Source organism: Anomalospiza imberbis, chromosome 2, assembly GCF_031753505.1.
Source record: "Anomalospiza imberbis isolate Cuckoo-Finch-1a 21T00152 chromosome 2, ASM3175350v1, whole genome shotgun sequence".
Classification (NCBI taxonomy): domain Eukaryota; kingdom Metazoa; phylum Chordata; class Aves; order Passeriformes; family Viduidae; genus Anomalospiza; species Anomalospiza imberbis.
Genome location: NC_089682.1, coordinates 59,729,563 through 60,017,920, shown reverse-complemented (window position 1 = coordinate 60,017,920; position 288,358 = coordinate 59,729,563). Strand labels below are relative to the sequence as shown.

General features: G+C 40.1%; 6 protein-coding genes and 1 long non-coding RNA gene across 13 annotated transcripts; 2 read left to right on the top strand and 5 right to left on the bottom strand.

The window, feature by feature from the left end:
• Positions 1–17,866: 17,866 nt before the first annotated feature.
• LOC137469009 (gap junction beta-6 protein) lies at positions 17,867–29,300 on the bottom strand. Of its 5 annotated transcripts, none has more exons than XM_068181317.1 (3): positions 29,139–29,300; positions 28,608–28,728; positions 17,867–19,687 (listed from the first exon to the last, which is right to left on the bottom strand). In XM_068181317.1, exon 3 carries the CDS (start codon positions 19,663–19,665, stop codon positions 18,874–18,876), a length of 792 nt encoding a protein of 263 aa, XP_068037418.1. In that variant the 5' UTR covers positions 19,666–19,687; positions 28,608–28,728; positions 29,139–29,300; the 3' UTR covers positions 17,867–18,873. The 5 variants fall into 5 exon arrangements, with proteins under 5 accessions (XP_068037418.1, XP_068037416.1, XP_068037417.1 ...); XM_068181315.1 differs by having other exon boundaries at positions 28,652–28,728; XM_068181316.1 differs by having other exon boundaries at positions 28,652–28,732; positions 29,140–29,300.
• A 28,166-nt stretch (positions 29,301–57,466) lies between these two features.
• CRYL1 (crystallin lambda 1) lies at positions 57,467–110,076 on the bottom strand. The gene is made up of 8 exons (XM_068181343.1): positions 109,918–110,076; positions 107,127–107,234; positions 99,316–99,442; positions 86,630–86,791; positions 82,424–82,618; positions 73,558–73,663; positions 61,374–61,480; positions 57,467–59,714 (listed from the first exon to the last, which is right to left on the bottom strand). Exons 1-8 carry the CDS (start codon positions 109,947–109,949, stop codon positions 59,601–59,603), a joined length of 951 nt encoding a protein of 316 aa, XP_068037444.1. The 5' UTR covers positions 109,950–110,076; the 3' UTR covers positions 57,467–59,600.
• Positions 110,077–116,051: 5,975 nt separating this feature from the next.
• IFT88 (intraflagellar transport 88) lies at positions 116,052–159,093 on the top strand. 2 transcript variants are annotated; one of them, XM_068181334.1, is made up of 25 exons: positions 116,052–116,288; positions 116,825–116,918; positions 117,887–117,949; positions 118,974–119,027; positions 119,396–119,459; positions 119,535–119,604; positions 120,592–120,682; positions 121,757–121,861; positions 122,968–123,070; positions 123,724–123,838; positions 123,937–124,168; positions 125,697–125,767; positions 126,434–126,520; positions 129,060–129,159; positions 133,413–133,499; positions 134,099–134,285; positions 134,875–134,983; positions 136,407–136,557; positions 137,689–137,804; positions 140,619–140,671; positions 141,185–141,250; positions 142,959–143,065; positions 148,729–148,783; positions 157,318–157,413; positions 158,093–159,093. In XM_068181334.1, the coding sequence occupies exons 1-25, from the start codon at positions 116,266–116,268 to the stop codon at positions 158,212–158,214; spliced, it is 2,421 nt and encodes an 806-aa protein (XP_068037435.1). In that variant the 5' UTR covers positions 116,052–116,265; the 3' UTR covers positions 158,215–159,093. The 2 variants fall into 2 exon arrangements, with proteins under 2 accessions (XP_068037435.1, XP_068037436.1); XM_068181335.1 differs by lacking the exon at positions 116,052–116,288 and adding an exon at positions 118,075–118,131.
• A 6,885-nt stretch (positions 159,094–165,978) lies between these two features.
• On the top strand, positions 165,979–175,094 carry IL17D (interleukin 17D). The gene is made up of 3 exons (XM_068181314.1): positions 165,979–166,205; positions 166,301–166,611; positions 174,395–175,094. Exons 1-3 carry the CDS (start codon positions 166,191–166,193, stop codon positions 174,708–174,710), a joined length of 642 nt encoding a protein of 213 aa, XP_068037415.1. The 5' UTR covers positions 165,979–166,190; the 3' UTR covers positions 174,711–175,094.
• On the bottom strand, positions 171,035–173,715 carry LOC137469008 (uncharacterized). The gene is made up of 2 exons (XR_010996305.1): positions 172,983–173,715; positions 171,035–172,696 (listed from the first exon to the last, which is right to left on the bottom strand). It is a non-coding gene; the product is annotated as an uncharacterized lncRNA (long non-coding RNA).
• A 5,304-nt stretch (positions 175,095–180,398) lies between the features above and the next one.
• On the bottom strand, positions 180,399–188,413 carry EEF1AKMT1 (EEF1A lysine methyltransferase 1). 2 transcript variants are annotated; one of them, XM_068181313.1, is made up of 5 exons: positions 188,385–188,413; positions 184,140–184,289; positions 183,174–183,256; positions 182,243–182,523; positions 180,399–181,056 (listed from the first exon to the last, which is right to left on the bottom strand). In XM_068181313.1, exons 2-5 carry the CDS (start codon positions 184,284–184,286, stop codon positions 180,929–180,931), a joined length of 639 nt encoding a protein of 212 aa, XP_068037414.1. In that variant the 5' UTR covers positions 184,287–184,289; positions 188,385–188,413; the 3' UTR covers positions 180,399–180,928. The 2 variants fall into 2 exon arrangements, with proteins under 2 accessions (XP_068037414.1, XP_068037413.1); XM_068181312.1 differs by lacking the exon at positions 188,385–188,413 and adding an exon at positions 184,863–185,086.
• Positions 188,414–196,437: 8,024 nt separating this feature from the next.
• XPO4 (exportin 4) lies at positions 196,438–273,175 on the bottom strand. The gene is made up of 23 exons (XM_068181300.1): positions 272,955–273,175; positions 252,089–252,194; positions 248,466–248,607; positions 248,081–248,219; positions 236,288–236,404; positions 235,356–235,509; positions 226,160–226,272; positions 223,599–223,756; positions 223,164–223,338; positions 218,920–219,096; positions 216,889–217,031; positions 216,621–216,766; positions 215,132–215,309; positions 213,643–213,802; positions 211,855–212,024; positions 210,739–210,913; positions 209,352–209,645; positions 208,227–208,407; positions 206,678–206,796; positions 205,647–205,777; positions 204,763–204,880; positions 203,412–203,504; positions 196,438–200,453 (listed from the first exon to the last, which is right to left on the bottom strand). The coding sequence occupies exons 1-23, from the start codon at positions 273,033–273,035 to the stop codon at positions 200,256–200,258; spliced, it is 3,468 nt and encodes a 1,155-aa protein (XP_068037401.1). The 5' UTR covers positions 273,036–273,175; the 3' UTR covers positions 196,438–200,255.
• Between the last annotated feature and the right edge of the window lie 15,183 nt (positions 273,176–288,358).

The window sequence follows — 288,358 nt, the reverse complement described above, 5'->3', positions numbered from 1 at the left end:
TTGTCCGGGTCTCTCTGCACTGCCTTTCTGCCCTCAGGTGAATTGATAGCTCCTCCCAATTTAGTATCATTGGTGAACTTAGTATATCTTTGAGTCCTGCATCCAAGTAATTTATGAAGATGTTGAAGAGCACAGGACACAGGATGGAGCCCTGTGGAACCCCAGTAGTGACAGGTCACTAGTCTGATGTCACCCCATTCCTTGTAACCCTTTGTGCCCAACCCATGAACCAGTTGCTCACCATGTTTGCATGACATGTTTATCCAGCTGTGTGCTGGACATTTTGTTCAGAAGGGTGCTGTGAGAGAATTAAAAGCTTCACTGAAACCTAAGATCTTTAAAGAATCTAAAAAGAAAGATCTGAATAGGTAACTATGTTTTATGAAATGATACCCCGGGTTGATACATAGTAATTGTAAATGCTTAGAAGAAATTCACAGTTCGTGTTGCTCAGTACTGCCACAACGTTTTTGTTTCACAACCAAAACTTCTGTGTTAAACCTGAGTGCTATTTTTAGTTTCCTTGATTTTTGTTTGCTTGCTCATGTATGTAATGTTTTATTTGGGAAGGAGAGGGAAATCCTAGCAAGGAATTCTGACAGAGCATAAATCCAGGGTTGCAGACTTGTTGCATACATTTTTCTTAACACCTGTCTCATTGGCAGGAGGTGCAAGAGACAAGTTTTAGCAACTCTGGAATCTGTAAAGGTTCATCTGTAAGCAAGGGGTAGCATTGAAGTTGGTGAATGCTATGAAGTGTTTGTGTATATACAAAACATTGTTTCTTGTGGGTCATAAAGTAATGCGGAAATAAAAGCTTTATAAAAACAGGAAAATAAATACTGTTGTAACTTCCTCAACTCAGAAACAGGTTTTAGCTTATCTCAGGATAGCAGAAATCTTGGCATCATCTCCTAGTAATGCCCTATGGCCTTCCAAAGACTGTCTTCATCTCTGCATTCAACAGCCCCCAGGCACCTCCAGAGACTCTGTCTGGATCTATAATTTTAATATGTTTAATAGCACTTGTTTCACTCTCTGCTTTGCCTAACTATGTTTTGATATCACCTCTATATGGCTTATATAAATATTTAATATATATCCCATATATATAGATATATAAATCCACATGATCCTGGAGTAATTAACTCAATAGCATAATTATGTGTGGTGAAAGAGAAAGAAGTTTCATTTCCTAAAAAATTGCTCTCATGTAATCTCATAGGACATTCCTGAGTCCTCACCATTGGGAGTAATAGCTAATTATCTTTCCCTGTTCATCTCCTTTAAGAGTGCATAAACTTCTGTCATATCCTCTCTCCATCCTTTTTATTCTGTGCTGAAAGGCCTAATTTGTTGAAGCTCCATGCAGGAGCTGTTATATATCTTTACGATTTTCATCACAACTTGTGATGTGTGTCATTTTTACCACAGCAGTCCAAGTACCTGCACAGATTATAAATTCATAGATCAATGCTTCCTGTGGCATTCGCCATAATTTTCTGGTAATTCCTGTTTACTTGTTTTCATTTTTCAGACACATTATAGCAATAAGTTGATTTTTTCATGGTCACCCAAGATTCTTTCCCAAGCATTGTTAGAAATTAGAACAGTACCTCCTCTGGTACACATATGCCCATACATTTGAATAGGTGTATTTTGAACTCATTTTCACGCTGTGTATTAGTTTGCATCAGCAGATGCCCAGGTTCACTTGCAACTTTATTATCCTGTTACACTGGATAAGATCTGCTGTTCCTCGTGGTCAGGTTTAGTTTTTAATACCACAAAGCACCACTTCTATAATTCACAAAGATTTTGATTTTTGATGATTCATATCTGTAGCAACCTCCTTATTCACCACTTTTGTTTCAAATGGGGCTCTTTCAACACCTAGCAGCTTACTCACTACTTGTCATGCACAACTGTCATTTATCAACTGGAAATGCAGCTATGGACTCAGACTACACTTTGGAAATAGTTTTCATTTCTGTGAGGCTGGATTAAACATGTTACACTTGGCATTTTTGCACTAACATCAGCAATAAAAGCACCTTCCCAGTTCAACTCAGCATGTGTAACCAGTTTGCCTCTGCTGTTCAAATACTCATTTTAGTCATTATACGACCAAAAATCCAGTACTTGCTTAGCCCTTGAGCAAATAATTTTGTCTTCTTTAATGTCTTTACACATATATTAGTGTCTGAAATAGGTACCCAGTCATTTTTATTACCTCCACTTTAATTGACCTCCCAGCCTTTTAAAAAGTAAGCCTTTTATTTTATAGAAAAGTGCCTGAAGTGCTGTTGGCAAGGTCTGGCTAATATAACTACATGGTTGTAGGAGCTCAAATCCTTAAGGCCGTAGCTTCCATGTCTATTACACAACATTGAATTCTTAAAGCTTACAGAGCCACCATGTTGGGCACAACTCTGCCTCCTCCCTCCCCACACAGAAGTAATGGGCTCATGCGTCATTTTCAGGGAACATTTTATTTGCAAAGAACAAACTTCCATTGTTTGACATAAATACTTTGTTACTTTGTCATCTTTCTGCTTTTTTTACAGTAAAATGTTAATGTGATAAAAATACTGCTGTGGTTTATGCTGTAGGAGAAGGATCCGGGATTGAGAGGCTGCTCTGTGTGTGAAAAGAGCACTCAGCGTGCTTTGTAAACTCAACTTGATGTAAGGGATGCAAAGATGCTGGTTTATGTCAGTGTTGCTGCAGGTGACTCTCGGTTCTCTGGCCATGGCATCAATCCCACGATCATTACAGTCTCTGAAGGCTTCTCCACCACACAAAGCTGGAGACCCCTGACAAAAGAAGGCAGCACGGAAGACATCAACCTTCTTTCATTTTTGCTGCCTAGTTCAAACAATTCCGGAGACTTCTGGAGAGGGACACAGCACCTGGTTTACTTCTCCGAGTAAGAGCTGTCTTCCAGAAGTTCCTCAAAATAACATTCCAAATTTATTTCATAAAGCAGCACGGGTTCTACCTTCTCTCTTAGCTTTGCAGGATAACAAGGAAGTTAAACAGGTTTCATCAGCTGTAAAAAAAGACACTTTAACACAACACTTAAGTGACACATTTTAAAGTGTCAATAGCTACCCGATCCTTTGTTTCAACCCCCTGTGGCAACCAGAATTTTCTTTTTAGTAGCTGTTTGCCTTTCCTCCCTAATTAGAGGAGGAATGCTTCCCTCAGCTTCTCAGGTCTTTTGTCCAAGCCCTGCAGCTCCAGAGACACCTTCACAGGGCCACCGCCTGTCCCCTCAGGGGGACATCTGGCTGGCCCAGCTCATCTTGCAGCTCTCAGGGTCTCCCTCAGATCCACAGCCTCTGGCCCTGCTTGTGCACAAAGGTTCAAACCCCCTCACGGGTAAGACAGAGTCGGTGGGTAGGACCCCTGTTTCCTACCTGTTTAAAAAAAGATTAAAAAAAGCTTCTGATAGGGTGGGGAGTTTCTTGTGAGAAAATTATACCTCTTCACAGAGAGGGTCACAAAGATGCACCATAAGGCCGGGAACGGGCAGAGCGGGGTCTATAAAGAAGCGTTGTGATTTTCTTTGCATCTGGGGAGATGCTTTCCACTGTCTCCCAGAATTAATCTCTCCACAAAGAAGTGGGTGTAGGGCACAGCCAGAGCTAGGGGCAGACCTTACGTGTGTCCAATTCCCACCCTTTGCCATGCATATTCCATGTCTGTAAATGCACTATTAGAGTTCAGGCAAACTTCTCAGGTTTGCCAGGAACACTTTTAATCTTTGATGCTTATCTGAGGAGAATCTGTCCTTCTCTATCTCTTGGAGAAAATGGAGAATAGAAGACACCCGCATTAATTTACTTACTCACAGACAAGGGTGTGAAGAAGACAATGAGAGATAACAGTGGCAAATACTCGAGGCTGGGGAGAGAAATTGCTAACAGCTGGGACGATGGAGCTTGTATGGACAGCCATAAAAGCTGCTAAATACAAAGGGTAGTGCCAGTGAAGATTGAGGAGATACTGGATGCCAACAACGGGAAAAGATCTGATTCTGCATACTCCACAAAGAGAAGGGGAAGATGTGGGTGGGAAGCGTGATGATTAAAATTTCTGGTGTGAATCGTTGGACTCAGTGACAGGAACTCAAAGGGGATGATGGGGAAGGAGGCAGTGTGTGAGAACGATGTATGATTCCTCCATGGAAATTGGGCTGGATTCACATCTTTTGCATTGTTTTAATTTAATAGGAATAAAGTACATTCTCTTGGTTTTTTTGTCAATATTCAAATCATTGACTACGTGACTGATCCAGTCGTTTGCCATGGTCTGAAATTCATGTCCTGAATCAGATTAAAAACAAGAATAGGATGATTCAGTAACCACCTGGTTGCACCTATGTATGCATCATATTAACCAAGTCATTTCTTGCATGCAAATATATAATGGGAAATATTTCCTCTTGCTAAACTATTTGGAGATAAAGGACTTGAACTGGGAGTTGAAAGGAGTTGGGAAGGAAGAGTCATGAGGAACTAAAGGGATACAGTTGAAATCTCATGCTGTTTACAAAATTAAGAAAAGCAGTGACTAATTAAAAGAGCTTTCCAGGCAGAAGCTCTGTCAAGCCTACACCATCATGTTCCTCCAACAGATCCATGCCGGGTTATAGCTGTGCCCTGGAGGTCATGTGTCTGTGCGCTGCCCTGAGTCAGTGACAATCCCAGGGCCCTTTGGGTGCTATCCCCATGCCCATTGCTATTTCCTGAAGAAAAGAACATGCTTATGAAGCTGTCTGGGATGTATCCTGGCTGTGCCCCACGACATATGGACAAATTAAATTCTCAAATGCCCACTCTCTCTTTTTTCATTCCCTAGGTTTTCTTCATTCCCCACTTTAAAACTTTTTTCCTGGCAGTTCAACCACTCGTGAAACATGTGCCACACATCCCATCAGATGGCTCCTTCACGTGGCATAGCCAAGTGGCTCTCTCCTTGTTTGTGGGTATCCAAGAGCAAGGGCTCCACTGAGTGCTGAAAACAATTTAGCTCGTGGCAAGGGGGTTATGCACATAATTGGGAGAATGCTCAAAATCTGCTGACTTTCAGCAGCCATCTATATTCAGTGCAGGAGATTAGAAAAGAGCACAGGGTGACAGAGTAAGATTGTTATGCTGATGGGGCAAAATCTGCAGCACCTGAAGAGCTCTTGGGCACTGAAGCACACAAAGCTGTGTGCAAAGCTGGCACTGGTGCCCCTGGGCAGAGACAACATTAGGAGAGCTCCTGTCCTGACAGGAACCAAGCAGGCAGCTGCATGCTCAAGCTTGACTGCTGTTGGTCAATGGGCAACAATTTGGAGCTGTAAAGTTAAGAGAAATTATGCAAGACTGTGAGGCTTTGCTCTGCACAGAAAATAATAAAGGAAGCTTAAGAAGGTTTCAGGAAGATGTGTTTGACCAAGGGCCACTAAGTATGTAATAAAAAAGGATATACATCCAGGTTATCCACCACCTTGTACCTAAGAGGGAAATGTTACCAGCAGATTGAGGAGAGGTCAGCTTGCTGGAATGATTCTGCTGACCTGAAACAACCAGACACAAAACCAAAGAGCAAAGTACACAGAAATGCTGTTGAGCCGAGGGCAGTTTCCTTCGTCAGATGAAGGCACATCATGCTTCTCTGGGGTTTGGGGGATGTGGGGCTAGACTACAGCATAGCATTCATGCTTGGAAGGACTCTTCTCAGTTCTGTGGTATAGACAAACTCCAGACTAGCAGCACGTCTCAGATAATGTATTTGGTATTTAAAACCTCAAAAATAAATGCATGAGTTAAGCCAGGAAAAATATTAGATGCTGTGCTAACATTAAAAACAAACAAACAACAGCAAAAAATCCCAACAACTTCTTTACTAAAATAATTACTCTGTAGCTGAATAAAATGTTCATGGGCCAATGTGACCCTTTTCTTGCCCAAGTGTTTATGGTTTGTTATGTTTCTTTCCTGCATATTCTGCAGGAGATAAACAAACATTAGGTATAAGTAGAACTTTTGATTTTTTTGGGCTAAGTAATGGTCATTGCGTATAATTTATCACCCTTACTGATAAATTGGGATGACAGTTGAAGATAACAACTAGGGACTGAACCAGTATTTCATTAAATGAGTCAATAATTTATGACAGCACAAATTATTATGAATAGTTATGAGAAGGGTGAAGTGGTGATTTTGGATTTATCTGTTTTATAACTCTTGTCTGTAACAGATTGGAAAGGAGTAAGGAAAGCAGGCTCTTCCCCTGCTTTGTGCAATAAGAGGTGGAGAACACTTTAAACATGACAGTATCCTTGGGGTACAAAGGCTGCTGGTGAAGAAATCCCTGGAACTCTTGCCCCAGTAGTCTGAATTATCTGCCTGCTATTTTAGGCTCTCCCTGACATCCTTACAAACTTTATATGTGTTCTTCCCAGTCCTGACTTTTCTAATATTCACTTTTCGTTGCCCAGAAGACAGTGCCTTTTCAGCCCTGACACTCTCCCCAGTCTTTTTGCCAGCAGCTGCCACAGGCTGGAAAACCTGAGAACTTGTCTCACTTCTGTGTTTTTGTTGGGTACCAAAAAATCTCTGGTGTGCAGAATAGTCCCAGAGAGAAGAAAGGCTTTTCCCTGGGTCTGACTAGGTGGTGTGGAAGGTGACTTTCAAGCTCTTTGAGGAGACTTGTACTGGCAGATCTGAAAATAAGGTAAGCTGCAAACTGCCAGGGTGTTCCCTGAAATATCTCAAGGATTTCTCTGAAGCTGCATTTTAACTACACAGAACCAGGGAAAGGAGCTCAGGTGGTTATTAAGTATACACATAGACTGAATCAGCTGGACTTGGAACAAACCAAAGGGACCAGATAATTTAGGACTGGATCAGCAGTTATTGCTAAATGAATATGAGGAAGGAATCCTTGATTTCTGTCTCCAAAGGGTGGTGGAACTCCAGGGAAGATAATGTTCCAGGTACCAGTGTCTCTCCTCCTTGCTTGTCATCATGCTGCTAACCACAGGATTCCCAGCAGAGCCCACTGCAGACATCTGTGGGAAGGAATCTTGTAGACATGGAAGAAACAGAGATATTATGCCAAGAAATTGCAAAGAGCCACACAGCATCTCCTCAGAAAGGTCAATGAGCTTATTCCTAAGAAAAGTAGGCATTCAAGATTACAAAAACTCCAGGTAAATACAAGAAATATCCCTTTCAACCAGCACCCCAAAAGAAGGAAAATCAAATCTCTTTGGGTCAGGAATGTTTCTACCTCTGCTCTTCATTTTATTCAAGTACACCGTAAAGGGATTTGCTTGAGGCAGGGAAAGGTGGACATCCAATAAAACCACTGTCTTTTGCAAAGTTTTCATTATCCAGATACTATCAGTACTTAAAATCTGGCACAAAGTCAACAAAGTCAAGGGCTCCAGCTGAACAGGTGCTTGGTGACTTGCTGGCATAATTTAATGGGTCAGTAGATAATTTCTTTTGCTAATAAATAATTTTTTTCCAGGTTGCTGCTCCTTATTTGAGATTCTTTCTCAGCACTATCACATGCCTGCTGCTGAGTGGTTTCTGTTTGAACTGACACTTTTATGAGTAAATGGTGGGTGGCAGAATAAACTGACCATGGGGGAAAAAAAAATCTGTTCCTTTGTTATTTGACTACATAAAAGGATAGCATTTTGAAAAAGAGGTTGGAATTGCTTGAGGTGTGCTCAAGGGGAAGTGCCCAAACCCCACACATTCAGTGCATGCTGAGTTGTGTTAGCTGGGGCTTCCTTACCAGAGCCCCTTATCTGTGCTAGGATACCCCTCCAAGAGACCCCCAGTATAACTCTTTTCTCTCCAACCTGTGTGTCCAGTCCCTTCTCAGTCTGGCTGGTGAAGGACTGGGATGTATTTCGTGGTCAAGGCAGCACAGAGGAACTGGGTGTTGGGCTGTCCTGGCACATAGCCAAGTGTACAAATGCAAAAAAAGTAGGAAAAAGTTGCTCCCCAAATATGTTGGGGTTTCAGAGAAAATGGAGAGGATGGGAAGAGAGGCAAATTTCAGGTCTTGGTGACCCACAGGCTGTGAGGTTCCAAACCAAAATGAGACCAGGAGGCATTCGCAGTGGGGCCAGTGTGGGCAAGGAACATGATGTTCTTGCTGGCATTTGCCTGGCATGGGATGGCTACTGTCCTGAGTTGTGCAAGGGATGTTGTCTGGACACCAGAAAAATTGGATTAAAACAACCTTACAGCAACTCTGTACATGTCTAGTTTGTGCAAAAAATGTAAAATAAATCAGGTCTAAACCACACCAGGTGTTTTACTGCTAGGTATTTTACCATTATGGGTAGAGCATCAGGCAAGGATGCCCATAAATCACTTGCAGTAGTTTCTATTATTTCAAAAGAGATGGAATCTACTGGAAATTCTTTGGATTGACAGCATTTATGTGAAGCCACAAGGAAATTCCATTCAAGATCAGAACATGCAGAGTTTTCAGTTCCTGCCAGGGATTGCAATTGCTGTTGAAACACTTTATTTCCAAACTGCATCCCACAGCCCCAGGTGAGGTCATTCTTCCTTGTGTCAAGACATGTTGCATTGTTGTGCAGCCCATTGTACGTCCCAGGAACAGGTATTTTGCCCGTAAGTCAGCAAAATTCCATGCATGTCTATAACTTTAGAGACATGAAATAAAAAACATAAGGGCATAAAAAACGAGATTGTTCATGCTCTTTTAGCTATGCAGAGCTCCAGTTGGCCTGGTTAATTGTATTTGCATCTCTTTTTCCTTTTCTGTGGCACTCAGTACACTTTCAGCACTATCCAATAATGTAATAGCACTTCCTGCTGATGTGAAAAGCACAGCATGATCTCTAAAAATAGCTAATTTTTTTTCTTTTGCTTATTTGATGTGTGCTATGACAGAGTTGTGGCCACAGTCTAGCTTCAGGAATAAAACAGCTTGTGCTCCCTTTGAAATTTTGAAATTCCAAAGAGCAAAGGAAGAGACGAGGAAAGTTGCCGAAATACTCTCCAATTAGGCCCAGAAGTTACTGGCCAGATTTCTGAAATCCGCCACTTTCTGGAAAGACTTACATTTCTATACCACAGCCCAGGACAGCTAGTAAGGGCTTGTGAGCTGTGCCAGTGAGGGAGGTACTCTCACCTCTTTCTCCTGAGGTTAGATGGAGATGTGGGTTTGAACCCTGCAGTCTAAAGGAATCACTTCAGTAACATGTTTAAGTCCTCAGTGAGGTCCTCCACCCTCTGAAAATTATAGCTAGACCCCAAAATAACAAATATTCGGGCTTTTGCTGTCAGTGTTGCTGGGCTTGGCTTGTGCTGAGAATTTACCCCATGTTCAAATTGGTTTAACAGCACTGACAACTTACCAAAATAAGCTAAAATAATGTACCCATGCTTTAGCTTAATTGAAGTATATCTACCACAGGAACTTTCCAGAATTTTATCAAGATAAATACAAAATTAATTTAGTTAATCAAAGCAGCCTTTCCGGTATAGGAAATGCTCAAGCAAGATCAGGTAGCCCTTATTCTTCAAGCATTCCTCAAGTCAAATACAACTGAAGTATGATCCAGGTGAATTTGATGCTACTTCAGATTTGCAGATTGTGACATCTTATTTCTAATATTCACCTTTTTTCATTGGTTAGTAAGTGTGTAAAAAAGTAACATTTCTTCCCATCTTTCTAATAGATCCATCAAGAAACAATGCATTTTCTGCTGGCTTTTAATCATGTTTAATAGCTGGCTATTCTTCAGTGGTGGATTGGATAATACCTCCCAGCTCTTTGGTGAATTACACTGCAAAATACCAGAACTGTTAAAAAAGAGAGAAAAAAAAAAAAAAAAAGAGAAAAAGGAAAAAAAAGTGAGAGCTTGCTGAGGAATAAAGTAAGCTGGTGAATTGTGTATGAACCAGGTGATGTCAAAAGACCATTCGGCCAGGACAATAAAGGTGTACAGGTCGGTCCTCAGAGGCTGTGAAGTGTTCCCTTTGGTTGGTGATTAGCTGGTAGGATGTCTGACTGCCAAAACCTTTGACTGCTAATCAGGGTTTCCTACATAGTGATAAAGGGGTTAGATAGGTTTGGGATGAGATCCAAGAGACTATTTAGGTACTTAATAGGGTTTCAACAGATGTCAGACACCTACTCAGTTCAGAGGTGTAATAAAGGAAACCCCCATCCAGCTGCCACCCAGCCCTCCAGGCACTTTAATTCATCTGGGTGGCTTCCACTATCACCTCTAAGTTCATCCACCACTCTTCTCTCTGCTGTCGCTGGAGAGACCAGAGGGGTGGGGGCGTTGGACAAGGGGTGGACAAGGGGTTTCTCCATGTAACCTCATATAACTTCCATATCAACCCCACCTCGGTGCTGGGAAGAACAGGGGAAATGCTACAGGGAGAAAATGTGGGTGGCAGTTTGGCAAGTCAGGCTCTCCCTGCAGAGGAAGCTCCAGCACGACTTTAATCTTTACAATAAGCAATGGATAAACACAAAAACAAGCTTAGAATCAAGGTTATACCTCTTGGCTGTGAGGAGGTAAAACTGAATTATGCAGCATTCCCCTTTCAGCTCTAATTCCTGTGAAATAACGCACAGTAAATGCAGTTCCAGGTTATCGGTTTCATGTGTCTGTGAGCAAGTGAAGAACCTATTTCATTGATGCTGCTCTTTTTCCTCGGCCAAGAAAAAGGAAGGTGTTTCTGGTCATCGCTCCTCACCTCTGCTGGGTGTGAACACACTTTCCAGCTCTGTGCCAGAAATCACGTGTGTCTTTGAGAGCCCCCTTTAAGTCTCTGACCCCCAAGGAGAGCTGAACCTGCCTCCCACCTGCCAGCACAACTGGGTGATATAATTATCTATTTCATTAGCAATTTTTTTTACACATCTAAATGTTTTTGGGTTTGCTTTTTTTTTTTTTCTCTTTCACCTCAGGGCACAGAGCAGAGCTGCCTGAAGTGCCTGCCTAGAGAGTTCTTGCTTCTGAAGGTGTTCAAGCCACTGGAAACCGGGGAGTTGGATGAGGAGTTAAAATCTTTCCTTGAAATTAATTTTATTTTTCACCTATCATAATGCTACTGGTAAAAAGATCTTTCCTCAATGTGCCTTAATTATTTTCTGATCCAAACTAATTCTCTTTCATAATATAATTATTTTATTTTCTATCAGCCTCTTCTGCTGAAATATCCCTTTAAACATAAATAATTATAAGGGCCAAAATAAAACTTGAGTCCTTAACCCAGGTTTTAAAACATTTCCTGGGAATCCTACTTCTTGCTACACTTATTCTGTGTCAATACAAACTATTATTTTCGTTATTCCTCCCTTTGGAACTGCGGGATCAGAGCTGGATTCAGCCCCATTTGTACAGCTGTGGTGTGGGAGACACGAGTGTTCTCGCTCACTGCACAAGCCTCATCTGCTCTGGGAAACTTTGCAGGGACTGGTGAACTAGTTAAATTTTTACCAGATAAGAAACCTAAAATTGAGTAAATAGCTGAGTGTGGCAATTTTTTTCTGACAGCCTCTGTTGGATGCTTTCAAACGTTTTTTATTACCCTCACTTGAACACACACTTTGTGCCTACCTGGTCAATATTTTAATTAAAACCAAGCCATCATTCCTAATAACAGGATTAAATTCTCCCTCCTGTATCACCCACATCTGGCTAAAAGCTGGAAGAGCCATTCCAAGTTCACTGTTGTGAACTTTAGCCCCAGGGCCAAACTGGGAGTTTTACCTGGACCACAGGGTTCACCAGTTGCTTTTCTTTACAGGCTTTTCACATATCCTAGGTGGCATCAAAGGACTCTTTCTCGAGGCCACTGCCATGCTTTATATGATGTCAGCACTGTTTAATACTTGCCAGATGTTGTTTAATAAATTTCCCAGATGTCCCAAAGACATCACTGAGATGGGTCACTGACCTGAGAGGTGCATAATGTAAATTATAATAAGGAGATGGTGGTGTAAAATACTGGGAGAAATTAGATTAGCCAGGATTCCACTGTGGTTTTGCTAATACAGAAAGGCTGCACCATGCTGCTCTGGATTGTTAGGAACAAAACCAGCTCTGCCTCTGGGTCTGAAGGAAGTCAAATAGCCTGACTGCCATGGACTAAGAGTTCTGTTGGGTTGGGAGCCAGCAAGGTGTAAAACCTTCCTGCTTTACTGATCTCGCTGTCCCAAACTTCTCTGATTCGTGGACTCACACACAAATAAATGGCTACCCAACATCCAAAACAGCAGGAGGAAAAAGACTCATGGATTTGTTAAGCCAGAACATTCTAGGGAGCTCTCCCCCTCCTCCTCTAAGTAATGAAGTCTTTTCTTCAGCCACCAACAGAAACTGGAAGTGGCTGACATGTCTGTGAGAGCATGACCACACATCAGTGTAGGCTCTTCAGCCTGCCCAGCACCGGGCACCATCACTGCCGGCAGTGGGTGGGCACAGCCTCAGCTGGGAATTACGTATCCACTGTGGAGATCTGGTGCCAGGAGGTAATAGCTGCTGTGTGAAATGGGACCTGATGTTGCAAAAGGGGAGTGCAGAAAGCATCTGGGTGGTATTGCAGTGTTTTTAAGGAGCTACGCCCTTCCTAAGAGCCCGGCCCAAGCCTGTTTGGAATCAACAGGGATTTGCTGAGTGACAGTGAAGAGCTTTGGATTTGAAATATCTGCAAGCTTGCAGAAAGGGCAGAAAGGGCCAACCTTATGTTCAGAGCACTGGCGGGTGTAGGGAGGCTGAAGTGCAAATTCTGGCATTGATGGGTGTCCTAGCAGCTCGGGCAGGTGGTAGCCATGGTGACAAGGTGCAGGGAGTGGCACTCCTGTCCATATACCTCTTGCCAGGGCGCTGACTGGGGCCCTTGCTGGGACTTGATGGCTGAGTCAGGGCTCTGCAAGAACCTCTCCCTGTCTTTTCCTCCCATGGACCCACCTGTCCATTGCTTTGTGTGTCAATCACAGCATTGGGTGCTTCTTTCTGGAGAAGTCCACCCGAGGCACTCTGGCTCTGCGTGCGTGCTGGAGAAGCAGTCATACTCCAGAACAGTGTCAGGAGTGCAGGGACAAGTGGGTGGGAAACTGCAGAAATGTTATTTGCACCTCACCCCCACCTTTTTTTGTGAAGCTGAATTTCAGCTTCTGTGGAAGTTGAAAAGGAGTCCATTCACCTTTACATGCCTAAGCTTTGAAATACAAGCCTGACAATACATGGCTGTTCAGGGAAACTGGTGTACACACTGCCTCTGGCAGGGGAAAGGCTGCCACACCAGTCACACTCTCACTGCAGCCCCATGCAATGTCCCTACAAGGAAGTTTGCTCTGGTGGAGATGATCTCTGCCCATGGACCCACCTGAGGGGACAGCAGTGGCCAGTGTGGCATAAGTTCTCATCCTGACAATCCCTCTGGCTTCAGAGGCCATGCTCTCTGAGAGCACAGCTGTGCTAAGGCACATGGAGGACAGGGAGGTGATTTGAAATAGCCAGCACAGTTTCACCAAGGGCAAGTCCTGCCTAACCAACGCAGAGGCCTTCTGTGATGGGGTGACTACAGCAGCGGACTAGGGAAGGGCTACAGGTGTCACTTACCTGCAGTTCTGTAAGGCCTTTGGCACAGTGCACTCACAACATCCTTCCCTCTGAAATGGAGAGATGGATTTAATGGGTATGCTCTTCAGTAGATGAAGAATAGGTTGGGATGGTCATATCCAAAAATGAGTGGTCAATGGCTGAATGTCCCAATAGAGATTGGTAAAAAGTGATGTCTCCCAGGGACCACCTCCATATTGGGACCAGACTGTTTAATCCCCCTTTCCTCTGCCATGGCAGGTGGTTTCAAACCATATGACCTTTAATTTGAGCCACTGAGATTATCTCAGAGCACAGTGCTAATAACACCAAGGTGGTGTGTTTGATCCCCATATGGGCCATTCACTTAAGAGTTGGACTTCATGGTCCTTGTGGGTCTCTTCCAATTTAGAATATTATGTAGTAACTCCATCAGTGATATCAGACACACACAGTGGGATCAAGTGCACCCTCAACAAGTTTTAAAATGACACACCTGAGGGAGCGGGACAAGCTCAAGAAGTGGGCCCATGGGAACCTCACAAGGTTCAACAAAGCCAAGTGCAAGGTACTGCACTTGGGTCAGGGCAACCCTAAGTATCCATAGGATGAAGGGATTGAGAGAAGCCCTGCAGAGGACTTGGTGGTGCTGGTGGATGAGAGACTGGACACAAGCTGTCAGTGAGCTCTCACAGCCCAGAAAGCCAATGGTGTCCTGGGATGCATCCAAAGCAGCTTGGGCAGCAGGGCCAGGGAGGGGATTCTGCCCCTCTGCTCTGCTCAGACCCCACCTGCAGTGCTGCATCCAGGTCTGAAGTCTTCAGAACAGCAAAGGTGTGGACCTGTTGGAGTGGGTCCAGAGGAGGGCCACAAAAATGATCAGAGGAATGGAAGGTCTTTCCTGTGAAGACAGGCTGAGAGAATTAAGGTTGTTCAGCCTGGAGAAGAGGAGGCTCCAAGGAGACCTTTCTGCAGCCTTTTAGTACTTAAAAGAGGCTTATAAGAAAGATGGTGATGAACTTTTTAGCAGGGCCCGTTACAACAGGACAAGGGTAATGGTTTTAAACTAAAGGAGGGCAGATTCAGACTAGATAGATATAAGGATGACATTTTTTACAATGAGGGTGGTGAAACACTGGAACAGGTTGCTCAGAGAGATGGTAGATGCCCCATCACTAGAAAGATTCAGGGCCATGTTGGATGGGACTCTGAGCAACCTGATCTAGATGAGGATACCCCTGCTCATTGCAATAGCATTGTACTAGATGACCTCTCAAGATCTCTTCCAACCCAAGCTATTCTATTATTCTATGAGATAGATTTATTTCAGCAGGTTTGTAATACAGTTTTGGCTTGGCAAGGGGAATACAGATAACAGTGGCAATAGAAAAACGTACCAGGCAGAGGTCTGCCTCATGTTGGCTGTGGCAGCGCTTCCCAGCATGTTCTTGCAGGGCAAGGGTGGGTGAGGCACTGGGCTGACACAACACATACCACAAAAAGGGCTGAGGAGCCAAAGTGACTCTAACCTGGCAGCAAAGACCATGGCTGCAGCACCTGGCATGGGGGAGGCAGCATGACCTTGCAAAAGGAGGAGAGCAGGTTCAGACCATCTCTCAGCTGGTCTCATTTGCTTTTAGATCTTTGGCATGCAGGGTTCCTGGAATGGGCCTAGGTCAATGGAAAAACAGAGTCAAAGTTGCAATAGGGCTGGGCTGAGAGGGAGAGAGAAGGATGAAGCAGGGTGTGCAGCGGTGCTGGAGTCAAGGGCCATGGTGAATAACAGGAATAGAGTCCAGCAGCCAGTGCTGCTGCACTTGTAGGCAGTCAGAGCTCCTGCCTATTGAAATGACAGCAAGACAAGAAGGTGGGAGGGGACACAGGGAATTTGCAAGAGATCTTTTCCAGAGGCTCTAATTAATTGTTTGGCATCAAAACCAATTTAAGCAATCTCTGCCCCAGGCATAACAAAGGAGAAATCACAGGGTGGGGAACAGTAGGCAGGGATGGGCAGAGACAGTTGAGCCAGCTGCCATCAGAGAAAACTGGCTGAACTACCATGGGAGGATGGTGGTGCCATTACAGTATAAACCAGTCACCAGTAGAGAGATTTGGAGGGCTGGGGAGACCTTTTCCCGGAGAGATGGCTGCAGGGCAGGAGCAAGGGCAAGCACGGAGAATGTCTAGGGGCAGGTGTGCTTTGCAGTTCAGAGCAGCCCCAGCCAGTGGGGAAAGGCACAGGAAGCTGGAAACCAAGAAAAGCAGCTCAGCTTTTCCCTGCAGAAAGGGTTAACTGTGACCCTACTAAACACAGCTGCCTCATCTAATGATGCCACAAAATGCAGCAGGCAGGGGGAAGTTGGCTTGGAGAAACAAATCACTAAAGCTGTCATTTCATCATGGTGCCATCTACTAGGAATAATTTAAAGAGGGCACTGAAACTGTCAGGGACTTTACCTTGGCAGTAACAGAAACTAGGGATATTTCAGAGGAGAGTGTTCATAATGAGGGTTGTACATAGAATGAGAAGAAATATTTCAGCCAAACACATCAGTCACAACTGGTCTTGCCTACTGAGATGATCAATAGCTTAGTGCTAGTGAAGCCTTAGATCAGCTCTGGCTCTTTGATTTACAGCTGCCCTTGGTGCAGATTCAACAGGACTTGCAAGTGTTCCCAACCCATCTGGCTGCCAGGACACCGCAGCAACAGGGCAGTGTTGCCAGACTGCACCTTACCAGGTTCTGCTACCACGCACGAAACGTCCAGCCAACCCAAATCCATTTACAGCACGGCCACGCACAGAGTTGTGCTGGCTGACAAAGGACTGCAGACAACTGATTTCTTCATTGAAACTTTGCCCGCTTACTCAGGATGAAAAGAAAAACAGTCATGGAACTGACATTCTGGAAAAAACTAACTGCGGGAATAGAACTCACTGTTTGAAAACTTGTGAGCAGGAAAAGAAAAACCACAGAGCTATCATCATATCCCCATTTGGAGTTTTTCAGGCCTGCATTTTATCATAAAGCAAGAAAAATTACCCCTCCTCCATTTCAGGAAAACATATCTACCACAAGGTGTTTCACAGGTTTATTGGAATTCAGCATAGGGCTATTTCAAATTGATCACTAAGGAGGTTAAGACACAATCGAGCATAATTATTAACTGATCTCCATTCACATGCACGGTGAGGTATGTGATCCAGAGATGTCCCAGATGAAAGTCAAGTCTCAAGTTGTTCCGTAAAACACAGTCCTGGAAGAGAAGTAGCTGTATCTTCACACCCTGGAACCACCACTCTCCTTGTGCACCTGGGCAGTGATCCAGCAAGGTACAGCCTGAGCACCCACCTTCCTGACCCTAAGGGATCAGCTTCCCTAAATCTGCAGAGAGAATATTATACACTAGTATACTATAGTTGTGTCTACTTTTTCCTGGAGCTTGCTGGTAGACACATTAAAGACTAGCAGCAATTTCTTTTCACAACAGTGATTAAAAAAGAAAATGTGCTGTGAAGGCAGGAAAGATCAGGAGTTTGCCAGTGGAAGAGAATAGATAAATGGCAGGGCTCAGCTCAGGCCCTCATGCAGGGACAGAGCTGACTTTATGTATTTTCTCTCTCCTGTTGCTTGTGCCTGCTCCCTGTTAGGGTTTTACTAGTCACAAATAAAACAACCAACCCACTGAAGCCCTCTTACAGCATGGACACACACAGAGCTGTGCTAGCACCTGTAAGAAGTATGATACAACAACATGAGGAACAGGCACTCTGCAATATCTGCTCCTAAGGATACCTGCTCTTTGTTCTGCACCTTGGAAGAGAGTAGTTCCATTATACAAAATTAATGAGGCCAATCCATTTGTAAAACAACAACAAACAAACAAACCCCCAAAACTTAGTTCTACCAAGGTCAGTGTATCCATGGTGGTGAGAAATGGCCCAAAAGAGGAAGCACACAAAACAACATAGCTGTTTTGCACTGCACCCATCTCTGACTTTCAGGTTCCCCTGCTTTCACAAGCACACCCCTCCCACAGCCACATACTGCCATACACTCAGCATTTCCCGTGTATCTCCATTAGAGTACAGACAACAGAATTAGGGCATCAGTGCCCAGGATGGGAATGAGGAGTGCCTAGGGGTTATGTGCATTTTGGAGGCAGAGTCGCCACTTTAAAAAGTTTTTTTAAGTTCCTATTTAAAATCTTGCCTAGCATTCACATACAGACTCTCACTTCACTAAGAAAGGTTAAAGCGTTTGCCTTTTATTCAGAAGACTTGCTCCATTTCCAGGAATACTTTTCCATGTTCTTGAAACCAGACAGACTCTAGTCTCATAACAGCACCATCAGTCTACTACTAAAAAAGCAAACAAATCAAAACAAAAAAAAAATCCCATGATGTGATACAGTATAAAGAAACAAATACAGCTAATACATTAGAGAAATAAACATCTATATAAACTTATGCAAGTTGCTATAAAACTGACAGTATGCAATTAAGAGATCAGTAAGATTACCAGGTCTGCTAGCTGTTTAAACAAGTCTACATAGGCTGTAACTATATTCTTGTGCTGTTTTAGGCAGGAGTTTGCACTCAGAATCTAGGTACCTCAATTAACCACACTGGTGGGCTTTCATACAATTCCCCTACAGCCAGCAGCGTGTATGCAAGCATCTCAAGCTACCTGCCCAGTCTCAAGCAGCACCTGCAAAGCTGTGAAGATGTATGCAGCCTATTGCTGTCTCTTCCCTATGAATATGGTATTACAGGGTTCATCTGCATGTGCCTGGTTAAGAAATAAAACAGTCAGTTGTGCACTATAACACCTTAAGTAACATGGAATCTTAGATTTTTAGAAAAATATTTTAATCATCAGTTCACAAGTAAAAACTATCATTACTACAAAACGGCTTTTAATACTAGAATACCTAGCTTGGAAAGAGTTTTGTTCTTATTGCTGTTGCATTTAGTTTTCAGGAGCTGTGTCAGCATGAAGGTAGCAGTGGGCTTCCCACTAGTCATAGTCTGCTTGTAAGGGTACTCACAGGAAAGTATATCTTCCTATTTAATCCTCACACAATTTTCACACTTTTAGGCTGCCCTGACTTTTCCCAGACGTGTACCTGCTTGACATCTGACACTATGCATCAAAACTTCACCCAACTTTGTTTCATACAACAAATTTCATTTGCAGCCTTTAAATAAAATATTCACTCCAAAAAGAGTGAACATCAGCATTGATACCACCTTAGCTACTTGAAAACCCTATAACTGTGTTCTGGCAGCTATCAGATATTAACTCGTTCATTTCATTTTGTTTGGTTTCTTCCTTATTCTCATGGTTGGGCTGCTGTTTTGAATTTCCAGCTTTTTTAGACCTTCTGAGGAAAAACTTTGTCAGTAAGTAACATAATTCAGCCACATTTAAAAGAATGCAAATGCTGGACACAGCAATCATGAAAATAGTGAACACTGTCTTTTCAGTAGGTCGGGAAACAAAGCAGTCTACAGTGTTGGGGCAGGGCCAGGCATTACACTTCATTAAGCGAGGCATTCGGAACCCATCGTACATGAAATAAAACGCGTACATGAAGACGGCTTCAAAGATCAGTCTGAAAAAGATGCTGCTGGTGTACGTCCACCACAAGGAGCCCTCAATACGAAACCTCTGTTTCCTGATTTCTTCGATGTCCTTGAATTCACATTTCTGGTCTCCTTTTCTAAACTGCCTTTTCTTTTCATGCCTCCTGTAAGCCACATGCATGGCCACCAGCAGTGCAGGTGTGGAGACAAAGATCAGCTGCAGGGCCCAGAGTCTGATGTGAGAGATGGGGAAAAAGTGATCATAGCAAACATTCCTGCAGCCAGGCTGAAGTGTGTTGCAGACAAAGTCATCTTGTTCATCTCCCCAGACTCTCTCTGCAGCCACAACCAGGATCATGATACGGAAGATGAAGAGGACTGTGAGCCATATCTTCCCGATACTGGTGGAGTGCTTATTTACACCTCCTAAAATGGTATGCAGAGCTCCCCAATCCATTGTCTTGTTTCAATCCTCTGACCTAAGACAAGACAAATAAATAAAACTAAGATTAACCAAGACTGGAAACAAATACTAGCAAGCATGTGGTTTAAAAGGTAATATCATAATTGTAGCACATCCACTGGCTGTGTTGACACAGTGGGCTTACCTACAACTAGTCATACATGATAACCTAATCACATATCAGCAGGAAGTATTTCATACTGGATTACACACATGGTACCACATTCATTTGACTCCTGGGTGTATTTGCCAATGCCACATTAAGTAAGGAAGACAGATGGGGAAATGATGAACACAACCTTAAATTAAAAGATACAACTTCTAGTAGCTTGATAACAGTAATAAAATGATAGACGATATCAGCCAAAAGTAATGTAGATGTTATGTTAAAAAATAACATGTTAGGCAGATAGAATTCCTATATAAATCAAAGCCAATTGGTTTATCCTTATCTTTACAGTGTAAATAATGATTTGAGTACATTCCTGCAATAAAGACAGACCTTGAGTAACTACTGCTGATGCTCTGCACCTTCTGTGAGAAGGTCTGGATAACCTGTGTTCATCAGTTTAAAAAGTGTGACTGCATTCTTAGTCAAAGCAAACTCCACATTAGCTTGAAGCAATGAAAGTAAAATCCTGGTCATTATCCATCTCAGGTTGGAAGTTTAAAATCAATGCTTAAGAAATATACCAAAATTGCTTTTATTTCCACTTAACTACAAAAAGAACCTAGGGTAAGTGGATAAGGACTCCTCTATTGTGAATGCATGTCAGGTTGGAGTTTTCTTCCTCTCATAACACAGACTTCATTAGTCCTAGATTAGGGGAGATAGTTCAGAGGCTGGGAGAGTGCTATAGCCAACATTTGAAGAGTTCAGACAGGCCAGCAGTAGCTCAGAGACTTGTTCAACAGAAGAATATTGTTTCCAGCAGGTGAGTTTCAAAATACTATGACTGTAATGAATTAAGGATTTCATCTTTTGGTCTCCTCAGGAACACCACAATTGTCTGTATTTTTGCAGCTTCCACAAACAGCTTTTCACAGAGAGCATTCAGAGGCATTTCAGTCCTTCTTCCCACACCCCTCCACTTCAGATGGATTTACAGAAAGTTAGTTTGCAAGCTACTGTGTATTCAAGAAACTGGCATTTCTTGTGCCTATCAGCCAGGACCCTCTAAGAGTGCTCACAGATGTCTTGATTGTGAAATTGCTCGTGAAGGTTTTTATTTCACAACTTTATTAATTTGTTCTATCTCAGAGCACATATTTCTTTGTCATTTACAGCACAAGGCACCAATAAGCAAAATAATATTTTCAAAGTTGCTTTAAAGAGCAGCTACTGGCAAAAAGGTCATTGTATCGATCACAAGATTTTCCTGACTCGGAGCTGGATCACACTGCAAGAGGAAGAAAATGACGACACTATTTTGTAGCTGTCTTTCACGTCACGCTCCCATTCTGAGTAATGTCAAAAACCTTCCTGGTTTACAGTGAGATACATATAATCAGTAGGCCACATGCTTTGACTGAGTATCAGTCGAAGTACACAACCACTCAGAGAAAATGAGGACACTTAATTGTTATGCAACACAGTGGAATCTTTTCCTTGAGTTACTGGGCTTTTAATGTGATCTCCCTTCACTAGTTCCATAAACTACATTTCCCTCAGATCCTGCTGGTTGACTGTGTGGGGTTATATTCCAGGAGGTGAAAACTAAGGAAGGGGGAGATCCAAGATATCCTCCAGATTGGAGAGAACTTTTCCTGAGCCTCCTTCAGGATGCACAATCTATATGGGCTATTTCCTCTGTATGTGACTGAAACCACACAAACAGATTTACCCTGCTATCCTACTAGGTTATTTTTCCAAGAAAGATTCTTTTTTCATTAGCATACAGTTACAGAGAGTCTCTAGGGTTAACAACCCTATGAGGACACAGGAAAGACCCTTAATACCAGAGCCCTTACTAAACATATCAGCTGGATTTTTAAACTGTTTCCACCCCTTTTCTGTCATCTGATTGATGACAATTCTTTCAGAAATTTCCTTTGCAATTATTGCATTGTTAAACAGAGGGACAGTTATAACTTTTTAGTGTTCTGTCACTATTACACACATATGGCAATTACAGTACTTATAAAAAGACACTACAACTAAGTACTATGACTAGAAATATTTATGAACATTTGAAAATAAATCCTGTAGAAGACTGACACAAGGCAAATGGTGGTATTACACATATTATTACACCTATAGGTATTACACCTATCCTGCAACTCCAGAGTCCTTACTTTCTTCTCAGTCATTCCATCTTCCTAGAGTGAAAAGGCTGTGAAGTGTAACCTATGTATCCGCTCCTCATAAGTCCTGTTTCTTAGCTTCACATCTCACTGCATACCAGTAGTGCTGCCATTTTGTTGTGACTTCACATGGATTTGTTTCCTCCTCCCTGTGCAGAAGGAGATTCAAAATACAAGTTCCCCAGTGTGTAGTTAGCTGAAGGAGCTCCCCTAGTTCTGTTTTCTGCTAAGGTCACACCACAGTTCATCTCCTGTGACTTTGTGGAGGTGCATTATAAAGCAGGCGACTTGTCCATAAGTTCTTCCCAGGACTAGTATGTTTTGGTTGGTTTGGTTTTTCTAATCCTGATTCATTTCATCAGTCTGCTTAACAGTACAGGCCCACAAATCATCTGAAAAGGACAGCTACATTAAAAAAACCCCACCCAACCAAAACAAACAAAAAAACCCAAAAAACCACCAACAACAAAAACCCCAGGCTGCAAATTGCAAAGCATGGGTAAGAATGAGCAGTCAGTGGGAAAGAAGGCTTGGCAACACTCCTCTTCATCTGACTTGCTCCATATTCTCTGAGAGTATATTGTGCTTGTTAAGCCAAAAAACGTGCTTCAATTTTAGCAAAGACAAGTCCGTATCTGGATCAAGAAAGAAGAAAAAAGCCACCACAATTTGAAGAGGCAGTCTTTTGTCCAGAGTCTCCTTGGTTACATCTCCTCTCCTTTCCAAAAAAGCTTTTGTCTTTTTTGTCTGCCCAAACACTCCTCCCTTCACCCTTCCCACACACCTTAACAAATCTTCTAGCTATCTCTTCAGCTCTTCCTGCCACCACCCACTGTTCTTCCCACTGCTTGCTGAGCAAGTCACCAACCTTTGCCCCTTCTTGCTCACAACTCTCAGGCTTGTTTTGACAGTGGTGGAGAGTCATACGACTTCTGGACTACTCCAGAGTGCTACAGGCACTGATCAGACACCAGTGAAGTCTCACTGTCTTCTCCCTGAAAGATTGTAGTGCCATATCCAGGCAGCCTGAATGCCATCCAAATACTTTGGCTACAGTGTTTCCCACTAGCTGGCTTTAAACAGTTCCCCTCAGTGCATCTTAGAGGATCCAGTAAAGGCAATTCAGACACTGCCAAAGTGTCCTCCCCTCTCCAACAAACAGACACAGTGATCCAAGCAGAATTTAAGTTAGCCAAGTATGGCTCTTCACACTACTAAAGCCACCAGTACAGATCACTCCAACTAAACACCCCATCAGGGCTACCTGTACTGATGTGATGGTTCATTTACTCTTTATTCACTCAAAACTTAAGATCAAGGTTCTAGCTTATCTTTCTTTCATATACTTGCTTTCCTTTTCACTAGCAAGTAAAATATTAACCGTCATGCTGACCAAAGGAGAATAAAGCAGGAAAATCACATCTCATTAATGGGTTAGTAAGTCCTATTTTTATAGGGCCAGTCCAGATATATTTCTATGTGAGCAAATCCTGCCAAATGCTTACAGAAATAATAGTATGTAGACAGCCAAGGACTTAACTAGTTTGCTGGTACAGAATTCTACAAGAACACAGTAAAGGCATGAAAGCTTAGGTGAATTTTGGGGAAAAATATAAGGTAGGAATGAGGATAGGGATTGGATATAAAGGAAGAAACTGGGAAGAACAATAGACAGCTGAAGGTAGCGAGGTTGAGTAACTAAACATTTAGAATAATTCTAACAGATGAGGGCATTAAATGTTAAATTCTCCTTCACAAAAATTGCAGCTGGTCATGAAAACAAGCTTTTCCAAGCCTCCACATAGATACCTGTTCTACTACCAGCAGATCCTTCTATTTCATTTCAACAATTAGAGGACCACAAGTGCAATATGGTTGTTACAGTTAACAGTTAAAAACAATTATAAAGGCCACTGTGCTTGACTGAAAAGTTAAGTTACAAGGGAAACAGTTTTGTATGATCACATAACATAGCCACATAAGTAGGTGTTTCATTTGTTTTTTTTTTTTTTTTTTTTTTTTTCTGGTTAGGGTTTTTTTTCCCCACTAGTAAGGTAGACAGCAGCAAGAGAAGAACTACAGCTTAACTCCTTCTGTAGTTCTACAGCTTATGGGCAGTATTTTGAGCTCTGTGCTGCTATGGCTAGACTGCTTTCTACTTTGAAGCTAGCTCCTATAAGCCTACATTAAACCACAATCACAGCATGGTGCGTACACTCAGTGAAAATCCCTGCAATCCACAACACTGAGGACAATCATCACTGAGCTCCCCTGTTTATGAGTACAGCTGGCTTGTTAACAGACACCATTTTCCTTTGTTTAAGACTGTTATACTGGAAAATCACTACTCAGTGGCTAAATCCACAGCTGGAATACAGTGAAGGTGCAAAAACAACAGAAGATATGTCCCTATCAGACACATATATGGCGCTTGTGCTATAAGATATTATCAAGCAAAAAAAAAAAAGTAGTCATAAGCAAGTATTACAGTATCTGCATATGCTACAGGAACATCTAGGAGTTCCATTCAAGAAGAAGTCCACAGATCCCTAATTTATGCACAAATTCAGACTATGATTATACCCTTCTCACCTTCAGTTTGGATACCAATTTATTTACTGTACTTTTACACAGAAATTTAGAGGGTGTTTGCAACTCCACTTCCATCAAAATTTTAGTGTACAGTATACCAGGAGTTACCACTTTGGGGTGACATTCCACCACTTTCAGCAGTGCCTCTGGATACTGATAAAAGATCAGCAGACTGCCAAGAAAAAAGTCACTTTATCCCATGTGGGAATGCGTTAACCAAGACAATCTTTAAGCAAAAAAGCACTGGTCTCAAGTGTTCCCGCTTACCCCCCAGCTGGGGACAAAGGCAACTCACATACCCAAGAGTAGCAGTTTAATGTGGAACTGTTGCCACAGAAAAGCTTCAGAACATCTAAACTAACAGATGCAAAATCACTACCAACATTATTTTATGACCCAACTTTACACAAGAAGTACTGCTGCATGTTGAGGTCCAACTTGCATTCAAATGTGCTGCTGAGACAACTTTCCCATCAGGTATTGATCTCAATAGCTGCACTGGAGCAGTGGCTCCTAGTGGGAGGTGATAACCAGCACCGAGATGTCCTAGAACTGCATAATGCTGTGTCATCACTCAGATTTGAAGAATACACTAGTCTGGGTTTCAGCAGTTTTGCATCAGCATGCCTCCACCCGGCTAACTTGCCATCTAGTTTACAGCAAGCACTTAATTGCCAGTGTGTAGATTCTGTTATTCCTATTGCTGAGTTAGTTTAGGTGCTGTACTACAAGAACAGCAGCACTGTCGAGGCTGAAGCAAGGAAGCTTCTAATAAATACAGATTAACATCTTCCAAAAGAAAGCATCCTTTTATTTAATCAAGAAAGGCGAGTTCACAGGCTACAGCAATCACTTGCTAACTTGCTCAGACTTCCCACCTAATTTGTCAGTCTGCCCCATGCCTCAGTTTCCCAGACATTAAACTAGAGATAACAAAAATCTCACCATCTCACAGGGCTGTTCTCCTGAAATGCTCCCCTGCAATTACAAGCTTCACAGGCACAATGGACCAAGACAGATAAGTAACAGTTCAAAGCTGGAAGCACAGACCTTGAATTCAATCATCCATCATATTTCTGACACCTGAAAAAGAATGCAGCTCCCGACATTGCTATAGCTTTAATGCAAGGTTCAAAATGCAAGAAGACAAAGCTTTGAAGTTCGACCTTGGCAACTAAAATCCTTTAATAGGTAGCTTCCAGCTATTTTAATTTTACAGCAGCATATTAAAAACTTCAAGAAGTATGCAGCTGGAAGACTCTAGAATATCAACAACTCTACTTCTTTCCTAAAAAGCTAAAAAAGATCAAAGGTCCAGCCTAACAATCGCAAAAGACTGTGCAATTCTCTCTAGTAGCTCTTAAACTTTGTTCTGAACACCTATCTCCAGATCAGAGTGGAAACTGGAGAGGAGAGCCATGACAGAGGGATTACAGTATATCTGATTTGACACAAGAACAGGCAAAGACTAATCAGGACCAGGAAACCTCTGACAGTTGCAAGTCTGAACACTGCAAGCATTGTTCTTTCCTTCTACTCAAGTTTAGGAAAACAGGAGGCATTCTTGGCTCTAATTAAACCCAGTATGAAATCCAGAGAAACTCAACAGATTAGGACCCAATTTGTATGTAGTTAAATGTTATTAAAAAATTATGCTACTTAAATATCAAGAGCATTACAGGGCTCAGTTTCTGCCCACAATGACACCCTTATGACTGTCCCATATTCATGCCCTCATATAAGTTTTAAGTCATTTTCCAAGGATGCTTGGAAACATCCAAACCTATTTCACCAGCCTGCAAGTGTAACTGGAGATTACTATCCTCCAGAACATCTCTGCACAAAATTCATTCCAGTTGTACAAAAAGGAAATCAGAGGTCACACTTGAAGGCATAACAAGACAGCATAAGTCCTATTGGACTTTAGCCTGCCTCAGCCATTTTCCTCTGCAAACCTTTCCTTCAAAGTGTGCTTAAAGATTCTTAGTTTGGAAGAAAGCCAAATTCCCGAGGACTGTCTCTGCTGATACAAGTGTCCTATTTCCCATATCTTAAAGTTTTAGATATACTGTGCTCCGCTTCTGGTCATCAAAATAACTTTTTAGTTATGACTTTTTAATGTTACTTTTTTTTTTTGGTTGTTACCTAATTTCTACTTCCATCGCCCTACACTTAGGCAGATGTTAGGCAGACATTCTTTCTGCAAGTCTCTCCTTTCCTCTAAAATTAACAAGCCTCTGTCTTCTTTCACACACAGAACTCAAACCCTTTTGGAAACACTAACACTAACATTTTACACTGTACTGCACCTTTTCCTTGAGCACGGATTTTTTTATTTCATTAATCAAGAGTAAAGTCCAAAGCAACTTTTTCCTTTTTAAAACTCTATTACAGGAAGAAATGCAGGTGTACGATAAGCAATAGAATTAGTTTCAACATTCTTTTATCAAATAACAGGAGATGTGCTTCTCTTTTTCTATATTCCTGCTGTTTTGACAGCACATTATCTCGCCTCATATCATCACTTCAAGCTTTTCCTTACACAAACTGGTATTTAGCCAGGCAAGAGTCACAGTTTTCCTTCCAGATACCTCATCAGTCATCATTAAGTAACAATTAAAATCAGCAAGGAATACAACAAGGGAAAACATCAAAAGAAAAAACAGCTTCAAGCCATGCTCCTATTTCACACAGTGTCTGAGACCACTGATTTAATTGGAAGTGTACACAATAACCAACTTGTAAAAGCATCTTCTTTACTCACAAGTACCCATGGAGGTTATGCAGTGACCATTATGAACTTGCACATATAACTCAAATTGCTGTTATTTTTCCAGCTACTAAGATAGTCTGCTATATATTTTTCAATGTATAGCAGCCTTTTTTTGCACAAAATAAATGAGGCTGCCAAATAATCTACCTGGGTTGAGTATCAAGGGATGCAAAACAGCAACTCTGTCAGAGGCCTAGCTTCAGCAAGTTGAGAGAAGTGGTCCTGTCAAGACAGAATCAGTTTCTCCGGAAGAGTATGCTAATTCATGGGGTTTTACAGTTCCATTTTTAAGCTCTGAGATATGTAATCCTACCAATTATGAGACTGACAGTTTTGGGGACCGTCTGAAATCTCCTAGAAACACTGACACACGCAGTACAGGTGTAACCTCCTGGCTCTGGCAATGTGCTGAAAAGCCTGGAAATTTACATTGCAATGCCTAGTTGACACACGGATATACTGCCTTCTTCCAGGCTGAGGCTTGTCCCACCAGTGCCTTGCTCTCTAAGGCAGATCTAACCCAATCACACGCACATCCTCTTGCCTACTGTCTTTTCTCTGGGGCTCCTCAGAGGATGCGTCTGGCAAGCAGGGTTTCCAGGCTAAGCAGCAGAGGCCAAGAAACGTTAAAATTTACATAACTCCTTTAACAAAATTAAGGATGAAAATATATTTTATTCTGCTTTTGACTCAGTGTACACACATACGCTGTGGTGATCCCAAACCAAATCTAGACCCAAACCCTCAGTATTTCATATAGGACACAGCCATTAATCAAAGCTATAAAACCTGGGTTTAAAAGAGCTTTGTTAAGACAAAAGGCCACTACCTTCTTGCAACCCTCTGTTACCTCAAGAGTATTTTCAGGCCACAGGATGAAAATTAATGGGGTAAAACAAGATAAGGAAATCATTTCCTCTGTTGAGAACAGGGGAGAGATTCTTCAACATGAGAAACCGAAAGTAACACCCAATCTAGGAAAGCCCAATGACGGAAAAGCCAGTCATGCCCAAAACATGCCCAGCCCCTAGCTAGTGCCAGACACTAAGCAAGCACTCCTGCCCTTACTCCAGCACGTCCTTCGTGTTTTATTTAAGGCTCTAAGTATTCATTCTTTGCGCGATCTTATCCAGCCCCGATACGCATAAATACATTTATTTCTGACTCACACCTCATCTCCTACTCCCCCTGTAATTCTAAGGAATGTTTCCAGCGTGTGATCAGACACTCACAGGACCTGTCAGTTTTACTGATGCAAGCTGTTTACCTTCCCGCAGCTCTCTTAACATCTGTAGGCGTGTCGCAAATTACCTGTAATTGCAGGAGCCTTGATTTTGCTTGGTGTCGTAGCTAGCCGTACGTACTTCACATAACGCGCTTACAGAGAGCTGCGGGGAGGTGAGTAAAGATTTCGCCGTAAGTTAAACGCTTAACCTACAGAGACACGAGCGTTCCCAAGCAAAACCGCTCGCGGGGATCGAGCTCTCCCCGAGGCGCTCAAGCTGGGGACGGGAAGCGGAGAGCGCCCATGCCAAGCAGGGTAAATCCTGCCCGGACAGGGTCAATCCTGCGGGGACAGGGTGTGCACACGGACAGGGGCACACGGCGGCTCCGCGCCCGGCCTCGCTCCCTCCCCGGCGGGCAGCGCCACCAGAGCTCCCTGCGGCGCTGCCACGGCCCCGGCCCCGCAACAAGTGCGGCCTCAGCTGCCCGGTAGGAGCTGCCCGGGGGCACCAGCCACGCCGCGCCCCTGCCTTCCTTCCTTCCCTCCCTCCCTGCCGCCCGCCGCGCCCCTCACCTGCCTCAGCGGCGCCCGCTGCTGAGGGGCGGTCACCCCGCCGGGAGCTCCCGGCGCCGCGGCCAGGCAGCGCCGAGCAACGTGGCTCCGCCGGTGGCTGCGGAGCGGGCGGCCCCAGCCTCGCCGCCCCGGAGCTTTAAGGTCCCTCCCCGTTCACCTGGCGCCGCTTTTAACCCGCCCCTCGCCCGCCCCCGCCCGCGCCCCGCTCCTCCGGCCGCCCGCGGAGGCGGCGGTGGGAGCACGGGGCGGGGCCTGGAGCCCATCCCCGCCGCTGTGCCCCGCCGAGGGGCTGCGGCCGGCGGGGCTTCCAAGGTGAGGAGCAGAGAGCCAAAATTAGGGGTGGGAAGGGTTTGTGTCCGCGCCGGGGTCGCTTCCCGCAGCGCAAAGGCTGGTCTGGGGTTTCAGGGGGAGACCCTGAGGGAAAGGGAGATCAAGGTAACAGCAGATACATGGGGGGTTTTCCAGGGGAAACGCATATCTATTTAAGATAACAGGGTCGTGTTTCCATCTTGAGGAATCCAGGTATTCAGAAGGGCCTTGGGACAGAAAAATGCCAGGTCTTTTCTCCTGGAAATCATTAAAAGAGCTGGTGGCCAAACACAGAGGGAAGAACCAGTAGTTTCTGGCTTTTTGAGGTTTGTTTTCCAAGTGCGATTGAAATGCTAGAGCAGTGCCCTGCAGCTTCTCAGGATTTCACGGAGCTGTGCGTATTTGCCAGTGCAAAGACCTATTTTGGAAAGTTTTCTGTTTCCAAGGAATACAGTTGCTGAGGAAACAATTTACTTTAGGTTCAAAAATCCCTGCCCAAAACTGTGTATCCTGTCTTGCCCACAGGCACATCAAATTAAATAAATGTGTTGTAAACCTCTTAACTAAATTTCCAAAGAAAACATACAACTGGAAGGACATTTGCTCAGACTTCAGGTGAAAAACTCGTGTTTGTGCATGTTTGGAGTATAAGGACTCAAATGATAAATTATTTCCAACGAAGTTCTACTGCCTTGTCTTTCCATCTTCTAGAATACAAGTAATCCCTGGGGAAATCATTAGCAAAAATCAGTTACTTAATTTTGATTTCACATTCAGGAAGAAGAGGTAGGAATTTCTAGCACAAACAATCTAATACTTGAAAGATCATCAGCTGTGCTTTAAACATTAGCCTCTGTCTCTGTGCTGCTCATCTTTCCTCCCACCCTTTCTTACACTTGCAGTTAGATCCATGGAACCTGTACATTAGGACCACAGGAAAATTCACATTGGAAGAAATCTGCGATGGCTTGTGATCCAACCTATTGGTCAAAGCTGGATCAGCTCTGGGACCGTTCATTAGTTACACCCCATCCAGCGAGAACCCAGGGAAATTGGTTCACTGCAGCAGCTGGAGGACCAGGCCAAAGGTGTATGATGTGATGCTGAGCTAGACATGCAATAAATACCTGAGGGCTGAGTTTACCTGTGCTCGCTGACTCCTGTGGGAGTTGTGTGTTCAGATGACGTTCAAGGTCCATGGTGTGTGTGAGGAAGGGAGGTGGCTCTGGGCCTGGTCATGCATCTGCACTTTGCAAAAGGGAAAGCCCATCTCCTAATGGAAGAAAAACTTTAGAAGAGACATCTGGAACTCGTGCTGTTTTCTCTCCAGTCACCTTCCAGCTTGATTCAGTGACCTTGTAAAAGTGAAATGTATCATTTTAAGGTGCAAAATACTTTAAACATTGATTATGTTTACCTGCAGCACAGAATTTTAAGTTTTGTGCTGTTCTTTCAAGACTATGTTTGCCACCAAAAAGAGGTTTGGCCTTTTTTTTTTTTTTTCCCAGTAAGAGAAATATTGTGAAAATATAAATCAAAAATTTAAGTCCTATGAGGAGCAGCTTGAGGGAGATGGGTGTGTTTAGCCTGGAGAACAGGAGGCTCAAGGGGGGGACCTTATTGCTCTGTACAAAGGCCTGAAAGGAGGTTGTTGTGAGGTGGGGCCTCTTCTCCCAGACAGCCAACAGGAGAAGAGGATATAACCTCAAGCAACACCAGGGCATATTGAGGTTGGGCATCTGGAAGAATTTATTCACTGAAAGGGTGGCCAGACATTGGAAGAGGCTGCCGAGGGTGGTGGTGGAGTCACCACCCCTGGAAGCATTCAAGAAACAACTGGACATGACACTTAGTGACATGGTTCAGTTGACATGGTGTTGGTCAAAGGTTGAACTCAATGATCTTGAAGGTCTTTTCCGTGAAAAGCTAGTGGAAGCAAGGCCATATGGGTCTCACTGTTGCCTAAAGGCAGATAAGCCTAAAGGAGGTAAGACATGGGCAGAGTGTGGAGCTCTCGAAGCTGCCTTGTATCAGCTCTTCACTGCACTGCCGTCAGGAATGTCACAGTTGGAGGCCAACACCTGGTGTTGGTCCCAAGGCAGAAGCACCCAGATTTGACAGCAAAGAAGAGTCTTAAATAATATTCTGTGTTTCCAAAATTAGATACTATCAAACTATCTATTCTCTAGACAGCGGGGAGCACTGAGTGAATGATTGGCAGGGAGAAATAGACCAGGTTCTCCTCAACTGAGTAATTCTTTCATCACTCATCTGTTGAATGATATTACTGTTACCCAGTAGCATCAGCACCCTCTTTGATTATAAATGATCACTTAAGGGACTCTAGAAAAAAAAAAAAAAAAAAAAAGAATGGGACGTGTCAGTGCTGGAAATTTAAGGACTAGAAGTCCTGGTCTTAATCACAGTGTTTTGTTTCATTTTATTTATGAGGGTAAAATGACATCTATTTAGTAATTGACCACTTAGTAAACAGAGTTAAATTGTACTTATTCCTTGACAGATGAGGAATCTTATTTAGCTAGCATATAAAAATTACTGTTTGATAAAACTGTAAAATAAATACATGTGAATTTATTACTTTGAATTATGACAGCCCCTTCTCCTGCAGTACACTATAATACATATGTTTTCTTTATTGACATGATTTTAAGGTAAAAAGTGAGAAGAGAAGGGTGGATAAACATAAACCCCATCCATTACTGACAAATAAACAGAGAGGAAAATAAAGTTACAGGGTTCAGAAATTTTGTGTCACTAGATGCCTCACAAGATAATGCAGTTTGAAAATATTTTTTTCTAAATAGAGTTGTCACAACATCCTATTGACCAAAAGCAGCTTTGTATATAAACCCCAAATTTAGGATAAGGTCAGCCTCTTTGATAGTACATGTTATCATCTAGAAGATCATAATCACAGTCAAGGTCATAATCACAATCACTGACTGTCCTGTAGAGCATTTAAATTATGCTTTTTGAAATATTGGTATAGGTCAAGTTTTTGTTTTGAGCACTAATAAACCAGAGTCTGAAACTACTAGAACTGTTGACTGAAATTTTAACCTGATTTTTATGTTCTTCATTAGACTGAAGATCTGTATAAGAACAAGTCCAACTGCTCAGTCTTAATATTATTCAGAAGAGATAAAAGAGGAGGAAAAACAACAAACCCCAGGAAGTTTCTTTTCCATTTTTCCATGGCAGACAGCTGCTCAAACACTGTAGTACAGACTGGAAGCAGGAGGTTTTTCTTCTTGAAAATTTCTGTTTCCTTCCCAAACCTTCACATCTCTAATTAGACTCTTTTTGCCTTCTGACTATTTAGCAGTTCAGAGCAGGGAAAAGAAAATTGTTTTCAGTCCTTCAGTGTGAAACTATTGTGCCACTGTGTTTCAAAGTTCACGCAGTCCTGTGGCACATTTATTGGGAGACAACAGGGATACGTATAGTACTGATAATATATACTAACTCTTGGACCAAGCCCATCTTTATTGTATGCTGCCCAGGAAGCTGTTCTTCTTCAGCTTTTATTTTCAGTTTAATGTACTGGTCAGCATTCTACAGGGATTGCGTTGGCCCTGGTTTACACACTCTGGGCAAATCCCAGGACCTCATCTGTTGTATTGCACTAAGTCGAGGCTCTCGATGTGACATTCATGTAGCCAGAAAAAACACCCAAAGAGTCATTTCCTTTTCAATATAATTACTTTAATGACAATGTGTAGTATGATAAAGGTTGCCCATGCAATATCCCTGTTCATTAATTATTGCAGCATGTCAAGCATTTGTACTGCCTTGAAAAGTAGTAGGTTTTTTTCACCTGCAAGGGCCTTATAGGTGCCTGAGAGAATGATTATGATTGCACTTCTCTTAAATAATGGGCAGATGGCTCTCTCCCTCATCTTTTTGACCTCAGGTTGTCCTCATCAATGACACCTTCCCTTTTTTATTTTCAGTTTACTGATAGGCATGAGAAGTCCCAAGAGAAACATAGCAGCTACTTTCCTGCTAAGGTAGCTTCGTGATCTTAATGATGTCCTGTACTTGTGGAGATAGAAGAAGGAAGAGGAGAGAACAAGGAAAAAAAAAAAAAAAAAAAAAAAAAAAAACAACCCTCAATCCCAAATGATATAGGGAACCAAATAAAAGGATAAAAGGGGATGAAAATGGTTCTTAGCATTGCCAGTACGTGACCAGCCCGACTCACACCAATCCATATAATTTATACTTTTTAATGTCAAAATGGGCATGGGCAGCTGTTTTAGTACATAGCCATGCTCTTCCAGGATGCTCTTGGAAAATGTACCTCTCCTGTGTGCTAGTTAGGATAGACTAACCCATTGTCAGGCACCCATCAAAGCCTCTCCATTTCTTAAGCTGACAGCTCCAGACATCCAGCATCAGCCTGATTTGAAAGGCAGAGCTTTCTTCATCCTGAGGCAGCCCAGTAATTTCTGCAACACTATTGCTAATTTGGAAGCTGACAGTTTCCATCTCCCCATCCCTTTGCTTTATTACAAGCATTTCATCAGACTGGCTGTAGACTGCTGCGTCCTTCTCCTGGGCAGAGGGGGGCAAGCAAGGCTGTCAGCAGCGATGTTCAGTTGTTGTGGTGATGTTTCTCCAGGAGCAGGCAGCTGCAGCAAGTCCCCCACCCCAGTGGCACCTAGCCCAGGCTCTTGATGGACCTGTGGAGGCTTCCAACTGATTTAATTGGTTCATTGTTCCCTGGTTCGATGTAATAAATTCATTGTTCCCAGTTCAACTTAATTGAGTCATTGTTACCCGATTTAACTGACTGATTGCTGCCTGACTTGATTTAATTAATTACCGCCTGACTTGCTGAATAAGCAAGCTCCTGCTGCCAGCTGCCAGCATGGCTCATGGCTTCTAATCTGTACTGTCTACCTCAGCCCCTTGTCCTGTACCAACCTGCGCCTCTCCTGGGACCTGCTCTCTGTTCTACTCTAGCCATGTGCTCTGTTACTTTCCCTTTTCTGTTCCTGTAGTTCATCCCCTACCCAAAGAGCTCCTCTAACTCACCCTCTTAATTCTTCTTTCCATTATGCTCTGCTTTTTCCTGTCTTTAGCTCTGGGACTACCTCCACTTTTCCTCCTGGAGTTCTCACCACTGTGTCTCACAGTAACCGTCCCTGCTTTGATTCCTCTAAAGCTGCTCTTGAGTTCCCCTGAAGGCTTTGCATTTCACTTGTTTCATGCATGACAGGTTGCCCTTCCTATAGTGGGATTTTTTTGTTTCCTATTCTGCCCAGGAATCCTACATGGGCATCAGCACTTGACCAGTGCTCTCTTTCTTTCCTTCATTTCCACTACTTGCCTGTACCCATTTTTTTCTTCCTTTCAGGTATCATCCAGAAGCCCCTCCCTCCTCCTGTTGCATGTTATCTAGCATCCTTTAGGCTCTTGGCTCTTTTTAATACGTTCTCTGCCCCAGATCCATTCACTTGCTTTGAGACTTCTGTGTCCACTGTAAGGGTATCTTCTCTGATTGCTCCTTCTCTTTAGCCTGTTGTTTTCACCTAAGATGTTCTGATAGTAGTTCAGGTTTCTTGCTGACTCTCCACTTTCTGGCCCTTACTTCATTCCCCAATCTCCCCAAATCTCTTTCATTTATCTTTGTGTGTTTTACTGTCTCCATTCAGCAGAAACATGAGATATAGCTAAATCTTGTCCTCTTTTCTCTGCTGTTCTGCTCCACATTCCATCTGATGTCAATCTGAGAGCAGGCACACACTTGTTCAAGCAGAGAATTACTGATCTCCAAAGTAATTGCGTCAAGGTGTAAGTCTGAATTTATATTAATGATCAGCATGAGTCCAGACTTCTCCATGACCACTTCAGTTCAGTGCATAGAGGTGAGGTCAGCTTTGCCCATGCTGTCAGTCCAGTATGCACAAGATCTTGTGTGAGCAGATATCCCTCCTGGCTTTGCATTGTCCAGGCCTTGTTGGCCGTGACATACTTCCTGTTCATGTGCACTGTCTCTATTTATGCATTTTTCACTCTCATGTATTGGAAGAAGGTCCAGGAATGAGTTTTTGTCTCTCCAGTGTAAGCACCATCATTCAAGTTGCCTGCTGACATCTGGCTTCTGTAGTCTGGGAACAGATATGGAATGTTTCCCCTCCTTCTGGCTCTTTCTTTTTCACTGGTGTCTCGATGTTTCCTTGAAGAGAGAATCTCATTGTCTACAAAGATGCCTCTCTCCCCCTCAAGTCTTTAAGGAATCTTCACTCATAGGATCACAGAATCATTTAGGTTGTAAAAGACCTCCAAGGTCATCGAGTCCAATCTTTTACTGAACACCACTTTGTCAACTAAACCATAGCACTACGTGCTGTGTCCAGTTGTTTCTTGAGCACTTGCAGGGATGGTGACTCCACCACCTTCTTGGGCAGCCTGTTCCAGTGCCTCACCACCCTTTCAGTGCAGAAACCTACACTGCATGGCTGGGGGTCTTTCATGTCACTTGCAGTGAGTTAATCTGTCTCTGCCTTTTTTATGCATGTAAGAGCCACTGTATTCCAAGGGCATTTTTGTTCAAACACTTCTGGGTTTCATATGGCAGATTCCATTGATTTCAAATACCTAAAAATCTTGGAAGATGCTTTAGGAGAGCTCAGTCTTTGGGTTTTGGGGCTTGTTTTTTTTTGTTGCTATGTTATGGGTTTTTTGGTGGGACTTTTTTTTATTCACTTGCATTTCAGTTTATTTCTCTTTCCTACAGTCTCCTAAAACTGAATGCAGTTCTCTTAAGTTTCTCCCAGCATGTTAGGCAGAATAATCAGCTTCTTTGTACCCTAGTTACTGCAACTCAGCCATATTTCTGCAGCTCTAATATCTATTCTCTCCCCTGTAGGCAATTCCTTTTGAATTCATCTTTGCAGTTCCTCTCCTGCTGTTGGCTTTTGCACATTTGCTAATTTACAGAGGCCATCAGACTTTGCAGATGATATAGATACTGGCAATCCCTCTCATATTACTGGGATATGAAGGTATGACACCCAGTTCTGTTCTCATGAAAGCTGGTGCCAAACCTTCCATAAAATGTTATGAGAACAGGACTGGGCCTCAGAATCTTCATTCCATTCTCTGTGATGGCAACTGAAATAACATTAAAATTAGAAACAGAATTAGCAGGTGCCAGATTCTTCTTGTTATCTTCCATCTTCTGTGTTTGGTAAGATAGTTTTCTGATTGTGATTGCATTCACTGAGTTGATATATACAAAATATGAATGCTCCAGGCTTTTCATAGTGTGGAATACATGTTAAGAAAAATTGAGGACTGCCCTTCAATGTACAGTCTGCTTTTCCATTTGTAATTGCAAAGCACTCCCATGGCAAAACCAGTGCTGCATAGATGGCTAAACATTATTTGTGTCCTTTTACCTTTATTTGGTGTGAAGCATATTGTCTTTTTCTAAAATGGTAATGACTGACTGAAGTTGTTCCCTTTTTCAGCCCCACCCTGCACTTCAGATAATTCTGCCCTTTGAGAAAACACTGATATCAAGCACACTTCCTTCAGAAATGAATTTGGATCTGTGCGAGTCATTTAATCAGAATTTTCAATCTATATCATTGCAGTGATATAGTTATTGTGGTGTCAGTATGCTCTAATAAATACAAGAGATAAAAACCCCAGAAGTTTTATAAGATTATTTATGCAAGTAGTTTTATCTCAAACTGAGAAACACACAAAATCAGATGTGTAGCCATTTTGATGCACTTGCATGCAGGGAAGAATTGCAATGCATTATGAGATGCCCGTCATGATGCAGTCATGAAAGGCAGAACTGGTTATGCACTGGGAGGTAGCTGAGGTCTCTTTTCTCCACATTTGGAAATCTGAAGAATTTTCTTTCTCTATGTTAATCCTGTAGGTCTTCTTCCTCTGCATTTCTAATTCCAGAGCTGTGGTGAAGGACAAGATGTTTCTCTGGATTTTCCTGATGGGAGCCAGGATCACCAGGTCAGCATGTGGCTTCACCCCATGTCTCCAGGGCTGTGGGGGCTCCCCTCATGCTACATAGTGTCAACAACAACAGTTTTAGCCAATAACTTCCTTTTCTGCTACAGCATCCTTCTGGCTTTCCTTCCTGTCTTTGCCATATGATTTTTATAAACTCAGGACAACTTCTAACATGCCAACCCATAGTTAACATTAGTACAGGGAACTGAAAAGTTCATATCCTACATACGTAACCTTAGAGATACATATTAACAAAAAGCCCGTCCCTCCCATGCATGCTAAGAATACCATCAGCAGATGTTCCCACAGTATGTTCAGGAGTTGAAAATTCTCCAGATAAATAATGCTGGTAATTATGTTCTGTGACTCTGGGCAGGGGTGGTTGAATAGCCCTAATTTGGAAAGTATTTGTTAGACTCTTCTGAAAGAAGGTCAACTTCCAAGAAGAAAGAGGGGCCTCACGAGGTGCATCTTGCAGAGGCCACATTTGAGAGGCTAGGTCAGGGGGTTCTGCACAGGTGATAGAAAATTAATGAATGTAGATAACAGCAGAATTTGGACAAAGGAGTTTAACCATTTGTACCTGCTTCTATTTTACAACCAGTAAAAGACATGAATTTGGAAAAGAATATATAAATGCAACGCTATATAAACACACAAGTTTATCCATTTGCCTTACTGGCTTAGTCAGGGAGAGTATATATATAACCCTCTAGTTCAGCTACTTCACTGTCACAGGATCCAGACTCGCCACTTAAAAGGTGGTCTAGGTCTTCCTCTAAGATTTGCCTTTTATTTTCTACTCCAACTTTTTTTTTTTTTTTCTGAAAAGCATTTACAATGTTTTATGCAGCTATGCAAAGAACAGTGTACCATGTTCTGCTGGACAGAAGCTCTGTAAATTAACCCTGAAATGTGAGCTGATGAGGGCCTACAGGATTTAGCCTTAAGTTCACACACAATGCGTGTGGGAACTTAAGAAATGCAGCGCAAGAGTCAAAATTAATTAGCTGCTAAGTTCTCAAATGACTTGTCTCCTTCAAATGTTTTGCTCTCTATGGTTGTTTCGAACCTGCATAATTCCATAGTGTCACTGCTTTCATATACGCCTTATGCTTTTTTATACATTTCAGCTGTGGAAGGCCATGGTTTCTATTGGCAAAAAGGATGATTGTGGTTAAAGTGTTATGTATGGGCCTTTGACTTTGCCCCATCACTTGGTAACTACAGCTGTATATTCACTTTCAGATGTGTAATTAGTAATGAGAAAATAGCTTCAAGTATTATTGGTTACATTGACATTTTCACTTTGTAAATGATCATGCCTGAGAAATGCTGTCATTTACCTTCCTATTGGAAGTGTCACAACTAATGTCAATCTTCAGAGCTCCAGCTGTACATTTTCCTTGATGCCTCTGAGGCTGTGAGAGTCTGACATGGATATTTCCATAAATCCACAAAATCATTCACAGGGACCACTGAATAAGCAGGTAACCTACCTACATGTTTGTAGAAACAAGCCTTAATGAGTAAATAGCATAAATCTCAAGCCCATGTGATAGAAATGCACGGTATCAGTGCTGTCCTCATGTGCCAAATATTCCTTAATGTCTTTGGCCAGAGTGGAAAAATGGCTTCCTGCTGGTACAGAATGGAAACCTCAGCAGTAATTAATATTTTTCCTCATTAATTAAAGGAAATATTCTCCATTAATTTGCTGCCCACCCTCAGACTTCCAAGTTGAAAAAAGAGCAGGCTCTCACAGAACTTCCCATGTCTCCCCAGACAACTGGGCCAAGGATCCTATGTTGTCTCTATCTTAAGAAATGTTGGGCTTCCAAAACATGGCAAGGGCTTTTCCTTTACTGGATATTTAAAAGAACTAATTCACATTACCTCCCTTCTTACCTCCCTTGCACCATAGCAATGAAATGAGAGAGCAAGTAAGAGCTTGCCTTGAAAACATGTCTAACTGTGATGAGGTCCATGGAACTCCAGGGAGTCTCATGGCTCATATCATCCCAAGTCCTCTTTCTCTGCCTCCACACATCCTGCTGCTTCTCACTTGGGGTGTGTCACTGCTCTTTGCACCTTCTAGGCCAAGAGCGAGATTTTTTCCCTGTTCTCACAAGCATTTTGATTATCTAAGCAGTTCAGCAAGCAGTGGCAAAATAATAATGAGTTTCCATGAGTTACTCCAAATGGATTGTGACTTTGATTTAATGATTTGCAACAATGGAGTGCAAGATTTTGCTATGTCAGCTATGTCCTGCTCTATGGATTAGAGCAGGAGTCATTCCCAGCACATGCCCACAGGAGCATCTCAAAGGCAAAATGCTTTAATCATTCCTCACACAAGCTGAGTAAACGGGACTCTGCAACATGAGCAGAAAGCTAGCAGCATTTTCCTGCTCAAGCACCATTGTCCCCAGCCCCAGCACTTGCCTAACTTTTGAAAGAATTAAGTTATGGAGATGGAGTGACTAAAGTAGGTCTTGACAAACCTCCCCTTTTCCTTTCAGGAGAGGATCTCTAAGTTAGGCTGCCAGTCCCTGCAGAAAGAGAAAGGAGGAAGGTATTTTTCCAGCTTTCATCCCTCCTGTGTTAACTCTCAGTTCCCATCAACTGAAGCCACTGAGATAATATTTCCTCTAGAGCCAGAATCCCAAGATGGATAGGTCAAGGTAGTCAAGCCAGTTTTGTCAGAATAGTCCCAGTTCAAATCAGAGCCTTTCTTTAATTTGATCAGGTACAACTCATACCTATGGCCTGTATGAGATCCTACCTGAAGAAGTAAGAAATATATCCTTTGCCACACAGGGCATAATTACAGTAATCCCATGGGGTGTCCTCTATCCCCTGAAGCATGTGGGCTGCTGTGAGACACATGGTGCTGAGATCAGCCAATGACAGCACCCTGCCAAGCCCATTAGTCTTATCTAAGAGTTTTCATTCAGCCAACACTATTCAGCCAACACTATTGACTTTCAGTGGCCAGTGAGTGCCTCTCATCTAACTCCTGCTCGGGGGAATGGGATGGTCTCTGCTTAGCCAGCGTCTCCCATCAGACACTGCTGTTAGGATTACACCTAGGGACGCCCATCCCATCAAAAACCACCTCAGGCCACAGCTGTTCCTAGGTAACCACGGGCTAACATGCCAAACTGTCCCCCCTGTCCAGATGCCCATCCAGCCCTCTCCTCTCTTCACCAATGTGGCCAGAGAGACATCAGCTGAGTGGGCAGAGGTTGGGCAATGCAGGACAGTCATACCCTCTGCTTTGCCTGGTTTGGCATGATGACATCATTTTCTGGGGCAGCAGGAAGATCTGGAGAGCACCTGTGGTTCATGAGGGACGCAATCTCCAATTTTTTCTGCTGCTTTGGGTGCATGTCTGTGTGGTAATCTGCAGTGTGGGGATTACCAAACTGACACAGGTCATGGGAAGCCTTGTCCCATGACACTTAAAGGTCCCCACTGAGTATGTGCTAGACATGTTTAGGTTACAGGAGAACCTCTTTCTTCACCATCCAGCAAACCAGTTTTTCTCCTAAGGAAGGACTCTTTCGATTTAGCCCAACTTTCTGCCAAGCAATTAATGGACTCCTGCTTACCTTGTCCTGACACTCACCCCCTTTGTCATGTACACTGCCTGACATCTCTGAAATTCTGGCACTCAGCAGTTTGGATGTTTTGGATTGGTTGTTTTGGATGAGATAACACAGCCTGGCTATGATCTCCTATGGCTGCAAACCTCCAGCCTCATGGGTGTCCTCCCACTGTGGGATCTTTCTTCCTTGCTGTGTAGCACGAAGAAAGGAGGTCACCCTTTGGAAACTGCCTTCTGTTCTTCCTTCCCTCACCACATGCAGCAAAATTGTTGTCCTTCCATCGTGGTCAAGATGTGCTGTGGCTGCAGGGGAGGAAAGATTTGCCTCTTAGCCATGAAACCAGATTTGCTTTGGTTGTCGATTATTCTCCACCTAGTGAAAACAGTCAGGAAATTTGTTTTGGACTATAGAGTTCAGCTTCTCTGTACAAGATTTTCAGCCACTCATTTTGGCTGGAATTGGAGAGATAGGAGAGAGACCATCAACTGAATGGAATCACCAAAGTGCTCCTGACATAAAACATGAGACAAAATCCATATGAAAGCCAAGTGAAAGGCAGACACAAAGATATGTTATGCTGTGCTCTGATTGCCTATGTGGTCTTCTGCCAGCAGGATAGGAAGACTAGAAAAAAGGGACAGGCAGGTATGAAATTGGATTGGCAACTATCAACAGTGTAACCAAAATGGACACTTAATAATGTGTAGAAGAGCTGACTCAGATTTTCATGCTGTCTTTTAACTTAGGATCAATGCCTGTGTAGATTATGTGGCACATTTGCTGGAGGAGTTCTCACAGAATATGGATTTTAATAGAGCAGGATAATTATTTATATTTTGTGCCAAGCCAAAAGCCACATTATGGAAAGGTTTTAAATGCAAGCTTAACAAAATTATTCAAATGCAGAAATGAGAACAGGAAGGTTGATCAGTGTGTAAAGGATGATTCATATTTAACTCCTTTTTTGTGTGAATCGCCTTAAATTTAACAAAGAAAATCCTCTAACAGTAGTTTTCAACCTGGGCAGGCAAAGGCTTCAGCTATTGAAAAACCAGTGGTCTCCTGCACAGAAAGAATATGCAAATAGTCCCCACTGGGAATTTTGGAGGGCAAGATCTGCTGACACTTAGCCACATCCCTGTTCTTGTGTTTCCTCAGTCTCCCTGAAGAAGATGGGACTGCTGAAAACAAGCTATTTTCTCTGGGCTGTTTCCCTATGCCACAGGGCTGATGCATTGCTCTGAAGTGTTCAGGGTATGAGGGGGAAGCAGGGTGCCTATGAAGCCTTTTAACTCTTCACAAGCATAAACATTTCTGTTTACCTTCCAGAACCCCTCTTCCCTCAGGGGAAACTGCTGCTTGTTTCTCTTTTTCCAGTGGATGTGAGAGCAGGCCTGTTATTACTGGCACTCCCTTCCCATGGATGCATTTTTCTTGGTTTAAGAGACTCTGAATTTTTAAAAGGGAAACATGAGACTTTTTTTGTTCAACCTTCTGTATTTTATGTGAGCAGAAGAGTTTTCTGCGTACATTTTATATCATCAGGGCCTTGAACATGAGTGACTTCTTCTTTACCCAGTACTTCATATCCAACTCTGCTCTTTCTTTCTTCAGCCATGAAATAACCACACCAATGAGAAAATAAAAGTCATTGCCTACCTATAAAACTAATAGTAAATTTGCAAAACCAGAGTACAAGGCAGAGCTAAATAGCTGCTCATTCCCTGTTTTTATGAGAGATGAGTCTTGCACATAAAATCCACATCCCAACTGTAAGCAGGAAGGAGAGCTGCAATGCACAAACATCCACAGGATTTGGGGTTGTCAGGTGCTTCTGTGATATTTCCCAGTGTGGCCCATACCCTACCAGGACAATCCTTATCCAGCAGCCCAAGACCTGGCTGCTGTAAGCATTTGAGAGTCTCACCTCCAGGAGAGACTCTGCCTTCTTCTGGGGTGCAGAGCCATGGCTGACACAGGCAGTCGCTGGGTCAGCAAAAGGACTGAAATTTGTGCCTCCAAAACCTGTGACATGGACCTTGCCACAAGCTACACAGGAGTAGAAAATACTTTCTCATCTTGATGGTTTGCTTGTCAAATAGTGCCAAGATCTAGCTTTCCACTTCTGCTATTCCCTCAAGGAGCCTATTTTATTTTCCCTTTCTTCCATTAAAAAAAAAAAATAGTCCTGAAGACAGCCTTACTGAAGTGGATACAATCCAACTAAAGCCCAAGCTCTGAAACATCAGGTTTTCCCCCATCTTTGAGGGCATTTAGGTCCTCCCTATGCCAAGCACTGGGGCTCTGAGTCCATCTCATCAGCATGTAGTAGAGCTCAGAGGGGGAATTGGACCAGCTTTTGTTTCATGTGCCTCTGTGGCTTTGTTGTGACACAGATCACCTTCCATGTATTGACCCCATTGTGAATGCAGGGGTCTTCCAAACCCTTTTGGGAAATCACGCATCCACTTAGGCTTTCCTGCTCAGTTTCCCAGCCTAACCCCAGAGAACAAGTGTTTCCTGGGACTTTTCCTTGGGGGACCCTGTGGCATGAGGCAGGAAGGAGTTTTGAGAAAGAAAACTACATGAGCTACTTACGTGTGACCTTGATCTGTCCTCTTTCCCCTTTCCAAAGTCAGGGTGGTACTTTAACCTTGGCATTGGCTGGCTGGGGGCTGGTGGTGCCACTCAGCTTGTACATACAGGCTTCCAGACTACTCTGGAGAATTCCAAGTTCTCATCCACAGCTCCTGCAGGTCACAATCTACCAAGGTAAAACCTTGGCACAGAGAACCCTGATCCTTGTGGGCCTGGTGGAAAGTTTGCACGAATTGAAAGAATAATGGCACACATCAGACATACACACAGTGAGGAGGGAGCAAAGGAACTTACTGAAGCAAACAAATCCTAACAAGTATGGGATACTAATTTTAAGTAGTAATTCACACATTACTTAGTGCTTAAGGGCAAAGTTCATGCTGCCCAAGATACTTTCCTAAGTTTGCAATGCATGGCATTTGCAACAGAGTAAATTTTAACACACTTTAACACTTCACATCCATAAAGATGTCTCTGTATCCCATACCACATCAGACATTCACAAGGCAACAGCATGATATGGGAATACATTTTTGTGTTGTAAAGAAGATTTCAGAGGAGATCAATTCCTGCTGTCCCTCCCAGAGGGGTCTAGGCTGCCATTAGAACCACATTGAGCAAGAAGCAGGTGGAGATGTCTATTAACCCCTTAATTAAGTGCTGAGATGGCAGTCACAAGTCAGGGTGTGTACAGAACAGCCAGATGAACACCTGCAAAGAGCAGGAACCCCATTTGAACCCCACAGGGCTGTGGACAGTACCTGTGGTAACAGCACTGAGTTTAGATGCAGCTTTCCATTTCTGGAACTTAAAGAAGCTGATGGTGATTAACCAGCTAAATCTGCTATCAGGAGGCAGGAATTTCTGTTTTGGAGGATGGAGGAGTCAACCTGAGTGCCCTGACATCAAGCAGCTGTCAGCACAGGACAAGGAGACAGACTTAAGGGCACCTTTGCCACAAGACCACTCTGGTTTTATCACAATTCCTTTTCTTTGTTTCCCAATTACAAGCAAAGTGTAACTAGAAATTCTGCCACTGTCTGTCCTGCCAGAGCTGTGTGCTGCAGGAGACCACAGGAAATCAGGTGGGGTTTATCCCACCTGATTTCCTTGCCAATGCTCACACACAGAGATGGCAATAGATGGTGATGGTCGACGAAGCTGTTGTTTTTAGCATCTTCTCCATAGCCTCCCACCAGAGGGACAGATGACATTGCCAGCCATCCACAAAGAGTTTGGTAGAAGAACACAAGGTCACTGAGCTGCTCTGCCCAGTCATGGGCAGGAGTAGTCAAGGTTGTTCTCTCATACAAGGACTGAAGGGTCCCAAGGCAGGGGTGTTCCTTGCCCAATAGGTTGCTTTGGCAGGTGAATGGTACTTGGGTTACAGGTGCTGCAACACCTCAGCTCAGCAATCTGTACCCAGATCTCAGCCATCCCCTGTTGTTCATAGCCAAAACAGCATCCCATAAGAAGAAACTCTGGGGAAAAATTAATGGTGTACAGAAGAGCAGTAGAAATGTAGAAACATTATCTAGAACTGGACTTTCAACATCTCTGGCTTATCATAATCCAAGTTTTCTTGAGATCCTCACCAACAACCTCTCTCAGCATTAGCGGGAGCTAAATATGTGGGAAAGAATAAAACAAAGTATCTCAAGAATCAAATTGCCATGCCAACTAGATGTCAAAGAATGTATGTCATGAGATAAATCTCCTTGTATAGAACAATGTGCAAAAGTGAAACCAATTCATTTTCTAACAAACATCAGTGCAAACTTCAAACAACACTGAGTTTTCACCTTTAGTTCTTTTCTCCTCCTTTTATTCTTTCTTCTCCATTTTCCCATCTTAATTTAATTTTGGTAAATATTTCTCCCTGTTGCTCAGATAACCGTATCTGATTGCAGAGACTTGAAGCGTAACCGATGATGAAAGATGACCTGAGGGATATCGGGGTGCACACACCACAGGGGTGTGGACATGAACTCCTGAAATATGCTGGCAATATGACCAGAGTCGTTCTACCTGTAGGTTAAGTCAAGATAAGAACTTGCCTGATGGCTGCACACACAGGATTAGACAAAACCATTTCTTCATGCTTGTTAAAAATCTACCAGGACTGTTGGCTTGAGATGGAGCTGAGCCTGCAGGTTGGGGAGCAAAGGGGAGCCTCGTGTATTTTGACACAAAATTTGATGGTGACCCTCTGTTCCAATGGTGCACTCCCAGCTGGGAGAGTGGGAAGAGTGTTAGCCCTACCAGCCAGGACCAAGGGTTTTGCCCCAGGTGGGCTTTTCAGCTCAGGGCTGGCACTGCTGTAGCAGGTCCTCCTGCACCAGGCTCATGGGGACCTCTGCCTCTTCATGGCAGGCTTCAGTGTCACCTGCAGCTCAAGGTTGCTGTTGGGCGCTGGTGGCAGTGGGGGTGGTGGCCGCCCCCGGCAGCAGCCAGCCCTTTAGGGGGTTACATAAAGGCAGTGGAACATGTCTGCTCCACGCACAGGCAGTGAGGCATGCGGTGAGTGGATGACTAATACCCCCACACTGGCCTACTTAGAGCTGGGGCAGCTTTGCTACCTGCTGCTCTGGTGGGTCTCCACAGCACCGATAGGCAGGGGAGAAGGACGACCTCTTCCTGGAGTGGAGAGCAGGTAAAAAGGCCACCCCTTACTCAAAGATGCTAAGCAGGGTTTGCCCGTTCATACGTGAGGAGGGCTTAGATTTCACAAGAAAAAGATAATCAGAAAATACTGTTGCAGCATGCAATCCAACATTTCTTGCACTTCTTCCTCTACCCCTTGATACAGAACCTTCTTAGAAATCATTTACAAATACCAAGCAAAATTGAAGGCACAGCCATTGCTGATCATCACTTTGCAGGATTTTATGAGTGCTGACTGATGATAGATACCCTCTTTGAAAAGTCAGGGCTGCTTGTGTCACCTGGTGAGTGTGAAGATCTCTGCAAACAGCACAGGCAAGCAGAAGAGGTCAAATCAAAACCAGCTCCCACAGTATATTATTAATCCTACAGTTTGTGTATAGCAGAAATAAAGAGTCATCTTAAAGTAGCCAAATGCTCTAATATACAGAACTAATTAAAAAACCCTCACAAACTATTAACAACAAATAGAAAGTGTTCTTGACAATGAAAGCTTGCATGGTTTTACCCCAGACCTCTGACTCTCAGATGCTGGCAGTACTGGAACAGTGCCAGGTATGTGTACCTGCTTTTCCGTCGCATGGCTCCTCCAGCCTAGCCCAGGCAGGGTATGTCCTGCCCCACCACAGCTGGAGTGTGGACAGGCCCTGATGGAAAGCATCTCTGCATGGATATCTTGTGAGTTTGAGAGGCTCAGGTGTCACAGGAGCTCTCAGTGGAAAGCTATGGCCATAGACATGCTATTTTTAACAATTGAAGGCTATTTAATGTTTAACCCCTCAGTTCACTTCTCCCTTCAGGTCTGTACCTCTAGCATTAATGCAGCTAAGTGTTTAAACTTTCTCTGTTATCAATCAGCTCAGGAACTGAAAAATCTCACATTGTGGATCCATAATATCTCGCTCTCTATCAGGTGTTAAGATGTCATGGGACAACTGCTGGATTTTTGCAGACTTTTGGACCCATTTTAATGCTGAAATTCTTTATGGTGAGGCCATTGATTGGGCTGTGCAGCAGGACAGCAGCAGGTATCTGCTGTCAGCAGTGACACAGAGGAGTGCAGGCCGCATCCATCAGAGCAAAGGGAAGGAAGTGCTGCTCTAAATGAGGCCACATTTGTGCCACAGCAGCAGATATGCACAGGGAGGGAAGATTTTTTCCTTACAAGCATGGGGCCAGGGTCTTGGCCATAGCTTGCAGGTGGCAGGGAAAAGCAGCTCCTGGCTTAGGAGGAGAGCAGGGAATGGAGGATGACTCACAACCCAGCCCAGTCCTCCCTCCCTGCCAGCCACAAGTGCTGGGCAGCAGATTTCAGAGAGGAAGAAAAGGACAAAGCCACTCATCATGCACTCCTGTTTCTCAGCTGATTCACTATTTGCTCATCTAGACAGGGCTGAAAATAACAGCATGCAAAAGGAAGGGCAAGAGGTGCAGGCAGCCCAGGTGGAAGGTCTGAGCGTGCCAGAGTTTGGCTGTGATGACCACTGAGCATAGTGTGGGCTGCTCTGGCATAGCAGCAAATCAGTCTGAGGGCTGGGAAAAGACATGCATTATCTTCACTTGTCTTAAAACAGAAGTGAGCACTTCTTGATATGGTGTTATTTAATAGAGGCTAAAGATGTTTGCATGAATTAACTGGAGTGTGGGGTCCTGGTCTGGACACAGTACTCGCAGACCTGGACAAAGTGAGAAGCATTCAAGGAGCAAAAGAATCAAGAAAATTATACACCAAGGAATTCAAAATGAAAAACATAGCTCCTTTAGTCCAAGGAAGGAATATTAGGAACTGAGATGGAAACAATCCTATAACACATACAGCCTTCTTGAGAAAATTATTATTTTATATTATCTGTAGACAAAGACATGAAGAAATCAATTTTTCTTCTGCAACAAAGAGTCAGTTGACAACCCACTAGGGAACATTTCCAAGATGTACAAGGTGTGGAGTGTGGGGAGAGGCTGGAGAATCCCTTTCCAGAAAGATTTTTCAGGAGTCCTTAGACAAACGTGGGTGTGATGTTTTGCTGCACTGAGTGCCTGCGGCAGGGGTCCGGCAGGGCTCCCTGGCAGCAGGGTGTCTCAGTGCAGAGAGGGAACCCAGTAATCCTGCCAGGTCTCCTCCTGGTTTACATTTCATCGCCTCAAACGTGGCATCAAATATTCTTGGCAAGAGCTGTGACTTGGCTTGAACAAGCATTTGATAAGATCCATAAAGCTAAACACAGATTACTGCTCCATAGGAAAGTGTTGAACAGCAAATATGCCCCACTTTCTATGATCTAAACCATGTTCATTCACTAAGCACAATTCATAACACATCTGGAGCCAGCTATTTCCATCTACTTATAGACAGTGTTAAGTGAGCTACTGTTTTAATTTTGCTGAGCCAGACAAAGATAATACCCCCAGGAAACAATTCAAGTCTGTAAAAAGTAAAAATGACAGTGTAGGTTGCTAAGTGATAATGATTTGCAAAACATAAATACTTACACAAAGGAATTGATTAATTCAGGACATTCTTTATCTATCACTACTGTAATCTTTTCAGCTGCAGGCCATTATGTACCCTTATCTCACAGCATACTCACTTTGTTTTACAAACAGTCCTTTTAATCTGCCTGTTTTTTTTCAAATTTACATCTTTTATTTACCCACCCTTTTGCCTGCTGTAGCCATCCTCACTCCATGGAATGACACCAATGGACCCATCACACACAGGATTGGAGACATTTGCACTTGGACACCAAAGAGAGGTTCAAACAATGGTTCCAGTACCAGTGTACTGTCCAACACGAGTGGCTGAGCAAATCTCCATTTGTCATCATCCATGGAGGAGTTAGTGGTGCAGAGTCCATCTGCAAACATAACACCTGTTATTTATTAATTCCTGCACAACAACATTCTGCCCTTTGCCTTAGATGAAGATACTGGAGATGAGAGGCTGTAAATCTAAGGTGAAAGGATTGACGTTTGCAGGACAATGGAGAGTTGTTGTCACTAATTTAAATATGTCTGCTATTTATACTGTCTTACAGGCACTGACCAAGGAATAGCATTCAGATCTTCCATGGGAATATCTCTCCCACCCCCTAAATGCCAAATTGCTGCTCATGGAAATGAGAAGCACAGGAGCTCCACAACTCCTTGGCCCCATTAGTACTTACAATGGCAATTGCCTGAAGGTTTGCTAATTCTTGAAAACCTGCAATCTTGTTGAAACCTTCATTTTGTTTTATAACAGTCTTGCCATTTTAGTGTTCGCATGACATTGTTTACCCTGTAAAATGCTGCCTCCTGAAGCAGATGCCTCCTGCAAGGAATGAGCATGACCAGCCCATGGCATCCCCAGCTCCCTGCCCCACTGTTTGGGGTTGACTGGCTTCTCCTTGCTCACTGCTGCCTTTAAAGTGATGTGAATCCACTGACAGCAACTTTCACCAAGGCTGCTTCCAATACTGATTCCCATTGTATCTCTAAGGAAGCATTGAGGTGATCTTCCATAAAATCAGGGAAGGGCAGTAAATCCTACTAGTCAGTACCTATTTACACTCTCCTGGTTTTACAGATTTTTTCTGATGTTTCAGCAGCCTTTCCCCACTAGTTTCACATCTATTTCCTGTTTCGCTCTTCAGTTCTCTCATCTGTCATAGCCTCAGTGTTGACAGAGATTCATCCTTCCCTGGTTATTTCAACATGCCTGTGTCTTGACTTTATTTCCTATTTCTTTCAAAGCTTCCCCTTTCTAAAGGTTCTGAATATCTGCTCTTGTGATTTCTTCATTAGTTTGTGCAATGGGGATGTCCCAGCAACCCTGGCTTGCTCGTACCCTTCTGGAAATTATCGTATTATGTATTGTATTTATTATTGTAGCTTTGCCATGTTTCCAAAATGCCCACCCACCACTCTGTCTTGGATTGCTTCCTTGAATATTTGTCTTGTTGTTTACAGTAAGTAAAGCCACCTTCTCAGAGCTAGACTTTACTTACTGTGATCAAGTGTCATCCCACCTTTTTCTTCATCTTTCTCTTGGTCTCTTTAGATAAACTAATTTGTGGCTGCATGAGCATTGGGTGTATGCTTATATTAAGCATTAGGCCATGTTGTATATTTTAATTGTTTCTAATTTGCATGTTTATAGGGATCAAGGATCTCTGATTTGTACTAACGATATCTGCATAATCTCCAAGAGGTGTGTATCAATCCTTTCCTAAAAAAACTCAAAGACCTTGGCAACTGCTCTAAATAACTTGCTCAGTTGCTTAACTTACACTTAGGAAGACTTTTAAAAAAAATCTAAGCTGTGGATCAAAATCTCTTAATACTTGTATTTGCAGCTAGGGCAAGCTTCATACAACCTTGTAAAAGCTTGAAAAATATTATTTAATCTATTTCATAAGCAGTGTGCCCAGGAGTGTAGATAAGTATGTTAAGATGGTCTCCATGCCCACAAAAAGGAACAAAGCTCAAGACCAAGCAAATGGTTAAAATAATTGTCAGCCAAAATCGTGGGCATCAGAAGGAGGACATGTGGGAGGCTGAGCAGTAGGTGATAAATCTGCTTGGTCATGGGCTGACAGGGGATCAGATCCCATTCAAGATTTTTTAACTTGCCATGCTCAGGGCTGAGACCATGGCTTAAGTGACCTCTGCTAAAGTGCCACCCTCAGATCAGGCTCCTGTGTAGCTCTTGCAGCTATTGCCTCTGCCATCTCCAATCCTCTTCCCCTGGGAGGGTGCATGACCCAGAGCAGTGCCATCCTCCACCAAGGGAAAAATGGGAATATAATGATGCAGTTGGCAAAGTAGGCAACTGGAAAATGAGGGAGACTGTAAGGGACATCCAAACAGGCATGGATTAACAAAATTAGAAATATGGGGTAGTAGGACAGGAACTGTATAAAGGTACAAAAAAAAAAAAAAAAAAAGGCTGCTAGGAGAAGGCACAAAGCAAAAAGAAACTGAGTGGGCCAGGACCATTGCCTGTCTTCCTGGGCAGTGAAGGGAGATGCTAACACAGATCTGAGGATCCTGCAGTGCAGCCTCCCTCAGTCTGGGCTGTGCTCATGGTGTTGTTCAGCCCTGTGCTGTCGTGCTGTATATAAGATTATTGCCAGAGGTGAAAATATACTGTCATAAAATTCTCCCCTAATAAATTTCCCTTCATTAAGTCAGCTTGCATTTTAATTGTGGAGACTATACTTTCTCCACCCAATTACTGTGGTTTTCCCAGGTATGTAAACTGGGGATTTTAGCCAAGGGTGGAATTGTGTGAACTGTAGCTGGCTCCATTCCAAAAGTTGAAGGCATTAGGCATTTCATAATTTCCTCACAAAAGGAATAAAAAAAGAGGAAGAGCTGTCACAGATTTGCCATAAGAACTTTCTCCAGGTAAAATTGTTGGATATACCACCAAAAAACATGTGAAAATAATAGTTCAAGTAACAAAAATAGAAAGGTCTCCTTGAGAAAACCATGACTAGAACGACAGTATTTGCCAAACAGCAAAACATGGAAACAAGCAAAAATGTACCCCATTGCTGGGCAATAGAAAGAAAGAATATGAAGTGAGAGCTGGAGGGAACGAGGGCTCAGAAAAGCTACATCAATGAGCACTGATACATCCAACACACACCACCTGTGTGGCATCTCTGCTTCTCAGGGAGGATGCAAGGAGTTGAAAAACCATCAGGCAGGAGCCAGGGATTGGGAGAGCTGCTCTGTGAGGCTAAAAAAGGAATATAATGTCCCACATTACAGGGACTGTGCTGAACACAAAGGTCCTGCTTCTACTGCCCTGTGCCTTCCAAACCCAAACATAAAATCCCTGTGGTCTAAAAAGGCCTTCTGCCAATAACTTTGTTTTAAGTCTTACAGAGCAGTTGATCACCAATGATCTCAGCAAGCACCAAGTTGACAGATAAATACTGAGTCAGACATAAAACAGGGAGCAGCTTCATCTTGGAACCTATCATGAGATTAAATTGGAGAAGTCAAACATTGCTGTCAACAGAGAGGATTAGGAAAAGGCTGCATTTGGCACTCCTGCACCTGCAGCACACAGCACTGTCCTGGGAGGAATGTGAGTCAGAGGAATTTCTGCCAATGGGCTGCTGGGCTGTGCCTGGGGAGCTGCAATGGGAAGGACCAAAACACACTCTTGAGACACCAGCTATGATGAAACAGGGTCCAGATGGCCAGATCCAGAGTTTGGATCCAATCTAATGAGTGAAAATAATCAGTATTCACCACAAAGAGTTTGCTTGTAGAGGCTGGAGTGGGAAGTTGGTGCAACATCTGGGTAGCAGTTAATCCCCATGTGTAGCTTTGAAATTAAAGATGATCCTCTCAGCAGCTGAGAAACATCAGTAATGAAGGGTCACCACAAGAAACTAATGTGGAAAGAGAGGTAGATGGTGAATGGACAGTTCAAAGGAAAGCTTAAAAAAAAGAAAAAGGAATAAATACAACAAAGTATAGAATATACCTATATGGCTACATGAGCTTGGAAATCATGCAAAGGATCATAAATTTTAAAAAAATGGCTGCTAAATACAAAGTTTTGCTTCCCTCAGAGAAACTTCTTGAGGAAACGCACACTAAAAGGATGAGAAGCAACCAGAATAACACTGTTTCAGTGCCACTATTGAAAACAAGCTCACTGAGTGTTGCCAAAAGTAAGGGACAGCTGTGGTGTTAATGCTAAACAAACCAGTCTTCCCATGGTAGCTGGGTTTTATTCAGTTCTGGTCTCTGTGCTTTCCTGCTATAAACACGGTGATTGTGTGTAGTTCTAGAAGTGTCTCAGCATTGCTTTAATTAGGCAGCATACAAATTATCTGGTTTTTAAATTAATCACAAATCATGAGCATGGTGAAGTTAAAGCCCTCCTTTAACATGTGTAGTAACCCACATCAGTGAAAATCAGAAAAGCTGCAGCAGGGATCACAGAAAAGAGCTTGGACCAGCACAGCACCAGGGCAGATGGATATCAGCTATCACAGGTAAACTCTCTTGGAAGGAAAAAATTGATTTTATAGGTGAATAGTCCAAGTTTGTTAGCCTGGAAAATGGATAAATGAGCATTGCCAGCTCTGCAGCAGGCTGTGGCTGGCTTCCCAGGAGCTGGGCAGACTGCCCTATACAGGCAGTACAGCCAAAAGCCCTTTGCTACAGGAACAGGGCGGCAAGCCATGCTGGAGGCCAGCACAGAAACAGGCTGGAGGCCTGGCCTAAGAAACAGAACAAACCAAGGCTGCCCACATCGCTTGTTTACTGACCTGCACCAGCACGGCCAGCAGCAGCGTGCCGGAGCTAAGTCCTTTTGGCGACAGACAAGAAACTCACCTGCAGCTCACAGGAGAGGTGGCAGCTGGAAGTTACACTTTGTTTTGCTCTTCATAGGCATGGGGACAAGACTGCCAACAGGGTGGACATGGTAGTAACTACCTGAGGCTTTAGTCAATGGCCACTATCTGGACAGTTGTTACAGCACATTTTATGGCAGCACACTCCAGAGGAGTCTGGACTGTAGTTTTTTGAGAAGAGACTTGAAACCAAAAGCTATATTCAGATGTAGTAAGCACTGTTTACATTGTGCAACAAACATGCACCTACTCCCTTTTTACTGATAATTAAATATGTTTGCATTAATCCCTACCTACTGGTTTTCCCTTATAATAAACTATTAGGACACTAAGATCAGATTAAATCTGATTTTGTCATAATATAAAAAATACCTGCATCTTCCTAAGAAAAACTGTATTCTCTACTTTTTCTGCAGTCATATCTTTAATAATTTTTGTTTTGTAAACAACACACTGGAGTAGTATGAAATGTCTCAGCAACTGAAGCTATATTCAGACTTCTGTAATCACCCTTTACTATGCACTGATACAGATACTGATAGAGGGGAGATGATGTTTGTAGTTAACTTTTCTTTCTAAAGAAGGAAAAGCAAAAGTAAATGGAAACATTTCTGGTTTGTAAAAGTACCAAATGTGATTTCATGCTACTCCATAAAATTCAGTACAACATGGACAAAAGGCATGCTCATTTCATGTAATCACCTGGCTAAGCAATTTGCTGTCTCCAGTAGTCTGTGTGTTTGAAATGGCATAATTACATCTTTCCATTACTGCATGGCTTTGAAATGGCATTGCTGAATAATATCAGAAAATCTGGTTTTGTGGTTGCAAGGTGCTCTGGAATGTGGAAAACTACATGCTTCTGTGACTGCTGCCTTTGTACTTGGCACTTCTGGAAATATATTTTTAACTGCACAGAAATACTTTCTACATTACTACTAAGGACTTAGTATGCAGATTTCACCCCATTATGTAGGGTCTGTAAAAAATACCAAACAACAAGCTCCACATCAACTCAGCTTGCAGTAAAGCTGATTCATAAGCAACAACCTCATTTTTTCAGTAATATCAGAGTCACAGTGAGGATTTTCCAGCCTCATCACTTTCTCGTTGGGCTGCCAAAAAATACCTCCATTGTATTCCTTAGGAGCATTACCTGTTTAAGCAGACCAAGAACAAGCAACCGTGGCTTGATGTGGAAAGTAGGTACCATTATGGTATTGGAAAAATTACTGCAAGACCTGATGTTAAAGACATCACGAATGGAAAGAAGGGTTTTCATAGTCCTTTAAATTACAGAGCCTTTTTAATGTTTTCTATTGGAAAACCTATCCATTGTGATGATACAGAGGTGTTGGACCCTTGTGGAGGCCTTGAGCAATCTGTTAAAACTACAACAGTGTCATCATCTAGGCTTAAGCTAAACAGATCAAACATTCAATTTAGGGCAAATTTACAACTGTTATTGTATAGAACCTTCTAAAAAAAGTAAGTTCAGCATAAAGCTTTCCTGTATCCACATGAAACTACAGACTCTTAAGTTAACTTTTCCATGTTAGACTATATTCTACCCATAGATAAAAGGAAACATGTTTCTGAATGATTCTGCGTCTTACACATCTGTGCTTCTTGTGAAAACAGGTGTGAAATGCAAGTAGCTGGAAGGAGTGTACCAAGCCACATGTTAAAATCTCCATTTCACACCCACATTCAAGAAGAAATCTCATGCACACAGAGTGTTCTTTTATTCCAAGCATCTCTCCATTTAAATGTCTGGTGAAGAGCAATCCATCCTTGCAACCCCATGGAGCATTTCTTTGAATATATTAAGAAAATAAGTTGTACTGCTCCACAGAAAACTAGAATTCTGCCAGTTTCTTATGATCTCCCATCATAATAGAACCAAGAGGTTTGTGTAGCCTTTCTAGAGAAGAAGGTTCTACCCAAAAAATGAACTGTAACAGATACCAGTCCATAGGTAACTTCCTCTAAGTGATGTGCTCTGTTGCACCCCTGCTTAGCTCTGAATAGCATGCTAAAGGAAGGAACTCCTTTCTCTTTTTGAAACCACAGAAAAGAACAGAAAGAAATCCTTGGCTGTTGGCTTGGTACATACAAGTCCTTACCAAATTGAAGGTGAGTTTTCCCCTGGGGTCAGTTTTTGTCTTTCCACTCTGCAATAGCACCCACACATGCATGCACATACACTCATACTCACACTGAAGCTTGAGGGAACGGAGCAGATGAGCAGGCAGGTAGAGCAAACATATTCATTTACATTGTTTGCTCTAACTAGATCCAAATTAATTTGTGAAACACTCCCTTTGGGCCTGGTAGGCTGCTGAAAGCAGACCATTTGGTTTTCCTCCTGATACTTCAAGTAATTGTAAGGTTCACATCTGCTGGGCTCTTCTTCTCACGGAGAGCTCCTGTCCTCCATATTTCCATCCCTGCAACGGCACCACACTTACAGATTCTCAAACCCCTTTTTGTAACCCCATACTATGGCAATGCAATCCTGACATGGAACTATACAGGCACTGCCAGCAGATCTCATCTTTTGAGAAATTGAGACTGACAAAGATATCACCTTGTCTCAAAATTATTTTTTTCTGTTTTTATATACAAGTACCACAAACATTTCTCCTGCTTCCCTAATGAAGCACAGTTCACCCTTTGCCTAAAAGATGGTATAGATAGGATAACACAGTTTAATACCATTCCAATTAGATAATAGTGCAATCAGAAAAATGGTCACATTTTAACTTTCAAACTTATCATGACTTAACAGAAAAATAGGGATACAATTACGGAATAGGGAAAGTAAAGTAATATAGTTGCTTTGCAAGCTGCAAGCTACTCCATTACACTCAGAGATTTAGGAAACAGAAGTATTGGAGACTTCCCTCGGTGAAGCAATTGAGTATTTCCCTGCATCTGTCCTTTCTTCCTATCTCACATATCATAGATGGTTTCTTTTTAATGGCATTAAATCCAAGGCTTTGGTATGAACATATTGGACACTGCTTCCAATATGCAGCAGTAACTTACAGTAAAATACATGCAATAAGGAAAACAGTAAGTATCAAATTGGTGAAACACAGAAAAACACAGTGCAACAAAAATGGCCTTAGAAAACTCTAGAGGTGTAACCTGAATTTAAAAAATACAGGAATTTAAAATATGCAATTGTGTAAAAAAAGAAAACACAAGATAAATTATTCCAAAATATCTCATAGTTTACCATAAAATAGTTACTTGACCATTTAACTACTGCTCATTCTCTTGACAATCAAACAATATAAATATTTGACTGGAGCAACATTTCTGATGCAAAATTATCCAGAATCAAATAAAACTTGAAATCAGGAAATGCAAAGCAGGAGGAAGCTTAGGAAGTCTCTTCTGTAACCTCCTGCTCACAGCAAGTCAGCTTTGAGGTCAGACCAGGCTGCTCAGGGCTTCATCCTATCAGAACTTGAAAATCTGCAGGTTGGAAGACTACACCACCTCTGTGGACACCCTGTGCCTCTGCCTGACTAATCTTCATGGGGAAAAAAGTATATCCTGGAGGCTGGAACTCTTATGGAAATGTCAGTTAAAATACACTTTTTGTCAAGCACTTTCCCCCTCCTCAACTTATAGCTGTAAACCTGTGTGGGAGCTGATGCTCCAAGGTGAGATCTGCTGTAACCCTGTGGAGCAGCTGCTCACTCTACAGAAGTGCTCTGTCTCTCAAACATCAATCACACTGGAGCACACAAGTTAATACCTTACTCATTAAAATATTTTATTAATAAGCAAATAATAAAGACAGCAGCAAATATTTCATTACATGATCAAGTTTTAAAAATTCTCAGAGTAAACAGAAGCACTGCAAGCTAATTAGCTATGACAATGTCATATGCCCACAAGAAAAGCAGGTCAAATCTTGAAAGTAATCAGAACCATCTTCAGCCTTGTCTGAAATGGAAAACCATACACAAAATGAGGAAATCAACCTCACAATTAATTTACTATTGCTTAGTAAGGCCTCAGGAGTGAGGACTGACTTCTCAAATATCTAAATGCAGGTTGAGACAGTCACTGTGGCAATAAAAAACAAGAGAAGAAACATGAACATTTTAAGTCTGTATTGGGATAAAGTAATAATCTGAGCTTACAAATTTGCTGTTCGCTCCATTGATTGTAAAGAAGCACAGGACAACCTGTGCACTATGCCTCCCATCCTGTGCTTTACATCCAGAGATGTGTTCTTGGCCCACCACTTGTGTCCAGCAATACAAATTATCTTACATCTCTTTTACTGTGTCCTAAACACAAATAAGTGGGTTTGTTATGTTCATGCAGTCATTTCTGCTAAGCTCAAAATGGTAACTAGTAAAGTTACAGCTTTAATAAAAACAGCTTGTATACTGCATCCTCTATAAAAAACACAGGAGAATTAGCAGAATGACAGCTTAAAACTTCTGCATCTGTACTGTGAAGTTACATGACAAGCTAGCACAAATTCAGAGCTGCATAACTCAAACAGAGCGGGTGCAATGCACTGTTTCAATTTATTCCTACTATCTGCATTAACAGTAATGCCCCAAGGCTCCAGCTAAGATCAAAGTCCAACTATATTACAGAGTACAGATGTTCATAATAATACCTTGCAGTGGACCAAAACATGCCACTGCAGCATCTGAGATTGATCCTACTTCCGGGTGTATCCTGTGCTTTTCTATGTGGAGATGTTGTATCTCCTGAGGGAAGGGCAGCAGTAAAGCATAAACGTTGCATCTAAGCCACTGGATCTTTTCCTCTGTAGGGGACCAGAAGAGCAGATCATAGAATCATCAAATGGCTTGGGTTGGAAGGAACCTTAAAGATCATCTAATTCCAACTCAGATACCTGGGTTCCTTCAGCTACAGCTGTTACATTCACTACAGCTGAGTCCTAAAGAAGCAGATCTTGCTTCAACCAATGTATAAAACAAGATGTGGCAGCAGAGAGGTGAACTGGTTTACCAGAATAATCTGGAAGGTCATGGAGAAAGCCCAGACAGATACACTACACTATACTGTCTCCCAAACCATCTACTAAATCCAGATTTCTTATTTCGTACAGACAACTCATAAAATCAGGCACATACTTGTGCAGCAATACCAACAGACAGCATCAAACATCAGCAAGCAAAGCCATGGGTTCTCAAGTGCATGGTCTTGAAGACAAAGTAGGTCTCGGGTAAGTCTTACAGAACCAGGGGGAGGGGATAAAGGGGGAATTCTGCTGTATTCACTCACATTTAGATCACCATACAGGTATGAAAGTGCCAAGGGGAGGGAAAGGAGGAGCTTTCTTTTCCCTACATTGTGAAACAGTAACAGATACAAACTGAAGAGACCCTCAGGTCTCAGCTCACCGTGCAGTGATTCCACTTTGCTCAATACAACCTTCTTCTATCTGCAGTCACTGCTTTACAAATTAACCTGTCACAGTGACTGGTGGGGGAGGGCTTATTTTCTCCAGCGACAAACAGCTGATGTTTGCCTGTTTCAGATCCCTGCGTTAGCAAATACTGTTCAAGTGCTGAGTTCCTAAGCAAGTTAAAAAATGCATTATTTAAAATGTGATTGTGTTCCTGCATTGCACAATATTAATGTTGCTAAAGCTACTTAACGCTTACACATCTAATGCATTTACATAGCAATTTGATAAATTTTAACCAAACTTTTTAATAACTGTTTCTAGTCATTCATGAATTTGGCAAATTTGGACCAAATGTTTCATTTGCATGAATATCATGTGCATATATCATTGGTTGCCCATTCAGCCTCCTCTTCTGCATGACTAAAAATTTCTGCTTTTTATGAAGATCTGCTCTTCATTTGGTCTCTCCTGTTAGACAAGGTGCATCTCAGTCAGATTTCATTTGTGTTTTCAGTTTGGCAAGACCGGTGAGACATTCATCCCTCCATTTTCTCCTGGCATCCAGGACTTTTGGAACAGCTGGAATTTTTTCAGACAGTGCCTAGAAGTGAAAATTTAAGATAAGTAAATTTCACATTCTGAGTGAAAAGTTTTTCACCAGCATTTTTTTCCTCCTTTCCCTGTGTCAGACCAAGTCACCATCCACACAAATTATCATTTAGGCTATCACAAGAAATAGGTCACTAATTCTATGAGCGACTGGAAAGGAACCAACCTGTATGGGAATAAAAATGCTCTCACTTGGATAAGGTTATCCTGAATGTGGCAATGTAGATGACTACAGAAACAACAAAGCATCAGCCTCTTCCCTCATTTTGCTCCACACAGTTACTGTCTAGTCACCTTGATGACAATCTTTTATTAAGTAGAAAGGAGACAACCTGGCAATTTATGTTGCTGAAAATGTGTTCTGAATCAGATTCCTGTGAGTGGGTCCCCATAAATGCAGTGAGAGATATCATGTTTATAAAAACATTTTGTCTTACGAATACCAGTTATTATAAAAATGACAGGGGAAAACAAGGAAAAAAAGTATTTCTGAGTGCACAGTCAAAGTTGTCTTAGAAATGACAAGGAAAAAAAAGTTGCTTTGAGAGTGCAGATAGAGACCACAAGGTCATCTTTGCCAAAATAGGACCTGAGGTCTTAGGCATAAAAGGCAAGTGTTGAGAAACTGGGTAAAATGTGGACCTACTACCAATGACTGGCAAGCTGCAGTCACTCCAGAAAAAAATCAGAGGGAGGGACACAGGAGTAAGGTAAGGTTTCATCCCAATTAGAAGCTTCTGATTGCGAATGACTCCAAAATTATTATTGATTGTTACTATGAGCAGTCTATGTTATTTAAGCATAAAAGAGTAGCTTTTCTCAAAATGCATTAAAAAAAATAGGAACACAAAATACTATCTTCCAGACAGGCTGCCTCCATATTTGGAATTAATCTCTGACAGCTGATCAGAAATTATTCAACCCCTACACATATTCTTTAGTGAATCATTAAAAAAGACCTTTTGAAAAGGCAGAGTTAGGAAATTACAATACTTCAGTCAATTCCTATGGTCATTCAAAATGACTACATAGTGACTATAAACACATTGTGGGCCTAGAAATGTTAATACATAAACTAGATTCCAATCCAGAACAGCAATTAAACACATTTTATCTTTAAACATAAAAGTAACCTTACCAGACTGCTCACATGCTTCTCTTAAACATGTATTTGCACACATGACAAACTGGAACTCTGGTTTGTAAAGTATAAAATGAACACCCAGAAGAAAAAGTGCTACAGGTTTATGCAGGAAGATGGAGTAGGAGGAAGACAGGATGAATATTCATGTAGGAAAGGAGGCTGAGACTAATGCAATAAGAGGAGGGAAGTAGAAAGGAATAGCATGGATGATTTAAATCCCAATAACCCACAGCTGTTAGCAGCTGACTCTTCTGTCTAGTAATAATGCTACTGGTAATAATGTGACTGCTAGGTCACTTTCCCATGATGTATTATCCAAGGGCTTTCAAAAGGGACTCACATGCTGTACTGATCTTTTCCCTTAAAGTACACATTCACACAATAAATACAGACTACAGATGCCTCCAGCAGTAAACTGAAATAGCACAAATGTTAAAATAAAATGTTAAAAAAACCCCTAACGTTCTTTGTTCTGAATGTTGGTGTTTTTATCAACTCCATATTTACCTGATTGACTTTCTGCACAGTTTCACCTGAAAATTCTGGAACTGGCCCAAAGGTGTTCAGAACAAGTTTCATTCCTTCAGCATATCTTTCACAATAACTTGAAACACCTGAAAATAAGAGTGAAAAGTTACATTTCAACAGAAATTCCTATTTAAAGTCAGTAAGGGTGCCTGTGCTTAAGCATTGTCTTAAATCAGAGACCCAAAAAAATGGACTGCTCTTATGATTAAGACATTTAATTGTCATCACGGAAAAATGGATTTTATCCGCCCCATTTCCATTAAGGTTCATGGAAAAATGATTTAGGACATGGCTGCATTGCAAAACCAATGAATGTCACATACCAGCAGAAAATGCTGTGTGAGGGTGTAGTGCACGACCATGAATATACCTGTGCTTTGTTACTTGTGACAGGAAAACTTCCCTGACCAGGGACCATGAGGAGAGCACTCTCACCTCTCCTCCCGGTCAGTGAGTGTCATATCTTGAAGCATTCCTGTCATTACTTCTATTTATTAACTGGAGTGTATCAAGGACAACATGGCTCAGGGGGAAAGTGTTAAAGGCATGGAGACACAGGTGGCCTCCAGTGAAGGAAAAATGCTAAAGGAGGAACAGATGGATCTTGCAGATCAGTATCTTGCAACCCCTAACTGGGATTAGAGACAAGGTTTTGGCTTTTTTAACCCTCTCTGATGGTTGAGGACTTCTAGGGGGAGACAGGATTCACCTGGCAAAGTGGAGAAAAGGCATCTTTGCCAAAACCCTGGCCCATCTGATGAGAAAAACCTTATATCAGGGGCAACTGAAGTGTGTGGGGATGGCTCACACAACTGGAGAGATAGGTGCTGCAGGAAAGACAAGGAGGGGGTGTGCTATCTCTCTAACGGGGCAGCTCAGATCTGTGGAGCTATTCCATGGGAAGGGTGACTGCCTGAGTGAGAGCCTGTGGACAGGCCAGTAAAGCATCCTCCAAGGGCAGAAACAGTCCATACTGATATTCAGGACAACAAGTACATGTATTAAGAGGCTTGCTTGGATGAGCTCCAGTGCAAAAAGGTGTCATACAGCAGGTGGAAGCAGGGACAGGCTGTAAAGAAGAAATTAAAAACACCACCTATGCATATAGGAATGGTGTCAGGAAAGCCAAAGGTCACCTCCAGTTGAAACTTGCAAGGATGTCAAGGGCAACAAGATGGACTTCTACTGTTAGTAATAGCCCTTAATGTTACTAGCATGCCCTTGCAAGTCTACTTTCTACCATACTTTAAACATTAAGTCAGTCAATGCACCAATGTCATCACAAGATCTTCAGATGACTGAAGGCAAATATTGCACTCATCTTCAAAAAAGGTCCAAAATAATCACAGGCCAATCAATCTCTCTTCTGTCCCTAAGAAAATCAAGGAGCAAGTGCTCTTGAAAGAAATTCCTGGACATAAGAATGAGAGTGTGACTGTGACAATCAGCACGTAGTCTCCAATGGTGTAAGTCATGTCTAACTGATCTTGCTGCCTCCTGTGATTAAATAATTGTTTGTGAAAAATAGGAAAGTAGTGGATATCATTACCTCAGCTTTAGAAAGGCATTTGACGTGGTCTTTCATGATATTCTTGTATCCAAGTTAGGACATTAGGGTCTGTCTGTTTGGACAACTAGATGGACAAAAAATGGGAGTCTCAGAGGTAGTGGTCAATTTGCACTCCACCTGCAGGCCAGCAAAAATGGAGTATTGCAGGAACCTGTCCTGAGGCTGGTACTGCTTAACAAAACATGCCCATAAGGTTTGTAAATAGTATCAAACTGTGTAGGAGTGAAGCTAGAGGGGTATGGACCAGCTGATACATTGAAGGGCAGGACTGCCCTTAGAAAGGTTGGAGGAATGAGCCAATATAAAACTTTAACAAGGACATATGCAAGATCCTGCACCTCAGAAGGAAGAGGTCCTTGCAACAACACAGGCTTGTGAACTCCAAGAACTCCTGGTAGTGGCAGGCAGCAAGCTGCACAGGAACCAACAGTGTGCCCTGGCAGCAAAAAGGGCCAGCAGCCTAGGCTGTGTTAACAGATTGAAGTTATTTAACAGTAGACTGAAGGAAGCAATTAACACCCTTTACTCAGCACTCATTAGACTGCATCCAGAATACTGCATTCAGTTTGGGACTCCCCAGTACAAAAAACCACTGACAAAACAGAGCAACTTCAGCAGAAGCCACCCAAAAGGTGGGGCCTGGAGCACTTGTCCTGTGAAGAGAGGCTGGGGGATCTGGGTTTGTTCAGCCTGCAGGAGAGATGGCTTTAGGGGAACCTACCAGCAGCTTGCACTGCTGCAGCAGAGCCTGTGGGGAGGTCAGTGAGCACACAGAGTCAGGCTCTTTACGTTTGTTGGACAGCAGAAAGACAAGGGATGACAGGCACAATTTGATATGACGGGATCAGACTGGACAATCAAGCACTGGCACAGGCTGCACACAGAGGTTGTGCAGTCTCCACCTCTGGAGTTTTTCAAGACTATATGAAACCCTGAGAGCTTGGTCTGACCTTAGGACCTTCACACAAGATCTGTGAAGCTCTTAAAACACATGGTCAGAGAACTTGAGAACCAGCTAACTGGTAATAACAGGTAAAATGGCAGCCAAGCAGTCCTTGGCTGATTTACAGAAAGACCCAGCTTCCCTCAGCTCCAGTAGGAATCTCAAAACAATTAGTTTTGAGGCCCTAGAGAGTATGAAATCATACATGCACCAAAAAGAGAAATTAATCACTTAGCCAGACATACATATTTAGTAGACTTTTTAGTGTTATTAACTACCTCATGATCAAGAAAGGATAAGGATAAGCCTTTCCCTATCAGGACGTCAGGAACTGCATCACAACAGTAAATGAGCACTGCTTGTCTGGCAATAAACTAGCTGATACTGATGAAATCACAGAATCAACTAAGTTGGAAAAGACTTTGAGATCATTGAGTCCAGCCTATCACACCTATGTGGATAATCCTGATGATCAGATCACCGCAGATCTGAGAAGTTCTGGACATCTACTAAAGACTTCTGAGAACCATGGAGACTGAAGAATTTGCATACTTAATTCTCTTTTCATTAGCTAGTTATAAACATGCAAAAGACAAAGGCAAGCAGTTACAGTTACCAACTCTTCCATGAAGACTCAGGACATTGTGCAGACTGAGAAGCATGAACAAAAACTGCTCATGGTCTTACCAACCCACAAAATGCAGGAAATATAAGTGGTCAGGCCTGACTATCACAATAAAGAATGCAAATCAGGTCATAAATCATTAAGTGATCTCTTTCCTCAACAGTTCCCTGGAATACACTGCTGTATGAAATCAATACTTTAGAAGTCACACTTGTCTAACCCTAAAATGGTTGAGGTTGGAATGAATGAATGGAAACTTCTGATTACCGCCAACTATGTATCATAAACTACACCACTTAGACTGCTCAACACACCTGAAATCGCTGAAGTACAGGGTTTCTGAAAGGCCTCTGAGGTCAGTAGGAGGATGGAGAACACTCTTTTTTCTGGGCCAAAGAAGAACTTTCAAAGGACAAAGCCTCAAGGAAGTACAAAATTTCCTTCAGCACTCTGAAGTCATGATGAGCATCAGCTAAACAACTGAAAGGACAGAACAGAAGAATATGTCCATTGCATAAGAGCAATGTAGAGAGAGTACTCCACTCTTTTAAAAATGGACTAGAAACATTGTCCAGTATCTGAAGGAAGGAGGAGGCTCTCAGAAAAACCGCAGCCTTGTTAAATAGCTTGAACCTATATTTGGTGCCAAGAGTGTGACAATCAGCATTCAGTTAGTCTCATTCCTTGTGTTATCTACCCATGGAGCGTATACAATATGGCATGTTCCAGCTTTCCCCAACACAAGAAGGAATGCCAGCTAGTCATACAGGTATACTGGTTTTCTACTTATACAGAAAATTTGTATTTTGCTCAATTTTCTTGATTGACACACAGCCAGAAACCTCCAGATTGCTTAGTGGGCTTCAAAACATCCCTGGCAGGAAGTGAGGTTCAGGAAGAGAAGCATTACTGTGGGATGTGGAACAAGCTGTGATATCATCCTATCTCTTCACTGGGGGAAGAAGCAGAGACCATCATCCACTTCCATAAGCTCTCTGGAAAGGACCACTGGTTATTAGGGTTTTCTGACCATACCCTGCCATTAGCTTAAGTGTTTACTTTTTACATTTTAACAGCTGGGCTCAAAGACTTCAGCAGCTGAAGCCAACCCAGACTGACCTACTGGGGGTATGTTATCCACATGAGCAATCCAGGGAACCCAAGACAATGCTTTACAAGACTCATGCACCAGCCACAAGACAAAGATGCAACTTGCTCATGTGAGCTATGTCTTCTAACAGTGAGGAGTCTGAGCAAAAATGTTCCCACATCATGCAACATCACAGAATGTTCCCAGATGCAGAAGTAGAAATGACTGAGGCAGAAAAGTGCAGATTTATTCTGCCAGCAGCTGTTGCTAGCTGGACAATGACAAAATAAACAAAGGCAACTCAGTCGAATATAGCAATTCAAGCAAATCTCCACGAGCAACTGGCAGCAGAAGGAATGGTAAACTGAGTAGTGTCTGTTATTATAGTTATTAGCTATTATAGTGTCAGGCAGCAGTCATTGTGGTGTTTACCCAATTGACACAGGTCTATGACACTTAGACTGAATAGTTTAGATTTGGTACTTTTCCAAAAGTCAACGGGAACCTTTCAAACATCTGGTAAGCTTGTGCAATAATACCATAGATCTGAGTAGTTTTGATTGTGGTAGTAATGAGAAGGCAGACTAGAAGAATGTGCACCAAAAATCTTTTCCACAAGCCTCAAGTGCATTAGTGTCTTGGGAAAGCTGAATGCTTGGATGTGGCTGAACCATTTACCTGCTGAGTATGAACTCCTGAGCTGGACATGGCCTTTAAAGCTCACTCAGCCAGCTAGACCTGGAAATCAAGCTCCTACTGGCAGTTCACCTACTGCTTGAATGAATCAGAACAATTTCTGGGTGGGTGTAGCTCATCATGCAGCAGAGACGTGCCAAATGCAGGCTGGGTAGCACAATTCACCCACTGCGTGTGAAAAGAAGCCTTACGCAATGTCAGCAAAAGAGGAAAAAGTGAAGAAAAAGTTAGGGGTCTAGAGAAGAGCAGCAGCATTAGTACAGCTGCTATCAACATTGTGGCTGGCATGGTAACATGCAGGCACATATGCTGCAGGCCAAGCAGGAGGTGGGCACTGCAAAATCTTTCAAGTCTCAAGTGAAGTCAGTAGACCAAAAATTAGAATACACACACAATCTCACTCAAGGATTAAAAAAATCAGTAGTTCAAATAAATAACTCAAGATAGTTTTCCCAGCCTGAAATGCAACTTTAATTTGATTCCAGTAATTGGTATCAACTGATTGAATGCCTTCTTGAAGCTGGCTCTTAAGCAATAAGGAATATTTCTGAAAAAATCACTTTGCTTTTCAACTGCAAATTCATAGCAAATATTTGACTCCAGGCCTTTAGACTTAGGAGTCCTTTGGCTCAAGGGTCAGGGCTATTCCAAAGGTGGATAAGAAGAGCCCTTGGCTGGAGTATAGGGACAAGAAGGAAAACAAGACAGAATTTCTTTAATCCTTGTTGATACTACCCAGGGAGCAGCTTAAGCTGGAAGAATTAGCACTGGCAAACAGTATGAAACAGACAGGAGCACCTGGAAGATGGAAAAACAGCAAGATGGTAAATGGGGTTGATAAAAACAACTGTCTCTCCTTGTGGGCCACTGCTGTGCCCATGCTGTGCCTCGTTATCTCCAACTGGAGAGCGACACAAGATGCATCTGGGACAGAGGAAAAGGATGATAGCTTCCTCTTGTCTGCGTGGTTTGCTGGCTCCCTATCTAAACCTTCCCCTTTCTTGCATATGCTCACCTCATCAATGTTGGAGGAAAGAGGCCATGGGAGGAGGCAGATGTTGCAGCAGGCAACTGAGAACTGTGAACACAAAACAAACAACCCCAGGGAAGGTAGGAATTTCCTGAATCTTCCTTCCACCACTTAGTCACAGCTATGGCAGGGGGTGAAAGAATACAAATGAGTTACAAAAAGTTCTAAGGGGGCAGTATATGCAAGATTATAGAGATGGAAAGGGGAATATTCTATCTTCCTTGAAAATCCCAAACTCTCTCAGCATTTCTGACTTCTACAAGACTGTGTTACCACAAGGTAGACAAAGGCATTGATTCAAGGCTCTTCAGCTGCCCATAGGTATCTAGGACACACAAGGCTCCAATAAGGGAATAAGCTGCTGCTTATTCAGTTTCGATGAGAGTCCAGACAGTTTCCAAAATGGCTAATGAACTGTCCCACAAGAATTTGTTCTAATAACCACACTTAAGGTTTGCAAATCCTTACCTGAGAACTTGCACTGGTGTGGTGCAAATATGGTTACTGCTGCAATGCCTCTAGTTGCATCACCAAGATGAACACAGTATTGATGAGGAAAAGGGACTCAGGACAGATATTTAGCTCAGAAATATGCATTAAGTGCTTCACTGCCCTGAGAGAAGACACAAGTGAAGTTCATAAAGAGGACAAAGACTGCAGCAGTAGGAAAACAGAAGTGAAAACAGTATAAACGTAGTATATTCATGCATTATAGTTTGTAAGCACCTTAAAGTATCAGCTTCTTGTATGTTTTTTCATCCCTTTCTCTTCACAAGAAAGGCAACAGGCATGAGAGCTGAAGGATACAAGCAAGAAAACTTGGTAAACCAGCCTAGCAAGCACTGAGACACTTGTGAGAGAGAATGAGAGTCAGGAGCAAGTCTCACTGGCATGGACAGGGAACATGCCAAAGAGAGGGTGCTCCACCATACTGAGTATTAACCTGATGACTTTCAACCTGATGAGCAGCATATTAAGATACTGTAATGACTTAAAGAGAAGAGGCATGATGGTCAAGCCACTGATGCAATAGCATCAACAATTTGAAAAGACTGGGGTGGGGTCGACTTTAGCACATAAAATCGAAGAAGACGCTGCAGTGAAAGATGAGTATGGATGGTAACAGGAAAAAAAGGCATATTTTAACAGAAAAAAGGGAACATTGTGGAGGAATCTGACATGGTTATATTATGTTCAAAGAAACAAAAGTCCCAAACTTATTAAATTATAGAGGTATTACATTTCTAGACATTACAGCTCCAAGGGCAACTTTCTAAATGTAATCCTATCTTCATCAAGGGTGTGCCTGAACACAGATGCATGCTCTGAGCTAGGGCGTGAATTCACAGGACATTTTGTACACTACATTAATTGCCATATGAGTTCACTTACAGCTCTAGTCACTTGGAACTACACTGAAAATTGGTAGGACCAAAAAAAGTTTTATTCTTGTTGTGCCAGTGTTACCATCTCAACAACAATGCACAAGGTATTTCTGCAGGCCTGCTGTGAGCTCGATCAAGGAATTAAACTGCGTCATTATGAACTGCTTATTTTCTTACATCAGTTTCAAACTTGGGATGAATTCCTCAGTCTGAGCCACTTGGTAATCACACACACTCATTAATGCATCAAGATGCGCTCTTTGGGAGCCATCTATAATGACTTGAGGAATAAAGCACAAAGAATTCCTGTGCAAAGCCATGTGTTCCTTTCAGAAAGCAGAGGGAACTACTTTACATGTAAGAGCCCATAGAAGGAAACTGGTGCACAGCAGCCATTATCCTGAAAAATTCACATCTTGACTTACTGCATATAAACTCTTTCATACAGAAAAGCCCTGCAGCTCCACAGAGGCAAACAGCAGTTCTAGAAGGGCTATAAACTGCTTTCTTGAGCCTACTGGGAAGGGAATTGAATGCATGTAAACACATATTAAATATATGGTGGGTTTATGAAAATTAAAAGGCTTTGTATGATTACATACCACTGTGATACTCCATCTCAGTAGTACCCTCTTATAAGTATCCTGAATTGGGTTGAGATATTTTATTATCCTAATACATAACACATATTCTAAACAGAAAAGAAGGCAGTCTTCCTTTTCTTAGATGTTACTACCTTAGACATTCTCACACCTGCTGACCAACTTGCAGTACAAAAGCTCCTGAACTGGGTTAAAGCTTGGTTTGCTCCCTGTACAGCAGCACTGAAGTAGTGGCCATAGCAATGGAAATAATCTCTGCTCTTGAACCAGCCAGCATATCTGTTTAGAACAATTCTTAGAAACCACACTTGGCTATGTCTTGCCCAACAAAACAAGTAAAATTTCCTTCCTTTGAACTATGACTTATGATTCTCCACTCTTTCCTTTTCATATTTTGTGCTTTTCACACAGCACAATCATTCTGCTCCTATCACCCAAAACCAATTCACCTGGCAGGTGCTTCTAAGATGAGCAAGTATTCTCACTTTCTGTAAGAGAAACACAATTTTGATAATGAAGACTCATTTCTAGCTTACTGGATATTTGTACTTTCTTTATGGGGACCATACATCAGACCCAATTTCCACATAACTCCTATAGACATCTGTATGAATACCTCAGTGAGTGACAGGTAGAATGTAATCCTGGAATGGTGTTTATATAAATGCAGGAGAGAAAACAGCAACAAAGATCCTTCAACCTCCCCCAATCCAGCTCTTCTACTAATATTGGCAGTTTAGATCAAGTTCCAATTATAGCCCACCGAATAACCTACTAATAAAATAACTGATCTAAGCCAATTGTGAAATACATAGGAAGAACTTTTGCAGCAAACCTGTAAAACACAGGATATTATAGTCTAGCCTCTGCTTCTATAGATGATTGTTTGCAAGGGCTTAAAAAAAGAGAGAGAAGAAACCAGTTTTCTCAAGAAACAAGATACTAGGAGATACAATCTCACTGAGGCTGGACCATCTTCACTATATTCACAGACTGCCCAGTACATGTACAGGTGGGATGTTGTGTCTGCTAACATAAACCCACAACAGTAAACAGGCAAACTGACTGTAGTGAAGTCTACTATCTTCCTTGTAAAAGACTTAACAGCATTTGTCGTGATGCTGGCATGTGAGATTATAAGAGGACAAACTCAAAATCTGAAACAGATATCGACATTAATTTTATTTGATGAAATCAACAATCAACTTTATATTATTATGCAATTTGGGTATGTTTTTTCCTCCCCAAAGCAGTTTCCTTCCTGTCTGCTGCAATTCAGTCTTCAAACTGTTGTTGCTGTCTCTGCTCCTTTTAATTACTTGATGCTGTCATTTTATTCCATGTTCAAGACTGTTGGCTCACTGCCATATAGTCAGCATTCTTAATATTCATGCATTGATTAAATGATAACCTAAAGTGGCCTAGATAATAGGTTTGATAGGATCATTTATGAATATGGAGGAAAGGATGTAAGAACTAACAGAGGCAAAAAGTGACATTAGCCCATAGGAAGTTAAGGGGAAGATCTTGATGTATGCATCCCACAGGGAAAGAAGAAACACTGATCTCAAAAAAAATAATTGGAATAAATTTATTCAAATCCAAACAACAATGTCACATCACCATAACAAAACAAAACAAAAAAAGAGGGACTCTCCCTCTACAAATAACACTATTTATAACACTATTTTCTCCCACATGCTTCCTTCATCCTTCCTCATTGATTAACCAAGAGTTTAAGAATGCAGGCAACTAATATCTTATAGCTGTAAAAAAAGGCAGCTGCTATGAAGCTGGTGAAGCTGACAGGCTAATGAAAAGGACAGAGGCAGTTTCTTGTACCTACCTTCACTTCCTTCCTTTAATAATAAAAAGACAGTGTTAGTACAATGCATCAGAGAAGGCTGTCATAGAATCATGAAGTTGTTTAGGTTGGAAAAGACTTGTAAGATCAAGTCCAACTGTTGACCCAGTACTGCCAAGTTCACCAGCAAACCATGTCCCTGACTGCCACATCTACATGTCTCTTCAATACCTCCAGGGATGGTGACACAACCACTTCTCTGGGCAGCCTGTTCCAATACTTAACAACCCCTACCATGAAGAATTTTCCCTGATATCCAATCTAAACCTTCCTTGGTGCAACTTTAAGCCATTATTTCCTCCTGTCCTATCACTTGTTACCTGGAAGAACAGACTGATCTCCACTTGGCTCCACCCTCCTTTCAGGCAGCTGTAGAGAGTGATGAGGTCCCCCCGAGCCTCCTTTTCTCCAGGCTGAACACCCCCAGCTCCCTCAGCTGCTCCTCACAGGACTTGTGCTCCAGACCCTTCCCCAGCTCCGCTGCCCTTCTCTGGACACGCTCCAGCCCCTCAATGTCTTTCTTGCAGTGAGTGGCCCAGAACTGCACACAGGATTGGAGCTGTGGCCTCACCAGTGCTGAGTAGAGGGGGACGGTCACTGCCCTGCTCCTGCTGGCCACACCAGTGCTGATCCAGGCCAGGATGCCATTGGCCTTCTTGGCCACCTGGGCACACCCTGGCTCATGTTCAGCTGCTGTTTGCCAGCACCCCCAGGTCCTTTTCCACCAGGCAGCTTCCCAGCCACTGTCCCCAGCCTGCAGCGCTGCCTGGGGTTGTTGTGACCCCAGTGCAGGACCTGGCACTTGGCCTTGCTGAACCTCATACAATTGGTCTTGACATCCAGCATGTCCAGATCACTCTGCAGGGCCTTCCTCCCATCCAGCAAATCAACTCCCACCCACCTTGGTGTCATCTGCAAATTTACTAATGGCACACTTGATCCCTTCATCTAGATCTTCAGTGAAGATATAAAACAGGACTGGGCCCAGCACTGTACCCTGAGGAACATCACTTTGTGACCAGCCCCAAGTTGAATGTAATTCCATTCCCTACCACTCTAGGCCCAGCCATCCAGACAATCTTTGACCCAGTAAGCAGACAGTTTCTCCAGGAGAATGCTGTGGAAAATTGTGTCAAAGGCTTTACTAAAATCCAGGTAGACAATATTTTTTTCCTCATTCACTAAGCAGATCATCTTGCTTTAGGTGGAGATCAGGTTAGTCAAGCAAACCCTTGGCAATGAAGAGAAGGTCCATATTATCCCACATTATGTGAAGCAATACTGGGCAACCAAAGAGAAGTTGGCACTGGCACAGAATTATGAACATAAGCCATTGCATGTCCTGCCATCAGCAATTTTGATTTAAACTGATGAGAGCAAGAGCCTGAGTCACTCTGTGAGCACATAAACAGGAGCAGCTCTAGACTCAGAGACAATGTATCTGCAAGTGCAGGAGTGAAGCAATACTTCTCATAACCCAAGTTACTGAGCCAGCCGACAAGGTGCTGTTGTGGAAATGGTTCTGTGCACAAGTGTAGTGCAGCACTGCCTAGAAGATCCAGCAGCAGAGCAGGAGCCTACCACGTCAGGGACCATACAAAAGCAAAATAAAGACACAGCCCATAATATAAAGAGCTAGTATTTAGCTGATCTTAACTTTTTGAAGTTTTTGTGTTTTGTTAAAGTCTTTGCTCAAACCTTTGTGACGCTGATCCATAATTTTTATTTTACGCAATTCACTTTTTATTTACCTGGGATTCACATATACTATTCAAAAAACATCTAAAAGTATTAATTATGCAAGACAGATGTCAAACTGTTACTTGACTGTTTTGTCAAGTCAGCTTTGTATGCACAGGATTTTGCTGACAAAGTAATTTCATTTCACTCAGGATATAAGCTTAAAGAACAGCAGCTCCAGGGATATTTACAAATTCAGCTTTGCTACAAATTCAGCAGCAGGGGGGTATTAATCTATGGAAAGTAATTTTCTGTTGACACTGGATTATCAGCTAAACTTTTTCAATATTTTTTTTTTTTTTACCTGACACTCAGACAGTTCTGAACTATGGCTACAGCAATGTTATCAAAGTATGGTGGGATGAATCTTGGAAAAAAATTATTACACAGCTAGTGTTTTAATAGGTTGCCATCTTTCATCTGATCATTTGTAACAGGATAATCAATATCCATTTCCTTCCAGTGACCTCACACTTTAAATAAGTTTTCCTTACCATTACATTAAAAAAAGAGACAAGTCATAGTTGCAGCAATCCTAACCTGGTTTGTTACGTAACATTTCCAGTCTTGTGCAAAGCAAGCTTTCCCTTCATATTCATAACATTTTACACTACCTACCTTCTGCGTTAAGATGCATGGTTTCCAGAGGTCCAATAAATGCGTATCGCATTCCCAATCCATCAGACATCACAAGGTCTAGATCAGTAGGAGATATTACTCCTTCCTAAGCAGCAAAAGTACAACAGGAAGGAAGACTGGTGAATGTTTGCTTTTAACACAAAATTTCCCATTTTTTGTATATAATTAAAAAATTAGGGAAGTAATAAAAACTAAGGCTAGAAATAGCAGTTAAGATTTCAAAGAGAAAAACACAACTATTTGCCAGAAATGTCTGTCTACTATGTAAGCCTTCCTACGGTTCAGCATAAGCATTCATTCCTATCTCTAGGACTGTACTTCATAGTCCCAGAAACTGAGAATTGGAGAAGAAAGCAAGCATGACACTCTTAATAGCACATGGCCAAAAGAGTTTATATCAAATGCAAGTACTATACCAACCCTTTTAAATACAGGAATTTTGGCTAAATGCTACACCTCCCTTCATATTCTCTTAGTTCTGGATTTTTGGGCAGAGTCCCAATTAGCAGAACAGTGGTGCACCAGTGGGTACTGCTCCTGAGGCCACCTGCAAAAAAGGTTGGGTCCAAACACACAGGCAATGCAGTCACCACTCCCTTCCACAAAATTCACCCAACATTCAATCTACTCAGCCTCAACCTGCCCAGGGTTCTCAAGTTCATTGACAGCCTCACATCTCAAGAGCTGGGAGGACACGGAGCAAGCAAAATGAAGCACTTCTAGTGATAAAAGTTGAGCATTGCTATTCCACCCACATGCAGCACTTACAAGAAAACCAATGCCTCCATCAGGTTGGGGCAAGCACAGAAAGGCTTGTAAAAAGTGATTTACAGTTCTTTACCTGAACAGATGTACTTGAGAAGAATACTATTTATTATATGAGGTTGTTTTCCACCTACTAGAAAGATATGAATTAATGAAGACTTGTTCTAACCACTTTCATCAGGTTTCAAGAACTTGTCCTCTTTATTCCTAGAGACATGAAAACATTTTCATGTTTTCATAAAAACGTAAAATTTCACCTTCCTTCTGGGGAAGGTGGAAGGGATGCTGAATTGCTTCTAATTTATCTTTTTACCCTACTCTGAGGTGTCCAGCCTACTCAGTGCCTCTTCCTTAACAAGCCCCTTTAAGCTTCAGAATACTCATACTCATTTACTCATCTGCTTGGACAAAACCACATAATTTTTGGTTAAATTTCTCTCGTGCAAGGCCCTGTCTGAATGCCCCTTTGTATCACGCAGTCATGGGCTAGACTTACGGGCACGCAGGACAGCTCTTCTGATCTATAGTAGACATTGACATCTGAGCTAGACATCTAGACTCTCTTTATAATCACCAGGGAGAAAAAGGAAATCAGCATCCTAAAGCAGGCATCTGGAGTAGGTAAGATGAGTTGTGTCCTAAAAGGCCCTAATTCTTCTCACCAATTGAAAGATGAGTAAGAAGCTTAGATATCACTGTCTACATTTTCAAGATCCCATCTTAAATGAGTTCAATCTCACCCACAGTGTCTTCCTGTGTCCATGATTTACATAATCTACTGCTACTTTAAAAGACACTTAAAAGCCACAAATCAACATAACTTCTACAGCTGGCCACAGACATCAAGTTTCATCATCTCAGGCTTAAACTGAGACTTCTGTAAGACAGCCTTAAGACTCAGCCTATTAGTAGGCATTGTTCCCATCAACCAAGCTGGTCTGAATCCCTGTTGCAGAACTCTACTTTGAAAAGGAAAAACTGACATAATTATAAGATCTACCTACCATATATGGAACACACAGTTCTCCTAACAATTAGCCATAAAATGGCAGGGATAAGAAAGCATTATTTTCTTCAAATTAAAGGTCAGGTAAGACCATGTTTCATAGACATGGTAAGGTAACTCATCTAGAGGCAGACAGAAAGGTCTGCATAAAGACAAAACTAAACAAAAACCTCAGAGAGAATTCAGATTACAGACCAGCATCAGGGTAACTAACACAGGCACCATACGTTCTGTGAAAGCTTTTTCCCCTGACATGGCAATGCAACTTCTCTGAACAACATCAGCAAAGTCAACAAAAGTGTTCTTCTGTAGGGAGTGCTTCATCCAAACAATGAGTTGTGCTGGTAAAGCTGTGCTTGATGAGTGGTTCCCCCCTGCCCCTCCCCGGCTGACATGGATTTGTGGACAAAAGACTAACCACAAATTCCAGACAAGCATTTGAACCACAGCGGCAGTTAAAAACTGTAAACATAATGTTTAAAGAGTTAACAGGCTCTTGAAGTACTTCAGAATCATCACAAATTAATTTCCAAATTAATAAGTTACTTTCTTTGGATACCATAGTCCTCATACATTTGAAGACCAGGTGCCCTCAGAATCATGAGTGCTTTGCTCTTGGCCTTTTGCTATAGCTGCCATTTGATGTTTGCAGGGGGTAAAAGGCAAAAATTGTTGCTACCGGAAGGAAACCATGACAGATCCCTTCAGCTGAGGGATACAGTGTTCCATAAAAATGAACTCAGCTTCTTCTTGTCCAAAAGACCCTTCTTAAGAAAAGTTTTTTACTTCTCTTCATAAATTAAGAACACATAAATGATAAACAAGTTAGACCTTCCTACCCTAGGCACTAACCCTACTCGCATTTATGGTAAGGAGATCATCAGTTGGTGGAATGATTCACCAGGCTGCAAGGTCAGCAAGGTGTCTTCTACCAGGATTGATGTTTATGCTAAGAACTAAACAAGAAGGAGTTCCTATCCGATTTCACTAAGTGTAGGTGTGATTAATCTTTCCAAGGGGATTTTTCATCCTGGATTACTCTTCTGGTAAGCCTCTGCCTCCAGCACTTGTCAGAGGGAAGAGGAAGTATGGTAGGAGTTCACTAGAAGCTCTTACAGCTACAGAATTAAGATTAAAACAAATTCCACCAAAATCCTCCGTGACCCCAATGGGCAGTCAAATTTCAAAATCTAGACTATCTCAGAATCCTCCACACTTCTTACAACAACATTTATATACCACAATCTCATTTTCCTAGAGATTCTAACCTCCAGTGATACCACAGGATTATCCTAATGAACCTTTGGTACTTTATTAGTGCTTCTTCCTATGCAGGGACACTTTTCACCTTTCCAGAAACCTGTGGTGGTTCTGCAGTCTCCAGCATTAGGCTCTGACCCAACCTGCTTGGTTTTAATCAGCAGTCTTTCTTTTCATCTCTGAGTCACACCCACATCGCAACTTCTGTCGTGGACTTGGTTTGTAATCACACCAAATGTAAATGGCCAAAAAACATCACAATCTTACTTTTTCTGATTCTACCAATTCACCGTGTTCTCCTACTCACTCCAGTCTGTTAAAGAGTTATTTTGGACTTCACTGCTTCCTGGACCACATACTTTCTGTTTCCAAATCTGCCACTTCATCCTCTGTATTTCCCAAGTTCAGTATTCTTTTTTTTTTCCTCTAATTGCCACTAATACATGCATTCTGTCTCAGCAGTACTTGTTACACCCTCCTCTTCATTATCACTTCAATCAAGTCCCTTCCATCTACACCCTGATCTTTTTCCAGTCCTGTCATTTTGAGCAGATGACTTTACTCCTATATCCCTCTACATCTTTCCATTTCATAATGTTTAAGAAACTTGTTGTCCTACACACTTCACACCTCCTTGCTTTGCTGGCCTTTATCTTCCTTCTTCCATGGCACCCTCGCTCACCTCACCTCATCCTGTAAGAAACAGTATCAACACTATTTCTCTTCCTATCCCCTTAAACTTCCTTTTCATGATATCTCCCCTTTTATGAGGCACTGTAACTAAATGTTTAATCCTATACCTTATCTTCAATATTTTGCAAAAAGCGTCTGAATAACACTGTAGTATAAATAATAGTAAGGAATTTGGACTTTGAAAGTCTTGCCAGCATTTAAAGCCTGCTAAGCTAGTCACTTGAGAAAAGAGAGGTACATAAATTAATGATTGAAGCCAATGCACCCAAATGCCACAAAAACAAACTAAAATGGACACATAGCCAAACAATGACTTTATTTTCCAAAAGATTAACAAAAATTGAACAGCTGCCCGTTCTTCTCATGTTTGACAATGACTATAACATCAAAGAAAATCCACTTTAAAGAAAAAAAACACATTAAGACAGTATTAAAATCTTATGCAGAGATAAGTAGAGTACTTACACAATCCATCCTGTAACAGTTTTAACAGTTCCTAAAAGCAGCTGAAACTCCTAAATTATATCAAGGTTAAAAAACTGTCATGCTCCACCTGCTATCTGTGCTGCTGTATTTTATGACCTCCTTGCAAATTGCAGGTGATACTTAGGAAAATATTTCAAAAAGATTTCACTCAGTAATCCACAGTTAAATTACAATCTTAGCTACTCGCAGTAAGGCTTGAGACTCCTGAACCTGAAGTGTTGGTGAAACTGTTTGGTTGTTAATTTTCTAGATTATATTAACCAAAATTTTACTTGCAGAACAAGATAAAGTCAAGCTAGTTAATTAACAGCCCTTGCAACATAATCCTAAACTATCGGTAAAAGTACAAAAGTAATGATGTCTATAGTGCACAGTGTGCTTCCCAGGCAAATAAAGGCACTAAGCTTCTGCTCCAAGAGTTATGAACAAAATCAGACACACCAGTGACCAGTGTCAATGGAGATGTGAGAAAGCAAATAAATGGTAACAAAGAATAACAGAGAATACAGTTTGAGGTATTTTTCCTGTTACTGGCTAAGGGTTATTCTAATGGTTCCAAACTGGTCATATAAAAATTTAGCGTTGATAAGAGAGGACTAAGGATCTTCAACCTCAATATCTCACAGAACTTCTTCTCATCTTTATCAGCTTTGCAACATTTCTACCAGAGCCTTAACAATTGAATACATGAAAAAGAAACCTACATGAATGCCAGTTTCAGATAGGCTATAGGTCCTACAAAAAGTTCTCAGATACATGACCTTAAAGAGATGGGAGTGCTCTCAATATCTGCTTTATCATGGAATAAATGTGGAGCATGAGGAGACAGAGATAACTGATACAAGAATTTCCTGCCACAAACACCTACACTGCCCAAATGCTTGTGACTTGCAAGTCAAAGCAATCTTTGAAAAGATATCTTGTCACTAAAAGACTAACTCAGACCCCAAATTAAACATCTCTTTGTAGCACTCTTGCTTCAAAGAGAAGCACTTGTTTGAATTACATCTTTTAGACCCATAAATTAACCCATGGTCTTTGCTTCTAAGTTCTTGTAAAGTCAAACTTCTCCATTCTGTAATCTACATTCCTAATTATCCACATAAATTTCTCAGCATTAAACGGTACATCTCCAAATGAGTTTTCTTTCTTCTGCTTTCCAACAAATTGGATCTCAACTTTCAAGCCTATTAATTTTTTACCACTTTACCACCACACTTCCCACTCCCACATTCAGTCCACTCCTGCATTCAAAGCACTCATTTTGTGCCCAGCTGTAAAATCCCAGCTTCCCTGTGTGTGCAGCTGGGAACCCCAGCACCTTCAGCAAAGACAAACTGTATCCCAGTACTCAGGTTTCTCATTGCTACTTTAATCTCTTTGCCCTGAATTATGCTTCTCTCTGTGCTCTGGCATCCATGCCACATGCAATTTGAGCACCATGTGGAGTCTTGAGCCTGCACCCAGATTTCTATGCTGGCAGAGCCTTACCTCAGATTTCTGGGTGTGTTAAAAGTATGTCCTACTCTTGGACCCACATGGCAGAAGTCAGTGAGACCCACATAACATTTAGCAAGCAGATATCTTTACCACATTTCTTTCTACACAGCTACATCTTTACTTCCATGTTACGTATCAGAGCCTTTCTCCCATTACATGATTCCTTGCCCATGTCTCATCCATCCCAACACAACACTGCTAAAGAAAAGAGAAAAATTGGCAGGTTGTCAGTTTCCCAGACAGATTTGGGAACTAAAACATATTCTGCAAGCTAATCAACCCATTTATTATAACGTTTTCAAGATAAATGTTGTAAGTTCAGATGTACTGCAAGTCTGTCCTACCACCATTAGTAGTTCTACTGGAGAAACTTCCACTAGTTTCTTTAATGAAATAAGTTCAACTGACTGGGAAAAAAAAAAACAAAAAAAACCCAAAAAATACCCCAACCTGTGGCAGCAGCTTTCTAGCCACATAGAGCAGGCACAGACTTTCCCAGGCATTTTCCCAGGGAAGGCTGTGAGAAGATCAGAGAGAAGAATGATTAACAATTCTTATCTCCACTTGTTGCACCTGCTGTTGTGCACATGTGGAATGTGTCATGGAGATTTGTTCACCAAAGGGTGATTTCTTAATTGGACACTGGACGGTGTTTGGATGGATTTACCAATTAGGTCAAAGCTGTATCGGACTGCCTGTAAGGGTTACTGAGTTTCTTAATAGGTATAGTATAATATAGTATAGGAAGATATAATAAAGCAATTGATCGCCTTCTACAATCATGGAGTCAATGCTAATTATTACCCAGCTCAGGGCCTGCAGCGACACCAACCAACCAACAAAAAACCCCAACAAAACAACACAACAATCCCCCAGTGCTTCTCAGAGTAATGAAAACATTTGTTCAAGATGTAACCAATGTGAGTAAAACTAGATTTTTAGGAGTCTCTCAAAGAGTTGGGGAGTTTGATGTTTTCAACAGTAAGAGCTGGAAAGTGACTTCACAATCAGAAGTAAGAATTATGTTTCCCCATTTGGAAAGTGGAATACACCAAAAGAACATGACTTGCAATAAAAATTACAAAATTGGCAGCACAACAGTAGAAGCACACAAATTGGCCCAGGCCTGCAGTTCTCACCTATCTGCAGTGATTCTCTTCCCATCAAAGGAACTGTGCAGCCTGAAGTCACACAGCTGAAACTATACACCTTTGACAGCTGCTATTGTTCAGGCTTCTGGAATGGAAATGCGGCCACCAAAGTTGTTACTGTTTAAATGTGTACTTGGCTGAAACGCAATAAAATTATACAAGAACAGAACAACTCGGAAACTTTGATTTACAACAAAAACAACCTTCTATATCTGTCAGTTCTTCAAGCACTATTTTATCACTATTCACATAACCACCATTACCACAAAAGCATCCATACAACAAGTTCATACTAAAGGTTTGCCTCAACTCAGTACTTCCTTTCCAACAGCAGCCCATAAATGTTCTTAAATTCCAAAGCAAGACCAAACAGAGAATGATATTTTGAGGGATATGTACTGTACTGCCTCAGCTCCTAGCAGTCCAGTCTTTGAGACTTTGAAGCTGGAGGTTGCTTCTGCACAGTTCAACATGAATGTGTCTAAATGATCCCTGGATCCACTGAAATTTTTAGCATCCTAGGTTACTATCGCAGTGGCTTCCACCATTGAGTTTATGCTCGCAGAGATGTGAAAGAATCCTGTTAGATTTTTGAGGCATTACCTGAATGCCTGTGCTGACCATGGGTGACTGGTCCACAAGGGACAACAGGCACAAACTATAAACTCAAAAAGTTACATCTGAATAGGAATAAAAAAATTCTTTACTTTGAGGGTGACAGAGCACTGGAGCAGGATGACCAATGAGAATGAATATTCTCCTCTGAACTAATTCAAAATCCACCTAGGCATGATCCTGTGCAACCTGCTGTAGTAGGGGGGTGGGACTAGATCTCCAGAGGTCCCTTCCAACCCAAACTATTCTGTGATTGTACATTACTGTCTTTTCTATTCTATGCTTTCCAACATGACTAGAGCTTTTTGGAAGTCTTTTTCTTACCATAAATTTAGAGACTTTGTATTAAAAGTTTAACAACAGAATCCATTAAAAACTTAAACAAACATCTCCAGTAGTAGGTCACTTCCTCACAACACTTACTGTCTTACTTACTGTTACTCACCACCTCCTTTATATTTTTGTATTATGTTGCTAGTGAAAGCCAGCTACAGGTAAGCAAAATCAGTTCAGCAATTATGTTTAAACACTTCTTTGGAAAAAGAGTTGCTTTGTTTACAGTAATATGACCTTAGTTTTCAGATCTTTAAAACAACCATGCACACAAATACAGGTAAACAGCTTGAAAAATCTGAACATTCCACAACAAAAAATAAGTCTTATTAAAGCCAAGTTGAAACTCTTCCCAAGAGAATAGCAACAGACACATAACTCAGCTCCTGCTGATGAAAGATCAGACTTTTCAGCACAGAACAGCTAACTGTGGGAAAAGCTGAAGGCACACAAACAAATGATTCTCAGCTAGAAGTCTGAATGGGCAGGAGGAGGAGAAATCTGTCTTTACCTAAAAGTATCAAGTAACAGTTAAACCTATGAGTGCAGCTCCTGAAAGGCCAAAGAGAAAACCATTTAAAATATAAGTATCAAGTAACAGTTAAACCTATGAGTGCAGCTCCTGAAAGGCCAAAGAGAAAACCATTTAAAATATTTTCATGACCACTGTACAGTAGGCCAACAACACTAGAAAAAAAACAAACATGAAATGATGAGACACCTACAAAAAGAAAAATTGGTATTTTGATTCCTGTGCTTTTAAAATAATTCTTTTGATTGCCCTGAAGAGTATTCTGAAAAAAGGAAGCAGGATAAATAATAATTTTTAGTATTGCATATCACCTCATTTTTGTCAGTATTTGCTTTTTGTAATGACATCACTTCTTACTGGGCTTAATTTACATTTAACTATACATTTTATGTTCATAAGGGACAGCTGAACAAAGATGACACAAATTTAAAGGATGTTTAAATATACAGTCTCACTTATCACATCTACAGAACTGACCAAGAATTGAAAAAAAGATATACATACACCCACAAGTCTCCAAGCTTCACTTATCACTGCATACTGTAGTCGATTCAGAACAAACCCCTCGATTTCTCTGTTTAGTTTGACAGGAGACTGACCAATCTTCTTCATCAGGGCATATGTTCTCTCTGTCGTAGAAGGGTCTGTTTCTGGATGAGGAACAATTTCAACCAAAGGCACAAAGTAAGGTGGATTTACCTCAAGAAGAAAGACAAGAGAAGAACATCAGCCACCAACAGACCAAGTTAATATAAAACATCTTTATAGCTGGTACTAGCTTGGATAATTTCCAGTGAACACAGCAAGCCTGACATTCAGACCTTGAAAGACTTCACCAATTCAACAGAAGTTGATGCATTAATTTCAAATTAAAAGAAATAATTAAACTTGCACTAAATCAAACTCTGTTTAACTCCAGTGAAATTCATGGAGCTGCACCAGAGATGATAGCACTCAAACAGTACTAGAAGACTTTATTCTGACTTGAGGAACTATTTGCTCAATATTCAGGCTGTTTATTGTTGCAAGACATATGGTCACCACTTGTCTTTCCAAATTAAGCAAGGCATTTCCTTTTAGACAGTCAGGAACTTTATAACAAAAGTATTGCTGAACACCACCTGTAAGATGCAACACTTAGCAGATAAGCAGCTATGGGCCCCAGCCTGTAAATGTATGCTAAATATAGTAACAGATATCACACAAAACCTACTTTGAAAATGTTGCAGAACAGGTTACCTCTAAACACTGTACTTAGAAAAAAATAAATTACCTCTCCCTGACTCTTCCCAAATGTAATTTCTCATCAAGTCAAGACATTTGTGTTATCTATTTTTGAAGTAAAAAACAAAAAATCCTAAATAACATCCTGGAAACACCTATAAGTTCTTCAGGTCATAGTGTTACAGACAGTTAAGCTGTATGCATTCTCTTTCCAAAGTAGCAGTCCTTCAGCTATACTCTTAAAAGGTGTTAAATTCAGCTCTCCATCTAGTTCCGGGCAATAGAAGGGGCTAACATATAATAAATTACTACCAGGAATAACACTGACATTTGAAGGATGGTAATTAACTACTGATTCCTTCATCATGCTCCCTTACAGTCAACTACTCTTAACTGTGCTCCTGTAAATGCAAGTACAGGACTTAGCCATAGAAATGTGCAAGTAGCCTTTCCTCCCTGCATGTTCTTTCTTTTCAGTATTTACATGGTTCCCTTTCCTGCAGGAAAGGGCCTGACGTGTGCTCTAAGTACTGATGTAACACACTTCATTCCTTTTAGAGGGCCTCGTGTTCCATCACAGCCTCTCTCACTTCAGTATCTTTGGCAGTGCCACTAGCAATGCTGAGAATGGTGTGGTGGACGGACACCATCCAGTGATGCCAGGCAACTGAGCAAGACCCAAAACACTGCAAGCACCAAGACATTCTCTGAGGCTTTTCTAACCCTTAAGTGTATCACAGGTTCCAGTCAGAAAGAGGACAAGTTAATTGTTGAGAGAGACTAAGGCTATTAAAAATTTCTTTGAAGATTACTGTTGACAGTGATCTTATTGAAGTATTCCATTTCATGACCTTGGCACAGGGAGCATATGGGTGTGTTCATGAGCACACTGAGGAGACACAGGAGGACAATTTTTCAGGAGTGAGATAATAGATATTGGTAAAAACTGGAAGTGGTAGAACATAGATGAAATAGGGAATGGTGGAACGTTTCTAAAAATGAGAATTATTACAGGAAACACAAGGTCACCTTCGCATAACAAAGTCACATCTAAGAAAGAAGATGATGAAAAAAACACCAAGAAGAATTACATTACACAAAGGCTGTCAACAAACATAAATATTAATTTTAATGGACCAGTAATAAGGTTGGAACAAAAATTAGAAGAATTAGAAGACACAAACAATGTCTAACAGGACTAGTGGAGTTAATAAAACAATCTAAGAGATTTTAACGCAGTTTTAAAGTTATTTGATTGCAAGGTTTCCTGTACAACAGGGGACTTCATTTAGTGGCACAGTCTCCTCTAGCTCCATATTTCTCGTTTTGTGATCTAGCAGGCATACACAGTACATGAGAAGAGAACCACCCTGCAGCAGACCTCTATTGATCCACTGCCTGAAACTGCTTTCAGAAAACAGCTGTACCTGTTTTGTACTGTAATGTAATTATTGTGTGCATTTCTATCATACAGCTGTGCTGTGAGATTTTTTTTTCTCTAATTACTGAACCATGGTAAGAAAAGGGATGAGCTGCTTCTGCCCTTTGGGCACTTAATTTCATTTAATCTCAACACCCTCACCCATGCCAGAGGCTCTACAACTTTAGCTTTTAATTTTTCTGATACATCAAATTCCACACTTGTTTTCAGTGTCTTGAAGAGCTGCTTGCTCCCTGCAGCCACCAAATCCTACTTTGTGTTCAAGATCTTAGTAAAAAATAAAATGAAACAAAAAAACCCACCCAAAGCCAACAACTACTACAAAGCAGGGATGTTTCCTGATGCAGAAAGCCCCCTGGAAGAATACACTGGTTTACAGCTTCTTTGGTACACTCAGTACAGCTGAGTGAAGCTGAGATTACTAAAAAACCAGTCTCATTTGGACTGCAAAGCCATTTGGGAACAAGTAGACATTTTAAGATACTCCAGAGAGTTCGCTTTGACAAAATACATATCCTTGCAACAGAAACGTAGAAAACGTTTATGCAGAGACCACCTTTCCACATCTGATAAAACCTGGTTTCAGGAGTGGCTCCTATGAAGACTGCAGTTCAGACTAAACAAAGTCAACTGGTACAGACCAACTTGGGAAAACAGTAAGAAAGAGTACAGTAAAATCAAAGAATGACAAACAGTCACACAGCCAGGAACTGGTTAAAAAAAACCTGTATAGTTACTTAATATAGAAATGTTAAAGAGACATTATCTCTTCTCTTGCACTAGAGAAAATTACAACTCGGGAGATAAGAGATAAGGAGCTATCGAATTTTAGACTGGAGAAAGGCTAGATCTAGGCACAGATACATACTTTGAAATTTGACTTCTTTAATCATTAAAAGGGATTGAGAACTTATACAGAAACAAACCAAACCAAGCCTTTTGTTCCCCTTGCCACTCAGGCACCCCAAGGCATAAGGGTGGTGGTGGAGGGGTATCAGAAAGGCACTGACCAAATGCATTGACACTGCAGCATGAGGCTACAGGTAGCTGTAGAGACACTACAGTAAAGTAGTGCTGTATTTTTGTACTCTTGAGCATGCCCAGGGAATTGACATTTACTTTACACTCACAGGGATACCCTGGAGAGACATCATGTAGTTACCAAACTGCAGAGACCAGGGCAACACCTTTCGTCATGACAACAGTCCCCTTAACTGATCAGCTGACCACTCGACTAACATTGGTTAACAAATCCATTAGCTTCTTGAATAGTGGAAAACAGAAGCAGTAAGAATCCCAGTGATTATCAAGATAAAATGCTCTTCCATGCTGAGAAGAGATGTAATAAACTGCTGTCTGGCAGTTCCAACCAGACCTCTACAGAAGCTCTCAAGTGGCTTTGACCATTTTGAGGTTCTGCTACAACCTCTAGTCATTCCATTTTTCCATCACTGCCTTGTCCCAGCTGGTCATGAAGCATGCAAATTCAGCTCCAAGTCCAATTTGTTCCATTTCATCATTCCTTAATTCCTCTTCCTCTTTCAGGAATTAAGGAATACTGCTTCTGCATCACAAGTCTGAAGAAAATGGAGTCTAAATTTCCCATCTTTTATCAATATAGCCTGACAAGCACATTGCAGCTCAGTGTTTGGATTTTTACTGTTACCCAACAAAAGCTAAAAAAGGATACTAGAAAAGACTAACAATGACACAGGAAGAAAGTAGCAATGTAATGAACTTGTACCCAAAACACAGAATTCCTACATTTTGAAAGCCAGTAGTTCGAGAAACGCACAACTCTACTAGCACAACAGCTCACACAGACCATATCTTGATCCAACAGTATGCAACATGCTGCATCCTCTCAATTTTGTAGATTAGTGCTGCTGCTCACAGAATAACCAAACTAAAGCTTTTCAAAAAAGTTGGCCCTGCACACTAACAATGGCACACAAGAGCTCAGTATACCCTTCTGAATCTTTCAGACTGCAGGAAGAAATTTGGGATACAGTTTATACAGAAAGGAAACATGCCATCCTACTTACAGGATGTGACACGATGCACTGCTTCACATGTTTAAGGCCAGTGAACAATTTGCTGGGTAAGAGACAAGAGGTCGAGCTGCTCAAGATAACACTGTCACCCACAGTAAGATCCAACTGACCAAAAATCTTCTTTTTCAGTTCCAGATTCTCTGGAGTACATTCCTGGAATAAAACCAAAAACCAATATTAGAAGGCATGTAGTTCAATACTATCTATGTATACCTCTCAGACTTCACTGATCCCATCCTAGACTGATACCTGGGAATTCAGCACAAACCATCTATTTTAATCAGCCTAGATATAACAGTGAACCAGTAACACAAAAATATATTCCCCTAGGAGTTAATGTACAGCAGAAGATGGACCACCACACCCTACAGGAGATTTAATGCAAAAGAAAATATTCTGCTTTGTCTAAAATACTGACTTTAACTCACACAATACAGAGGAATAAGATAGGGGAGGTAACACAATACAGAGGAATAAGACCTGGTCTCCCCTTTCTTTTTTAAGAGTATCTCACATGATAGAAGTCAGTATTCTCTCTAAGACAAGATGGAAATGAACAGGTGTGTCTCAGAAGAAGATAAAATTACAATCTCCAGAACTACGGCAGGAGATTCCAAGGTACATCTCTGCAACCTGTGCTTAAACAATTCCCAGAGTTGAAATTAATGAAGATACTTATGCATTTTAAGTATGAGGGTCACTGAGAAAGACTTCTGAAGACCATCTGAAATAGAATGAATGCCATCCAAACTTCTACCAAAGCTTCTGAGCACATTCAGCTCTACATCACTGTATGAAATTTCACACGTGTGAGCCAAGAGCCACAACCTATAATCACTAGATTTCCAAAGTTATCTCCAGGAGATGCCTGAAGGAGAGCATGCAAAGATCCACTGGTCTGGGAGGAGAAGGACATGGGATAATAGCTACAGTGGATCCCACAAGGAACAGAAAAGTCTTCAGCCTATGAGAAGAAAATGGAGGAAGAAGGCCAGCCTATTTTGAGGGGTTTTGGAAGAGTTTAAAAAATCCAAACAAGATCCCAAAGTTGTAAAACTTCAGACTTCCCCTTAAAACACACAGAAAATACCTGCTCTTTTCCAACTCTAACCTTCTCCCACCTGCCAGTACTTAATTTTGTCCTTTCTGTTATGTTGAACTACACAAGGCAAGGTTAGGGGAAAAGGCTATACATTTGATGTAATCCAAAATTTACACTTAACATCTGCTGCTTCAGACAGACTCTGTGGCAAGAATGCCCAGGACCTGAGGTTTTAAACCAAAAAAAATGGGTTAAAAGTAATTTGAAGTCTTAAAAAATAAGTTGCATGAAACAGTACTAAAGGTTCCATGATGCAGAAGAGATAAACAGGGTAATTTAAGAACTCCAGATAGAGCCCAGAGTATTAGACAGCTTTATCAAAACAAAATGATACTCTCCTCATAGTTCCAGAATCCCTGCTTGTTGGTTAAGTTTAAATAGTTTCTTTTTGTGAAGCCAAAGATGATGAGAACTCTGCAGATACTGTGCAAGCTAATAAAAGAGCTCCTTTGAATAGGTTTGTGAACTTGAAACTCTAAGCCTGCTCTCACATCAGATGATAATCAAAAAGGCAAACTCAAATCGGCTAGAAACTCAAACCTGCCATGGTTACGTAAGGTTTCTGAATGGGCCATTTGCTTGGAGTTTCTTGTATAGTGTCACAATTGTATTCAGGTTGTTGGACCACTGCAATAAAGCTTCTGTTCTCAAGCATGCAATTATTTTCTCAGAGACACCAATTCCCTGAAGACCAGGGGGAAAATTAAGCTCTAAATCCATTAAACAGGAACCTCACTTGCTGTCAGTTATGGAGCCTGGAGAGGTCTGAAGCTATTCTGTTGACCATGAGAAACGGAAGATCAAACAGAGAGCAGGTAAGATATGGGTTTAAAGCTACCACAGTTTCTCTCAAAGAATCAGTGCAAAAAGGTTAGCATGCACCACTATGCATTTTAAGTGACACTGTATATTTCTGTGCCCTTTTCTTAGGGAAGATCATACTTCTCACTTGCAGAGAACAGTAAACCTTTATTCCAAGGCCTGGTCACCTAAACAAGGTTGCTACAAATCTGGCTTCTAATTTAAACTTTATTAGACATCTCTTAAGAGTCTGATCAGAACATGACAGCTGTTAATTTTTAAAACCCATCTCCTGGAAGTGTTGTATTGAATTAAAGGTTTATATGTAATAGGAATTACACTATTCAAATACATGTTCAGAGAACACACAGCTGCTACTTGAACCAGTAAAGAACTACATAAAGATAAACACATGCTAGACTCCCTCCCTAGCTAACTGATACACTGCATGGTGATTGAAGTCTAGTTGCCTCTAATTCAGAAGCTGCACTCACATGACACAAACCCTGAAATGCCAGTTCATGGAAAGCCAGCGAGTTTCATCTGTTTAAATCCAGTGTCTCTGTGTTTTTGTATAGGCCTTTCTCATCATGCCATCCACCATCTGTGCTCCCACATTCATCCATGCTCATCTAAATGCACAACTTCATTTTCCTATATTTAAATGCTGGCCTCTGCCCAGGTTCTTCCCATCTATTCTCAAATAAGCCAAAGTAGCAACTCCTCTGTAACTCCTAAAAAAACACTCCCCAAAACACTATCTTGCAAAATACCTTTTCCTTATACTATCAATGAGAACTACTGCTGAGCAATTTATAAGTACTGGGAGGCAAAAGCAACAAAATATGGCCTGAAGCAAAGCCCTGCAACACAGTAGTACGGTCCTAAAATAAGTAGACATCCTACACAAACAGTATAAGACGAAAGCCAGATATTTAAACTAGCATGCAGAAGGTCAAAGATTAGTAGCCACTCAGCAACAAGCAAGGCACTTTCTGCAAGATCATCAGGAGAAGGGATGCAGCATCAAGCCTTCCCAATAATGAGTATGGAGTCTGATGGTAGTCACCAGCATTAGGAATTTCTGAATAAAGAAGTCTGAAAGCTACAGCTGCACATTGAATTCCTATCTCTTGACTAGATGCTGTCTGGTGCAAATTCAAAACATAAACAAGAAAGTTTTTCTTCCCTGGCAATCTTAATATGAAGGTTTATGATAATATATACATTGCTACAAGTGAAGATAGATCTATCTTGAGCTCTCCTAGACCCACCTTCATTGCAGGAGTGCAGGAGGAGTGCAGAGTGGGACTCTTCAAAGTAGATTTTGGCCCAACAGGCCAAAGTTGTCCCTCCTGAAGTCTAGGGCTGCAATCCTAGTTTCTGTCTTGCTTTCTTCTCTCAAGGATCCTCAATTTCACAATCTCATGGTCACTACAGTCAAGACTTCCCCATGACCTTCAACCAGTTCTTCACTGTGAGGTCCAGCACAACATGTCCTCTCTTCTAGTCCCCAGCCACCCATGTTAAAGTTACCATAAATGCATTCCACAATCCTTCTGAATTCTTTGTGCTCTCCTGTGCTGTCCCCCCAACAGATATTGATGTGGTTGAAGCCTCACCATGAAGACATGGGCCTGTGAATGTGAGGCTTCTGAAAAAGGCCTTTTCTTCCTGATCAAGTGGTCCATAGCAGACATCTACCACAAAGTCTCCCATATTGGTGGTCTTGCTAATATTGACCCAAAAGTTCTCAACTGGCTCCTCAATCAAATCAAGGAAGAGCAAGAAACACACTATTCCCTCCCACAACTATCTCCCTCCTACAGCTATTCACCTTTGTCTTGTACCACCTAACCCCCAAGAGTTGCATGGGGGGCAATGCCACAGCTGCTAAAGCAAGAGCACCCTGTGCCCTTCCCAATTGAGGTAGACAATTATTTTCTAGAGTTCTGCAACTTCCCCTTTCCCAGTAAATTCAGTCAGGTTTTAAGCAGCAGGTAAGTTGTTTAGAAGCCATGACTACTTTGACTGCAACAAGAATCCTCCTCATCTTCTGCACTTAAGTGAGGATCTCCAAACGTGCCACAAGGCCCTGCTCTGTTTACACACATTTAAAACTTACAGCATTTTAAGAAGCCTCAGCTTAGCAACGCTGTGATTTAGCTGACATTTTTAAGGCACTCCTGTAGAACAGTTCCCAGAGTCAAGCGACAGCAATACTCTCCTCTCACAGAATGAGGCCATAGCAGCAGCTTTCAAAACACCAAACTATCCCACAAGCTGGACCCAGACTGTCAGCACTCCTGCAACAGGAACCACATTATATCCAGCTTTTTGTGGGAATATAAAGAACGTCACAAGATTAAGAGACAAAGAGTGCTGCATGTCAGAAAAGGAGCTTTTCTGAAAGCTTGGTGCCTAATACATTTCTACAAATACTCCCATTATCTTCTATAGTTCTAATCCACTAGAAAAAGAACTTCACAGAAAAGACAGGCATAATTGTTTTACTTTCAATCTAACAAGTCACTTGAGAATGTTTTATTTCTAAAACAAAGCCTGATTAATATAAACCTACAAAAAGCTTTGGCCTGTGGTTTTTTATACACATAACCTGAATCCTGTTTAAGACAGACATCAAAAATACCTGAAAAAAAGACCTGCAAATTTAATGAAATTAAACAGAGATTTCAAATTACTATCTATAGCAACTGTATAGTCAAATACAATTATTCCATATGATTTTACCATATCTAAATAATATAATAAAGGATTCTTGTAAAAGCCTCTTTGAAAAAAGTACATATGCTAAAATAAGCTCTCTGCAAATTAAACCCTGCCATTTGACAACCAGTTCTGTTTCCTCCAACATCACTGGTGAAGTTGAGGTTACTGACGTTACCAAAGCAAAGTTCCATCTATTTGTTCCATCTTGCATATAGACTGCTGTGTTTCAGTCATCATTTCCTTGAATCCACGTCAAATTGTATTTTAAGCAAAAGAGTGTTTAAAACGTTCACTACTATCATTAGTATTTCAGTCCTAATTATTATAATTTCTATCTAGGCTTTTGTGTTGATATTCTGGTTTGTTCTCTTCCTGCAGGGTTTAGGTGTGTATCTCCATTCTGTAAGAGTGAAGATGTACCTTCTACTAAGGAAACATGAGTGGTTTTTATATTGTATTCCATGTCAGACACTAAAGTGCACTCCAGTCAATAAACAAGAGTCACACACATGAACCTGGGGAACTACACCACCTGCAATTAAAAAACTTCACATTTTGACTGCAGAGGCTGGGAGTTCAGCTGTTGAAACAAGCTGAGACATAAAACTGTATTTTTAATATCAGAACAAATTATTGAATAGAAGTATCAATTTTGCTTCTGATGTTACTGTTAGCCAATAGAACTTAGCTCAAATTTATATTTTTTAATGCATTGAATAGGTTTGGTAATTTCACAAAATTCGAAATCATTACATATTTCAAATGCAAGTACTTGACTTCATGCATTTTGGACTTTTCCATCACACTCCCTTCAAAAATAGTTTTAGATGCATATTTTGAGGCACTTTAGAGATGGACAGTATGTGCATCTAACAGTATACCAAGACATTATTAAGACAAGGTGACTAATAAAAATTCATTAATTCAAAGATGGTAAAGGGAAAGCATATTTACTTCAGTCTCCTTTTGAAAAGTGCTGCTATCCTCCTTCAGGATAAAGGCAGGGCCAGCAGCTGGGTAGCAGCTGGGCACACACACATTTTTGCATGGCTTTGGGATGAGACACACACACACAGCTGTTGTTGAAGGAGGCTCCAGGCTGCTGCACACCTTTCAGTGCAGTGTCAGGATTTTGATCAGTTAAAATGAAGTAGAAGGAAGAAAAAAAAAACAAAAAACAAACAAACCACCACAAAAACCCTGAAACACTTGGATGTGATGCAGAAACCCAACCCAGTGGGATACACACAGAGGAACAGGAGCTCATCAGCCTGTCTGCCCCTTTCCCACAGCAGATACTCATGCCAATAAGTGGGTACACAACTTCCTCCAAGATGGTTTCAAGCTCATGAACAAATTCCAAATCATTAACAAAAATATCATTTGCAACAAAAGCCTCCTTAGGTATAAACCAACTCTAGTTAGTCCAAGCCAAGCCACAACCTTGGCAATCAAGACTTCTATTTTGAACCTGAACTATCTCACTAACTACTGCTATCCTGTAAGCCACGGGTAAGAAGGCATCATAAGGGCAGCAGCTCCTTTAACTGAAAAGCACACTGGCTGTTTGTTAGGCATGAGAGTGCCACATTATCACCATGTGACACAATTATAAAAAATATGAATAAAGTACAGGCATGCGAGTTTCACATTCCAGAGCTTCAGTTATAGACTTTCTATGGGTTATGTATGCACTGAAGCAAAATGCTGAACATGGGAGGAGAAGGAATCACACCACAAGAGAATTTTAAGAACAGGTTAACACATTTTTGACAGACAATTGTCTAGGTATGACTGATCCTGCCTGCCTTTGGTCTCATCACTAGATAAAGAAACTTATTGTAAAAGCAGTCATAAAAGATCAGGTAAAGGCACCAGCACTTTCAGGCTAACCTAATTTAAAATAATAATTTAGGGCTATAAATCACTTTAGATCTAGAGTGATAACTTCTTATTGGTCTTGAACATATGAGCTCATACAAGTGTGAAATCTGATGCTTCATGAATCACAACCTCTTGAGTGACATGAAAGACTGTTGACTGCAAGATACTGTGCAAGTAAACAACACTGAGGTGAAATCCAACACTGGGATGGCAACATTCTGTACTTTCCTACTTTTCATAAACATACTCTGTCAAAGAATCTGACCAATAAAGATATCAAGTTACTGCCATTTTATACTGTTCAGAATAAATGACTGAATTATAAGTGTCCTTTCAACCTTTAGCAGAAAAAAACGGGATTTGTGAAGGTACTAGTTTTCAGAACTACCTTTTCTAAAATCAGACAAATTTGGGAAGGTTTGAGGGGTTTCTGTGAGAGGCTTTTTGGCCGTTTTTTTGTTTAAAGCAAATACAGCAAATGAAGACAAGTTTGCTTCTTCTCCTGTTAGTATCATGGCATGAAAAGATCCATCATTTTCCACGACGTTCACATGGCCAACAAAACTTTCAAAAGCCAGACAAGTCGATCAGGCTGCTACAGATGAAGATCCTTTTTGTTCCTGCAGGAAAGGACAATAAGATCTCAAACTAGTTGACTGACATCCTCCTCCCTACATCTTCTCTCAAAGTACTAAATTTTCTCGGTTTTCCCTACCCTGATCTCATCTGCCCTGAAAAATAGGGAAGGTGATCTAGGAAAGGCAGTGGAAACACACCACCACCCCAGAAAAGGGACCAGGGAGCAATGGAAGAGAACCCGAAGAGCAAGATTAGTTGTCAGGCAGGATGACAGTTTTGGCAATGACAACCTCCTGAAAGAAGGACCAAAACCATACTCAAGACTGTAACGGCAGATGACACCAGCTGTTTTATGCACAGAATAGATGGGAAATAAATGTTAGAAAACTTGGAAGAATGTAAGTCCATTCAGCAGCAGCTCCTGTTTACCTAAACATCATCTTTCAGTTCGACTCAGATGCTGATTTCATAAAATGTTTTACAGCAAGTCTTTAAGATCTCATCATTTAAACCTTTAAAATTAGAAATAAATTTCTCTAAACTTCTACAAAGACAGCAAGTCAAGTCCCATGCCTAAAACCTGTTCCCTTGAAAGCCAAAACACAACTTCTGGTGCCTCAGGCCAGTGTTTAAGCTCTGTAGAGTAAAATCAGGGCTAAGGTTATATTTGCCCAGCTGAGAGCAAACAGACCCATGTTTGTCCGTCCAGGGCTCAGTTCAGAAGAAGCCATGTTACTGCAATGCTTGCACACTCTGCCTGCCAGCAGTTTTGTTTTTACAGAGGTCTGTGACTAACAGAGCCTCCAAAACTGTATTGTCTTCCAGCCTATTAGCTCAGGGCAGCTGAAGATATCTTCACTTACTGTCTGCAGACATTCCCTCATCCCCAGAAGTAAAAGGGTTCTTGAAAGACTTCAGGAAAGCCAAACAAAAGCTACAAGTAGAAACTGGTAACAGACCATCAAAAACTAATTTTTATGACCCGAGATACAAGTCACCTGTTGTCAAAGCTCCAAAGTCAATGGTGATTTTGCACCCTGAAGGCACCACCAGACTTTTTGAAAGCTTTTAACACTGTTTTTTAAAAATATGTCCAACTGGAAAAGATGAAAGAGCCAGCAAGATCTGAAAGATACCAGGTTGAAAATCTATTAGTGTCGTTATCACCAGCTCAACACTCTGTGCAGGTGTAATGGCAGGGAGGAGGAGAGGGGGCAGAACACCCTCTCTTTTTAAAGGGGTGGGCAGGAAATGAAGATACTGTTCTAAGTCTTTTAGGCAAAGTTCTTTTAAAAGTAAAAAGGATAAATACTTCAAGAACACAAGGTGTAAGTTAAAAGCTTAACTTCATCCCCTTGCCCAGTCTGTTCTGTTCAATGCCACAGCACAACAGATGGGTTCAGAGATCACCTCTCAGTGACCTTTTGTGTCCATCTTAAACCAGCCCAGCCAGCCCTCATAAGTCACCAAAAAACACAGCAGCTCAGGTGTCAAGATCTTAGCAATAGTCAGCCATCTAATCTTCCTCTGATAACTAGCAAACTTTATTGTTCAGTTAGTAAATTGTTCAATTTAAAACCTTTGGTTTTGTTTTACTGGTGTGCTAAGCATAGAAGTGCTGCACTTCTTTCAATTTATCTTATTTATGAACTAGACATATATCCACTAAAATCTGGTTTTAATACTCAAAGGAGAACAAAGATGTTCAGTACCCAATAGTCACATAAAGACAGATAACAAAAGTAATCATATATTTATGCAGGAAAGCTAAGAGCACAAAAGTAAGAAACATTTAACTCATCCATGATAGTCCCACGCCAGGAACATTATACTGCAAACATATCCATTAATTTATCTCCATTAAGTTTTCAGCTAATGGAAAAGTTATTTCAGAATTAAAGCCTTTAAGTGATATAAAAACTTACCATGTACATTCACCTACATGGTGTAGGTTATGCACTTATTTCAAGTAGCATAGGAAAGTTCTGAGAAGTGAACTTGTGTGAATACTCAGGTTGAGAGCAAAACACGGACTGATTTCCTTCTGAAGTTGATGTAAAGTACACTAAGCAAGACAAGTTACTTCATGAAAATGCTCAGGAGAGAGAATGTATAACCTTTTAAAATGTTCAAGACATTACTATTATAAATTTTCTTCTAAGTCCTTCTAATTATCTCTTGCATCTTTTTCCCAATTGTATCTTCATTGATTTAACTTAGGAATTCCATTTTTTACTATTGTATCCCTTCTGTTTTAAGTTATGTCCTATGAAAACTACATAGAAGGCAATTGTCTGAAGAATTTACTCATGGAGGGCAAACATCAAGAAGTTTTTTAAAGCTTTAAGTGGACTTATTCTACAAAGGCCAGATTTGAAAAGAAGTTAAGATTTAACCAAGTGAATTCCAGGGCAAATAAATGGAGTTCTCATGAAAATTTTGAAATAAGCTAATCAGTAGGTTATATCATTAAGCATGAAAATTGAGTCCTCTATATTCAACTAACATTAATGCAACCAATATTTTATTTTTTAAGTAACTAAAAGTCAGAACACTTGCACTCATAAGTTACAATTAGTACATTTTGCCTTTCCACATTCAAAGCTGCACTAAGCAGCATTTCTTAAATTTAATATGGTTCATAAAGTAGTCTGCTCACTGCTGAAATAAGGCCGTGAGCCTCGATTGTTTCATTCTATTCCACCACCCTCCTTCAAGAGAAAATGTAAGTCTATTTCAAATAAGTTGCTTGCCCACTTCCATTGTGCATTTGTTAACACTTTGAATCAAACTTTAATGCTATAGTTTGGAGAGCTGATACAAATAGTGTCAACCATGTTTCACACATATGACTTGTTATCCATGGGCATACTGCAGCTATTCATTTTATTTTTATTGGTATACTAAATAACTGCATGTTTAGAGACATCAAGAAGGCTAAGGGAACCTAAAATAGTGCCAGAAAACTGCAGTTACCCCAGGTACACTGTTGCTGTTTGGAGACTACCAACACAACACCGCTGTCTTCAGCTACCTGAAAGGAACACACAGGTTCTCTGAGGTGCAGACTAGTAGGACAGCAGGCAAGAGACTGAAGTTGCAAGAAGAGTCTTCCAATTAGATATCAGGGAAAAGATGCAATGACAGTAATCAAACATTTAACACGTTACCCAGAGAGACCAGAAGTGTTTACCCAAAACTCCACTGCACAAATTCTGTTCAAGTTGATGCAAGTTGGTCCTGCAATGGGTTGGGCCAGATGAGTTCCACAGGTTCCTTGTAACAGAAAATTACTTTGATTTTGCAACATCTGCCCAATGCCCATTTTGTAAATGAACTGATAGTGGTGGAACCTTGATTTAATCTGACGTTGCATGCAAGACCTTGTTCAAAAATCTTAAGATTTTGCCAAATATCCTCTTTCATGGGATCAATACCATATCAAAACCCAACATCCCTGCCAGAGCAACAAGACCCAAGAACTCCATCACAGCTATGCTCAGCTTCAAAAGAAGATGGTAAAATAGAAGTCAGAATGCTAAAGAGATACAAAGTTTGCACTAAGAAGGATCAGATCTGTACAGGTAGCATATGGAGAAAGTAAGGACACCATATGGATATACCAGGTAGTAAGAAATGCTTGAAACAGCAAAAGAAAACAAGAACTATGAGAATACTGGAAACAAGAAGACAGCCTTCATAAGGAAAAGGTAGGAAGAACAGTCAGTTTTTACTCACTGAAACAGGCTGGCCAGTGCTGTTTCACAGATAGCTGTGCCCTTTGTTACATCCATTTATAAATGACCTGAAAGTTAGCTCATGAAATTTAAGTTGGCCATCATTATTACAACCACAAACATTTGCAGAAGGACTTTACAAGACTTAGTGATTAGACAATAAATTTGCAAACTAAACTCAGTACAGGCAGGCAATACATGTGTGAACACAGTCCTATGAACTACAAGTTCTGAGCTCATCAGTGATGAAAGAGTAAGATACTGGGGGTGAATATTTAGTTTCATGTACCATTGTAAAAAGCTAGACGACATTCATGCCTTGACTTCTGTGTGAGGCTTTGCCCTGCCTCCCATTCTCTCCTCCTCACTTCACCAAACTGGGAGGTGTAGCGAGCGCGGGTCTCCAGGACGGTTTGGATGGATGAGAGATCTCTGAAGTCAGGTCTTAGAAAATGTGGTTTATTAAAAGGGGGAAAGGCCCTGCTTGGAGTTGCCAGGCGCAACTCGTGGCAGGCCCAGGGGGAGAGGGAGAGAGAGAGAGAGAGGGAGCAAGGGTTCCAGGTGAGGGTCCCAGGGGAAGGTCCAAGAGAGCGTCCGGTCCCTCGGGCACACCTTATCAGGGGGCTTCAAGGTGGGCTGGAACAGGACTTGGGCCAATGGGGTCACAGATACCTGATACTTCAGGGGAGGGTCACAGGTGTGGGATGAACCATACATTGGGGGTGAGACAGAGCATTCCATTTGACCTTTGGACCTATCTGCAGGTAAAGGGCATTGTTTAATCAGAAGGGGGGATTGCTTTCAACCTGGCTATACTATTGTTTTCTAGTTATTCAGTAGTCAAGGTTTGTTATTTCAAATCTAGTTCTCATCTCAATGTCTGTATTTTCCAAATCTTTTCCTAGGCAATCGTATTTATAAGGTTTTCCTATTTCATGTTCCCCAACAGGAGGAATAAAAGGTCTGGAAGTCTGTGCTCTTTTCAGTTCAGTTTGTTACTAGGGTTGTGTTGCAGCTGATCAGACTGGGAATTTACAGCCTGAAACAGTGTAAGTTGGAAACGAGAGTGCAGCACAAATACATGTAGAGACAGCTAACGGTACAACACTGGAATAATACTGGGGAGCCATATAGGGTAGAAGATGCCAATCCTAACAAAAATGCACTCATACCTTATCCCAGAAATAATCCCAGATCAGCCTATTCTCTGCACTATGTCCAATCCAGTGAGCATATTAATAATTAAGCAGCCACAAACTATCAGTCCTAGCAGTTCAGCTTGTTCCCCATTCCAATTTTACTTAGCAGCACAGATTTCAAACCTGTGTATCAGCCCTGGTTTTAATACTCTAGCACTCTGGGATAGCTGTGTTTGGCTACACCACTCTCTCACAGTCAGAACAGACACCCCATATGTCATACTCTCTGCCTTCACTAGGTACATGGAGAGGAAAAAAACACATTTTAGACCCAGCTCTAGAATGTGTGGCATTCCCTAAGTGATAATCTGTCCCTCAAAAATCTCCTGCCAACCTTCACCTTACATTCATCTTTTTAACAGGTACAGTCATTATTAGACATGGAGGTCAGCAATTCCCTCTCAGCTCAGCTCCCCCCCTTATTCTTTTAACTCAGAATAAACTTGCAAGGACTCTAGTCTAAGAAATTCTGCAAAGAGGCATGATCTCCCTCGTCAGGATACTAGGCTAGAAAGAAATTTAACAAGCATGACTATATCCTTAAGGAGTCATGATGTTGAACTCTCCAGTGCCCACCTACTGCGTAGCACAGCTTTTAACCATCTTTTTGAACCATTTGATAGGAGTTGGCAAATCTTTGCTTACCTGAATGAAAGTAGCACCCTCTACTGCTGCCTTCAGGTCTGTACAAACGCTAATGAGAGCCAACTGCTGCTCGGCACTCAAATCTCCTTTCAGGACTCCCAACTTCTCCATCTCTTTCATTTGTTTGCTGACAGAAACAACATAGACACATTTAAACACTTTATCATTGTTCAGCCACCATCAATTTTTAAAAAAACTTCTTAACAAACCATGTACTACACTAATTGTCATGCCACTGCACACATCTCTATTCAAAAATATAAAAGGTTCATTTCAGTAATTTCTCCTTCCTCCCCCATCTTATCAAAGGTTTTTCTTCTCTTCAAGCACAGACAGCTCCAAGATCTAAACCTAGATGTAAGATGGTCACCACTTCAAATTTGTTTCAACTGGTGCACAATCAGCAAGAGGGTTTTTTTTTGCTCATATTTAATGGGAAGCAAGGTCCCTTTAATAAACTTCATCTAGTTTTACAAACAGCTCTTTTGCTACAATGCCTCACTGTAGGAACACTTCTTTACTAGTATAGAAATAAATACATACATTCAGTGTAGGCAAGAGTTCTTCATAAAAACCATGCCACTGCATTTTGAGGTTTTTTTAATGACTACAGAACAAGTGTAAAAAAATTTAAATAGTTAGTAAACTTGAATGCTCAAGTACACACCCTGGCACGGACTGGACATGCCACTTCTTCAGAAAAGGTCTCTACAGTTTGAAGCCCTCAAACATCCAGAACAAGCAAGACATTTTTCAAAACCATTATAAGCTGTTTAGAGGAACAATGGCCACAGAAATTAGGTGGGATTAAACTGTCTGATCACAATCAACCTAAAGCTCTTTGATGTAGTCTTTATCATGGTTAAATTGGTTCAGTTTTCATCAGTTTCATCAAGACAGAAGTCCTCTGAGCCTTTGGTTATTATTCAGCAAAAACTGCTCATCCTCATGAAGACATGAGGAAATTGACCTAATGAATAGCAGCAGGAAAAAAAAATCCTTTATTCTTCCTACCAACTTAATTAAGGACACAGCAAATGGGTGACTGAAAAGCACAGACTTCTACTTCTTAAGCAATTTATGGCAAAGAAGAGGAAACAGGGATCTTCAGCTCCCTTTCCCAAGGTCACAGGGAATATACAGCATGATGGACAGAAACTTCATCCAACACTTAAGGCTTCTAGCACTAAAGGTGCCAGTGCTTCATCTGGAAAGAAACACGTCCCCTAAACTACAGAATCTAAACTTCTGGCTCCCTCACACCTTGTGAGGCAAGATTAATAATTCAAAAGGTTTTTACTATGCATTCATTAGAAGTTCATTTCCCAGGTGCTCTTGCCCAAATCCAGCATACTCTTTCTCACATGCTTAAAAAAACCTAAAATTAAACAAAAACACACACACGTTACATTTGAAGAGATCATATCAGTATTACTTCCTTCTTTGAAGAAGAGGGTGAAGTTCTTGTTCACTCACACTGCAATACTACATCTGTCTCATCCTCACAGGTTCTCCAAAATTACAGTACATGACTGGTGATTGAGGGATTCGAAAAAGCTAGAGTCATAGACTAAGTGATCCAGCTTCTATTTTTCTTCCCCAAGCTTGCAGCACCCATCTCCTGTTTCATATCTTTCCTTCTGTACCAGTGATAACCATTCTGCATTTCTGCTTTTCCATCAAAAACCACTAACAATAGACTGTGCACTCAGAATACCATTTCTTAGTTAACTTTCAAAACTGCCATCTTCATCTTTGGAATTTGAGGCTGGACTGATTTTTTTAACATAACCAATCTTCATGATAGCCATGCATTTAAGTCAGTTAAAACGTGAAGTAGGAAATTTATGCATTACTTCAATTTTGGCTTTCCCACCTGGGAAATTTTAATTTTTTGCACCCTTTGCCAATCTACTTATAGCCATTCTGGCTGTTTTGTTCTACAAGCAAATTTTAGTCTTTCAAACACTAAAACCATCTTTATATTCCCATGGGGTACTAGATTGCTGCAGAATTGTGGGAAACCAGCGTTCCGTGATACCATACATTAAGACACAAAGGTTTGTACCTAGAGCATTGCACCACTGACCTCTACTGGATGACTTTTTAATGACGACAGCCTAAATGTTTAGGGGATCATCCCTAGGATGACCCTAGACTGCGATCATTGCAGCCATATCCAAAGCTTCACTCTGCAGCTGTATTGTATGTGCAGCTCAGAGAGTTTCACTCAATACCTGTAAGGTCTTTCAAGAATGAAGAATTCACATCGATAAGAAAATACTACTTCCTTTCTGAGCTTTTGCTTCACCTTCCTCCAGAGTTTTACTGTTGTACCTGTCTGCCCATGTCAGCACTATTTTGGGAACTGGGCTAGTATTTGCATCAGGATAAGGCATCCAATCTACAGGAACACTCCCAATCACATAAAATGCCTGGGATACTTCTGGTTACAAATCCTACTCTAAAAGTCTTTACAGAAGGACTCTGAAAGCAATGCTAACACTTAACTCATCTTGTTCACACCCCACTTGCCTCACCTTCATCCACAGCCCCTACTGGGCAGGTGTATTCAGCACACACGGTTGCAACCAGCAAATACTTGTGGAAACCCAGGGCACTGGGAATATTTCTCTGTCTGCTCTGGGGTGTCCTGACCCCCAGGGGAGCACTGACTTTGACCCTCATTCATGGAGAAAACTTCCAAAGCCTCAAGGTAAACTAGAAATCACAGAAGTGTGAAATAGATTGTAGAGAGTAGTGTAGTGTGTCACATGGGTGAGAAACTTAGGTTTTAGGATTTTTAGTATGTTATAGATGGGTTCATACTATAGATGGGAGGATATAGGGTGTCATCTTGAGTTCCATTCTTCTTTCTTCTTATTCCTCTTTCTTCTTGGGTTTAGGTGGTATCTTGTAATTGGGTAGAAAAATCCCCATTGAGGGTCTTTAGGGGTCAGTTATTGGGTTAGAAAGGAAAATAATTTATGTGTCACTTCTTAATTGGGTAGCTTAGTTTTTGATTAGACTTAAAAGGCCTTGTAACAAGAGACTTAGCCATTTTCATGCTGTTTTTCCATGCACACAGAGTCTGGTGCAGACAGTGTGCTGAAGTTTTGATAAGATAACAATAAACAGAAGCTGAAGACCGAAAAAGTCCAATGCATCTCTCGTTCCTGACACAGAACTGCTCCAGGAGGGTCTCCCCTGCCAGGGGAGCCTCCAGGCAGTTGCCCAACTTGGGGCCCGCAAACTCACAAATACTTACTAGAATTAAGACTGCTTAATCACAACCATACTGCCCACACTAACAAGAAGGGAATGAAGAGAAGAAAACACCAGCCCTGTTTTTCACAAGTTCAGCCAGATGCTGTTGCCCAAAGACTAGAACTATTCAACAGTCAAAGCACAACCATCTAGCGCTGTCTGATAAATGAGAGGGTAGTTGGCATGGTGAGAACAAACCAAAACATCACTCATATTTAGCCTGAGACAGAACAGACCAAGTAGGTTTTGTGTAACCAAGCTTGAAAGCTTTCAGGAAAGGAGATTTCACTGATTCCTTGGACAACCTGTTACTCTGCATACCAGGCAAATGTGAGCATCGTAACTGTTCTCAAAACACAACTTTTAACACAACTTAATTACACAAATCACCCTTACTGAAATAATTTGTTCCAGCTGCCAGGGGCACTGGCTACCACACAGGAATAAGGTGAAAAGACAACATTTCCTTTTGGAGGTATTTTCAACTCAGTCAGACAGAACCTTTGTAAAGGTAGAATCTATCCCCTTCCAAAGCCTATTGATATGTTCTCTAGTTAGTTCTGCAGGTGATGCAGTTTTGCCTAGCTAGTTAATTGCACTTTTGGGCATGGTGGGTGGGCAGAGATAAAATCTAAAGGTAGAATCAAGCCTACGATTTAGCACAAGCTTGATGTGCCAGCATCAGGCACTCAATATCAAACTGTGTTCTGAAAAGAATCATCTAGTTAGAAGTTCTCCCCTCAGAGGAGATATGTAAAACTATCAAAGAAGACCTAAGCCAAGCCAAGGCATTTTGCCCTTGATATATTCAGTACCAATACAACAAAGCAATACATAAGACAGACTGGAAGACTAAGCCAGTAAGCCTGGTAATCAATCAATCTTTATCAGCAGAATAATTATGTTTAGAACAATAGCAAGTAACTACTTGGAAAAGTTTACATATTACAAGAATCATAAATTTATTCTTGGCAGAGGGACACGCACTAAAGCATTTTTGCATCCTGTGTTTTAGGACTACTTTCAGGAATAGGATACTACTTCTTTTTCTAATTCTCATTATTTCAAACTTTAGCAACCTTTCATTCACACCAGAATCACACCGATGCAGGAAAAAAAGCATGCTAGATATGACAAATTACATTTCCCAAGGCAGGCTACTAGGGCATGCTTTCAGTAGGTCCAGTGTGGTATAAGGGTGTTCATTAGTTTGTTTCTTCATCAGAACAAAAGGTTGTTTCATTGGAGCAGACCCTGAGATGTTCTGAATTTATATAAAAGGCAATGACTTCTGGGTCAACAGACTAAAAGGCAACAACATAAAATAATTAAATATCACTTCTGCCATCAAAGAATTATCATCTCCTTTTTAGAAGTAAAGTGAGTGTTGCTTACTACTCAAACCCCGTTTTATTTGGAAAAGGGAAACTACAAATAGTCATCTGTACACTTCAGTTTCTCCCCAATAAATCACACCTCCATACACTAGAAGTTTGTGGACTACAGACTAGAGTGGAATAAATATGTTCCAAAACTAAAACAAACCACAAAACCCCTAAGCCTAAAAACTTCCCTAAAAGTATTTGCTATTTGGAGGGAAAAAGGAAAGTAAATTACATCAAGTTCAGAGAACCAGTCATCAGCTGGCTCTATCAGACAGACATTCCCTTGCTGCTCTCCTGCCTGTTAGCACATATTACCTGCCCAAGCTCCAACTCTTACAGAAGTATCACATCAGTAAATCACTGTGATTTACTGCAGGTTGTGTGCTATGAAATGAGTGCAAAGAAGTTTGACCACATCTTGATAGATACAGTCATTAAACTAGTGGTTGAAGAAACAGTGTAGCTTGTGTATTCTTGTCACAAAAAACTATGTTTTCCTGAAACTAGGCTTTTTAACTGGAGTGCCACAATAGCCAAAATACACAAGTTAATTATAAGTTAAGATCATCTTATGTAAAAGGCAAAACTTGCCTTGAACTATCAATGACTTGGATGAAGGGGCAGGTGCCTCCTCAGCAAGTTCACTGATGACACAAAGCTGGGAGGAGTGGCCAATACCCCAGAAGTCTGCGCAGCCCTTCAGAAGGTTGGAGAGATGGGCAGAGAGGAACTGGCTGGAATTCAACCAAGGCAAACGCAGAGTTCTGTACTTGGGGAGGAATAACCCCAGCCACCAGCACAGGCTGGGGGTGACCTGCTGGGAAGCAGCTCTGTGGAGAAGGACCTGGGGGGCCTGGCGGACAACAAGCTGTCCATGAGCCAGCAGTGTCCTCAGGGCCAAGAAGGCCAATGGGATCCCGGGATGCATTAGGAAGAGCACTGCCATCAGGTCGAGGGAAGAGATCCTGCTCCTCTACTCTGCCCTGGTGAGGCACATCTGGAGTGCTGTGTCCAGTTCTGGGCTCCTTGGTACAAGAAAGACACAGAGCTCCCAGAGGGGGTCCAGCAGAGGGTTACAAAGATGATTATATCTACTACAAGGAAAGGCTGATGGAGTTGGGCCTGTTCAGCCTTGAGAAGAGACAACACAGGGGACCTCAACAGTGTCTATAAGCATCTGAAAGGAGGATGCCAAGAAATGGATCCAGGCTCTTCTCAGTGGTGCCAAGCAATAGGACAAGAGACAACAGGCAGAAACTGGAATACAGAAGTTCCACCTGAACAAGAGGAAGAGCTTCTTTACTGTGAGGGTAACTAAACACTGGAACAGCTTGCCCAAAAAGATTGTAGGGTCTCTTTTCTGGAGCTTTTCAAAAGCTGTCTGGATAGAAGGAGATTTAGAAAACCCTGCTTGAGCAGGTATATTGGACTAGATGACCTTCAGTACTCCCTTCCAGCATGATCCATTTGGTGATCCTGTGAACTCCTACAGAAGAACACACACAGGCACACGACAGTACAGACCCACTTAAATAGCACTCTATCCTGTAACACGTGACATTCTATGCTTCATGTTTCCAAGCTGAAAACCTTGGAAGGCTAACATCCTCATGTTGCTATTAGAAAAAGAGAAAATATGGGGCAAGTACTGGCTTTAGTAATGAACATCAATCACAAAGCTGCCACCTAATAATCCAGAATCTTATTATGGCTACCACTGTGACAGCAACTCCGAAAAACCACAAAAGTTTGTGTCATCTAGATGATGCAACAGAGATGTTTGGTCTAACATCTACCTGGAAAGAAAAAAATGAGGAGACAGATTTTCCCACTCCTGTTATCAAGCCTTTTTTAGCAGATCTCACTAGACATCACATACTGTTTAACTTCTGAACTCTAACAACTAAACTGATCTACAAGGGGTTCCTGAAGTCACTCCTGTTTGCTTTAAGGCTTGTTACAGAAAGCAATTAGGATGCAACACATCACAACCTTTTTTCAGGTGCACCTTACACCCCATACAGCTGACACACAAACTGACATCATGTCACTCCAAGGCATCATGAAGGGAGAGCTGATGCATTTACATTGATGCTAATTGTGAAGTCATCTGAAGTCCAGCATTAAATGCTGATACAGCAACATAAGGTTGTGCACAGAACCACCTTATAAATGTACTTTCACCCTCTCTCACAGGCAGATAAAAACTGTATTTTCAGGCCTGGCAAGAAGAGGGTGCATAGGACCAAGCAGACACGTTCCTTCTAACACAAGAACTAGAGGTCAATCAAAGTAACTTAGGAGTCAGGTTCAAAACGAACACAAGGGCGTTCCCTTGTGTGCATGCTCCTCATGCAGTGAGAAGTAAATCAACAGAACACAAAGTCCTTTGGTAAGGAGGCCACAGAAGGATTTATATCAGTTCAAGGGAAGGTTAGAGAAATTCTTGGAAGAATTCCAGTTAAGAGTGACTGAATAGAAAATTAACTTGTTGGCATTGAAGGTTGGGGGAGGGGAGCAGACAGGCAAGACTTGAACTTGTAGCTCTTGTACTACCAAAAGCATGAGACTTTAGCCACAGTGCCATGCGCAACAGAAGAGGGCTGGAGGCCTCCTGGACTCAACTGGTGCAAGTGATGTCACATTCGCACCCTCCAACTGGCACTCCTTCTAAAGATGCTTCCTACTTCAACTGAGCAATCTACACTAGCAACTTTTTCTTCTAGGACTCAAAACCACCAATTTAAGAATTTAAAAACTAGTTATAAAATCCTAATAATTGTAGCAGGGCTTTCCAGCAATTCATCTTAACCTACCTCCACTTTGAAAGGGTCTTTGTTGCCTTTCTGTGGAAAAACTCTTACATTCATATATTTTAAACTTAGCCTATAAATAACCTAATGGTGGTAAGCATTATTTTAAAAAATTAAATTTAAATGTAAGATCTTGAAAAACTTAAAAATTAAATTTCTCTTCAGAAGTGTCAGTGACACTTGGAAGCACAGATCTTCTGATCTTAACCTGTACTTCTAAGTTAAAGCCTTCTTCAAAGCCTAAAATCTATGCTCCCTGAAATAACAAGATACGGCTATTCGTTCATAACTACAAAAATCCCACAGTTTCATTCCAACCCCAGTTATTTCAAGTCAGGTTACCTACCTAATATTTTCCAGTGCAGTTGTTAGCTGCTCTTGTGCAATATCATAAAGTTTTACTTTGCAGCCTCCAGCAGCAAACACCATGGCCCAGCTGCGACCAATGAGTCCACTGAAAAAAAAAAATCAGCCAATTAATAAACCAGCACTTAATAGGGGGAAGGAGATCTTTGAAAGCATTGCAAAAACCAAACCAGAGCTTGGACTCTTTGATATTTGATAAAAAGATCAGTTGCATACTGATGAGAAACAAATTTCTCTAACAGAGAAATACCCTTTGCTGGCTGTGTATAGCAGCTTCTCCAAAAGCAGGAATGAAAATAATGGGCAAGAAGAAACCCAAAACAAAACAGAAAAAGGAGAGCAGAAGTCAAATAGGAGGAACCACTACTTTGTGATACTGGACTCAATCACCAAGAGTTTTGTCAGCCACAATCTTAACCTGGACTTGGTAAATGCATTTACATTAAAGAGCTTAAAAATAAATAAATAAATAAATGTGTTCAGCTCATAGACTGAAGACAGGCAGCAGTCCACTGATTCCAGAGTGCAGGATCCTGCTTCAGAGGTGATCAGAAAACTCAAGACCCAGCTACTGAAGTCACGGGTCCTCAGCAATTCAGAAAGTACCACAAGCACATGAAAAGGGAAAAAAAAATCTCAGCTGAGCATGGGCTTGATACTATTTTTCCACCTAGCCACCTCCAGCACTACCTTTATTTTTAGATTAAGCACTTTATCATGCTGGATACACAGAGGAACAGTCTGCGTACATCTTTGGTGAATCATATTACTGAGCAATACATGGAGGTAAACTGTAGTAACTGACAATTTTATTATCTCTCTTAAAGCGATGCAAGTTCTAACTTCATTAGATGTGTAGCAGGCAGCAGTCTTTTCAAATGGAAGCACAAAGGCACAGTGTCACAAGCGTAAGTAACCTGAAATAACAAAAAATTGGGAAAAAAAATCCATAACAGAGACAAGATCAGAACTCAATATCCTTGACTGTTACAGTGGGGGTTTCGATAATTATATGCATTTTTTCTCACTTCCAAGATCACTGTATTTGCAGCATTAAACTTTAGTAATGTCTGGCAATTGAAAAATTCAATGCCATTAGGGCATTGATAAAAGATTAAAAGGGGAGCAAAAGTCAGAGATAAAATAATAGGGCAGATGAGAAAAGGAAGGAAAAACAGGAACATGCTCAGCCTTTGGTTTAACTATATGCTTTTTAAAAGGATGAAAACAGGAAGTTTCAGAAAATAGCAGGAATCAGTGGAAATAACTGTGACAAAAAAGTGAAGTTTTGCATTTAGTGCTGTCAAGCAGAGAGTAAGGTCTCACTCAAAACCTACCATTTAAAAGTAAAAATAAACAAATTCTCTGTAGTAAGCTCAGAGTTCATCAATTCTGAGGCAAGCAACAGAACAAACTTACAGAATAGGCATGATCAAGGTCTGTTAGCTACTGCAGCCTCCTGGCTAATGAGTATTAGAAAATAAAAGCATTTGAATCACTTCAACTTGACATAAGCATATCTGATCTACCAGTATCTTTATAAAGTAGCATAACCTCTCTAAATTGCATTTTAAATTAAATTTCCTTAAAACACACAAAAAAATTCTTTAATACTTTTAGGATTGTGGGGTTTTTCTTTTGAACCACAGAAGTCACAAAGTAAGTCGATGGTAGGTATCAGGCATGCACCATTACTGCATTGTACATGACAGCATCATCACAACCCAATGTTAGCATATTTCACCCCAAGACAGTGCTTTTTGACACTTTAAGCGCTGTCATTTTGGGCCCAGTGATAGATAAAGTATTAACAACCAGATCTGCTCACACAACTTCTGCAGGTGCTACCAAAACCTGCAGTAGTGCCACAGGAGCCACAGCAGGCAAGAGCCCAGCTGTCCTGACCCTTCAGACACACCTAGTGAATAAAATTTCCCTGAGTACCAGCAGTAGGAGCCAGTTTGCTCAGTGTCACACAGCAGCACTCAAACTCCCATCCTGAGGCTTCAAGTGGTCTTGCTAATAAAGTTGGCTCCAGCCCACACTTGTAGCACCAAGGTACAGTGGTACACAGGGCACTGTTACTATCCCACACCTATTTTCTCTCCCATCCAGACTCTTGTTCAAATAAAGAATTTTAGTTTCAGCTCAATGAGAGGATGAAACAATGCATTCCCACAGAAGTCAGAAATACTGCTGACTCTTGTGTCAAGTCAGTATTACTTCAGGAGTGTCTGAGGCCAACTTAGGAGTTTCCTGACATAGCTGACAAATAAGGACGTTAAGCTGTGCTTGGATTTCTCCACTCCGCTTGCATTTACACACACACAAGGCATTGCAATGAAAAGGGACATCAGTCTTTCAGACCTAAAGGGTGACTTACTCCAGTAAAGATGTTTGTTTGCTGTTTGTTTTACAGTAGCACAGAGCCTTGTTAAGAGGCTTGAACAAAGGCACCCTAAGTAGAGGAAGGCAGGTGCATCCCCCCACTTCCCGCGATCCAGCAGCAGCGCGTCCCCGCGGCGGGGCAAAACCACCGCCTGCCCCGAGCCAGCACCTCGCTGACACATCGGACGGCGGCAGCAGCGGGGACAGCTGAGGCAGGGCCGTACCCGACACTGAGTACCCAAACCCCCTCCCCGCAGGCCGGGCCGAGCGGGGAGACGGCGCCCAAGCCCCTTCGCACGCCGCGGGCATCCGTCCTACAGGCGCCGCGCCGGAACCTCCTCCCTGGGGCGCTGCCGCCGCCCGCGGGCGACGAGAGGCTTTACCTGCCGATGATGGCAACCTGCGAGGGCTCCATGCCTGCGGCCGCCGCGACCGGGAGATGCGGGATGGGCAGCGGGATGAGCCACCTCTGCCCTGTGCGGATCCGCCCCGCCCGCGGCTCCCTCCATGTCACGGCCGCCCATTGGCTCCGCGGCCGCCCCCCCCCCCCGGGGGCCGAGCCTGCCCCGGCCCGGGGCGGGCCCGGGGCGGAGCCGGGGCGAGCCCGGGGCCGGCCCGGGGCCGAGCCTGCCCGGGGCCGAGGCCGGAGCCGGAGCCCGAGCCTGAGCCCAGAGCCCGAAGCCCGAGCCCGAGCCCGAGCCCGGAGCCCGAAGCCCGAGCCCGGAGCCGGGCCGGGCCGGGCCGGGGGCGGCTCCCACGGCCGCAGCCCCCGGATCCCGCCCCCACCCCCCCCCCGCTCCCCGGGCATGGAGAGAAAACGTAACATTTTAAATGCTTAATTAATATCAAAGATTATATTAGTGTATTCTTAATATAGCAGATAAATCCCTTCAAGTTTTCTTGTCTTTCTGAAAAAAACTAACAGTCGAAAAGTAATACATTCGAACCCAGAGGTTCGAGTAGGGTTTGATAGTTACTGATGAAGTTCAGTGGTTCGAAGGTTTGATAGTTACTGATGAAGTTCAGTGAACCTTTGTTTGGCTATCATTTGAAAGTTTGTTCAGCTTATCATTTATTCTACTTTTCAAGAAAAATAAATAAGGCTAACATAATAATTTGGTACATCTGCCCGCTCACTGGCACTTTGCTAATTCCAGTCACATTCAACAGCGAGATGGAGAAGTCAAAATTATATTTCCTAACGGCTTCATGAAGACCGCTCAACAGTAGCAGGTGGAAAACCAAACTGTTACCTCCTTGGCTTCCTGACCTTAACCCCACCCATGTAACCTGAGATATGCCAGTAGCTGGGAAGTGTTAGTGGAGCAAAGTGGCAGGAAACTTGGCCATGGGAAGATTTAAGGCCGTGGGACAGAAGAGTGTAGCATGCTGTGCAAATTCTGCAGCTCAGGGCTTATGTAGGCTGGTGTAGAAAGCAGCGTTTTAAGGTTTTAGCAAGTACCAGTTTTGCTCCTTTGAAAATTAATGCAAAATGGCATGATTTGGCACATGTTCTGAACACAAAGACCTTTGTATAGACAGAGAATAACTGAAGCAAACAATGTATACTTACTTTGTGAACTCAGGTTTTTACTTCAAAGAAAAAAATTGTAAGTTCCTAGAACAAAAAAGTAATGTCACCTGGGCTTGAGAAAAATGGTCTTCAGAACAACTTTACCATCACTTCCATTTAGAAGTACTTATCAGTTATTTTAATACTCTTTGACCTCCTCAGATTTGTATTTATACCTTACTTGTCATCAGCAATAGACTAAGAGACAAAAGGAAATGCAGATCTACAAGTGGATTCAGAGAATTAAAAGCTCAGTTTGGTGTTTTGAGAGCTAATCACAGCTGGGATAAAATTACAGGGCCTTTCAGTTCTGGGGGTGAACAAAACAAGTCTATGGCAATGAAATCTGAACTATATTATTGTTGTTGTTGTTGTTCTTAGCCATATATTAGTGACAAAGCCCCATAGCTCTGCATTACTTAATCAAAATTAGGGTATGACCGCAGCCATATTCCCCAGCATCTGCAGTGATCAGACACACTGGTAAGTCCAAACTAGATCAAAAGAGGAGAGAGAAGGGTTTAAGAAGAAAAGAAAATATAGATAATTAAATTCTCAGAAGTGTAAGTCAAGGGAAGAAAATATGACTTAAAAACAAAGTACACGTTTAATTTTTGTGTAATAACATAAGGTTTAGGCCCAGTTCTTGCAGCCTCCACAAGTTAGGGACAATGATTCTCCTCTGTCTTCTGCAATTCACATGGAAAGGACAGAAGGTGCTGTAAGCCCAGAAACATCAAAAACCATAACCAACCAATAACATGGTGAAAGGACTTGGGCTCCATAATGAAATGAAAAGTAGGGCTTGTACTGGCAGCAGAAGAGGCCCAAGTGGAGCAAATATGCACTCACCATCTTACTCATTCTTTTTTCAAAGCCAAATAGGGGTAGAGGCAGATTTGACTTGTGTTGGGAGCTGCACAGTTGATCCCTCTATGTTTTTAGTCTCTTTCTATGGAGCATGCTCCTCTGCTGTCCCACGGGCAGAGCTGAAATCTGCTACTGGCCACAGAGGGGTGGATTTATTGCAGGGGAGAAGAAGGATGGTATAAAAAGGTCTTGTAAGAAGTAAGGGGAAATAACTCTCACTAACTCTGAGCCATGGGGATGTGGAATATGAAGGAGATGTGAATTCCCCCTTGGAGAAAATAAAGGAATGGTATGCTTTTAAAACACAGAGAGTGCTAGCCTGAGCTTTTAGTGTGGAATAAAAACAGAGGCATAGTTCACATTTGTTAAGTATTAGATCTGTTTAATACATCACTTGTTCACCAGAACAACCAGCAAGTACATTTATTTGGTAATGGACTATGATCTGTTGCTACTACGTTCCTAATGGTTCATGAAGTATAATGCCTTAAAAAGACTGCTTTAATTAATAACTTTATTGCTGTTCTGTAGAGTTTTAACTAATGGTTTGCATACTGTGTTATAAGTAGTGGTTGTATTGAAATTATGTTAAAATTAAAACTATAATTTTAATTATTATTCATAGTTCATGCTGTTAATTTGGGTGGTCTTTCAAAGTGCAGATGGCCTGAAGCAAATACTACCAATATTGTTAAAATGCTGATTCTTAAAGAAGCAATCTAAAGGAATAAAAAAGTAAATAGTAGTAAAGTAGATGCTACTAAAGCACAATTCAGCAAAACTAGATAGAATTATAGAGTTCAGTAGTAAAAATACCTGTTAAGAATATGATTTTCCTGTTGCAAATGCATTTTAAACCCAAGCTACAACATATGGTACAACAAAGAAAGGCACATGGTGTGATCCTTGGGGTGTCCTGTGCAGGGTCAGGAATTGGACTTCAATGATCCTTGTGGGTCCCCTCCAATTCACATATTTTACAGTTTTATATACATTGTTTGTAACATATGTATCATTCATAATGAGGTTTTTCCATTCATTTTGTTTTCAAATTGTATGCTGACTAGATGTATTAGTTCCCTGAGGAGCAGTTAAATGCAGCTTCACTGTTTGTGACAGTCAAGCTACTTGAATGGTTTCTGCATGACAGCAGAAAATCCCAAAGACCTGGTCAGTCCAGAATTCAGTACTAGAAAATTACTTTTTTAAAGATTACAGTCTAAGAATTACATCTTAAATTCAGAAAAACACCAATCAGTGCTTGATCAGATGAACAGTTCAACTGGCAGAGCAAGGGTAAGGTACACACTAACAGCGATTATAAAAGGTACACACTAACAGCAATTATCAGAGGCAGACTGTGGCCAGTAACCCCTGAACCCAAATTCGTAGGTCCTGGAATAGTTTGTCTGAGTCCTTATTTGCAAAGTTACCACTGGAAAAAGACAGATACACCATGTATTGAAAGGCAAAGAAATTCCTATTTAAGAATATAGCTTCATGGTTTCTTTAATCTGTCCTATATTTTCACTGAATTCACTGGATCAGGTACTTGATGTCTTGAATAGTGACTGAAGGAAAACCTCATCAGATTAGCAGTTTGCTTCAGCTGCACAAGTATGTAACTTGATGCCAGTCAGAGAACTGATGTGGGGCATTTATTGACAGTTGTGGTTTAATCCAACTTAAAATGATCAGGACTTTAGAGCATACAATGCTACTTGGACTAGAGTAGATACTAAATTTTTGGGGTTTTTTTGGTTTGGTTTGGTTTTTGTTTTTTGTTGTTTTGTTTGTTTTGTTGTTTTGGTTTTTTTGGGGTTTTTTTTTGGGCAATTTCACTTTCTAGGTTGCCCTCTGGATTTAGCCAATAAAGACAATTGCATCATCTTACACCATTACAGGCTTTCTTACTGTAGCATCATCTTGTTAGATGATGCCTTATGATCATAACCCATGAGTAAAGCCCTGCATTGCCACAAAGGATCCTGAGATTTTGAGGGTTTGTGTGAAATCTTCATGTATTAAGATGTATTTATACTTCATAGCACCAGAAAAAAAAAAAAAAAAACAACAACAAACCCTGTCGATTGACACAGCTTTTCAAAACATGAACAAAGTAATTGAGACTCGTATTCTTGTGAGTATGTCAAAAGTAGCAGCTGGAATGCAAGGTCTCAGGACCTGGGCCAGGGCCAGTTCCCAGTATGGTCAGAGTCCATACAGGCCAGAGGCCACTTAAGTCTGAGTGCATACACCCAATTTTGGAGGGTAAGGAAGTTTGACAATAGGAACATGGCCAGATTCCAGGATTGCCTTGGCACCACCTCATTTATAAATTAGATGCACTGCCTCTTTGACACAGTGTCTTCCTTTCACTGCCCTAGAAATTTGGGCTGAAACGTCAGAATAGTGCTGGGCACCGGTATGCCCAGGTCCCCAACATGGACAAGCTGGATAGCAGAGCTAGGTCTATTACCACACAATCTACCTATTGCTCAGGTACACATTAATGCATCTGGGGACAATGAGAAAAATCGAAAAATCATAGTTTCAATTATATATGAGGAGTGGCAGGCCCCAGAAAAAGAGGGGCTATAAATGTATATATTTTTCTTATGCTGAAGTTTATGGTTTGTGGCCACTAATGCAGCTGAAAACTTTTCCCACCCTACTTCTGTTATTCTGCAAACTACTTGTACTCCAGAAAATTCAGTTATAAATATTCTCATGTCCAAAGGTCTCAAGTCTCAAGTTTCTGTGTGAAAGTGGTTTATGCATGGAATGTGAACAGGTTAATGCAGGAAGTGATAATGTCTTAATAATTCTTTATGTTATCTTTGTTTCTCTTGTTGGGAGCCAGAGTAGAAAGACCTTTCACTCATGTCCTCTGCACTTATCTCTTCAGAAAGGACTTTGAGGCTGAAAGGTGAGCAGCAGAAGACCCTGACATTGCATAATGTGCACAATCCCTGATGATTAAAAGGATGCTCTGACTGTACTGTATATTGTCTTTGCAGCTTTCTTATGCTATTGGCATAAGGCAGTAGGGGTTACAATTGGCTTTATAAAATGTTTTCTCTCTCAAAAATACTGTAGGCATGTTCAGAGATCCCTTCTCTATTCTGTTTTCCATTTAGGCATAGGAAACTTTCTCCAGAGTATAATGATTTGCCGTGGGCAAATCAAATGACACTTGTCAGGGTTTCCAAAATACCAAGAGAATGTAGTAAAGCCGGCAGGGAGAATAATCTTTTTATAAGACATTAGGGATTTTTAAAATTTCGTTTCAGAGGCTATGGGATACAGGAAGCTTTAACAACTTCAGCAACTTCCTTTTTTTATATTATTTTTTAGCTTTTAATGCAGCCTTTCAGTTTTAAGAGCACATTTCTCAGCTCATTGGAAGAAACGTTTTGAACTGCGACTGGATTGGAAATGAAGCGCGCGTTCAGGCGTTTGGCGCAGCTCTCCAGCCGTCTACTCCGGCGCAGCGAGACGAGCGCACGCTCTCCCTCTCGCCGAGCGCCAAGGCCCAGCCCGCCCCTCTCGGTAGCACCGCCCGCCCGGGGCAGCGGCTCCGGCAGCGCCCGGCCCCGCCCGCGGCTCGCCCCGCCCGGCCGCGGTGCATGCGGGGAGCGCCGCCGTGTCCCGGGCAACGCCGCCCGGCCCCGAGCGCCCAGCGGGCCGCGGCCGACCGGAGGGCGAGTCCCGCCGTGCCCTGAGCCGCCCCCGCTGCGGGGCTCATCGCCGGGTCCCCGCTGCGGGGCTCATCGCCGTGTCCCCGCTGCGGGGCTCATCGCCGGCTCCCCGCTGCGGGGCTCATCGCCGGATCCCCGCTGCGGGGCTCATCGCCGGGTCCCCGCTGCGGGGCTCATCGCCGTGTCCCCGCTGCGGGGCTCATCGCCGGGTCCCCGCTGCGGGGCTCATCGCCGTGTCCCCGCTGCGGGGCTCATCGCCGGCTCCCCGCTGCGGGGCTCATCGCCGGATCCCCGCTGCGGGGCTCATCGCCGGGTCCCCGCTGCGGGGCTCATCGCCGGCTCCCCGCTGCGGGGCTCATCGCCGGCTCCCCGCTGCGGGGCTCATCGCCGGCTCCCCGCTGCAGGAACCCGCCCCGGGAGCGGCTCGGCCGCGGGGCACCGCGCACGGCGGGGAAGCGACGGGGAACATCCTCCTCATCCTGCCGCTGCCGAGGAACCGTGCGCTTCGTGCTGGCTGAGGCTTGCTTGCTGGAGGGCATGTACTTCATGTTAACGATGAAAGCAAACGTTGCCTTCTTGAGGTTTTTATGAAAACAGGTAGCCAGGCGAAGTGAGACACCTTAGTGTCTGCCCTCTGTGAGGGAAAGGCCACCAGGTGAACACACCGTATTAGACAGGGAAATATTGGTGGAGAAAGACTTTATAACTCGGGCTTCTTTAATGCTGGCTTTTAAAACCCGTTTAAGTTGAAATGGCTTCATAACTGTAGCTATGTTGATCTTAGAATGGAGGAAGGAAAGAAGGGAAGGTTCGAGCAAGATTAAATACTTACTACTATGGTTTGGCCTGTAAAGACTGACTTTTGAATATGAGTTGTCTCAAACATGAGTTAGCTGACAGTGGAAAGATACCATGCTAAAAGTAGTATTGCGATTACTTATACTGTCATTTACTTTTAATGATAAATGCCTTTAAAACAATTTTCATAACTGCTATAAGTATAAAAAAATATAATGCTGTTTAATATTGTTTATAGGTGAGTCCTTGTTTTTATGACTAATCAAACTACTACTGTCTATATTTTGCATTTTTAAATATCTATATAAAACCACCAAGATAACATTTGGCATGTTAAATATTTCACAGAAAAATGATGCAAAATGCGCATCTGGCTCCTGAGAATAATGAAGATGATCTCTATTCTGGCTACAATGATTATAATCCCATGTTTGACACTGAGGTAAAGTATTTGCTGTTTCCCAGCTTTCCCATACATAAGATTTTAACTTAGAAGTATAAGATAAGAATTTATGGGTACAATAACGTACAAGTTTACAATTGCTTAGAAGTGAAATTTACTTTATTTAGCAAGAAACATCTGAAGTTGCTCAGGGATCTTCTTGAATAGTTAATTCTTTGGTAGCTTTTTATTCCAATTAACCCCTTGTGCAGATCTCAACAGATCTAAGACGCTGTAAGGGTTAGCATTTTTGAAGTATAAAATCATAATTATTTGTAGGCACATTCAATGTGGTGTGTCCCAGGCTGTGTACAAGTTTTCTGACAAAAGAGGCTCCTGAGTGGTCAGTAGTTCATTGATTTCCTACTGTGCTGCTGCTGGAGGAGCTCACATTAGAATGGAATCCTGCAGGTCTCTGTGCAATTGGGTAGAGTATCTGGGATGTCTTAAAGTAGCCCTGCAGACCATTTTTGGATAACTGCTGGTGTGGTGTAGCTGGGACAACAGTGATGACATTTGGTCCAAACCTACTAGCAAGACTTGGCATCTTGTGTGAAATCCCAGTACCCAATTCATGGGAGTTGCTGCAGGACTTGAGAGACACGACATGTTTTAATGCCTCACATTGCAGTTGTTAATGTCAAAATTCAGAAAGAGTGTAAGTATTTGATAACAGCATTTGGATGGAAAAAGAAGTTCATGTTATATTTTATAACTTCAGCTCTCTTCCCTCTGTGTTTTTAGAAAATAATGAGTTTTTTCATTTCCTAATCTAAAATACCAAAAAAGATAGACAAATTATATAATTGTAATTTATTGTCAATAAACCCTGTTGTTCAGTTATCTTCAAGTATGTTGTGAAGAACTTTTGATTTTTTTACCAATCTGCTTTCAGTAGTCTGAAGGTTGTGGAATTGTGATTTTGGGTGTTGTGGTTTTAAAGGGGTTAATGTTTTTATCTTTTCTAGGATTTAGAAAATGATGTAGCTTTCCAACAGGCAGCAAGAACAAGTCATGGAAGAAGATCCTCTGTAAGTACCTTTTAAAACACTTAGCATTAATGTAGATCTTACTATGTAGAAATACTAATAATTGACACATACAGGTTTTAATTGGCAGGGGTTTTTTTGTTTGGTTCTTTTTTTTTTCCACCCAGGTGACGGCCAAAATTCCTGGTACATCAAGTCCAAGACCTCTAGCTACTGGATTTGGGGCAGGTTTTTGTTCTGTTGTATCCTTAATGAAAATGTCATTTACAAAATGTAAATGTACCATTTAATTCCATGCACAAAGCGAGCCCTTGTAAATTAAGAATTTCATACCAGTGAACTGCATCTTTTCATTGGTTTTAAATCACAACTTTGCACTTGGTCAAGGCATGGTTACTGGTTGTTTTTCTTTTCTCCAGAACCATGCTGCAAATCTTCTGTACTGCATAAGGCATTAGAGTCCAAGGTATTAACTGGGTTCACTTGCAGTGGGAACTGAATAGGTTGTTATTTGGGCTTGGGAAAGCTTTCTGGAAGTTAAGGTGAAATCAAGTCTTGAAGAATACAGGCTCTGAAACATCTCCAGTTGAATCAGAAAAAGTTGGTTGTGTTCTTTGGTATACTTAGATGTATTGATAAAATAAATCTGCATGAAAATGTAACTTAAGATATTAAGACAGTGACAGATTTTATCAGCTCTACACAGAATTTTTCTAAAGTATTTTGTTTAAATTACTTGTTCAATTTCAAGCTAGCAATTTCAGTAATTTAATAATGGAAAGTATGCTGCCTCAGGTAATTTTCTATGTACTTCTTTTTAAAAGAGCTGATGGAAATATTCAAATACATAAAAAACTTTTGTTGTGAATTTGTGCTAACTGAAGTATTCAACATCTTTAAGTCTGCCAGGAATCGGCAGTATATTGCATATGAGTAACATAAATGGGAACTTTGATATGAACTTATATGAGAGTTAGCTCAACTTTTAAAATTTAGTGTTGAGAAGACTACATAGGCTTCTTAGGCTTTGTGAATGACAATTTCAAACAATTACTTGTTTTTGTAGTCAAAGGCAACTTTAACTTCATCTATGGGAAGACCTATGACAGCAACTATACAGGTAAAAGTTCCAATATTTACGTTTTATATTCATTTGGAGCAATGAATTTTTCTGATAAGTGTTAGATACAAGTATTCAGAAGTTCATTGAATCAATACAAATTACTACACTTTCAATTTTTCGTTTTTTGAACATAGTACTGTCAGAAAGGATGAGTATAGTGATGTGTGTTTTAATTGAACACAGATGTGTAAGCAATAACAGTGTAGTACTTTCTAACACTTACTAAAGTGAAATGAACAATTTGTCATTAAAATAATATATATAGAATATATTAAAATTATATATAAAATATATAATTATGTGTGGATTGTCTACTACATATTTTTTAGTGAGATTATTTTAATATATCTTCTTCTTTATTTGAGGATGGGGTTTCTCGACCAATGACAGCAGTGCAAGCTGCAGGTTACACTAAAGCAGCTGTGAGAGGTATGGTTTGTAGAATCACCAGCTGCCACAGGGAGATGTTATTTTACAGTTTTCAGTACTCTGTTAATGTTTCAGGTTCTTCATTTGATCCTCTTGGCCAAGCAAGAGGTCCTGCTTCACCTCTGGAAAAGAAAACTTCAGACAGGTTTGTTCAGTTCTGCATTACATTCTTTCAAAGCATTAATAGCAACAGAAAACCAGCTGTGTGTAGAGTTTAAAAACATCCAGGCAGTTAAAAAAACCTTGAGGGGCCAAACTCTGAACTTGGTGGAATAATGCCACAAACATTTGTTGGTGTGCCAGCCAACATGTGGTTGGTTGACTTTCAGGAACATCTGATTTCAGTGATTTCTGGTTCTGACTCGCTCAGCAGCCTGGGTGTAGCTGTTGCCACACAAATACTGTGATACTTACCCATAGTTGTGCAGGACCACGAAAGTGTGCGTGACAGGCAAGGAACACCATGATTCTTGCGGCTCTTTGGGAAGAACTTGGGGGCAGTTGCCTGCTCTTTCTTCCCGTTCACTCTGAGATTGGCACTTGAGCTGAAATTTGCAGGCTGGTGCCAATGTTAGGGAGTTTGCTCAGAAAATCGTTGAACTTTCCAGTACCTAAGTTCTGTACCCCAAATGTAGCTATACAGGAATAGGGAATCCTCTGAAATATTTGGTTATTTAGCAGTGGAAAAAGTCTAGAGGAACCACATCTTTTTGTTACAATCTGCATTTGTAAGCAGTGCTTTAGAATTATGTATGCAAATAAAGATTCAATTAATTGCTTTTAATGTGATATTTCATTTCATTAGTGTTTGATATGAAAGCTCATCTGTTGTTTTCTAGTTACTTCTGAACAAATTTGATTTGTGAAATCTGCCTGTATATACTGTTCTTGTGAGAGGATTTATGTTTTCTTAGGTCTCTGTTCTCAAATTAAGGTGTGAATGTGATCTTTGGACTGTCTTCTCTAGGCATAGTTTCACACAATACTTTCTTTGATGAGAAAACCAGTTAGCTGTGACATGTGATATGTCATTGTGTTGTTTTATTGAGAATATAATGTGTAAAAGCTTAGTGTTTGTACTTGCATTACTTTAACTTTAGTGTTAATCCTCTTGTTGTTATTTTTGTTTTAGTTTAGAAGAGAAGATGAGGCAGTTGGAAAAAAAAGTGAATGAACTGGTTGAAGAAAGCTGTGTTGCCAATAGCTGTGGAGACTTGAAATTGGTAGTTTTTCTGAATTTCACTTCATTTCTGCTGTAATTTTTATAGATAGATGTTTCAAAATGACTTGCAGTCAAATGTTTAAAATTATTAAAATAATTTTAGTTCTAAATTTATTATGACTCTTCTAGTCTAGTGATACTTTGCTTTGCTGGAAAAAAAAGGTAGGAGCTGTATTTCTGGCATATATATATTTATTAAAATTTCAGTGTTACAAAAATTCCCTTCTGCCTGTGTCCACAGATCTCTTCAGATGGGTCTGATGGATTCGTTGTACTGGCACAGTTCTGGCCTAGGCTAGCTAGCATTTGATGGTTCCTATGTATGATCAAAGGTTACCATGGAGAAGGAACTGTTTCTAATGGACAGTTTGGATGTATTTGTTCTGTTATAGAGGATACTAGAGCATTATTGTGCAGCTGAGTAGTGACTCCTTAACCAATCTATTTTTTTAGTTTTTCCTGATCCACTTGCATGTATGGTCAAGAATGCTCTTGATGTCAAAGGGTTGTTTCTTTGTGAAACCAGATGACTCCAAGAGTCCTATAGGATGTTTGTTTCTGACAAGTCCAGCAGAATATCCATTTTCCTGCAAAAGTCATCAAAGTTGTGAACTCATTATCTGTGAAATAGCCAAGTTTGATTTGCTTCCTGTCATGAGGACTAGGAATCAAACTGTCTTGAAGTACTTCTTCCACCACTGGCTTCCACATAGCCACCTTGAGTAGTAACCATTACTTTCTTAATCATTGTATGCTTGTGGAGGCACACAGGACAGCTAATGGCACTTGCTACACCCAAAGTGTTACATGTACAAAGGATTCTGACACCAATCTGCAGAGAATTATAATCGGGTACATAATTACACAGCTAAGCAGACTTAAGTAACTATTTGCTAAGTGCTAATTATAACCTCTTGGTGAGTTATAGTGCTTTTTTCAGGCATTTGGTGCAGTCTGTAAACCAAAGCAAATAGACATGAGTGTATTCCCTTCATACTTGTTTTGAATGTATTTTCATCATCTAGAGTCAGTAAGATTCAAGGCACTTTAATTAAATTCTAGAATTTTGTTTAAGGCTCTGGAGAAAGCAAAAGAAGCTGGAAGACAGGAAAGAGAATTGTTGAGGCAACGTGAACAAATCGCTCCTCCAGAAAGTATCAACTTAGACCTTACTTACACAGTAAGTGCTTAGAAATCTTCAGTGACTGAAATGTTGCTAAAAAACCTCCTGAGCAGAAATGTCAGTGTTTTCTGAAGAGTGTGTGTGTCTGTGTTGTAATGCTTCTGGTGGTGTACAGGGGGGATCCATTCATGTCATCAAGTCCATTCCCATGCAGTCTCAAATGCCAAAGAAACCACGTAGTCTACGTTAAGTGAAGAAGAATTTCCATCAGTATGTATTCCAGATATTTATTCACATGTAATACCTGCATATCAAAATACAGCAGATTCTGAAATACAGACCCTGTATTTCAGAAATAAATAGCCTAGAGAGTGTAATATGCCAAGAGGAGAAAACAGAACAGGAAAGATAAGATGCTGCCTTTAAATTGAACCATAAAGTGACTGAGAATGTGTTACATTAGATAGGGTATAATAATCTTTATGAATATTAAAGCAGGTATTTAGATTTACATTCTGGTTTTAAAATAGTATATTTTTTTTAAGTGTACAACATGCATAAAAATGCTTGAGAGATATTTAAATTCATACTCCAAGTAGTGCTGTAGAGACAATTATTAATAATTAATATATTGAATTAGGCAGACCTGGAAATTTATTTTACCATGAAGGTCAGAGTAAAGCTGTGGAAAAAATACAGAACTATTTTACCTGACACCAACAGAACTTCTGTTGTGAAACAGCAGTTTGGAAAAATTCTCCCTTCTAAACTGAGGGACCACAGGCATTAGGACGATTTTCCACATGTTGGGAGTCATAAATTACACACAGTCTCTGAGAATTAATCTTGTATGAATATTTTTTAAATAACTTTGCATTACAGCGCTGTGTTTATTTAGGTCTAAGGCCCACATTGCATAACTTTGAATGCTAGTAATTTATGTACAAAAATAAAAGAATTACCTAGATTAAATAGCTTTTAAACTTGTTTCCTCTCTATCAATTTGCAAGAACAAAGGAACATTAAAGATGGGAAGCTTATAGGTGGTAAAGACAATCGTTCCAAGGTAAAATTAACTTGAAATTATCTACAATGAATTTAAGTTTATTACTGTTGAGAGGACAATATATTTTCTTGTTCCTGTAATTCCATTTTTTTAATAGGTTCTTCTCAATCTGGCCAGTCAGTATGTTGCTAATGAAATGTATGCTGAAGCGCTGACTACTTACCAAGTTATAGTGAAGAATAAGATGTTCAGCAATGGAGGTAGGTTGTATCCCAAAGTGGATTAAAACTGGTAATCAGGTATTCAAAGTGAGGAGTGCATCTGCATGGTGCTGATACTTAGAGAACACAGCCCTCATGTCTGGCTCTCAGAGTGGGTGACAGATACTCGTAATCTCTGACTCAAGAGAGCCAAACCACATTAAATTATAGTAACTCATGAAGTCTTTTCTTTCCATAAACTAAGCTAAACATAAAGACAAATACATAATTTTCTCATGCCACATATGCTATGTGGTCTTCTGTAGTACTAATTTTTTCTCTTTTGACTTGAACTTTCCCTCTTGAAAGCTTCTTTCAGTATTTTGCATATCTCTGAGACTCCTACAGTGGGTTTTTTTTCAGTGATGCTTATTTGCAGCTTCTTCCTGGAGAGCACTATAAATAATCACTTCATCCCTCAATTCAAAATCAGAATACATCGTACATGATAGTTCTATTCTAGGTTTCATCACTAGATTTCATCTTCTCTCTTATTTTCTCTTGAGTTAAACTCACAGAAGGCATTTCTGTGCAGTGCAGCTTTAAAGGGACATTGCGACCCTATAATGAAGACAAATTTATTAAGATGGTGTTCTACTCTGTCACTCTGAAACACTTTTAAAATGTTGTAACTCATTGACTCCTTTTGATAGGTATACTGAAGGTAAATATGGGAAATATATATTTAAAACAACGGAACTATTCCAAAGCTATCAAATTCTACCGTATGGCTCTAGACCAGATTACTAGTTCCCACAAACAGATGAGGTGAGTTTCTTCTAGAAGGCATGGTTATGAAATACAAGTTTTGGATACAGTATGATTTTGTAGTTAAAAATATAACCTAAACCTGGTTCCTTACTTAGGATAAAAATAATGGAAAATATTGGAGTTGCATTTATTAAAACTGGCCAATATGTTGATGCCATTTCTTCATTTGAAGAAATAATGAGCATATCCCCAAACCTGAAGGCAGGCTTCAACCTGATCCTATGTTACTTTGCTATTGGAAATGGTGAACAGATGAAGAAAGCCTTCAAAAACCTCATTGAAGTTCCCTTGGGAGTGGATTGTGAAGACAAATACATTTCATTAAATGTAAGTTTGAAAAAAAAAACTGTGTCTTTATACAGTAAATCAGGAGAAAAAGAGAGAGATACTGAATGCTTGGACTGTACTGAATATGGGAATTGATGTGTATTTGAGTACCTGAAATACCTTTCTTACCAGCATGCATTTAATGTGGCAGTACTGCTTAGATATGTAAAATAATGAGAGAACATTTAAATCTCTTTATCCTCAAAAGAGATGATGTACATAAAACCCACACCACAAGATTCTCTTTGTAATGATTTTGTTGCAATTCATTTGGGCTTACTTACATGGCTCACTTACTGTTTTACCATTTCATTTATATAAAATTTTAGTAAAATATAAGGTAAAATAAAGGGAGCTAAACAATGAGTGGGTTAATGCAAGTTTCCTCAAGTGAGTGCTAATAAAACTTATAATATTGTAGTGTTATTTTGCAGAAGAAAACTATAGTGACATTTACAGATGCTTAGTTTAGTTTATTAGACTTTGTTGGAAACTGGACTTCCTTTGACTTTCCATGATGCTAAAGAGAGGAAAAAAAGGTTAATAGGTTTAAGGTCACTCTTAGAAAAATCCTCTATCGAAAGATCAAGGTTTTTATCTTCTAGCAGTCTTTTTTTCAGTGATGCAAATCTTTCAGTCCTAAATATCAAATATATAACTGATCTTCAAACTGTTTGCAGAGTAGCTGTTGTTTCCTATTTTCATAGCATAAGGAAATAAAATTTAACATATGAAGAATACAGATATATTTATTGATATATATGTATATATTTTAATACATTTTATATCATTTCTTACAGTAGAAATTATATAAGAGTAAGGATCATTAAGCCTTTGAATTAATTGAGGACTATGTAAGATCATTCATTGGAAAAAAACCTTGAGACTGCAGAAGTTATTTCTAAGGGTAGGCAAGCTGTGCTTTAAATAGACATTCCAAGTTCTCTAATTTTTTATTAAGCGATCAGAGAAAAGATCACAGTTTCTTTCTGGTCTGTATTTTTCATAAATCTATGATCTGTCCCCAGTAAACAAGGAAGGGGTGGCTACCTAACATATCCTGCATAAATCCTTTTAGAGCTAACAGAGATGTGTGATAGAAACCATAAGATGATCATGCAAGTTATTTTAATATGGAGGTAGCACAAGTCCTCATCTGCAGAATACCACAGTGGTTCAGCAAATGCTTATTTTTAAGCATGAAAATATTTTCACTGTGATCTTCCTGTGATCAGACCAGCCTTCCTGGTCTGATACACATGACAGGAACTACATCTGTTAACCTTAATGTGAGCTATGACAACACGCATGAGCAGAAAAACAGTATCGAAGTAGTTGTAATGCCAAATTTCAGAGTACATGGTTAGAAAACTACTTTGAACTGAAGCTAACTTTTTCAAATATGGAAAGGAAGTGACATTATAGACCATTTATTTTACATCAATTTGTGTTTGCAGTCACATTGCCTATAAAATAAATAAAATGTTTAAATGCTGGTATAATTTGCAGTTGTTTTGTCCCCCTCCAGGATGATCTACATACGAATCTACTGATTGAAGCCATTAAAAATGACAGTTTAAGTCAAATAGAACGTGACAGGTAATGGTGGACTCTGTTTTTTCTTGACTGTGGTGCCTTGAATTTTAGCCCCAGGATTATCAGTCTTGTCACCTGTTCACAGCTCTTGTTAATAAAGTGTTTCTTAGGAAAGAACTTGCTCAGAAGAACCAGTTGGATCACTCATTTCAGTGTGCTACCCTAAAGTAGAGTATCTACCCCAAATGTTATAGGGTACACTGCTTAAAACTTACAGCGTTTGAGATTTTTAAAAAATACAACTAGTGTGCAATGAAAGGAAAACAGAAAAAACTAAGAGCTTAATCAAGATACAGGGGAATAGTGGTAACAGGGAGCTGGTTACATTGGCTTCTGAGATTTGTACTGAGTGCAGGAAGAAGCCAGAACATGTTTTTTTTTTTTTTTTTGTTTTTTTTTTCTATACATGTTTTTGAAATGGTGACATTGTATGCAAGTATAGAATGGTTTGAGTTGGAAGGGACTTCAGAGATGATCTGGTTCCAGGCCCCCTGCCATGGGCAGGGACACCTCCCACTAGACCAGATTGCTCAGAGCCCCATCCAACCTGGCCTTGAGCACTTCCAGGAATGGGACATCCACAGCTTCTCTGGGCAGCCTGTTCCAGTGCCTCACCACCCTGACAGTGAAGAATTTCTTTCAGGTTTTTGTGCGTTTTTTTCCCTTTAGGAAGTCCTTGGCAGAGGAATACATCATGACAGCTGCTAAACTCATTGCACCGGCAATCGAGACATCTTTTGCAGTAGGCTATGACTGGTAAGAGTAAAGTGGGGCTTCTTTTTGTCTAAACTATGTCAACTCTTGTGTTGGTTATGAAACCAGTTCAGAGATGGAAGCAGCTTGGGAAACACGGTTCTCTGTGCAACCAGGCTATTTTCAGTTTGCCTCCTAACATAACAAAGCATTGGAGTGTGTTCTGTCTTAAAAAGTAATTTATCATTGAAAGTCAACTCTTAATTATACATTTTGTGGTGCTCTGAATTCACACAAAATGTTCAAGTGAATTTGCAAATTCCATTTCAAAATTGAAAAGCTTTCAAAAGTCTCAGCAGACAAATGCTATATGGAAGGCAGTGATTGCTAGTCTTTAAGGTTGAAGATGGCATAATGAAGACTTGGGGTGCTTAAGAAGTTTTAATCACTCCATAGAGTCATTATATAAAATACTGGAATCTAAATTTTAAGAAAGGTTTGTTTGAATTTCATTTATGAACTTCAGGTTTATAAATTTAATCTGCCATTTCCTAAAACACTTACACAAGTGTACACAGTGATAGACTGCTGACATAGTTCATCATTTGGACTTTACTTTTCAATCTATAGCTTAGCTTTTGTTTTCTGAGGTATTTTCTAGAGCAGAATATTCTTCTCTTTAAAACAAATTCAATTAGACACAGTTCCTGTAATGACAGTATAAAAATAAATAGCATAAGTTTTTCAAGATTTATTTTTAGTTTTTTATTTTGATTTTTTTTAATATTTTTTGTATTTTAATAGCATTGGAGAATAGTATGCATGCAAATGAATGTTGTGTATTACAGGCACAATATTACTAATATATATGTTAGTGTTTGGGCAATGAATAATGTTTGATAGGAAAAGAGGACTGTCCTTGACCTGGGGTTTATGGCCTGTTAGGATTATTCTCAAATTTTGCAGGTTCTATAATTATAATTCACTAGGAAAGCTGTTTATACTAAAAGGAAACCATCTCTCACACAGACATGTATTGTCTGCTAGAGTCCAGAAGGTGGTGTTTGATGTTTTAATAATAATTATAATCTTAAGATTTCCCTACTTCTGCCATTCTGAATTATTAGGACTTAAATAATACGTCTTGTGATAAAATAGGTTGTTGTTTTCAAATTTGTTAGCAAGAGCAAGTCGGATTTGTTTGCCCTGTGTCTTGTTTTTTGTTCAGAACAACCAGAAAAGGATGTCAGATACTCAGTTTTCTTAGTGGTATCCACAGAATATTGTCATAGAGTAACACACTCTCAAATGTGTTCTGGCTAATTGAACAGCTTTTGCTGAGATCTGTGGGATTGTTTTTTGTGTATCAGGACAGATTAACTCTTTGTTAATTTAAGCTGAGGTATTTGAGCCCGATGAAGAAGTTTAACCGGCAGCTTGAGCTTAGTTTTTCTGATTATTAACTTTATTATGGGCCCTCTGACTATTAAATGTACTTTGAATCAAATTCATTTTATTTAGAGAAATAAAAAATGGGGACAAATATTCTTCAGAGTTCATAACTCCTTACTTAAAATGTGACATAATATTGGGACAATCCTGTCATATTTAATAAAGAACAGTTGGATAGTTACATCTCATTGCATTTTATGGTTAAAAGATGTTTAAACTGACAGTTGAAAATGCTTTTTTGATGTTGTAGACATCTGTAATAAAAGAAGAAATTACCAATTTTTATTACAACTTTTCCTCTGACATAAAAGGCATTTGTCTAAAGACTGTCCATGTGACAAACCAATTATAACAGCTGCTAGTTTGTTGAATTAAACTTCTACTGGCAAAATAGACAATTCTTAAAAGGAAAGAATGTGGCTTTCCACCAGTTAAAAAAATAGTGGAAGGTGTTAAGGAAGCATCCCACAAGATGTTCATTTACTGTGCCTATTTTCCAAATGTATGAGAGAACAGGATATGCATACAATAAATAAAGGTCTTACTTAAATGAACAGGCAGCTGAAAGTAGATCACACCAAACTGTGGAAGATTGTGGCTGTGAGTGAACATCTGAACTGTCTGCTGCCTTCTGTTCTGCACTCATTTTGTGGAAGACCCTAAGCCACAAATTACTGGGAAGTGACCAGAAAGAGACTTACTATTAATGACTTGATTAGTATTATGATGTAGCTCAGGGACACAGTCTGTAGTCTCTGGCTTTGTTCACTAATATTTTTTATAGGTTAGGTAATATATGCATCTGGAGATGAAATTTGAAAAACCACATTATAGATTGTAGCCAAAGAAAATGGCTTGAAAAATTATTTTAGTCAGTTTTTGACATCAAGTATTGCTCAGTAATAGAAAATAAAGTGATATTTAGGCAGCTGACTTAAACAAGAGTCAGCAGAGATACTGTAATTAGGGTAGGTTATATGACTGAAATATTCTTACAAGTATTTTTAATCTGAGTGCTCTTTGCCACTGTGAAGAAAGATGAGCTAAGAAAATTCAGTTTGGAAAGCAAGTTAGCTGAAAAAAATATGTAACTTGGAGGCATTTGTATAGATGCATTTTGTTTATCTTCATGGCTTGCTTTCTGTTGCAGGTGTGTTGATGCGGTGAAAGCTTCCCACTATGTAGAATTAGCCAATGATCTGGAAATAAATAAAGCCACTACTTACTTGAGGCAACAGAATTTTAACCAGGTATAGTAACTTTTCACATTAGTACTTTTCAATGCTGTATTTGCAGATATACCATTATTAGCCACAGCATATTTTTTGGCTCGGGAAAGTGGGATTTATGCAAATAATAATTATTTTGATGCTGATCAGTAAAATAATTTCATAAACCCTGGCAAAAGACAAGTCTTATCTAAATGAAACTTCTGCCATGGAAGTTAGAGTGAATACAGTGCATTTCAAAATCAAAACACCTAAGTGTAGTTTTCTTCACTGGGTGTCCCAGCTGTCACTGCAGTTAATGGAACTCGGGTCAGTACAGTCAATAGAGCCTAGAGAGCCTGTTGCTAACCAGCCTGGGGGTGTTTTCATTAATATGAGCTGAATCTTTCTCTCAATTAGGTTGACTATAGTACAGGAATACAAGCAGCTGCACCTGCTATGTATAGTTACTGTTTATGCTCTGGTATTCTTGCCATTCCCCAGGTACTACAGCATTCCCTAAAATACTATAAATTGTCCTTATACTTTAGTTGGCTCGTTTGTCATTCCACTACATACAAGGCTTGGTTTGGAATATGAGTAGTTAGAAAAAAGTTTCATCTGAACAAAAACAAACTCAGATATCTGACAGGATTTGATGTTTTCTTCTAACATGCACTGGCCGGTACATTCAGTGATAGGAATGCTTCATAAATAAGAAGGAATAGAGCATTCCCCAGCTGCATGAATGGCAAGAATTACAGTAGATCATATACAGCAAAATTAGAGCTGAAGCTGTGAATACCTGTCATTTTCTAAGGCCATTCATGTTCCCTCATCTTGAAGGGATGCACACAGGGCCACATGCTTAACTTCAGCCTGCTTTTACTTCTCATATTTAAGCTTTTCTGGTTTTCTGAGCAGCTCTTGCTCTTCCTGTCTGTCTTGTCCTCTTCTTCCCTGTACATATAGCAAGAGATTTATCCTGTATTATTCTGCGTGTCTGACTGTTGTGGTTTAACCCCATCTGGCAACTAAGCACCACACAATCATTCACTTACTCCCTGCCCCGCTGGGATGGGGGATAGAATCAGAAGAGTAAAGGGGAGAAAACTCATGGGCTAAGATAAAGACAGTGTAATAGGTAAAGCAAAAGCTGTGCACACAAGCAAAACCAAGGAATTCATTCACCACTTCCCATGGGCAGGCAGGTGTGTTCAGCCATCCCCAGGAGAGCAGCACTCCACCGTGCATAATGGTGACCTGGGGAGACAAGCAGCATCGCTCCAAACATCCCCTCTTCCTCCTTCTTCCCCAGCTTTATATGCTGAGTATGACACCTTATGGTCTAGGACCTCCCTTTGATCAGCTGGGGCCAGCTGTCATGGCTGTGTCCTGTCCTAAAATTCCCTGTGCACCCCCAGTCCACTTGCTGGTGGAGTGGGGTGAGGAGCAGAAAAGGCCTTGGCTTTGTGTGAGCTCTGCTTAGCTAAACCTTTGTTATCAGCAGTTCCCAGCACAAACCCAAAACAGAGCCCCATACAAGTTTCTATAAAAAGAATTAGCTATCCCAGCCAAAACCAGCACATTGAAACCTTTTCTGAGATCAGTAAGCAGTTTGAGAGTTTGCAAAGTTTTGGGCAAATCTGGTAGCTTTACTGATGATAGCTTTTGAAGGGAGAATGTTACAGGTAGGTAAAAAGCCTTACGATCTCAATAATTTATTGTTTCAATGGTAATTTTTTGTGATTTCCAGTTAGTGTTCAGTATAGGTTAAAAAAAGTAAAATCAGTTCTCAGAGGTAAAATGAGATACAGAAGTTGTTGGTGATTTTTTTCTGGAGTACTTCAATGGAGGGAGAGGGAAGTGTGTTGGAAGTTAGGCATAAGGGTAGAAGAACCTTTTTACTTGGATTATGTGACAGAAGACCTTTAACCTGCACTGGAACCACTTAACAGTAGAGTGGGACTGCAAAATGGTGATTGCAGAGCATCTTTGTATTTGTTTTGTTCTAATAAAACTGCAGCTGACATTTACATTCATCCTGCCAGTCTGTTGTTCATATACTTCCTAACTCACCAACTGCTCAATACACCTTTGGCTGAATAACTGGAATGGAAACTTTTTGAAATACTCAGTTACAAGGCTGCAGGTTTATTGCATCTTTTTTTTTAAAAAAAAATACAAACTGAAATTGATTTCTCCTGTTAAAACAATGGGGTTAAGTATGGGTTCATCATAATGAATATATTATTTTAAAACAGTCCTTGCATATAAAATATAAAATAAAATTCAAAGGAAAATTACCATGTTATGTTTAGTTGTCTGTGTAAAGTATTTTGACATTTTTTAATATCAAAGAAAAACTTTGAAATTTAATTTAAAAACAAAATTCTACAGGATAAGCATGCATCTTTTTAAGATCTCTGGCACACCCTCCTAGAGTCAGACAAACTGCTTTGAAGTTTAACCTCTATAAGGAAATAATTTAGATACACTAGAAGCAAGTCACAAAAAATACTTTGGATAATCTCTTTTGATTGTTGAACCTAAGTAATTCTTATTGTTGGGATTTAAAAGTTAGAAGTTCTTTAGAAATCTTTAAATGTAACTGATGATGCAGTGCTACTTTACAAGGACAAAAGGAATATTGCCTATGGATTTTCATCCTAGGGCTCATAATTGCTGAAATGGTTTAAGAGACCCACAACATAATTTACCAGTAAATGAATTGAGTTCAGAATCATGTGGACTTTTTGTTATACATGAAAAAGGCATTTCTGTCTGGTCTTTGTCATCCAAGGTGCCATTTAGCAGTAAAAGCAAAGGAAAATAAATCAGATACAGTTGGAAATGGCTTTTCAGAAAGTAACTTTGAACTGTAAAGCTCTAAATTCACCAATAGTTAATTCCATGAGGAAGCAAATCTTTGCATAAGAGTTAAGTACCTCAGATGTAGTAGTGTTACATCTGGAAATATTTGGGATCATTCCCTTCTTAGAGAAAGTCACAAATATATATACATAAAAAAAGTTTTAAAGTATCGTAGTTACAACTCTTACATTTCTGACACCACAAAATCTAGAGCCTAACTTTTGAAATGCTTTTCTTGAATGAAATGGTTGTATTTTAAAATAATTTTCTATTAGAAGAATATTCGGATCATTAATAGTTCATAATTCTTGGGTAGAATGTAGTTGACTAAATCAATGAACTATATTTAGCTGTAAATATTTTGTCATTTTGCACATCATTAATACAGTTGTGGTTTTTGTGTAGAGTAACTGTGAAAACTATGTATGACAGACAATTAAAACTTCTCTTTATGTTTGTTTTGGCATTTGACATATAGTATCATGCCTTTGCTTTGATATGTAAACAGCAGTTTGAAGATTTCATGCAAAGGAGGAAGGAAACTTTTGAATTGCTAATGTTGATGGTTAAATTCTGGTTGCCACATCTGTGTTGTAATAGATGATGGAACTGGGCTCACTGTGATATTCTAACAGTTTGTGTTGTTAATATAAATATTTAGCATAAGGGAGACAAGTTTATTTAATAATTTAGTCTGCAGTTACAAATGTATTCCATAGTCAATGAAAAGAAAAAGCTGCCTTTTATATCAGAGGGATTTTTGTAGTTTATTTGTTATAAATATGCTCTTTTTTTGTCTATAAACATCTTTATTTTGAAGTTTATGAAATTTAGTTTTCATGTTGAAGTTTTTAAAAAAATCTTCTGGCCTCAAGCTCCACATTTGAGTACTTTCTAAACTTAGACAATTGTCATTGTCTTACGGCACAAAACAAAGGCACATTGAAATCCAGTCCTACACTATGGTGTGTATTTTTTTATATAGTGTGTTCTTTTTTGGCTTTTTAATAAAGGTTTTATGTCAATTCATTTGTGTTCACTTAAAGAACTAGAAAAATAGGCATGAGAATTTTCATTAGTTGACTAGATTAAAAGCAAGTCATCTAACGCTGCATTTTGTACATACAGAATTGTCAGATACCTGTAGTTCACAGTAGCCTTATCTAATCTAATTTTGGATAGGTAATAAATAGCCAATATTATTGAAATTTTGTGAAGAAAATTAATATTGTATAAATACAGATACAATTTTGTACATGCTCAGAAGTGTGTGTTACAAGCTCTAGTAATTATCATGTATATGAGCATATGAGTTGATAATTTCAGCTGTTTGTTACTGTGAGGTGTATCAATACTTTCTGAAAGGATTTTGGAATGAGTTCACGTTAGTGTGAAGTAAGTTGTTTTCAAATTATTTCTAGGCACTGGAGACTTTGAAAATGTTTGAAAAAAAGGATAGCAGAGTAAAGAGTGCAGCTGCAACAAACCTTTCATTCCTTTATTATTTGGTAAGTGCTAGCTTCAGTGAAACCAGGTAAGAACTGCAGTTTATGTAGCAACTTCTGTATTTTTGTAGCAATTTTTGTGTCTGCCTAAATAATCTCTGTAAACAAGAAGAAACTTCACCTTAGAGTAGTTATTCTGGAACACCAGTTGGAATTTGGATCAGGTCCCTTTGTATACTATTGATGGAAGAAGAGTGAGATTGAGCCCCAGGCTACAGAAACATGCTTGCAGTTGGATTTATGCAAAAGCTCAGTGGCTGGAGTTAAAACACTGGCCCTGGGAAACCCGACTGAACTTCAGATACACGTGAAATAGGTAGCTTAGGCAGATGTGTTTGTGTGTGAAGTTTGTAGGGTATGGATTTTTAATTTTTTTTAAATAAATGCTACTTTATTGCAACAAAGAAAGCTTGCAGACTGAATGGGACAGAGTGGAAACTTGAAAGAGATGATCTACCTTATGCAAATACCTAAGAAGTATTTTAGGACTGAGTAATGGGGTTGTTTTTCATCCTCAATCCCCTGAAATTCCTGGAAGAAACCACAGCTGCAAGAAAATTAGCTGACAAATTACTAATACAATGTTTGTTTTGTTCATGTAGGGGAATGAATTGGAACAAGCAACTAACTATGCAGATTTAGCAGTAAATTCTGATAGGTACAATCCAGCAGCTCTAACTAACAAAGGAAATACTGTTTTTGCAAATGGAGACTGTGAAAAAGCAGCTGAATTTTATAAGGAAGCTCTCAGGAATGATTCCTTATGCACTGAAGCACTTTATAATCTTGGTAAGTCACAGGTGCTATTGTGATTTAGTTTTGACTGAAGGTAACACTAGTGTTTCTGATAATCTATCTTTGAAAGTTTGCATGTGTGTGAATTATTACTTTACTGAGTAATTTATGTTATGGCAATTTACTGAGTAAATTATGTTATACTACCTGTCTGTTCTGCAAAAAAAAAAAAAAAATCCCAGTGTTAACATCAATTAGTAATTGCAGATTAATAAGTTACTTTGAAGATTAAGAAATTCATACCAGCCACTGAAAGGATACCAGTTTCAGCATTATTAAACTGTCAGTCATTCTCCTTTAAAACCCTTGCCTTTCCCTCCTTCATCTTGTGCAAAAGATGAGATTACATAAGTTCTTGGTCTTTGGTTGGGTTCACGTTCCTTGTGTTTATCAGTTTGGTACGTCATGCTGGCTGCTAACAGTTCTGTGCATGGCTCTCACAAACAGAGTCCTTTAAAGTCAAGGCAGGTATGCTGCCTCCAAATACTGTGTTCCTATTTTGCATTTCCTGGTTATCCTTTCAGTTAATATACTGAAGTAATCTGTTTCTCATTATATTAATTCTGTAACCTTTATTTTTTAGGTTTAGCTTACAAGAAGTTAAACAGGATAGATGAAGCTTTGGATTGTTTTCTGAAACTCCATGCAATCCTTCCAAATAGTGCCCAAGTCCTTTACCAGCTAGCAAGCATGTATCTTTTTCTGGGTTATTATAAGGAATGGTGGTTTTAGTAAACTCATTTAATCCAAAATACGTGTTTCAATCATGTCAAGGTGATTTAGAAATTTACTATGGTGTCCATTATAGTAAGAATGATTTATTATCTGATGTTTGTGAGAAAAATGAGACCAGAACTTAACCCTTATTGAATATTTCCAGTGAAGCAAGTGAAGAACATTAAGACAGCTTACATTGCAGGGATTAGATTTACACTCAATATTAAATTGTGTCATGGAATATTTAAAATGCTGCTGGTTTGCTATGAAAATAATGTGGCAGATGTAAGCACAATTAAGTAAAATAAGAAAAAATTATATAGCTAATAAATGTGAAGTTCTATTCTGAAAGCTGTTTTCAGATTGGTTAGTATGTGTAAGAAAATAATTGTTTTCCATCACTGCAAAAGCTCAGCAGATTGAAAAGCTGAGGGAAGAGATTGGCTTTGCACATCACCGGTGATACCCTAAACTGTGAACTTCTTTAACAATGCTTCTGAGGATGTCCAAACTCTAATAAAATCCTCCCAAAGGCAGAACAGATTTCAGCTGATGTACTACACTTTTAAGAATAGTATAGGTAATAAAAATATATTCTAGTCAGTGAAGTAAGTAACCTCCAAACATACGAAAGGGCTCTGATCTCTATTCCATGTATAACCCCTTTACAGCAGCACAAATGGCCCAACAGCTCTGAGTGTCCTTCTAGGGAAGAGCTTCTCTGCTCCACTGCTATGTAAAACTGCTTTCCACCAATTCTCAGAAGCTTCTTCAGTGTCAGGTAGGATGGGGCAGAAAAAACAGGTTGGGCAGTAGCTCCAGCTGACACTGCTGTAGAGCTCTGAGGCATTGTGCCATTCCAGAGGGAAGAGCACATTGCAGGCTGAGTTACAGCTAAAACTGCTGTTCTCTGGACCAGAATAGTCTGGGCTGTGCTCCTTAGACATACAGCAGAAAACCTCCCTGCTGGCAAAAGGCTCTTCTTGGGAATAGCAGTTTTACCTAATCACTTTAGAACAAAATGCTGCTAGTACAGAAACTAGCCAGGTTGTAAAGGCTGCAAATAAGTGGTCTGGCTCTCACATTTCATTCTTATAAATGAGGGAGTCGAAGTAAGATTAGTGTCAGAGAGAGAGGACAACTGAGCCTAAAGTTCTGTTGAGCCCAATGTGGTTCTAAGGTGAAAGAGTAGTCAAAGTCTGAATACTTTTCTTCTTCTAGCATAACAAAAATACTTTCTGGTGCAAATGAAATTATGAAAACAGTGTGAGGAAAAAAAAAAAGTCATTGTATCTCCACACTACAGTGACTGGTGTAGTGTTCAGCATATGGATTGCATTAGATAAAATAGTAAATCAAGCTACCATTGGCATCAGTCCTTGACTGAGGAAAACTCAGATACCAGATCATGGAAGATCCCAGTCAAGCCATAGAGTGGCTGCTGCAGTTGATCAGTGTAGTACCAACTGATCCACATGTACTTTCAAAGCTAGGGAATTTATATGATACTGAAGGTGATAAATCCCAGGCTTTTCATTATTACTGTGAGGTAATTTCGCTTTTTCAGTGCACTTTGTCCTAAGTAAAGAAAGATTTGCCATAGGTTCCTATAACAAATTAATAATTGATTAATTTCAACCTTACAAAGTGTCATCCAAAAAGAAGATAAAAAAGAGATACTGGGGGAGAGTTAACAAAATCTGATTTTTGTAGTCAGATCCTAAGGCTATGTTTCCACATGGATATTGGCCTCAGACTTTCCATTTTCTTTTATGTAGTCATTGTTTACACTGATCTGTAATAATGTTAATTCAAAATACAGCCTGTGACAAAGTAAAATCAGGATATAATAGAAGTCATTTTAGAGGTGCGTAATGTGACTGAGGTGATTGGAGACTGTGTCTGTATAATATGGAGATACTTAGAGATTTTGTTTTGTTTATGTTTGGAAGTTTTTATATATGTTTCAACAGTATAGCTATACATTATGTATACACAGTTGCCTAAAGATAGGCAATTTCTTTCATTTCAATCCAGCTGTTCTACTATCCATAGTTTGTAGAGGTTCTTCTATGTCAGAAACGAGAATAAGACAGGAAGTGTCTGGTGCAATCTGAGAGTTCTGTGTCTGTGCAAAATGAAGATCACCAAAGGCTGTGTTGCAGTCTCAATTACCAGTTGAGTTGTGCTTGATGATAATTTTGCTGCATATTTTACAGGGAATTTCTAAAAGGCTGAAAATGCTATTCATGTAGTTATGTACAGAAAGGAATGCTTTGGGGTGAGTTTTCCAGCAGACTGATGTGAACATGGAATTGTACACTTATTAGTTGGCATTGTTAAACATTTTAGTTAAGTTATTTGTACACAGATGTGATTTAAGTAAATGTTTTTGCTGTTGCAAGCTATTTAAAATAGTATTTCAAATAAGGCTAGATGGAAAATGTGACAGGCTCATCTTAGGTAACTTCTAAAAAGCATTCTGCAATTTGAAAACCTAACATGCTTTTTTTTTCCCCCCACCAGGATCACTTAGTGTAGCACACTACTTCCATTCATTTATATTACATGTTTTGGGCATCTGGAGAATTAAACACTTGAGTAAGATATTCCAGAAGCAACATAAAGATTTTGTTTATCACTAAAGTTGTGTGGTTTTTCACCTTTCCTATTTTGTCAGTCGTACCGGTATTTCCCTTCCAACATTGAGGTCATTGAATGGCTTGGAGCATATTACATTGACACCCAGTTCTGTGAAAAAGCCATTGAGTACTTTGAAAGGGCAGCACTTATCCTGTAAGTAGTTATTATTTTATGCCTACTCAGATTTCTGGTTAGACATCCATCAGAATACCTAGAGATAAATCAGCTGGGTAACTTTAATACTTTAAATAAACAGCAGGATTAAGAATATTTGTGATATTTTTAAATTTTCTCAACTTTCTAATAATTTACAGCATATTTTTGCTCTTACTGTGCATTTTCAGTGTTAAATAAGATCCTCCATTGGGCCCAAGAGCGTGTTAGGTGTTAGAACCTATTTTTCTCCATTATCTGCCATTAAACACAACTATGTGGAGTGGAGTGGAGAACAGTTCTCCAAAGCCACCAAGATCTGTTTCTCTGTGGCTTCATGTGAAATATTTCCTTTCTGTTGTTTAATTACATGGTGAGGATTTGTTGGTTTAGATATATGCATGTTTTAGCTGATCTTACTGCATTTCCTCTTTTCACATGACTTCTACTTCCATCAAATAATGCATATAAGTAAGCAAAAATGTGCAGTGCTGTACTACCAGTAACCAGTGAAAATAAATTAACAGGCTAAACTGATCTGATAAAGATATTTGAATTATACTGTGTTTAGTTCAACAACTTAATTGCTGAAATTGTTCTTTAGCAGAATATGATGCACTTAAGTAAGTATATAGGCCATATACTTTTAGTTCAGAAAGGGACCTTTCTAGAGAATGGTTTATAAATAAAATTTGGTCAAATTTAAATTTGTAACCCAGATTTCAAATAGAATTCTAAAAATACATGCACACAGTCTTTTTATGAGAAAACAAATACATGTTTATAGGTTCATGAAGAATTTTGTGTTAATAGATGAACTAAAATTCACTCCCAATAAGTGTGAATTTCTTTATTTTGTGTTTTAGGAAAACTATGAAAAATTATGCAAAACTCTGTTACTGCTTCTCTTGTGATGATCTAAAATTTGATACTCTTTTTGTTCTTGAATCTGAATGACATGTATATACAAAAGAGCACGTGAACAAAACATTCGTACAGTATAATTCAACGAAAATTGATTCTGCATAGGTTGTAAGAAGTTCAGTAAAAAAATCCTAATTCTGGCTTTGACATGCTTGGGTTAGAGTAGACATTAATTACAGATGAGAAAACCTAAGGTTTAATTAAGGATTAAAATGAAAAAAACCAGGGAAAAATAGACTTCACTCAAATGGTGGTGTATTTATAAAGAAATAGAGAAGTAGATTAGACAAAAATACACAGGAGAGCTGACAGAAATCACAGTTCACAAATTTGCCAGTATTCTTTTCCCTACAAATATTGGCCTCCTTAAAAAATCATTTTAGTCAAGCTATAAGATTTCATATGCTGGCATTCATGCCCTTCTTAGAAAATTTGGAAAGAAACAGCTGAGAATAAGAGGAATTATTTCATAATCTTGTTTTGGCAAAGATTTAAATATTTTGTGCTTCATGTTGCAATCACTCCATGTATGAAGTATGTGGATTATAAAGTACTTATGAAGAATTGGCATATTAAATTATTCAGTATTACTCATAATCTATCTGTAATACAGAATTTTTTTTTCTTGTGGGAGGAGATTTTAATAGTAGATAACAGAGGATAAATATTTTGCTGTTTATTTGGTATCAAAAATAGAGAGTAGATATGCGAATTGATATAAATTGCTGCTAACTTTAAATAAAGTTGCAATTTAACATTATATCCTTATTTTAACTGTCAACATCATTTTTTAATTTAATTGTTTAGTGCATTCAGTGTTTTAGTCACAATAACTACATTTTAAATTGCATTCTAAGATAACGTTAGGCAGTGAATTGGGAAACAGTTTTCCACTATTTTATTTTTCCTAGCATGCTGAAATCTATCATTAATAAAAGGACTTAGTGCACTTAGTTCTTGCTGCTGACAATTCATTCTCTCTGGAATTTTCATACTGAACTGAGTAATAAATTCTGTTATGATGTGTGTTTGGCTGCCTTTGTTTGCAGGAAACACATTCAGCTGAAAATAAAAAGGTGCAACATTTGTATTTCATGAACTTGCTTGGCAGCTACCAGGTGAACACATTGCTTAGAGTTTAAAATGGCCTGATTAGAGCGGAAAACTGAAGAGGATAAGTACAAAATTATTCTGAAAATGTTAACTTACAGTATCTTTTGGATATGCTACTATTCAATTGTAAGCCACATGTGCAAAGCGCTTTGGCTAATAGAGGATGCTTACACTGTTAACATGAACATTTCCTAAGTTTCGTGTTGTCTTGGTAAAAATGATGAAAGAGTCAAACAGTTTTATTGTACATGCTCAAGCATCTCAAATATTTTCTCTGACCATACTGTCACCATTATGTACTAAAAAGAAGACTGGCAGCAGCTAGGACATCAAGGTGATAGCACAGAGGAGGAGCCAGCATTCAAAGCTCTAAGTAGGGACTGTTTCCTGGCAGAAATCCCTTGGGCATGCGTGGGACCCTAGTGATGGGACCTCTTCAGAATACAATTTAGCATTTTGTTCCTCTCCCATTGCATGGTTCTGTATCTCTGACAAAGATTAGTAGCTCACATGTCAGGTCTACTAATTATGTCTGGGCACAGAATCATGAGCCTGAGAAGAACTCTAACATGGGACTGAAAATGAGTGACATGGAGTCCTGGAAACAGGTGCATGATGCAGTGGTGTGTGAGCTGAGCAGGATACATTCTAGGAAGGTAACATGCTAGGTGAAAAATTGATTAGTAGGTAAATACTAGGTCTTTACCAGGGCTATGCAGATTATTTTGCTCATTCATTATTTGGCAGTGTACATGATTTTGTTTTGTGTTTTTGCAGGCCAACACAAGTGAAGTGGCAGCTGATGGTTGCCAGTTGCTACAGGAGAAGTGGTAAGTTCTGTAACTTTTTTGTTACTGCTTTCAGGTTGGTAACATTTTTTTGTAATTCATTGAAGTTGTTCAGCTGGGAGAATAATGAGAGGGTTTCATAGGAAGGATGGAGACAGACTGGGGTCTGCAGTTCCAGGTCATGGAGCAGCAGTTTTAAACTGAATAAGAGTAGACTTACACTGGGCATAAGGGAGAAATTCTTTATTGTGAGCATGGTGAGACACTGGAACAATGGTGTCATAGAGGAAGGTCAAAAAAAAACCCCCAAAAATCAGGAACCTCCTCCTCATTAATTCTGTTATTTACAGAGTAATTTGGACTGTTTTCAGATGCTCTTAATTTTTACTATCCATTAATAAAGAATGTTAAGTTTGGTGTTATCAAATTTGGTCCTACACTATGAAATCATTTACTCTGACTGTAAAGATGAATTGATGTTAAGGTGTTCCAATTTCTCATCAAATTCTCTTTATGTTTGAATGTGTGGATAGAAGATGTTTGTTTTGTTTGCAGGCAACTACCAGAAAGCTCTGGAGAAATACAAGGTCATTCACAGAAAATTCCCAGAGAATGTTGAATGTAAGTTGTTTCATTCTGTAGTGTAACTATCAAAGGAAACTTTGTTACATTGAATAGGTGTGTTAGTAATCATGTGACATATTTTTCATATTAAAATACTGCCATTAACTAATATTTATGCTAATATAATATTCATAATAATGCTGTGTGGTTTTTGTGACAACACTGATGAGTGATTTAAGAAATAGGAGGGTAATGCTGAAGAAGAGCAATGAAAATAAACTTTACCTGAGTTGCATTCTCATACATATGTCCTAGATTTTACACCTATGTTACTTATTTAATCTTTCTTATGAAAAATATATGTATTTGTACTTCTAGTTCCTGCTAGTTGAAATTCCTGCTGTAAATTTCTAGATACAAGCAAATCTTATTGCTAAATTTTATCAAAGTCAGGGTTTCCAAAAAAAAACATTGAGGGTGAGATTTTGTTGCTGGGTTTTTAACTATAGCTGGTCACCCAGTCTCTGGAAAATCCATAGAGGATTTCAAATTAAACTGCGGGAAACACAAATTTGAAGAGTAAGACACTTTGCAAAATCAGTCACACCTGTACTCTAAATAAAAAAGCCCTGTAGAAAATAAGGGTTGTCAGTGATTGTATAAACATTCTCTTCCATTCCACACTGTGCCTCACAAATTCCAAAATACAAGGTTGTCACCAACAAGTCTGTGCTTTCAGATGCAATGTGGGAAGAACATTAATGGTGTTTATTTTAAAATCGTATCATTCTGCTTTAACAAAAATATTGCTTTTTTAAAGAGGAATCACAGCTCTCTCGTACAAGTGAAATTCAGTACTGTAACTCCTCAAAGTTATAAGCAAAATATCATGTTTGTGTTGGTCACACATATTTCAGAGGGGCATTTAGTAGACCTTTTAGAATGCAGATATGTTTCTGAGCATAGTTTCTACAAATTTCACAAATGGAGGGAGAAGTTAGGCAAGACAATTTAACTGATTTAAGTTTTCTACTGCTGAAACAATGGTTCTCCCCTCATCCCTCTGTAATCATGGGCTTCCTAAACCAGCAGAAAACTAATTTAGCACAAAATGAAAGAACATGTTTGTGAAAGCAATCTGGAGAGAATGGATCATGTCCTGCTTGTTTCTGCTTCAGTTCTTTGAAAGGAATGTTGACAAACACATAGGAATACCAACAGTGTTTTCAGAGTTTCGTAGATGTCTCAGGATAATGTTTTTTAGGGATTCTTTTAGTTCAGTCATACAGTTTCATTTGATTTTCATGTCAGCTTTGCTGGGGTTTCTTAATTCTATAAATATTACTCTTTAAAAATCAACAACAGACAGAAGAAAAAAACATTTTGATTCACTTGACATTTGCAAAATTGTTTTCAACAAAATTCTCTTGATAGCAGCTCCTTAGTAATATTGTAGTATCATTTCTATGCTTTCCAGCTTCCAAAATATTTTGCAAATGTCAAGAGTTCTGAGCCAAAATAGTTAGTATGCCTTTTGCCTTCCACAGATACCCATGGTATTTGTACTGTTCATGGATACAGACACAGAGAAAATACTGAATTACTTGTAAAATATCACAACTTGTATAGTGATACTGGAATGGAGTTGCCTTGTTTGCAGTTATTTGCACTATTTGCCATTCTGTATGTCCAGTTCTGTCAGGGTGCACTTGTGGATTGACCTGCTTGTAAGTCTTTTTCTAACAATGCTTTGCTTTCCAATTAGGCCTCCGATTTTTAGTTCGTCTCTGCACAGACATGGGGTTGAAAGAAGTCCAGGAATATATAACAAAGCTCAAGAAAGCAGAAAAGTTAAAAGAAATCAAAGAGCAGGTAAGTTTGTTTCTCTGTATATCATACAGTATTGCTACAGATGTAGATTAAGCTAAAGTACTGTTTATGATACTTCAAGACAAAATGTGTTGTTAACTTCCTGGTTTACAGAAGCTTACTTATATTTTGGGGGTTTGGGAGGCTTAGTTTTAAATTACTGATCAGTCTTACATCTGTCTGCATAGTTTCTGAGCACCAGATTTTCTGTGATTTTTAAATAGTAGTGAAAGATGGACTATGTGGACATGAGGGAATGCCAGAGCCACTCGCATAATTCAATGTCTGTGGAATGTCGTCTTTCCTACTTACTTGCCAGTTTTTATTTAATACTTCAGTGTATTTATGAGCCAAGTAATAATGCAGCTATAGGGAGAGATGGGAAGCCTAAGAATTTGTTCATACAGAAGAACTCCTTTTTTGTTATATACAAAACTGCAGCATTGACATATAGGTAGAAGTAAACTATTCATGTGAGTGCCAATTTTTAAACAAAAAAAAAATAGAATTCCATGGAAAAGTAACAGGCTGTGAAAGGTATGAGATCATAACTTGTGTTCTGTTCAGAAGAGTGAGCTCACATTTGTGTGTGTGTGCACTCGTGCATTGTTTTCTTGCTATTCTGGTGATAAAATAAGATTTTAAAATTAAAAACAGCTGCTTGTTTGAAGAGCATTATCCATGCTGTTGAGCTGCAAAGTATTCAGGCTTGCTTTGCCTATCCAGAGAACTGCCTCAAAGCTGCATATTCACATTAGAATACATTAAGTCTTAACTATTCCTCTGCTCTTAGTAACACTTATTGGTCCCTTTTGATGCCAGATCATGTGCACATGCATCCTTAGCTACTTCTGCTTAAGTTCCAGGGAGCCTGAGTATGCACGTGAACACAAGGACACTTTAAAAATGTAACTCACAAGGGGAAACACTTACCTGAAGGATTGCAGCTTCATGCTACAACCACACTTTGAGGGGCTAGCTGAAGTGTACTGACTGGGTTGTTCAGTAACTGTAAAATTCAAAGCACTTGGGAAAATGGACAAAAGAAAGCAGTCCACAGCTGTAGTGGGATTGAGATTCCTTCATGTCTCCCCATAATTGTATCAGTAGGCAAAATAGATGTCCAGATATAATGTTCCTATTCTGCAGAAGTCACAATTAAGAGATTCACTGAAGTGTGTTAAACAGCCTTTGCTTGGTTTCTAATCACTTCAGTGTCAATGATATACATAGTTCATTGCAGTAACTTTCAGTACCTCGGTGCTTTACTTGAGAAAGCTCACCAACAAAACTGGTTAAAACTGGATTATTTTATAGTTGATTAGAGAGAGAGGTTGCTTGGGAAGGAAAGGCTATTTCCTTGCTTGTAATTCTGGCCTTTTTTTTTTTAACTGAAAGCATTAATTATAGATGGGAAAACGTCAAGGGCTTTAAAGAAAACACCTTTTTTTCTTTAAGAAAGTTGATATTTGAATGCAATTTAAAAAAACCTAAAAATTGTCATATCTCTTTCTGTTTATTTCATATGGGAAGCAAGAGCTTTCCCAAACACATTTCTTTACTTTCTGGTCAGGAAAAAGCTACTGATAAAACATTTAAATTTGTAATCATCTAAGTAACTTAAGATTTTAATAACAGAAAAAATATGTTTAAATTAAGGGTTTTTTTTTTCATTCTCACTTCATTGTGTTAAGGGAATTCAATAAGTCATAGCTGAATGACAGAAGTATCAGTGGGATCCAACACAGACTCATGGTTGCACAAGTTACTGCAACTTGGTTTAGCCTGTTCAAGCTTCAACAGTGATCATAATTCAGCCATGATGTGGGAAGCTCCCTCTGCGTCTTGCATTTCAGTATTCCTGTTTAAGAGTGTGTCAGCTCTGTCCTGTCACAACACCTACCTTACAAAGCAGGATCACAGAATGGTTTAGGTTGAAAGGAATATTTAAAGATTACCTAGTTTCAACCCCGTGCTGTGAGCAGGGACACCTTCCACTATCAGGTTGCTCATAGCCCCATCAAATCTGACTTTGAACATTTCCAGGGGTGGTCATCCACAGCTTCTCTGGGCAGCCTGTTCCAGTGTCCCACCATCCTCAACGTATTTTTCTCTCCTTCTCTACTCTTTCTCAGTTTAAAGCCATTACTTCTTGTCCTGTCACCACAGGCCTTAGTAAAAAAGTCTGTCCACATCTTTCTTTTAAGACCCTTTTAAGTACTGAAAGGCCACAACAACATTTCCCTAGAATCTTTTCTTCTCCAGGCTGAACAACTTCAGCCCTGTCAGCCTGTCTTCACTGGAGAAGTGCTTCAGCTCTCTTTTCATCTTCATGGCCCCCTCTGGTCCCTCTCCAACAGATCCGTGTCCTTACACTGGATGCCCCAGAACTGGACACACAACTCTGGGGTCTCAGGAGGACAGAGTAGAACAGATCTGTCTAGAACAGATAAGGTGTCTGTGATGGCACTTTTAATTAGTCAAAGCTTTAAGGTAGATCTGCTTAAATATTTCCTCTAGTATGTTACCCAGAAAAGAAAAAGAAAATTAATTCTGCCTTTTGAATAAGCCTGATTGTATTGTAATTTAAACTGAACCAATTTTCATTTAAGCAGATAAAATGACATGCAGTAAGTATAAAAAACCCAAACAAACCCCATACAAACACACCTCTTGCCTTTGTGCCCCCTATACCACAGCCAATAATAAAAATAAAACGGGTTTCTTGTCAGTTCTGGCAACTTCATTCCTGCAGATAGGTCAGTGTTTCCAGCCTGATTAAGCTCTGATTGGGAGCAAAATTCTGCTCCTGTGTTTCCAAGTACACTCTCTTCAGAACTTCTGATGAGTTGCTTTCTTCTCCTTCTTGCTGCTCCTTGTCTTGGTGGGACATGCTACCATCTCCTTCTTCTGGCTTTCTTCTCTGCCACACTCTGAAAACTTTCCAAGTTCCTCCCAAAGGAAAGGAGCAACTTCTTCTGCTCCCAAGGAACCCACTGACACAGTTTTCTTAAAAATGAACATCATTGTAGTTGGTAAAGGAGCAAAAACTGTAAGGAAAGATGTTTCAGAACTAATGCAGCTGTCCTGCATTAGTAGTGGAGTATCTTTGTGTGGAAATCTCTACATCAGTGCTGTCTTGCAAAAAATAGCCCTGTAGTTCCTTCTTTTGCTATTGATGTTACATCTGGGTTCCTATCTTCTGATTTTGGGTGTGGGAAGGTTTTTCTTGTTTGTTTCTTGATTGGGGGTAGGCGTGGGTATGATTTTTAGTCTTCTCTCTGCCATCTGGCTTTGGAAACTACTAGGGGTTTTTTCCTAAGTTCCTTCTGTCATCAATGACCATACAGTCATAAAGCATACTTTCTAGTTCTAAAATTACCAAATTTTAATATTTCACCACCTAAGTTTCCAATAGGAATACTGGTTTCAGTTAGCAGTACCAGATACAGTTCAATTGCTGCTCCCAATTTTAGACTAACCCTTGAGTTCTTAATTGTACCCAGTAAAAGCAAAATAGGTAAAAGGCTAGAGTAGTATGCCTGTGTTTCACAGTCTGCACACAGACTTTGTCTTCCTGTAGAAATTTATCAAAATTTTCTATTTTGGCATTGTTTTTCCAGAATAAGTATATCCACATGGAGTATATACCAAAATAAATATTCTGGAGTACTTATTTCCCTCAGTTCTCAAATATGGACAAGTTGTTAAATACTTCCAGCCAAAAATCTGGGAACATCTGTGGAGTTCATTCCCTGTAGAAATTTTTCTCCCTGCTTCTCACAGCATTTAATTTTTACTGCAACCTTCATATGTTGGAACATTTCGGGGGTGGTGGTGGTGGGAGGGGAAGCTGGGGTTTTTTGGTTTTGTTTGTTTGATTGGATTTTTTTACTGTATTAGTCTTCCTTTTTCATGTTTCACTCTAAAAAAGACAGGTAATAGTGTAAAAGTTCACAGAGCCTGCTTGGCACTGCTGTGTACACACATTACTGTTTATTTCCGTTAAGTGAGCTTAATGACTGAGAACAGGGCTGATGGGGTGTGGTGAGAAGCAGTGATGAGAGGTGCAAATGCTGGAGGGGCCTTACTGCCTTTGCCTTCAGGCATCCACATCTGGGCTAACCATCCTAAATGTCTTTTGCAGTCATGAGAGAAATAGGCATTTTTAGGGTGGAAACCTATTTTGAATGTCTGCTTTTAGTGTGGGATTACTTACAAACTACTCACTTGGAATTTTACAGAAGTTAATCATATGTTTAAGCTGTAGTTCTTATGTTATATTTTGGGAGGAAGGTCCTAGGATGTAAATGCCAAGAGGGCACTATGACATAGGGACTGCTTCCCTTGGGTAGACAGAAGCTGAGCTGCTGTCAGACTTGCTGTCAGTCATTCAATAGTCAGGAGAGTCTGGACAGGCTTCCTGAAGGATTGATATATGCTATTTCACTGGGCTGTGAAAAGGATATTTAATCCAAAATTCAGAGAACATATTTTAGGCTTGAGGATTTCCCAAAGCAAACAAAAAAGTGTGAGAAATTCTGGTCCCAGACTGAATTGCTCCAAGACCAGCCCTAGTTTCACACTAAGCTCAATGCTTTCCTGTCTGACTCCTGTGGGTTTTGATTTAAGAGTTCTTCCTTTTTCTGTTGGCATAAATCTTGAAAGTTCTTTCACTTCTTTGGTATCATTCCAACCTTGCCAGACTTCATGATATTTTTCTGGTGAAAAATGAGTGAAGAATTTATAGCAATTGACCTGAAGACATGATGTGTGTTTTAATCAGATCCTGAATTCATATTTTGGAGTAAGATGCAGAGATACTTTATTAATAGCTGAGTGCTTTAAAGATCAAGTTTTTGTACCTATCTATGAAAAAGTCCCTCACTAAGGTGTCCCATCTTATAATTGACAAGATGTATACATAAGAAATTTGGTGTTTTGCCAGAAGATCTAAGTCTGCCATGTCATAGAAAGGTATTGCTTTGGTAAACTTAAAATTTTCAAATAACACTCAAAAAAACACAGCTGGGAGATGTTTATGATACCTTCCCCTATGCAAGAGAGCTGACTTTTTAAACGCAGCTTTTAAAGTATTTACCTTCATCTTTATCTTGCATTTAACACTCAACAGCAAATTAAATTTTGCTGTGAAATACAATTCTGTGCCAAAAATTCGAAATCCAAGATCCATAGGGTGAATAGTTTTTTTATAGATTCCCCCACTTCTCCCTTTTGAGTCTTTACAATAATAAAATGCTCGTGGGATTTACAAGATGTTAATAGGCAGAGGCTACTTTGAACTCCTGCAAGGAGAGCTGTGTTGCCTGTTTTTTCAGCTGTGCTTTACAAAGGAACATCTGAACTATTTTTATGCACATTCCTTGTATAAGTTTTATCTGAAGAAAAATAATTTATTGAAATATTCTGTTTGAATAGCACAGAACTCTTGTCTTATATAAACATTTGATTTAACCCTGATTTTAAGAACAATTTTGTGTGTTGAAAAACAAGCTTTAGTCGTTACAGTGTAGTAAGTCTAGTTTAACATTCTTCTACTGTTTTATTAACAAGCTGAGTTTAATTTTCAGTAATTTTCTCAAATGTTTTTTACTAAATGGGTTTTTTTCTTCTGTTCTTTTCAAACCTTTTCCACTGTTGTGCAGCGCATTAAATCTGGCAGAGAGGGCAGTGCACGTAGCCGCAAAGAGGGAAGTGGTGGTAAGTAGTCAAGGCCTCTGCTTAAATATCAGTTTTGACAGGAACCTGAAGAAAACAGATTTTCTGAAAGTGTTTGTAAAGCCTCCTTTCATCCTGAAATGCGCACAAATATGTACTGAGTAATATGTAAGTACTTCAGGAATTTTGTTTCACACTTTTTGATTTTCTCATCGCTGTATGAAATTGCAGCTGGTACAGTAGCGTGGATTTGGTCCAACATTTGTGTTTTATATACAGATATTAGTGTATTTCTAAAGCTAAATTTCTGGTTGTTTTCAGTACTGTAGACTTGAATGTTTTTATCCTATTAACTTGGTAGTTGAACATTTTTAACTTTGGCATATTTACTAAAAGGAATAATTTATTATAACAAAACAGAACTCATAAGCCACAGAAAATAGGAATTCATTGTTTCTTTATTTAACATGAAGGAAAGGGAATTTTGTGGCCACTGTGTAATCTGCTATGATAGGTGTTTGTTATAAGTTCAGCAGCTTGTTCTGTGCAGCCAACTCTGTAATGAGGATAAGACACACTTTACTATCTTTGAGCTCATCCTTCCCCTTATCTCTGTATAGCAGAAATGAAGTTCTGGAGTCTTCCCTAGAAGAAAGCTTCCTCTCTGGCCACTCAGTCTCCTCCCTGCTTCTATAGATTTGCAGCCCTGATTTCCATTAATATAAAACTCTTGTAATGTAAGTCAGGAAACTACCCCATTTTTTCTGCATTAGGTAGCCTGCATATTGCAGGGCTAATAATTTTTCCCTCCAATTATTAAATACATGAAATTAGTAATGTAAACCTAACAGTCCCCCACCACTGCTCTAAGGAAACCAGTAGACTTCAGGCTACTTCAGCCACCTGAAAAAATAAAAAATAAAATCCATATTTTGACCCAGAAAGGGAGTGGTTTCTTTGTATCCTGCATTTGGTTTATCTTGATATCAATGGGTTTCATTAGAAGATATCCCCTATAAATTCTTGCCTCTCTTCCCTTCTGTTTACAGAGAAATAAATTGTGATTTTTTTTCTTATTTGGTAATTTTATTTCTCCACCTACATAGCATTTCTTCAACTTATCAAATTCTTTAGGGTCAGGAAAGTCATGGCAATTACTAATGTAATCTGAAGATGACCTTAGAATGCTGTTATATTTATGAAGACTGCTTCCCTGGGTTTTCTGAGGGTTAAAAGTGAGTATTAGGTGCTTGAGAGAGATCTCATTCCTTTTTCAGCTCAGTAGTTTCACTAGAGAAGGTTTTAAATAATTTCTTGATGTGTGGAAGAAACAACCATTCACTTAGGATTGAATTTTACCTGTCCTGGGCTTCAGGCCAAAGTAATTTTTATTTAAGTAACAGAGTGGGGTGGAAGAGGATGGAGAGTTTCTGGGCTCTCCTTTGTTACATAAACCCTGTGATCAGGCAGCCAGCTGGAGGTGCCAACAAAACAGCACTGTGAGACGGGATTGGTGCCTGTCCTCTGTCACAAAGTGGAATCCACTCTGGCATACAGCAAGTAGAAATGAAGAGCAGCATTGGCAGCAGGCAAGGGTGTTTACAGCTGTGCAAAACTTTGCATCAGGTGTGTAGGGAAATGGCAAAAGGGTCTCTTTTCTTCCAGCTCTATTTTGTAATTATCCCCACCCTCATTAATGAAAAAGGGGAATGTTTCAGGAGGGAGAGAGTAATTTAGCAAAAGAAGATACACCTAGGGCTCATGCTGGAAGGATGCTAAGACTACATAAATCCCACAAACTACCAGTTTGTCAGTATGTCTTTTAAAGACAAAAGCATCTATGGAAAGTTGTCTTCTTTCTTCTTTTTTTTTTTCTTTTTCTTTCTTTTTTTTTAATTTTAAAACAATAAGAAAGAGGATGAGAGGTTAAGAAGGATAAGTGTGGACCTAGAATTTGCTGTATCAGTAATTCTTAGATTGTTGAGTTTAAGACATTATTCAAAAATATATGAAAGAGTGGAAAAAAACATAGTTTGGGAACAAGTCTGTGTAAGATCATGTTTGAGAAGTCTTCATTATACAACTTCAGTGCCAGAGATCCAGCCTTTCTGGAAATGACTTGGCAAACAAGCAAAGGTACAAAGAAGGTCCTATACTGAGCCGAGAGTTAACTTCCTGCTGGGATTCTTAATTAAAAGTTGTGGTGAGCTGTACTACTTATATGTATTTTTAGAATGAGTCAAAGGCACTGGGTACATTTTAACTGGTAATGTTGGTTCTGGGGAGCCTTATTAGTGAAGAGCCTGGACACTCACAGCATCAGATGTTAAGCATTGCATTGTATTTTGTCCACATTGTACTGAGGATGACTAATAGAAACCTGAACACCCAAACATTTTATTTTGTCCAATGCTTGGCTTTGTTCACCTGGGTTATGAGCTGTAATTTGCAGTTTCATAAATTCTTGTGCATGGCCTGTGTGAAGACATGTATGAAATATAAATATGGGTTATTTTATTTCATAATATTAGTATGGTTTTGATAAATTAATGACTTCAAAAGGAGAGGAGAAAAAAAAATTGTATACATTTTAAGGTTAGTCTTTTCCAGTCATGTTGCCAAGACCAAAAGGGGTCGTTTTCCTACACTGTATGAGGGATTTGCCATCATTATTGAACCCAGTGAAGCATGGAATCCTCCTTAGTTTAGTACTTAATAGCTAGATTAAAGTACTTACTAGCTAACTGAAGTCTTATGCATTCCAAATATTTTAGGTATGATATCTGTTTTCTTTCTTTCCTCTTACCAGCTTACTGTCCCCATACTTGTGAGCATTCCTATGAGATTTTTTCCCCCAAGTATTTTGTCCCCATATAGTTATTTATATTAAGAGCATTAATAAATCAGGTTTCCTTGTTTTAGGAAATGCGATCTAAAATTGCTTTTAAAGAGGAAGCTAAGAAGAAAGAGAACTAAGCCAGCAAGGTTTGTACTTCATAGGGATTCCAGTTCTTCACCAATATAAATTAAAACAGAAAGATGTGAGAGATGCGCCTCAGCACAATTTCAGCAATGTGATTGGTGTGTGCATGAATGGTAGACAGAATGGAAACAGAAAGACCAGAAAAGTGACATTTGTATCAATGTCAGTTAAAGTCTGCTCTTGTCTTGAAAGATAAGCATTAAATCTGAAAATTGAACAAAATTTGCCACTCATCCAAAATTGAACTCACACTACCAAAATTGAACACATTTGTCACTCACTATAAAAAGGGAAATTTTCTTCTCCCCACAATTATCATATTTATGGTTTTTAATCTTACTTGGGTTATGTTGGAAGCAAATGACATTGATACATGTCAAAACTATTAAAATTTAAAATTAATAAAATTATTACAATTATTATTTTTAATTTTAAAAAGGGGGAAAAAACCCAAAACCACAATGCTATGAAACCTTGAAGGGAGCTAACAGTACATCTGAGTTTAGGCAGTTCTCAAAGATTTTCTCTCCAATAATCTTTTCTTGTTTTCATACCCACTTTTTTGTGTTTTACAGATACATGATTGTTACACCCAGAATTTAGCAGTTGGTGCACTGTGGTTTTTACTGCCATAAGGGATTTTACCTGTTTGATAGCATAATGCCTTTATATGTGTAGATAATGCAAAGTATGACATTAAGGAGTCCATTCCTGTGGCCGTGTTTACTTGGTCTCTGCATTTGCCCAGCTCTCTGAATGGGGAGTTTTGTGCTGGATGAGAGGAGCCATGCAGTCTCGGACAGGAGCCCAAAGAAGCAGTCTTGAATTCAGAAGATGAAAGGCTGAGTACTTTGCATTCTCCTTGTTACCTAGGCCTATCAGGATGAATTTAGAAAATAAACCACATGGGAATAATTTAGGTGTCTTTTCCCTTTTTCATTTCACTGGTAACTGTGTCAGTTTGTCCATTCCCAAGGATTTCCGTATTCAAACACCCTTTACCATCCCAGAGAGATCTCCTTATATATTATGGAAGTATGTTTTAGATGTTAGAGCTGTAGGCATCCCAGATAATCCTAACTGTGATAAAGACAAGAGATTTTCTTGTTACCCTGCAGCCAGGACATGACAGTCATTTATGCTTGCTAGGCTTTGTGTGCCTATTGATGCCTCATTAATTACAAGTGATTCTGGGAGGGTTCCACAGTCCATTTTGACTGTGTGTGCAAAATAGAAAAAAAATTTCTTAATTAAAGGAGAAGGGATAATCTGTTGAAATGAAGAGAATATCTTAATCTGTTTTCTCCTCTGAACTCACCTAAGGAGTTAGTTAAACTGACACACCACAATTAATTTTCATTCAACAGAATTTCAAATCAAAATGAACAGTAGCAAAGTTATAAATTGCATCTACTTCCCATGCTGTTTCACAGTTTTAATATATTATTCTGCCTTCTGCACTGAACTTAACTCTTCCCTTTGGTCAAACCAATGCCCATTCTTCTCCAAAGATTGTGTCTTCATCTCAAATAGGAAAGATACACAGAGCTGCACTTAAAACACATTCTGAATTTAGTGGAGGGTTAGCCCACTGTGCTCTTTGTTACATAAACATTTGACAGAGGAGGTAGATTACCAGTCTTACCCTTTGATATCTTTTCTTGATGAGTAAAATAGTACTAAAAATTCTAATTTACGTCCTTTGTGGTACTGGAGGAATTTCCAATGCAATAGTGTCATTACTGTAATTACAACTAGTTAGATTCCTCTAAAAAATAAATAGAAATACAATGGATTTTTTGGTTTGAAGTATACACAGGTATCATGTGATACAGGAAATACAGAAACATAAAAAGATTGAGAATCTTTTTTGCTAGGTATCACTACTTAAAATAGGACTATTACAAAATAGGATTACTTTTGCAGTGTGTTGCATTATTCATTGTTCTGCCATATAAAATTCATCATTTTTTAAAATTGGGTTTTATATTTTGATTCTTTTTTATTCCCATCCAAATTCTATGTGAAGGAATTTGTTCAAATCAGTTTTTGTAAAACACTGAACAAATCTAAATGAATGAAACAATTCTATTAGAATAATTTAAACATCCTAAATATAGTAATATGGCCATGACTTTTAAACAGACAAGAGGAAGGAATGCACTGTAAAAGATACCAGCATGAAGAGTGTATTATTTATGTCTTTGTACGCATAGTCCTCAGCTAAGGCTATTTAACACAGACTGTGAGGGGAAGGTAATGTCAGCATGGTAATCCAAATCTCAAGTATAATGATTTCACAGAGTAAATGTATTTATAAATCAAATTTTAAAAATAAATTGACCAGCTCTGCTTAATTGGTTCCTGTTGCTTTTTCAGCTGAAATCTGGAGCTGTGTTCCTGCAGTCAGTTCATGTGTAGATGTCCACATTGTCACTCCAAAATGAGTATAGTGGGGATGGCCTCCACATAAACTACAGTAATAACTTACTTAATAAAAGCCCAATAAGTTAATAAATAAGGATTGGGTATTCATTGCAGTGAAGCTTTCCTTAGGTACAGAGAGTGATTTAGTTAAGCAGTGGTCTTCCATTATTCAAAAGCTACTTTGAATTAGGAGCAGGAGTTTGTATAGTTAATACAGTAATAGGGAGACAATTAATTTGCAGTTTCAGAAATATCTACCTGTAGTTCTCTGATTGTAGGTACAATCAGACAGATGTTAACACTCAAAGCTGTGCTCTTAGTAGAGAAAAGCTACAAATAAAGCTTTTCATGCAGAGTCACACTCTTATCTTTGTTTTCTTCTTTGTATTCCTTTAGTGAAAGTTAATTTCATTACCGTAATTCAAAATGTATATAAATGTATATAAAATCTTTTTCCTAGATGGGGTGAGAGCAGCAGGGAATGATGAGTAGAAATTGTAAAACTCGCCTCCCAAAAGTATGCGTGTCTGTGAAAGAATGCTTCAAAAACAACTCCTTCCCTGAAGTTTTCTTCACTGTAGGATACCAAAATCCTGAAGTCTACATTGCAAGCTTATATTCCTTAATACTGCCAAATTATGTGTGAATGTGTACTAAATAAAAACATGTAGATGATTCCCCAAACAGAACTACAAAAAGTAATTTTGAGATGATATTTAGACTTCTGCTAGATCATGTTATATGGTCAACAGAATTTTTAATAGCTGCCATATTGGCAGCCAAATCCTGTACCCCATGGCAAGAGTGTCAAGAAAAGCTTACACCAAATGGCTCAACAGCTAGGACATTCCTTGTGAAAGCTGGAGCTGTGGGTGTGAACTCCCTCAGGTGAAAGAAAGCATTGAGCCAGACGTCTCACTTCCTGAGATGCTGTCTGACATCTCCATGTAATGCAGATGGTGTCAAACACCTCTTACTTTCTTCTGGGTGCTCTTTAAAATGAAAGGTGCTCCTCTTCCTCATCTTCAGGTATGCTCAGAGCATACTGCAGTCCACAGAGACTTGATATGGTTTTGCATATCAGCCTAATTTAGACTAAATGTGAAGAACTAGCCAGCAGGATTGTTAACCTTCCCTTCACTCTTGCTGGATATAATGCTTATACAGAAGTAAGGTGAGCAGTGTTACTTTGCTGATCTACCTGAGAAAAGGTTTTCTTTAGGTTACTTTTAAATGTACCCAGTAAAACTTAAGGATCCTAGAACATCTAAAGAAACCTCTGTTTTCAATTGTATTTTTTTAGGGCAGTAAGATGTGCAGGTAACTAGTGGGTATTCAATTAATCCCACCCAGTTTGGTTTGTCTATCATCTTTTTCTTCCTTCTTTCACTTAATATGAAGTCTTTCACCTTCCTCTGGTAGTATCACTAGCACCCATGTGTTTTCCACCTTCACAGCTGAAAACATTTGTTATGCCATTTTCCTCCTCTTTTATTTTCATTACTTGCAGTTCTTCCTTTCTGGGACCAACCAATTAAACCTATGGAGTTTCTTCAACTAGTTCGGTCTTCCCCTAGTGTAGTCTGCTGTATTGTTCCTGTCTTTGCATCTCTTTACTGCTCCTTACACTTTATTTATCATCTTAAAAATTACTTGTTTTCCCTTATGCAAGATGTGCCTACTTCTATCCTACTCTTTTTCTCATTGATTATTTGTATTTTCCTCAAAACATATTCGTCCACACCATCTCTGAAGGTCAGCTCTTGCCTCCTTGTTGCACAGGCCTGTCCAGAGCCCACTGAAATCAAAGGGAGGCCCTTTTGTAATTTCACAGCCCTTTGGCTGAGTTTCTCTCCAGGCAAACCTGTTGTTTTCTCACTGTTTCTTCAAATTCTTTAACTATTACTTCTTTCATGAAACCTGTCAGTGAAAATTGGTCCAAGGAAGTGGATATGCATTAAAATACGTATTCCTTGCTTTGAAATTTCAACTGTAATCTGTGTCTTGTGAACTTATCAACTGTTTGACATGTGACTGTATGTATTAGATCTTTCTTGGAGCAGAGACGTCTTCCAATTTAGGGCTGAGCAAAAGAAGTCTATGGTAGTATTTATAGAAAGATAAATGTTTGTCATCGTTGTAGATGTTGGGGTGGGTGGTTTTTTTTTTTTTTCTTATAACAATATCTATTAAAATAACATTTGTAGTAAATAAGACAATGGAAATCTGTTGCCAAGTCCAGACTTTGTAATTAATGTTTGCTGAATGAAACACATTTTTCCTCCTTACAGATGGAAGACTTTTAATACCCACATTGTTTGGTGTTGTAAATGAACATGTCTCTATTTGGCTGCACATCCTGCCTTGTAAATATACCAAGTCAAACTCAAAATGTTTTATTGCAGGAGAAAAAATATTGCATTAAAATCTGTTGTAGCAGATGAGATTGAAAGCTTGTCATGAATGTGAAAAAGAGATTCAGAGGTGAACAGAATATTTAAAGTGTCTGGAATACTGCTGTGGCAGGAGAATGTTAATCTGATGTTGTCCGGGCAGGAGGCAGCCCTTGGAGCCGACACATTCCTTGGGGCCCTGCTGCAAACCGAGCTGCCAGCACAGTGTTTACAGCGAGCTGCAGGGCCAGCATGGTCTGTACACATGAACTGAGCCTGCCTGCCACGCAGACAGCACATGGCAAATACACTCTTCTAATTAAAAGCAAACTTAAGTGTTGCATTTAACCTTGACAGTACTGAGCAGGTGGATCACACTAATGTATTAGTAAGCACACAAACATAGGAAATGTCCAGTGTACATTGTGACAGTGTTTATATTTATCACGCTTATTTTAACTCCAAAATGTGACAGTAATTTATAAGCAACTGAAATGTCAGCATTCGAAGCAGAAATATTTTAATGTGTTTACTCCAAAGTCATAAGGCTGTATATATTTAAAAAAAAAATGTTAACACACACGTGTGTGGACACAGTGTCCACTGTGTTTTAAAGACCACTATTACAAATGAGTACTGTGTCTGTCATGAAAAGATGGTTTCATCCAAGTCCAGTTTGACAGATAGTAGTAGCTGAATTGATGTTATTCTTGTATCGTGGTTTCACAGAACATAACAGCATGCTGTCTTTTCTTTTTTTTTCTGTTCCCCAGATAGTGGTGGTACCAAAGGGGAAAGACTGAGTGCCAAACTAAAAGCTCTACCTGGAACAAGTGAACCCTATGAAAGTAGCAGCAGTAAAGAAATAGGCAAGTGGACATCTTATACCTTTTTTAATTTCATGGTACTCAGGGAGAGGAGAAGTAAGGAGAAAGGAAAAAAATAAATGTTGTTGGAAGAGTATGTAATATTAGATAATTGGGGAAACATTTTTCCATGAAAATTAGGCTTTGGCCTCATTGTTCAGAGCTCACTATAAAGTAATTATAAATATTAAGAAATGTGGCCCATGTTAATATTACTTCCAGTATCTGTCTGCTGTGTCCTTTAAGTCAGTTCTTGCCATTCTGCAGTCATATGTTCTTCAATTAGACTGAATATTCAAAGGGGTTTTAAAACCCAAATTCATGTGAATGTGGTACTTCCTAAAAAGGCATTCCTCAAACAAATCGTCAGTCTTGCTGTTCCTTGCACATTTCCAAAGTCTTTTTCTCACTGTAGTATAATAAGAGAAATTTATTAGAAAAAACACCAAGAGGCTTCCATCAGTAGAACTCTGGAACTTTGCTCTTATGCCCTGCCTCAGTTCCTGAATGCAGTGTTTTGTTCTCCTTCAGCATTCGTATGCTCTTTCAGGTCTGCATTTCAAAGACACAGATGTGTAGTGCTAAATCCTAATCTTGTATTTGACTTCGTATGTTTAAAACCAGCTAAAGTCAAAGCTAAAATAGTTTGTAGCTGTTTCACATGTATTTATTTAAACCCTAGATGCCTCCTACGCAGATCCACTTGGCCCACAACCAGAAAGACCGAAAACAGCAGCAAGAAAAAGAACAGAGGAAGATGATTTTGCTGACGAAGAACTAGGAGAGGATCTGCTTCCAGAATAGCATATGGGCCACTCATCATTTTTTTTAATCCTTGTAAAAGTTATAGCTGAAAAACTTTTCATTCATAATGGTTTTGTAGTGGATTTTTTATAAACTATTTGTGAAATACTTTGAACATGTGGTACCTTATGTTAAAAACATGGTTTTGTAATTGCAGTGTCTTCTGTGATTGATCAAAAAAATAATAGTGAGGTTATTTTACTCATGCATAAGATCTACACAAGTACTCACACACATTGCAAGCTGTATCAAAGGTGTAAAACTTTTGCTTTCAGAGATAAATATGATGATAATATGAAACAGAGAAGCCTCTAAAATTTAATCTTTAAATGCAAATTACCTCAAAGCAATGCTTGTAAGGTTGAAAATCCTGTATCCTTCATCCAAAGCCAGAATTTATTTAAGTCCTGTGAACTGACCTGAAAATGCTGGGTATGACCTTTGGTCTTCCTTAAGGTCCCAATTCAGCAAATCATTTTGCACCGATACCAAAGAAAGCATCTTAATTTTAGCCTACACTTAGATGAACTAGGACAATATTGCAGTCTCTCAGTAAAATGTCCTTGTTTTTGGTTTTTTATTTTGAGTGGTCAGAGTTGTCAGGATTTCAGCCTAGTTTGCTCAGAACTGCTAATTAGATTGCAGCTTTTGAGTCTTATGTTGGAGATTGGCACTGACCACACAGTGGTAGTTTTTTACAGCCTAAGCTGAGTATGGGCAAAGAAGTTAGTTACAGAAATCACCATTTTGCTTATGAACTGAACAAGTTTGATCTGAAGTTACTGAGACATGTTAAATTCCTGTAGTAGGAATCACTTTGGGGAGATGAAAAATATTAGTCAGGTGTTCAGAATTTCCTAATAAATACTTGCAAAACTATGGCTTGTTTTTGGAACCCTGGCATGAGTTTGGTTTAATAGTTAGACTTTGGTTATTGCACTTGGAGATGCAAGAATTCAATCCTCTGAAATTTTCAGTGTTCCTTCTCAGTGTTGGTGCTCAGACTGTATCCCAGTGACAGTGGAGAAGTCTCTTCCTATCTTCATGAAATGCTTTTTTATGTTTTAAAAACACTGCCCAGTTTCACAGGATGTCTGCAGGTGGTCAGAAGTGTCCTGTGAGATACGAGCTGCTTTGTGTGTAGCATGTTTCCCATTGGACTGGAGCAGTATGTCATCTGGGATTGCACCACTTCCGCCTGATGGTACGAGCAGAGCATGTTCAGTGCTGTTTATGGAACACCCCAAGGGGCTCACCAAAGAAGAAAGACAAGGTAAGCTCTGGGGCCTGATCCTTCTAAAGGGGTGAAAAGAGCGTGAGAAGGAAGTGGATGGCAGCTGCCTTATTTCTGAAAGTCTCTCTTGCCTGTTCCTCAGTTCTGCTGTATCTACTGCTCTGGTTGTAGAATGACAGGTTCCTGGATGTCATCGTAGTTATTTCTGTCAGGCTTAGTCTTGGAAGACCTAGACCACCAGGATCCAATGTGCCATGCAGGAGGGAGCATTTTGAGCTACAGACTGCAGTGGCATGAGGTATCTGAGTTAATCACAGTAAGAGAAAATAAATGGGACCATGGCGGGGAGGGTAGATAAACCTGTGGAACAGTGCAGAAGAGAAGGCAGGTGAGGTACTGCCATGGTCTTCTAACACAAAGACATTTGAGTAGACTCCACTGGGTTGACCCTGGCTGGATGCCTGGCACCCACTGAAGCCTATCACTCCCCTCTGCAGCTGGGCAGGGGAGAGAAAATATAACAGAGGGTTCATGGGTTGAGATAAGGACCGAGCGATTACTCACCAAAGACCATCACAGGCAAAACAGATTTAAATTAGAGATACTAATTGAGTTTATTGTTAACAAAATCAGAGCAGGATAATGAGTAGTAAAATAAACCTTCAAAACACCTTCCCCCCACCCCTGCCTTCTTCCCAGCTCTACTTCCTCCCACAGTGAAGCTCAGGGAGGCAGGGAATGGGGGTCATGATCGGTTCCATGGCTTCTCCTGCTGCTCAGGGAGAGGAGTTGTTCCCCTGCTGCACCATGGGGTCCCTCCCATGGGAGACAGTTCTCAATGAACTTGTCCAGTGTGAGTCCATCTCATGAGCAACAGTCCCTCTCAAACTGCTGCAGCGTGGGTCACTCTTCCCCGGGATGCAGGCCTTCAAGGACAGGCTGCTCCAGCATGGGCTCCTCTCCCCAGGAGCCTCCCATGGGGTCACTGCCTCCTCTCAGGCATCATCTGCTCCAACATGGGCTCCTCCACGGGCTCCAGGTGGATCTCTGCATCCCTGTGGATCTCCACGGGCTGCAGGGGCAGAACTACTCACCACAGTCTGCACCAAGGGCTGGAGGGGAATTCCCACTCGATGCCTGGAGCACCTCCTGCCCCTCCTTCTGCCCTGACCTTGGTGTCCGCAGGGCTGTTCCTCTCACGTGTTCTCACCCTGCTCTTCTCTGGCCATAATTACATCTGTGCAGTAACTTTTTCTCTTCTTTTTCTTCCTAAAGATGTTATCTCAGAGGCATTACCACTATTTCTAATAGGTCCAGACTTAATCAGCAGCACATCCATTTTGGAGCCAGCTGGCATTGGCTCCAATGGACATTGGGGAAGCTTCTGGCAGCTTCTCACAAAAACCATCCCTGTAGCCCCCCCACTACCAAAGTTGGGCCATGCAAATACAATACAGCAGCTAATCAAACATTGCAATCACATAGGCATGCCCATGATAAAGTGGCATGAAGTACCACTAACTTGGGATTCCGTTCACAACTTAGTCTGTAGAAACACTCCTGCTGACATCAGAGAGATTTTGATCAGCAGCAGTTTCTTGATCCAGTTTGCCCAGATGCATAACTGTACATTGGGTAAAATTCTGTGGATTACAAACAATTGCACTTTTGTTCCAGCCCTGCACAAACTCACAGGCAGTTCTGGAACATGTTGTTTCCTATGTACAGACTCCCAGGGACTCCTGTAACATGCTGTTTCCTATAGCATGAGGATCTGATTATATAATGCTTTGGGTTATGATGAATTTGCATGTTATTTTGCAAGCACAGTTGAGCTTGTTGTGAGCTGACAGCCATGTGATCCAGCTCCAACACCGGAATAATGAGTCCTGCTGACAGTCAAAATGATGTAGCCCAGGTTTATCCCCTTCAAAGCCATGTTCATTACGGCTGCATCTCTACTGGGACTGCAATGTTGCCAGGGCAAGCCCAGAGCAGAGGAGGGGATGTGTACCCAGCTGTTGTGTAAGACCAGTAGCACAACAGTGCACAGCAGCACAGTTTTGGGCCATGACAATTAATCTCCCAGACAACTGCCTTGCATGATCCAAAGGTAAGCCTGGGCCAGGAGCCATTCTTTGGAAGCAGCTTCAACACATCATCCTCCTTCTTTGGTGTAAGATGTTCTATATGAGGGAACACTAGACTCAAGGACTGGACTGAAGGCCAAAGAGTGATCCCTGATGGAGATTCATACAATTAGAATCTGTTGAGAAAGAAGCTACAGGCACATCTCCGAAGTGCCGAGTCACCATGTTAGAATGCCTCAGGCTGTCACACAGGTGAGCACACCTGTGTGATTCAGGCAGCTCAGCTCTCCAAGGAAATGTGGCCAGGCCAGTGGAGTGCTTGTTTCAAATAATTACCTGGGTTATATGGGATTACAGTGCTATGTTGATGTGATGTCCTTGACCCTGTCCTTGGTTGGCATTTAGCTCAGGTACAGTGAGTTGTATTCCCTGCTGCCGTGTAGGATGTCCTTGGTCCTGCAATAGGTCTTAGAAACCACAGGAGTGGAGCCCTGAATGAGCCAAATAACTCTATTTTCATCCACAAAATTCAAGCAGAAACTTTTTTTCAGGCTTGGTTGCACAAAACAGACTACATCTCTGCAGGTACATGCTTCCAGCAGCATTTAAACCCCCACCTCATGATTATTTTTTTGGAATTAGCAGATTAATCATTTAAGATTCCTGCTATTGTATTAATTTATTATTTTATGTTAGAAGAGCAGCAACATTAAACCTAAGTAAATGCCGACCCCCTCGAGAAACTGACTCATGAGGTATTTTAGCTTCTATTGTCATGAAAATATTATGGACAGGAACTTTACATACCAAGTTACCTTTCTCTTTATATGTATGAAAAACATCTCTTTGTACAGTAGCCAGATATAAATGACTATTTGAGTAGTACTTATTTCTGAACATGCCTAACTCTACAGCATGAAAACATTCTTAATCACATTTTTCATGTTTTTCTCTGAACATCCTTTGTCAGATTACATGACTTCTTACTTCTAAAACAAAGCTATTCCCGAGTAAAATAGGAATTGAAATTTGTACAAAGATAAAGTTCATAGAATCATAGAATAGTTTGGGTTGGAAGAGACCTTAATGATCATCCAGTTCCAATCCCCCTGTTGTGGGCAGCGACACCTTCCACTAGACCAGGTTGCTTCAAGCCCCATCCAAATTGGTCTTGAAGACTTTCAGGGATGGGGCATCCAAAATTGCCAGTAAATAGTTTTATGATTAAATTTTATTATAAAGGACTGTTTATTTTGGTTCCTTTGCAAGAGCAGTGTGAGATCATAAGAAATTAATCTAATTTGCTATGTTTTATGTATTCTTGATGTCAAGGACATAGATTATCAACTTTATTGTAAAAAGGCTATTTTTAACATGTTTGCTCCTCAGTTTCCCCGTTGGCAAAATTAAGTCTTTGGAAGAGTCTGCACTTCTTAAGAATTCACTTTTGCAGAGATAAATTGCATAAAAACTGTAAAATATTCTGAGATGCTGCTGCAGAAGATGCCATGCCAAGGACACTGCAAAGTGGTATCACAACTGCAGGGAAGATGAATGGGAACAGAAGAGTTTGGGTGACAGGTTATCTGCAAACAGAATGTGAGGCAGAAGGACATCTTCTGGGAGTAATTTAATTCTCTCTCTGAAGATTTATACGTGCTGGGGATGCCACCTGGATGATTTGTTCCACCCCACAACTTGAGTTGTTCAACTTGAAGGTCTGTACGATGATTTTTAAAACTTTTTTCACATCATCATTTCAGATAGAGACAGGATCTCATTAATGCTGTAGCAGGATGGGAATAAGCAGTTGGAATATACCAGTGTAGGGCAATTCTGTCTTTTTTGTGACAAGCACATTACTGTGGTATCATTAATAATGTTTGTCACAATAATGTGATTTATTTATGTGTGAACCATAGTATCTGAAACCAGCTGTCATGTGCCAGAGCAGCTATGGAAGACAACAACCCCAACCAGAAAATGTCCTGACAACGCTGCTCCTTGGGGATTAATGTGTCTGGCAAGGGCTACATTCTTACATTTACTATCAGGCTTTCACCATCATTCCAATGATTCCGAAGCAATTTTCCAAATTATGATAATGGTCTGATGATAACATATTTGAAAAGGATTTTTTTCTCCTGCTATGACACATTTTCTCCAGCTGTTAGTAACAATGTAAGGCTGAAGACACAGACCTAGTGTGTCCTTTATTAAACATGCTTCAGTGTTTAACATGGCTCTCTGGTGAAATCAGGTGCAGAAAATGTTTCTTCTTATTTATATGAACTCACTAAAAATGTCTGTCTTATTCTTGCTGAGCTTAATTTTCTTTGAAACATCCTGACTTTCTCATAGCAGGAATTTGTGGAACTGAACTTATTATCTGACACTGATCACTGTGGTGATAATCTCAGGAGGTAGATACCACTCCCAAATATAAATATTGAATTACAATCTCCAGAAAGAACATTTAGAATATTACATAAAAGTGAAAGACATAGTTCTGAATCCATTGATTGAAATATCCTGTATTACATCCCATTCAGGACAGATTTCATATTACTAAATATTTTTTCAATATTTCATTTACATAGATATTTTAAATCCCCCTCAAATTCTAAGAAAATTATAAACTAACACCAATTAAAAAGATACTAGTTAGTAATTTCTTAAAGTCATGGAAGAACCTAAGTTGCCCAAGTGTATTAGGGAATATTTTATGACTCAGATGTCTCCAGGGTAGACTATGCCACAAGAACTGGCATAGCACTCTTAGTTCCTCTGTAGTGGAATCTCTTTTGCTGACCTTCTGTGCTTTTTATTATTTGAATCAATGTGATTTTTCATGAGACAATACAATGCAACTATCGTACAGAATTAGAATATTGCCTAGATAAGACATAAAGCCTTAAATTCAATGGCAATTTAACGCCTTTGCCATTGTTTTCTTTTCATCTGCTCTGATTTTTTGAGGCAGAAATATTGATGCATACAAAGGAAGTACATAAAACTCATGTTTTGCAAAGCCAAGTGTGACATCCTCTTGCTACTCAGAAATCTGAAATTTCTGAAGATGCTGATTGGTCTTAGGAAGAGTAATATAAAAAGACCTATGGTGATAAATATTTGCCATGTTGCCACACACACCACTCGAAAGTGGTGAAGTAACATAAGGCCAGGTGCATCGTCAGGGGTTAGACTGGTCTGGGCTAAATGGACACACACCTTGTCCCAGTCTTTTGCTTGAGGACCTGACTGCAAAAGAGAATTTGAAATTCAATTTAAAGCTGTCCTTCCTCAGAGCTGAAATCTGATTCAAATCCCACACAGTTAAAGGTCAAGATACTGCTAATAAGTGATACTGATATGTGATGCATAGGGCACCAAAATCACTAAAAATCATAGTTAGATTTAATTGTATGACTTTTCAGAAACCACAAAATCAAGTCACTTCATTACATTTATGAATGCCAGACCATCCTGTTTCAAATCCAGCCTGTTTGGTGAAGTCTTATATTTGGTCTTATATTTCTGTGGTACCAAGTTGGAGTTTCTCAGTCTTTGTATGAGCTATAGTCCCATTTTCCCTTATTCCCAACCAGTATTTTCATATTTAACTGTCCTCATCCTAAATACCTTAATAGATGTGCAAGACTTAATTAGAGCACATGAAATACTTGATTCAAGTGATGAATTGTGTCAGAGACCATGATTATATTGTATCATGTGTTTTTAAAAGTACAGAATAGATGGAGAAGCCATTGGAGGTGAGACTCACCTCGACCTCCTTAAAGCACGTACAGTGCAAATTGCTCTTCTTCTGAGGCGGCTTCTCTTGCAGCCAGCAGAGTGACCCTGCCCTGGGTGTCTGCTCCAGGCAGGAGGAACGGGAGGATCAGGCCTCACGGTGGCCAGACCCAGTCTTCGTGCTGGACATCAGCCACCTCAATGCCTGCTGGAGAAACGACGCAGTTGGGATGGAGAAACGTGCCAAAGGTGCTACCTGGAATCGGACAAGTCGGAAATCCCAAACTCCTACGAGGGACAGTGCCAATCGCCCTAAAGTGACTGGGAGGGTCGGGGCTAGAGCAGTCCCTTCCCCAGCTGTAAATCCCCACATTTTTTCACATCAGCCTTGACACTTTGGCTCCGACTGGGCAAATCCGTCTGGCTCTGCCTCAGAGGTTGCCACTGGATGCCGAGTGTCCCGGCGGGGTTAGGGAGAGCTCGGCTCCTGCCCGTGCCGCCGGTGCGGTGGGAGGGAGAGCGGGGCTCCCGACGGCAGCCCCGGGCTTGCGGGGAGCGCCGGGCCCGTGGCTCGGCGGGGTGGCCGCGGCGGGGCCCCGGGGCGGGGCGGCGGCCGGCGGGGCCGGGGCCTGGATCCGTCCGTGCCCGCCCGTGCCCACGGGCTATCCCCGGGGCTGCGGGCAGCGCTGGGATGCGGGACCGGCCCGCGCCCGGCGCCGGGCGCTCGCCGCCGCCGTGAGCGCCGCCGAACATGTTCCTGGCAGGCGAGGCCAGGGGAGATGCAGTGAGGCGCGGGGCACTTTTCCAACAGCTCCTCCGCCGGGAGAGCCAGTGGCACGGCGCGGCGCCGCAGCCCGCCGCTCTCCCCGGCTCCCTGGAGGAGAAGCAGCCCGGGCACCATGCAGCGAGGCAGGGTAAGGGGCTGCGGGCCGGGGGCTGCGGGGCGCGGGCGGTGGCGGGCGCGGCGTCCCCGGTGTCCCCATCCCCGCTGACGGCGTTGTCGTTGCAGGTGCGGGCGGCGCTGGCGGCGCTGCTGGCGCTGCTCTGCGCGGCGCTGCTCCCGCTCCGCCCGGAGGCCGCCAGGGCGCCCAAGCAGCGGCCGGCGCGGACCCGGAGCTGCGGCGAGCGGCCCGAGGAGCTGCTGGAGCAGCTGTACGGGCGGCTGGCGGCGGGCATGCTCAGCGCCTTCCACCACACCCTGCAGCCCGAGCCGCCGGGCCGCCAGAACAACGCCAGCTGCCCCGCCGGGGCACGGCCGCCCGCAGACAAGAGGGTCCGGCTCCCCGTCAACCTGCGCAGCGCATCGCCCTGGGCATACAGGTGACTCCGGGCGCCGGGGGAAGGGAGGTGCGGCCGCCTCAGGGGGCCCGGCGGGCTGAAGGGAGCCGAGGCGGTGTCCCCGTGCGGCACCGGCAGCGCCGGACTCCGCCGGCTTTGCCGCGCCGTGCCCGGGGCGGCTCGGGAGGCGAAGGGCGGCCGCGGCACCGGGCAGCAGCCAGGAAAAGTGCTAAAACACAGTCTAAGTAGGCGATATAAGGTAATTATGTAAAAACAGCTTGTGTGAGGAGTATGTCTAGCGGGCAAAAAGAGAAATGAATGAGGTGGAGCAAGCCATGAGATGGAGCTCACACCCACCCGGGAGCACAGACCACCCTCAAAAAGTCACTTGGGCAAATTGTCATATGTGATAATCAGAGGACCCTCAGCAAAGGACCACCACCAAAGAAGCACCTCTTGACTCTGCAGCAGCCACAGAGGGGCTCAGATGCTTTCCCCAAAATGTGACTCCAGACGCGCCTCTGTTTCTAAAATACATCAGGGTACAGTCTGTGTTCCCACCCACCAACAGAGCCGTATCTTCACCTACCGAACACTCCCAAGGGCTGGATGTCCCATTTGCTGTAGGAGCATAGGCAAGGAATGAGTACAGCAGTATTCTACACCTGTGTTTTCAACCTGTGCTTTGCAAACCTCCTTCCCCTGAGGTGGAAAAAGGGTCTGACAGACTATTTTTAGGGGGCATAAAAACAACTAATAAAGTAAATTTGTTGTGAGGCTGGTTAATGCATGAAACAAGGGCCTGCACGTCTACAGGGAGCTCTGGAAAAGCTTGGAAAGCACTGATCTCGTACACTAAACCCAGTGTGTGATCATATTCTCAGAAGATTATGAAGTCTTCTGGTGGTTTGAATAAGACCGAGTTCTGTTTACAGCTTTCTGTAAAAGACTGCAAACAACAGGGAGCTAAAACGTGCAAACTTAAAAGGAACTGACTTTCTTGCTACTTTTTATACATTATCCCTGGTATACACTTTGATGCAGTTCCTGTGTATTCAGCAAACAGTTATCTCCTTGTTAGGCTCTCCAATAAATATTTATTTTATGGCATGGGTTTTGCTCGCTTTCAGTGTAAGAAGAAATCCTACTGAGAGAAAGATGGTTTATTTGCTCAGTAAGCCTTTCATAAGCAAAGTATTTTTAGAAATACATTTTCTCTAAGAAGACTGAGGATTTTTAAGCTACCTAAGAGTGCACAAAGCAAATACCATGAGTGAAACACCTACCATTGGGCTCAAGTATTTTTTACAGTGGTTTTGGAAAACACTAGTGGTATCAGAAAATTGTTCCTCTGGTTTGAAAACCGTGCCTTCATCCTTACATCTCGTTGGACAGGTATTTATTTTCAGTTGGAGCTCTGTATAGGCTTCTTAACAGAGAACCAGATGCTTTTTGGGGCTTGGCTTACAAAAGTAAATCCACTGTACTTTTCATCCAAGTGTTTTCAGACAGACCACTAACTATTCACATACAAGTAACTTGATGACATCTCCAAGCTAGGAATTCCAAGCTAGGAATTGTAAAAGATAGTAGGGGAGAAGTATTACACCATTGAAAGCAAAATCTAAAATATTCAGAGGAAAAACGTTTCTTTATGATAAAGAGGCCTGAGTATTCTGTCCAGTTAACAGACCTCATTTACAGCTTTTTTTGTGACTGCATTTTTACTGTATCATTAGTGTGCAATGAGACAGCAATAGATATCTCAAGATGTGTAATTAAAGTGTAAAGTATAAGATTGCTAATTAGCTATTACCACCTGCTATCTCATAGATTTTGAAGCTAGATGTGAAAATTTGTTTTGTTCTGTGGTCTTCAACAGGGTACCCTGGAAGTTCCTTAATCCTATTAGAGTTACTCCATATCTTTGAGAGGGACACACAGCTCTCCATTAAAGACCACAAGTAATGTCCCATTATGCTTTGTCAATGGTTAACCAATTTCACTTATACAGTCCCAACAATTTCTTCTCCATGGCTGGAGTGTTAATCTGAAAAGCTGCACACGGCTCTCTTCCGTACAGTACTTTCCTGACAAGCCTACTTGCATTTAATTCTTTTCCCTCGTAAATTGTGCCCCTTCACAGATTCATTGCTATCTCCTGAACTGCCTTCTGAATCACCAAAGTTGGTGAATGCTCATAAATAAATTCACTGTAGGCAGACCCCTCTTGTATGCTCTGATAGGAAACTACTCAATGGCTGATTTTGACTACTTGAAATTTGCATCAAGGTGCCTGTCCCGTTCCAGCGTCTCACAGACATCCTGCTCTCCGGCTTCTTTTCTGCACCTAAAGACTTACAGTGCTGTTCATTTCTGCTCTGTGCATAAAGGCTCTTTTTTCTTTTTGACGTGCATTTTAATGCCTGAGATACCTCATGCTGTTTCTCTGTCTTCACTGGTGTTGCAGCATTTCCCATTGTTACCATCTGCAGATTTCATTAACATACTGTTTATACTCCCTATTCCAGGTCATTAATAATAAAGATATTAAGTCTGGCTCTACTTACCTTTCCCTGAATATCTCCCCAGGCACCTGCTCCCAGCTGTTTAACGCTGCTGCTTGTAATTCTTCTGTTCACATGACTGTTCAGTCCAAGTCAACTGGAATTTTTTCATATCAGCATTTATGAGAAAGAATCAAATATATTACTTAGAGAACTGTGTATAATGTTGACTCTACTGCATTATCTGTATCCCAAGCCTGTCATTCTGTTTAAGTGTGGAAGAATTAGTTTTGACTGGCTCAAAGCTCAGATAATTCTTGTGTGGCTTCTTTGCTTGTCTTTGTTCTATGCTTATTGTTTATTTTCCATTACTTGGTCATTTAATTTGGTTATACAAAAATCAAGACTTACATCACTTTTGGTTTGCTGCAAACCAGAGATACAGGAGTTGTACATGGATTGCACCTCCGATCCATCTGGTCCCAAACCCTGCTGCTAACAGCAACCAACAAGTGGTATTTAAGGCAAAAGTTAGGGGGAAAATACTTGTTCATGTGTCTGATACTGAAATTCCATCCTGGTGGCCACAGGAGATCAGTATATAACTCAGGGCACAGAGTTTAATCACGTGAATCACTCTTTGCTCTGCAGAGCTATAAAGAGACAGCAGAGTTCCCTGAAGTCAGTTGAGCATGCTGCATTTGCTCAGCAGTTCAGGAAGTTGGGCTACAAATTACTCAGCTTTTTTTAAAAAATAGAGCCAGCAGGAGGAGTTCTGCCATGAAATCATCCTTCCATGAAATCATCAGGCTGACTGTGTGCCAGCTTGTGACATCTATCCAGGGGTTGCTTGTCTTTTTTAGCGCTATTACATGGGCAGTCAATGAAATCCAGAAAGCCTGCCTGTACAAGGACATTCTGGCAAGTGCAAGTAGCACTTGGCTACTGCTGTGGTTCAGAATTGCTTAACAAGAATTAATGATATGGGTGGACCTGCAGACCCTACTGACAGCACAGGATGGGTGCTCTTGTTAACATTTACAGAAGCCATTCACCAATCATGGTGAATCATTAGCAGGGCAAGCACAGCTCCAGAGATGCACAGAAAAGTTGCTCATGGACAAGAGCCATTATAAAAAGGATTAATTTTACATGTCTGCCTAAACATTTGTGGGGGGTCTGATCATGAAGCTCAGAACAAATGTTGAAAAATCTGATCCCGCTGAAGTCAGCAGAACTTTTACAGGTAATGCTGATTTGTGATTCTATTCATGGTGCTACAGAGCACAGGTGACATTCATTAACCAGCTGTAGCTATCAGCTCTATTTCTTATTTTCTGATGTCTTAAGGCTACAATAACAATCATAACTAGTTTGCAAACACACTTCTATGGGATTTTAGCAAAATTTTTTGTGTGTATTCAAGAAGTCTTTCAGGTTTCTGAATTTCCAAATCCTGTGGCTTTTGTTTCTGCCACCGGGGCCTAATTCTGCATCTCCTAATGGTTAATTTATAAAGATTTAACTTTTATTATCAGTGTTGCTCTGATGATGTTAGCCAAGTTAGCCAGTCCCTCTCTCAAACATTGCCAAGCTTGTTTTTTCTGTTTTTCAAAAATCAGTTTCAGATTATAAGCATCCTTGGTTTAGTGCTCATTTACATAAATTCTTAATACAAGTAATACAGGCAAGTCATTTTTCACTGGTAAAAGCCAAGCTTGTCTGCAGTGTGTTGAACAAAGTCGTACAGGAGGGCTTTCCTTCAAATAATACTCCAGTTATTTTCTAGAAGCTTATCCAAGGCATTTTCCAGGATTTAACATTACCATGTGGCATGGTATGCATATCCCAAAGATGTAGCCAAGGGAAAGAATACAAGGGGATGCAGAGCTGTCATCCTTTTTAGTTGAGCACGTCTGTACAGCTCTTCAGAAAATCAGTTAGCACTGGGCTAGCACTGTGCAAGCACTGTGCTACCCATAGTAGTAATACCTATATTGCTGCCTGTATAAAAAATAAAGCATAACATGAACAAAAGAACACCTGCTATAGGGAGAGAAATGTCTTGGCAAGGAGGGGAAAAAAGCTGTTAGCTCTTAATCCTGTAAGTATTTCAGAGTGTGAAGGAAGGGGATGATGATCTGCTTATTAGACTTTTGATAACATCCAGCTGTAAGCCCAGTGCTAACACTGATTTTCTGAAGAGTCGGCTCCCTGGCTCAGCACAGCATCTGACCCTGTGGAATCAGAAGCTCGGAAATTATGAAGTGACAGTATTATTAAAAATACTACTTTTAAAAGTAGTGGTACAGGAGAAGGCAGATAAAGACTCTGCAAATGTTTTGCTTCTGACAGAAAGTTTTCTCTTGAGTTTCCATGCTCAGTATGTAAATGGCAGGAAGTTTGTTTTTCACTGGGAGCTCTCAAAGCACTCATAGGGTCATAAGGAAAAGCAGCCTAGTCACACTTCATTAGCAATTCCAGTTCAGCACAAACCTGCTTCTTGTTCCAGCAGATGGGAACAGAGCAGCCCAGCACAGCTCGCTGCTCCTGTCACTTGTGAACCAGGAGATCTGGCGAGGCAGACTTGGCCTTCCACAGCAGTGACCTGAGTTCACAGGACATGGGCAATCCTCATCAAAGTGTCTGGGCTGTCTGGTTTGCAGCAGTGGCCACAGCAAGTGACACAAGGCTGCAGGGGACACTTCAGTACCAGGGGAAAGTTGCACTTCTCTGGTTCTCCACCACTCTTCCCAGCTCCATCCATCTCTTGGGTGTAAGGAAAGACATAGCAGGAACTTGGAGCATGCATTTTTACCTGGTTAGTTAATCTGATCAAAAATGTTTACCCTCTTCTAGGAGAAGATGTGAAAACATGACTTGTACTGGTTGGTGTTTCTTAGTGGCTCCTACCCAAGAGGTCTGGGTTGCCTAGAAAGACAAAATAAGGTTTTATTTAAAAGGCTTTTCTGAACAGGTTTGAGCTGAAGATGCAGAACCTTGTATATGGCTCCAAATTTTAGTGACATTTGAGTTCAGGTATTAATTTCAGGGGGCATTACTTAGAGGCTTCAGTCTTGAAGTTCTGGTCTGGATGCAAAACCACATCTATATTTTGAATCCATCATAAAGTTTGGATTCTCTCTCATTCTTTCCAGTTCCCACGTGATGTATTAACATCGAACTTAGTAATATAAGAGATTTTTTCCCCTTGGAAAGTAGAAAACCTTGCCACAACCACACCATCTTTCAAAAAACCCACCCCATTAATACTTGACTTTTTCCACGTGGGAATTTGGAGGAGAAAGGTGGTTGTAGACCATGATTCTAGTTCCAGTGTTCTCCTGTTATCAGTGAAACCTCTCATGTTTGCATGCAGAAGCATATTCATGCTTTCCAGTAACATCATAAACCAGGTGCTAGAGATAACACAGTAGAGAAAATACCAATAACTTGACACATGGTGTGTTTAACAATCCACCACTGAAATTATTCACACTTGAGTTTGAAATGGGAATATATCACAGTAGAAAGGCCTGTGTTCCCCTTTCTTCCCTTCTGCTGGCTACCAGACATTTTATTTCACACTGGTGTGAGATCCTGTAACATGAAGGTATTTCCTGGGGAAGTAAGCAAGTATAAATGGGACAGAAGAGCATTGCAAAAAATATCTGCAACATCACAGATGTCTGGCTATTAGGGAACTGGTCAGATTTTTTTGTGAGGAAAACAAATTATTTAAATTTATATATATATATATATATATATATATATATATAAATAAATACATAATGGTCATTATATAAATATTAAAAAGTCTCTTTTCCTTGATGACAGGATAATCAAGTTTGTGTTTGGCAAAAGCGGTGATTCCAGATTTCCTTTAACCAGATAAACTGGTGATACTTCTGAAAAGGGCAGCTCCCTTCTGTCCCTGCCTAAGCTGCTTGTTCACTCTGGCTGGTTGGTGCAGAGCTCTGTGTACATGTGTGGCAAGACAGCTGACAGACCAAACCTGAGCTTCTGATGGAGTTATTCCTTAGCTGAATGAGTTCCTTGATCAATCCTGTGACCAGGAAAACATCAGTGTCAACCCAAGGGTGGGTGTGAGAGGGAGAGCCAGGCTGCATGTTCTCACAAGGACAGATTTTGTTGACTAGCAGTGACTGCAGTCACAGCTTGGGGCAGACTTAGGGTTCGGCCTCTTCCAAACCTGAAACCTTTTCTCGTCTCAGAGACAGTCTGAAGAGATAAAAGGTGAACACTTTGATACCCAAGAAAGTGCTGCCAACCCTGGGAAACACAATTTAGAAATTGCTTTAAATCTATTAAGATCACTTTAAGATCTATTAAGAGATCCCACCTGGAGGACTGCATCCAGCTCTGGGACCACAACACAAGAAGAACATGGACCTGTTAGAGTGAGTCCAGAGAAGGCCATGAAAACACTCAAAGGATGGAGAACCTCTCCTATAAAGACAGGTTGAACCTTCCAGTATCTCAAGGGGGCCTATAAGATAGCTGGAGAAGGACTCTTCACAAGGCCATGGAGTGACAGGACAAGGAATAATGGCTTTAAACTGGAAGACAGCAGGTTTAGATCAGATACTGGGAAGATTTAAGAAGTGAGGGTGGCGAGACACTGGCACAGGTTGCCCAGAGAAGCTGTGGATACCTCATCCCAGGAAGCTGCAGTTTATTTCAGTGTGGGCATGAAAATGTTGCTCTTCTGTGGTTAGAGGAAGATACAGTAGATACGAATTAGAAAAGCAATACAGAGTTCTGCTTTCAAGGGGAAGTCACATTTATGACCCCAAATATACTAGGGAGAAAAACCTATCATAGAAATAATAATACAATTCAATTCTAGTAAAATTACTAAATTTTAAAACATCATGTTATGGCCTTAACAATAATAATGTTAACGAGGATTTGTACCTGTTTTTGAAGAACTCAAGGCAGATAAAAAGTTTAGAAATGCCCAAGCGTCCTTTTTAATGCTCTCTTTGCCTATTCAGTCCAAAATGCAAAACTCATTCTCTTTAAACCCTTGAATCTCACAATTCAGAAAGCCAGACACTTCATACTTCCATGTGCACTGTAGGACCTAATCAGTTCTGTAACCTGTTCATGTTTTCTCCTTTACACCTTACAAATTAGAAGCCAGACAGCATCAGCTACAGCTCTTTTTCCTGGCGAAGACAACAAAAACATGATATAATTATTATAATGATATAATAATATATAAGATTATATAATTCCACATGAATATACCTGGTTTGAGAGGTACTAATGAATCTTTATTTGCTTCCCTCTAGAATTTCCTATGATCCCACGAGATACCCTAAGTACATTCCTGAAGCCTACTGCCTGTGCAAAGGCTGCCTGATGGGGATCTTTGGCGAGGAGAGCTTGCACTTCCGCAGCACCCCGGTGTTCATGCCCACCGTCGTCCTGCGCCGCACGCCCGCCTGCGCCGGGGGCCGCTACATCTACACCGAGGATTACATCACCATCCCTGTGGGCTGCACCTGCGTCCCCGAGCAGGAAAAGGAGGCAGAGAGCGTCAATTCCAGCATAGATAAGCAGGAACTGAAGTTGCTGGTGGGCCAGAACAAGCCCTCATCAGAATGAAGAAGTCATGTTTCCGTACTGGCCTCACATCATCATCTCACCACCTCAGGAAACTGCAGTGCCGCAGCAAACACACTCGGTCACCCTCTTTTTCTGCTTACAGTTATTTCAGATATAAGATGGAAAGTCTAGTCCCTCAGTTCATTAGACATGGCAATTAATTCTATTTCTTTCGCTCGTGTAAACGTGTTTATTTCATTATTGCAAACTGCAAAGTAGCCTTTTTTTTTCCTTAGAACAGAACATTTATCTTTGCTTATTCACAGTAAATTTTAGAAGATGATGCAACTGTAAGACATGGTAGCTATTACTATAGCAGGCTACTGGTTGTAGATATTTTTAAGGAATCTCTTATATTCTACTTTTAAGTACCCTTATATAAAATCACTCAGCTGCCATACGTGACAAATCAGCAGTTAAAAGGACAATTTCTCAGGCTGGGAGAGTGTCCCTTTATACTGCATAAACTCCAAGCTTTGCCTCTGAGATGCTACCTCTTTGGCTAATTTATACACTACAGAAAGGAAACCTTTGCTGAGTTGGAGTCATTCATGAAGCAATACTCTATGTGCTTGCTATTTTTAAACTTGCCAAATTGCTAAGGGTACAAAGGTGTTGAGAAAAAACATGCTAGAATATTGTAAAAATGAAGCAGACTTTCTTGATGTGGACTGTGTCTAATTACACAGAAAATACCAATTAGGAAAAACACAGTTTGGGTCTCAAGAATTCTGTATTCGATTTCATCCATCACTGACTGCTTAACTTCCTTGTGGTAAAACTGTGTTCTATGCAGCTGAAAGGCCAAAACCTTTTTCATTTTAGGAGAGGAGATTCCCCATTAAAAAGAAAATACCCAGGATCAGCTTCACCTCAGGTGCGCTGCAGGTGAGTAAGCAGGTCTTAGGTCTTAACTTCCAGATCCTACAAGAGGTCATTGAGTTGAGTCCCAGCCAATCCAAACTTGTTAAATCCAACTGATTTACAGTTGCTGTTACTCATTTCTCCTTATGCTACATGTAACAGACGATCACCTGCAAAAGCTGACCGGGCAGCCTGCCATCTGTGCAGCCTTATGCTGATGGAACTTGATGGTAGGCCCTCACCAGAAACCCTGCATACACAAAAACTTGCATTTCCAGAATAAGAGACTGAAATTGACTCAGCCTAGTGAATGAGAATCAGGAACAACCAGGCATGCCTTGCACAAATGTAATTCCTCAGAGGGCCACCCTCACCAAAACAGATAAACCTCTGAATGCACAGCAGAGAATCTATTTTACAGATGAAAGATCATGACTGCAATATCTTTACAGAATAAACATCATATACAGCAATGTATTTGCTAAATCATGAATCTTGAAATTGGCCTTAATTCATAGCAGAGAAAGCCCCTACGTTACATAAACAACTCTTCTTTGGAGTGTTGTTGCATGAAGAATGGAAAGACTGTGAGCTAATCACAATTAGCCAGTTGAAGACAGAATGAAAGTCACATCACAGCTCCATGTCTTGGTGCATAATTATTGATTGTGCTCTCTCTGACTCATTTTTACAGTGCTATCTGTGAAACCTCTCTGATAGCATTTTTACAGTGCTATCTGTGAAACCTCTTACAAAGCCTAAAATAACTTTAAGAACTCCAGAAATGAATAAAGATTCCCATCACAATGTCAGATTGAAGTCTGTAGTTGTGTTTTTTGTGCAGATGCTTTTCCTCAATTCTCCTTGTCTTTAGATCTGTGTTTCCTCCGATTGTGATGCTTCTATCTCAAGGGGATTCTCAAAGGTGAGTTCAGAGATGGTCATAAAACGTTTATACTACTCAGAGAACAGGTAATTGCCTGGCTGCTGCCAGCAATTATAGGTAGTTACCTTTTCCCCACAGAATGTAAATACTTGCAGCAGTTACAACCTCTTTTCCTTCCTCCTAATGTGGAGGAACTTCTCACCCTCTGAGCAGAGGGAAATGGTAATCAGAGGGGCTCAAAAGGGAGGCTGACCCACAAAACTGGAGAAACGCTGCACTAGGCGATGTTTTCAGTAGCCTGATCCCTTCCAGTTTCACCATTAGATTGTGAGGTTTTCCTCCACATGTACCCTTATGGCAGTATGAAGCTGAACCTTCAGACTCCACAGCATAGAAAGCATAGTCTTCACCCTAACAGGCAATACAGTGACCCCAAACAACAACAGCAAAATGTCCAACCATGCAGTACTTAACATTTAGTAGATACCCAGAGGGGCTACCAGCTAAGTTTGGCCAAACACCTGCCCTCCAGCAGAACTCATTGTCTGCCCATACATTTGTTATACAAATTTGTCTGCAACAAATTTGTTGTTAGAGCACATGGATATATATTTGCATCATGTGGAGAAAATAAGATCTCTTTTTTTTTACTGCAACTCTCTTGTCCTCCAGACATAAATTATGGAGTCATTTTTAGGTTTTCAAGTAACTAGAGCATGTTCAGGGAATTCCTGGGAGGTGCAAGCCTAAAATCAGGTAAATGGAACATAATAATTTTCTCCACTCCAGATAAGTAGATGCTTTAGTTTATAGAAAGCTTCAGAAACTGGATGACTGAAAGTACTTGAGAACTGCAAAACCTCCATGGATCAATAGATCGCTTGTGTTGGTGACCTCCTTCTCGTCACACTGCAACAAGTGCAGAAAGTTTCCCATGGTTCAGGCATCTTTATGTTATTTTATTCAGAAGCCCATTTTCCCTTCTTAATCCTCCTTTTCCTCTGTGACAGACATTTTAGCTGAGCCAATTTGCTTCCTGATCCAGCTTTCCAATTAGGTATCTCTTAAAAGTTGTTTATATTTTAGCACGAGCAACTGTTTGTTAATACTTAACATCAAGAGCTATTAGCTACACAAACACTTGCTGGCCTTCAAAATATCCTTCCATATATCCTTTCTCTCCACATTACTCATGTGGGAAAGGTTGAGTGTTAAATGTAGTTTGCATTTGTTTGGAATTGTTTTTTTTAATGAGGTCATCACATCATGGATTTATATCAGTTTCACTTCAAATGTGGTGTGACATTTTCTAGCTTCCAGCCCTCTGGTTACAGCTGCCGCAGCCTTGCCTTTAATTTGCATGGGGGAGGGAGTGCTCATTGGAGTTGCTTCAAGGCTTCACAAACTGTTGACAGAAGGAAGACATGAAATGCCTCACTGAACCAACTCCAGGCCCAATAAATGCAAACCATTCAAAGCTAGAACTATCTGGCAGCTGAAGCTGATTTAAGAAAATTTTTTGTTGTGCCAGGAAAATCTTTTCCTTCAACAAGGTTGTCCCTGGAATACATTAAGAGCCACAAAACACAGAACAATATCCTCAGTAATGAGATTATTTTCTTGTCTGTAGCATCACTTAAGGTAGTGTGGAAAATTCCTATCATTCAGGAAGGCTGAGGAAAGCCTGAGATGCTAGTTTGGGTTTACTTACCAGTCATCACCTGAAGGTGTCTGTCTGAATAGGTGAAGATCTACAGCTACACGTGAACATGGAATTGCATGGGGGAACATGAACATCAAAGCAGCAGGAGGAAAAGGGCTTTTTTACTGCCCTTCATCGAAATTCATCGAAATTCATTGGCTGTGATGTGTTCAGAAAGTAAAAACACCCATTAATCCCACTAGGATGAGGGAACAGCCGTAACTGCCTGGACTAGGGCAGTTAAAGAGGATGCAGCACATATGACTGTGCAGTCATAATTGCCACTGGAAAAGGAGCACGGTGCTGACACTTCACCACAGTCTGTTCCAACAGAAAGTCCATCCATGAGACACCCCGGTACAGTCAGTCACTACTTGACACTGACATTGTTATTCACAATCCTGTTACAGAAGAAAAGAGGGGTTTGCTGCCACATACTATTTCTAAAAGCTACCACGCTGGCACAAAACACAAAATCACTATGGATTTTTGTGACTTGTACCCTTCTCAGAAACAGCTACTTCCTTGGAATCAAGTATAATAAAAATAGTTTACCTCCCATCACTGATGAAGGTGGTAAATGCCACTAGTCAAGCTGCTTGGGCAGCTGCCTGCACTCCCCAGGCTTTTAAGAGGGAAGCTGGTGGACAACGGGCTGCTCTGTTTAGTGCATCTGCACAGATTTTCATGTACCCTCAGTTCAGTAACTATGCATCTTCACAGTGCCCCTTTTCAAAGCAGTCTGACCTACCTGTGAGAAGCAGCAGTGATTTTCTTGGAAGTGAACTTCTTGGTACCAACTGAATGGTGCACTTTTATCTTTTTAAGAAGTATCTCTGATGAAGTTAGCAAAGTTGACTTTTAACTCTGCTATGGAGAGCCCAGTAATACACATTAACCAAAATTAAGTGAACAAACCAGCAAAATACTTGAGGCTTCGATTTGAACAGCACATTCTAATTTAGGTGGGTGGCAGGGGAACAGTATCATCCCTTCTGGCAATCATACCTGTCCCACTTGAAGCCTCTATGTTAAAAACAAAGTTTCATTAGTTACTTCATTGTCTCCATCTGCTTGGTGTGCAAGACACTGAGGTAATAAACCAGTTTAAAGTACAGATTAGTGCCAAGAGCTACGCAGTCACCATTCTGGTTTGCTTTATTTTCAAATGGGCCACATGAAAGTGATGGTGTAGCCTCCCAAAAAACAACTAAACCCAGGTGTATTTCATCTGTGGACAGTAACTTTCAGGGGAATTCTGGCTCAGCAGCAAGGATGGCATCTAGTTTGAAAGACTGCATGGGCCCTGGGCTCACACAGCAGAAAGGAGAGGCCAGTGCCTGTTCTCCCTGTGAGCGCTTCCTCTGCTGCCCTTCCCTTGTTTTAACAACACCTGTGACCAGCCTGACAGAAATCAAGGCATGTGAAAGAGGAAGAAAACTGTTACCACGGAACCCAGGAACACCACACACAGGGAGGAAGCAGCAGGTATAAAATGTGAGGAGGGAAAATCCTTAGGAAGCAAACAGATCTCTTGGAAAATGGGGAGGAGAGCTACAGTGGCTTGGGTGGGTATTTATGAACCACTGTTGTGTTCAGCTCAGACAACACCATTCTCTGAGCACTGAGAGGATTATAATCCATCTATACTATTCCTGCTCAGCTGTTTACTCCACCAGATGGGGAAATCTGCATCCAAACAGCAGAAACGTGAGTATTATCACTGCCTTATAAAAAGTCTCATCTCACAAGCTTAATTAGGCTTATTCCCACCACAAAATAAATTTAGTACTTGATTTTACACGATTTGTTTTGTAGATGCAGCATTTCTGTTAGCCTTTACACAGTATGACATACAAAGACAAGTGCTTGTGTTTTGTAGAGCGTTTTTAGAGATTATAGAAGTGTTGAGTGCCTTGAAATTTATGAACTAATTTCCACCCAGAAATACTTCAGTAGTGTAGTCAAAAGGTTAGTCAAAACTGAGTTTAAAATTCCCAGATATCAAAAATCTCTACTTATGCAAAGCAAAGCTTTTCCAATGTATCATCTATTTTGACTGAAATATAGTCCAAACTTTGAATATAAAATCTAGCATGTTTCCACTTGAAACAGTGGGAGTTTATCAATATGTTAATCCTCAGTGGCTTTGTAAGATTCAATGATTTTAAGATGCTTCTATTCTACTGCTCTGCTGCTGTCTGTGGAACAGGAGAAAAAGATAAAACCAGGCAACTGGGAAAAAAACCATAACCATTCTTGTAACTTGACATACTTGTAGATCCTCTTTGATATTGAAATTATTAAAAAGCAGGTATTATATTTAATCAGAGCCATTATGATTCAAGATATAAGGGACATGTTTGGGTCACACTACTACAGAAGTATCAACTTCTTTGGCAACGACGATTCTGATGCCTGCAAGGCAAACACCTATGTGTTGTTATAGGCTAAAATCACTTCAAAGAGGTCACTGCTGTGTCCTCAAATGGCAAAAGCTACCAGTTAAAATGAAACTCTAACAAAGAAGTTCCCATTATCCAGCACCTGCATTGCTTGCTCTGCATTTACCTAATACAAAACACAGTAACTGCAAATGCTTACTCATTTAAAAGAGAGAGGCTATCACATCGTGTTGATTCCAGCTATCCCAGAAAACAGTACTCAGAGCCGATTATTTCAGCCCTGAGAAATGCGGCATAACTGACAGTTAACAGAAAGAAGCTTGACTGAAAAACTGTAGATTTTTAGATAATCTTAGGAGAATCAGTCCAGTCCAGAAGCATAGTTCACATAGCATCGAAATTCATTGGCTAAATTTCGTGAGTGCTTTGGAATAAACTTGCACATCTTCACACCAAGTTGCTTTGCTGCCTCTTCCTCCATGACTGCACCTGCAGCAAAAATAATTGGTATTAAATAAGATAAAACAGTAACTGAATGTTTGAACTTTTTAAATAGCTCCTCCCAAATGCATACACAGAGAGCCTGTTTTTTTTAAGGAAGGCAGGCTTAAAGCAACTACACTCTCACCCTCTCAAGCCTTCCTTAACAACAGAATCTGTTGGGAAACAAAGTAAATCTAGAAGAATGAAAGACATTCCAAGTAAATTAATGTCCAAGAAATTTCATAAATATAAGCAGAGGGTATCAGTGCCCTTTTTAGAGAAATCAAACTTGAACTCAGTCTTCTTGCTACATTCCAAGGAATTTAAATGGTAGGGAGCCGTGGGAAATGCAAACAGATTACATCTACTCTTTCACTTACATAAACCACGGAGTGATATTTGCAGCTACACCCTGAGAAATCACTGCTTTGAGCAGTAAACTGAAGGACCACCTATCCATTCTAGGGAAAAACTTCTGAGAACCACCCTTGTGTCTGACTGCCATGTGCACTTAAACCAAGGAGCAGGCTTTCTATGGCCACACTATTTTAATTTTTTTTTGTTTTGCCTGCTTGGTTGCCTTCCCCCAAATTGTACATACAGAAGGGTTTTGACCTTTCCAAAAATTAAAGGTTTCCCGGATGTCTTCAGATAATAATACAGTAACAACAAAACAGTTTAAGAAAAGCCATGACTTGGGTAGACACACATCACTTCTCAAAACAGCAAGTGCACCTTCCAAAAGAAGGACCCACAAGTACAGATATCTAGTTATCTGTATCACTGCTTTTTATTTCCTCCTGCTGTATTTCAGTGCCTAAAACATAAACAATAACTTGCATATATGTTTGCCATTCCCAGATTTCAATCACTGCAATTATAGAGAATGGCCCTTCTACAAGAAAAATTGTATTTCTGGAATTTTGCTGGACGATCTTATAATTCCTCAAAAATTTAGTAAAATTCCTAATGCCATAGGAAAAAGGGACTGACTTGAACTATTAACACCCACTTCTGTTTAAAATAAAGTTTGAACTCAAGTACTCAAATTCCTCCTTCCAAGTACTTAGGATTCCTCCTTAAATTGATGATAATTCAGCATTTTTGAGTTAGTATTTGTCTCATGTAAGTTTGTCATTAGAAAGAGAGAAAAAAGCTACTTAAGGGGACCTAATACTTTTGTTAGTTATACCTGTGCAAAGCAGAATCTTTCCTTTTGTTAGGTATTTGATGGTCTCTGCAGTCTTTTGAAGACATTCCTCAGACAGATAGGGTGGATCTGCTATTACGATGTCAAAACTATGTGGCAGGAGATTTTCAGGTAAGTCCAAAGGGTGGTTGTAATCATAGAAGATAAACTCTTCTCCATACACAGAAAACCTTCTGTCATACTCCAGTATGCACACGGAAAAACCCTCACCGTCCTGTTCTTTCAGTTTCTGGTATACACTTGGTGCACTAATGCACGCTATCCTGAAAAAACACAGTAACTTGAAAATGTACTTTTAAAAGGCAAACAATAGCAACAAAACTCTACAGCAGTCCTCAGAGAGGCTTTGGGAAAACATTTTAAACATTAGTCCCAAAAATGTAAAGTATTCTTCCTCCATTCTAACAATTAATTACTTTAGTAACAAAGTCTTAAGTATGAAAGTCATTACCTGTTGAACCCCATGCTACATAAAGATCTTAAGCTTAATTACAGAGAAAGTCTTGTTTCAGAAAAGCAAAGAAGTACACTCAAAAATTAAAAATTACTGTTTATAGAAGTTGGAAGGAAACCAAGTTTTTTCCATCTCTTCTACAGAAACATAATATAAAACTAAGAAAATAATTACAAGTCAATAATGTGCTCTGAAGCACTTTGTATTCCTCAAAAAAGTAAAAAGATTACTAGTAAACTTTTAAAAGGCACAGCCTACTACATTCAATTAAATGATAAGCAGGAAGATCAGTATAAACTATTAACTAAATAACATCAAAGCAGTTCTGAAGTATCTCAGTTGAACAAAACTGAAGTACAATGACTAATGAATTAAACTGCACGCACTTGTCTACATAGCAGAAACAAAATATTTGCAGAGGAGAGATGTTAAATCTACAACACGATTATTAAAACTTACCTGCCACCTTTTCCAGCTGCCAGAACTGCTTCCTTAGCCAGGCATGATGCAGTTTCATCACTGTACCAAAACTGGCTCAGTTGCTGAGAAAGAAAATGCACAATTACAAACAACATCAAATCTCCTGGCTGTGCTGTGCAGAGTTACGTGTGGTGAGTCATAACTGAAGAAAACCACAATCCATAGCAACTTCTCAGTTCTCAACCTGTAAAGCTGGAAAGGTGACTGTTTTCCTGACAGTCTTCCTACTTCTGTAATCGAGTGCTATGCAGCAGGTACCTTACACTCGGTGTTTCCAAAGCATGAACTGCAGTATCAGGAAAACCAAGAAATCCAAACCACTGACAAAGTATTTCAAAACTAATATGCAGATGCACATTATTTATGTGCTCTTAAATATAGTTCCATCAGCAGACGAGGAAAAAGGACCTTGAAAAGCGACAGTATGGGAAGAAAGAAAAGGATAAGAAAGATAAATCAGAACGGATCAGAAAAAGGAAGACCAAAAAAACCCAACCCAGAGACAAATCAGAAATTAGTCTGTCACAAATAAAAACAAGCAGCAAAACAGTCATCCACAAAAATAAAGAAATAAAACACACACACAAAAAAATTCATGTGAAAGGAAAGATCACTTGGTCTTGTTAAACTATGTTTGTCTCAAGACTCAGGGAAGAGTCTTTATTACTATCACATGCCAGGCTGGAGTTAAAATTTCCAGAAGCAGCTTTCTGTTAGCAGCTTTATTCCCTCTCCACGTACTTTCAGTTTGCACCCACCACGCACATGTCAAGCAAACAACTATATCCAGATTTAATACTAAAGCAAATCTCCCTACAGTGTTGCCACAGGAATATCTTGAGTGCTCCCCTCTTTAATTTCATTTCATTATCGAGCCACAAAAGAAACTTGGTCAGGAATAGTCCTCTATCTGCGCTTCATTCACTGAAATTCATAGTTTCTTACCCAGTCTTCTTCTATTGAGCCAATGGAATATTGATTAAACCCTTGGGAGGTCTTCATGCCCTCTCTCTGCTGCTGTTCCAAATAGAACTCCTGGAGGGCAGCCAACGTATGGGATGAAAGCTGGGGAATGTCATCATCATCGTCCATTTTCTTAGATGTCAACAAGAAAAAAGAAATTAATTAAACTAACCCTTTTCAATGGTGAATGTTTTTTTTTAAACAGCATAATCTTGTGATGTAAAACAACTTCCACCAAGAATGCAGCTAACTAAGAAAACCTCCTAACAAAAGAAAACTTATACCCTCTACTTAAGCGCTAAGAGCTTGGCCTCAATGAGAGGCCAATTGGAAATAACAAGTCTCCACAGAGAATTCAGAAAGAGCAGCAACACTGTTCCCTTTCTATACAACATGGATTTGGCTTTTGTTCTTACAGGGAAGTTGACATTACAGCTCTTGGTTTCCTGTGGATCTGGAAAATCCTATAGAAATTATTCCCTTCCTTCCTAGAAATGATAGCTATTGGTCATTCCTTCCCATGTTCAAAAGCCACACAATTTTGACTCCAAATGAAGTAAACTAGCATTCTAGCTCAGCATCACCTGCTTTTAACTTCCATGCCATTAAAAGATTACTCTAAATGTCACAAATCTACAAGAAAAAAGAAAAAAAAAGAAAAAAAAAAAAGGCAGTCAAGAAGCTCCCAAAAGACACGGTATGTACCAATGGAAAAGCACAGCCATTTTCAGAAAGCTCCTGAAGTGGGTTCTGCCAGGCAGCATCCCTGAGCCCTCTGACCCCAGGCAGCATAGCAGCCTCTCCCAGGGAACGGTGCCACCTCGTGGAACGGAGGTGCTGGAAAGGACTCAGCCAGTGAAAAGAACTGGAGAAAACGGAGAAAGATTCTTCTCTCAAGAAACCCATTTCCCCTGCATCCAGCCTAAGAACCAGCACACGAGCATTGCCTTTAACAGAGCCTGGAGACAAGGATACGCCTGCATTATGCAGAAGTCACCGAGAGCCACCGGCTACCTGAACAGTGAGTGAACATTTTGAATAATTTCAAGTGGAGCTGCCCATGGCTTTTCCTCTCCTCATTCCCTGAATTACAAGGAGAGTGCCAGAACTGGCAGTCTCCTCCCCTTCCACCCTTTCCTTCTGCTCTAACAGAGCTTTCAAGATGAAGTTTCCAAAAACAACTTCCTCCTGCCTGCTGGAAAAATGGTACCTTACCCTGGCACTGGGAGAAAACTCTGCCATTCCTCTGACACAGCACACACCTAAGGAAAGCTCTTATCTGCAAAACCTGGCTTTTCCAGAGTATAATTTACTGCCTTGCTGGCTTCTCAGGCCAGGCTGGCCAAACAGGGACTTGTTCACAGCCCAAAGATCCTATGGCATCAGCCTCACGGAAGAGAATTGCAGAGTCAAGCTACCTAGTAAAACCAAAATCATTCTTTTTCCCCTATTTTTTCACTGAACAAAACACAAACGCTTTGACAACATTTACATTATTAAATTATGTATTATTTAAATTATTTATGATAGAAATGACTGTATGTCCAGACAGATAACACAATTTCTAGCCACAATGCTCTAACAATACACAACACCATGACCTATTTTAGGTCCTATACAACAATTAATTTTTGTTAGGACAGATAGAAATTTACAATCACTCCTTAACTCATAACATTTTTTTTATTAACTGAATGATACATACAGTAATCTGGTCTGCTATTTCCCCCTAAGCAAGAACACAACCATGCTTTGACTCTAAGAAACTGAAAGAGGTAGAAAGCTTCAGTTTTTAAGTCAAAAGTTGAAATTTTTGTGATTTTCTGTTCAGTGAGCCCATACTGGCATTTGCAAAGTCTAGATCCATGCCTATGAATCAAAACCCTCACAGATAAAAGTTGCTGCTGAAGAATTTGCCATTGTTTCAGAAGATAAAAAGGCCATATAAATCTTTTATCTATTAATAATTTTTTAGTTGATTTTTTAATACTCTTCCTTTTAGTTTGCAAATTAATGCCTTAGGAACCAAGAAGTAATTAACTGCGAGGTTTTGCAAGGAAAGGTAACTCAGAACATACAGTAGAAATATTACGTACAGCTATTACAAATGCCTCCAAAATTCAATATATTTTTCTGAATGCATATACTGACTCAGGTTATTAACATGAAGACATTCTCATGCTTAAGAACTACATCAGAAAACCCTTAAAGTGAGTTTATGTGTACAAGACTTGTAAATTCCTTCCAGGGAGACACTTCTACTGTTTGAAATCCCTTCATTATCCCTTCCAGAAAATTCACTGCTCTCAAGTCCAGAAGCAACCCTGAAAGTTCTACATGAGGATGGGAAGAAGCACAGAAGCCCACAGTGCCTCTGACACTCAGGGCATCTTCACAATCTTAATTCCCAATGCCCCTGAGGCTCCAGCTGACCAATCCCTGCTTGCCCCAGGCCCGGGCTCCCTCCACAGGCAGACCATGCTCTGTCCTCACTCAGACGCTCTCTGAAAGCCACACAGGGGGATATCAGATATCCAAGAACAGCTCAAGAACACTGTGTAAGGTTTAGAAAAGTAACATTCACAGTGAAGTCAAAGTCCACCTAAAGGAAAACACCAGAAAAGGAGGTAAGCTCCCTCACAGAAGAACAGGAACAGGCAGGGCTGTGCTCATAGGGTAAAATGGCAAATTTGAATGCTACTGGTCCCTAAAGGGCCAGATCTACCCATAAAACAGGAAAAATGAGGTGACAAATTACCCCATGTGAGCTGCAGTGCAGCAGGTAGGATGAAGGGGGTGGATGTCCCTGCAGACTCCTTAGTCCCTTCCCCTGTCCGCAGCTCAATCTCTCTCTTATTAGCTGAGGTACTGTTCAGGCAAATGTCATCACTACAGAGTGAAAGCTCTCCAAAGAAAACAAAAAATAAATTAGGAGAGCAGCAGAGGAGACTCCAAGGCCTTGTCCACACAAGATTGTTGTATGTATTTAACAATAGGTTCTGGCGGTCTTGTATGAAAAGTCTATTTTTATATAGCCAAATTCTAAAACAGAAGGAAAAATACTCAAAAGAAACACTATGGAAAAATTAACAGTGTTTGGTCCCCGGTACCTTTATTTCACCTGTTGTTATGATCACGTGGAGAATAGGTGATAAGAAAACACTAGGGAAGACTGCTAAAAGGCTGTGGAATAGAAATACATCTGGAAAGGCATGCTGCTCACCACTGGGAAGGAAGAAGAAGAGGACAGTGTTAGCCTTTAGATCTTTTACCAAGAATATAAAAAGCACATGTGCAACTTCAGAAAAAAATCTTATTCTAAGAGCAACCTTGATCAAAAGACAGAGAGCATGAAATGGAGCTAAATCTAGCTGTCTGCATTTTTTCCAAGCTGCCCAAGTCAGTCTTTGAGACAAGCAGCTCATCATCCAGTGTTTATAGCACACACCGAGAAAAGCTGGCCAGTGGCGTGCAGCCGTAATGAAAATCACCTGGAAGGGGCTGCAACCACCTGCCTGAAGGTAGAGAAGTCCTGACCTAATAGACTGGAAAGCTACTAAACGTCTGGACTTGAAGGTAGAGAAGTCCTGACCTAATAGACTGGAAAGCTACTAAACGTCTGGACTTGTGCCCTGACACCTCAAAAGCCGGAATTTTACAATGCGTCAAAGTCACACAGAAAGTTCATTGAAGAGAAGCTCTCAGGGGATTACCAAATACACAGAAACTGCACTGGATTAACAAAGTAAAGCCAGGAGGCCTGGTGGCTACTTCAAGCAAAAGGAAAATATGATGTGTCGCACGGAGGGCGCGCAGGCAGGGCTCGGGATCGCCGGTCCCTCCTACACGCGGCTGAGGGGACACGGACGGTTCCCGGAGAAGGCCCTTTCCTGCTGTGCCCTCCCCCGTGCATCGCTTCGAGGGCACCCTGCAGCCACATAGAACCCCCGGGGGGGCCCGGCGTGACCCCAGCCAGCCCGGCCGCGCCTCGGCTGCCATCGCCCGCGGGGCGCAGCGGGGTCGGCCGGTGAGGGGGCGATAACGGGGCGGTGAGGGGGCGGTGAGGGGGCGATAACGGGGCGGTGAGGGGGCGATAACGGGGCGGTGAGGGGGCTCCGCCACGCCTGGGTGGGAGCGCCGCCGCCCTCACGGCGGCCCCGGGCGGCCGCGCGCGGGGGCCCCGGGCCGCGCTCCCGCCCCGCGCGCGGGGGCCCTCGCGCCACTCACCGCCCGCCGGCCGCCTCCGCGCGCGCGCGCAGCTGGCCCCAGGCCCCGCCCCCCGCGCCGCACGCGCCGCGCTGTCCGGGGGCCGCGCGCCCCCTGCTGGACGCGGCGGGGACAGGCGGAGCTCCCGGCCCCGGCCCGTGAGGGAATCGCGTGTGTGCCGGGATGTGTGACAGGTACGGGAGCCTGGGCTGGGGGCCGAGACAGCCTCAGGCACCCGGCCTGTCTCACTCGGAGAGCACAGGCTCCCTCGAGTCAGATGGCAGGTGTTCAGAAGCCGCCAGTTTCTGCTTTGCACCGCAGCCCAGCTTCCCAAACTGGTTTTCTACATCTGGCTCTCCTGTCCAGGCTTTCCATTTCCATTCAGCATTAGCAGGCTGGAACAAGTTCCCTTTTTTGCGTACAAATGGAAGTCGAGCCGATTCTTAGATGCTTTCGAAAGCTAGCAAGTTTTAAAATACCTTCCTTGTTTAACTTCATAAAATCACAGAACGGTTTGGGTTGCAAGGGACCTTAAAGACCATCTAGTTTCCACCCACTGTCCTGGGCAGGAACACCTTCCACTATCCCAGGTTGCTTCAAGCCCCATCCAACCTGGCTTTGAACACTTTCAGGGATGATCCACATCTTGTCTGGGCAACCTATTCCAGTGCCTCACCGCTGTCAGAGAAAAGAGTTTCTTTCTAATATCTCATCTAAACATACTTGCTTTCAGTTTGAAGTCATTCCCCCTTGTCCTGTCACTATATACCCATGTAAAAAATTTCTCCCAATCGTTTTTGTAGGCTCCCTTCAGGTACTGGAAGACCACAGTTAGGTGACCTCAAATCCTTCTCATTTCCAGACTGAACAATCCCAATTCTCTTAACCTTCCCTCATGTGAGAGGTATTCCCCACCTCTTATCATCCTGGTGTCCCTCCCTGGGACTTGCTGCGACAGGGCAATGTCCTTGTGCTGGGGACTCCAGAGCTGGAAGCAGTATTCCAGGTGGTGTCTCACTAAAGCAGAGAGGAAAAATTTAATTCATTGTATCTTTCCCTTTGTTCACAAAAACTTCCCATTTCCCTGTTTCTCATGTGTAGGCACAACACGCTTTTCTGGCACCTCTCATGATCTCACTGGCCCAAAAAGCTCACCCATTTTTCTCATTGCTTCTTTATAAAGTCTGATGTTTGTAAAAAGTCATGTGCATAGTGTTGTCTCTCTGTCACTCAATAACTCTCCTAGAATCCAACTCATAGGAGGTTGCCCATGAGATTATTTAACCCAACAGCAGACTCTCCTCATGTTCTCCAGAGCAAGTTGTATCAGCATTGAGCTGAGTAAGAAACTACTGTTCTACCTACAACCTGCTCAGTCTTCATCAGCCGCAGCATTTCACTGTGGCTGAACAGAAAGTCATGGGCTCAGCACTGGGCATTAATGAACAGAGCAGAACTATTGCTTTGGAAGACAGAATTACTAAATTAATGATAAAATATTTTTGCAGCACAGCTTACATAAGCAGCAGAGAACCAAATTTTCTTGCCACCACATGATATGGGGATAAGCCGATTTCTCCTTTCCTTAACCTCTCTCATGTGGAAACAAAGCGTTTCATGACAGTAGAGAACTGCAGGCATTTTCATCTGGTTTAAAAGACTTCTTTGCAGTCTGGATCTGGCATTCAGAGCTTTACCTACTTTGTCTTTGAAAGTTCTTGCCAAATAAAGTCTTCATCCCAGCACGGAAGACTGTCATATATAGAGGGCATCCATATCTATCCATGCTACCACCACTGCTGTAATTTAAAACAAACAAACCAACCCCTTTTCCCTGCATTGTGGAAAGTGACAATTGTCTTGATATTGATACCTATATAGCATTACTGAGTGCAGCAAGAAATGTGGTTTAGGTACTACAGTGAAGTGACACTTCAGTAATTTCCCTATTTCATGCATGTTTGTAAGGCATTTTACATCAAAAACATTCTGCACAGGGCTGATAATGAAAGTAGAAATGAGACTGGGATGACACACACTCTTAGTCCAGGTTTCCCAGAGCAGCAGACTGCCCCTTGGCAAGCAATTCCTCCTCACCAGAAAGGTTAGACAGATCACATAAGGGCACATGGCTGTGTGGGGGCTTGGGGGTGGGCTGACAGGGTGACATTATTTAGGTTATGATATCAGATACTACTTGGCAGCAAACACAGTCCTTACTTGAATCCTGTTACAAGACAATTCTAGAAGCAAAGCTCCAAAGGACCTCAAGTGGCCCTGTAGGAAGGAAAAAAACCCAGGTTATCTCTGGCTGCAATTTCTTTGGGATAAAAGGACAAATGAATCACAAGCACAGGGATACCTGTAAAGTGCACTCTGAAAGAAATTTCATATTAGTAATGGGGTTTTATTGTTCCCTAATATTTTTTGCAGACAGATATTTTCAGTTAATCTATCTCCCATGTCCTTTCACTGACAGACCCATGTCACACAGCAGCGGTACTGGTGTCCTTGAGACAAACCTGATGATCTAGATCACTGCCTCTTCCGTAATGCATTTGCTAGATCCGAAACAGTGTTTAAAAACACAGTTATATCCTGGAATGCAATAGCAGCTTGTTACTCACAAGGCATTTCTGTTTTGGGGTTTGAGTTTTTATTTTTACTTGTTGCATTTTTTCTCTACTAATGAAATTCTAGTTTGGTTCTCACTGTAGCACAAGCCATAGACATATGAAAAAGTATAATTAGGTTTAATTAATATGAAAATAGATTATTAAATTCTAATTGTAGAATCCTTCCTGTTGCCATTAAGTCTAAAAAACTTCTATTAACTTTTTTCAAAAAAAACCCCAAAAACCCACACTAAAAAAGCCCCTCATTATGTTTAGAGATGGCAAACCAACTGCACGTTGATTTGGAAGGCAGCGAAGCATGCAATGCTTTACAACCATACAAGGATTATTCCTAGTTAATAACATAATCCTACTTGTGATGATGGAAAACAGCAAAGTGAAAATATTCTACTTAGAAAACAACCTGCAACGCCTCCTCCTTGTAAGCAAAGCTTGCTGCACGTTTACATTCACTCCCAAGCTGTTCCCCCTACAGATGGAGAATCAAATGTGTGTTGGAGCCCCGTGGGGTACCTGTGTGGGCCAGGTGCACCACAGCTTCCCAAGACCTTGTGGCACAGTGGAAGGACAGACTATCAGTCAGCCTCCTCAAAGCTTGCAGTCACTCCATGAATTCAAGTACAGAAGTAAGCTTTCATCTTTAAGTAGTTATGGAGTCCCAAATCTTTCTCTGTGTTTCTAAGATAGAAATCCTAGAAACATGACAGTGATACAGGATCCCCGCGACTTCTTTATATTTTGCCAGGCTTTGTGCATTCCTTGGAAGTGATTCAGGATCCACAGAGGGCTACAGCTTTCAGACAGAAAAATGCTCTACATACGTGACCACGAGACACTTAATATCACCTAGTGGTATTGACATTTTAAACAGACTTTACAAGTATTTGAAAAAAAGAAAACCCACCCAACCCTTCAACAGAATTATCAGTATCTATACTTCTCTACATTTTCACATCCCTATAGATTTTACCACGGCTTCTGATTTATGCAGTTCTCTCAAAAAATGTCCCAAAATACACAGTAACATCCAACCTTCATAGCATTATCTGGCCCCAAAGCCTTTGTCATGGTTGTTTTTGCTTTTTCCCCCAAAAGATGTAATCACTCTGCCATCACAAGAAGCAGGAAGGAAAATATATAAAATATATTTAGCAAAACCAGTAAAATTAAAGTGGAACAGAAAATGCAGTCAAGTAGCAAACATGTACAGCAGCAGATTTTACAGTTTTTCCTACACATACCTCTGCACTTATTTCACACACGCTCTTTAAGGAGAAGGAAGAAAATAGAAAACAGATAGTGTTACGAAAGAAAACATTTCTTTTCCTGAACAGTAAATGGGGTTTATTACTGCTTTCTGCTTTTGAAACTCCAGATTATATATATACCTCTAAGAAAAATAAGAGAAGGACACCCTTTTCTCTGTCCCTAAAGCAAAATTACACTGTCCTCCTTTTACAGACTATACTGGTATCCTAAATAATTACACTCGCAGGACCTAGTCATTATCTGGCCATCTTAAGAGATGCAGGTAACAAACATTTTAACCAAGATACAAAACAGGTATCCAATTTTTCCAGCTTTCCTGAGGCTGAGTGAATTGTTTAAATACATGTGCGCTTATCAAAATCCATGTTACAGTACATTTTAACAGTAGTTTGTTAAGAAATCATGAAAGTGCATAACAGCCTAAAAGCAGGCAAAAAGTACTTCAGAAGAACAGTCTTTCCTTTAAGTGGCAGAAGAATATAAGCTTTCCCCAAAGTAGTGTTGATCTTGTGTGAGGACACCAGTGATCTTCCTAGAGATTCCACAGTGTGGTGGTGGGCTTTTGGCTTTGGGGTTTTTTTTTCGTGAGTTACAACAATCATTTCAATGAACAAAAGACCATTAGTAGTATTGGTGCAGTTCCAAAACTAAAGCTTATTAAACCAAGTTACCAGTGAGGCTTTCAAATCAATACTTGTGTTGGAGTCTAGTGATGACTCTCATTCAGGGAACACCGAACACAGAGACGGGAAGCAGTCTGAATATGCCACAAACCTAAACTGCAGCATCCAAAACAGTAAGTTAAAGCAAATCAAACATATTTGTCTTTACAACCATTAACAGTAGGCCAGAAAGAGAGAGGAATAAAAAGGGAAGTACATCATACCCACAAGCTTTGCTTTAACCTGTAAAGGCAACAACAGCGTGTCAGGAAAATCAAATCCAGTACCACCTAATAGATGTTAAAGTGAAAACAGCTGTTCCACAAGATTCAAATATAGACAGCAGAAAAACTAGTCATGAATTATGTATCCATCACAGTGGGTAGCTTCTTTGCTCTCTTTGGATTTATAGATTTGTCTGGAATGTTTTCCAAAACAACAGGAATTTATTAATTAATTAACAAAACTTACACTGATAGTATTGCATTTCATTTCAGAATTCCAAAACAGTACTCTTTCCCCCAACAAACTTGTTCATAAAATGGCAGGCTTTTGCTAATCCCTTTCAAGATGTCATGTTAAACATTACGGAATTACACTTGTAGATTGATCTGTTTTTCTTTTTCTGGATATGATTGCAAAGTTATCACTTTCTTCTCCTCCTCCTTCCCTCTTCCAGTTCATGTACAACCTGCTGCTTGGTTGGCTGTCCAGACAAATTCCACTTGCACTTTTGTACTTTTCTGCTTGTAAGACATGGCAAATCACTGAACGAAAAAATCCACCACCAACTCCACCACTCACAACTGAAGCCAATATAAGTTTCAAAAAGGCAAAATTGATGGGGTTTGTGTATACTTAGACAAACAAGTGTGAATAAAGGCTTTGTACCCAAATCGTTCAAGTTTATTCCAGGACTCATATTTAAGGTAAGCAGAATAGTTCCATTTTCTACATGAAAGGCTCTTGGATACGCTGCTGTTAGTCTTACCAATTGCTTTCAGGAATTTCCTCAAAATTACCTTAAATGTTTCTGTCCCCCCCCAAAATATTCACTGAACAAAACCATGCTAATATAAATATATAACTGCATAATCTTACTTTTGAAACCAGTAAAATTCTAGTGATACATACAGCCAAGATATATAGCAAGCTGTCACTACCATAGTAGTTGCGTAGTTTTACTTTCAGGATTTGTGAAGCTTTTTTTTTTCCCTTTTCTAAAAGATGTGAGTGCATGGAAGTAAGAGAGGGACACTACAAAATAGCTGTAGTTTATTTAAATGTAATTGTATTATAGCACATTAGGAACTGCTGCCTGTAACTGAACTTATCTGATATCCATGAAGTAACATGCTGTTAGATGTTCCTTACATAGGAACAGATTATGAACTTGGACAACCTTTCTGTGCCAGATACCATCATAAAAAAATGTTTAGATTAAATACACATACACACAAATTGAAGACCCAGAAATCAGTATTCTTTTTGAGTAGACAAATGCCACCAATATTAGTGAAAAGTCACTTTAAAACTTCTTTTGGAAGATGGGGGAAAAGATTAATCTGATTATATATTCACAGTCATTTCTGGTAATTGCAGTCCAGTGTGAGATACTGCTGTTGCACCCCTAATCACACTTTTTTCTGCTGATGGACAAACTCATGCCATAAGTGCTGATGTAAACTAAAGTTACTCCACCAACTTTTAACCTAATTACTGTGCATTCACTGTAGCCAAAGAGCTAAAGGTATAGCCTAAGATTTCATAATGTTGCTATTTATGTTTCCACTGTAAGGAAGTATAACAAATGCTTTTTCAGGGATTCAACACAGGTGAGATTTTAGAAAAATATTAAACAAGAATACACACAAATCACACGTGGCCAAAACAAAATAAAAAAAGTCTTTAGTGGAAAACAATTTTATCCTCTTCCTGCTTAAGGATCTTAAAAAATACACAAAGTGATCATTTCAAAATTGAAAATTCAGTCATGATAAGGCTTGATTACACAGCCATTTCCAAAGTATTATTGCAATAAAATGTGAAATACTTCTATGCAACTTCATATCTTCAACTGTACAGATAAAACAATACTTGAAATCAACTAGCACTTCAATCTCTGTGTTTTTAATATATAAACTCAACACAGTATTGAATGACACATTTAAAATATTTACACACTTTACCAACAGCAGTACTAGCATTTATTGCCTTAAAACTGCATTTTCACTGCATGAAGGTTTCTTACTTTGCACAAAGCGAACAAATAATATAGGTATTTTTTTTCCTAATTAAAAACTCCAGAATGGTTTAATGGGAGATTGACATGTGTGGCGAACACTATTAGAGAGGTTTTTATCAATTTCAAGTATCAAGCTGTACCAGATTGGAAAATTACATGGGTAGTAGTATCTTCTTCTTGAGGTTGGAAGGGCCTTCCAAATCTGCTTCAGAGCAGCTTAAAAGGACAGGAAAAGCAGGGTAGGGAATGAGAAGAAATGAAAAAGCAGAATCAATTTTAATTCACTGAAGAGAAGGGAAAGCCAGAGGTATCTTACTTCCCAGTTTCTAGGGCCCCAAGAAATGTCATACTGAAAAAAGGGCTTTATAAGATAGCTGAGAGTTTGAGGCTCTAGAACAAAACACATTTCATTATTTGCTTCATGATCAGTGCTAGAAAACATTAATCTAATTTACTGAAAACAGAGCACAAGCTACTCAAATGCTAATTTATGGGGGGGGCAGGGGAGCAGGGCTGGCTCTTTAAAATTTAATTGTTATCATTAGGCTTTGGTTATACTTAGTGACTGGAACAGACATGGGAGATACATGTGGTATTTGTTCCTTGCAGAAAAATGTAAAAAAAACACAAAAGTAAACTAAACCAAAAACCCTACCACCACAAGCAGAACTTGTCACACGCAGAGGTACCAAAGCCTGAATAAGCAATAACTGTCCTCTCTCTTAGAAGATCAGAACTGAGGCACACTGGTGGGGAATCTCACCTTATATAAGACAAAGCTGCCATTTCATTTGGCCGTAATTGAAATAATGACAATTTACAGCAAGCATTACTGTATTGCAGTAGATCAGTCCTGGGAATACTGCACCACTGCTGCCTCTACTGGGCTTTACCATTATGAAAATCTTCTGTTTTCATTACAGTAAATCTTACACCTCACAAAACTAAAATTAAAGTATATAATATTTACATAGCATCTCAGATCCTCAATGCATTTTATAGGCATAAGCTAATCCTCACAACATCCCTGTGAGGTAGGTAGGTGTTAATGCTATTATAACAACAACACAGTTCTAGAGACTTGCCAATGGCCACAGAGGATCCCGTGGAAAAACATTACAAAATTAGAGGAGCCTGGCTCCTACTCCTGCGCTTATATTCATCAAGCTACTTCCATAAAAAACCCACCCTTCTTATGTAATTCCTTAACCGAAGCTGAAATTACTTGAAGTGTTTTACAAGCAAAATGTTGCAAATTTGTAAATAGTTTTACAGATCACAAATTAGAATCTGCTTTCCCTTTTAAAGAACTAGATTTTAAATGGATAAATGACTGCTCAGAACAAGCTTATTTTCTAGAACTACATGGCTTAGATATAAAGGGATTTGCCCAGGTAAACACTGGGGCTTTAGTGAGTTGTTCTCACTATGAAAGCGATGACTCCAATTCAAACCCCTCTCTTTCAACTAGTAAGATTTGGACATGCTGAGAAAACAAGTTTCACATTCCTGAGAAAAAAGGTGAGCCCTTTACTATTAAATAGTGAAACACAAACCTCTGGGCAAAAAGTAGCAGATTCTTGTGGTAATTCAGTGAAGCTAATTAAGGCATAAATGCACATGAAAGTGGAAGTTTCATGCATCCAGTCCACTTCTCCCTGCCCCGGTGTATCTGTGCTTTCAACAAGGTCTTGAATTTTATGATTGAAATCGATGGTCATGCTTGTCAGCGTTGAAAACTATAGGTTGAACAAAATTATTATGCCAGCATTAGAAATAACTATTACAATGGGGAAGGAGCCGGCAAAATGGAAAAGAAGCTAGTCTCAGAATGAAAACACTGGTCCAATAATCTGTTTCAGTAAGAAAAGTCTAGACAAATATATTTGTTACAATTATATCATGCAACATTTATAATTTGGTCTGAATTGCCTTTTTTCTTCCTTCAAAAAACAGGTGCATTTTTAGAACCATTATTTACTTTCCACAGTGAATGGAAAATTAATGCAATGATGCTATAAAACTTTCAGAACACTTATGTTGAGTCAGCTCTCAGTGTTCCCTACAGTCTGAGTCTTTCCTGTGGACCTCAGTGTGCTCTCACACCCTGATTTACAGAAACTGGATGTGTAGAAAATCGCAGAAGATTCTTTCTCTTTTTTTTTTTTTGGTAGGGATGCAGCAGTCAAATAGCTCAGGTAGAAGCAGTCACCAGGAGGAGTATGAATGAACAGGACTTATTTCCAGAACCCTTTGCAACTATTTCATGAATGTCACTAAGCAGAGACATCTTAGCATTGCTCTAAAAGAAATATAAAATGGCATGGAAAGATCCCTGTTGAATATATGAGAATGAAAAGAAAATTAAAAAAACAGGAAAGAGTAACATCAAGCAGGAAATTACAAAAAAACCCCAAACCCTTATAGGACAGTTTTCCTTTAACATATAATATTATTTTTAAACAAAGGGCAAAGGAAATTTTTAAACTACTTTTAAAACTAGTCTTTGAAAGTGGGTGTTCATACTTTAGCTAAAGTCTTGATACTCAAAAATGCTGTGTGTTTCTGCTTGCTACAACACAATGGGCCTGAAAAGAAAAACAATGGGCATGCACATTACCGTGTCCAGAATACAAACTCAATTTGTGCTCCCGTTTATCACAATAAGCAAGAGAGATTTCAACCTTTTAAAGTTAATAAATATTTTAAAATAGTGAGCCAGTTTTAGGATAAATAAAACAATAGTGACAGAGCTAGTTATAAAAGAAAGGATGACTGAGTGTATCAGTTACTCAGTCAGACCCAAAACATGGAATATTTGTTATGATCTCTTTGAAGACTTCGGTCTAGATACCTGACATCAGGCACATCATAGCAAACCAGCAGCTCCTACTGGTGCTGATGTTCCCAGGCTTCAATGCCCTTCATCTGAAAAAAAATGAGGTTTCAGAACTTCTGCCCCATCCAACGTACAAACTCAGAAAAACGCCAAAAGCAGTTTCAAAAACAGCAAACCCCAACTTAAAAATAAAAACTCACAACATTTTGAAACAGAATGATCTGCCAGGATCATTGTATTTTGTGCAAGTGCACACTGAAGAGATACTTTTAAGGAAAACCACTAGAGTTTAAAGAAAAAAATTGAGAGCAATACCCCTGTTCTAAAATACTATGCAAGTTATCTTAGAAATAAAATACTATCTGGGAAGGTACACTATTATCTAAGAAGTTTTATGGTCACTTTGTAATGTGTAAATCTGCCCTTGCCCAGTTTTCATATAAATTAAAAGAGAAAAGTATAATAAAGAGATGGCATTTTTGGCCTTGTGGATCCATGCTTGAGACACTTATGGATTTAACTTACAAAAAAAAACAAAAACAAACAAACAAACAAAAAAAAAAAAAACCCACCCACAAAAAAACCCACAAAAATGGAAAAAAAAAACCAGAACAAAAAATGTCCAAAGACAAAAAAAAGCCAACCAAACAAACAAAAAACCCCAACAAACCTTAGATCACTTATAGCACAGTATAAGAGATTTATGTCTGTTGTGAGATTCTGGCTATTGTGACTAATTTTGAGATGAATAGCTGAAGAATGGCACAGAATTGCAAACACGAAGCTATACATAGCCATATAAAGGTGTATACCAGACTTTTTATATCAATTGTAAAAACACATGGGAAATATTTAACAGCATAGTCTATTAGAGATCTTAAACAGAAGGGCCCACTTCTTCCTCTCTGTATTTCCACAAAAATAATTTTACTAGACATGCAGCATTTGTGTTTGCTTCAGTTTCCTCTGGCTCATGACAGGAGACAAAGCAGGCCTTGTTTTCATATTCATGTGCTGCTCTCCCTTGTTGGTTCTATATACTCAGGGCACTATGTTCTGCTATGATAAAAGCTAAAGTGCTGATATAAAAAAACCAAGCAAGAGCAGAGCAGCTGGGAGAGCTCTGCAGAAGTGGGACTAGATTCAGCAAAAACCAAAAATCTCCTACAGCAGAGACTTCTCAATTACCCTTCCCCACTGGAGTCAGACAGACATGCTTGAGTAAAAGGGTTCGATGTCCCTGTGCTAGCATAATTGTTTTAGCTAATGCCCAACTTTACTAAGTTTGCCAGTAATTCACACCTTTTGGGTTGTTATTGCTTCAGCAAACAGTTCAGTGTGGAAATACATTGCAGTTGCGTGCAACCCAGGTGAGAATCAAAACAGATACTGAAAGTAAAACTACACACGAACCCTGCATTAGACACTCATTCCAAAACAACACATCAACAAGAAGGGCTGCAACAGGTACACAGCAGCTCAGTGCCAACATTCTAAACCAACTCTCAAGAGTCAAATCTTGCCTTAAATTTCTTACCTAAAGTATATGAGCTTTTTTTTTTTTTTTTTTTTCTTTTAAATTAAGGCAATGAAATGGCTACAGTTCCTAAAGTTCATTTTTGGAGAACAAAAATATACACCCTTTTTTTTCTCTGAACTTTAGGCAGCAGAACATAATGTAAAAACCTGCATTGCATTAAACCTGCAATATCAGGTTGATGTAGAAAAACAGAACTAAACACAAGTTAAAATACCATTTGGTTTTTCTTCCCCATTGGAACACAAACTCAAACTTTAAGAAAGGAAAAATAAAGCTTAAAATCAGCTAAACTGTTTACAGCTTTATATGTATCTGCATCACACTCTAACATGATTTTGGGTAGAAAAGAAATCTGTGTTTACATGACCACTCATATTTTAAACCAGTACCGGGGGAAAGGCACTGCATGTATTTCCTTGTGCCCATATCTGTTTGCGCATAAATGGAAAAAAATTCAATTCATATTTTCTGTTCATTCTCTTCCACACCCAAATATGACAGATTGCAGCTAACACATAATAGCAGAAGCTGATTCAAAGTTGACCTCTCCTATTCCGTGGTGTTATGTTCAAACTTCCAGGCTCTCTAGAATCTGAGATGGCTGCAAAGAACCCAGAGACAGGTACAAGATTTAGTCAGCATTCAGCATTTCTCAGTGCATTTTGCAGAAAGGGTCTAAATTAGGCATAGAGTTTTGTTGTTTATTTTACACAGAGAAGTCCACCAACATTTGCCATAAATTCTTCTAAACTCTTTAAGAAGGCCATCTTCTGCTTACGGTCCAGTGTAGGAGGAGTGCTGCTTGCTGTAAGCTTGTTGAAGGCATCTGCTAACCGCTGGTAAATTACTGGATCTTGTTGAGTTGATAGCAATGTTTCAACTAACTCTGAATATTCAGCCTGTTAAACAAACATTAAAAAAAAAAAGAGAGAGATACAATATATACAACTTCTCTCATCAGGACAAGATCCAGAATAAAGGCTGTGACAGAAAACCATCAGTACCTCTTCACCTGTCCTCACAGCCTTTCACCTACCTCTAAACCAGATAAAATACTTCATCCAGGCTGGGTATTTTGTAAGGTAAAGAAGTCTTCAAAGCAAGGTACAATGCTTTGCAGTGCAGAGTAAGATGACAGTTTTAAGGCAAAGGGCCTTCTGGCTCTTCCTTAGCATAGGCTTATTCCTGCAAACTGGACTGTTTTTTCTTGATGCCTGTCCCATGTTCCATATCACCCATCTCCTCCCACAGGTTCTCCATTTTCTAGGGTTCCTTCCCTGGGACAGAGAGCTTAGATTCCTTTCTATCAGTATCCTACTTATTCTCATGCTTATTTAGACAGAAACAAAAGACAAAGGAACATATCAAACATGACTAGAAGGACACTTCCAAGAGGCACACACCTGAAGCAAGTCCAAAGAGACTGAGCTCTGGGAGCACAGGTGAAGGACACAGGAGTCAGAATGGCAGTTCCCCCCATTCTACCCATGAGGGATTGGGTGAGGGTAGACACAACAAGAATTCGCCACCTGTGGGTGGTATCACTGGGTTCTTTCCTCTTACATGTTCACGAGTTCCTCTTTGAGGGATAAGGGCTGCTAAGAAGAGAGAGGATGCATAGGACAAAGTGGCTTAGCAATGTCTTTGCCAAAGGCTTGCCAACCCAGCAGGAAGGGCTTTAAAGGGCTTGTTGAGGGATGGTGGTAACAACTTGTAGATAAGAGACAGAGACTGAGAGCATTAAGAACACAAAGAAGTGTCATGGGTTTAAAAGTGCTCCTCATAAAGGATGAAATAGGCTGAAAGGAGGCCAACCTGAAATGCCTGTGTAGAAGTGTGTTCAACTTTGGAAACAGAAGGAGCTAGAGGTACACGTGCAGGTTCAGAGCTGCAACATTACTGCAGGCACTAATAATGTAGTGGGACAGGTGGCATGAGTGGAGTGTTCCAAGTGACAGGCGGAAGCTTGTTAGAGCTCTTCAGGGCAGAAGATGACAGAAGACTGACACTTCTGTGAAAAGGCAGCTCAAATTAAAGATGGTTTTCTACACACTGGGCAGCAATCTAGTTGAGTTCTTAGGAATCATGATCAGATGAGAAGCAGTAAAGATGACATCTTTTGGGGTGAGATTTTGTTACAAATCCCCAGAACAGGGCTTTTAGTCATCTTAAAGCAACTTGAGCAAGTTTCCAGATCAGACTTACAAGAGATTATCTCCCTGACATTTGCTCACATACCAGATGGGCTACCCAGGGGTGTGACTTTGCATCCGCTATTCACAGCTAGTAAGAGCTGGTCATGGTTGTTGTAATTAATGCCAGCCTTTCAGTTATCATTAAATAGTGGAGTTAAGGATTCCCAGGAAAGCGAGGAAATAGGGCAGCCAAGTACAGAACCTGGACATCACGAGAGCAGATGTCACCTTCTTCAAGACTGGTGGGTGGAATCATGTGGGAGTGAGTTCTGAAGACAAAAAGAGCTCAAGAGAGCTGACAGGTCCTAAGGACAATCTCTTCCAAGCACAAGAATGGTCTGTCCAGATACAAAGGAAAACAGTAAGGACACTGTTTCAGCTAAGCATGGACCTAATGACTGAACTCCAACACAAGGGCAACACATGCAGGAAACAGAAGCAGGATGAGCTAGAAAGAAGGAAAGCAGAAACATATCTGGACAAGAACAATGACAGAGAAATGAAGTTCAGCTAAAGCTGAATTTAGCAAAGGACATCAAAGACAACAAAAGCAGCTTCTACCAGTACTTTAAGAGTAAAAGAAGGAACAGGGAAAATATGGGTTCTATTGCTGAATGGAATAGATGATTTAATGATAGTAGACAAGAGGTAAGGCTGAAATAATCAATGCTTTCTTTTGCCTTGGTATTCACTGACAAGTTTTTCCAGACCTTTGTGACTAGAGATGGAGTCCAAGGAGAAGATGAACTATGCATAGTAAAAAGGATCAACCCAGGGGTCTCTTGAGAAATCTTGATGCATGTAAGCTTATAAGACCTGTGGGAATCTATCCAATGGTTCAGAAAGCTGGCTCATGTCATTCATTACTGGCTGCTCTCTATCATCTTCAAATGACTAAGAAAATCATGAAGCAAGCACTCCTGGAAGTTATTTCTGGGGATGTGAAAGTCTAAGGACCCAAGGGAATGGCCTGAAGTTGTGTCAGAGGAAGTTTACATTGGGTATTAGGAAAAGGTTTTTCACCCAGAGGTTGGTTGGGCACTGGAACAGGCTCCCCAGGGAGTGGTCACACCATCAAGCCTGACTGAGTTCAAGAAGTGTTTGGACAATGCACTCAGGCACATGGTGTGGCTCTTGGAGAGGGTCCTGTGCTGGGCAAGGAGTTGGACTCGATGATCCTCATGGGTCCCTTCCAACTCAGCATATTCTGTGATTCTGAGAACAGGTACTGTGGATTTACTCAGGGTAAATCATGCTTTACCAACGTGTCTTCTTAGACAAAATGACTTACATCTATGGCTAAGATGAGTGCAGTGGATGCCTCATCTGGACCATGTGCTGTTATACATTTTAGTCAGTGATCTGGAGGAGAAGGGGAAATACACTCTTCTCAAGTCTGGGGATGAAACCAAACTGGGGAGTGCAGCCAGTGCATTCAAGGGCAGGACTGACATTTAGAGACACTCAGGCTGGAGCAGTGAGATGACAGGAGAGTCATGAAACTCAGCAAGGACAAATGCAAAGACCTGCAGCTGAAACAGGCAGACCTCCTGAAGATGCCCCCTTTCAACCCAAATTATTCCATTATTTATCAGGTGCACAAGAAATAATCATTCTCCTTTAACAAATGACTTCTTTTCAGGGCGTGTCTGAATGCCATACCTGATGCAAACACACTAATGTGTACAATGCTTCACCTGCTGCAGTTGTCATTTCTGTATTGTGCTTCTGAAGTACCAGCATATCAAAAACCATCTGAAATCGCAAAACAGAAGTATTTGTGTAAGTGTAAACTTAACTTTCCACTTTATCAACATTTGCTGCTGAAGCTCATCTTCACTTCTGATAATAACAATGAACATTTATTACAAACATCCAAGGTTGCTGTTTGCTTTGTTGCCCCCATTTTTTATTTTTGGATTTAGGTATCAGAACTTTAGAAGCCAAGTCTTGGCTTACCACCATAAATTCACATCTCAAAGCACTGGAACCTGTTGTTGATTTATATAAACTGTTCAGATAAACATGACATCACTTGTATTTTTCTCCAAAAGCTGCAGATATACCAGAGAAATAATGAAAAAAGCCTTTGTTTTTCCAGAATAAAATACAGAACTTTTCATCAAGTTTTGGAGACTCCAATAGCTCACAGAAAGTCAATCAGGGAACAGATTAGTAAAGAGGATTATTATAATTTTAAGTGGAAACTCACAAATAAGGAATGAAACTATGCTAACTTAGAAGATACATAAAGACAAAATTATGCAAGTTTTTCATTCTCTCAGCTTGTCTGATGAAAGCATTTAATGAGCAATCCTCAGAAATCCCAGTCAGTTTGGTAAGAAAAGATGCCTTAAGTAAAAATGAAACCTATACAAAATCAGAAGACAAGCACACAGATTTCACAATTTCTTTGTTGCCAGTTACTAGGAACCTGGTTGCTAGCAGGTCACTCCAAATTTCATTAAAGTGGATGGTCCTAAAAGTAAAGTACTGAACGTGATACTGAATTAAGAAAACACATAATTCATTAGATACACTGAATAAATGACAGCATTTCCTTTCTAGTTCCCAGCTATGCTCTTTCATGCCTTTTTTTTAGTACTCTACCCAGCCTCCAGTTCACAAAATTCTGGAAGCCTTCTGTTCACAGCTTCACCAGTAACTGCTAAAACTGTCAATCCCGAGTGCAGAGCATGGATATAAAAATGGCATTCTCAGAGGCTCAGGTCTTTTGTGTACTGGCTATAATAGATGGGTTCCCTCTACACCTCCATCCTCTTTTGTACTCTAGTTTGATATCTTCAGTTCTTCATGCCCTCTTTCTTCTTAAGCTGCCACTTTTTTTTTTTTTTTTTTTTTTTTTTTTTTTTTTTTTTTTTTTTTTTTGTAGGTAACAGGCTATTTCTCACTATATGTATTATCCTGATTAATCTGGATATGATCACTGTTTGGCCTCTGGATGCTACCTTTATGCAAAAAAACAAAGTAACAAGAAACATAGATCCCTTACCTTAAGAAAGTGCCTCGTTGCTAGAAAAAGGGTTGAATCTGTTTCTTGTGCTTTTGCACACTGTTCTGCTAATGGTGTTACAGCCTCCAGACAGAGCTGGCAAACCTCTGAGCTCATTCTGATAATGGGTGTCAAAGAACTGAAGTCAAATTTCGATAAAATTGTGGTCAAACTACCCAGCTGTGACACTAGAAAATATTTGAAATGCTTATATGTTTCAAGGTTTCTTTTCACCACAAAGTTGCTAAGTAAAAAAATCAAATTAAAAAATGCTAGAAAAAGGGGGAAAAACTGATTCCAACTTTATTACCTTCTTTTATTAGCTACATGCCCTAAAGTAACATAACCCTCTCTGACATAACATTTTCAGAAAGAGTCCCTTATGGTCAAGCTCATCTGTTTCTGACACGTGCCACAGATTAGTGAAAATGGTACTCCCATTATGAGAGGGAGAGCCCATTGGCACCCTGACAGGAAATGCTCTGGAGCCAGCCCAGTAGAACAGCAGCAATGTTTTGTATTACCAGCTGAGAGACTAATTCAGGAATGGCTTTGGGATACCAGCTGAAGGCTTATGAAGTTACACACTCTGAAATGAAGTAATGGAGGAGGCAGGAATGGCTGCCAGAAAAAACTTACATGCTAAGCTACTTAAAGGCTGCACCCAAGCCCCACAAGTCAGAGGCAATTCAGCTAATGCTGGAATCTCAATGGACACTACAGCGAAACTCTCAATCCCCAGAGAGCAGAGTAAGAGTCAATTACCAATATATAATTTTACATGCAGATACTGATAGAAAAAGAAAAAACAAGATCTTTTTAACAGGTCCTTATAAAAGCAACATAAATTTTAGAAAAGCATTCCCAAACACTTTAAAGGATACGATGACATCCCTAACTCCAGTGAGTACATTAGGCTCTTAAAGAGGTCCTCTGGAAGTTGTGGAATTTTCTCAGGGAATATCTCACATATGAAAGTTATTAATTTGTAATATTGATTACACAGGGATGGAAACTGTCAAAAGAAAATAAAAGTATTTTTAGATTCAATCACGGAACTATTTTGGCATAATTTTCAACTGTACAAAGAGAGAAGACTGATGATTTGCACTGAAGAATTTTAGTAGGAAACCTGAGTCATTAGAATGGCTACAACTTTATATACATACAAACACTGTGGTACATTAAAAGAAGATTCCTAAAGATAAACAGTAGATGGTGGCAGTCTGGTATCTGCTCTACACAAATTACAGGAATTTTATTTCAGACACAGACAAATCTAGTCCTGTGGTGTAAAAACCTCGCGAGCATTTGGAGCACAATCGAGGGGCTCCCAGGGCAGATCCCTGGTCTTGGTTTGATCTAAAATGGACGTGGCCCTCACGCTCAGCAGGCACTACCGGATGAGACGGCATGTGGAGAGGGGACAGCTGAGACACCCTCCTGAAGCCTTCCCCTGCTTCAAAGTAAAACGAACACTGCAACAATGAAATGCTGCCGTCCCATTGTGTCATATGTTACTGCTCTACTGACAAGCTGCTGATGCCTATGACCAACAGCCATCTGTATTGTGGAAATAAATAGTTACTTTTAATTCATATCACTATTTATGCTTCTTGTCACATTTCTGCACTATCAGAGAAAGGACTCTGTGAGCCACATTTCAGGTTTGGCTGTTGATCTGCACAGACTTGCTTTTAGAAGAAAAGTTTTGTTTAGGACCTTCAGATATACATTTTCTCAGCTTACAGTATTTATTTTCAAAGAGTATTTAGAATTATGGAACAGTTATTTACATTTATGAAGTCTAGAAAATTCAACTTATGGAGGTGGAATACATAGAGGAACGAATTCTGGGAATTAATTACTATAAAGCTTTCATATTCTAGCAGCTCTGTGTAAAAAATATACTTACCTTCAGCAGGTCTTGTGACATTAGAGGCAGAACTAGATTAACCCCATATAAAACAACATCTGCTGCTGATACAGACCTATTTGTAACTTGCCCGGGCTCATGTCCTCTAAATACTTCATCTGCAAAAAAGAAAAAAAAGTATTTTGTATAAAAGGAAGATTAAACATATTGAAGGAACAGTCCCATTTCTTTATAATATAGACATTTTTAAAAATAGGACTAGTCCCCTCTCTCCAAACAAAACCGTGAGGCACTGTACTAAAATAGAAACTTAGTGAGTGGAGGCTGTCACATCACTCTATATTTATATTCATTAGGACTAAGCATTTCATAATCACTTGTACCAGATGGCACGCTAAACCAGAACACTTCAGATACTGAGGGCTCCCTTCCATTACAGAATACTGCATTTGTTTCTAGTTATAGCTGCTTCATGCCTGCACACATGAACACCTAGTGAGTAAAATATTACTGCATTTTTGTACTTTTAATAGATATATTTACATATACTTTAATATCTTTTATGAACAGAAGGAGGAAAACAAAAGGGAGAGCTAACAGAGAAAGTTTGGATGTTGTCAAGTTTTCTACAGTTACAAGTCAAGGCCTACATTTCCCATCAACTGGCAATGACCTCACTTTTATAATTCCTGCGTTGAGTCAACAGCAGTATGTAGAAAATTCACAATAGATTTGATCTCTGGGCATTGCATCTAGGTTTTATTTGCATTACTTTGTTTCATGGTAAGTGTTTTCCACACAACTAACATCCAGATCTCAAAGCAAATGCTTTACAAAGCAGTGGGTTGTCCATTCAATGGACAAATTCTAAATCTGCTTCTGTACTTGTGCTGTGCATGTGTGATGAAAAAAAAAAAGTTGTCCTGCATTTCAGAGTACAAGATTCTCTCTTTCAGTATGTACCTCAGAAAAGCAGTGAATATCAAAACATGCTTCGTATCAAACTGAATCTGCCTGGGTTATCTGTGCAAAGTGTATAGGACATGGTGAGGTATGAACCATGCAAATTTGCAACAACTGCATGTTTAAATGGCAAATACATGTAAGAAAGTAACAGGCTGGGATACAAGAAGGAACCCTTAACTACACCCACAAACCATAAGGCATGTTCTGTGAAAGAGAAATACAGAAGACCCTCAAACGATGGAATTTTAATGACTCAACATTTCACAAAAGTTGAATCCTGTACTAAAACCACCCATTTGCTCTCTTGCGCTACTTTACTACTCCAACTTCTTTATGTGCTTTTTGTTATAAAACTGCTGGTACAACATATTCATACTTGCAACATTCAGATTTCAAGTTGTTTCATACATCCATAATTTACTTTATGACAGGAGTAATAATTTCAGATGTTAGAATATTGTGAAAAGTTCTTCTTTGCTACTTAAAATAGCAATTTCCATATCCTGATCTAGTCAAGCCTGAACTTCAGCTTTTACTTTACATGGACTGAACATAAGCCCCAAAATGGTTCTTACAGTTTAGAAAACACCATGTGGTTCATCAATTACCAATTCCTTAATACCTGTATCACTGAAATCTATGAATTCCTTTGATAGAAGATTAGTGAGAAGCTCCATAATAAGAAGGAGATCCTGGTACTGGTCTTCTTCTGCTGTAACATCTATTCGTTGTCGACCTAGATTATTCTTGGAATATACCTGGAGCAGAGTTAGGCAGGCCTCGTACAAGTTCATGGCTTTGGCCTATAAAACAATGTTACATAATAAGAAAACTTACATATGCTAAAAGCTAAACACTTTAAGATGGCACTACTTTAAGATTTTAAGATGGCACTACTTGGTAGACAATACTTCAATATTTTCATTTCAGTGTATGATCACTTTTGTACCAACTGTACACAAAATCATCAAGGAAACAGCCACCTTAGACAATAAGAACACTTATAGCCATATACTGATGTGATACTGATTGAAAGAGCAAAACATTAATTTTCTGGATTCCCCAGTCTTAACAAAAACCCAGACAAAGAGTGGTTTGGGACAGACTGACATGTCTCACTAATCTCACAAACTAGATTACCAACAAAAGTCCCTTGGGACACACTTCACTTATAGAAGTTTGGATCCACAATACACTGTGCATACTCAGTATGGAATAGGCAGGAACTCTTCCAGATGCAAAAACAAAATCAGCCAACAGTGCAAAGATGTAAGTGCACTGCACAAACTCAAAATTTTAACTGTTAACTTCTTGGCATCTATTAATGCCTTGCTTAGGACTAAGGCATGGTCTCTATGGTATGAATTTGCCACATAGAACACTGCTGCAATTCTCCTAGACTAGACTTCAGAGAAGTTTGATATGATAAAAAAGTACACAACATAGTCTGTCCTCTTCTGCCACTCATGCATAGAGTTAGACTAGTGATGAATTGTGGTTAAATTTATGGGTAAAAAAACCAGTCTAAAAGTCCTGCTTTAGTCTTTGCAAGTGTATGTTTTAAAACAAAGTAATTCCTTAACAGATGTGTCCATATAGTCTTTCTTTCTCTCTATAAAAATCATTAAATTTTATTTTGTTTAAGGAATAGCACTGTATGTACATTTACAAACATGCATATACATTTACATTTACAAGCATGTGCGCACACACTCTTCCCCCTCCTTCCCCTTCTGGTTGTATTTACCTCTCCAAGATAGCAAATTTGTTTATGTGCAACTTCAACAAAGACTTCTATTATGAGATTAACAGTCTCTGGTGTGTTTTTGTATACTTCCATTAATCCAATGCAATTATTAAGGAAGTCCATTAGGAAATTGAAGAGAATTGCTACGTTATCAATCTGGGTAGCCTCAGCAATGCCACAGAGTGCTTCTAATGTAGCAGTGATTTCCTGCTTCACTTCCTCCTCCTGGCAGATCTGCTGAAAGTTTTCTTGGTTTATCACATTCAAGAATCGCTGCTGAAGTGGCTGAAGAACCTTGAATTTTTTCAGAAAAGTCACATTAAGATAAGCATACTATTATATGAGATATGAGGTTCAAATCACTTAGTGAACTCATTACTTTTGGCATGGCAGTACAAGAATCAATCACTTCCAGTTTCTAATGGCTCAGTTATGTCATTATCTGTCACATTAATGCAAGCAGCAGTGGTAGTGAGCAGTGCTTCTCATTGTCCATCATGGCCTGCAGGCAGGTGTCAAAATGAGCACCTCCATAAATATTTTAGGTAATTTTGTAGTATTTAAACAAATAGCAAGGACTTTCTCTGGCTCAAAGCATTTGTTTCCCTTCAAATTCAGCACTAGCAGAAAAAATCATTACAGCTTGTAAATGAAACCATTAAGATTAATGCTCACAGTTATCTTTGCCACACTATGATTCTCAATAGCAAAATCACTTTTGTCACTGTCTGTATTTTGAATTTAGAAACTTCCACAAAAATAGTTGAATTTTTTCCCCAATTACTTCCACTGCATTACAGTTTTACCTAAATCACTAATTTTGTAGCTCTGCCAATAAAAGCATGTTTTTATCAGAAGGTCAATGCTTTACAAAGTCACATGGTGCTTCCTGATGCCATTTCAGCTGCTTTCTAGCATCAGCCTTTCTGGTATTAAATATCTGAGCTTTAATGGTGCCAGGGCACAAAGAGTTGGTCAAGACTCTTCATTATGTTCTACATCAGCTTTTTACTTACTGTCATTATCATTAAGTGATAACAGAATAAATAATAACACCATAAAATTAAAATGAAAGGAAGAAATGTCCCAGTGCAAGGGAAAATTTTAATCTTCCATAATAGTCTCTTTCAAACATATTGCTCTACTATCTGCTTCACAAATACTTCAATTAATTATTAGTGGTTTCTCTTTGGGTTAAGATATTTTAGATACAATTTAGATAAAACAGATACAAATACTGACCAAAGAGAGAATAATTTAAAAAATCATCAGTATTAAATACAAAATATGTTACACAAATTGATTTTGTGTCACTATAAAATTCTCTAAACTAACTTGTTGCACTGCTTGCTTATATGGAGGTAATAGAAGTATCAAAATAGCTTACCTCTGTCCAGTATTGTTGCTTTGTTTCTGTATCCATATGAGCAAAACCTCCTAGAACTAAAGCTTTCATTAGTGTTCTTTGCACAGAACTAGACAAATAGTGAAGAGGAGGGCTTCGCCTTGCAAACTGTTTAGCTAAATTCCACCAATTTTCACACTGAATAACTAAGTTTGCCCTAAAAGAGGGAAAAAAATTCATTAAAGACTTCACAAAATTGTATGAACAGAACACATCAGGTTTCTAGCAGTTACCAGAAGTTTTTTGTTGCTATATTTAAAAAAATTCCTGTATTCTGAGGCTAAATTGCCTTTTGATTTTCATCCTACTAATGCCTCAGTTCTCAGATTTCTAAAGTATACACTCTGAAAATAAATCAATTCATACAGGAGAAAAGCAGGGATGTGCTTTAGTTTTACACATATACACACACAAGAGTTAATGGACATATTGCATGGATTAAAAGCTTAGTCTCATTATTTCATAATAAAATAAGCAATTTATTCCAAAACTAGTTCCTGTGGGGTTTAATTAAAAAAATCCTCAAGCATTTAAAATCCTCATACTTCAGAACAGTCTTTCAGTAGACTGTGAATGTACGATTCCATGTATAATTGCATGTCAATTGACATAAATAAAGCATTCAACAACTTCCTGCTTCACAGTTTGCAATATCAAAGAAAACTTACTGAAATTTGACTGAATCCACAAAATTCTGTATTAAATAAAAAATATTTAGGTTTACAAAACATATTTCATACTGGCCTAGCCAGTATATGAACTCCTAATAAACAAAAATTAACAGCAACACAAAAATCCTTGCAATAAGAGTGGAGACCAGTAGAGTTTTCCTTTCTCACTGTTTAAGAGTGAGACACAAAAGTAGGGAAGGAGAGTGCACTTCTAAACAGTAATAAAAATTAGGTGATGTTTTGTCAAATACAGGTCTCACTCCTCTGCTTGTCAGCAAGTTTGTGGTGTTTTTTGCAGTTATAGTACGTTACTAAAGTAATGTGACTTACAGAGACATGAAGTGCCCTATATCTGGATTACTGTGGCCAAAAGACTTTAAAGGAAGCAAAAGAAACTTTTTTGACTTCCAGAGGTATAGCAACTTACCGCTCTCTCCTTTCCACTAATGTTACTAGCAGTTGTACAGTATCATTTGCAAGGTCCTGCTCTGAACTCCACACTGCCAGGTTACTGATCACTTTTTCTAAAAGGTAACCCACAATCCACTGGGAACCCTCTGTATCAGCACCAAATGCTGTACTAAATGGCAGACTTATCTATAAGAAAAGCATTAAAATGAGTGAGTTTTACAGAAGCCAGAACCCAAAAGTGTATGGCAATCATTGTCAGTAAATTCTTTTCAGGCTGTCACTTTTTTCCTACTTAAATAAATTACATAAATGTTACATAGACAACGGCAAAGAATACCTGTAATAGAAAAATCTTTGCCAAATTTATCTTGTGATTTTAAGCACAACATCTAAAACAAAGAAAAGTTTCAACCTTGTTACAAAAAAGGTTTGAGTTTGTCTAGCTTTTAAGGCCAATGAAAGTTCAAATGCTTTAATAATTAAAAGAAAGATCCCAAAATCACCTCCCAAAAATGTTTCCATAAATTTAAGACATAATTCCTCAAAATTCAGTGGTAAAAATTATTACTAGTTCTTGATCTATATAGAAACTTGTAAAAATTAATTTTCACCTCAATTTTTCTGCATCTGCTTTCTGCAGATGTTTCCTTCAATCTACACATCTTTTAGTAAACATGTCACACTCTGGTCCTGGCACATTAAAATATGCTTCCTTGAAATTGTCTGTTCTCCCACCTTCAAAGAAAGTTTCTCAAGGGTGAAATCCAAAGACTTTGTAGAAATTGTGCAGGGGCTTCCTGTCAGCACACCACTAACGATTCTACCTTTAAGAACTCATGAGACATAAATGACTGAGCATAAGGTTTAAATAGGGGTTTCAATCACTTTCACATGTCAACACAAACTAAATGTGTGCATTTCCTAGTCACTTCGTTTTGTTTCTTCACATTGTTGTTCACATAGATCTCCTTTTAACATATCTCAAATCCCTGCCCAACTGGTACCTTTATGAATTCTTAGCTGTGCTATATGTATAAGCTGAATAATAAGACTTCAAATATTTACAAGTCTGTGTGATACCTATTATTGTTAAGGAGAGGCCCCCTGAAGCGTTAGTATTCTTAGTTGCTTCAATAGTGGAAATAAAGGGGAGGAGGAGGAGACTTCTCAAAAATTAGAGCCAACGGGACCTCCTCAGGATGGGTGACCTCTGTGAGCTAGCTGGATTACAGTTAGTTTGATAAGCAAAATCAGGATCAAGTTCTAATCATGATTAATGCTGTCCAAGCACAGTAAGAAATTGCTCTTTACAAAGAACACACTGTTGAAATCATGATATATACAATGAGAATGAGGAGAGAAAGTAGCATGACATTAGCTAATGTATACTACCTTGTCATGGTGTTAGGTATCTAACTCAGAATCACGATCAAGAGCAATCACTGTATTAGATATGAAATGTAAAAACTAATGAACAGTCATGATTTATAACATCACTGCAGTCAGTGAGATTCACTCACTATGCAGCCCAGGAGCGCTATATTATTCTAATTTGGCAATGGCTACCCAAAAAAAAAATTACATTTACAGCAAAATGTACAAGAGTCCCCTAAAAACTTAAATTTCTAATTAGCAAATGGAAGAAAACATCAAATTTCAAACAAATTCCAAAATAAATCACAACCCATATAATGTTAAAAATACTTAAGCATTGTACTTTTAAATAGCTACACTGACATCTACATTCACAGGATAGTATTATTGCTAATACTCACAAGTAAATTCATAAAAGTTATATCCTTACCTGATCATACAACTTTTCATCTACTAGGAGGTAAGTCTTTGCCCAGCGCTTGAGGAACCATACAATATCTTTGCCCATTTGGGGGCTCAGGAGGTGTGTGAGATTTGCCCTTATTGCTCTAGATTCTACTTCTGACACTCTTAAAATAGCAGATAACAACCTGCAGATTTAAAATACAATGAGGATGCTCAGAGCAGTCTTGGGAGAAGCAATGCAACTGCCAAAACCACTTTCATTTACCACAAAATATGACAGAAGGATCAGGATAATATAAAATATTTCAACTCTAATCAAGTAAAAAGCACCTGAATTTATTGTTTTTGAAATGCACAGTGAGAGAGAGAATAGAGCAAATATCCTCCAAAAAGTTCCTTGCACCACGAAGTTTAATAAAGGGTTCTGATTGTGCAGCATTTGCAGTGTGACACATACCAAAAAACAAATACACAAATGACCAGTTATTTTTCTCTTGTTCATTACTGCTGGGAAATAGTCTGAAATAGTAAATCACAAGGCGACCGCATGAATACAATCACTCCATAAAACTGCATTAAATACTGCTCTTGTAGCACATCAACTGAATTTCATAAGAATGTGATTGTGCATAAGAAATTTAGGAGCTAACAGTAGCTTATTTCTTGAAGACACTTCAGGATTATTGCCAAAGGGCCTCAACTCCTTATTTTCATCTGGTTTTATTTCCACCACTGAGACACTGCATCAAGTAATCCTGTTTGGTGGCCAGTTCTTGAAGTGGCCAATAGTATAAGTGAGCAGTATTTCTCCTTCTAAACACTTGGCACATACATCATTGCTAATGAAGGTCCACTTTTTCTACCTTCTTCCCAGAAGAAGACATTTAAAGTATGCAACAACTAATCTTAGGTGAAGACTCTTCCGTGTCAACTAAGAGAGGAATGCAATCTTCTGAAGTGTGAGGATTCAAACTGAGGACTCCTTTGTGAGCATCAGCCTTCTTGCAAAAAGAGAAGGGAACTCTCTCCTGCTTCTTTTATAGGCTGACAGCGATGTCTGTACATAACTGACAACAATTCCTCAAGCTCTGAGGATCAATTTTGCTGCTACTGCCAAGCTTGGGCAGTAACCCATATTCCAAGTAGAGAAGCTCACTGATGTTCTGGAAAGCATTTGCTTAAGCTGTATATGTGCAGAATTAATTTTAGAGTATACATTATCTAAAGATATAGATCTGCCAATTTTTTTTTACTTCAGTAGTTTTAAGGATTTTCTGTGAAAAATAGATCAAAGATGGGTTTTCAATAGAAATACAAAAAACATTTCTGTATATTCCCAAGACTTTGGCTTATGACGTCTGTAAAGACTATCAGGTCAATCTTTCATTTTTCAACGTCCAGTATTTACATACTGCTTACTTTTCACATTCACAGAAGTCTACTCACATTCTAGGGTTTTTTTCCTTCTCTAAAAAAACATTTAATACACTTAATAGTACAAGATGCATCCTTACCTAATTACAGAGTCAGTTCTGTTGTACCCTGGGATGGAAGAGGCCTTTTCTCCTGGAGATCCCAGAATCTGAAGTGTTGTATTGATGTCAACCTCAGCTGAATGTTTAATGGAATATTCCATTACTTCTGGAGGTATTAGCGGAGTCTCTCCCTGAGTATCATTAGCCAAGAGGTAGCCTTACATTAAAAAAGAAAGAGTGATCACAACTTTCTACCCTAGGTTAACTTATGGCTTTCTGATTAAAGAATCCATAGGCTTAACTGCAAATATCCCACCAGAATCAAATGTTCGTACAGACCCTGACTAACACTGCTTAAATGCATACAAGTTAATTAGAATCCTTAGAGCTATTCAGATGGAAAAAACATAAAGTGACAAGAAACCAAGTGGTGGAAAAAGAAACCACCAATGTAAAAACCAATAAAAAAAAAAAAGACAAGTTTTGCTTCATGTAGAAGTGCTGCACTCAATTCATCTACTTGGGGGAGGGACAAAGCAACATTTTGTTGTCATTTTTTTCTTCCTCTATGTGGTAAAAAAGCCTTGTTTTACAGCTTCTGTGCTGAGTCTATATCATTTGGGACTTCTGTTTTGCTAATATCTCAAATCTGTCAGTCTTTCAGACCTCAAGTACACGTGCTGTAATACAGTTTTCCTCGCCTAGCAACTGCAGATCAGTTGAAGCATGGGTTTTCATACAATACTCTGGTATCTAGACAATATTAATTCCAGCTTTAGTTGTAGCTTTTGATATCTGACCTCATAATCATCTGTGAGCTACAAACTCCATCTCAGTGTTACAAAAATATTATAAACACATTCATGTCAACACCTGAGAGCAACTAAAAAACCAGATCTTCAAAAAAGTCCCACAAATATTCCATACATTATACACTTCTCCAAGCAAAGTACAGACTTAGTTGCTAATATGTTTGCAAACTTAAGTAAAATATCACCATCTAAAAATCAAACCCAAAAGGCCCTAAATTCAAGAGGCTCTAAATTTAAAGGAAAATGGCTCTAAATTCCCCAAAACATAACAAAATAGCAGGTCATGGATCACCAGCACTGAGAAAGTCTAGAAGTCACATGGTTCTCTGTCACCATTATCCTGATCTCATGTTGGTTCCCTTATAAAGTCAGGTGCACCCAGCCACTGATACCACGAACAGACTAATTTCTTGACTAGGTTGACTGATAACACAACTCAAAAAATCTATAACAAAATTAGTTGCAGGAATTTCCAATGGACATTGATGGAATCTTTACATGAGGCAATCATTAAGAGACAGTATTCCTGTTACTCAAGGCAGATGACAGTAAGACAAGGACTTTGCAAGTCCTGTATATAAGATGAAATCATTGTAAGGGATAAAATGTATAGTCAATCAAGAGTAGTTGATATACAGGGATTTTCTTTTTTTCTTGAGGTGTTCCAGCTGCAACAAAACCACCAGAATAAGTACTATTTAAAACTGTTCACTAACCTGTGACTAAAATAAGCCAATGAATATCCTCATACAGGTCGTCAAGCACTTTATTGTCAATTGAACCCGATGCTGGTGAGGCAAGTAACTGCTGCTGATGTCGTTGCAACTGTCCATGGAGCCTGGTCACTCGATCTTCTAACAAACTGTGAACAAATAACAAAGTAGCTTCAGCTTCACTATTTTTAAACTGTCTTGGCAAAACTAGGCTTTTCCTATGTGACTGCTTTATTGATTTCCATTCATGGCTATTTTTTTTTGTACTTACCTTGTGAGAAGTGGTATGCAGTGTTCTGCAGCAATCCTCCCCAGCATGCCTACACTGGCCAACTGGTCACAGAACTGGTCTCTGTCATCTTCCTGCAGCTCACTTATTTCTTCTTCTTCCCGAGAGGCCACACCATTGGCAGTCTTTGGTTATTTCAACAAAATTAGGAGCGACCAGTTAGGGTCATACTTGCAAATTCATTATCACCACAATTTTCTGCATTATTTTGGCTCTTTCTTGCATGATAATTTGCATTTATGAACAACAGACTTGTACTAAATTAGACAAAAAAGAGTTAAACAGAGCCAACAATATGGATTCATATTGTTTTAAAACCAGCATTTCACAATCTCATTACCAAATGCAACCACATTCAGTTCATTTGCTAACATTTCAGTAGTTCTCAGTTGTCTGATATCTTACATAAATCATGTGATAGGCAGTATTTTTCATGATGAAATGAATGTTAGATCTTTAATTAAACATTTTCCTCAACCTATTGTTTGAGGGAAAATAGTAGTTCAAAAAGAACCACTAAATTGAAAAAAAGTACATTAAAAGTAAATGCTATAAACTCAGAAAACAGCAGACTAATAATCTTGATGATCTCAGTTTTATTTCTTGCTGATGCAGGAGTTGCACTGTTCAATTTCTCAAAGCTTCTCTTGGTTGCATTATAAAACTATTTAAATTATAATCAGATCTTATTCCTTGAAGAGATGAACCATGATATGCAGAAACCAAGTATAAATATTAAAAGTGTTTCTTTCTTATCTATTAATCATAAAATTTATGCAAGTAACAAAGTAAAATACAGGAGGCGGAGAAAGCCATCAGTCTGGTTTGTTTCTATAGAGGCCCTGGAAAACTGAATCCACACACAATTCCTTACGCAAAGTGCTTTTAAATAATCTTTTCTTTATGTAACCCAGCAAATCCTTCTCTTTTGGCAACTTCAAAGTTGCAGCTGTTTATTGAAGGGTGAGCTTCTGTTCTCAAAGCAGAGACTGAAAGTTCCTGTTACTGCTTTGATATAGAACAAGAAGCATTCTAAAATGCCAGCTGTGGCTTTTAAAGGTTACCCATGGGATAAATGACTTATCTCACAGAATGACATGAATCAACCTGTGAATACAAGTTATGTCAAGACCGCCTGATATGAATCCAAAGCTCTCTTGTGAAATATTTCTCTCAGTTTTGGCACTGTTATTACCATCTGTTACATATTGAGATAGTAGAATTATGTTTTACATAGTGCTTTTCAGAATGAGGAATCTCTGAGATCTTTGCACAGCATCAAATTACAGAGAGATTTTATACAGTTATTGAATTGAATCTGTGCAATAACTGACTCAACCAACATCTACATCCAACTGTCTGTATAAGAATTTATTTTAGTAAGATCCAGATTCCTGGCAAATAGACAAATCATCGTTCTTTTTCAATGGTTCAAGAGATACTTGATGTACTTGTAAATTTTCTCTAGACAGTCAACTGTTCAAAAACTCAACTGGGAATTTATTTTATCCAAAAAGACCACATGATATTCCAAGTTTCTTCTACTTTGAGCACAGTCAGTCTACATTTTTTCAGATATTTATGCATGCCAGTTATATTTTGAAGATAGTGCATGAGAGGCAACAATCATAAAAAAGGTCCTCAATTTCACTGAGAATTTTAATTAAAATTCTAATCCAGAAGGAAGGTCAAAAGTTTAGTCACTGTATCTGTGGAAAGAACAAGATACACACTAATTTGAGTTACAGGTTTACTTTTTTTTTTAAAGTGATTTCCAACTTTACATTCCCTTAGTTTCCCTCCAGAATGAGAGAAATGGACTGGGAAATCACAACTTAGTACCAAGTTCAGCATTTTTTTTTGCATTTCCAAATGAAATTAAATGACAGGATTTCCAAATTCATAAATGGCAATTCTACACTAGCTGCCTTGAGCTACATAATATACAGACACCAAAAGACATGGGCCAGTTACTGTATGTTATCATCCAAAACTACTACAATGAAGGCTTACCAAATTCCTTGTGCCATCAGGGGCAGCTAGATGGCACTGAATGTAGGAATTAAAGACTTGAACAGCATGTTGGGTAAAGAAACCTTTATGGAAATGTTTGTCATCTTGGACCAAAGTAAGCCAAGATTCCAGTAACTTATCATATGCCTCCATATATACCATGTCATCTTTGTCAAGCTGTAAAAGATGAAAAAAACAAATTAAAAATCTTATTACTAAGCTAAACCAGAGGAACATACTTATATTGAGCATTATTTTACAGATGTTCTTCTACTGTTGAAACAAACAAAAAAATACAGGATCAAAGGATAGCTAAGAAAATATCAGAATGAACTGAAGCAATGCATCAAAAAGGTCACTGCAGCTTTCATGCCTGCTAGGCTTTAAAAACCTGTCAATGTGTTTAGCTATTTCTCTTCATCTGATGTTGCATAAAGATTTATAGGTATTCCACTATCTCTGAAATACAGAGAAAGAAAAAACAATGATTCCAGATGAAATCACTGCAAGATTACAAGTATTCAAGAAACCTTATTACAGGTAGCCAGTTTTGATGATGAATCCCAACTTCTCATTCTATGAACAAACCAAAACCCAATGAATTAGAACAGAATAAGCCTGAAGTTTTAATTACTTAGTGCATTTCAACTGATGCTTCTTCTTTTTAATTATTCATGTGCTTTTACATAGTACATAAGTTGCCAAAGGAAATAACTTCTCTCAAAAACAAAGTCCAGAATTGCAGGCAAATGAAAGAATCCAAAAAGCAATGTGGCCATTTCTTTTAAAAAGTATTTTAATGTAACTCTCGACTTTTTGTTTTGATGCAAAAATCGAATGTTTGCAAATACATCCAACTTCCAAAAACTTCAGCGTGACTGTACAGATAAACATCCTACTAAGATGTTGTCTTCTCAAGTTTTAGCCAACAGGATGGCTCATAGAAGTTACCCTGAGATAGCAAAGGCTAGTAAAATGGTACAATTATGAAATAAAGAGATATTAAGGTCTTAATCATGCTCCAGACACAAGAATTCCTGACTTCCAGTGAAGATACAAACACGGCTGGATGAACAGGCAAGGGAAAGAAAACACTAGTTGGATGACTGATTAAGAGGAAAAACTGGTATCACATTGGAAGCATTCCAAGATAGCTTCACAGCATCCTTTTGTAATTGCAAAGTTGTCATATTTCCAGAAGTTAAAATACGGGACATACTGACGCAATGGTGAAAACAAAACCTGAAGGTGACAAGGAGAGAGGCAAAATTGTATTCAACACTAACACAAGTCAAAAATTTAGGAAGGACACCAAAACATGTGTTTTTAAAATTTAGCTGAAGACACATTAATTTATTGGCATTCAGTCCTGAAGTATTTTGACATGTATGTAATATATTTACATCTATAGCTTACATATACGATTTTTAATTTTTAATAACTGTGAGCATAAACAAATAAACAGACATGTTTTAATGAAGAACAAAATACCTTAAAATATAGCCAATTCATTTATTTGAAAAGGTAATAAAAAGCTAATGCAATGAAGAAAAATTATTTCAACACTTAGAGATATTCTCATACCAAATCTAGGACTAATAAGTGCCTCCATAAAATAAATGCCCAAATAGTAGAAAGATTTTATCTACATTGAACCAATCTGGTCCCAAAGAAACCTTACTAAACATACCAATCCTTGTTTCAGATTATCTACTGCTGGGCTACAAAAAGATGTCATACAGGCAAAGTGCCATGTTGTAGAATGGGAGCTGAATCATTCTGATGGATCAAAACTCAGTTCTTCAGGAGAAGCAAGACAAACCCAGTAAACGTAAAGCAAAGATGCTTAATTCCTCTTAATTTCCTCTCCGTGAAAAAAAAAAAAAATCTGTTCTTCCTCTTTCCTAGTTTGCTAACCCTTTGAAGAAGGAACACTAAAAATTTGTCAAGCAGCAACAAGCTGAAGTACAGCAGAGGGGACCAAATTCAGAATGATCTCTGCTATCACATGATATTTGAAAAAATATCATGAAACGGGAACAGCATGTTAGTATTTGTTTTAAGAAAAAGAAGCCTTTGATGTCATTTTTATTGGACTTTTCACCCAACATCCTGTTCATACTCTTCACTAATTCAGGTGGACTATTTGATTCTACTTCTGCATAAGCATTAAGTGTTGAGCAAGGCAGAGCAAAGCTGTGGATGAGCATCCTCTCTCACACCCAGTGCCATTAAGGAAGAGATTACTGGTCCACCTTGCCCCATAAACTAACCCTCAGCACTGCTGAAGCTTACTGCCCTCCCTCCACCAGTGTAGGTGGTTCAGGCAAATGTTTCAACTTCCTTCAGCCGATCTCCCCAGCTCAAACTAGCAGGTTAATGTGAAACAGCATTCAAACATGATGCTTGGATTGTGGAGTTTTCCCCGTGGTTGAAAATCAGTATTAGATGCTTTGAAGTGGTTTGCAGATTTTGATTCAGGATCTCCATATTTTGACAGTTTTCATAGCAGGTCTTCAGCTAAGTATATTCCTTGTGCTTGATGGGGTTTCTGCCATGTTCACATGGTATGTTCTGCTGGCATATGGCGTAGCAGAAACATGGGGAAAACAGTTTTACCAATCAACAAAGCCTAAGAAGTACACCTGCTTGCATTCTGCTGCATTTCTTATTTCTGAAAAGTTCCAGGAATATTATCTGAGGATTCTACTGAGCCCAACATGCCTGGTATTGCATCTATCAGAAAGCTCTTAACTACAGACAGCACATGAGCTGACAGAAAGTATCACTGCATGCATTCTAAAAGAAACTTGGGGAAAACATTAGCCATGGCCAAGACATGCCCAAGCCAAAATATTGTTTTCAGGGATGCAAAGTAGTACTTCTATAGGCACAGCACACGGTATCATTGCACCAGACAGTAGTACAAGCTAGTGTAAGCTCTTGCTGAGAGATTTTTTTAAATGGCATCATGTTGAGCACTATTTTCATTAAACATGATTGCATATTCTAGTTCTCAAGTAACAAGGTGCTAACTGAGGAAACAACATTCCTTCAGTTCCTTTGAATTTAAATGATAGGTGTCTATGGTTTTGATGAATCTTATAAAGGCTTCAGGAGCATTTCTAAATGTACTGGTGAACACCAAAATAAGTATTCAATATTCTACTAGAAAATCTCAAAAGCACACAAATTTTGACCAGTGAAGTTTGCAAAGGAGCTTTATTTTAGATTCTAAATTTAACCACCAACTTTTTGATTAAGACATGAAAAAAAAAGAAAAGTTTAAGTGAGCACTGGGCCAAATATAATACACTTTAAGCTTGCAGCAAAGACATGATCTAATGTTCTGCAATGAATGCTAATTAATACACCTGTGCTCTCTGGTAAAGAAACACATCCATCAACTTTGCAACTAAATATTCTACAATTATTTTCAAACTCACTCTGTCACTGCACTAAACTGCCAAAACAAAGAAAATCATCCTTTCTCATGATAGTGGGGAATTCTTGGTTCGTATCTTGATAGTCTCATTTTAAATCTATAGCCACTGCACATAAATAGCTGAAGTGCAAGATTATTCACCTTAATTCTTACATTATTTTCCTTAAACTATGTGTCCTTGGTAGTTTTTATTTTTAATGCAACTTTTTGGTGCAGAACACTTGGGTGATGCCAACTGCTCTTTAATGTTACAACAAAAGTTTGAAAGAAAAGAATCCTCTTAATTCCTGTGCTAAATTTGTATGCACAATTACCATTTGAACTGTGTCAGCAATGAAGGTATGATCTGAACAGCTTAGATGTATGATGTTAACACCATCTCAATGGCTAAACTCACTTAAACTCCTGACTCAGAACTCTAGGCAGCAGTTAAGTTTCAGTCTGTCCATATGTTCATGTAGTCATTTTAAACTTTCAGGACTGCAGCTTGTTCATTATCTACAACAGCAAGTCAGCAATACTTTTAGACTTTAATATTTTAAATTATTCAGTTCAATTAAAAAATTAAGACAGACTTTAAATCAAAACGAAATCTGAAAGATGCACACAGTGTAATTATGTTCATTACATTGCGTGAAATAAAAAGAAAATCCTCTCATATGTGATTTCAGAAATATCTAGGACAAAACCCCTGAATTCACAACAGTTATTGACAAAATAGCCAAATTCTCATGTCACTTATGCTTACCACAAAGAGAAGTAAAAAAGGCTACCTACTTTTTTTAGAGCAGCTACTTACCACTTCTTCCAAGGCAGCACTTCTTCCAAAAGAACAGGTGAGGTGCGCAAGGCAGTTAACAAATGAAGAGAAAAGTTCATTTGGAATGGCCGTTAAAATATTGCGAGGAAATACAGTTATCAGATTGCTGATAATACTGGAAATTCCCACTGCTTCAGAGTCTTCTATTTCAATTCTATAGATAGAAATAGCAGTTTTTTGCCATTAAGAAAATTGCTAAAAGGGAATTGGTTTCGTTGATACATTTTAAATAAATCTATTTCATAACAAGCACCACCTACTTTAATCTGCCCTTTCTCAATATAAGCAATCAAACAGTAAGCACAAATTACTTCCAGAAATAAGCAAGCCATACCACTTCTCCACACAGATATGCTACAGCCCAAACTAAAGATTAAAAGATGCCATCTAAATTTAGACAGCAGGCATACATACCCATTGATAGTATTCAGTAATCCCTCAATGAAGTGTGCCAGGTAATCAACTTGTGAACCTTCATCAGGAAAGACTGGCCCGTGCAAAGACGCCAGCTGTGCCAGGCACTGTAATGAATCTTGGGCCATATCTGTATCTTCTCTGATTTTTCGATGTACCTTTCAGGAAGTGAGGTAGTTAATAATACATGAAAACAGGGTGTTCTTACAACAGTCACATGGCTCTCAATCCAAAAGAGCACACACCAAAAAAAGCGTACTATAACTTCCACTCTGTCTGAAATACAAGGGTTTCTGCAACTCCCTAAACCATGGCAAACATCAAGATCGTGACTCAGCTCACACAATCTCAAGCCTTGAATTAACTCATTGAAACTAACATTTAGTTAAGGCTCACCTACATGTTGAAAATTGAACTGTCTATTGAGTGTTATGTCTTAAAGAGAGAAACAGATGCCAGCCAGTCAGACGTGCTGCTCCTTCTAAAAACAGCAATAATGACAGTCATCTCTATTATGCTAACTATGCCTAGGCTATAGAGTCTTGCTAAAGTTAGTCAACAAGTTCAATCAAGATTATATAGATGCTTCTTTAGCAGAGGTAAACACTGAACACATATACAAAAATGAATGCATCACTTCCTTGGCAACACCCTTATATTATACAAGGCCAACAGTAATCTTCCTGCATTTGTGCAAACCGTTATGTCATTATTTCTGTTGTTGAGACTTTCTAGATTTGAATCTTACTACTTCAGTAAATATATTTTCACATACTTATTTTAATCAGTCAAGTACAGATTTAAAGAATTTTTTAGGCTCATGCCTATTTATTCAGAGAAGGTTTATTGAATAAATAAACAAATATAGAGTAGCTTTTTCACACAGAAGTGAAATTCAGCTAAATTATTTCAGTAATATTATCCAGAAAGTACAGTTAAAACACTGACCACTTTTCTGTGGTGTTATAGTTACAAGTTCACCCAACTCAACTAGTTGGATTAGCTGCACAGTTAATCCCTGAAAGATCAAACTAGCAGGAGAAATAAACCCTGCAACATAAATACCCTTCCTAATATATGTCCCACACCAGGCTCAGATTAGAAATGAAGGCTTTCACTCTAATACAGCAATCCTGTCGACTTTTGCAAGGTTATTAAAATTTCTCAGATCAGATAAATGAATAAAAATTACTACCATTTACTTACATTACCTCAAACAGCAAACTACTACTGCAAGCCTCCACCACTGCAAATCAGGAATCTAAAATCAGAACTGACAGCATACTGCCCTGGCTAGCATTCATTCAAAAATAATAAAATACAGGCAAGCCTTGGTTACTGTTAAGTAAAATGCAAATGTATTAAAGCAAATCTGTATATTATTATTTTTTTTAAAATCACAAATAAGTAATTGTAAAACAATCATGGAAACATATGCAACTCTGACAACTTCATACTATTAAACATAGAAGAAGGGTTAACATGTAAGCCAAAAAGTTATTTGCATGTGGAGGTTCACAGCTGACAGTAGCAACTGTCTGGATAGTCTAGACAGCTGTTCAGATTGTGTGTAGCTGGTGAGAGTTCTGCCAGTGTTTTTTTTTCACCTTTTCAAAACTGCTGGATAAACTTGCAGTAAAAAAAAAAAAAATTATCGAAAATCCTATCAAGTAAGGACATGTATCTAAACACATACTGTCAAGCAGCACTGGTGAGTTACATTTACATTGTCTTATAACAACTTTGTCCAAGTTTTGAGCACATTTCTCTGCTTTGCAAAAATGAAAAAAAGCCTGAGAATGCTGAATTCTCAGACCCCAAGAGACGTAACCTAAGTCAAATTGCATAGCAAATGAATTATAAGCCAATATATGTTGCTGCTGCAATAAGTACTAGCTGAGCAATGATTACAAACTTCTCCCAACAGTTGTAAAACCAGAACATAATTCTATCAATTTTTAACACTGTGGGGCTTTTAAGTTACAGAAATTGAGTACTACATTTCTATCTCCCAGCACTACCTCTTCCTTATTCTTTCTAACTTATTCTACTTCAACTTTTGTGGATTTCCTTTGTGCTGAGGAAAGAGATGTGGAATTCTGTATGCTGCAAGTAGCTAGAAAACTGCAACTACATCACTTATTTTCAGCTGTTCTGTTGAGCAAATGCTTTAATATCAGCAAACACACACGGCACGTTTGATATTTTCCGAGAGTCGTTACACCTTATCTGAAAGATTCACTACTCTACTACTGCTCATCGTGCTTGCTTTTGTCTGATGAGTACATGTCCAGAAGTATTAAACGTATAAAATGTATTGAGATAACTATAAACTTTTTTCTGTTGCTAGTGGTCATCAATTTAAAGCAATTAATAGGCAAAATACAAATTCAGTAGCCTAGGAAAAAGACAATACTTCTGTCTGCTTAGATAAGCAAGCTGAAGTGAACAGAATCAATCCTACCTGATGCAAAAGGAAGAGTCCGACAACACAGTTTTAGAACAGGAAGGAGCTGCTTTCCCTGTGGTCTGGACTATGAAAGTTGAAGAAAGAAACTTACTGTAAAGAAAAGCTCCATAACTCTGCTGTCCAGGAGGGTCTCGCGCCAGGATTCTGTTGGCTTTAGCATCACATTTTGTGAGGATTCAAACATAGCTATATAATGTCTGCCCAGTTATCTGGTGTCAAGGTCAACAATAACATTCCTACTTGGCTTTAAAAAAATCCTAGATACAACAGGATCCATTCAGAAAGAATGTAATGGAAACAAACTTTAAGCCTCTTCACATACACAGCATAATTCATGCATGAGGCCAAGGAATAAAAGGTATTAAGTATTGAAAAAAAGAATGCTCCAGGAATGTTAGATAACAGTTTGATCATAATTATGAGACATACCATAGCGATACGATCACTTTGATAACCAGGGTGTCTAATGTGACACAGCGAGAAGGGAAAAAAAGCAACCGCAATTAACAGGTGTTAAAATTTATGCAAAATAGGAAATCATTTTCTAAAAAATTTTCCTGGCAGCTTTTAAAAAGGCCTTACCATAGCTAAAGATAGCTCATTGAAATGTATATCCTATTTTTCTAAATAGCCAGATATGTGTCACAGAATACAGATATGTTAGCCCTCTATTAATCTACATTTTCTAATCACACTGAGAAGAACAAAAGCACAAGTCAGCACAAGGAATTGTCATATTCAACACGTTTGTTAGAGACACTCATGAAAAATGTGCACGCTGTAAAGACACAATTTTGCTGCACCCATTTCAGCTCTCACCATGTATTTTGGCATAACTTAATTTACAAAATTCTGCAAATATTCTAGTACAGGAAAAACAGAGACGTGAGCAAAAACATTTAAACAAACAAGTTCAATTCTCTGTCAGTCTGATCACACAACAGTTTTAATCAAAAATTTTTGAAGTACTTCTCTTCATGACACCATCCATTTCAAGTACTACTTGCTAAGTTAAAGCAGTTTTACTAATGTTTTATTTGTCTTTCTTAAATCCTACATTATCCTCTTTGATCCCTTTCAAACCCAACCGTCAGAGTAAGTAACAGCATGTTCAGCTGCACATAATTTACTTGATGAACATTACCTTTTGTAGCGTAAGTAATCCGGTACTATAAAATGTGTATAAGGAACTATTTCTATGTCTAGAATGAAATAAATTTTGCAATGGCATCATTCAAAACAGTAGATGCCTTAACTTTTGATGGTTTTTGCTTAAGTGAACAGTATTTAAAGCAAGAAAGTAGTTTATTATGAAAAATTGTGTCACAAAGCAGGATACACAATTTCAGTTTATTTATACTTGTCTTCTGAGTTCTGCCACAAAACAAAATTCCTAACGACACCGTGCAAAACCACACTCTCAAAAAAGGGACCTTTTCCACAGTAGAGTACCAAGTGGACCTTCACTGGTCGGGTGTGTCCAGGACTGCTGTCAGCACATAAGAACAATCAGGGGTTTTCACATTAGTGCAAAATAAAAGCAGTTTCACAATTTTCAATGTATGTTGAACTAACCAGATCTGCATTACTTCAAATGGGGAAAAACTAAAAGTCACAGAATTTTCTACTTTACTTCTACCTGAAAAAATGATGTCGTTTAATTGATCAAATATGCTTTGGTTCTACTCAGTAAAAAAAAAAAAAAATTATACATGCATGAAATTATCACATGCAAGCATCCTTTATCAAGAGTAATATTCTAAATTAAAACTAATTTTATCTGGCAAATTAAGCAATGCCTTTTTTCCTTTCCATTTAGAATGTCTTAGTCAAAATGGTATTTTAAAATTGCTTACTGACAAGAATGTCCTTTGCTGTGACTCTCCAACAAGAGTCCTACTCTTTGCTAGGTTGAGTCTACAGAGGGGACCAGCTACAAAATGCTTTTCACATGGCATGAAAGAAGCACTAGTTTGCTGCCACTGTTTTAACAAGACTCACTATTTAGAGGCCTTATCCTGTTATTTTTAGTCTTGATTCTCACACTAATGGACTGATGACACATCTGACAATAGGAGATTTGTGGGTAAAATATCTGTTCACTGAACATTACAAATTATGACTGCACCTACCATGGAGATCTTGCAGCCATTTTCCAGCATGTACTACATGTATGCAAACATTAGCAGAAACTGGCTGTGGAGATGCTTACTGCCACAAGTACTCCAGCTTACATTGTGCTACAGTTTGGTCTTGGTAGCAGCAGTCTAGTTATGCCAAACCTGAAAAAAATGGCACTAAATTACCTTGTACATGGGTGTACACAGGACAAATGCACTCTTCATCATCTAAAATTAACTTACTACTTGTCAAGACTTACAAAGAAACAAAAAGTACAGAATGAGCAAAACATTTTTTTTCTAAGTACTCAAGCTTATGATTTAGACTCACAACACAGATAATTGATAAGCATAGATTAGTCCACTATGACATCCTGGAGAGTTTGGGGATTTTTTTATTTCCAGAATGAAAAACAATTGTAAACCACTTCTGGCAACAATACAAGTATTTCTAACATTCCCAGGTCTACTGAGGAATGAGAAACTTTTAATAAAATTCACTTTGAATTATATGGAAATCCAGGCTAACAAACAGCTACCAGAAGCATGTCTGTGTTTCACCCATTTTGCAAGACTTAGGACACTGATTCCTTCAGAGACTTGAATCTTCTGCATTAATCAGATTATTCAGTGATGTGAACTGAACTCTATTAAAATCATAAAAACATAATTAGATGGCTTAATGTAAGATAAGGTCCATATGCTGGTTATTACTGCCTAGAGAAGAAGACTAGAAGACCATAATGTTAAAAGAGATTTTCTTTTAACTTTGATTCAAGTTATGCATGTAGACATTAGCTCTATGCTTGGTTTTGTTTCATGAGATGGAGAAATAACAGTAGTTTTTTCAAACTTATATTTTTTTTATTTCAAAACTAATTTAGAAAAGAAAGTTTGAGGTTTTATGTGCTTCTTGGAAGAACATGAATACAATGAAAAAAAAACCCTAACAAATGTGTAGTTTTCCTCTCACTCACTAGCCTCTGTCCCAGGAAGGGACTGATAGGTGAAGATGAATATCAAAATATTTCATATCCTAAGGTAGTCATGAGGGATTATAATATTTTACTTCTGTACTTCAACAAATTCTAGTATCTGAGAATGAATCCCATAATCTTTTTCCCAAGAGAGGCAAGGCTTGTTCTTCCACAAAACAGTAAGTTTGGAACTCAAAAAACAAAGCTGAGATTTCTTCTACTAGAAACCCATTCATAAGTTTGTGCACAGAAGTGAAACATCTCAGAAAAGGAGGGAAAACCCCTGGAGTGTTAAGGTCTGAATAGCTTTCTTAAAAGTCATTTTAATCACTTTACTTTTGTTGTTTGAAATATTTCTGGACTTTCTGCCAGTCATAGACTTATGTTTTAAAAATAAAAAACTGCATTAGAAAGGTACCTGTCCTCCAGTGTTATGTTAAATACTGATTTTATCTGGATTTTTAAGACTTCCTCTGGCTTTCTAGCTAATGAGCCAAGCACACGGGATAAGTCTAAGGAGCAACTGCCTAAAACTGCTGCAGAGGCTTGCTGCCCCCTATGGAGAAATCCTTCACAGACCTTTCCATACCTAACACTCTTGGCAAATACATCCAGCAACAAGGACAAGAAGCATATGCTTAAATACTATTAAACACAAGTATTCTTAACAGTCACGAGAATGAAACAATACTTTGTGTTGGAGACACTGTACTCAGATTGCAGGAACAGGAGTAGGAAGTGCAGGAACACCCAAGCTAATTTTAAACCTGTCTGATTCCAGAGCCATGCCAGTTCCAAGGCTCATGACCACCCATGTGGATTCTGCAGTTCTTGGTACATTCTGCTGCTATAGTTATGCAGCTTATGATATGCAAGCTGATCACTTCCAGCCTAACTGGCACATAAAGCACCTGTGTAAACGTGGTTGCCACACAGATGTGGCTCAGGAGTCACACCTTTCCACCACACACCAGCTGCCATCCAGGGTGCGGTAACCATTGCTGCAAAACTGGAAACCTAAAAACCACTGGGGCAAGAAAGAAGAATATCAGTTCCACTTCCCAAAAAGGGTCATTCCTGGTCTCTTTTCCTCTTCTGATATTAACGCTGTTAAGATGTTCCTATATTGAACTAATTACAGAATTCATTCAGGAAAACTGAAATGATGAAAGATTGTTTAAAAGTTCAACATCAATACAAGTACGTTTAGTGCAATTATGACAGAATTCAGGGGATCTTCCAATCTTCTTGGGTTTTCTCAATGTTGTCTTAAAAAGTTGCTAGAAAGGATTGACAAGAAAACACAAAGCCAGGTCAGTTTTCACCTAGAAGCAGTAGGTGATAAAGGTCTGATAAAAATAAAACGCAGCTCTCTTAAATACAGCTGTTTCAGTTACATTGAATTTTGCTCTATATCCCAAAAAATAGATAGGATAGTGCCCCAACGCTTCATTTTTCAGATAAGAACACACTGCTGCATAAATTCAGGATAATTCCAGGCTGCTAACAAACACAAGGCCTATGGAAAGCAGCCATGCTGCTGAAGAAATCAATGTTGTCACTCCTTGGTATAGGTAGAATCATTTCTGTAGCTGTGCAACAAATCAAACCAGGGACCAAAATCTGCTAAAAAAACCCCACCACATTTTTAGCCAAGTGCTTCCCTGCCCAGCATCATGCTCATGGGAGGTGATAAGGCAGGATGCTTTTTCAGCAGCAATGCCAACTTGAACCATTCCTCAAAATCAGACTTGAGCTTTCTGTATCATTTTCATGCACTTCCATTATGCACAACAGATGCTACCAATCTGGGCTGGACTGAGTTCAAATCTTAGAGGTCTGCAGAACTGTATGGTTCACAGAACCTCCCAGTCAGGTGTCTCATTCTGGCTTGAGGTTTAAAAGACATTTTCAAAACAGAGATATTAAGTGTGTGGCCAATGAACACAAAAATGTTCAGATCAGACAAAAGCTTAATTCAGTTCATACAACTGCCATGGCACCAACAATTCCAATGGAACAGCAATGATGTGTATTAGTAGAGTGCAAACCACTAGGTCTACATAACCTGCATTTTAAATCCTCCATTCTACATTCACTTGAAAATTTGCCAGCTTGCCTCCAAGCAAGTACAGGCACTAAATCCAAAGCAAGAACTAAAGCTCAAGTATCTCTTTATTCATGTACTGTAATCCATACATTGAATAAGGGATAAGTACTTCCATGACAGCTCCTAATGACAGATAATAGACACCTTTCTGTAGATGGGAGACAGCTGCGCCCAATTCTTATGTTCTGTTCAAGAACTTTTACATTTGAGGACATTCAGCCAAAGTCCATTAGAATATGGCTGCCAGGAACAGAAAAATCCCAAAGTTGACAAGAGAAATGCCTCTGAAAATAAAATGATAAAAATTATAATTACATCCTGACTTCACAGGATGTACATGTCCATGCCAAGATGTATTAAAGCGAAACAACACTCAGCTTCTTAACTGGAGACTTGGGTATTCACAATGTACTAAAAGTCAGATTCTTGAAGCAACTTTTGTAAAGGAGAGGGTGGTACTTTTTAGTACTGATCATCCTTAAGTACTTCCTTAATTAGTTGAAACATTCATTTTAGAAAAGATGCAGTTAAAATTAGTTCCATCCAAGCAAATAATATTTAACAATACTGTAACAGTACTGAAAAAAGAAACTGTGCAGAAGCCAACATGCCACAAGATACTATCTCTGAAGCCTCCACAAACACCGGGTAAACTAATATCTCAAGGTGGCAGATAAAAATAACAATAGATGACTGCTGGAAAATGAAATAGGAGAAACTGGACATGACTGAAGGGAGGCCTCCTAGGTCACTGTGCTTTGTCCTTCCTACTGCAGGCACTACATCCCAAGATAATTTAAAAATACTGAGTTCCAACTTGAAATTAGGTAGAGTTTCTTCCTTTGTTGCTCCAATGAGGTGGGTATTCCAGAATGCATCTTTCATGGTAGCAACGGACAATGCAGACTTACCACAACTTTTCTTACAATTGGTAGCAACACTGTCCAAAACTGCATTTAACAATGCAACGTTTATAAAGTTGTCCTGCAACAGCACAGAACTCTTGAGAAGTGGTATGTTTTGATTCAATTCTAACAACCTGGGGATTTGAATAATGTGCCACTTTGCAAGAGCCACCATACAGCTGATGCACATTTATGCTATTTCCCCTTTTTGGAGATAAAAGAATCTTGTTAAATACTACATAAATTACATAAAGTATGATGTAATTAATATTAAAATTACTGCAGATTACTGTGATGCTGCAGGGAATACTGAGAATCAATACTATCTTGCCAGGGGAAATACCAACTAAAGGAAAAAAGATATACCTGAGAATACAATGGATCATTTTACTCCATGCTTCAGGTATTAAATTCATGCCCATTGCTTCACCATATGTACTGTCAAGATCTGGAAAGAGGACACCAAAAGGACTCAAACCAATCAATCAACACAGTAATTCTTACAGTCTTATGTAATGTGTGATCTGTTTAGAAACTAGAGCCAAGCTAAGTTTCACTGCCCATGAGCTAACAATCAACAGTTAAAAGAGGTTATCTTAAGGAAAACAGATTTATGCCACAATACAATCAACATGGCACTGTAAACCCCAAGAGTTACTGAATATTTGGCAGCTAAGACCAACTTTTCTCAAGGATGACTGAAGATGCTCCAACTTCTGTGAACACAAGATGATACATAAATAAAGATGACCCTAGCTGGTGCTGTAATTCTTTCAGCAAAATGAAGCATCCAATGGTAGAAAATAAAAAGATGGTATCAGGTGGGTCAGAAATTACAAAAATATTTGAAATTGATCCATTAAGGGAACTTAGGTCCATCCAATCTCCAGAAATGGCCAGAACTTGTTTAAGAGCAGTAGTATCTAAAGTAGGTTAAATAGCAGAAAACATGATTAATCCTAGCAGTAGTTTGGCTTGCTTGGTATTTCTAGTAACATTTATTTACTAGCACCTAAATCACTTAATATTACATAGATCTATAAAGGAAAGCTGGAATTCCAAGGCTCCACATGTTGCGTGGGTCTACCTCGCTATCTGGTTCCACCACTGCAAACCTCAGCCAAGGACAAAGAGCTCATGAAGAACTACTGCCTTCACTTTTGAACTATACCAAGATCCCAGACACACCAACAGGTTAGAGATGATTAAGAGCAGCACTGCAGAGAAGGAGCTAGGGGTGATGGTTGATGAAAAACTCAACCTGAGCCAAAAACGTGCACTTACAGCCCAGAAAGACAACTGCATCCTGGGCTGCATCAAAAGGTTGAAGGAGGAAACTTCTCCCTCTACTCTGCTCCTCTGAGACCCCACCTGGAGTACTGACTACAGTTCTGGTGTCCCCAACATAAGGAGGACATGGAATTGATGGAGTAAGTCCAGAGGAGGCCATGTAGTTGATAGGAGACTGGAGCACCTGCCCTATGAAGACAGTCTGAGTAAGTTGGGGCTGTTGAGCCTGCAGAAGAGAAGGTTGTGTGAAGACCTCCTAGCAACCTTCCAGTGTCTGAAGGAGGCCTACAGGAAAGCTGGAGAGGGATTCTTTGTCAGGAATTGCAATGATGGACAAGGAATAATGGGCACAAACTGAGAGGAAATTCAGGTTAGATAGTAGGAAGAAATTCCTTCCTGTGAGGATGGTGAGGCTCTGGAACAGGTTGCCCAAAGAAGCTGTGGATGCCCCAACCCTGGAAGTGTCCAAGGCCAGGTTGGATGGGGCTCTGAGCAGCCCTGTCTGCTGGTGTCCCTGCCATGGCTGGGGGGTTGGAAATGGATGATTTTTAAGGTCTGTTTGTAGGACTACATAGTTTGGGCAGAGCCAGACTAAAATTCAGAGGGAACCACCACTGCAAAATACAAGTGCATTTTCTTTCTATTTGAAATCTCAAATCCACTTCCAAAGAATTTTATATGGTGCAATAATTTGACTACAGTCTCCATTTTATAGGCACATGCGCTAAATTCCTCTCTGAACCCCTGCCAAATCACTTCAGGGATGAATAGAAGTGGGATATTTGCTTTTAATCCATGGAACAGATGTGAATCAAGGAATATCCAGTTTCCAATAAATTTACTTTTGCCTGCTGCATAATGAACAGACTAAAAGAAAACAAAACCACACAGGTATCACCTTTTGACTGCCACACCAGGAAAGCAAATAAAATCCTTCACAGTAGATTTGACAGCAACATCAAGATTCCTGCAGTATGTATAACTTGGCAGGAATTTCAGAAGTTTTAAGAAAAAAGTTTATAAACCAGCTTAAAAGTTTGCTGAGCTTCTTAAAGGTAGCCTGGCTATTAAAACAGGTGCTATAATGATTTACTACACATGCTGTCTAAAACCTCTATTAAATACAGAGTGTGACTGAGTATTTCTACAATATTTGTCCAGCTCATTTTTTGGACTGAGCATTTTTATATCTTTTTTTCTTCTCTCCTTCACTAAGAGCCTTTCTCTTTCTTATTCCCATTTCCTCCTCTACTTTCCAACTCCACCTTTCTCTGGACTAATGAACAGCAGATATCACAAAAATATCAAAATGGAAGCAGTGGCACCTGTGTAAAATGTTGACATTTCTCAGCTACCAAATACTTTTTTTCAGGCTGAAGATATTCCATATTCTAGTATACACCACGTTCTATTATGGGGTGTTGGTTCACCTGCATGAACATGCAGATTCCTGCATGATGGGGCATTTGCCTGTCCCTACCTCTTCTCTAAGGGAGATAAGTAGGACAGATCAGATCTCTGCATAAAAATTGAACAGGGCTTAGACTCTTCACCATATGGTTCTACACTGAAGTAGCACATTGCACATTTCCTGTTCCCTGCACCAACCTGACAGGCCATAAATCTGTAAAAGGTGGGTGCTCCGTACACTTTCTTTTATGTAAAATACTTTTAAACTTTAATGAAGACCAACAGTGGCTTCTGTATGTAAGCATCTCTTAGCGAGCATGGTGGAGACAAAAAGCACTAATGGAAGAAAACAAATCAAGGGCTAAATACAACGCTTCTAAAGTTCTATGTTTTACTCTCCTTGCAAAGACTTTATTCCTCACCTAAGAACAGACCCAAGTCAAGGGAAACAAAGGGCCTGACAAGAAAAGGATATAATTTGGAGGAAGGAAGTTCCAGCTTAAGACCTGATTGGCTAGTGCAAGATAACGCTGAAACACTGAAGACATCTGAGCATTGAGGTTTTCACGTCTGCTGAATTCCTGAAGTACCTCTACTGTGAGCATGAAGATCTGCCGCAGGTCATCCTCCTACAGTCAGGACGAACACAATACATTCAGTATCTCAGTCATTAGTGAAATGTTGATCAACAAGAAACACTTTTCCAGAGAATAAAAATTTCCAGTTTCACCCTATTTTCATTAAAATACAGGAAATACTCTGAAATTGCCAGTGAGAATCCCCCTTTTTGTCAAAATTAATAGATTATGTTTGCAAAAACTATGAAAAAAATCCTCACAAACACTAGTTGTTAAAAGATAAAAACCCAATATGTTTTTAATAAGTGGTGGAGAAAAGAGTTGGTCTTTGGCATGAAATAAAGTTGGTAAGTTGCTCCACAACAGTCAGTTTAAAGCAATGCCTTCACATAAACATTTCTGACTGGCCAAACAATACATCTGAGACAACCAGACTACACCATCTGCAATAATATTTTTAAATACATACATAGCTCTCCTTGGCTTTAAACCAAAGCTATATTTAAGACTATCATTGTTCCACAGAGTATTCGTTTTGTTTGCAATTGGTAGCCAAGGAATTAAAGAGTCCGATGGTAATAAAGATCTGTAGCTCTACATTCATAAAATGGGCACAAAGGGGTTGCACCTTTTTGATACAAGGTTTAAAAAAATACATTATCAATTTTCCTGAAGTAGCCAGTATCTGCATTATTTGCAGTATTTCCCTATTAAATGCTTTTAGGCACACAGTGTACCTGACTTCACCTGGCACAACAAAGTACTTTTGCTTCCACACGTTTCAATTTTAGAAAGAGAGGTAGCATATATCAATACAGAACTAGTTTACCTGAAATATACGTTTACAGTTACCATGGAACTCCATGCTTAGTCCAATGTTGCTGGTTTTACTTGAACTTGAGAACTCGCTCAACAATGCCGTTAGAATGGAACAGGCCAAAGTTTGCTATAAAAAACATAAGGGGGAATAATATAACTAAAAGATGTCCAATAATGCAATAGCACCTACAGTGTCCTTCATTTTTCTATTAGCATTTTAATACAACTACTACTTCAGTTCCTTTTAACACAAACTAGAACAAGTCAAACTTTCAGGAAAATAGATCTTTGGATGAACCATTTCTGGAATCATCAGGGCTCCATCCTTAAAAAAGAAATTCAAATATTCGAGTAATATGAAAGCTGGCATCTGTGTGATCATCATTACAAATGAAACCAACTTATTGCAAACCATTTCCCAGCCTTGCCATTTACTCTGTCTCCCTGTGCACAGGCCTTTACAGGTATTAGTTTCAGGGAAGATTCACGGTCCACTTATGGCTATTGATGTAATAGTTCAAGTCACGCTGAAGTTTGTTTCAGCCCTTCTTTGCATTTGCTACACTTACCATGTTGGTTTTTGATCATGAGTAACTTTATAGCACCAAAAATGATACAAGTTTGTCAAAAACAACACCTGCAATAACACTGTCTAGTACATCTTCTCCCTCTCTCCCCATGAAAAAAAATTCACAGAAAACTCCAATACTTGAAAGGTCTTAGATACCTCCCTCCAAAGCACCACACTGACAAGCCTCAGAAATAACTCTTAAAAGTACTCTATTAAAATTATGTCTCTGAAGTGATATAAAAATTGGTTACAAAAAGACATGTTAATTCATAAAGACTAAAGGTTTTAAGTATCTTTTTCGTTCTCAAAATTTAAGATAAGGTAAATGAAATGCTTATCTAAAACACTACTTAAAAGCCAACTTTCTGTATGAAACACATGGCTCCAGCCTTTGTTGCTGTTTTCTGATATATATAAAAAGAGCTTTTTTTCCTGATGCCAAAGTCCAGAAACCATCATCACCAGTTTTAATATCTTTTAACTGACCCTTGCACACAAAGGGGACCAAGTACTGCACACTGGAGATGCAAGTAGTACTTCAGACTTGTGCCGTACGCTGCTCTAACAAGCACAATAGAAAGTGCATACTGCTGAAATGAAAAGACTTTTTGTTAAAGAGATGTTCTTTACAAAAAGTTCCAAAATTACTGGCTATCCTCCCAGACTGTTTGGAGCCAAGGTGCCAGGGATGGACAGAGGGATAGGAATTGTTAAAGGGTCATGCATGCCAGCAAGTGTCCAGGGGTTAAACAGAAATATGCACACTACCTCTGAACACCCGAAAGATTAAAGTGGAGATGATACTATTTATGCAAGCTCATACAACAGCTGAGACCAGTGCCATCCACCCACCAACTGCAACATCTTTGTTCAGAAATGCCTCTGAAGTCAGTACCTTGACCCCCCCAGACAACTAGTTATCTTAGTCAGTAAACACTAAATTAACATTCTTACTTGCTAAATAAGTTCCAGACAGATCAAACATAGTGCCTTTGTGATAATACACAGGTTTTCTCTTTCACTATGCAATAAAACTGCATAAGCACAGCAGATCAGCATATTGTTGATCAGTTGCTAAGTAAAAGCTTTCCCATTTTAAATAAAATTATTTATTTCAAGTGGACTATTTCTCATTTACAGTCAGCTCTATCAAACAACATATATGACTAAAAAAGCATTTAGCCAGTGAAAACCAGCACCACAATTTAAACTACTCCAGTGAAAGTGCAACTTTGTCACTTATACAACAGAAGTATTTCTAATTAGCTCAAACATTTCACAAATTTCAAATTTCTGTGCAAGGTATTCACACAATTTTTTTTTGTTAGAGGAAATATAGATTTGATCTAATATAAAAAAAAAAAACAAAACAGTATGGACTAGTATTGAGTATTAAATCCAACATTAAAAGTTCCATATGAAAAGAATTAACCTGGCTAAAAAAAAAAGAACCACTAAGAAAAACCCCTCAAGTCTGACTTTAGAACAATGCTTCAGATCAGAATACATGTTTTTAAAGAAAAAACGCACAGTTTTCTCACATGACTCTCTAAATAGTTTAAAATACAAGTTTTTATTTGATGCTTAAATTACTGACTCACATTTTTTCAGCTCAAACAGCCACTATGCAAGAACATCACTAGCTGCAATTACAAATTTGTACACTTTGATGCTCAGCAACATATCCTGATTACGAAGTGGTATCAGTGGCTCCAATAGTACAACAATTAGGCAAAAACTAAACTGCTTCTGCTTTACCATGCTAAGATCTTGACACCAAGCCACCATCCAGATCACCACAGGACAAGCAGGGCAATGATGCAGACTACCCATCATTTGCAGGTGGTTGCCAGTTACTGGAAAATCAGTCACCAAGTTCAAATGGGCAGGAACAATAGGAAAAGAAGTTAGTTCCCACGGTGATTACAAATACTTCATATTAGCTGAAATAGCGCCTTCCTTTTTCTCCAGTGTGTTTTTATGTATATAATAATTTATCCTTTCTCTTTGCAGAGTTATGTGTTACTGCATGGTAAAAGTGTGTTACAGATTTTTTTTGTGTGCTTTTCTCCTGATTTCAAGGAAAAATTTAAAAGGAAGGTTATATTTTATGACTGATGTAAAGACATCTCTTAAAGTGTAAAGAGCAATGGGTACAGGTAGGCTGACTGAATCTGCAAAGCAGCTTGAGCAGTGACCTATCCCCCTGACTTCAATGAGAGCTAGTTCTGATAGTTCTGGGACATCAGTACCTGCTTTGAGCATGACAGGAGAAAAATTATGTTATTAAATTTACACACCTTATTCCATCCAGCAGGCTAGCTCACAGCAAATATCGGGGCACAGTGCACCCCTCTGCTCTCCCCTCCCTCCTACTGAATTCCCAGCATCCCATCAACTTCCTTAACTTGGTATTTCAATATCTGGGGTGCAAATCCTGCCCCATTCCCTCACCATCCCAAGGGCCTTGTGCAGTATTTGCACATCCATATGCTTCTGTTGCCATCTGCACCTGTGCTTACTCGTTGTATCCATAAGGAATTGTAAGCATTCCTGTATATCCAGGTCACCAGGGCAGGAGAAGACCAGAGAAGATATTGGCCAGTAATTTCAAATTTACTGCAACAACAGGCTGAGGTGAGATGGCTTGAGACTGGTTTCCTAGAAGGCAGGTGCCAGCCCCCATGAGTTTAGCTTTCAGACAAGAGCAGAGGAACAGATCAAGACCATAACCTGTCCTTGCAATGTCAAGTATTTGCACAGATATTTGCAAAACCACCACTGCTTCCCAAAACTGCCATAAGGCTATAGGAATTTATACAGACTATTATCCATAGCAGTAAGACAGTTATTTTCATGAGTATTAACATATTATTAGCTTAAAAGAATATTTGCCCTGCCATCTATTAAACTTTCCTGAATACACAATAATATTTCAGAAACTCTGGAATAAAGCTCAAGTGAATTCTACTAAAAGTAAAATTTTATTTTCATAAAGTAATTTTACTGAAGGTTAAGTACTAATATTTTGAATTACATTTTTTAATATACAGATATGCTTGGCGTAAAGACACTAAGTACCTCAACATAAATATTATCACAAGAAAGATTTCAAAAATCTGAAAACCAACAATTTCAGAGAAACCAATACTGGTGTGCTATGTGAACTAAAATTTCTTCCTCTTACACGTAAGAAAATTGAATGCACCTAACACATATAAAATTCTAGGGTGGAAGGTTCTGGGGGTTTTTGTGGTTTGTTTTTGGGGTTTTTTTTTTGGTTGGTTTTTGTTGTTATTGTTGGTTTTGGTGTGGTTTTCGTTGATTTGTTTGTTTGCTTTCTGGTGGGGATTTTTTGGGTCTTTTTTAAAGGCTTTTTTTTAAGGTTTTTGGCACACCACAGAAGAGATTAACAATACAAGTTAGTAATACCACACTGTAATAAGTAGAAAATGCACGTGACTCTGGGCATCATATTAAAAGCCAGATCTGAATGTCTATTGTGCAGCAATGCCATTAACTTCATACCAGTAAGAGTACACCTCTGAACCTAGTTTGACTCACTCCCTAGCAATTTCACTAGTTCTGCCACAACTACATACCCAAACAATAAGCCCATCTAACAAAATAAAATCCTTCTCTTGTTGAGAGAGAGCATTGCCTCTGAGAATAGCTTGGCACTCACCCCAGTTAGCTTTATTACCAGGAATAAACTTTATGAAAGATCGCTATACATAAAATAGACTCTCAGCTGCTCAAACAGAAGATCAATGGGACTTGTGATAAGAGATTAACTTGGCTATCAGATACCCAGTAGTAACATCGTTTTAGTGGTTTTCTTTTTAAATGACTTTAATAAAACACAGACACTACAGAAAGACCGTGTGTCATTTTAACTGTAAACAACATTTATATATCATTCATAAAACTCAGATGCAAAAGGTAAATACAACTTATTCCTCCAAACGGAATTTCCCCTATAAAAGAAGCTAAAGCCATAATGTTTGAAGGGATTTCACACTTGTGCCTGGGCTGCCCATGGAATAAATGAAGTGCTTAATTTGAGGGTAGTTAGGTTACAAAGCATCTGAAAGGAAGAAGAGTTCAAATACAGCCTAGGAAAAAATGGACATGTGGTACACCAGCTCTGCAGCAATAAAGCCAACAGACAAAGCAGAATGAACTCCAATACCAAAATTGTTTCCTCGTTTTGAATTCAGAGCAGAGATACAGTTACGTTGCCAGAGATTTGATTAAAGAACTAATTTTACTACAAAACCTAAACTATCATGCAGTGCCTTCTGCTAGTATCATTTATACCTACAGAAAGAGCAGTAAGCATATTTAAAAGAAGAAAGATTTTGCCTGAATAGAGCAAATCATAACATCTACTCTGTTACATTAGATCACTGCCAGCCTGAATATGCATTTAGAGGACTTTTTGTCTCCACATGTATAATGTAAACTCTGTTACTGAAAGCAAAGGGAAGCCATGTGAAGATTTAATAGTATTCCTAAACTACCTAAATTTAACTTGCACAAGAGCAGGAAGAATCAAAGAATAAATGTATCGGAAGCAGAATTTGTTGTGTTGCTCCTAGGTGATAGAATTCTGTAATGAGAATGTATCAAAAGCAATTAAGTTGTTTAAAGCAACAACTTTCTTTATAAAAGCAATAATAGTCTTCTTCTCTAGTTTCCTTGAATAAGCACAGCTGGTTTTGCTAACATTTTCAGAGTATCTAAATCTCCAGAACATAAGCTGCAACTCCAAATTGGAAGGTTAAAAGGATGGCCAGAGGGCCAAAAGAAATATATTTATGTACACAGAACAACTGGGGCCACTCCAACTTTTCAACCCGGGAGTATTGGAAGATGGGTGGGGGACCCAGGAGCTGAAGAAGTGGTTCTCAACCAAAGAAAACCAGAATATATTTTGAAGAAATGTAAGCAAGCGCCAGGAAGAACCCACTGATTTTCATCTGCTCCTTCCCAAATGAGCCAACTGGTGGAAAAAAGCTATAGAGCAGGGATATGATGATAGGAATAGGACCCACAGCTGCAGTTCTCTGCTGTCAGCAGTAAGGGACTGGCTGAGCAGTGCACTCCTTTCCTGTCATTCCCTTTCTGCCATTGTGCAAAGACAGATGAGCAGCACCAGGTTAACACATCAGAGCTACAGCGGAACAATAGGCAAGACCTTGCTTCCCTTCCTGGTGGGAACCAGCCAAACCAAGGGAAACCCCCCAGGGGTGAGCTGAGAAAGAAAAAGTCAATTCCCCTATGAATCCCCATGGGCCAGAGGAAGATGATCTTGTGGCATGTGAAGCATGCAGGCTTTGGACAAAGAGAGAAGGGAAGCAGCAGCCTCTACTAATAACGGAAGAGGTCCAGGCAGAGTTTGCTCGAGCACAGGGTGCAAAACATGCTTTTTTTGTTTCTCTGGAGACAGGCAAAGTTGTGGAGCAGAAATCAGGAGGAGAAAAAAAAAGTAATCTCATAAGGGAAATTGAAGGCCTGAAAACCATTTATAAAGGTAACATATCCTTCTCCAGCTTCTTGTCTGAATGCCACCAGCTGGATCTTGACTCCTACCACAGCTGCATTAACAAATACAGGACTTTCAATTAAACTCAAAACAATGAATAGTTAGACTAGCCATGCAGCTCACCATCAGCAGCACTCAGCCTTAAACATACACCATCCCAACAAGTGCTCTTTGGTGGGTAGGAGTCCTCCTCCCCTACTTTTCCGAGTACTCACTCCTGGTCTTTCTTGCCTGTCCCTGCCTGCCATACTGCCAGCTATGTCAAATGAGCTGCATTAGACGGCTGTGTTCCACAGCAGATCTGCCCAAAGTAAAACATGAGAGGCTGTGAGGGACAAGGGGCAGTTTCTAAGCAGACTAACACAAAGATCCAGTGTGTTACTGAGCACATTTTTTCTGAAGGGCGGTACCTTTGAGAGGAAGAATGACTAAAGACCAAGCAGCTACAGTCAACAAATTTCTTAAAGAGGCTTTTCCCCTCAAGCCTGTTAATTTGTGTGACACCAATTTTTATGTAATAAAAAAAATACATGGTGTAACACATGGAAAGGCTTAATTTCTTCTTTCCCAGTGAGTCTGTGAGGTCACAGATGAGGGACTCCAGAGGTGCAAATCTCATGAGATGGCAAAATTGAGGAAAGAAAGGGTTTGTGATGCCATACATAGAACAGGGGACGCACATCTCACCACTAGGAATATATCTCCTCACTTCCCAGTCCTGTCATTGAAACTGTGGCTCTAGTATGAATATAACTGGGGAGTTATCAATTTCTAGTAGTTATTAAGCAACTAAGCTGGAGACTTGCATCTCTGGTAAAGCCAGTTCCCTTTCAACAGAAAAATCTGAAAACGGCAAAAGCACCCTGATTAATTCAACTACTAAAAAAACACGTTTTAAAGTTCTCTTGCATTTCTATCACTGAGTTTTAACCTCACATGTGGAGTAGTTTCTGGATTCCTAAAATTCCCAAACCAATCTTTAACACACTAACTTAGGCCTTTATAGAGAACTTAGCAGCTTAAATATCCTGGTTCACCCTCTGCTTTTTAGACTCAACATGTCCCAAGGGCAATGAGATACATAGAACAGGGTAACAATTTTATTAGACCGGAAGACACAACTTGGGGTGGATAATACATATGTTTTTATCAAAATGTGAAAGTCAGGAGAGTCTCTCCAACTCCTACCCTACCACATGAAACAGTAACAGCTGGATAGGTTTCCAGAAGTAAAATTCCTTTCAAAGAATAGAAACAAAACCTGTAAATGTTAAATAAATATAACTCTCCAGGCAGCCATTATAATGGATAGATTAACCTCAATGAAGATGAATGCCTAGAATTTTGCTTATTAGTATTTCCCACCGCTCACATGAAATCCATTCATAGGACATCCCTCAGAAGTTTAGGTAATCTGAAGCAGCTGGATCTTCTCTCTAGCCCAACTAGGAACATTGAGAAACATAACAACAGATTTAAAAATATTGCAAGAGAAGGAATTGTTAGGATTCCAGAGCTTTTCCAGTAAGTCTTGACAAGTGTTCTTCCATATGCAAAAAACCTATGTAGGCTTCAGATATGGAGCTTTATATTAAAATACATTCAAAAAACACAGCTTCTGTTGCTTCCAAGTCCCACATCACGTCTATAGCAGCTGGATCCCTCTGCATCTGCCTACACATACACTGGAAGAAATAAAGGTGTAATCCATATCTCAGTCTGGTTTTAAACAAAATCTGATTGTGTTCACATGCAGACGAGATCCTCCTCCTGGGAGTCAGTCACTTAGCTGCCAGGATTCCTGTCCTTCTGGCAGGGATGAAGGACAAATTAAATCTTTCAGCTATGCAAAAGCAGAATATTTTAACACAAGAAGAAAAGGCCAAGAAATTGAAGGCATTTATAGTTGAGAAGAACTTGGCCCACTCAACTCTCCAAAATCTTGAAATCAGTGATAGAAAACATGTATATAGAATTGTAAGATTGGCTCATGATACTGTGCCTGCTGCCAGAAACTCTGTCCCCCAGAGAAATGAAGATTTTGAAAAGAGATCCTGAAATTCCTGTCGCAGGGAGATTACAGATTCTCCTTCATGAGCAGAGGGATGGCTTGTATTGATAATAAAGGAGGAGCAAGAAAAAACAAAACCAAGAACTCCAAAGCTAATCTTTGTCCTCCTAGAATTACCTAAACTCAGTTACAAATAAATAAGCAGCCAAACTAAAAGTTTGCTTTCCCTTCTCAGACAAAGGTTTCTTCTGTGAAATTCATAAAGCAACAAATGGCAGAGACGCAGCAGCAGAAGCCAACACTCCAGTTCTAACCCTGGCTCTAACCACGCATCCTTCCCATCCCTGAAGTATTAACTCTCCTTAGTGTCCTGTTATTTCCTTGACACGTACATTGTGTTCCACTATTAAAAGATTACCCAATACTAAAGCAATTTTATTACTCTCATCACAATTCCTCTCCTTATCTTCCTTCCAACCTCCTTATTTTTCATTCTCAACAGTTCATTCATCAGTCTTGCTCATATGTCAGTTTGCCACTACATACCTTCAAGTCCTAGCCTCAAAATACATCCATCTCTTTTTAACTAGAACTCGAGAAGTTGAGGTACTAAGCACATCAAATCCTGCAAAAGGACACAAACAACAGACACTACCATCTACTTTCACTGCCCTCCTTATTACCCCAATTATCAAGACTTGATCCTGACAAGATATTACTCAAAAGTCCCAAAGAGTTCATGGAACAGGATTGGCTGATGATCACAGTTAGTACAGATGTCTGACAGAAACTAGGGGAGGGCTGCAGGGAAAAGATTAAGTACCTACATTATTCTTGTAAGGTAAAGATGGATCAAGAAGTTTCACAGCCAATAGGGAGGAAAAGGTAAGCAAGAAACAGACAAGAGAACGCTCTGCTTTTTTAAAATGGACATTCTCTCCATTACAAGCTGCTGTAGAAAGCCATTACCTCAGAATACTCTGAGTTGGAAGAGACCCACAAGGATCAAGTCCAACTTTTAAGTGAATGGCCCAGTTTGAGAGCTTTAAACATTTTTAAATACAAAGTGACCTGCTGCTGACTTCATGTGTAGTGAACCTCAGCAAGGACAACACAAATGGGTGAGCAGAAGGTCAGAACAGAAGGCTGAGAAAGATAAAGAAAGGACAAAGAGACTGGAAAAAGAATTAGGAGTCACAAAGGTATGATAAACTCCTGCAACTTGAGTGTACAAGGAGGCAAGAGTGCATATCACACCATGGGAAAGATGTCAAAAAAATTGAATGATTCCTTCCACAGAGAAGCACAGAAGACTGGAAAACATCTGCTGATCTCTTTCAATACCTACATCCTAGTCTCTTCCGTGATTTGAATGGAGGCCTGTATTTACAAGCAACTACTATAAATGAATCTCCAGAAACACCTGTGACAGTGCACGGCACTGTCCTGACTGCACATCTCGGATCTTGAAAGCACCACTCCCTTCAGGATGTTGGCTTCACACCATACCCTGAAGCACCCCGAGCTGAGACTCCCCACAGCAGAAAGGCAACTGCACCACTGGGGTCCCACAAGGCCCCACAGGCATGACTGAATGCTACAGGGATACTAGTAAAGAAACAAAACCACCCAGCCATATTTGAAAAGATAACTAAAATAATAAAATAATCATTGCATGAGTTATTTCATACAAGCTTTCAAAGTTGTTACATATTTATACAAGAGGCATGCCCTGACTCCCTTCAGAAAGCAGTTTTGGCAGGTAACATGCTGAAACACAATTTAATTACTGCTTATTATTGCACATGCCAGTCCTGGGTGCCAGTACCAGAGTCTCTCTTGCAGCTAAGTCTCAGAAGATTACAAGAACATTTTCGTGAATGAGAACTGGTTTATAATATAAACCACCACATATACATGGGAGCACCTGTTTATAACCAGTTTGCCAAAGCCTACAAACCATACACCATGCCATACAGAAAAGATGTTTCAACAGCATCATGTCTTTTTTTTTTTTTTTGCTAGTAAATCTTATTAGCACACCAGAATAGAAAACATTATATATCCCAGACATTTTCAATACCATTCTTAAAACTTGAGCACAAATATTTTGGAAAAACTATGGAGAAATTCATACTTGTGAAGAGGGAGAAATAAAGGGAAATTAAAAACTGAGCTCACTTTGGCAGTGAGCTGAGCTTGGAGAAGAGTACCCTATCCCCCAGCCAGAGCTCCTCTGCAATGTGCTCTGCTCTGCAGCATGCCCAGGACAATATGCTTGGAGCAGGCAGTCTTAGCTTGCTGTATGCTGTCGTCAGTGCAGTGTGTCTGTGGACAGTGCACGCACAGAATACAACTGCACAAGTTGGACTGTGTGCTCCTTAGTTCAAAGTCCACATTTCTATTTAGGCCACTTTTGTAGCTTTATGCAAAGATCTTACAAACTACATGAGTATTCACAGAGTCGTGCAAAAAACTTGAAAACCTCAGCTGTAACTCTGTTGTAATAACCAGGCTATGTTTCCTGGAAAAAAGCATTAATTCAGTTCTTCTTAACAAATACCCATTTCTATCCGAATTATGCAGAATCAAAAGGCTAAAACGGTTTCCTTAAGGTAAATTACTGTGAAATTAAGTTTTACAAGACTAAATGAAATTTCCATACCCTGAAGCAATATTACTTGTTACTCAGAGGTGACACACTATTTTTAGGACCATGACATGAGCTGGATTACTTCTAGTACACTTTGATTGAATTTTCAGGGTTAAACATTTGCCACTCCTATCTATCTAGTACAACTGCTGCTCTAAATGCTCAGCAGTGTAATGAGCCAGTTCTCTCAAGGTTTTTTTTTTTTTTTGAGAAAAGCTTCAGTTAAAGTTTCAGCATGGAATTTATATACTGTTTGATTTTCATCTGGTAGGAGAAAAAATCACCTCTCTTCAAGCTCTAGTTACATGCCTCTATTATGACCTATTCTAAACTTATCCCCTGGCATAGCAAACGGAATTTCACTAAATGCATAGATAGATATTGGACACCTTGTTTCCACTTTGAGCTCAGTATCGAAGGTAACACTTACCCCTAGTAGTATGACATTAAATCAAGAGTAAGTTTTGTATTTCCATTCCATGTTTTACTTCCTCACAACCCTTTCTCTCCACCTACTGTCTCCCAAAGAACAGCAGAGGCCTATGCCTCCTGCTCGCAGTCCATTTCGACAGCTGAGCCGCAGCAGAGTGCAGCACTGCACAGATGGAAGGGGAACAGTGTGCAAAGAACCTCCCAGCTAATGGAAGATCTGTTTTAGATCTTGCTATTAGATTAAAGAAAACCAGAGGAAAAGAGACAACAAACAAATATTTTTTAAAAAACACACAAAAAAAACCCCACAAAACAAACCACCAACCCACAACTATGGCATTTAAAGCAGCTATTCAGAAAAACATTCCCTAAAAATACGGTCTCCTTGTGTACCAAAGTATGTATACACATACTACCCCTAGTCCCAAAACATTAAAAAATCTCCAATTTGGTAAATTACTGGATAGTTAGCAATTTAATGAGAAATTGTATAAGCAAAGTATAAAATATTTTACAGCCACTAAGTATATAACGTAAGTTGCTGATGCAGACTGCTTAACTTTCGAAGGAAAAAAAGGAAGTACTCACCACAGCGGGGTTACCACTGCTGATCAGCTGGCTGACTTCATGAAAAATGCTCTTGCAGTCAATTGATTTGTCTAATGATCCCCGTTTCACTATCACCGCTACCGCTAATAAAATCTGCTCCCGAACATACTTTTGAAGGCTGTAAACAACATTGCACAAATAAATTTGCAGGTAATTCTGGACATCAATGCTCAATAAAATTTTAGACACATTTCTTTTCAAATATCTTGTGTGAATTCATAAGGGAAAGCTGACAGAAGTTAACTGCTAAGACTAGAAAAAATATTCTTAAAATGATCTTACACTGCTACCCAGGGAAACAAAAAAGATAGCCCAGACTTTATGCCGAAACCTAGATGTTCAGAAGTGTGTTTTCTGTACTTACTTAGGCCTTTGTAAGACATAGGTTAGAAGGAATGTTCGCAGTGACTCAATGCTAGCTTTTTCCAAGAGAATCCATTCTCTTACAACTGCTTCCATTATCGCTGTAGCAGCTTGAAAAAGGACATAGTCCACTTTACTAGTTTCTGTGGGAAATAACAAAGGTAACTTGAGTATTAGGAGACATGTATTCAGCTTGAATGTGTTTCCAACCAAAAAAATTAATGGAACTCACTATAATTTATTATTAAATAGAATATTGTTGCTATGAAAACAGAGAAGGAATTTACAGCTCAAAAGGGGGAGAAATAATAAATAACCCAATTATCAAATTGTCCAGTATTATTCAAGTCAATGACCTAGGAGAAAAGTTGTCTGTGCTAAGAGGCTGGTTGAAAGGACAGGAACAAGAATGCTAACACAATAGGGGAATAAAATAAGCAAGATGACAGATTTAGTTCCAATAGACTAATTAATAAAAGTGATTAATCTTACAGGCATGTCAAAGCTGAAAATTTCTGTGTTTGCCTTTGAAACAAATAGTGCATAAAAGTACATGTATTTCATGGGTAATAAAAAGAAGCAAATCCACTTACACTTAAAAGTAACATTTGTGCTTAATTATCCAAGCAAAAATTTTACACCATTGTGTATTTAAAGTGTTCTACATGTTGTTCAAGTTTCCAGATTTGAGTTAAACAAAATAACCAGAGTGTAGGAATCATTTGCCATTATCATCTAAATATGAGATTACTATGTATACAGATGCACTAAGGAAAGTATAAAAGTATATTATGGAGAAAGGTTAACAGTTTGGGTGATTCCAAAATACAATTTAAAGAGAAATGCCAGAACATGAAGATAATTTCTATGATGCTAGAAAGCTACAGTGACATTTGTTGTTGTTGTTCCTTTGCTTTTAAAAATTTTAACTTGGAAATAGCAGGTAATATCTCAGAAGCCAGTTTCAAAACATTCTGAGCTCTGCAGAAAGAATTTTCAGAAAGGGTGCAGCCACAGGGTGGCAAAAGCATAAAATATGAAATAAAATTCCCAAAGAAGAAGCAGAGTTTGAGCTATAGTGGTTGACCTGCCGGGACTAGAAAAACGGTGTTTGAAAAAACCTCAATCATGAGATGAAGGGCTTTAAATTACTACAAAACAAACTGTCTTGCTCCAGTTACATACACACAAGCTTATAATATAAATTTCCTTTATATGCAAGTTCTATATCAAAGAGAGCAGATAATATGCTAAAATATTTTAAAGTAATTTAATCAGGCTCCAAATCCAAACCCACAGAGGTAAACAGGCTTAAATAAAAATAAACCACGTTTAAATCTACTTAGCTTAATTTGGAAAACTAAGTAACCACTTAAAAGATTAATGTGTATGTCTAACACATATAAAAACAAATTGAATTATTCCTGCATGGGAATTTTAATTCTGGCACTTGTTACCTTGGGCCTTCCTCTTTTCTAACTGTACAAAGCTCACACACACAAAGAAAGAGAATGTAGTTAAAAAATGACAGAGTTTCCCCTTTGCGCCAAGTGCCGCAGCTGCACAACTGCAATTGCTGAGCTGCAATCGCTGCAGCCCCCAGCGTAAGCCTGTAATCAGCCAGAGCACCACGATCCTCCACGGACCTTACTAAAGAAAAGAAGGACAAGTTTTGCCAGTGTACTGAACAGCTATAAGCTTACAGCAGCTTGCAGTGCCTTGTGCTTCCCGGCTTCAACCCCAGGTTTCTAAGGAACATAGTAGTGGCTGTTCCCCTTTTCCATACGCTCACGTTCTCCATTATTCTCCCTGTGTCATTCCCACATATTTCTTTCCACAAATTACATCATCCTTGTTATCTCTCTACCTCCATTCCAACTCCTGCCTTGACCATTTTTTTTCCTGTTTCTTTTAAAAGCCATTTACTTGGTCTTCTGGTTACAGCCCATCCTTCCTGCACACGTCCCTTCAGTAGACTTGAAGTGTTTTATTTTTCATCATGAACAGCTTGTTTCCCTTCCTGGTTCCTGATTTCACAATCCCTGCCTCTTCTTCCTCAACTCCCAAATCTTAACTGTGTGTTCTTTCTGTCCATACTGTACAGATACTTACTGAGGAAGCACAAAGTTTTGAAAAAGTCTCTAAGTTCCAGGTCTCAGCATCATAACTTCTTACATTTCCACAAAAAACCTGCTCCATGTGGAAACATGCTCGATTTTCAATGGTGGTATCATATGAACAGTTTAAGGATCTAATATATCTAGACATCCAAAAAGTATTAAAATCAGCATCAGATTCCGTTCAACCAACCACATTTAAGATTTCATGAGATTTCATTATTTCTGATTGATGATGAATGCATCCTTAGATCCAAATGGTCTGCAAACAAACTTACTTAAGGATGTTTTTGCCCACCTTATTTTCTCTAAAAATCAATGTGAAAACAAGAAGCATCAATTTTGCTGACCCATCAAACAAAAAGTGTGATTGCAGTCTTCCAAACCAGGTGGAATACTACTATAATATACTAAACCCAGAAGAAACTCATTTGTAGAGATAAATTTTGGTGTGGAGTGGGTGTAGGAAAGGAAGCACATCCTGGTCTCTATATCACAGTGTAACATTATCAGCAGTAGGTCTGCAATATGTCATAATATTCATGAATTCTAAGTCTCTAATCCAGTAAATTTATAAATAACTTTAAAAAATATTGGAGAATGAATTATGAAAATAATATTTTCAACATAATTATAATATTTCTCTGTTCATTCTGGCAAACTCTTTAAAAGAAAAGTTTCTTTTTGTGGTTTTGGCATGTGGTTTTTTTGTGCTAACTCCCCCATCAGGTCGCAGAGTCAGTTTTCATTGAAATTCCCCCTCACCTGTTCCCAGCACTCACATCTGGTCAATACTACAGTGCTGAGCAGCAATCTTACATCTTTACTGTCCCTGTAATTTCCAGATTTAGCTGCCAATCTCTAATAAGTCTCTATAGCACCTGTAAAAACATTTATCCTTTATAACTTGCTACCCAACCACATTTAGAGCACTTCCATTAAAATCAAAGAAATTTTTGATGAAGGGTGGTATCTGCCTCTTTCCTTTCTCCACAGGTATAATCACACAAAATTTCAAATCAATACTGTCTTGCTTCTACCAAGTGGACAGATATTTTCTAGCTTTTTCCTCTTTTCCTCCAGCTGGGCTGTCAACAGCAACTAAGTTGTTCAACTAGAAATAAACTCTCATTTCAGCACCAATGCAAAATCTGGTAGAAGTTCATAAAATTGCATCGTTAGCTGATTTAATAGGAAGGAAGCACAAAGCCAAGCAACCACAGTACTGGCAGCTGCACAAGCTGCACACATTAGACAGTATTACAGTAATCATGTTGCAGAGGAAATCTATTCAACCAGTTTAGGAACTTAGCTACATGAAGTTACACCTTACAGCTTTGAAGCTGACAGAAACAAAACAAAAAAGGGCAGTAACAGGCTTCACGCTCCATCAAAAAGTACCCTTAATTAAAATCAAAACTGATGTTCACAGTCCCAGCTGCAAAAGAACAGCAGAGTTCCAGTTATAAAAGAATGTACACACCTAAATTCATTCATTGCAACTTACCCAAAATATGTTTGCAAACAGCAAATGGTGATTTTGATTTCCTAAATGATAAGAATATGTGCTCAGCATGTTGGCGTTGTTCATTGTTGACCATGGAAGGTGGAGCCTGGAAAAAAAAAAGTTATTCAAGCACTGATCAAAAATATACTAAAAACAATGTCATGTCAATGTCATGAATGTCAAACACATAAATGTTTGCCTTGTTAAACACCAAAACCCCATATCTCTTGGCAAAACTGCTTGCCCTCAGGCATTACCTCTTCTTATATACCACTCTGCATTTACATTGCATGCACATAGGTGCAAATATTGAGGTATCAGGCAGAGAGTGCATAATTTAAGTATAGTTTCTTAACAATGTTTCTGAAGAAAGTTAGAAGTCAGATCTAAATTCAAACCAGTCCTTTTTCTACTCAGACCTAAAATACCACTGCACATCACTAAATGCTGCTAAGCATGCTCACAGTCCTGGAAGCAAAGTGCATTTTTTTCTTCAGTTCTACATTTGTTTTAAAATATTTAGTTGTATAATAAATTCAGGGGATTTTAAAAATACTACAGATATGGTCTGAAATAACATATATACCAGGAACATACTACCCTCTAGTGTTTAATATTAAAATTGACACCCTGAGGACTGATGTGATTGAAAAGACAAGTAAGCCTATTTGGGAACAGCTATGGTGGTTCCTCAGCTTACTCATCCCTATATAGATCCACCCCATTATATCCTGGGCACCTTAGATGCTCAGGTAACACCTGCTGCTCTCCTGTTGAAAGCCAGCACCAGGGAGGTTTCTACCCAAAATTCAGCTTGAGGCAAATAATGAAACCATGCAATAACCTGGACCCCTGTGAGGTGCCTACAGAGCAAAAAGGAGCTGCCTGCACTGCAGCCTTACCTCACTGCACAAGCCCAAGACCCCACACTCCCCTACAAGGTAAAAACAGGCATGCAGAAAGTATCAGCAGCTCACAGCACCACACTGCTCTCCACTTCTGCCACTAATATTCTCTGACTCCTGCTTTTTGGGATTTATCTGAACTGCACACGGCTTGAGATACTCTTGCAGGGGATTGATACCACAAAACTGATGCTAGCCTTTGAGAAAGGAACATGCACACATGTAGGAAGATCACATCCAAACTGCAGAGCAGGATCAAGGTGACAGCATAGGTTATTGAACTTCAGCTGAACTTCCGAACTCCACATTCCAGCCCCGTCCCTGGCAGTTTGAGAAGAACATGTGTGCCACCTATCTTTCAGTCATGGTTTATATCCACTGCTTTGGGAATACAAGCATCAAGACCAATGCTTTTAACATAAGTGCAATATTTTCCAGCAAATAAACCACAAGAAATCTTTAAAAGGTATTTCTGTGATGTAACCTCAACTATCCTGCATGCAGCAGGAGTTGTTCCTAATGGGAACAGCTGTTTGTGTTTTCTGCATTGTGAAGGATCATCCTCCTCTGCATGGACTCTAACAACATTCACTGCAACAGAACCAACTGTACAGAATGTCAGAAACATTTGTAGCAGGTTATCAAACACACAGGAATGACCTACACAACAACAGCTTGATACACACTTCAGTCAGAGCTGCAGCAAATAAATCAAACCAACTGAAAAAAAGGGAGTTCCCACTTTTCCCCCCCACTTTATGGGCAAGCATTTGTGCAAATGCACAGAGAACCAGACTGGGGAAGTGATTACCAAAAATCATCCTAAATTTTTTCTTCTGGATCAGCTCCCCAGTCTGGTTCGCCAAAACCCAGCAAAAAAGCCTAAACCAGCACAGTATGGTACATATTGGGTGGTGATAGCCTGATTTTTTCCAGCACTAGTTATCATTTTGGATGCATTTAATCTACAGCCTCGGTTGCTGTGCAATGCCTGTGAATAGTTTTAAGTCTTCAATGATATTTCACGAGAACTAAGAATCAAATTTCTCGAGACAAGCGACTTATTAAAATAACCTTTTGCTACCAAAAGTTAAGGTCCTCCGATTCCTTTCTTGGTCCCACCTGCATGGTCTTGTTACCTCTTTACATGATACTTTCTATCAATTAGTCCACAAAAGAAAAAGAGGATAGAGGAGAAATCCAGGGGAAAGGGGAATGAATATTTGTTGTCTAAAAAGCATCAGAAAGACAGACAAGTGCCAGAGCCAGTGCAATGAATGGAGAAAAGGAGTGGAGAGACATTTCCCTTTCAACACTGAGGACCTTGCAGCTCAGAGCTCTACAGTCTCATGAAGCCTCACTAATTATAGCCATGTTAGAAAGAATCCTTTGGTGTGACAAAGTGTAACCTTTTGCAAGCCCAGGTTCATTTATATTCATGGTCTTAGAGCAAGAAGACCAAATCAGGACTACCTGATCCAAACTAATTTTGCATCAACACATTATATTTAAGTTTGCCATACAGAGATCCTATCTATTTTCACTGTTCTGTAATACTTAAGGGCACTTTCAGCTGCAAACTATGGCACCACTAAAAAAACAACCAGAGAAGTTTAATGGGAAATACCTCCGTTATGCTTATAATACCTAGAAAGTAGACCTCTTGCTTTATATTATTTTAGGTCTTCTACTTCTCTGAAGTCCAGTTACAGAAGACATTTGACACCTTGGAAAGGCATCTGGCACATCATATTCCTGTATTATTTTTTTAAATGACAATAACTTAACAATAAATTACAAACTTCGACTCTCAAAACTGTCCAGAGCAGACAAGTGCAACAGTTAAGGTTTGAACTGTCCTGTAAAGCCGCCAGAGGGAGCTTAAAGCACACTTCACTGCCTTCACTGCATTCAGACAATATTTATCTGTTCAGTGAAAGTAAAGTCCAGCTAGTTTTTGCTTTATAGAAAAGGCCAGCATATACATATTCTGTGCAAATTTCACATTATAAGAACACTGGCTCAGTGAGCCCAAGAGCCCTGTACCCTGGTGCCCAGCACCTCCTTGGCACAATAGGCTTAGAAACATATCCAAAGTATTCACCATGTTTGGAAGGTCCCCTAGAGCACACACGCCCATTCACTGCATTGTTTCGAATTGTCTCCTTCAAACTCTTCTCTACTACCCAACTGACAAGGAATTAAAACACAGTAAGGTAATGAGCAGGTTCTTTTGGCATACTGAAACCATTTGCAGCTAGATCACTTTCTGTACTGTCTGACATTATTTCTAACCATCTGTCCTTTCTTTTGTCCTGCAAGTTTCCTACAAAAACTTCTCCTGGACAATTATCATCTTTCTGATTTTAGCATAACAAGCTACTGCCCCATAAGAAGACAGTTCCTATATGACACAGCATTATAAATAAAATTACAACCTTTCAACTACCAAAGCTGTATGGATACAGAAAAGGACCAAAAGCAGCATTGCCCACAAATAGGATCCAGCAGGACTACTGTTTCAAATGGCAGCAATTCACTCAAAGGAAAGGGAAACAGGAAAAAAACAAGACTAGAAACACTGTAGCAGACTAGCACTAACATTTACAAGACCACTAAACTTACCTGAAATCCTGGACAACTCCTAAGAAAGTAACGTAACTGCAGAAGATGGGAAACCAACTGTCATGGAAAGTACACACGTGACTAGGAAACATCTCTTGATGTACATGTGGGAAGAATAAGGGCTTTGGGATTTTCTTTTATTTTCAATAGGAGTCGTTAGATGTATACAGAGGAACTGAACCTAGACACATGTATTCAGAAACACCTGCTTTGTACAAGCATTTCCTACCTCAGTAACATACCTTTCAAAATATAGTGTAATTATGACTTAGGTGCCAGGATTAAAAGTGCCAACAAGTTGAGGTAATAGAGCCAAAGAATAGATACAAATAGATACAAAGGAAGCAAACAGTTGCAAATACAAGACATCCATTAACACTAAAGCTGCAGTCACACTGTATTTGCCACTAACTGCCTGAAGAAGTAACACCACATCCACATTAGAAGTCTGCTTTTTTAGCTCCTTCCTCTTATCTGAAAACACCTTTTGCTTTAAAAAAATAAATGCAGCAAATTCCACCCAAGTGATTCTGTTCAGGCAGTTTCATGGCATATACAAAATACACGTCTTTTGGATAATATATTAGAAGTTACATTATTTTCTTAGTGGTTTTAGATCACAGAATAGAATTGCAGAATCACATAATAGTTGGAAGGGACCTTTAAAGGCCATCTAGTCCAACCCCCCACCATGGGCAGAGACACTTTCACCTTCCACCCAACCAGGGTATTCAGAGCCCCATCCAATTTGGCCTTCAACATTTCCAGGGATGGGGCATCCACAACTTCTCTGGGCAACTTGTGGTAAAGAACTGAAGCCAGTGCTATGAATCTCAACCTCTTCAATACCTTCAACACCTTGTTGAAGTTGATTGTTTAGTTGTTTCTTCTAATATCAGTGTGGATTCCATAGAATATTTTACTTATTGCTTACTTAAGACATTGATAGTATCTTAAAAGTAACAATTTCTACCATTTAAGTGACAACATTATTATGAAAATCAATAACAGAGTAAGTTTTTATTTAAATATTAGTTAACCAGCTTGCATTGGTACTTCCGCATCAAAATTTTGCTAAGAAAAATCCTGGCCACAATCAAATATAAACATAACTAAGGATGGGGTGAGCAGCATTCATTTCTTGCAGGAAAAAAAACCAAAAAACTTGCCAAGACAAAATTTGATTTTTCACTTTTGCTATGGCAAGACAGCACTGAATACAACCAAAGTCAGCATCTTCCTACAATTACACTGGGGAAAAACTGCAAATTAGCATGTCACAAAGAACAGTCACACACTCCTCCAGACTTTGCTGCTTGGGAGAACACAGAGAGTACACTGGAGTGTTTTAAGCTGACACCCACAGTATTCCCACCTACCAAAAAGCAAAAAGGTACCCTATGAACAGCACAGCCTAAACACTAGGAGGATTATGGAAAGACAAACATGCCTACTAAGAGAATTTTCTTGCTAAAAAAAAAAGGGATCAAATTGCTTGTACCTGCTAGTACTAAAGCCAAGTAGGAGCCCTTCTTGCCAAAGGCAATGTTTATGTCTGCAAGTGAAGTACATTACAAACTTGACAAGAGCAGAAACAAAAATCTGATACTTCTATTGAAGTGTGAATTCATAAAATTCACCACAAACTCTCCAAACTGAGTTTCCCAGATATGTAGGGGAATTATGCCTTTCTTGCAGTCAAAAGGTACAATAAAAACTCTTCCCAAACTCTGGTCTGTGGGCCACATTTGAAAACCCAGTTCAAGACATTCTTGTTCTTCAGAATGGTGTCTAGACTCTGTGCTGCAGAGAGCCTGGGAAACCCAAGGGGGAAGAACTTAGGAAACAGATCTCTCTCAATATACAAGGATAAGCAAAAGCCACCACAGATGGCAATGGCACTGCTGGGTCTGGACTTTGCTGACAGCCACCATCAGGCAAAACACACTCAGAAAAGCAGGGAATAAAGGAAGCCCAGATGGTTTGCCAACCTGTCCCAGCAGGCAGGGAAGCCAAGTAATAGTGAGGCATATGCAAAGGAGAAAGATCATGAGTGAACTTGAGAACCATGTGCAGGAGAACACCATGTGATGGTGATAACATAGCTGAGGAGTACAGGCAAAAAATAGAGGGAGATAGAGGAAAAAAGGGAGAAAATACCCCAGGGGCAAGCAATAATTTTTATCTAGTACATATACTGCATTTAGGACAGCTAAATATATTACTCCACCCATGTAAGCAATTGTTAAAGCTGCAACATAACTAGATAATCAAAAGTCATTCAATTTTAAATTAATGTGTTCCTCTACCAAGATAAACAAAACCCACTAAAATCAGATTTCTATATCTTAAATAACAAAAATACCTTGAAAGAATTACTCCCCAAACTAGTTCTGCTGTATAGGCAATTTATACAAAATAATCAGACTCAGAATAAGGAGATTTCCAAGTTTAATTCTAACAAAGGCATATCAAGCAACATGCCCCAAGACTGAATTACCCTGACTTCAGTGAAGTCAAGCCATAACAAGTTTTCATTCCAGTTTTAGCAGTAACACTTTTCAAGTGTTTCAAATAAGCTTTTTTTTTCCCTACAATGTATCACAGCACACTCAAAAACTGTCACTTGTCTTATTAAAGTAGCTAATCAAAGAGATTAAACTGAAGGAGTCAGACCCAGAGAACTGGACAATTAGCCACACGTTTGTTCTTAGCTATTCACCCTACTTCTCTAGCAGACCCTGATACCTAATAATGCAAGGGATGTCTTGTCCTCTCATGAAGCAGATGCCACAAGCTAACAATTCAGACTAGATGAAGATGCTCACCTCTGCAGCTGCTTTACAAGTAGATCAGATGTTCCAGCTTGGGGCACAAGGCCAGAAGGAATTGAAGACAATTGATAACAAACAACAACAGCTTCTGCTGTCCCAGTCAGATCTGTCACGACATGACTGCCTAGCTTTGAGTAATAGTTACTACAGAAAATTTAGCTGGCACAAAAAACATCTCCAACTACGTTCCAATGACTTCCTTTCCACTTACTATTTTGAATAATCATTTAAATTACAGCAGTGACTCAGCCTCCAATTCAAAGGATACTCAAGATTATTTTGAAGATTGGTAAGAAAGATGAAATAAATAACTTCCAAACAGAACTGCACTAGAGACAACACGGTGGAAATTTAAGACTTTCTGAACAAAAACTTCCTTTGATTAAAAAAAAAAGTCTTCTCCAAAAGTAATTATTACTTGAATTATTTAAATCCCAGAGTGCCCAGTATTTTTCTGCATATATTTGGAACAAATGTGTGACTGCTGAAGGAACTGCCTCCTACACACCTACTCACTCACATCTTGCTTTCATGCAGAAACTTAACAATAGTGAAAAAATACTATTTTTTCTCATCAACTTCTGCTTTAATAACATATTTCAGCTTCAAAATATAAGTCTATTGCAAGTAAATCAGGAGACAATTTGTGGTTTGTAATAAGAGCTATTCTCAGTTTAGTAATGTTCTTGCATAAGATACTATATATATACACATTAACTGACTAAAGACCCAAAGTAAATCATTACCATCAATAACAAAACATTTTCTGAGACCAGACTTCTCTCCAAGGCAAGCAACAAACACTACTGAGATTTTACTTCTCTGCTAACAATTTGATCCACAAATATACACCATTAAATGCTCTCCACTAAAATTACCCTTCATTTATGTGCACAACACAGCTAAATCTGAGAAATATCCCATAATGGATATCTAGCCTACAGTAGTCTGGCTGTTGACAGTGAGAAGATGAATGCTGACATGAGGCTACAGTTCAGACCCTTAAATTAAATGTTATTTATTTTATAATCTCTACATTCACTGTTCTAACATTTCAAAGCAGAAATGAGGTCTGACCTGCAGTTCTGTTTGGCAAAATAAAACTTTTCTAAAACATCTGACTGACTGATGGCAATGGGAAAATCCACATCGTCCCTTGAAGTCACTAAGATCCACCAAAGCAACAAGATGGCAATCCATGTATGCCAGAGAAAGCTCAATCAAGACAGAAAGTGTGACTCACTATATAAGAGGACAAAGATAAGAAAAACACCGTAACTACACAGAACAGTTACAGAAAACCTCACTGTTCCAAATCCAAACCTTTTCAAAGCATTTAATGTTAACAAATAAACTCAACCCACTTTGACTTCAGTAAAAATGGCACATCATGACTGTAGTAGTACAGGAACCCTAAGAATATGTCACTAAAGGATACAAAAAGTCAAAGTGCCCTTACAACAACTGCATTCAAGTCCTGCTCTGCTGTTTCATATCATTGTGTAAAAGCAAAATCTCCCCATTAAGAGATGGGAGATTCAGCAGAAAATAAGCCCCCATGCATTCTAGCTGCTCCTCAGGTATCACAGGGCTGGTGGTGGCTGGCCTTAAATTCTGAGTGATAGCCAAATTGGCAATCTGACCAGCTCCTGGAGCTGGAGTGAGCTTGGCCTCCTTATCCTGAAGCAAGAAAGAGAAGAGTTGGTGGAAATGAACCAAATTTCTCCCTCAGCTCCCACCAACTCCAGCTGCTTCTCTCTTTCCCCACAAGGAGGCATGGAAGATACATGGGTAATAGGTGGAAAGGAATCTCAGCACCAAGACACACCACAAACCTCACTGCGGGACAGACTACCCTCATGGCAGGTCCTGGTTCTCCAGCAAGAGATAGGATCCTAGCCTATCCACAGCCTCTGAAATCTTGAATGCAACTCAATCATAAGATTCAAGTGGCTCACCTCTGTATTGCTCATTTCTGTGCCTGTAAGACAGCACAGACACAACTTAAAAAAAACCCAGTGAATTTCAATACAAAGTTTGAAGTAAAGAAAGAACCATTGTGATCAATCTTCCACTAGACAGGAGATCATAATAACGCTGGTAATGGCAATACTTGTTTTCCAAAGTTCATAATTTGAGATATACACAATATACGACCCATTTATCAGGCTCACTATACAGTCAGCATCTGCTCTCCTTTTGCAAAAGAAACTTTCACATTGTGTGTGAAGAAGTATCTTATACTATTTTTTCCCTATTGTCCAATTTCAAATTATACTTTCTGAAAGAATGGCTATAACCACCTATTGCTGTAAGGGTGGCATTACTTTTACTTCCATGTAGCCTTCTACGGTGAGCATGTGCAGCAGAGTGAGACATCACAGGGGTAACCCCCATGCACCTCAGACCCCAAAACACAAGACAAAAGCCATCACTACATGAAATATTTAAACTGAGATGGTGATAAATTTTGATTTCTGAGTGGTTTAGGCTTTGACTCCTATCAAAAAGACATTTCCTCCCACCTGCTAATGAAGAAAGGCAGGTACACAGGGCAGCCAGTTTCCCTGCCAAAATTCAGAGTTTAGCACTTCCTCCACTATCAACCTTGTTAAAATGTCAAAGCCATTTTGTCCTATCATAGTTATTTAGTAAGAGTTGATTAAAAACAAGATAAGGAAGTTTTAAAATTTTATCTAAATTTGATGTGGAAAACTCCTTTGGTTTATTGCACTTTCAAAATGGCATGGCCTAAAACGCCTGCCTTTGTTAATGGCTTTTAACTGTTAGGGCACTAATGAAAACTTACAGACACAAGTGAAACACACACAAAGTACAATATTTGAATCATGTAAGAAAAGAGAATAAGATAAAGACAGATACAAGGTACACACAAGAAATCAAGGTTTAGCAAAAAAGAGGAGCAGAATAGAGGCCAGAGGAGGAAGTTCATAACCTGCATTAGGTGGAAGATAAGAAAGCCAAGCGAATTTGTGAAATTGAAATTAATTTTGTGAAGAGAATAACATCTTTCACTCAAACTCAGGAAAAATCATGAACTTTCATTGAACACGCTTCAAAAAAGGTTCTCCCCTAGTTTGCCCATGCTGGGAAACAGCGAAAATCCATCTAGAAGTGTACATACTCGAGACAGTAAGATGTCTTCTACTTTTACCTTGCTTCACCACTTTGTTCCACTCTTGCAAATACAGCCTGAACCGTGATACTGAAGAAGTTACACATCTCTGTATTCATCCTCTGATACACAGGAGAGCAGACACATGACACATATTTTGAGAAACCTCTTCTAAACATGAGTTTTCTATGAAAAAGTTGGGGTTTTTTTAATCCTTACAGAAATGCATTTAGAAGATGCAATTTTTAGGACTCCCTTAAAGTGAGTGCCTGAGCTCACACTAAGAAACCCGCACAAATTAGCCAAGTCTCAAGTTCTGAACAATCAAAGGGCTCCACATATTCAGGCTCCACTGAAAAAATGATCATGAAGAAATGTGGTCATAATCATATATTTTATTCTTAGACCTCTTAGAGGGAATATTACTGTAAAATGAACAGGAGACTAGCTCCAGAAACAATATTGTAATTTCTCTTTATATTAGAATTTAATATTTATATATTCCACACTACACAGATCATTATTCTGAAGCTACTCAACATCTGTTCCTAATCCCACTTAAAATAACCTCACAAAATAAAGGATTTGCAGCTTACCTTCCCTAATTCTCTCAGGAAGAAGCACATTTGTTTTTGTGCTTGGGCTTTGGTGCTTGTTCTTGACAGGTGAGGAAAGCATTATTCATATTCTCGTCACCAGAGAGGAGTGTGCCTGTTTTGTAAACTTATTTGCACATTTCTTCAATAATAATGCAAGATGTATTCATCTGGGAAACTACCAAGACTATGGTTGAAAGAGAAGTCAAATAGCAGAAACATTATTAGAAAAATAAACAGTAGATGCCAGTGGCCCAAGAGATGAAAAAGCTTAACTAAATGTGAACAGTTAAGATCTTGATGAAAAACAAAACAAAAACCAAAACAAAATGATGATGCAGAAAAAACCGCAAAGCACTCTTTGCACCTAACATCAGTGAAGGTTAATGTAATACTTTTCAGCCACAGCTTCAATAACACACAATTCATCTTTAAGGGACCTAGAAGCAAACCAGCAGCTAGCTGCATAGGGGGAACATATTCCTTCCCCCCCTCCACGGGGATACAGTCCTGTACAACAGAGATACAGGCTGCCACTTGGGGATCTCCAGCTCCTGTATACACATATACATAGAGATGCTGTGGAGATGTCCTCATGAAATCTACCAGTGACAAATGTGTAAAATGTGGCTTTTAGATGAGGGGTGTAACACAAGAGGAAACCAACTGAGCTGTAAGGTGAAACCCAGAGCAGGCAGGCAGGGTCTGCCAGCACCAACAGCAACTGTGTGAAGTCATGGCAAGATGAGTGAGCAACTGACTTAAGGGACCATGTGAATGCCAGGACCACCAATACACGACCAAGCTGTGGCAGATCAGTTTTGGGGAAGTTCACAACAAAACCTGGAAGACCACCTATTTGCAGAACCAAATGAAATAATCAAAAGGAGAAGAACCTTTGCTTCTTGCCCAAGGCAGAGAAGTGACACATGTAGGTGGTGGGCAAGACGATGACACTTAACCTCACATTACCAGCTTGGATACCTTCCACCTATCCCCAGACAGGCAGTGCACAGAGATATGACTTCTCTTGTGTTGCCACAAACACAGGTGGCAGTTCTGCTGCAATTCATCAATAAGCCAGTGTGGTTTGTGCTTGTACAATTGTTTCTGCTGCTTATTAGCTCTGATACTGCTTGCACGCCATCACTAATGCCACAGTTAACGACAGCTGGAACATTGTTTCACAGTAATAAAGGAAGGTATAACTCAGTGCTGGTTGTCATCCAACTGCACCACTGATCTTCATGCAGACCAATGCTTAAGTCCCAGAGCCACAGATGTTCTGTGGCACAAGTCAATGCACCAGCCTCTGGAGTACACACAACTTTTGGATTTTCACACTCCGTGTTAATGATGCTGCAACACATTTTTTGAATTCTGCAAACCGTCCCTGCCCACCTTCACACACTGTTGGAGCGAAAACCTATGCAGCCAGGATATTTACTTGTGATGTGAAAGAGTAAAATTAAAGGTCCTTCCAAAACAGCCTGAAGAAGAGATAGAACATGGCTCAATCGCTTCCTTGTGTCTTAAAAACTATCAGATTACGCATTTCCAAAAAACTTGCAATACAAAGTTGAGGAACTTTGAATTACCACTCACTCCAATGCAATACCATGCAGCTTTTCTGCAGCTCTTCAAATGAACAGATTTCAAAACACATTTGTGAAGGATGCTGGTATTATTATTTTTCATCATTACAACAAGATCCTAGTCTAAGTTGACAGTAATGAAGAGGGGCTGCCTCTCCAGAACTCCAAGGCTGTGGTGCTTGGAGATCTTCCATTCCTTCCAGCCATGTTAATTCCTCTCTGCTCCTAGACACACATTATTATCCTGTGCTAGCTCTGACAACAGGCAAGTCCTTCTGACAACCAGTCCAGCTCACTAACCTAGCAGATAATCAATCCAGCAAAAAGACAAGTGATGTTTTCTCTCGGCCACTCGGTGTTAGGCTGGTTTAGGCTCCTGTGAAAATTAAGCCTATGTCACACTTACAAGCCTGGGACTGCAGATGTTCTTCACCTTAGCCAAGGCTTTTGAAATCCCAGAGACTGCCATCATAAACTCTAAAATTCCATAGCAAAACACCGTTCTGCACCTCAGTGATTTCACAGCCAGAGATTAATTATACAAAGCCTTCAAGAGACCCTGGCATAAGGCATATTTCCAACACTACCACAGCTGTGCCTCTAGCATTTTGCACAGCTGCACATAACACAGCTGGCCTGAATGACAAAAAAGAGTGAAATTCATAATTTCGGCACAAATCATTATATACCTTTAGCCTTTCTTTATATTCATTTTTGTAGTTCTGTAAATTTTGAATTTGGTAGGCACCACTAAACCAACTGATATGACTTACAAAGTAACAAAAGCAAAAAACATTATTCACTTGCTCCTACATTAGCTTAAATAACTTTTAATGTATTTTCTACTAAAAAAAAATTCAGTCTTGATTTGAAGAGAAAGAGAAATGTATATGCTACTTCCTAAGTGGTTTAACAACATCATTTCACCAAATTTCTTCCAGGAGCATAGGCAAGCTCTCTCATCTCAGTCAAGATAGAAGAATTGTCTCTAATGCAACACAGTGAAAATTACTTTAATTAAAGACACTTTTCTCCCTGAATTCACTACCCAATCTAGCTCACTACACAACCACTCGAGTGGGTGTACTATTATCCTACATTTTGGCAGAGCCAAAGACAGCACTGTACAGCAGCCACTCATTGTTACGTCTCTGAAGTAGGAAAGTTTGGGATTTTCCTTTTTTGGAAGATGGGGAAGAGGAAGAAGAGGGACTAGTTAAAGTATATCCTCTTGTCAATTTTCCTTCAATCCCTAAAATCCCTATCTTAACAAGTACTCTCTGTTCAACAAGATGTTTTGGACTTCAAAGTCCAAAGGACCAATGTCTCCTACAGCTCAGATCTGACATCTTCCCTTGTATGCCACATCTCCCAGCACATATGTGGGTTTATGCCACTCATACACCCCACTACACACCAAAATTGCAGAGATCCTATGTACACCTAATTCAGACAGACTTTTTAGAATCAAAACACTGTCAGAAACTGATGAAAAGGAGTATTTTACTTATCTGCTTGTGACAGGATCAGCTCAACTTAATAATCAAGAGGATTTCTTCCACCTCTCCATAGAGAAAGCTGTTAATTAACTAATGAACACAGATTAGCATATCAACGATAAGACTCTTAGGAAGCAAGTTATAGGGAAACCAGCAGTAGGTAGTGCCTGAAGAAGAATAATCCAGATGGAGTTATGGACTAATGAAGCTCCCCAGCAGATGAATGTAGAAGCAAGCACACAGTATTTACATTGATTACTCAGAATAAAATATAAAGATATGCCAATGCAATGGTGACATGTCAAATGGGTGTGAAACATATTGATTCAAAAAGACAAACACTCCCTCTGTGAAACAGTCAGGGGAAATAAACTCTAAGCATGCATAATCCCATTTCTCTAGATTTTAATGTCGTCAAACACGATGTTTACTTTTCAAAGATATCAGAATCTCTATCAGTTCTCACTTCTCTGATCTCAACTCTTCACTTTAGTACAGATAAGCTCCATGCACATTTGTACTTGGCTCCCAGGTATGAGTTTCACTAGCATGGCGCACACTGCATGCACACTTATCTCCTAGGTGGTAATCTGAACTGTGTGCTTGTAACATGCACCAACAATACCAGCTCTTAAACAAAAGAAGAAAAAACTGTACATATATACAATGGACTGTTAAGATACTTAGTACTGCTCCAAAAAATTATCTGGACAGCCTGGGTATGGTTCTCTGAAAACATCACCTTGCTGCTCTGAAGCAAAAAAGTAAGTACAATGTCAAGTATTATTAGGTAAGGAATACAGAAGAATGTCAAAAATTTACAACCATCTAAAATCCTCAAGTACCTACATCACAGATTTCTGGTCAGTTCATTCAAAAACAGCATCATAAATCTAAAAAATTACATTGGGCTGATTTGATGTATGGGGGAACATCCCATATGAAAAACATTACAAGACCCTTCAGTTTAGCTAAGAGATGACTGGAAGATGCAATCAGAGAATTGTACAAAATCACAATGGATACTGTAGAAGAAAAATCAGAACATTTTATAGTTATTTCTCATAATTTAAGAATTACTTAAATTATGAACCAGCAGGCTTCACTCAAAGAACTATACTGTTTTTTTTCCAAAAACACTTGTAAACCCCATTACACTCAGAAAAGCATGTTTTATATATATATATATATATAAAGACTAAATTATATGTAAAAACTAGAAGAAAAAAAAAAAGCATTCCAAAAGCAACTGGACCCATTTGTGGGCAAAAAGCAATGACAACATCTCAAGATTTTGAAATTGCTAATTCAAATAATGTAAAGTGTCCACTAGTAAAAAAATCATCCTTACTTTTCAGACCTCTCTAAATCAGCAGCTACAGGCAACCACTGGCAAAAACCCATCTGAGCAGAAGTTTTCTCTATTCTAGCCATAATATAGCACACATCCTGCTTGTTTCATGGATGACAACTTGGAGGACTTTCACAAATCTTCTCAGCATGGGAATGATTCATTTGTCTGATTTCTTCCAACAGGCAACCTGCCATAACAAAAGCAGAGCTACTCCATCTCTCCTTTTCACCCTTACTATGAGCCATGCTTCACAGTCTGAAAAATTGCCTCACAATGAAGACATATTGCAACAAGAAACTGAACTTCCTTGTGGAATAAGGATTGTCATGGCCTTTGTGGAGAAAAGGCTGGCTGGTTATGTCAAGATGTGAGATAGTGGAGAATTGATGAGGCTGATTCAGTGAAACCACAAGCTAGGCCACTTGCTCATCTTGCACCTGGACTTGAGCAAGGCTTAACAACTGAATGTTGCCCAGGCTGAAGCAGAGACCCCAGAGCCCAGTGTTGTATCAATGAAGTGCAGAAGCACCCATGTCTCTGTGCCAGCCCTCAGCCTCACTGCCCCTTCACTGTGCACAACAAGCCTTGGTTTAGATCTGTTCCTCTGAGGAGACAATGATGGGAGTAAAGACCTGGTGAAGGTCAGATGGCCACCACTGCTGCCTCAGCCGTGTGGAGGAGCACGCTGAAGTACCACACCTCTGTGCTTTTTCAGCCACAAGATAGGTAGCTCAGTTTGAAAGTAACCAAAGACCCTCATTCACCCCTTGTTTATATATTAAAACCCACACCTACCAATATGAAAATAAAACAGATGTTCCCCCACCCTTCAACTATGATGGCAGCAACAGGCAGACAATGATTTTTAACTGCAGTCATTCATCCATTTGTCCAAGAAATACAAATTGATATTTTAAATCCTTCACTATGGAAGGACAAGAACACAACCCCACTCTACAGATAAGTCAATGGGCTTGCTCCTCTCCTCTCCCCAAAGCAGGCACAACTCTGTGGTAAGATTTGCTTCTCTGACTGCATTGGAGCTTACCTGGGAACACTTGTACACAGAGTTATGCACTTATATTTTGTAGGTCCAGTGCAGTTATCAGCAATCTAACAAGAACCTATAATCTGCTGCTTCAACAAAACAGACTATCCATGACTCCACAACCATGAAAGTTCTTATTCAACGTGACCAGACTTTAGTGCCTAAGTGGTTATAAATGAGAAATTAAGCCTATCTGTACCCAGCGCCCCTCATCTCTGAGGACTAGTTAGAAGGCAGGCGGGGTTATTTCCTGACAATCCACAAAAGGTAGGTCAAAAGGTAGGTCAAAAAGAGCCAACCATATAAACTATCTTGGCTGATGGTATAAACAATCTGATCCGACTAACATGCTCCCTTATGCTCTTATTCTGTAAGCTTATTTGAATATCTGAAAGTGAAGCTTCTAGGACCACTGTCATACCACCCAACTTTAGCCTGAAATCTCCCTCAGAATATCAGGATAAATCATGAACTAAGCAGTACTCTGAAAAGGTGGTGATGTGAGAATTCAACACACACCTAACACCCACCCTTTGAAACAGACCACAGTCAGAACATTTACAAACCTTTAAAGAATGGAATTCTTCTGCAAAATCACAAAATCACAAGGTTGGAAGAGACCTTCAAGATCATTGAGTCCGATCCATGCCCTAACACCTCAACTAAACCATGGCACTGAGTGCCACATCCAGTCTTTTTTTAAAACACATCCAGGGATGCTGACTCCACCACCTTCACAGGCAGACAATTCCAGTACTTGATCACTCTTTCTGTAAAAATCTTTTTCCTAATATCCAACATATATTTCCCTTGGTACAGCTTAAGGCTGTGTCCTCTCATTCTGTCAGTTGCTGCCTTTGCTCAAATGTTCTTTGAGCTTTCCAAGAGCCACACCACATAGAATAGCCTAACACGGACCTCTGGACCTACTTCAGTCAACCCCCTGCCCAAAAAATAACTTGTTTCAAAGTTAGATCAGGTTGTTCAGGGACTTGTTCAGTCAAGTATTAAATATCTCCAAAGACAGGAGATCCCACAGCCTCCCTACACAGCCTGCTCCACTGCCTTCACCAATCACACTTACTGTGTTTTTTTGTCTTCTCTCCAGCTGGAATGTTCCCTTCTGAAACTTGTAGCCTCTTCTCTTTTCAGTGTGCAGCTCTAAGTGAAGTCTGGCATTTCATATCAGGAGTTGGAGTTAGCAAGTAAATTGTACAGTGAAGGTATATTATACACTTGAGCCAACCTGACAACTCACAACTAGCAGGGGCAGACCAGCTCTGTATGTGTCCAACAATCTAATTTCAGTGCCCCTGTGCTAGCTCTGCAACCTAAATGGCTGCACAGATAGCCAATACATCTTGCTAACATGACAGAAATCCATTCCCTTGTTTAATTCCTATGTCATCTCAGCAATATTAATATCTTCTGCACAGGGTCACAAGGGAGAAAGCAGAGATGCAGGTAAGAACAGAGCACCTCTTTTTGGAGGGAGGTGGGGTGAATAAGCAATAACCTGTGAATTTACATTTAAGTGTCAGAGAATATGCTAGAAAATTTCAACCTGCTTTAATAAACTCTCAGCAATAACTAGGCAGTGTTAGGCATGTTTCCTACTTCATCCTCTCACTTCTGGGATGAAATTTACATTTCTTTCCTTAATAATACAACCAATGTCTTCTCTAATCCATGAAGACCGCTATTAAAACAGTGCTTAACTGGTACTAATTATATTTGGCATGAATTACCACCAGAGCTAAACAGAACATAATAGATAGGAGATACATGGTCAGGAGACACCATGCCAGTAGGAAATAGAGGAGGAGTAGATTAAATCAGGTCATACAGATGTTGGTGTATGGTCTTTACCAAGCCAAAGTCACACAGTCCAAATGTGGATACCAGCCTGTGGCACTGAGAAACTTAACAGCAAAGCATTAATGAGGATCTTCAGGTGAACACCATGCACCTTTACTAGAAAGGAAGTACATACTCAATTTTTATACCGCAAATACTTTTACACATATTAAAGAAAATAGTCATAGCACCAGCCTTCAAAATCACATTTGGCAGCTAATGACAAGGTAAGTTTCATCTTTTATAATAATTTGTCAATTTATACCAAATTCCAATCCTTTCTCAAATTAGGCCTTTTGAATGTGGGCTACCTAGAACCTGTTGAAAGGCATTACTGGTAACAAGGGAAAAGCATTTCCATGCAGCTGTAGAAGAGCTTGGTGAGAGAAAAGACTGAACATTTCCAGTTTTTAAACATGGCACCCCATGGTTTATAAAGTCCATAAAGATCAGCAATTTAGGTGATCAGGACTTGGGCATTCTTTATCTGACATCTAACAAGTAATTTTTCAAAGGAAAAGTCAACTAACCCACAGCAATGAAAAAAAATTAAGAAAATACTTCTCAAAGATTTAGAGAGCTCACAGTAATCCATGCTTATCCTCAAGGAAAGTTAATTAAACACATTCAGGTCTTTTTATTAGCATGCCATTATTTTCCTCAAGGCTTAGTATTTCAATTTGAAATCAAGGCAAGTATCAAGTAAACCACCACCACTCCCTGCTCTGTATTTTGAAACGCTGAAAAACCTTTTATGCATCCCTAGCCATCCATATTTTGCAAGGATTGCCACTGTCACAACTGCGACAGACTGTCACAAGAAAACCTTGCTGAATCCCTCCACAGCTCCCTGCCCAGTTAAAACCTTCTGCCATCTATTGTCAGACCATTCACAGCTCTGCCCTTTCCCATTGCTTCAGGTAGGGCTGCACTGCAAGTGGCTGACTCATGACCTTCAACACTAGCAACAGGTTTATCACTCTTCACCCCATAAGTCCTCAGATTTTTACATAAATACCTTTCTAAGTGATCCCAGCAGGTTGCTTGATCAGTTCACCCCTCCCATCTGCCACACAGATAACTTCCTGCTCTCATTCCTAAGAGGACCTTTAACCAAACAGTGCAGCCCTCTGGCTAAATGATATTCAGATCATCACTGTACAGGTGCAGTCCTAAAACACAGTTAGGCCCCTATTTTTGTACAGTTGCTAGCAAGACAGAACAGGAGCAGAACTCATAACTCTTTCGGTCTCTGAGGTCTCATGTCCACCTGAAGCACCTGCTGAGCTGCACTCCTCTCCTGCGTCCCTTCAAAGACCTGATGATTTCTGAGAAGGAACACAGGGCAAAAACCCTAAACAGTTCTCACAGCTCTTCCACAGCCTACCCTGCTTAAAGTCTGATTCTGAGTCCTCGCCCTTACAGATAGCCTTAGTGAATATCTCTGTTTCATGCAGCTTCCTCAGTAAGAGCCATCTAACTAGTTCTTCTCAGGTTAGTGCTATGAGACTTCCAAGATCAGCTGTGGAAAAGAAATAAAAGAAGAAAAAGCTAAATACCACAAGTCCAGTTTCATACTGTCAGAGGCTGTAGGGAGGAAGGTAGAAATTCAAAAAGGATCCTACCATCCATGTGCTTGAAGACCCAAGATGTATTTTTATCAGCAAGTTCAGCAACTATTCTTCAACAGAAGCACAAACATTACCATAAGAGACCTGCACCTTTTAATTGTATTAAGGCTTTTATTTAATTCAACTCCACAGTAAGTTGCTTTTCCCTCTCTGTGCTAGCAGGCTATGCTAGAGAAACAATGTCCACAAGAAGTTACATTTAGTCTTCAAGCACAGATGCAAGACTTTGGAGATGCCACTGCAGGTGCTATCGGTTTGATACTGAAAACTACATAACTACCAGCTTCCTTCTACACCCCTGTTCTGTTACACAGTAATACTTACTACTGATTTTCCTTACTAAGTCAAACTCTCCTGGTAATTACTGCATTTGTGTTATTTTTAAAACGGAGATACACAGACCTTACCAAGAATGTCTAACAATCTACACAGACATGTTTTGTAAAGCATGCACGAGTCAAAAGCAGCTCAAAGCGTGAAACCCATCACTAGTGGCATACTTTTTGAAGTATTTTTCTAAAAGGACTAGAGCTTGCTGCCAAGCTACTTATCTTTACTGTGCTGCTTGGAAACACAGTCAGTGTATTTCAGGCCTTTACTTGACAAGGACTAACACGCATATTTTGATGGGACACCCATGAGTAAAGCTGATCACCTCTCACTTTACAGTCGAGCTACTTCAGCAAGACATTAAAACACAATTGTTCAGGCTCTGGCAATTGATGAATTATTGATAACAGAAAAGCTTTGCTAGTATTTCTTTGGTTCTTTTGAAATCCCATTAATAGCAACACCTTACAAACTTTATTTCTGCCAGAATCACTTTTTGGTAAGATAAATTCTGTGGGGAAGGCTTTCAGCTAGACATGTACAGAAGATCTGCAATAAAGACCTGTAAACTATACCAGCCAACACAGAGCTTTTCATTCAAACCAGTCTTTTACAAGGGTGCAAACCTAGGATGTTTTAACACCAATGGTCACTACTGGCATCCAGCTCCATCGCATTTCTGATCTTTGCCATATGGGCTTTCTTTTCCACGTAGTTATGAAAAAAAGATAACACACAGACATCAGGGACAGTTAATTGATAATTAAACAGATCGAGTGCGAAGCACCACTAATGGCTTTGCTTCAACGCGGCAGCACCGTGAGCCTCTGGCTCCTCGGTGCCCCTCCGCTTAAAGGAAAACTCTGGAACCGGATCGCGCCACTCCCGAGGCCGCTTCCACGCTGCCCAGGGTGCCTCGCCGTTCCCGCTGGGCTGGGGACGGGCGCGACCTCCCGCCGTGCCGCCGCGGGAGGTGCCCCGGGCCCCGCTCGAGAGGGAGAGGGAGTGAGTCGCCAGTTGCTCACGGGCAACTTCGGCGAGGGTCTGGGCGGCGGACGGCGGCGGTGCGGGGGCTCGGGGACGGGCAGCCCGCAGGCGGGGCGGGCAGCGCGGGGCGCGGGCAGCCGGCAGAGCCTGCCTGGGGCGACGGGGAGCGGGCGGCACATGGAGGAGCGGCGCGGCGTGCGCGGCGGGGCCGGCCCCGGCTGCGGGGCCACAGGGACGAGCAGGCGCGGCGGCGGAGGGACAGAAGGGAGGGAAGGAGCCCGCTCGAAAGAGGAGCGGGACGGAGCGGCGGAGTCGGCGCGTCCCGGCGGGCTGCGCCCCGAGCCCCGCGCCCGAGGGGCGAGGGCAGCGGGAACGGAGGCGGGGAGGGGAGGGGAGAGGGGTCCGGCGCGGGCGCCCCTTCGGGGGCGAGGCGGCGCTCCGGACGCGGCGGTGCCGCCGCCCGCCTCACCATGAGCACTTTGGCCGCGTTCTCCAGCTGGGCGATCACCTCGGGGGCGCCCCCCGCCGCTGCGGCCGCCGCCGCCATCATGGTCTCTCTTCAATGACGCGCCATGCGCTGCATTCTGGGGCGAGGCGGCCGCGCGGCCAATCCCGGCCCGGCCCGGCCCCGCCGCGGAAGCGAAGCGGCGGCGCCGCCGCAGCACCGCGAGCGCCGGGCGGGGACAGCGCCCGCCCCGCGCGCCTCCCTCCGCCCGCCCGCCCGGCCCCTCAGGCCCCGCCCGGCCGCCTCCGGGGCGGGCCCGGCCCGCAGCACGCGGCGGGACCTCCCGAGCCGCGGGGCGGGGCCGCCGCCGCTCCCCGCCGGGCACGGGTCGCCGCACTTGGCCGGCCCGCAGTTTGGAAGGGGTGGAAGGGGCCGCTGGAGATCACCCGGTTCAACCCCCCGGCCAAGCCAGGGTCAGCTAGAGCAGGTTGCAGAGGAACGCGTCCAGGTGGGTTTGGAATGTCTCCAGAGAGGGAGGCTCCACAACCACCCTGGGCAGCCGGTTCCAGTGCTCTGCCACCCTCCATGGAAAGAAGTTCTTGCTCGTGTTGAGGTGGAACTCGTTGTGTTCAAGTGTGGCCATTGCTCCTCGTCCTGTCGCTGGGCACCACTGAAAAAAGCCTGGCACCATCCTCTTGACACTCTCCCTGGAGACTTTCATGCTCTTCCTTCTGCGTCCCAATGAGCTCAGGTGCCAGCGCTGGTTGCTGGCAGTCTCTTGTGCATTGCAGTGCTTGCAGATCTGTGGTGAGATGAGAAGCTGAGTTTATAAAATATAGCTTACAAAGTGGTGGGGAGGGGAGAGGGTGGTCAGAGTCCTTACAAATGAACTGGTTTACAGCAGACAAAAAACCAAACCAAACAAAAAAACAAAACAAAACAAAAAAAAAACCACCCAAATGAAAACAACGACAAAAAACCCCAACAATGTTTAAAACTGTTCTAAAATGAAGTTTTTCCCACATAAATCCACCTGGAGCTCCTTTCATGTTATTGGTTGTGAGTCACAAGACAATGTCAACTCTAAAAGCTATGCTGAAGAGAGAGCACTTGTGCACCCACAGGAGCAAAAGGACTCTTAGATTATGCCTTCACTGGCATTTCATTCTGGTTAAAGATTTGGCCTATTAAACAAATCTGATGCTGATGCTTTCCACTTCAGTTTGCACACTGGAGCAGACTTGAGCTTTGATACCTTCAGATGAAGCCAAAATGGAAGATCTGCAATTGCCAAGGAGTGTTCAGTGCATAGGTCCAGGCCAGATCCTCTTCAGAGCACATCCCTCACAGTGCAGAGCACTGAGCACCATCAGCTGTTGTGTTCCCCTGAGCCCACTGGACCACTCTGCTCTTAACAGAGTCAGGTGTTTCCAGCCACAGTTCTCTCAGCCTTGGGGAGGCATTATCTGACCTCAAGTGCTGAATTAATGCAAGGTTTGGAGCTTATCAGCTAACTGAGCCGGCTGATAGCAGTGTTCAATGCTTGTAGACTGTTCACATAATCTGTCAATGGACAAAGTTTCCATGCATATGATACAATGTAATAGCCAAAGTGGAAGAAGGAATCAAGGAAACGAATGACAACAAGAAATTCATCTTTCCCATTCCAAAGACAAATGCAAGTATTTTTCTCCTAAGAAATGACAGCTTTCAATGCTGAAGAGGGCAGTGCTTATTACTAGAGAAGTTTAAAAGTAGCAATAGAACCATGTAAATTATTGATTTTGGGGTTTACCTAGGAGGTAGAACTAGAACATGCATTTCATGGTAATATTCGTCTTCAAAGCTGAAGAATGTGGGGAGATCAGCAGGGCTGCAGTGAAAGGAGGGCTCAATATACAGAAAATTGAACAACAGTCAGAGATGGAGCAGTTTGAAGGTAGTGAGAGTGTGACAACACACTTAAATCCTGGAGTGTGTTTATTGGGCAAACAGCACAATGTACAATAAGTGTCACTCTAAAGAGCAGAAACCAGAGCTAAAGACTTAGAAGTTTGTATACAAAGAGGCAAAATGTAAAAAAAAAAAATCCCTGAAAGGTATGAAAAAAAAACTATTTTAAAGAATTCTCAGTTCAGTAAAGGACTACTTCAGTTGAGTACTTCTGTACTTGTAACTTGTAATCAAAATCAGATCCTTCAACAACTTTTTCAGCATGCTCAAAGGTCCTTCATTCTGTGGCCTTGTGTGTTTATCAGCACACTTGAATAGTCATGAAAGCAATAGCAATAGAATAGTATTCTTCAGGTTGGGAGGACGCAAGAGGTCTCTACACACACCTTCTGTTTCTTCAGCCTTCTGATCAAGTTGCTTAAGGCTTTATTCAGCAGGGTCTTGAAAACCTCCAAGAATGGAGAGAGCACCACTCTCTGGGCAACCGTGTCAATGCTTGATAGGTGTCACAGTGACCTCTTTTCCCCCTTAAATCAGAATATCCTCATGTGTCTGTTACTTCTCACCCTGCTGCTGTGCACCGCAGTAGAGACTGTTGAAGCATTTTCTTGACAATCTCAGGTACTGGAAGAAAACTCTTGGGTTCCCTTTCATGCTTTCTGACTGAATGCAATTCCCTCAGCCTTTCCTCACAGGTGCTCCCACCCCCACGCCAACTTGACTGCCCTCAGCTGTACTCACTGTAATTTGTCAACTTCTTTCTCATAGTGCAGGCCCTAGAGTGCAATGTAGTTTTCCAGACGTGATGTAACAAGTGCTGAGTAAAAAGGACTAGTAGTTCTTTTGATCTATTGGCTGCATGCCTGTAAAAACAAGCTAATGTGTCTCTATAAAGGTAGCCTTGCTCACCACCTTGGTGTTCTGCTCACTTACATTTAGTTTGGCTCCTGTCAGGCCAAGTAAAGTGCGTGCCTGGGCCTTAACTGCCCTGACACCCTCACCTGGGACTTTAGCACATGCAGTGCTGTAGGCTTGCCTGTGCCAAGCCTGGTCTCCTTTTATCATGGTTCATCAGTTGTCCTTCCTCGATGTGCAATATAAAGCCTTGTCTCCAACACTTTCTCCTGCATAGATCTTTACTCTTACTCTGTCTTCTACTCTTTCTGGCTTCACTTTCTATCTGGATTCTGGACATGACTCATTATCTTGCCTTGTCTTGGACTCTCAAGAAGACCTTCCACCACTCCAGCCCTACCCAAATCCTTTGGAACTGCACACTTTTTGGTGAGAGCACTGCCCTGCCTATCCTGTGGTCAACCTCAGCTTATTCATCCTCATGGAGTGGCCCTGCTCATGCTGTCCTTGCCACAGTCCACCAGGACCTCCAGATTTCTACTTTGATCAGACTTCAGTCTATACTGCTGTGGTGGTTATTCCATTTTAGGTAAGGTATGATACCACAGGATCTATCTGCCAGTTCCCTGAATAGGCATAATGGTTTGATCAATCTGTACCTATCCCTTCAGCCCTGAAGTTGTCTATTTGGGCACACTTTAGCATGTTCATTAAATCCACTCCTCTTTCACAACTGGTATGATTTGTGCAGACAAAATCATGCATTTTACCATATCATCATCAGGTATATCTTGTCCTCATTTTGAGTAGGAGGACTGAGTGGAGTAATCTTCAGTAAAAATTACATGTTCAAGTAGTCACATTTTCTCTCAGCTATATTACAATCTTAATGTTCTCTTGGCTAGTCTTAGAAAAGCTGATTGTTCATTTATCTTGTCAGAGTGAATGCTGAAGCTATTTCTGCTGTTGGCTAAAAAAGATGCATCACATTGTTCCTTCACGCTTTCCTCTTTTGTGGTGCTAATCCTCTTAAAATAGTTCAAAGTTTTGGAGTCATTGCCAGAAAGAGTGTTGTTGGTAGTGGAGCCTGGGCTTTCTGCTCTAGCAGTCCTTTTCTACCTTTTTTTCTTCCACAGCTGAAAACAGCCAACTACTGCCTATTTGGGCTAAAGATTAAAATGTTAAGGAAAATGAAACAATGGTTGTTCAAACCAGTCATGAATTTGGGTTTGTTTTGAATGTGTTAATCAGTCCTATGCACACATACAATAAAAATAGCAAAGATCTGCTGTAGTCAGGAGCATCTGACAAAGTCTAGTGCAAGGAAATAGAAGTGACAGAGCAGTTGGTTATATGAGGTAAGGAAATCACAGTTAGCAGGAAAGTAGATGACTAGTACAAAAGTGCAATGACAATTGCAAGCATGCAAGTGGCAAGCTTGGTGTGGAATTAATCTTTCATCTCTGGTTAGGTAGAAGCTTTAGAAACCATCCTCTCCTATCAGGACACACATCTCAATTTAGTTTCTGTGCTTGATTTCCTGAGATGTTCCTAAGGTTGATTTCCAGCAGTGTTCAAAAGATCTCTGCCTACATAGCCTGCACTTCTTTCTCTCAGTAGACCTCATTTCTCTGGACAGAACATCCAGTTTGCTCCCTTTCCCAGGCTCATTTTTCCTAACACCTATCTTGACTGCATGGGTTTCTGCAACAATTCCTGCAATAAATTCTGTAAATAAATTGCAAATAGGTTCTGCAATGAATTCCTGCAATACTGCCTGATTTATCACTGTCTTCTCATCAGTGCCTAGCAGAAGTCTGTTCAGAGTAATGGTTCCAGTACTCACTATTCCACTTGTGGTAGTCTGTGATGCTCATCACCAGTGACACAGAAGATCTCTCACCAGACACTTCAAAACAATTCAGATTAAGTCCTTCAGACAACCTGGCTAAACTTCCATACAAATGGCCTCAGTCAAGTTACCTGGGCACAGTAAGTCACTATTCCCCTTTGGAGGAAGAGCTTCTACCAAAATTACTGTAAGCAAATTTGATAGCACTGCCCAGTGCTGTTGGACACTAGCTCTCAGTTTATTTCTTCCAAAACCACAGTAAGCAGTGCTGCAAAGCTGGATTAGTCATTCAAGTAATTAATTTGGAATTCTCAGTTTTGTTAAGAATGTCATTTGACGAGGAATGTCATAGATGAGTTTAACAGGGAAGAGGCAAAATATTAGGTCTTTATGTGAGCAACCTCCACATTGCAAGACTGGATCTTACTGGAAGCGATATTCAAACTGTTTATTAATTGTATTACACAGAAGAAGATACAGGGGCTAAGAACGATGTTCTAGAGAATTGGTGCGTAGTGTAGTTGTGTGTGTGCAGAGCTTGTGACACTGTCAGAGCAGTAAACAGTCACAGTGGCCAGGAGCAGCCACAGCACACACCAAGCATCAGTTGAGCTGCCATGGCAGCAGCCTGCAGAAGGAGAATTCAGGAGAATGTCAGACACGCAAATGTCTGAGTCACACTCAATATGTTAAGCTAATATTCTGCCCAAGAACTGAGGCACACACCTTGCACTTGAACTGGCTTTTCACAAGCAAGGCCTTACATTGGAATAGATTGACACTGGATGGCAAAATGTCAGTAGAGTTAAAAAATGTAAGCTAAGTGGGCAGTTCTACTACATACAGACTTCTGGCATCTTGTGATATGCATTCCTCTATTTGAAGCTGTAACAGTAAGAGCTTAAGCATTGTTTAAAACAAGTGAGTGCATTAATTGTTTTACAGGAAACCTGCTCTATTTGGGTTTGTATCTGCTTACGTTGTGTTTCTTCCTGACTCCACTTGTCTGGCAACCACCGTGTTGGGGCTAGCACTGCAGTGTGCCAAGAAGGGGGGAGCTCAACAGAACAGTCACTAAGTTTAGCTATTTTGACCTTCTGAGTTATCTTTGGGATTTATGACTGGTTGATCAGAATATGTTGCTTATGATTCACACTTCGAAGTTTATCAGTGTTAGCTTACACTAAGTATTTGGAAAATATGTATGCTTTCCTCCATACAGCCTCTGTGCTGCCTCTGCCATGGTCTTCTGGAGTATTTGGGAACACTTTCCTAGTACACTAGATGGTAGGATGACAGCTTAAGCTAATCTGTTTCAACTTGGCTGTAACAAACACTTAAAATCTTCATGCAGCAGGTATCTATGTTGAAGGACACAAATGCCAGCTCAGACTGCCAGCTCACTGCCTCTTTCATCTAAAGACTGTTGTCAAGGGCCAACTTACCAACCCAAAAGGGATCAATGTAGCACCAGTATATTTTAGGCTACTGTCTCTAGACACTTGTTTCACATAAGTGTCATTCACTTAAGATTGAGTCATTTTTGATTAGCATAGGCTAGAGTACTGATGCTTTAGTCTCTCCTCTGAAATTGTTCTGTTTTGACCCTGCTCTAAAGATGCCTGCAAAAGGCTTCCTACTCCTATTAGTTTATTCCTAAGGTCATCTGCTTAGGAGGTGACTTTTCCTTCCTTTCAGTAACTTAAAAGTCACAGCCAAATTGTCACTGATCCTGCATAAAAAGCAAGGATCTAAGTGGAAATCCTCAGCAAGACCCTTAGGTAATACTTACCACCTTAGGACTAGGGGATTCATGGGCCCAATTTGGATGTGTGACTCTCCCTTGTGTGTTGTATAGGTACAAAACAGTGGGGTCTGGAGAAGCTCACAGGTGAAATATTTGTGGTAGTTCACAGAAAGTGCCAGTGAAGCCTTTATAGCTTAACACAAACACACACACACAAGTGCACACTCACAGCCTTGTTTTACTTGTGTTTGGAAATGCTGCTGTACTACTTTGGATGTTTTCCCTTAAGGAGGTCTGACACAAACTTTTGCTCAGAAATGTTCCTCCTGGATGCAGAAATACCATGAAATACTCACAAGTTGCTTCATCATCTAGCCATTTCCTATTTAAAAGTCAGTCCATGGAAGGCAAGCTAACTGCTCAGCTGACCAATCCTCTGTACATTTACAGTAAGTATGTGTCATGTAATAAATCAATTGCAATAGAGAAAGCAAGGCCCAGTAGTTAGCTATACACAGGCTATCTGAAGGTGGCTAACTTCTGAAGTTGCAGCAGAAATATGCAACAGGACTCTCTTTATTTTTGTTCCATATACAGAAGAGGTATGTAGTAGAAACACCTGCCAACAGATTCTCCAGTAGCTGAGGTCCACGGACAGAATGATCATTGCATAGAACCATTTTACTGCTTTACTTTGGGTCTGTAGTTTGCACCAGCTCCCTGGAAAGCTTATCCTGTAAATGAGGAGATTCTTCAGCTTTGGCAGTTGCAGAATAAACTTGGATTTTCAAAGAATTTCTTTCTTCCCTTGAGTTGTATGGATGGAACATGGCAGTGTACCTTAGAAGGCGATTCCTGGGTGACAAGTTTGTATGAGCTGTGGCTATCACTCTTACCTGCCAAGTTTGCTCCGGGGATAACTACTGGCACCCTGGTTTTGAATCACTGAAAGTCTTGCCTGGATTTTGCACATCCCCACTGCTTCCTGCAACACATCACAGCACTGCACTGTTAGAAATGAAATCTGCTTGTTAGCCCCACGTGGATTTGACAGTTTTATTGAAAAAAAAAATTGTATTAATTTTCATGGTGTGTTGAGACATTAGAAAGATCCTTTAGCAGGTCAAATTATACCAGACAGTCCAAATATTTGGTAGCCTTATCAGAGATTAGTATTAGATTAGTATCCATGTGGATAGTTGGTATGACCAGAACTATAACAGCCTAAAAAAGTCAAACAGGAAAAAAAAAAGTTGTCTATCAGCTATGAGGGGAAGCTTACTGCCTAAAATAATAATGTAATTCTGATAAATCAGATAGTGATAAATCAGAAGAGATAAGGATTCTAAATTTAAGCCACTTACTTTGCAGAGTCATGTGTAGCCATGCACAAGATGATAGTGTCTAAGGTGAGTTAATTTTCTTCTCCTCATGTCTCTTGTTGAACAGTTTTTGCAGAGTTTGACTTGGAGAGTTGTAAATCCTTCTGACTTCCAGCTTATTTACTTTCACTACATTTGCTGGCACATGGATAGATATTATTCTTTATCCCATTGAATTTTTGTTCTTGCTTCCTTATGTTTATCCTAGGTTATTTAGAGCTTTATGTTGCCCTTATTCTTCATTTTGTGAGTTCATATAGAATTAGAAGAGATTTTTCCCATAAATAAGTTCCTTTCCATAAATAATGCTTCTTCTATTCTGACATGTATTGATCTTTCTCAAAAAGTGACCACCAGAATGGTGATACTCCAGATGATATTTTACAAGGGGGTTGCTTTTCCTGTAGCTGTTGGAAATGCATAGAACAAGGTGGTAAAATTGTCTCCACTAGTTTCATATTTGTATCATTTTAGTGGCTTAATTGTCCCCCGGTCAGCTGATACACACATAGGAATACACATATGGCAGGAATTTTAGAGGGCTAATCTCAGAAATCATACAGTAAAAAAACTTCATGGCATTTTTATTATTCCATGTATCACCATTTAGTTTTCTCTTTTACAGTGCTGTTAATAATCTTTTACTGAATGTGCCTGAATGCTATTTGCAGATTTCATTAGTGTGCTTTACTTTTTTGTTCTCAAGCCATTTATAAAAGTATTAAAATAGGATCTATTTATAGACTCTCCAGTCCTCGACATGTCCCTTTGCAATGCAGTCTGTATGGCAGAAATACAATCTCTGTTCTTCAGCAGCAGCCCCTCAGGGACTTCACCATGGATTTTCTTAGGACTAGAATCAACTCTGCATAGGGCAATTAATTTAAACAACCATAAAGAAATCCCTAATCCTTGTCATAAATAAGGAACAGGAATTCTCCATCTTGCATGTGGACCTGGAGGTCTCAGGCATCTGTATACAAATTTTAGATTATACCCTCATGCTATGTATGTGCCCACCTCCTACTTATTTATCCAGCCCTTCCCAGCAGGAGTTTTAGAGACACCCAGCCAGTCCCTCTTTCAGCAGCTGAGATCCCTGACCCTACTTTTTCTTCTCTTTTTTGAGGTTTGACATGGTAGCAAATGGGTACCTTGCTGGCCAACCCTGTAACCTTAGCTGAAGAAAGTGGTCAGCAAATCCTTTTACTGCCACTCAGTTTCTAGTATGAGCATAGGGGAGCTAGGGGATAATTATCTGAGGCTAGTTATCCTGATTTAGATTTCCCTGTGGTCCCCAGACATAGTGTTCTAGGAGGCTGATGGGCAGCTTGTCCCTTGTTTTCAAGGAAGAGTTTAGCAAGATCACAGTTCTTCCCATAGATATCTCACCTTAGTTAAGAGTTTTTGCCTGGAAGTGGCCAGAGAAGCCCAGGTGACTGCTGCTGCTTGCTTGCCAATTATGTGCTGTGCACCCAGTTTTGATCTGTCCAGCTGGGGTTCCCTGACTGCATCGCTGAGACACTGGATCTACTGCACGGCAGCTGTAAGCTGCCACTCACAGAAACATGTGAGGAAAGTTGTCAATGGATTGATCTTCATGGCTCTAGCCACTCTTCTAGACAATCCTCTCATCCCATTTTCCTTCCAATACAATCTGTTTTAGTACTCTCTTTGATAATTTCTATTCTATCTAATAAACTTAAGCATCTTTAGTTTAACTAATAATTTCTGTGCGACAATGGAGCAACTGCTTTTGAACTCCAGAAAATTTAATCTGGAACAAAATAATGGTTTGACTCTGCAGTGTTTTGTTTCTGTAAATCAAATGTAGGCTTTCCCATTCTGGATCAGCCTTTACATAGATCTAATGACTATCTTGTCTTGTACAGAAAGCATGTCAGCTAAACATTAGCAAAGCATTGCACAACTTTCTATGTCCTCTTTTTAAGTATCAATTCAACAAATTTGTGAGATACACATAAAAGGTTTAGTGACTATGCATTTCAGCATAGAGTTATTCTACAAAGCAAGAACAATCATGGCCAGCCCCTTAACCCTTCAGCACTGCAGCTGATTTAGGAGATAGGTTCACATAATGGCTGGGGTTGAAATGAGTACTTTAAGCAGTATGGATATGAAGATTTTATGAGCCAATGCACTGTCAGAATGTGCTTCAACTCCCTGAAGCCATCACAGCTTTCTCCTGTCATGACTTCCCTGTCTTTTCCCATTTAGCAGAGTGTTAAAGGAATGTGTAGTAAAAAGGATTTCAACAATGATTATATTATCAGTTGTCCATGTGTAATGTTGTCAGTGAAGTTACATTCACATGACTATGCAGATAAATTCAGGTGAAGTTGCATTTGTTTCTTCAGATGAAGGTTTTGATTTATTTAACCACACAGCAGTTTTATTTTGTAATTACATTTGCATCGACCAGAAAAGCAAATACCTCATAATTTGGTTAGCCGTAAAGAAATTGAAATACTAGATTATGATATAAAGTATTACATCTCATACATAGGCAGCCTTGACTTGTCAAAGGAATATTTGTAGTAAACAGAGGAAATTTCCTGGGAACACAGCTTCCCAGACTAGGTCTGTTAAAATTGCTGTTGCTTGCAAATATTTTTGAATATAGGAAAACAATGTTGAATTGATGAAATAATCTTTTTATCTTGATGAGGTCCTGGTCTCATAGGTGGAAAACCTTGAAACCTATTCTAGGTGTAATTCCCATGAAAGTCTGTGCACAGGGCAGGATTAGAGGTGAAACCGATGCCCTGAAATCAATGTGTGATCTATTCCAAAAGAAAAACAGTAACATGGAGACTGATGACTTGTGACAGGCCAGACTGTACTAATGGATTTTTCTGCAGTGACGGAGCCACTTTCAATACAATTACAATGACATTTTTCAGCAAGAGTAACACTTCTGGCAGTCCCCACCCTGCCCACACTGCCACTATCACTCCATTCCCTGCACTTCCTTCTGCTTCTCCCCTGTGCTGGCATGACTGTCCGTGTCACCATGAGCTGAAGTGGTTCAGAAAATCAATCCAGCTAAAATTACAGCCAGTGTTTCACTGGGTTTTTTTTTGGCCTAAGCTCTCTGCTCTCAGTGTACTGACCAGTGGCTCACTTATGCCAGCACAGCCAAGGGGACATGGCAGGGGCAGCGGGCAGCAGGAAATCCAACAGGCAACATTTGCATCTTGCCATTGCTTCATCTCCACTGCCTCCAGCACTGCTATGGCACAAGCATTTGTGAGGCTGCACACTTACCCTTGCTGGGCAGCTTTCCTAACAAAAAAATAAGCCCAAACAAACCAAAGTAATCCCTCCAGGTTTATCTTTCAGCAAGATTAATTTCCTAATCTTGAAGGTCCCATAGTCACAAAAACCCCTGTCCCAGGAAAAGAATGACAGGGGGCTGAAAAGTCAATGGAAAGAGTGAACACATAGATAATGCAGTTCCTGAATGTCACATCACCAATAACAATCTTATAATAGAAATGCGTTTTGTACCTTATGTATTTTAAAAATTTGCTTCCTAAATACCATGGGTTTGACAGAATCACTCTTACTCCTCACGGCTTGAATTGGGTTGGCTTGGGGATTTGGGGGGCATTGGTAGCACGCTTCATTTTGAATTTACTGTATGAAAAAAATTCAAGTTTAAGGCCAGCTTAAACTAAAAAAACCCAACAAAACTTAGTGAAAGAACAACCAATGTCAAGTTTAAATATTGAGAGTAATTCTCCTCTACAATCAAAAACAGTAGGCAAGGGTCCTGCTTTGGTGAATGGAAGGTAGCAATCCTCATTTATAATCAGTATCTGCACATGATTTCTACATGCTGTGACAGTTTACCTTAAAACTTAAAATTTCAAAAGCAATTTGATAATGTATCGATAATTTGCCATAAGGAAAATATTCCCAATTAAGAGTTTAACTGCAGAAGACAAGATCATTTGTTGCTTTACTCATGTTCATAAGCAGAAGTTCGCCCCGTGCAAATCACCTGCTTCACATTATTCTTAGCTGAAGTGTCTGCCAGCACATTTTTCTGTAATTCTACATAATGTGTCCCTTGAAAGTGAGCATCAGAGTAAACAGTCTTGCCTAAATGACTAGAGAACTGAGATAAACAGTTCTGTTAGCCTCAAGGAGAGTAGTATTGATGATTTACTCAGAGGATGGTTTTCCTCAGACTTGAATTTTTCAACATGCCAGAGGAGCTGTGTTTTCAGTAAAATGCAATGTCACAGTAAAATGCAGTGAAACAAGACAATTCTAAGGTGTGGAAATGACATTTTGTGCACAGAAATACCAACTAAAAATTGCCCTTTACCTTGTCTTGGAGAAAATGGTGTAATCCAAATGAACTTTTTGTACAGATAAAGGAGGGAAAAATGCCACATGTGTAATGAGAAGGTTTCATGCTGAGAGTTAGATTTGGTCAGTTCAAGTGCATTCAAAGGACTTGTGCATTGAACAAAATGCTGAAGGAAGATTCTGTTGGGGTGTTGGGACAGTAAGTGTGACAGGAGTCAGGTTAAAACTGTGTTTACTCTTTCTATGTCTGCTGTTTTGAAGCTCTCAATTCTTTAAAGTTGTTAGTACAGAATTTGTTTTATTTGCTACCATCAGTATAACTTACTGTCAGCAACTGCATTTAGAAATAACCTCTCCAGAATAATCTAATTAAAACGTGCATTAGTGCTCATATGTTGGAAAATAGGAAAAAAAACAACACAACAGGCAACAGCAGGTCTGTGGGATACAGCAAAGGGACATTACAACAGCTCAAACAATGTAATATCCCCTGTCCTGTTCCTTTGCTAACTGTAGTTATGACACCAGGATATGTCTGAAAAATAAAACAAAGAATGAAAGAAGAAAAGCAAGAGCATTGTTTTGGACTGGATGAACTCTGAAGCGGAAGGCCAAGGTGATTAAGGCAAATAAACTACGGGACTGTGTTTGTTAGCCAGGAAATGGTCATTACTAAATTGTCAGGAAATGTGCTGGAGGCTGATGTACCAACTCCAACATAGCTGTATGTATCAGTCATATTTTCTCAGTGTTGAAATAATGGAATAATCATGGCATCTGTATTAACTTTTGTTTGGGAATAAGTAATTTAATTTCTTTTCAGCCACTCCTGCAACTGCATCCACCTTTATTTAGAAGGGGTGAACCTGGTTTCTCTGTTGTAAATATTTTAGTGAAAATGGTGCTCATGAAACAGGACTGGCCACCACTCTCACAGAGGGTGTTTGGAGAGATGGCAGCTGCACTGTGTCATATTGTGAAATGGCAAGAGCAAGCAGGAGAGACATAAGGAACACCCAAGAGACTCCTTCAACATCTGTCACTGCTGGAGGCAGCTTCTTAAGAAATGCCACAACACTGTTTGGAGGGAAGTGGGGCCCCAGAGGCACCCACTTTCTCTCTATTTCATGAAGCAGTTTTGGCAAAACGCTCCCTTCTGTGCTGAGAGCAGCCATGTAGCTTCCCAGCTGATCAACCTCATCCTCGACTGGAGGAATCTTTTCTGGAAACCACAGCACCATTCAGCCTCCATGACCCGTTTAAGTCAGGACTATATCCAGATACTGCTAGTAAACTTCTCCATGGACTACCTGAGGCTGCGTAAGAGAATACCAGCTGCCTGTGTTTAGATCCTATCCCTCCATTCCTCATATCTTCTTTTCAAGTATGACATTTTTGCACTTATTCCAGGGTTGCTGTATATTTGCAATGGAGGCAGAACAGCTGGTCTAGCACAACTAAAGGCAAAAGAAAGATTGTCTCCTCTGTCCAGCTAGAGCAGTGGTCCTCTGCACACTCCTCACCCTGATGCAGGTGAGGTTCTCCCCATCATCAATCTGTTTTTTTACATATGCACAGATCGAAAAGTTGTTGGATGGGGACAATGACCTCTAAACTGAGATCCAGACTGGAAAAGAACAGGGTAGGTCTGACCCATCAAGAAATAGTGGTCCCCAGAGTAACACAGTGATTCATCCAGTTTCTCTGGCATCAAGAGATGACCTTTCTGTGGGCTTTTTTTTACATATATACTGGAACTACTCTTCAAATATTTTGCTGTCACTTGTTATTTGAAGCAGAATTTATCTTATAGCCAACTCTATGAATAGATGCTTTTTTGAAAACTGAGTATTAAAAATTACATAGGTAAGTGCCCCTAGTTAGACACATATTAATTAAGCCTGCAGTGAGAACAATATACAAATAATACATAATGTAGTTCAACTTCAAGGCTTTGGTAGTATAAAACGAGATATTTAAGTAAAATAAGAACTCTTCTGATTGGGTTTCATATTTGGAAAATTTCAGAAGACCACCAGTTTGTTGCTGGCTACAACATGGTGTAACTTCGTTGTAAGCTCCTTGTGAGGTGACAGCTATCTTGCCTTTGCTTCAAAGAACACCAAATGTGTGCACATGTCTGCACTTGGGCCAAAATATGCAGCAATGGAGCATCTCCATTACATTTTCCAAAGTTATTGAGGTCTGGCAGCATCCTGTTCACTTCCTTGACTTGCTGTACTGCAGCCTGCTGTGCTCTGCTCCGGCATGAAGATGATGACCCGACTGTGGCAGCCTGTGTTTAGCAGATTTCTTAGTCTTGTTTTAGAATATCTGTGGAGTTGGCATAACTATGGCATTTATTTTAAAAAGCATTCTTGGACACCATTTTTAAAACTGCCAAACAATTAAATTTAAAATAAATAAGAGAAGTTTCTAAAATCTAGCTCAAAAAGAAAAAAATCTGTTTTACTTTGCAGCCCAGCTCACCCTGTGACTGGGGTCAGACTGGTGCTCATCCCTGTTGTCAAGCCCTTGCCCAGTATGTGCCTACTGAAAAATGTCATCTTCACTTTTGGGTCTCTAAAATACCATCAGTATTGCAGAAAGATTGGGGGTGGCTCAAGTTATTTCTTTTAACCTAAGGGCATCTCCTGATGGACTGTTTTAAAATGACAACACGAGTGCCTTACCACGAGATGGCCTTTACAAACCACAGCTTTGGCTTCCATCTCCTACAGCATCTGAGGATTATTATTATCACGGCATTTTACTCCACAAAATGGATTTCCAATGTGGCAAGCCTGTGGGTTGTGATTACCCTTGGGCTCCACAGTTACTAAACAATGAGTCCTCCTCTCTGCCCAGTTCATGAGGGCGTAGACACCATGAAATAAATTTTTGCACAGTTAACTTGGTTGTAGTTATGCGAATAACTATATGTGAAAATTATGTGAAATAACACCTGCAGGGATCACATTTAGAATAAGATTTCAACACAGAATCAGCAGGTCCCTCAAAGGTGGTGTCTGAGGCATTCTGTGAGAAGACAGTCCAGCAGCAGGGATGAGGTCCATGCAGGACACTCATGCTGAGAGATTAAATTAAATTTCCAGAACATTTTTCCTGTCCTTGGCTGCTGGAGTGGGAACATTTAGATCAGCAGTTATTAAGGTTAGCACTTAATCTAGTGAGTTCATGGGGTGCTCTCAGCTCTCATTAGCATCAGCAGATGCTGAGGACATTCAGACCTCAGCCTTAAAAATCACCAAGAGTAGATCAACAAAAGGGACATCAG

Excerpts from the sequence above, each read along its gene's own strand:
- LOC137469009 (XM_068181317.1), bottom strand. The coding sequence starts at position 19,665 with ATGGATTGGGGAGCTCTGCATACCATTTTAGGAGGTGTAAATAAGCAC.
- CRYL1 (XM_068181343.1), bottom strand. The coding sequence starts at position 109,949 with ATGGAGCCCTCGCAGGTTGCCATCATCGGCAG. Across the intron at positions 99,443-107,126 it reads ACTGCACTGGAAAATATTAG|CAAACAAATGAAAGAGATGG; the intron begins GTAGGTAACCTG and ends TGTTTCTGTCAG. Across the intron at positions 82,619-86,629 it reads AGTGCATCGTGTCACATCCT|GTAAATCCACCTTACTTTGT; the intron begins GTAAGTAGGATG and ends TTTCTTCTTGAG.
- IFT88 (XM_068181335.1), top strand. The coding sequence starts at position 116,829 with ATGATGCAAAATGCGCATCTGGCTCCTGAGAATAATGAAGATGATCTC. Across the intron at positions 124,169-125,696 it reads ACAAATACATTTCATTAAAT|GATGATCTACATACGAATCT; the intron begins GTAAGTTTGAAA and ends GTCCCCCTCCAG. Across the intron at positions 136,558-137,688 it reads CTTTTCATTATTACTGTGAG|TCGTACCGGTATTTCCCTTC; the intron begins GTAATTTCGCTT and ends CTATTTTGTCAG.
- IL17D (XM_068181314.1), top strand. Across the intron at positions 166,612-174,394 it reads GCATCGCCCTGGGCATACAG|AATTTCCTATGATCCCACGA; the intron begins GTGACTCCGGGC and ends GCTTCCCTCTAG.
- EEF1AKMT1 (XM_068181312.1), bottom strand. The coding sequence starts at position 185,063 with ATGGGTTTCTTGAGAGAAGAATCTTTCTCCGTTTTCTCCAGTTCTTTT. Across the intron at positions 183,257-184,139 it reads GCTCAATAGAAGAAGACTGG|CAACTGAGCCAGTTTTGGTA; the intron begins GTAAGAAACTAT and ends TTTCTTTCTCAG. Across the intron at positions 182,524-183,173 it reads GCAGCTGGAAAAGGTGGCAG|GATAGCGTGCATTAGTGCAC; the intron begins GTAAGTTTTAAT and ends GTGTTTTTTCAG.
- XPO4 (XM_068181300.1), bottom strand. The coding sequence starts at position 273,035 with ATGATGGCGGCGGCGGCCGCAGCGGCGGGGGGCGCCCCCGAGGTGATC. Across the intron at positions 213,803-215,131 it reads AGAACTGACTCTGTAATTAG|GTTGTTATCTGCTATTTTAA; the intron begins GTAAGGATGCAT and ends TTAAATCTGCAG. Across the intron at positions 206,797-208,226 it reads CATAGATTTCAGTGATACAG|ATGAAGTATTTAGAGGACAT; the intron begins GTATTAAGGAAT and ends TCTTTTTTGCAG.